We start from the raw sequence: 283761 nt of genomic DNA, 5'->3' as shown, positions 1-283761 counted from the left end.
ATCTTTAGTCGGTGTGGGCGTGGAACTCGTTATCTTTGGACTGCTTGTGTGCCTAAATTCCCCGCGGCTTCTGGTGATCACTTCATCTAGGATTTCACCTTCGCCAATGGCAGAAGCACTTCCGCCAAACTCTGAATGCTGTTAAGACAACACACAGCAAAGCAGGATGAAATCTAAGAGTGATATGTATAAGCATAAAATTATGATAGTTATTGATTGAGAATTAGAAGAATAATGTAAGTATGGAGATCCCATATTAGAAATATTACAGTTGCAAGATTGTATGGTAAAGCAGGTTGCTCCTCGTACGCCGCTGCATCCAATTCTTGTAGATGAGCTCCCTTGAAGAATCTGGGGAGGAAATATTGCCTCACCGGAACTAGCAACATGATCATCATAGGAAACATAACCCCAGCAATTGGAACCCATGTTAGTCCAAAACATATGAGCAGATAAATAGTTTGGAAAATGGTGAATGTTGCGATTGTCTTGAAAGGCACAGTTTCCACAAAAGCAGCATGATAATCCTCAAGCACCCTGCAACAAGGAGAAATTAATTAATGAAGTAAAAGAGACCTCTTGATCATGCACTATGTAAATGTAAATAGGGCGTTTATATACTTGAATCTCCTGCTGGGTGCAGTGAAGAGAAGCAGGATCCTCTCCCAGAACTGGTTACCGGGAAGACTCTCAATAGCCATGAAAGCAAAGTATCCCCAAAGGACTGAGGTCGGAATCTTCTTGAGAAAAGGCATAGCTGCAACGCATCCTCCCACCATTATCGATTGAAGCAAGTTACTTAGGCGTTGTTCCTTCACTTCAACGGGCAATAGATCGTCTATTTCTCTCTCAACATCAAAAACTGTCTCATCGACGGGGGCATCTATATTTCCCATACCCGTAGCTGCTTGGATGGTCGAATCTTTTAATTCTTTCAGCCCCTGTACCTGATCATATAACGTCACATGTTACCAATACTGAACATCTAACGGGGTAGATAATCTAGCTATCTGATCAGGAACTGTACTTACTCGAGCTGAGGGGTCTTGATAAACTAGAGGTGTCTGCATTTGATGATAGGCTTCTTGCATATTGCCATATAATTGTCCCAAACTAGCATTCTTTCCAATACTCTTTCGTGCTGTTGAAACTAGTCTGTTGCGAAGTAACTGTACCAGAAACTCTTGGTTTCAGGGTGGGGACAGATGTTCTATTTACTGAAGTAAGAACATCCTTTAATAAATAACAACAACAACAGCATCAACAACAATAAAACGGAAAGGATAGAGTCATCTTCTCTTCCTACACCCATAACTGTTTTTTTAATTTCATTACCTGATGTTTAAGAGTTGCCAGGCTCTTGGTATGCATTGGTGACTGTGGTATGACACCATTTGAGGGAGGGATCCCAATAAGGCCACACGATAAGGTCTGTCATCCAGAATGATGGAAATTGGCATCATAAGAGGAATGAAGAACTAGTTGAATAGCAAGGTTAGAGGATATAAGGAATCCGGGAGAACTGGAATGCATACCAGAAAACCCAAAAGGAGCAAATCATAATGGTAAGAAGATGGCTTTCTCAAATTGAACTCTTTCTGCTGGGAAAGTTGAGATGCCACACTATGGTCAAAGTAATAGAGTACAGCAATCATGGTTGCTGGAATAAATGCTCCAATGATGTAGAAAATAGGAACATGCATCATGTCCTGACACAACAATTGATGAGGGCAATATAATTTTGTTAGGGTCTAGTAATAAAATAGTGAGGGAAACTGTAATGCATTGAAGATATACATGCCTTGATAACTGTCCAATTTTCATAAGCACCAGGTGACCACGGATTTGGGCTGAAAAGGCGCCTTGGGATACCATGCGGAACATTTCCTGCTGGTATGTACGAGACGCCTGTCCAGACAAGCACCATAAGTGGCACACCATAGTCTGCTATTAGGCTGCGAATCGAACCTGCAACATCACTCATATTTATTCTCTAGGGAATCCAATTGATCGCAATATGACGGACGGACCAGAATTGCACGAGCTCTTACCGGAACCATAACGCCATGACCTAGCCTTTCTGCTTTTTAGTGCAGTGAGGAGAAGGCCAAACGAAAGCACTAAAGCAAACATCCCATTAGCAAACCTCCATGAAGGTATAAACTCTATTGATTTTGGATTTTCTCGCTGTGGTATGCGGAATTCATCTACAAGTCCCTGGACATATAACAAACCAAATTTTATATGGTTTCAGCCGTATAAGTAGTTTTTTAAAATAAAGGCCTCAGTGCATCAACACCATAATTCTGATCATAAATTCATAATCCATTACAAAGGTGAAGTTTTTGATAAATAATGTTACTTTGATAGCTTGCTGCATGAAGAGCATAGCAATGAGCAGGCCAAACAGTTCCCCTGCAACTCGGGTAAACCTGTTGATTATAGAGCAAGCCCCCAAGATGGACATCAAGAACAGCAACAATGCTGTCCACACGCATACCCTATACAAGCGAAACAAAACGGTATTCAGTCACAACCACATCATGGTAGACACTCCAATGGGATACAGTTTAATTAAGGATCTTGTTTGAGGAAAAAAGCAAATCACCATCCGCTCCATGCTAGAAATAGATTACGACCCAAATCTGGTCTCTCCTTGGCAAAATTGAACATGAATGTGTACATGATCACAGTAGGCTCTGCCACTCCCAGAATCAGTAAAGGTTGACCCCCTAATATCGAGTGTATAATGCCACAAATTGAAGTGGAAGCCAGGGTCTGAACAGCTGTCAGAACTCCGTCTGCACCCAACAGGTACTTGTCATCAGTTTTTTTTCCCCCGTAAAACCAGATTCATGCCAAAAGAAAAAAGGAGGGCCATTGGAAAACAACGGAAGGAGTATGATCCTTTCAGATGAGAATTATATCCCAATTCCTTTTCTCAGGCAAAAAAAACTAAAAAAACAAACAAGCAAATAACAGTTCATGTTTGAAGAACTTTCAATGGTCAATACCAGTATTTCGCTCCAGTTGTTCGCCAAATGAAATAACAGGAATCGCAGAAGCAAAAAAGATGTAGGTGGTGGGGGCCAGAATCCTGTAAAGAGAAGCCAAGTAAGTGTGATAGTTAGATCAGTTACAGATTTTTGAGCCCACCAAGACAATATAATATAGCAACAATAAGAGCATATACCTTAGGCCTGCTCTGAATCCGCCCGTCCAGTCTTGCTTGTAGCACATTAACCTTCCTCTGAGGTCATTCTTGATTCCTTCAAAAGGTACAAATGTTTCTTCCATGGTTGGAGTCTTATTGAATGAGTTTCAGGGGATGAACTGCCACTCCAGGGAATCAATATGGGGAGTTTCTGCAGAAAGTTACTTGGGCGCCATTGGAATAATAGGTAATAAGGGAGCAACCAAACAGTTTACATGATGTGCTGGATACTTTTTGTTTTAGACTAGGGTCGATTAACGAGTGAAGCGATGGAAGATGACTGAGGAATAAGGAGATGAATTCAAGAAAAGAGAGGAGCAAGAAAGATGCGGTGTGGCTTCAACAAACAAAGGGGAACGGAGAACTGAATGCCGCGGATATGGGATGGAGCCAGCTGTAGCAAAAGCAGTATTTATATGATTCTCAAGTGCTTGCTCATAACAATGCGGATACAGAGGATGAGTATTTATAAAGGAAGAAAGAAACAAGAGGGCTCATTTGAGGAACATAGCGAAGCAGTGAATGCCACTGTAACTTCCTGTCAATTGTTGATACGAATCACTCCGATCTTTACCGCTTCATCCATCCTTGATCATTCCCCCCCCCCCCAAAAAAAAAAAAAACGTTTAATTTGCGTTTTCAAAAAGATCTGCGTCACAAATCCTCTGGACCCACTAATTCAATAATCCATTTTGCAATAAGTGATCAGCACATTTGACCAAAAAAAAAGGGGGGATCAGAACAAACTTTTTAGATAAATAAGGACGGGATTGGACGAGTTCATGTTGTCTATGTCAACTCTCCGTATAAGATACAGGGTTAGGCGTGTGCTTGTCTTTTTTAGTTTTTACCCTTGAGTCCGTGACGACATGATTAAGCATGGCACAGGATTAATGTAAAATATTTCAAAATATTTCAACTGTTTCCTATTTAGCTTGTTAGTAAATGCGATAACATGAATGTCTTGGTTGTCGAAGCATTTGATGTTGTGTACCACTAAGTCGTTGCGAGTAAAACAAACAGGATGCCTCATTTTTATTCACTGCTTTTTTTTTTTAATAGTCATCATTTGTCGAGTCACATAAGACAGACAATCACCCCTCTCCCCAGTAGAAATGCTACTCGGATTATATGGGAAATTAAGTCAAATTACCGTGAAAGCCATCTTGATTAAATGCCAATAAATTTAGTTGAATATCTAATTTATTACTATTTTGGATCCATTGCTTGCTTATTAAAATGCCAAAGCAAAAAGAAGGAAAAAAAAAGGTTGCGTACCAAGAATTCATGGACTAAAAAGCGAGCAACGAAGATGTTGATTTATAAATTTATGGGAAAGCAAAGTGGAGAACTAAAATAAATAAAAGCTTAAACTCCAAAAGCCATGTGCTTCCAGGTTTGACAACTCAGGCATAGATCACCTGCAGCCGGATTCAGCGTCCCAGCAGGAACCAGGCTTTCTATTAAAATACAAATGAGAATGGTAGTAGTAGTGGTGCGCGATACTAATATTAAATATCCTTCCGTCCTTTGTAACACGTAGTATTATAGTATCGACCTTACAGCTTTCATAAGGGGGGAAAAAAAGCTGATCGAAGAATGAATAAAAACAACCCAACAAAAAGTTGGATGCACTAATCACGTGTGCGTATGTGCCCACTCTTCATTTGGGGAGTAAAAAGTTCATCCCATAAATTCATAGATTTAAATCCTCTAACATTGGTATTTTATAAATTTTCGTGAATTTTTTCTTTTGTTATTTTTTAAAAATAAAAAAATGAGTTTCATTTTTAAAAAGACATATTTCATATAAATTTACAGGACTCGACTTTGGAAAATTTAAATCTGAATTTCGTAAACCCATCATTGCTAATCTGATGAAAAACTTCCTCTCAGCTTCGTTGCTGTTCATTCTCATATACTAACGTGAATTATTTAAACGTTTTATTGTTATACTAATTTTAGTTCACCCTTCGGGCCAAAAAAAATAAAATTATTTCACCCTGAAAAGAAGCTGATACTAAGTGCAGTGTCAAAAAAAAAAAAATTATATGATAATGAATTCCCGATGTTGATTTCACATTCTCGCCTTCTTTCTCAAACTATGGATAGTGACGTTAATTTCGCATTTTACCGATGTTGATATTAACGTTTTATTACATCTGCTGTTTTTTAACCAATATGCATACACCAACTTATAATTATTATAATTAAACAAACGATTACCTGGAAAAATTGTTTGATTAATTAAAGAAAAGAGGTTTATATATTATTCGTTTCTTTTATAAAGTATAACTTGCTGAAAGAGATTATATATAAAGATATTATTTTTAAAATTTTGTTTAAATGAATATGTATCTCACTTAGTAAGAGATTATGGTGAGTTAACTAATTGAGTGATCAAAAAATTAATTTGTGAGAACACAACCATATCAAATGCTCGTTGAAAGGGCTTTGTTATTTATAACTTGGTCATTTTTTCTACTTGACTTGAATCAGTCGAAATTCGATGTGATTTAGCTAGTCATTACCAGGATGTCACGTTGTCGATTCATCTCCCTTTTTTATAAGTTATGAAAATCAAACTCTATGTGACCGAGTTAGGACGAAATTTATTATTTTACAACATTAAATATAGGCACGAGAGAATGTCTATGAAGTATCCAAATAAAAATTTATTACAGTTAGATTCCCAACAAAAATTTTAAAAAATAAGCTGTGAATGTTGAAACAAATAATTATAGACAGGAATTTCAATAACAAATTAAGAATTTATTTAAAATTTAACTGTCTTATTTGTAGTAAAAATTCTTAAATTTATAATTATTAGAATCAATATTCACAACTGATTTTATAAAAAAAAATTATCAAGACCTAGCTATTATAAATTTACTGTTTTGAGATTTTAATATCATAACCCTTGATTGTTATATACTTTGGTGTACGAGTGGGTGATGAGCATAATGATGGGATTGCATAGAGTTGTGGATTACAGAAAAGAGAATTACATTCAATTCTCTCTCAAAAAAAATAAAATAATCACAAATGAAAATCAACAATAAGTCCCATTCAAAAAAAAAAAAACACAAATTATGTTTCTATTTTAACAATAATCCGTTCCTCATTTATCTTTATCTGTGATTAATTCTCTTGAAAAGAGATCAGATGTGATTTTCCCATTATAGAAATGTAAAAAAAAATAATAGCACTAAAGGATTGTTGAGAAAAATTAATATAAGTTAAGGACCAATTGACATCAAAATTGTACTGCAGTCCCTTGGTCCTTGATTGATATTAATTTTTAAAGTTAAAAATTCAAGTCACCCCTTTAGTTAAAAAATAAAAAAGAAGAAGAAGAAACCTTTACTATTGCTAACACCAACAACAGTGAGGTCGCTAGAGCCCCTGCTATTGGTGAGGTCACTGGTAGTCGATCATTGGAGGGAGCTTCGATGTTGATGATATTTTTATTTAAAAAATAATTGTTTTATGTGGTCAAGGGTGGATTTAATTTCATGGCTCTTGATCACTTAAAAAGTTTGGTAGTTACTAACATTTTAATTATATATAGCAAACAAAAAAAATATATAAATAGTAAACTAAGTTTTCAATCACTTTCATATCATAACATAATAATGTATTATTAATTTTTGAATGAAATTTATTATTTTACAACTATTATTTGTTAATCTGACATAAACCATTACGAATTGGGAGCTTTAAAACTTTACATATTTTATTTTTTAAAAAGTCTAAACATATTGCTATTAATCACAAATAAGTTGTTGTCAAAATTCGAACGAATACTTATTAATGAATGACTAATATGTATAATTAAGCCCATCCTATAAATTTTTCTAACTTATTAAAATTAGAATAAATTGTTGTTAATTGTGAATGAATTATTATAAAAATCTAAATGTACAATTGTTAATGAATGACTAACACATATAATCAAGCCCATCTTATTTGATAACAATAACTTATTCATGATTAATAACAATAAATTTAAACTTTTAATAAATAAAAGACGTGAAGTTTTAAATCTCTTAATTTATAATTATTCATATTAAATTAATAATTAATATTTATAAAATAGCAAGTTTAATTTCAGAAATTAACAACACACTGTAATGTTATGACGTGATAAATTAATTATTTCTTAAATGAAAATGTCACTGACGTTGGAGCTTCAATGATCTTGCCAACAACAAAAGCTCGAGTGATCTCATTGTTGACAGTGGTTCGATGACCAACGACAGAAACAATGGGGTTTCTTTATTTTTTTTAACTAGAGAGGCAGTTTGAACTTTTAATTTTAAAAATTAATATAAGTTAAAGATTAAGAGAGTACAATGTAATTTTGAAAGTAATTAATTTTTAATTGATATTAATTTATTATTGAGATCCTTGATTACTATTTTTTCATGTAAAAATGACAGAAATTCTCCTGGACGCGTACAAAGTCAACACCCGCTAAATGATTAGGTATTTAACATAATTAACGAGCAATGAGCTCTTCGTCAAATCACGTTCTGCAATTTGCCTGCCCACGCCAAACCTCCATGCTTCCTCCTCTCCTGTTCAGGACTCTGCCATACTAGTTCAAAATTAAATTATAATTATTGTTCTTCAAAAAAATTATTTATCTATTATTATCTTTCTCACTCTATGCATGAGACTATAATTAAAATTCCCAAATTACCAAATATTAAGACCGAAGTGGGGTGTGGACAGGCCGGCGGTGATTATATGTGGTTCATTTGTTTCGTGGATTCGAAAAGCTTTACCACTATCCCAACTATTCATTTTTTTAATGTAAAAAGAAAAGATAAAGTTGACAAAGCTCATCGCGGTCCTTAATACATAATAATCATTTACATTTATTACTCATTTTCAAAAATATCATTTCTTCACCGGTCTCAACCTGAATGAAGGTAGTTTTAACTAATTATAATTTTTTAAAAAAATATAATTTTAAATCTTTACATCTTGCTTGAATTTTGTTAGAAGTCTATGTATTTTTTTTGATGTTTTATATCCTTATATTTTTTTTTGTGTTTTAGATATCTATTTGTAACATTGTTCATTGAAGAACCTATAATATTAAAAAATAAAAGTATAGAGATTTAAAATATTAAAAAAAGTGTAAGAACTTACAGCAAAATTTGACCAAAATATAAAAATTTAAAGTTATATTTTTTTAATTGTTTAATTTTTTTATATAACTACCTGTAACTAACTTTCTTTATTTATGTATAGTAGTCAATTAGTCCTTACTACAAAACAGTTGAAGATAGAGCAGTTGACTCGGGGAATTAGAAAGGTAGGAGTACCATTTTCACACGAGCCTCGTGAAAAAAAAAAAAAATACTCAACGTAATTAATTAACATACTTGATTTAGTACCTATTTCCTTTTTTTTTTTAAAAAAAAATCTTGATTGCCTTTTGCCAATCGTGTCCGCATTGGGTACTCGTCATCTGGCAAGCCGCATCATTGAATGCTCGTCAAAAGTGACTTAATCTTAACCTTTTATCTCATTTTAAAATAATCTCTATCATTTATTTAAATTACTTTTAAATTTTTTTAATACTGCATTATTTATTACTATAAAAATGATAATAATTATAATATTAAATTTGGATTGTCCTTCGTATTCATTCAAAAATGAACATCATGGTACTAGTTATCGTTAACGAGATTTGAATCATATAAATTTTAATTTTTTTTGTAATTACATTTATAGAAATAAAAAATTATAAAAAATAAAAATTTGAATTAATATGTTTATTTTCAATCTAGCCAATATAGATTTAATCTGCAAGGTTTAATTATTTTTTATAATTTAACTATATAGATGTATTCTAAACAATTCAAATATAATTTGAATGATATAATTTAATATTAAAATTTTTTATAATTTTTACAAATCATCTAGATGTATTATAGACAGTTTAAATTTAATATTAGAGTATTTTTATAATTTTTATATTAATAAATACAATTTTGGTCAAAAAATATTAATAACTACAATATTAAAAATATTTAAAAATTAATTTAAAATCAACAACTGTGTTTAACGGTAAAATGAAAAGCCAAGATTTAGCCACGTATCGACGAATGCGAACGCATTGCCAGCCATTGACAGCATGATCGACTCACTTCCTTCCTCCTTTCACTCCGTTCTTTTTTATAATGGGGTAATAGAATATCTTGTATATACCAATCATTTTTTGATCAAAATATAATACTCTTTTTATTAAAAAATAGAAAATATTTTTAATTAAATATTATCTCTTTAATAAAATAATTATTTATTTTTTAATTAATTTTATTTTTATATTTATTTTTATTAAATACTTTATAATAAATATAAAGTTATTATTAATATGGATATGCTTTGAAAAATTAAAAATACCTCACATTTTTTAACACTTAACTTTTTAAAAAATATTTTACATTTTTAAATGAAGGGAATAATAATTTCTCTGTACCTTGGTTTATTGAATCACACAATTGTTTATAGACATAGGTCATGATTATATACTTCTTCCGAACCATGGCATTTTTTTACGAGTCTTGCTCAGTTTAAAATATAAAATATTAGATAATTTTTATAATTAATTTTTTAACTACATTTTTATTTTATTTATTAATTTTTTTGTTAAAAATAATGTATTAAAATTTCAATGATCATTATTAAAGTACTTACAAGGCATTTAATGAAGGTGAAATTGAAAAAAATGTAATTTTTTTGAGAAATCAAGATTTCAATTAATTTTTTTTGGAATCATGAATTAATTACCAATTTTTTATATTTTGATTTAAACGGAGTGCTTAATTATTATGTGAAGTATGAACACTCACTGCACACACACAAAAATTCCTTTTCCTGTGTGTGTGTGTCTAAGCTGAAACGCTAAATTAGTTATCAAAAAATTCAAAGCTCGACTTCTCACGAACTTTTAACTTCAGTATTATTGCCCTGTTTACTTGTGTTTAAAGTGGTGCTTATCAATTTTCACGGTTCCGAATCTTCATAAGTTTATTTAAAAATGTAATGTATTTTTTAAAATGTTGGATGTTTTTTAAATTTTTTAAAATATAATCATTGTCTTTTTTTTAAAAATAACTTTATTGATAATGACTTTATATTTATCATAGAATATTTAATAAAAATAAATATAAAAAGATAGGATTAAATTGAAAGTAGATAATAAATTTATTAAAAAATATAATTTAATTAAAAATATATTATATTTTTAAATAAAGAGAGTATTAATTTGCAATAATAACTAATGTATTTTTTTTTATTATAAACAACCTTTTTTAAGGTCGGAACAGGAATTCAAATCATGGTTGTACTGTAAAACCATCGCTGGTACCGATTACGTTATTTTATTGTGCTGCCTATATAATACTCCTTCGGATCTTATTTATAAATTATTTTTATCAATCTTATTAATATTAATATTATAAAAGTATAAGGAATAAAAGTAAGTAAAATTTTAAGTATGTTCCTATATAACAAATCTAAAAAGTAATGTTCTATTATTTTTTTTTCTCTCATGAAGAATAATTTTAGAAATATCTCTCAAATATTATTTAAAAAAACATATCATGACTTATAAATGAGATCAAATAAATCTTTTAAAATGAGACTTATAAATAAAACTGGAGGAGTGTACAATAATTTTGGTTCCAGAGATTCTTTGACCCTACACCAAATTTATAGTAGAAGAAATCATAGACCACGCCGGAGTGTTATTAATATTACATGACAAAACAAGTGTTACGAATTATTATTTTATTCTCCCTGTCTTAAATTAGAACATGCTTTTAAAAAAAATTTATCATTTTAAAATATATAATATTTTTAAAAAATTAAAATTTAATTAAATAATCTTATTTTATTATTGTTATTTTTTTTCTCTATTTAATATTAATTAAGTGTGCATTTTAGGTTATTAAATAAAAAATATTTTTATGAATTTATATTTTTTAATAAAAATTATTAATATATAAAATTTTATTTAAAAATATTTTATAATTTGAGATGGAAAAAATATTTACGATAGTGCAAGTCAATGCAATAATTAATGAATATCGGTGAGATAAAACAACAGATTCCACGCGCTTTATTTATTTATTTTTTTAAAAAAAGAGCCGTTAAATAAAAATAAATCTTCCGTGTCATTATTGCTCGCACCTAACCTCACCAGAGGATGAGAGGAAGCGAACCTAGGGAAGGTTCATGCGAACCTAAAAGACTAATAATCGCAAAAGTAGTTTTCGTCTCATTATATCCATTTGCCATTGCGTCGAAATGATTTTGTCGAGCAGAAGACTTTATTCGCTCTCATTATTGAACATTTCTGAGGCAACCAAGGAACGATCTGTCATTAAAGAGAACCGCACAACCTTTTGATGGAAGTGGTAGGGACTAAGTCCGCTGGTGCGTTGATTTGCGTCTCCGCCTAGGATTACATTTTCTTGTTCAATTTAATCACAGTTCATAACATAATTCTCTCCCCCCAACTTTTTCCCGATTAATTCTGCTGTCCAGGAAGAAATTAGTTGTTGTTTTCAGAAGGGGCCTAAAATTCTGGGACAGTGGCCGAAGTGCACTTAGGCCATTAATGGGCTCTGATTAATTAGTCCAAGCAAGGCGAGTCCATTTGATCAGAACCCACAACAGGGTTCACATTTTGATTCGTTCGCAGCAAGAAACGAACAAGGGTGAAAGGGATTTAGCTGAGGGGTGCTTAGAATGCGCGGTAAAGTGAATGGCGGCAAGGTAATCATTTAGATTTGAAGGCATAAAATAAAACTCTTTGTGGCTTAGATTGCTCTCAAAAAGAATAAAAAAAGAAAAGCCGAAAAGGGGAAGAAATATCCAGTCATGGAGAAAATCATTGGGTGGAGGCAAAGTGAAGTCACAGGAGATAAGATGTGAATGACAAAACAATTCACAGCCAGGGGGAAAGAGGGAAGACCAAGTATCAGTGCTGTTGCAGTGTGGGGATGTACGGTGAATGAATCGTCCAAGTAAAATGCTTTTGGGGAGTGATCAGAAGAAGAAGCATCTCCGTGACAATCAACTCTTAAAGAAAAAATAAAGCAGAAAAATGAAGGCCAGACCTTATCCCAAATCCTACATTTGTCTGTCTCTCTCTTTTGACCTTCCCTATAGCTACCCTACAATACAAGTGGTATACCCCATTTGATTTGATTGTCCCCCGACTTCCTGTACCTGAGGTTATAATACTACTGCTACCTGATTAATGTCACATTTTACACGACCTTCGTTCTCAAAATCCACTAGATTCCAATCTCAATGCATGGATCCAAAAGGGAGCGGTCACATGGCCACAGCCAGGCCATTAGAGCAGTGAAAAAACACGTACACTGTAGGTTTTAAAACGTGGGGTGTATTATATATACAGTAGCTGAATCAGTAAAAACTGGATTGAATGAGGGAATGGTGATGTGATTAGATGCTCAGGTTTGGCACGGTCAGGTTAGTTTCCTAAAAAGACAAGGCAGCGAGCAAATGAAAAGATGTTAGGATGTTCTGTTTCTGCGTAACTGCCGACTGATTCTTGGTAAGCATTGTGTAGAGTTTGGGGATCCATCAAAGTCGAAAGATATAGGGTTAATGATATTACAGTAGGGCCTGCATTTCCAAGAGTGGTCGAGGAATTTCATATTAAAGAGAATCCAAGTTGTACTTAGACAACATGATTGAAGAGTAAGGCACACTCTCCTGTTAGGAGTTGCTGATTAATCGTGCGCGCGCACGCAAAACTCAGGGAACGATCATATGATCATGGCACTATATTAATCTACAAATGGCCTTTTTAAAATTTTTGGGGACAGCTATAAACTGCCATTTAGGCCCAAAGTGATCCGTGTTGGAGTTAAAAGGTGAAGCTAGAGCAGCGTATGGATGAAAATTGTGATGCCCATCCCAGTGAAAGGCTGCTTTCTTGCAGCAAATGCACTTGGCGACGTGGAGTGCCCTTCACTCCTTGTTCCAACTCCATAATAATAATAATAATAATAATAATGAGAAGAAGAAGAAGAAGAACTATTTTTTATTCCTATACTTTGTTTGAGTTTTGGTATAGCTCCATCTATGATGTTGGTCCTGCATTTTCAGAGAGACATTGATATAACACAAATGATATTAATAATGTTTACATGTCAATCAATATCGTTAATTTTGTGCTTACATACTCCCTTCGTCTAAAAATATAATACATTTTTAGTTTTTTTGAAGTATAATCATTGTTTTTTTTAGAAGTGGTTCTATTAATGAATGACTTTATATTTATTGTAGGGTATTTAATAGGGGTAAATATAAAAAGATAGAGTTAGTTTGAAGTAGGTAACTACTTTATTGAAGGTAAGATTCAGTTAAAAATATATTACATTTTTTGAACGGAAAGAATATCAAACTAATGTTGCTATGAATTTTCTAATAAGAAAAAAAAAAGCCTACATCATGTGCTGACCTGGACTCTCTCTTAAATGATTAGCAACACATCTAAAGTAAAAGCCTTGGTGGATGTCAGAAAAGAGTATTTGATAGCATTGAAAAATTCACCGCCAGTGAACGATCACTGGACAATGGTCGAGCAAGGCAAACTTTGGCATTTGATGCATCATCAACGAAGGCGTGGTTACTTGTTCATTCAATTTTAAGCTCCTTGATCAAACTCATCATCTCTGTTTTGTGATCCTCATTAAGTTATATTCTTTGTCAACTTTATTCTTTGAGAATTATTATACTTTAAACTTAGCTATCCTTATTAACCCATCTCTAGTCTTTCATTAAACTCGTATATGGTCTGCGTTTGTTATACATGTCTCTTTTCCTCCTAGTTATATACTTGCTTTGTTTTTTTTTTTTTTATGGCTTTGTCTTTTGTTATCTATTTCTATTAAGAATGATTCTTGAAGTTTTCTAATTTACTATAAGGTATGATGTGGACGTGAAGAATGACCATTATGAAAATAATGAAGGGAAGGGTAATGGTGGTGTGAATTTGTCAAATATAAATATCAATGACTTTGAAAATATTGATGATAATTATTTTAACTAGTATGTTTGAAGTTGGTGTTAGTGATATATAAGATAAAGTTGTAGGTTAGTTCATAGTTAATAAGAACTCCATTTACTCAATCAGTTGAAGATGATAACTTATTTGAGGTTACAAGGAAGGAGATATTGGGTTTGTTATCTGATTATGAATATGATAAGCTTCATAGAGAGCAACTATCTAGTGATGATGAAGATAAGAGTGTGCCTAAATGTAGGTATGAAAAATACAATCCTTTTGAGGCATGCAAAAAGTTTCAATTCAAGTTAGGCACAGAGTTTACTTCACCTTGTCAATTTAAGGATGCACTAAGAGAATATGCTGTACTTAAATGAATATGAACTTGAATTTATTAAAAATGATAAGGTGAGGTGTCAAGTTAAGTACGCATAGAAGGAATACAAATGGTTAATTATCGTGAGTAAAGTTTAAAGACATATCATTTAAAGACATTTCGATCTAAAAACACACGTGGGCTATCTATTAGTAGGAAGATGGTTTCTTTGAGTGGATTTCAGAAAAGATAGTTGGCATCATGCACTCAAACAAAAACATTAAATTGTTTGATATTATTGCTGCATTTAAGGACTATTATATGGTTGATGTGTTTATATGGAAGACATTTAAGTTAAGGAAGAGGGCGAAGGCAATAATTGATAGTGATTACTAGGAGCAATATCATAAGCTGAGAGATTGTTGTAATGAAGTTAAGAACTACTGTTGGATAGGGAGGCACAATAGAAGATTAAAATTTTAAAATCCCTATCCTGATATGGACTGAACGAACTTGTTTAAGTTAAGATGGATAGAAGAGTTATCTTTTAATTCTTTGAAGTTGGCACACGTTTAGATCTCAAGAGCTGACAATATAGATTTGCTCTCTCTACCAATATCCACACGAACAGCTCTCTAACTCGAACAGCGTGCTAGCACTCTCAGCGTTCGTTCTTCTCTGAACGTCAATTTTTCTTTCTATAGGGTGTTTCGTGGCTCTCAGAGTGTTTTTATCGTGAGAACTTTTCTAGCTCTTTCTTCCTTCATAAGGACGTTCCTATCTATATATAGTATAAGGGTTTTCGTCTTTCATTTAAAAGCTCACGAAAATTTAATTTATCTCATAAATTTAATCCATAATATCATATCTAATTTGAATTTATCTTATAAATTTAAATTATAAAAATGACATAATATTCTCTCTTATCATGTTAGTTATTAAATTTAACTTATCATATAAAATTAAATTTAAAACTAACATAACATAACATAACATAATATAATATAATACATATCATATATACATATTATATTATATATATACGAATATATATACATATATATTTCAAAAATATATATATTATATTATTCATATTTAATTTTATATATCATATACATATATCATATATATATTTGATACACACACACACACACACGTATATAGATATATATATTTCAAAAATATATATACATACATATATATATAATTATATTTTTTTAAAATTTTATATTTCATATAAATATATATAAATATTTATCAAATAAATATTCAAATATATATATATATATATATATATAATTCATTCACCCTATATTACATTCATTAAATCTAGACATATTTTAAATTCAATGAACTTGGACATTATAGCTTGAGTTGGGCTATTCTTGTGTGCGACCTTATAGGCCCATATGAAATTAAAAGCAGGCTAATTACGCTATTAGCCTATAAGTCACAAGTGGCCTTTAGTAAGACATTACAACTACCCAATTTATGTGGGATTAATGATCCAATGTAACTTATCGTACAACCATATCACATTCTTTTTGTTACGCGATATTTCGATCAAGTACGAGACATGAAATTGTCATTCTCCTTTACTTGACTGTTAGTTCCTCGATCTCTGAGTAGACTAACAGTAGCAATAGAAAAACCCTTTTTATTGTAGTATGGCCATACATTTTTTCAGTCTCACTCATCAAGGGGCCTAGTAATATCTCTCACTTAATGTGAGAGACAAATTCCATCTTGACCACTCATATTCCTCTACATGAATATCACTAAGTTCAATCATAGCCTTTATGATCACCGATCAAAGGTGACTTTTAACTAGGTCAAAGTTCAATAGTCATAATGTAGGAATCCATGATAATCTCAGGTCAAAGGGCTTAGTGATATAGTTACATATGAGATAAGCTTATGACTTATACCATGCAGCTTTCTCATAGCGAGTCGGTCCAACACCTCGTACTCTTTCAAATGCTCATAACTTTAATTTATATCTCTATAATTAATCAAAATTATACTAGTCTTGTTTCATCTATGATCCCTCAAAAATGATCGACCAGGGACATTTAGAACAATCACTTTAGTTTGTTCATTGATACATTTATCATATTGAACATGTAATTGTTATGATAACAAAAGAGAAATTCATTAAATAATAATGTGCATAGTATAATAATTGGCCCTAAGGCACAATTTACAACAAGTGTAACTTAGAGATAACTTTTTGTTTAGTAATTGAAAAACCATACATAGTAACATGGATAGGCCATATATGTTATAAGAAAATATATGGGTGCATAGGTGTTGTGAAGTATGGTTTTTTTTCCCTAGTGGCAGACTTATTATTGGTTTGAATGGCTATTTTTTGAAGGGTCCATGTGGAGGAATGTTACTTGTGGCTATTACACGTGATCCTAATGACCAATACTTTTCCTTAGCTTGGGCAGTGGTTAAGGGAGAGAATAGAGACTTATAGACCTGGTTTTTAAAAAATCTCTTTAATGATATTGAAAATATGTAAGGAAAAAGACAAGTGTTACATATCTAACCAACAGAAGGTATGCTTAACTATACTTATCTTATTTTGCACGTATTGTATTCTATAGCATCTTTGGCTATGTATCTATTTATTTATTTTATTCCTCTCTTCACACAGTATTCAAATTTAGAGTGAGAATTAGTGATGCAGACATGCAGTTGCTTGTATATGTAACAAAAAGGAGGATTCACACAAGTATGTGGATCATTACTTAAGTTTGCAAGCTTTTGTGACTTGTTACTCACTTATCACAGAGCCTATTAATGGAGACAAGATGGGTAAAAAGCTGAAAGAGACCCTATTAATCCCCCAGTGCACCATAGGCGTCCTAGTTGGCCAAAAAAGAAATGAAAAAGAGGGGCTGATGAGGATGTAAAACAAAGGTAAGGAGAGAAAATACAAGCCTTAAGTGCTCAGGTTGTGGGGACATAATCAAATGCCTCGTAAGGATCCTAATAAGCAATTTGCAAAAAGGAAGAGGCATGCTAAGCTACCCATCAACAGTATAAAAAAGAAAGCATCTTGCACACAAGAGTCCATTAATGTAACTCTTCTAAGAAGCAGTCAACTTTGATTTAGATATAAACTTCTTATAGTTATAGAAATATGGGATGTTTTTTGGTTCATGTTTTATACACGAGATTTGACATCAACTGTTTTCTGTTTCATGTTTTGTCCATGAGATTTGACGTCAATAGGTTTTATAGATGTGACTTGAATTGTTTTTTAGGATGACTTTATGTACCAAGACAAGTTATATGGTAAAAATTGTATTTTGACTTGGTGTATTGAAATATGGGATATATGAGCATATTAGGTCCCTTTTTTCACAAATATTTTGACTTGGTTTATATCAATGGATACACATATTTTGGCATGACATCTTATATTATTTTGGCATCTACTTATTTGTGCTTTTGTTCCTATGAACTAAGCTTAGCATGAGTTAATAGCTTGATCTCACTGCCTCACATGCTTATATCTTGTGGTTCAAATGCCATATTCTTCACTCGTCACTTTTGGAGCCTTGCAAGTAGCATATGGTTGATTTTAATTAGAGAATGAGAACTTGGTTTAATGAATTATTCGTGGTGGTCATTTTATTAAGAGGCACATGTTATGGCATGGGGTTAAGTGATGAAGCCTATGTCTCCATCTTATAGGATAATTATTACGAAAAATAAGCACTTAATCTTCAAGATGTAGTGGCTAAAGGTGAATCTCATTATTTCTTGAGGTCAGTCATTTTTGTTGACTAAGTACTCTCTGACCTCCTTCAAACCCTAGAACCCTTACTTGAGGCATTTCGTTGCACAATTCTTCATCACTGTCAACTATCTTTGGCATTACCTAATAGTCTTCTTCAGTGTTGTCCTACAGTCTTCTTTAATGTCATGAGAGTCCAAGTCTTTTTACCTTAGGCATGAGAGTCCATGTCAATCGCATGATGTAAGCTCTTGTATTTTTAATTTTTTCGCCTATTAAAAAATCCATATTAATATTAGTTTGATATGTAAGCATAAAATTAATAATATTAATTGACATGTCAGCATTATTAGGCACCGTTTGGAAATTTTACGTTTCACATCCCACAAGTAGTTTCTTTACTTTTGGGATGTAGAATGTTGTTTGGGATGATTTTTGTAGCTGAAATGTGCTTTAAAAAAGGATTTTTAGAATGGCCTGAAATTGAAAAAATCAGAAGCTCACTTTTATAGCTTTTCAAACATAAATGTGGGCATGTGGGCATTAATATGTGGTACCTAATATTACAATTGACCATAATACCCTCATTATTTTTTACTTTTTCTCGTGCAACCGACTTTGACTCAAATATAGCTAAAAAAATTTACTCCATACTTTTCATAATTATGCTTTTAGTAAATAAATTTCAGCTTAATTTCTATTTTTTTAATAGCCACGAATAGCAGCAGAAATTCAAGAGAAGAATTGCAACTTCAACTATATGACATCTTACACTCAGACATTATTTTTTCAAGGAGAAGAAATCATGGTTTCTTATCTCAATGGAAACAACAAGACAGAGAGAAAATCCCATGCTAAGACACAAACAGAGAAGGGAGAAGACATATCAGAACTCAACAGCCGTAGAGAAAAATAAACTCACAACTGTACCTCAACATTGGTGGTTTACAGTGAGCACAGTGTAGGGATGAAGAAGATGAAGCTTGCGACTGAATAAGGGAGGGAAAGACTCGCTAGCAAAATCCTGTAGCTCCGGCGACTTAGCTCACCATACGGCAACGGCATAACGAATAGGGAAGACAAGATGGAACCGAGAGAATGAGCTAAACAACATTGAAGAGGCATAAGAAGAGTAACAACAGTAAGCCCATGGCAGAGTTAAGGCCCTCACTGGCGACGCTGTGATGATAGAGAAGGGAGAGGGAACTGACGGAGGGTGGGAGGATGATTAGAGCTCTATCTCTGTCGGTGGGTTCTAGAGAAATCGAAGAAGAAAATGAGGAGAAAATGACACACATGAGTTCAATTTTTTGATGCAAATAAGAGGGCAAAACGGTAAATGACCACAAGTTAAATTTTTTGCAATATTAAATTTTATATTTTTTATTCTTATTATTTAACATTCTAATAAATTTTATGTTATTTTAAATTTATTTCACATTTTTTAAACATTTCTACTATATTATATTTGTACAATAAAAAAAATAAATTATCATAAATTAATGTCCTTTATAGTCATTGCATATTCAAAAGTACATTTTAAAAGCACAAATTTTTATTAATCCAAATAACTTTTAATTTGTCAAATTAATTTTTGAAAAAATATATCCAAACATAAATTTTATTATAATAATTGACTTTCATCAAATTAATTTTTATTAAATAAATTTTTATTAAACTGATTTTTGATAAATTAAAAAATAAACACGCACTTGATGTTATTTGTGTCATATCAATATTTTTTTAAAAGTGGAGGAATTAATATTACAGGTGTAATTAAGTGCAGTGCAATTACCCATGTCAAAACTTGAGTAATACAAAGACTAAAAGTAGGATTTTTCTTGATTATAATAATAATAGATTTGACCCCACATAATCACGAAAGGTCATCATCATAACGGAACATCAGAAAATATATCAAAACAATTTGCGATGAGCGTGGATCGAACGCGCGACCTTACGCTCTCCCAATTGAGCTATCCCCGCTTGTGTTTCTGGATCAATCAATGATACACCCCCTTACTCATCATGCTTTCCAATATTATTTTTTATGATAAAATACATAATTACTTCATCCGCAAGGAAAAAAGTTACTTCAGCTTCATCAGATAAGATGATAGCCTAAGTTTGAGATTTTCAGCAGTCATGTCAATCAATGAATCAATACATACTACAATAGCAATGCTTACTCATTTATTTTAAATAAAATATTGATATTGATTCCACCACCCTTGTATTTCACACGTCAGCATGTTGATTATCATGAGTAGGGGGAGATGTGTGATTACTACAAGAATCTAATGCAATCCTTCATGCCAATTAAGAGTGCTAAAGTTACTGCCGTTTGAATTATTATGATAGGCGGAATCGCACGATTATCATTTTAAAATTATCAAAAACGGATGCTGAACGTTCAACAATCGCAATGGCCTTTTTGCTTCTCATGCAGTCGCAGACCGAGATTGGGATATTAATTTGGATCACTATAGCATTCTCAGGTCTGTTCAATCTGTGTTGCCTTACAATGTAAAACATTTTAAATTAAATATTACTTCTTAATAAAGTAGTTACATATTTTTAAATTAATATTATTTTTTTATATTTATTCTTATTAAATACCTTACAATAAATATAAAATTATTATCAATAGGGATATTTTTTTAAAAAAGCAATAATTATATCTTAAAAAATTAAAAATATCTTATATTTTTTAACATTCAACTTATAAAAAAATATTTTAAATTTATAAATGAAGCGAGTAGATGTTGACCTTCCCATCCACAAGAGAGCCCTTCAGTAGTTCACACACAACAAATTAAGGAAAGCTTGCGGTTCCTCAAGACTCGTTTCTCAACAATGCGTACTCAAGGCATTGAAGATGGAAGAACAAATAGGATGGTACAATGGAAATATATTTCAGAAATTGAAGATTAAAGCCACTGTGATCAAATGCAAAATTGCAAATAACAAATGAAATGTAACCTATCTGTTATTCGGGAAAAATGGATGAAAAACTCCCAATATCCACTCAAAAGATTCATCATAATTCTCACGCTCGCTTATTCAAATTAGACTGCATTTTACAGGCTCGAGTCATCCACCACACCTTTTCTTACGGGAGGAGCTTCTTTTTGTTTTTTATTTTTTTTTTTAGCCACACAATATTCCTATTAGTTGCAGAGATTTTGATTTGCGCCCCACGCTTACACAATACAAAGAAGCTTGAGGGAAACAATAAAATCGCAGGTAATGGTCCCCTTGCTTTAACCTTCTAGCAAACTACAACTGAAACGGCCATCAGAGAGAGTCAGCTTCTCTGCTTTTGTTACCGCATCCAGAGGAAGAGGGCTAAAACTTCGAGATGGGCCGTAGAAATGAGGGAAGCTATTCGAACCATCCACAATTTCATATACCAAACCATCTCCCAGCTGCAACAACGAGATTAACAAAAATGTTCAGTGACGTTATGCCAGGCGTGTCTATCATAACCAAGAGAAAAGGTGGCCAGACTAACAAGAGTGCCGTTTTTGTCATAAATTGGTTGTAACCTCATGCCACACATCTTGTGATGAAATAATCATTTGAACCTGCTTCTAATCTCTCGACAAGTGTGAGCCTATTCACACTTTGCAAGCTACTCAAGTGTTAAAGCAAATGTATAGAATTTGTGCCACGATATGGCGTTTTCATCTTGCAGCATTTTGCAAGTAGAAGCTTCATCTTCTTGGAAACAACAGTAGCGAAATGTAATTTTACTTGCATGTTTGACTATATGTCACTAAATTATGAAAGGTACTTCAGCGCAGCTATTTAGTGTTATCCTCCGAAGTATTAGTTTTCCAGAGACTGGCAAAAGGAACATACAAAATGCTTCAGGGCCTTTAAACAGCTATAGATCATCACTCAGATGCATCGAGTACAAACCTTTTTAGCATCAATCTGGAGCAGGTATAGTTCCTCTTCGGTCTTTAAGAAGAAGTTTTGCAGTGTTGACAGAACCTGCACACACGCGCATGATGAAGATTTAGCAATCAATTCCAGTATCAGTAACAACAACAAAGAGCCTAACGAAGTATAATACTCCCGTACATCGATGTATCAAACAAATCGATTAACACTAACGCACAACAACTGTTCAACAAACAAATCAAAACACAAATGAGAGAAGGAGAACCTGATCGAGCTTGCTGAGATGGATGAAACCAGAAGACCTGTCAAGCTCTCCACCAAAAACGGATCCATTCCTCTGCAACTCTTCCCACTCGCTTGCTTTACTGATTCTGTACACGAAATTGCCGTCCTTCCCAGCCATCTTCAATGATTATCTTTCCCCGCTCCCATTTCACTTCATCCCCCTGAGGCCGTGACCCGTCATATCTCTGTCTTTGATAATTGGGCTGAGCCTTCGTTTTCAATATCATGTTCCGGCCCAAGCCCGCTTGTTTCGTTATGCACAGCAAGATCGTTGATGTAACTTTGCTTATTTTATAGTATGAGGATGACTGAGCTGGTGATTAATTGACTAGAAGAAACTTTTTTAAAATAACAAAACAATAAAACGCTGAGAGTGCTTGTTTCCTTGTCTGCCTGCGTGAGTTGAGTCAGTGGAGAAAACTATGGCTACGATCGCGAGAACGCACATCCCTAGACTTCTCGGAGGGGTTGAATTTGCTTTTGCAGGTTCGCGTTGCTGCTTATTTCCCAAGTATTTCGGATATTCTCAATCCTCTCGTCGCTATGGCAATGTGGCCTTAACCCACAAACGAAATGCTCCCGTTCTTCCCAAAATCAGAGGCCAGAGTTCCCTCGGTACGAATGAACGCTTTATCCACCATGACTTAAATTGAGTCCTTTCTGCTGCTAACACTCGCGCTCGTTCTTTATTCACTTACAGGTTATTTCCCTGATTCCAAATTTTACAAAGTGGAAGCGATTCTCAGGTTTGAAGCTTTATCTCTTATTGTTTCCTTTTTCTCATGAGAGGTAGGGAATAGAGATGACTGGTGTTGCCCTGTACTCATGTCGAAATGTGTTTTTGGAGTTACCTTACTTTACCTTCGTGGTTCTTCTGATAGGCCTTGGCGAATCCCTCATGTATCTTCGGTAAGGCCTAATCTTTAGCATTATGTGTATTTAAAATATGATGTGAATCGTTCTCGAACTCTCTTATATGTTGTTCTTTCTTTCTTTATTTTCCTTTCTTATTTCTGAAAACGAAAGGGTATTTTTTTGGTTCGAGAGAACTGACTTAATGGCTAATGATTATTGATTATATAATTAAAATTATACTTACTATGCAGATGTTACTTTACTAGATTGAAGTGTTCAGACGAAGGGTAGCTGCTTTCGTCCGTTATTGCTAGTACATAATACTACTAATTTCTATGACCTTCCCTAATTTACAGGGTGCTGGTTAACTCAGACAAAGTTTGACTTTTGCTTTGTACATGTTATCTTGTTCTCTTTCCTATGTTCATTTAAGTATTTAACCACATTTTTATTCCACTGTATTGGATGGGAATTTCATAGCAATCATAGCATCTCACCTTGTATGTACCCATGGGTTTTAAGTTTTAACCCTATCCCATTCAGTCGACTTGCAACATTGGGTGAGAGGCTGAAAGCTCAAGAGCACCTGTTGCTTCTAAAATGCAAACATATTTATACTGGGTCAATTCATAATCATAGAGAAACCTGTAGTTCCTTCGTCACGTGCCCTCTTGCCTACCAATGATCCATACAACATATTTTCGGGCGAGCACATACATTTCAGCTTCGGATCATTGTCCAACTACTAATAATGCTAATAATAAAATATCACTTGGGAGTTGAGGCTACCGAAAGGATGAGTGTCATTTCTCACTGAGTGCCTATAGAATGAAGTCGTCTCAGCTTAAAAATAGAGCTCTGCAATCGTGATCTATAAACCTTGTTTTAGTTGTCGAATTGCTCCATACTCTCAGACAATTGATTTAGTCAATACTTATTTATGTACTCTTTATATAGGATTTGGGCTGAGTACTAACAAACCCCTTGATGACTAAGGTTATCAATACTTTTATTTTTCTTAACTTGAAGGCTTTGTTGGAAATGGGAATCCGTGGCGTCACAGTATCTGATGTCAAGGGATTTGGCGCTCAAGGTGGTTCAAAAGAGAGGCAGGGAGGTAAGATCAAGTCTGACTGGAAATGAAGATACATCTCTTACATTACTGCAATCCCTTCAGCATTATTGATTAGATTAATCAAGTTAAAATGTCAAACAGTTTCTGATGGTTTAATTGTTTTAACTCTAGCTCCTCTTGTACCTTGCAACAAAAACACACTCACTCACACACCCCTCTTTAATTTTAATTAATCTGCCAACAATCACCTTCACTTGCAGTATTTTATCTGTGGTTAGATGCATGTTTATATGCTTACTGCTCATCTATATATTATTCTTTTTTAATGTTTTGTTCATTTTGCCACAGGCTCTGAATTTTATGAGGACAATTTTGTTGCCAAGGTTAAGATGGAAATAGTGGTGAGCAAGGACCAGGTACGTATGGAGGTAGCATTGTGTACTTTGGTTGATCAAGCATGTCTCTTGTCAAAAATGATTAATTTTTGAAGACTGAGGCAAAATGGAAAAGTTCCCACGTGGCTTTTCAAAGGTTGAGTGTGTGCCTCGCAGGGGGAAAATTGTGATGGCAAATGGTGGTAGAAGTTTTAATGAATGGTCTCAGACTTTTTTGAAGTTGGATTTTTTCACTGAGAAATAATTTTGGGATGTCAGAAGATTGCAATTTATTCGCAAAGTTTATCTACCGTTCATGGCTTCACTAGATACCATACATTTTCTGTAGGTCGAAGCTGTAATAGACAAGATTATTGAGGTGGCAAGGACCGGGGAGATCGGTGATGGCAAAATATTCCGTAAGGCTTCCAATTTACCCTTTTCCCTTCCAATCCTCAGGCTTCAAGTCACTTTATTTGGAAGCAAATTGTACAATTTGCTCAACTGCGGCTTGATCTATTGTTTTGGTTAGTTATGTCTATCTGCTTATCAAGCTATCACTCTACGGCTATGATTTGTAACACGATGCAAAATCAATTTTCCAACTTATGAGACAAAACTACTTTCTAAAATATTATAAAAGGTACGAACATTTGGCATATAAATTTATTAGATATATAGATGGCTCACGTGCTCAACATTTGGTTTGGTACACTTTTGGTAAATCAACTGCAGATTCTTCTGCCAGCCATAAATAACTGAAAATATTTTCCAATGTTAAAAGTAAAAATAATAATGACTATGTAATTTAACATCACCGCGTGCTATGAATACTCGTGACAGAAAATACCTGTCAGATCTTTTGGCAGAGCTTTGGTAATGAATTGCGCCATGACACTAATATATACTCATCTTTCGCTGGTAACCGTACTCATCAGTGTAGAATTAGTAAGATTAATGTCATATGTTCAAGCTTGTTGGTAAGCAAGATAAATCAGAAGAAGCTTGTGGTTTAAGTATTAAATGGGAACCCGTTGCTAGGATATTGCTTTCTCGGTCGTCTGCATTATGAGTTCCTCATCATTTTGCGTCAAATCTGCACAAGTAGTATACTTACAAGCTTGTTTGACCCCCGGGGGGGGGGGGAGAATACTTGGAAGCTTGGTAAGCTCAGAACTATGAGGATATTCAAAATTTAAGCTAGCTAGCTTGATGCGCGTTTGCTGTGAATGGAAGCTGAATATGAAGAAATAATTAAAAAGAAGTCTTAGAATTCAGCAAGTGACTTCAATTTTTGTGGCCTGGAGCTGTGATCATAGTTCTAATAGAAGCTTTGATTGTTCAGTGATACCTGTGGCGGATGTCGTGAGAGTTCGAACAGGTAACATTTTTAGTGCTGAAATTGTCAAAATCCAAGTTATAATTTGTGAAGTCAGCATTGGTACTGGGGTTTCTAAATTCGAACTTTCAGGTGAGCGTGGGGAAAAGGCTGAGAAGATGTCTGGCGGGCGAGCCGACTTGTTTTCCGTTGTATGATTTGTCGATGGAACGGGGGACTGTGTGGCATCTTCAACTTCGCCCGCTTTCAACTTCGCAATGTAACCTGTCTTCTTTTTGGTGTATTGTGGTTTCAAAGATGAACACGTTGTTGACAATCTAATTGACTTCTTGTTAATGGTGAATAAATTTGTGACGATTATTAGGTGTCGTTGTTATTAGCTCCTCGTGTTGGGTTATATTTTTTTTTTTTGTGCCTTGCTGGATCTTTTTCTTGGGCGGCTAATCCGTTGATGGAGTTTATTTCTTGATGAAATATAATTTTTTTCCTAGAAGATATATATCTTAGTTCCAAATGCGCCGTTAACCTGCTCGTGCATGTCTTCTCTTCTTTGGTGCTATAATCTTTTTCGGGTTGTAGGCTTGGTTTGGATGGGAGAAAAATAGGGAGAAAATGGGAGGGAAGAAAACTAGGAAGAGAAATTTCCAAAAGTAATTTTTTTATACTATTTTTAAGAGTTTTTTTTTTTTTGAGTTTTCCTTCCTTTTTATTTTTCTTTTCGTATGAATGAAAGGATAGTGTTTAATTCTGGCATGTTCCCTCTTATAAAAATCACTTTCACTTAATTCTTCTCTCCCAAAAATTCTATTAATTTTTATGTCATTTTTAGGAGGAGGTATTGTGTACTCTACATACAGATTGCCTATATAGAAATAGAATCAATATTTCATTTGGTTGTATATTTGAAGTTAATATACTTAATATTAATATAAAATAAAATACTGTATAATAGACCATGCTATATTTATGTGATAAACAATATAAATATAACTCACAGTAAATCTAATATACTCCATTCAATCCTTAATATAACATACTTTTAACTGCTTCATATAAATCAAGAAAAGTAACTATATAATTTATACTATTAAAATTAGAAAAATTATAACTACCTTTTAAAAATACCGAGCAATTAACATCAATCTATTTTAATTTTTTATATCATCTTTCTCTGCAGCATAAATACATGATTAATGAGAAAATTTATGAAAAGGAACAATCGAATACTGTTAACTTTTATAAATTGTCTTATATTTAAGATTACAGAAGCACTATATTAAGGATTAGAGTATGATTAAATTAAATTAATCTAATTAATAGAAAGGGTAAAGATTTATTTTTGCTTATGAAGTATTCTATAAGGAGGTTGAAACATTTTTGCCATTAAAGTAATCAAAACAGAACATTTTTGTCCTTGTTATCAAATTCCAACATTGACCATTAAAAATATAAACTAGAACTTCAATGCTAGACAGTTAGGAAATTTAATAAAAAGGGTAAAAATGTTTCATTTTCGTTGCTTTAAGAATAAAATTATTTTAATCAATATTTTATAATAAGGTTAAGGGTAAAAAATTCCTGAAGTGCAAATGAAGGGTCACAAATGACCATAACTTTAATTATGGATCATTTATAGCTCTCAATTTTAAAAAATTATTGCTTCGTTATGTTGGCATTAACTTACCATTATGCGGGTCCCGCATATGAATTTTTTAATTTTTTTTATAAAATATTGTTTGTGGGCTCCACATTATTTTTTTTAATGGGTTAAGAGTCAATTTTATCCTTGAAGCATACATGAAAGGTCACAAATGAACCTAAACTCAACTTGAGATTAATTTTATCCCTCAATCGTTAAGATTTTTAAAGTTATCACCCTATTGTTTTCTCCATTTATTTTCTTTATTAATGGGGCCTATTTTAAAATTTTTCAATATTTTTATTATAAAATATTTAAGTGGGTCCCATCAATTATTTTTTAATATTTTTTCTCTTTCTCTCTCCCCTCCCTCCTCTCTCCTGTTCTCTTCTTTAGTCATTTGAATTAAGATCGTGTGTCATCTAACAAGCTCAGTCCTTGTGTAGAAGCTCCTCAGTTGAGAGCAACATGCACCTAGAACTCGATCTATGGTTAGAGAGGTAGCATGCGCTCATTGAGAGCAAAATCCTAAATGAAAAATGGGAAACATAGTGCCTAGAGACTAGCTTTACATTACAAAATATCACCCGATCTCAACAAGCCTCGAGTTAGAGTTTGATGTCATTTGTAACATTTTATGTACATTTCAGAAATAAAATTGACCCTTAACCCATTAAAAAATTAATGCGAGACCCATAAGCAATATTTTATAATAAAAAATATTAAAAAAATTTATATACGGTATCCACATAACAGTAAGTTAACACCAAGGTAATGGGGCAACCGTTTTTTGAAGTTAAAAAATATAAATAATTTATAGTTAAGTTTAAAATTATTTGTGACATTTTATGTGCACTTTAAAAATATTTTTAATTTTTAATTCTTTATAATATTGAAAGTTGCTCAAAATATTTGAGGAGTGATAATCCAAAAAGAGGGGCGCTTGCCCCATGCATGATTTCAATATTATTTTTTTAATGTGTAAAATAGTCTAAATTAAATTTGACCCCCCATTCTTTACGTTCTCTTCAAGCTGGCTCCTCCAACCATTAAATTCTGAAAATTACGGGCAAAAGTGTACCTTTATTCTAATAGAAATAGCAAACATCGAAAACATTCAAAAACATATCGATCTTATGCTGAATTTTTGAGCACAAAAACCCATCGCTCAAGAAAATAAAGAAGTTTTATGGTAATCGGCTAATTTGCCCGTGTGATAACAGCAGGCCGGAAAAAAAAAAACAAAAACAAAACAAAGCAAAGCAAAACAAACACACGGCGGCACAAAAAGCAAACTCGTAATTTCAAATTAACAGCGTTATCACGTCTAAGTACTCGTCTCCGGATGCATGAGCAAGCAAAAGCCGCCTGGCCGGTGCCATAAAAGGTAGCTCCTTATCTATTTTTAGGACCTTTTGCTCAATTCTCTCCCTTCTTCAAGGTCAGATCTCCCGTATGCTTCTCTTCTCTATTTCAATCGTGCCTCCGTCTTTTTCTTCCTTCCCTGTTCGGTCTCTTTTTTCTGTACAAAATGCCGCATTTTCTCTGATTGAAAGATTACTTTACGATTTTGCCCTGTCTTTTCTTGATCTGCATCGCGTGCTGCGAGATCGCAATTTGAATTTTAAACCACGATTCTGTAACTCTGTTGATGCACATGATACTTGCCTTTCATTTCCTGTTTCCCATCGAGTTGGCGCCATTGCAGATGGCATTGCTCTTCTTCATACTCCCCCCTCCAAAAAAATAAAAATAAAAATCCATTTCGTTCTCTCGGGAAGAAAAAGAATGATATTACATGCATTTGATACCATTAAAATTCGGTTTAAATGTATCACTGTCATGATGCTAAAATTTGGATGCAGAATACTTGAAAATGGGGCTGTCTTTCGCCAAGTTATTCAGCCGGCTGTTTGCCAAGAAAGAGATGCGTATCCTCATGGTGGGCCTCGATGCTGCGGGTAAGACCACCATTTTGTACAAGCTCAAGCTCGGAGAGATTGTCACCACTATCCCCACCATCGGTCAGTTTCATTGACTGACGAATCATTTCTACAATTTTACTGTTATAAATGACAAAAGAAACGATCATAATTTATCTCCAGCTGTTTGTGACGTTCTCTGGGATCGGCGCCATGGTTAATGTGGTTAATGTTTTAAGTTACCGCATGTCTCTCAAATATCACCGTACTATCGTAGCGGTGCTAATGGAATCATTTACAATTATCTGTGGCAAGCTGTACTAATATATCATTTGTTGTAGGGTTTAACGCGGAAACTGTGGAATATAAAAACATTAGCTTCACTGTGTGGGATGTGGGTGGCCAGGATAAGGTACATTTTTCCTGCATCACCTATATTTGCTGGTTCACAGCATTCAGTACTATTCAGTACTCCCATTTTTTGTCCTGCCTATGGATTTATTCAGTCTGTTAAAAATTTGGCTTTATCATCGAATCACGTACTCATGAGTAGATATGGAGTTTTTGACTGCATTTAGATTTGTTTGCCACAAATCATTTTACCTAACCTCTTGTTATGTTATTTCTTGAATTATGTTTGGATTTAATTATAATCAATATTGTAGTGATCATTAGCATGTTTTCCCCTCTAGATTCGTCCTTTGTGGAGACATTACTTTCAAAATACACAAGGACTCATCTTTGTGGTTGACAGCAATGATAGGGACCGTGTAGCTGAAGCTAGAGATGAGCTGCACAGGATGTTGAATGAGGTAATACAAAACTTTTATAACGATTGAATGTAAGCCGTGGCTTATTTCAGATGATTCAGGTCCCTAGCTATAATCTTCAATCCTTTTTGGATGATCATATTCTTTCCCTGGCAGGATGAGTTGAGGGATGCTGTGCTACTAGTTTTTGCAAACAAGCAAGATCTTCCAAATGCTATGAATGCTGCTGAGATAACTGATAAGCTTGGTCTTCATTCTCTCCGTCAGCGTCACTGTTAAAACTTAAATTTTGCTAATAGTATCCTCTTAATTTATTGTATCCCTGCACCCTCCCTCTCTGCCAATTCTCATCGTCGTGCTCTGTACATGAACAGGTATATCCAGAGCACGTGTGCCCCATCCGGTGAGGGGCTTTATGAAGGACTTGACTGGCTATCAAACAACATTGCAAACAAGGTTGTTACTTCATAACTGTACTGACTTGACTATTGCGATAGATTCAGCATTTTAAAATGCTGCTTGACTAAATTTACGAGTAGGTTTTACTAATTTTCCCCCTGGATTGCAGGCATAGGGACAACTATATTTGGGTTGCAACAAGTTGAGTGTACTTGGCAACTATGTGCTCAAGCGTTTGGTTTCTGTTTCCTCTGTTAGTGTTCAATGACCCTGGTATGTAACGATTTCTCTTGGTAAAAGAACAGGCGTCTATTTACTTTCTTTTCATGGTTGGTTTTCATCTGGAAATTTGAGAAATGATGGAGGGTATTTTGGTCTTAAAAAAAGGCTTCCCAGGAAGGCATGAAAATTCCCTAAGAGGAGTGGTGTGAGAGAAAATTCCATCATTTCGATGGAAAACTGCCTTCCAGGAAACAACCTTGCAACACACCAAACCCATGATTTTAGTCTTCCTTTCTCCCTCCCTCTCCATCCTTCAAAATCCTCCATACCAACTGCACCGTTAAAATGATTTCATTTTTTTTTTTTTGGGTATAAAATTGTAACTTGTTATTCACTTTTTGTCGTTGAGTTGTGAAGTCAGTCGAGTCACTGAAAATGATATATGTAGATAAACATCTGAAATTAAAGAGTAAATCTTGCTTTCAATTGACGCCGAAAAAAGAACTGATACGGGCCATGTTGAGTCACTATCCTTTTTCCTTTTTTCGAAGAAAAAAGTTTAATTAATCTGGGTATTGGATAGGCTGACAGGGTTGAGATATGTTTCACAATTCAATGAGCACTTCTTAAAAAATATTTACAAATTGTTCACAAACAATGTCCTGGCATTGCTTACCCAAAAAAGGCATCCCGACGTTGGCTTTGTCCCCAAAAAAAAAAAAAGAAAAGAAACAAGAAGAAGCCTGGCATTGGCACCGGGTTCAAATCCTTTCTTTTTTTCTTTTTTTTTGATAAACAAGGAAAACCAGAAAGTTATATTCTGGTGAACATAGAAGGCCTATGGCCTTTATCCCTATCAATAATCGTAGCAAGATCAACAGGTAAATGATGAACAGCATGAAAACTAGATGGGGCAGAGAAGCCCTTCTTTGCAAGCCAGTCAGCTGTTTGGTTGCATTCATGTGCTACGTGGCTGACTTGGACTACCCACTCTCTGGACAGCAATCGTTTTTTCTCCATAATAGCAGCGTGTTCTTGATGCTCCATATTAATATTTCCTCGAATAAGAGCCAACACATCGGTGGAATCTGTCTCTATAATAACCTTTCTATTTCCATTATCCCATGCCATCTTCAAGCCATGTAAGGATGCTCAAACCTTTGCCTAGAGACTATCTCCTTCCTCCATTCTGTATATGAAGCCCAAGACAAATTCTCCCAGATGGTTTCGAATTAGAGCACCACACAGCTGGTTCAAATTCTCCCAGATGGTTCAAATCCTTTCTAACTTGTGAGATATAAATTTAGCTTTTACCAATTAGATCAATTTTTATTGGTTTATTTTATTATTTTATATGAACTCAATTGCGCCTCATCCATGAGCCCGTTGTTATTTGGAAACCTCACTGGCCTTTCCTTTCATTTCAACTTGAGTGCGGCTCTTCGTGTACATTTACAAGAAAATATACTTTTTAATTAATTTATGATTCGCGTTTCTTCGCTGAATATTTGAATCTATTTTCCATTATAGAAAATATTTTTGTATAATTTCTTTAAAATAGAGTTGCATCATATGCGTGGATATTTTTAAAGATTTTGTATTCAAATAAATATCATTGATTGACTACACACTGCCTTCATAGCCCTAGATTGAGCGACAAAAAGATTTACTTCCTTTTTCTCAAATTATAAAATAATTTAAAATAAAATTATGCATACCAATACAATACAATAAATAACATTTTATAAATTTTTAAAAATGTTTTTACATAATTAATCATTATATTGCAATATTATTTTAATTCTTTCTTTACTTGAAGGGTAAATTTTAATATTGATAATGAAACTTTAATTTTTTTTAAAATTGTTTTATATTTTGGAATAAATTTTTTTTTTCCCAACATTGTTTTATAATTGATAATGGAGAGAAGACCTTTTTCATGTTTGTCGCTTCCACCCCCTTTCTACATGAAGAGACTAAAATGGATACAGAAATTTGCAGTTGATTGGTTTTCGCACCAATCATAACAAAACAGGACATATCTCAGATCATGTCTCTTATTCCATGGCCTCAAGGGCATGGAGTTTTTGTTCCAGCGGCGGTTGCAATGTCATCGTGGTCATCGATTCATCATCATCTTGCACTTAGCTTTATAAATAATGGCACTCTTATTTATGATATCAAAAAAATTTTCAACTCAAGACAACTGAACAAATTTGCTGAGTCCGCCAAAGAGGAGAAACAAGTTCTATTTTTGGAGAACGACATTTGAGGACCATAAGATTGGATTAATTTAAGAGACAATGATAATTAAAGATCTCATAAAAAATTAATGTCAAATCAAAATTTTATCATAACTTAGCTTTCAAATTCAATATCTATTCTTCTATACTTCAGCACTTGAGGATCTTTACAAAAATTTGATTTAATACTAATATTATGAGAAGGTTTAGTTGTTATTCTCACTTAATTTAATATCAGAACTAAAAGATTTGAGAATAAAGAATCAGTATCAAAAGTCTTTTCCATGATTTGATACTTTTACCCCTTGATTTGTAAATTTGTGGTCACTAATTTGTAAGTGAGATTTATTTATTTATTTATATAAGAGGAGGAAAATTTTAACTTTTCAAAATACCATGAATTCTCCTGGTTCGGTACTCATTTTTTAATTTGCGACTTTGTAACTATTAATTTACGAGTGAGATTCATCGTTTCACTTGAAAAACATGCTAGTAGATTTATTGTTTGAGTCAAATCACTAAAGAGAGAAGCAAAGAACCCCTGATACTTATTTTGGATCTTCAAATTTTTGTATCTAAATAAGATTAATTCAATCATTTAGTCCTTAAACGTTGTTTCCTTTATATTTTTATGCGTGCCACTGAGATTTTAAGGGTATTCACACTGAGGACGCTGAATTGCGCAGATGGCATGGCATCATTCTTCCTTGACCCTGCAATTCAGAATTTTACCCTATGTTTGGGAGATTTTTTTTTTTGAAAAAATGACAATCAAGTTTTAAAAGATCAATTTTATACTAGTTAAGTCTCAAGTAATTCTAAAAGGCCAATGAAGTTCTAAGTTCTTAAGTGGTATTTTGATATAATGAAAAAGGACGAAAATACCCTTATTTAGCCAATGAATTTGAGCTTGGTCGTTCTTTTCTCTGCCCTAGAGATCTCTTGCAACTGAGTAGAGAAGAGATGTCCATTCCTTCCCTGCCCTACCGTCAACAACATACACCGGCGATCGTTCTCTTTTATGCCTTAAGCGATCACTTGCAATCGAGTAGAGGAAAGCTGTTGATCTCTTCTTTGCCATAACCGCTAGCGACAAACACCAGCGATCAAGTGAATAGGGAAGCTGTTCGTCTCTTCTTTGTCTTCTCTCTGCTGTAAGTCTATATGTTCAGCTGGATATTACGAGCTAGTGCTTCTCATCTTTATTGTTTAGGGAAGAGATTTTGCATCTATCATTTTGTGTGCTATTCCTCCCAATTATATTTTTTTTTATCGATTCTACCCGCATAATTTCTAGTGCATTTGCTTTGTTGTCTTTATCGATTCTGCCTGCATAATTTTTATATGGCTGTCACCATTATATGGCTATCACTATATAACATTATATACCAGAGATGCGGGGCAAGTCCTGATAAGAACTATATAAAGTTTTCAATATAAAAACTAAATTTTTGTTTCCATTTGTTAATATATCATTATACTCTGTTTCCATAATCACCAACTGTCATTGTTGATACCATCTTTGTTTTCATCGCCATTTTTTTATCCACCACTGCTGTTGTAGCCACAAACACCATACTTACAAGCAAACCACTGTCACGGCTGCCGCCGCCACCACTATCACCTCTCCCTTGCATTTTGCTAATGTTACCTCAAACCTTTGTTAACATCACCAGTATTTTTGCCAACAGTTGAATTTTGTGCTGACTAGACTTGTGCTCTTCATCTCCACTTGTTATGCAATTTGATGTGTTTTACATTGATACACAAAACACATGACAATATGTAGATTTGCACAATGAATAACATACATAATACTATTCTTTGCTGCTTGCTTATGCTATTAGGTCTTGTTTTATATTGTTTAGTTGGGCTATTACAAAGTGATGTGATGCCCTATAGTTGCTAAGTGTTGCTTTTGGACTGGTTTATGGATCTCCATGGTGGCTCATGGCTCTGATTTCCAAGTAATTGCCTTAGATTTTGCAGCATGCTGGATCATCTTGGGATGAGCTGAAGCACATAAGACAAGCAGTTGGGTTCTTGTTAAGTGTATCTTGTATTTTCTATATGAATAATTTCAAGAGAGCTATAGAATATAAAAAACATCAAGGAAATGAAAGTAATTAGGCACATATTTATACCATGTTAGATTTCGAAATTGAAGTCATCATAGGTCTTGGTGCTACTGCATTTGCACTAATGTTATCTTTTGCCCATTCCATTGCCAAGTTCTTTGTGACTTCGTTCATAACCCCAGAATGAAACTATGTAGATTAGTTACCTTTGCTTTTGATTTATGATACATAAGCTATGAGTTTGAAGCATAACATGATGTAGATAGCGCATTAATTTAAGACATATAGTGTTTGAAGCTAGCTTGAAGTATTATATCATACCTAACATAAATGATCAGATACACTGCTTTGTTTTTTGAAATATGGATATTTCTCAACTTTCTGTGTCAATTTTCTCAAGCTTACCTTGATATATATATTATAGTTAAGTTTGGTGAGGGATAGCAAAAATATCTTTAGATGCTGTGTAGGTAGACAAGAGAGGTAGAGCTTTTACACCAGAAATAAAGGAGATAAAAATTATGTTACCATATCTCGTTGCTATTCAGGTCACAAAATTGTTACTTATATTAAATTTACTGCCAATGCCAACTAAACTGGCAATACTATTGATGTTATAGAAAAGAACAAAACTCAGTGATAAGTAACTGAACTGCAAGTTTTAAAACCCTTGAATCCTCTAGTCTAATCATGACCTTATGAATGGTGGGAGTGTTAGTATTGAGGATTTTTATTGCATATCACCTTATGAATGGTGACCTTCAAGTACTCTTAGAAGTCAAAAAACTGAATTTAGGTCATTAATGGATTGGATTGCAAATAGATTCTAGAGAAACCAAGATGATTTCTTTCTTAAGCATAAATTTTCAAAAGGTACCTTTGGTAATCACAGTGGCCTGATGTTTTCAAAAATGACCACTATTAGTCTGTTAAAATTGAGCATGCGTCTAACTCTGGATGCAGCATCAGGTGTGATAAACTACTTGCAATTTATGCTATCCCTTTTCTCCTTCTTCATATTTGCCAAAATTTTAATTAATCTAATAAAAGTTGCCACCCTGCATGTTCACTATTCCATAACAGTGTATTTATATGTAGTGTGTTTTTGGGTGTAACATTTGGCTGAATCTGTTTTCTTTGCTTTTGTTGCAGACCAAAAAAAAGTAATTTGCAACTGAGACACCAAAAAATTATGAACAAGAAAGCTACAACAAAAAAGAAGTTTGGATACGACAACTTCAAGAGTTTCTAAAAAAAATGAAAGAAAATTTAGTGGTCTTATAGAAGCCAATGATTCAATGCGAGTGGTGAAAATTATCTATATAACGTGTATTTCCTGCCAATTGAAACAGCTGAGCTGCTACTTATATTACTTTAATCATATGGTGATCCAATTTAATGTAACAAATGAATCATGGAATTTTTTAATTTCATTATTATTTTAGGACAAGTGAGTGATATAAAACACTTTTTGTAACTATCAAGCAAGTTGAACAAGCAACCAAATCAATTATATATAGCCAATGTCGCAAATGTTTGTCAAAATTTTGGGTGGGGTAACTATTGAATTTCTTAAAAAAGTTATTATTCTAGGACAAAGTTTCAGTAATTTGCAACTGAGACATCAAATTTTGCAACTTCGTTAGGAAAATTTTGCAACTGGCACTTAAAATTTTGGATCAAAGAACTATTAAATTCCTACAAGAGTTAAATCTTTTACGATATGGCTCTAGTAATTTGCAACTGAGACATTAAATTTTGCAACTTCTTTAGGAATAATTTACAACTCGTACACAAAATTTTGGATTGAAGAACTATTAAATTCCTACAAGAGTTATTCTTTTAGGACAATATTCCACTAATTTGCAACCGAAACACCCAATTTTGCAACTTTCTTAGGAATAATTTGTAATTGGTACTCGAAATTTTAGATTAAAAAACTATTAAATTTGTAGAAAAGTTAAATTTTTTAGGACAACATTCCAGTAATTTGCAACTAAGACACCAAATTTTGCAACTTCCTTAGGAAGCATTTGCAGCTGGTACTCGATATTTTGGATCGAATAACTATTAAATTCTTACAAGAGTTATTCTTTTAGGATAATGTTCCAATAATTTGCAATTGAGACACCAAGTTTTTCAACTTCCTTAGGAATAATTTGCAACTGCTATTCAAAATTTTGAATCGAAGAACTATTAGATTTCTACAAGAGTTATTCTTTTAAGACAACGTTCCAGTATTTTGCAACTGAGACACCAAATTTTGCAACTTCATTGGGAATAATTTACAACTCGTACATGAAATTTTGAATCGAAAAACTATTTAATTCTTGAACTTGCAAACTTACCAAATTATTTTTGGACATGGCTCCAGTAATTTACAACTGACATACCAAATTTTGTAACTTCCTTACGAATAATTTCCTACCTCTGATTGAAATTTTAAAATGACACCCTTTTAGTGATCACAGAAGATATGAACTGTACACATAAGAAACATGTATTAATTCATCTAATGCATCTGCACATATTAGCTGTCCACATACACAAAAGCATGAACTTAGATTTACAAACGAGGGGTTGGTATGTACCAAAAAAATCCCATAATAATACCAATATATATCTACATAAATCTATATATGTCAACCAAATTTAAGTTGATCTAATTTCATATTATAGAAATATCAACTTGAATTTACAAAAAAAGGGCTGCTATATGCAAAAAAAAACCCCTAAAACTACTCATATGTGTATGTCACCCAAATCCAAGTTCATGTGGTAACCCATTTACAGTAACATCAACTTGGATTTGGATTTCTACACCTCTTCCGTGTATGACCTGCTTTATGGCAGCGAGAATAATGATAAAGCTTCTTTTGTTGATGTTGAGACTCGATCCTCACATGACAAGGTTTGCCAGCTGGTCAAGATGTTCTAGGAGGCAGCAAAAAGGTTTGATTCATGAGCTCAAACACTGTCAACACATTTGGCTTTGGCATGTCATAGGTCTCAACAGTATGCATAGTGCCACTATATATTTTTTCCTTCCACTTTGTTGCATTTAACTCAGACATTGGTATTGGGATACTTTGTATTGCACATGGTAGAACTTCAAGATCTTGTATAGCATGTGAATTCCCAACTGAACATCTTGCTCTGCATTTCCATTCAAATCATGTTTATTACTACTATTCATATTCATATTAGCATAATATTAATCATACAATTATTAAAAAAAACTTACCCATCAATTGAATCTCTTGTTGCCTCTGTACTTTGCTGTATCTTTCCAATGATGTACACATGAGCAAAATTATCATTCAATTTCATTAATTGATTTATCCCTTCATCATCTTTAAGGTTTAAAAGAGCATTACAATCAAACTTTATTGTGTACTTCAACTCTATTCCATTTAGATCACAATTCAAACATGATGAAATCAACCTAACAAGTCCTTCAAGAGACATTCCTTCTCTAATCATTCTCCCATTATAACTCCCCCCATTATAATGCATTTTCCTATACATATCTTTTATAATATCTCCACCAAAATGAAAATAACAAAAAATTTCCTTTAAATAACTTTTTTCCATCATACCCAATAATATCAACCTACAATAAACAAAATAAAATGTAATAATATATCACTTAAAAACAAGTTACTTTTGACATAAGTGATTTTTGCATCAGTGAGACAGTGACAACGTTCCATCTTAAAATATGGACACTTGATGATAAATTCTCACATTTTCAGTTGCAAAATGTCGAATCTTCATGCCAAATTTTTAGAGACGTGAAATAAAAAAAATCTTTCATGTTTAGTTGCAAAAAAGCATTCCATCTTCTTCCTTACGAGAGCTGTTTTGCAAGAAATCGAACCTTAATGGAGTCAACTTTTTTGTTCAGATGCAGGGATTTGCAAAAAAAAAAAACATGTCTAAACGCACCAGCCAAACAAACTCAACAGAGAATAAAGCTTCCTTGAGTCAATAATTATAGGGGCATTTTCATCATTTCTATCAGAACTCTAATTTGTAAAAAACAGCATGGGACTTTATTGGCCTTTTAGAATTACTTGGGACTTAACTGGTATAAAATTGATCTTTTGGGATTTGATTGTCATTTTTCTTTTTTTTTTTAATATGGAGTGGAGTGGAGTGAGATTGCTAAAAAAGCTTAAACCATTGTTTGTAAGTATTTTTTTTAAAGAGAGATGGAATGGCAAGAAAGGACTTCTAAAGTTCACCTTTGTCATCCACAACAAATTTTTTTTTATCTCCTTAAATTGGAGGGTCAAGGATGAAATGACATAATATAATTATTTCATTGGCAAAGTTACCCCCAACCTCCTACCTTAATGACAAATTTCATGTTATTTTCATTATCTAATCATCTTTCTTACTTCACACCGCTCTTGCCATCTCTCTTCCCCCTCTCAATACTATGACACTGCTGTGTTTTTTTTTTTTTTTTGTGTAATAGATATGTTTGCTTGAGTAGTTTTGTTATTTGTTTTTTCTTTTTATTCTTAATTTTTGGATATCTTGTTTGACTGTTAATATAATTTTAATTATTATTATTATTTTCTGTTGGATAAATATTATAATTATTTAATGAACATTATTATTTTCTTTAATTTTAATCATATGAGCAATATTAAAAAAAATTTAATTCATTTCATTCCATTCATTTTATAATAACTTTTAAACAATTATCATGTAAAACCATAATTACTATTCATTTTCATTTAATTTTAAACCTCCAAACGTACCAAGTCTGAACTCTCGAGTGGAGGTAGGGTCCCTCAGCATCCACTGAACAAATGATATGCAAATTTCTAACCCAAGTGGCTTACTTGGAGGTTGGCCTCACATGCTACTGCCGTGTTTCACCCACCACCAATGCTCAGACGTCCTTTTTTATACCCTCCTTTTTTTTTTTGCTGGGTAATCATAATCAAACCCGTTGCTATTTGCATTATGTGATAGTAATCTATATTACACAAATACTGGTACAAATATTCAATACGTTAATACTTTTATTTTTAAAAATATAAGATACAATATATTTTCGATACATATAAATACATTTATAAAAAATCATAAAAATATTAAAAACATAAATTTCAATTTAAAAAATATCCAACCTAGCATACGCATATAATTCTTCATAAAAATACCAAGCAAGACATAATTATTAATTATACTTTTATTTCATACCCAACCTAGCATACGCATATAATGTTTTATAAAAATACCAAGCAAGACATAATTATTAATTATACTTTTATTTCATCTCTGCTTAATTGACTACTTTCTAATCTCTACTAATAGTTTTATGTTTAGGGTTTACATGTCAAAATATTATATTCTTACATTTATATAATTAAAAAATATAATTTTTATCCATTTAGTATATCTAAAACTTATTTTTTAAAAAAATTTAATCTTTGACTTCAAGCAAATCACACAGAAATATATTGGTAACAAAAAAATTAATATCACGATATTTAATAAAATTTAATTTCTTTAAAATAGTATTGAAATATTAGTTTTAAAGCATCAACTCATAGTTTAGAAGTCTAAAAAACGTATTAAAAATTAAAAAAATAATATTTTGATATTCTATAGATATATATTGAAGAAGTATTAGTATTAGGTATGATACTTATTTGAATACATGAGGCAATTTGAAATATCCTGGTTCATGAAATAGTAATTGGAACGACACGTCATATAGGATGGGTACATGTGATCGTACGCCTTTTGTTTTGCATATTGAAACAAGCCTCATTATTTACCGTTGCTTAATGTTTTTGCCTGTCCAACCCGTTGCTTTATTTCGGGCATTCCAGTTTCTCTTACTTTGCTTTTGATCATTTTTGAGTTGCTTTCATGTAAGGTTGAATCTTGACAGGCGCACCTCCGTTTTGATGGGCTAGGGGCTTCTAATGTGTCCTTTTCTAATGTCTTTTATAATGTCCCAACTTTCTAATTTTTTTTCATTTTTCTTTCGATTATTGGCTTCTATATAAAATAATGGACATTTGAATATCTTGATGTTTCAAAATAATGAAGATTTATATTTTTTATGATTTTTTAAAGAAAAATATCACAAATACACTTTTTTAGTTTTGAAAAATCATAAAAATATAAATTTTCACCATTTTAGAATATCAAGATATTCAAATGTCTCTTATTTTATATTAAAGCCAATGATTCAAAGAAAAACGAAAAATGAAAAATGAAATTAGGAAATTGGGGCATTACAAGAAACATTAGAGAAGGGTACATTAGAGGCCCCTAACCCTGTTTTGATAGTGTAATGGGTATTATTATCTAAGATAATCATTGAACTGACGTGTTAATTAAGATAGCCTCTCTTTTTTATTTCATATATACATATATTCTTCAGCCTAATTTACGAAATGGAACCAGTATTTAGGGAAGCAGCAGATAAAAAGAGGAGAATTGTTGGCATGAGGAGAATATTGTTGAGGAGAACATGTATGCTCAACAAGTACTGGTTAGAAAAAAAAATTAGGTCCATTTTTATGGATTTAAATTCTCTGAAATTAGAGGGTTGTTTTATTTAAAAAGATAGAGAAGATTTAATATCTTATAAAAAAATAATAATAATGAAGGAAAATACTAAAAGAAAATAATTTCAAATGAATCTATGTATCTCAATTTGGAAAGATTTATATCTCATTTTTTAATATGGAAGCTAAGGCCACACGTTTGATCTTGAAGTCCACAATTGTTGAGGAGAATACTGTCGGCTAGGGTGTAAGAAAAAAGGTGACAGAATATGAGATTAAATTAATTAATAATTATGATGGGAAAACAAACTGCTTCGAGAAAGCATGGGTGTGTAGGCTCATGGTATGTATGAGGCTAAGGTTGGGCATGTCATTATTAGAAGTAAAAGGCCTCAAGCTGTGAAATTGAAACCCGTTACCTCGAATAGCTATAGAGTCCTTGATGGTTTATGGCAGGTGATTTGGAGACTCAAAGCGGTTCCTAAAGTGAAACATTTCATTTGGCATGCTATGACTGGTAGTTTGGCTATAAAGGAGGCGCTTGTGCGCAGAAAGTATGGCACTGACTCGATCTGTGGTATTTGTGGCAGAAAGGAGGAGACTGTGGAGCACTGTTTATTGCTGTGTGACTGGGTTCGTAGGGTCTGGGATGGGTCTCCTGTTAATGTTCATATTTCAAAAATAGATCTTAATAGATTTAATCAATGGATTTGGAATATGATTGGGAAAGAAGATCAGGTAAATGACTATCAGAAGGCCATTTTGGCTTCTGTTTGTTGGCAGGCCTGGAAGATGAGATGCAATGCGGTTTTACAGCTGCAAAGTGTTGATCCTGTCAAGGTTTTGAATGATGCCGTTGATTTGGTTGATGAGCATTGGATAGCCAATTGTTGGTTGGAGGAGGGTTTAGTTAAGAAGAAACGCAAGGCGCAAAGGTGTTGGGAATTACCAAATGCTCATGCTGTCAAAACTAATGTGGATTGCTCTTATCAGTATAAAACTAAGCCGGCATTGGGGTTTTTCGTAGGGATGACAGTGGGACTGTTGTTAATGGTTATGCAGAGTAAATCAGCTCATCTTCATCTTTTATGTCAAAAACTGTGGATCTAAGGAAGGCGGTGGATTTGGTGAAGCATTTTCATTTTCAGTTTGGTAAGTGTGTGATTAAAACTGATTGTGCCGTGTTATATAATTTGCTTGGTTAGTGGTTCTGCAGGTCGTTGTGCTTGGAAGTGTCAAGTAGTTGTTGAGGATATGCCTGTGGCCCTGAAATCCCTGTTAAATGTTGTGATTTCATTGATTTCAAGGTCAATGAATGAATTTGCTAATTGGTTAGCAGTGAATAGCTCAAAGAGGTTTTGTCCTGTAGATTGCGCTGAAAGGCCCCAACCTCTCTTGCTCGGGTTCTGAGAAGGGATTTTGCTCAAGCTCTTGGCATGTCTAATGTGTTGTTCTATAAGAGGGGAATTGGTTGATTATTGCTCTCTATGCTGCTGTTTTGCTATTGTTTTTTGTTTTTGGTGTTTTTCTTTTTTTGCTTTCCTATTCTGTTTTGTTTGGTTTGGTTTTTTCAGTGAGTTTTTTATGTGTTACCTTATATTAATAAGTTTTTTCTTTTGACTACCGCTATTAGTATGTGTGTAATATCTTTTTTGGGTGATGAATAAAATTGGCTCTTTTCTAGTTAAAAGAAAAACACTAAGCAAGCAGGAGTAGACATTATAAGTTAGTGCGCGTGTTTTCTTTGAAAAATCAAATCTATGGGTTTAACACTAACGGATGCATTGGAGGTTGAGATCAACATGAGTTGGTGGAAATAAAAGAAAGGATAAATATATATTTTTATTCTTAAAGTATTTTTCAAAAAGCTTCCAATATTTTAAAGTATTTATTAGGTCGTTTTTGCTTCTAAAGTAATTAAATTAAAGCATCTTCTATCCCCAAAAACATCCATTAAGAAAAGCTGACTTGGACTTAACTCTAATTTAATGAACTTTTTTAAAGATTTAACGGTATAATAGAGAATACTTCAATTTAATTATTTCAGGAGACGGAAATGCTCCAACAAATACTTCAAGGCAAAAATGGACTTTTACTTGAAAGAAAAGATAATCAATTTCTTGTCCACCGGTCTTTTGGGCAAAAGAAAACATAACATCAATTTATCGGACCAATATAGGTCAATACATTGCACTAAGGATTCATACCAGACAGTAAAATCATCATTTCTATTTTGAACATCTTTAGCAAGTCAGTCTGCTAGCTGAATCACTTTCCTGTTGGAATACAAAAGTTCTACGTCCCAGTCTGAGAAATTGATTTACTGAACCATCAACATCCATTCTGAGGTAATCATTCCTTGGGGGACTCCACTTATCACCTAATTCTTCAAAGTTATGAAAAATCCACGCACGAGCTCTGTCTTGACATTATAGCAGATATCTGTTGCTCCATTTTCCTGCCCCAACAATTGCACCTTTGCATCTATTTTTCCACAGAGTCTCACAAGTGATACTAAACATCGTGGTCCACCTCCAGTGTGACATATCAGAGTCGCCATAAGAATTGTCCGCCAAGTCTTTGTAAGCAGTCAGGCAAAGGCCCGTTACAAGATTACAATATCCTTATAAAGCCCCAAGAGAGTTACGCTAACACGTCGACAATTTTGCTACTAAACACATAAAAGGAGTTCACTTCATCAATATTTAGGAGTACAAAATAGTGCATGAAATGACATCAGTTTTGTGACAAATGACTTCTAAAATAAAATAAAGATTATTTTAATGTAATAAAAATTAAAAAAAAAAAAGATTTGATCTAGTTTTCTTTCCAAAAAAAAGTTTGAGGATTATATTTGATGGTACCTTCTCATCGAAACCATGCTCGGGGGCCCCATAAAGGTGTTAAGCAATCGGAAGCAGCAGACATCAGTACGTGGGATGTAAGGAACATTTGGTTCATAAATGCCCATCGACCAAACCCTTTGAATTCTAAATGTTTTTTGTTCTAAACAAATAAAAAGAGTAGGACATATGTCCTATGCAAAGGTGTGGGACAGATGGGGGGCTTTCATGGTCTAGATTGAATTCTTAAAGCAAATAAAAGCAGTTTTTGACATATATTCTGTGTCTGTGCAGAGGTCGGGTATATTTGAGGTGAGGGCTTTCATGGTCCAAGAGAAACCCAGCTCGTGTTGGCCGGTCAATCCTAGGGATTCTCACCCATTCACTGAATTCAATGCACACACCTGAAATCAAGACATGTGAATCACCTGATCTCCCGTTTAAATTGTCTAAGCATATGCATGCCTTCCCGATCATAAGCATTAAAACCATCATTTTGTCATAAGCAAGTAATTGAATAACTGTTTCCGCCAAAAAACAAGGTCTTGGAGCAGATCATAACATGTCTTAGAAATCATTTGCTGTTAGAGGCGAAGCCAGCAGAAAGATAAGGAATCTACGGAAAGGTATCCTGGCTTTGACCGGATTAGAATGAGATGTTATGATTATCATCTCGTCATCCAGAGCAGCATCTGAATTGTAGATCGTGTCTCGGTCGTGATTCTTAGATCAATAACTTCAACTCTGTGTCCGTTCCCCATTCGATGAATAAATTAATTAGATGGCCTGGAAAAAAAGATGTGTAGTTAACAAATGTTTTGTTTACTTGGACTTTTTGACCAGTCTACCCACTCTGGCTTAAAAATAAAATTAAAGCTATCCTCACTTGCAACTGCAACGTCACTCTAATATGGCTTACACGTACGTACTGCAAAGTGCAATAATTATTTAATGACCATGCCATCCTATTAACCTTTGAGAAATTCTTAAACGATACTGTATTGATTACTTAAATATTAAAGAACCACAACCCTGTGAGAGTTATTCTTCCACGTATGGCGGCGCAAATGAAGCAATCTAATTTTGATTGATCGGTATATTTACGAAACGGTTTAACCGTTCTGCAAATGTGTCTTCTTATAAAACGATTTTAAGAACTCATTTTTCAACTAAAATTGAAAAAACGTACCGACTTTCGAGGCTTTTATATATAAAATAATTCATCATCAATTAATTTTTTATGTTATTCTGCAAGATGAACAATCGTTACATTCCGTGTCACATTAGCTCTCATTTCTTGGCTTCTTGCGCGATCTAATTGGGAGCGATGGCTAATGGGTAATGTTATTTAAATGCTTAAAGTGGCCTTACTTTTCACTTTTCACCCACGTTTATCTGATTCTATTGAATCAAATTCTGTTTTTTTTTTAAGGGACACCTGTCCTGGATCATATGCTCTCAAAGTATAAAATTTAAATCTCACAAGTATTGTTGAGAAATAGGAAATATGATATCAAATTTTGAATATTAAATATAGTTGATTTTTTGTTATATGAATTTTTTTACTTGTTAAATGTTGTTACATTTGTGATGTTTATTTTACTAATTTTTTATCTGATACTAGATTGGCATATTTATTCTACATTGAACATTTGTATTTAATTGTTATTTTAAAAAGCAGATTAGAACATGAAAGGGTACAAAATTTTCTTCATTAATTCTCAAACATGCCACCATCACATGCAAGGATGTAAGGGTGAGAATAGGTTAAGGGGCCTATATCATGACCTATTTTAATTTTATCATGAGATTTTTAATCAATTCATATTTTTTATTTTTAATTATATTTTCAATCTGATTGTATTTATATATTAATTTTAATGTTATTATTTTATTATTGTATTGTAGTTGGTAAATTATTTTAATTATTATATATTGTAATTTATAAATTAGGTTATATATTGCATATTAATAATCATAAAGTATATTTGAGATGTTTAAAATTAAAATACGAGCCTATTTAAAATGCTTACTTTTAAGTGGGCTTTTAAATAGGTTTTCAAACCAGACTTTAGGTAGACTCAAGTTTAAACTATGAGAAAAGTCTTATACAAGCCTTAGACCAGGCTCAGGCCTTTAACTTACCACATTGTTCAAGCTTATTTGATCATAACTTAACTCAATTTAGCCTATTTTTAGCCCTATAAGGATGGATCCATAGTTAAAGCAGTGGCATCATCGAAAATTAGAAAAGAAACCAACATGGAAATATTTATTAATCACGAAATTCTAAGTAAAATATGCTTCGTGTCATCAGATTTATCGGTAATTGAATTTTCTAATATTTATTTTCCAAACAATTAATTGTAAGTTCATGGGGGGGCCAAAAAAGATAACATCTCGTTCATGATCGCTTTTTTTTTTTTTTTTTAATTATGGCGTTTAAAGTTCAATAATCCTCCGTATGAAAAAAAGGTTCAATAATCCTTCACTGATACTCAAAACAAACCATCAAATTCAAATGGCAATGCCAGCATGTATTTAATAACATCGAGATGAGTGTAAGGGATGGATAAAATTTACATGCAACTAAAGTCAGGAATAAGAGTTGGGCCTGCAAACTTTATTTAAATAAGAGTTTGAGCTTTAAAAATTAAATTTTTTTAAAGTAACCGGGCTTAAAGGCCTGACCCTGATAAGCCCGGTTAAAAAGGGCTTGGACCTGAACGACCCTTCAAGCCCTGATAAGCCGGATTATCTTATATATATATATACACACATACATACATATATTTGACTAAGAATGACACAATTTAATTAATATTTATTGTAGGTGATGAAAAAAAAGTTGTAGAGATGATTAACATTAAATCTGCACTTTTATCTTCAACAAGTGGACTTGCATTTAAAGGATCTAAATTTTATTTTTAAATAATAATGAGAAGGATTTTGATTTACATTGATGAAGATTTTAATATTCATCTTAAATTTAAAATTGTAAATTCTTGTTGAATTTATGTTGAATTTTATGTGAGCCTTTAATTTATTTTATATTAAATTTTAGAATAGTCTATTTATATTAAAATAATTTTTTTGTGAGAAAGAAGACTTAAAGGCCAGGCCTTGAGCCTTGTAAATAAAGGCTGGGTCTTATAAATAAATTAAATTTTAGATAACCTGGTTTTAGGGCTTGAGACCTTTAGGGCTGAGCCAACCTTGATTCCCACCTCTACATGCAACTACATACATTCTTGCTGTACTGTTCTCTAATTAATGACTTAGGCTATGTTTAGTTGGAGGAGAAAGGAGATATATTTTAAGTGTACTTGAGCGTTTAGCATCAATCTTATAAATTAAATCTTTGCCACATATATACTTATCTCTTACCATCTTAACACAGAAATCATCCCGCTTCTTACGAAGCCCCAAGCCAAGCTTTATAAGGAAAGAAAAAAAAAATAATTTTTGGCATGTCTAAGCCCAATACCTCCTTACTTCTTAGGCTTATACACCTCATTTTAAGAAACTAAGTGCACCTTACATTGTTCATTAGAGCTTCACTAGAGAAAAGTATGATTGCACCTATTTAAAGCCTCACAAATAATACTAAAAAGCAAAGAAGTTTGCATTACATGCCCCCAAAAAACTGAAGTAACAGAAAACACTAAAGTAGTGTGCCCTGTGAAGGAGAGAGAGCTAGGTTTCCATCTAGAAAGGCAAGTCTTGATTTTATCAATGGTGTCTTGAATAACTTATTGACTTTGTATGAAGCAGAGGGATCTCAAGATATTTACCTAAGTCTAAAGTGCAAGAATATTCCAAATAATAGCTAATCTCCAAGCATCGAGTATGATTCACATTCTCAGAGAACAACATACGAGTTTTTAAGGAGTTCACTTTTAACCCCAAAAGCATCACAAAGAGTCTCAAGGTACTCTTTAACAAGTTTAGCTTGTTGCAAACTCACCTCAGCAAAGAGAATGATATCATTAGCAAACAAAATATGAGATATAAGGGGACCATCTTTGCTAAGACAGATGGGCTTCCATACTCCCAAATTCATCTTCTATTGAATGATATGCACTAGCATCTCTATACAAATAACAAATAAATAAGGAGGCATTATATTCCCTTGATGAATCCCTCTAGACGATAAGAAAGCATCACCTTTGGTCCTATTCTTGAGCAAGTGCATATTAGAAGTAAAAATGGCAAAATAAATAAGATTAATCATACTAGAAGGTAGCTTCAACTCCTAAAGGCAATTTTTGACGAAGTCTAAATTCACATAGTCGTAAGACTTTTACAGATCTATTTTAATCGCCATAAATTCCTTTCTTCCTTTCACAGATCTCATAAAGTGAACAACCTCTTGAGCTACAATAATATTGTCATGACTTTATTTCCTTGAAACCAAGCTACAATAGTTGGGAGAAATAATATAGGGAAGAAAAGACCTGATCCTTTTTTACACCACTTCAGTAATTGCTTTGTACGTCACATTGCAGATGCTAATAGACCTCAAGTCTCTAACAAATTCAGGAGGGTTCTTCTTAGGTATAAGAACAATGGGTGTGCCATTAATATCCTCAATAGCTTTCTAATATTCAACAATAAACTTCACCACCTCCACAGTAAACTTGCCAACCTTGTTCCATTGACTATGGAAAAATAAGACATTAAAACCATTCGGCCCAGAGATTTAAGTGGCCTCGTATCAAATAAAGTAACTTTATTCTACTTCTTGGAAACTAGAGTTACAAAATCTCTAAACAAAATCATCAATTAACAGATAAGAAACATCACTTGCAATAAAATCACAATCTTGAACTTCCTTAAGGAACAATTAGGAGAAATAATCAGAAGTTATTTGCTTTAGGAGCTCTTGATCATAACACCACATTTTGTCTTCCCTATTCAAAGCTTCCACTTTTTTAATTTTATGGCGCTGGTTCTTATAAGAATTGACGAAGTGAGAATTACAATTCCTAAAAATATGCCAATTCAATCTAGCTTCTTGGGACCATTTCGCATAAGTGTCATTTTCATTTTAATTTTATGGTAACAACTACTTAATGTCTTAATTAAACTTAATTCAGCATAAAAAATTTAAAAAGGAACATGCACACCCTATCTCACTCCTCCTACATATTATGAAGTAGTTCAGATAGAGAGAGAAAGAAACTGAGAGAAAGAGAACTTGTATTGATACGCTGATGAGTTACAATACTTATAAAACAAACACTTGGCTTACAATATATGAATGTCTGACACGTGTGTCTTGACTAATCTTGCTCAGCAAGCTATAAAGTTACCATTACTCTAATAATCATCTGTAGACCCAAGGTGGATAAATTTATTTCTTCTAATAGCCACCCGTAAACCCAAGTGGATTAACCAACATCAAAAACTTTAAGTTTGGTCTTGAGTGTTGTGAATCGAGCATGAGATAAAGGTTTAGTAAAGATATTAGCTAGCTAATCAATAGATGGTACAAATTCAACATTGATCTGTTTCTGAAGAACCTTATCACGAACAAAGAATAAGTCTAACTCTATATGTTTAGTTCTATGATGGAGTACTGGATTGTGAGCCAATTGTACTGTGCTAATATTATCATAGAAAATCATGGGAACATGACGATTAGAGATTCTTAATTCGGTGAGAAGACTCTGAAGCCATGTGAGTTCTTCTGTGACATTCGCAAGACTTTTGTATTTAGCTTCTGTGCTAGACCGAGCAACAGTGGGCTGCTTCTTAGCACACCAAGAGATGAGATTTCCACCAAAAAATACACAAGAACCAGAAGTAGAACGGCGATCATCTAGGTCACTTGTCCAATCAGCATCACAAAAGGCTTGCAAACTAAGAGAAGATTGACGAGAAAAGAATAAACCATGGGTGATTGTGCCTTTGAGATAGTGAAGAATCCTTTTGACTGCTTGCCAATGATTCATTCGAGGAGATTGCATGTATTGGCAAACTTTGTTAACACTAAAGGTGATCTCTGGGCGTATGATGGTTACATATTGAAGAGCACCAACAAGAGATTTGTACAGTTGTGGATTGAAGAAAATAGCAGAAGATGATTTGGTCAACTTGGATGTTGAAACCATAGGAGTAGTAATACTTTTAGAGTGCAACATGCCAACCTTAGCAAGTAAATCACGAACATATTTTTGCTGTGAAAGAGAGAGAACTCTAATACCATGATTCTTAACCTCAATACCCAAAAAATAGTTGAACAAATCGAGATCTTTAAGAGAAAATTCAGTATTCAGCCAGTTTTTCAACTGCTCAATATAAGTAACAGAATTGCCAGTAATAAGGATGTCATCAACATATACCAACACATAAGAGAGAGTAGATGAGGTGGAGCGAATAAACAAGGATGGATCACAGCGACTAGAAACAAAACCACACTTGTGTAAGGCAGAGGTAAGTTGATTGAACCAAGCACGTGGAGCCTGTTTTAAACCATAAAGACTTTTGTGTAGATGGCAAACAAGAGACTAACTTGAGGATTCAAAACCAGGTGGCTGGCACATGTAAACTTCTTCTTCCAAAGTGCCATTCAAGAAAGCATTATTGACATCAACTTGGTAAATATTCCAAGACTGAGACAAAGCTAAGGTAAGAACAGTGCGAATAGTGGCAGGCTTAACAACAGGAGAAAAGGTTTCTGTATAGTCAAAACCATAAGTTTGGTGAAAACCTTTAGCAACAAGACGAGCTTTATATTTATTGAGAGAACCATTTAGATTATCCTTTCGCCTAAGCACCCATTTGTAACCTATCACAGGATGATTTAAAGGTGGAGGGACAAGAGTCCAAGTGTTGTTTTTGACAAGGGCTTGATATTCATCAATCATAACTTGCTTCTAATTAGGATCTTAGAGAGCAACATATGGATCAATGGGAGGTTCTGTAACAACAATAAAGGCTGAAAGAAGTTTGGATTTGAATATGCCATTTTTGGAACAAGTGACCATAGAATGATTGTTATTAGGCTGTTGGAGGGGAAGACAGGAGCAAGAATAGGTAAAATGGCAGCAGAAGGAAGAGAGGAGGTAGAAAATTGAGATAAGGAAAAGGCAAAAGATGATGGTAGAGTGAGTGGTGAGGATAAAGGATGTGTAGACAGAGGTGAAGAAGAAAAGGGTAAGGAAGAGGAAGAAGAAACAAAAGGAATATTACATGATAGAAGAGACGTTGAAGAAGATACTGGTGCTACAGAAGTAGAGGATACAAAATGAAAAGAAAAAGAATGTTCATTAAATTGAACATCATTAGAAATGTAAATTCTTCCATTTGATGCAAGGCACTTATAACCATGATGGGACATACTATACCCCAAGAAGGTGTACTGGTCAGACTAAAAAGCTAGTTTATGAGAGTTATAAGGGCAAAGTAAGGGAAAGCAGGTACAACCAAAGACACGTAAAAAGGAATAATCTGGATTTCTATGAAAAAGTTTGAAATAAGGAACAACATTGCTAATGGCTAAAGAAAGGAGGAGATTAGTGACACATGTGGTAGTGAGAAAGGCATCTTCCCAGTATTTAAGAGGTAAATTTGCATGAGACAATAAGGCTAATCCTGTATCAACAATATATCTATGTCTTCTTTCAACTACGCCCATTTGATAGTGAGCATATGGACATGAATAGCGATGCAATATGCCATGTTGTGCAAGATAAGAGTCAAAAACTCAAAATTCACCACCACTATCAGTTTGTAAGGCTTTAAGTTTGGCATTCAATTGATTTTCAACCATGGCTTTAAATTGCAGGAAAGCAGTAAAAGTATTAGATTTACGTTTTAAAGGATAAATCCAACAAAATTGAGAAAAATGATCAACAAAGGCAATGTAATATAAAGAACCATGTATAGAAGGACATGGAGCAGGCCCCCATAAATCAGCAAAAATTAATTCAAGCGGAGAATGATAAACAGTTGTAAAAGGTAGTGAAATGAGTTTATGAGACTTGCCCATACAACATGCAAAACAAAAACCAGCATCAGTTTTATTAAATATCTGAGGTACAGATACAAGATTACAACCTTTGAGTAAAGCAGGAATTAAAAAGCTAGGAAAATGCACCAATCTTTGATGCCACAAGTCAATATTAGACAAAGTGTGTGAAGCAGAAAGTAAAGTAGGCTGAATATGAGATGGTACAGTAGTAGTATTAAGAGAACCAGTCATCACAGAAGAAACAGAAGTAACTGACACAGCAGAAGTAAAACCAGCAGAAGTATTGGATGGTGAACTTGCTAATAAGAAAGTATATAGGCCATCAGGTCTACGGTTGCTCGTGAGAAGAGGTTGTTGAGTGGTCTGTGATTTTATACAACAATGATGAGGACCAAATTCAACAATGACATCATTATCAGAAGTTAAACGAGGTATACTAAGAAGATTATTAGTGACAGATGGAATATGAAGTAAATTTGTGAGATGTAAGGGATGAGAAGGATTAATAGTAGAAAGATGAGAGCGACCTAAATGGTTTATAGACAAACCTGTCCCATTGCCAACATAAACTTGGCCAGATCCAGAATAAGGAGTGGCTTGCATCAAATTAGAAAGATGTGGTACAGCATGATGCGTAGCACCAGAGTCAGCAATCCAAGTGTTATTGGAGGGATATGAGTATTCAGGAGTAGGTAAAGCATAAGGATTATAAAATGCAGAGTGAATAGAGGCATAATTGAGTTGAGGTTGAGGACGAGGTGCAAGTGGATAGGCTAAGGATTGATCAAACCTGTGATAGCAAAAAAGTGCAGAATGCCCAGGCTTATTGCAAACTTGACAAACCAGAATAGGACGGGGAGAGTATCCACGACCACGGCGTCCACCTCCTCCTCCTTGATTACGACCACCATGGCCCCTACCTGGGCCACCGCTGCCGCCGCCACGAGTATGGAATTGATGCGAATGAACTGGAGCAAGTAATAAGGCAGGTACAGATTGTGGTGCAGCAGAGGAATCAGTCTTTGGTTGAGCTTGAGCAAGATTAAGTGAAATCTTCAACGCACCATCAAGTGAAGATTTGAGTGATTTGGCCAATTTAAGTTCATGACCAATCAGAAGAGTTTCGATCTTACTCAGTGAGAAAGGCTCACGTTGAGTGTTAACAGAGGATACAATCGACTCATACTCATCAGGTAATCCTTCAAGAATTACTTCAACCTGTTCTTGCTCAGAAACGAAATGTCCGATAGTGATTAATGCGTCCACTAAGGCTTTCACACACAAAATGTATTCTGAAATAGATCGATCGTCTTTCTTCATATTATGAAGTTCTTTCTTATATTGATGGATCTTTGCTCTGTGATGAGCTTGGAAGAAATCAACAATTTTCTTCCAGGCATATAGGATGTTGTGCATCCAACCAAACGAGCTAACATATTGTCAGAGACAGAGGATTGGAGCTAGGAGAAAAGTAATTGATCTTGATGGTACCATAGAAGATAGGCAAGAGAGACGATGCCTAATGTAAGATCCTCTAGAGAATCAAATTGTGGCAGCTTCTTGGAGGTCTCGATAAAGCTCTGGAGATCATGGCCGTGAATCACAACTTCAACTTGTTGCTTCCAAACAAGATAATTTTTCTCATCTAACTTTACTATAATATTGTGAGTGAAGGTGACAGTCTCACCTTTGGCAGAATCAAGAATGCCAAGCTTGGCGGAGGAGGAGGATTTAGAGGATTCAGTCGCCATGGTCAAGCGATCTGCTCTGATACCATATTATGAAGTAGTTCAGATAGAGAGAGAAAGAGAACTTATATTGATACACTGATGAGTTACAATACTTATAGAACAAACACTTGGCTTACAATATATGAATGTCTAACACGTGTGTCTTGACTAATCTTGCTAAGCAAGCTATAAAGTTACCATTACTCTAATACTACAGTCGAAAGATGGATTCAAGAATTAAAGCAAAGCATGAAGAGCCATCTGATTCAAAATTGAGTCTTCTTTGATCTTCTAAAGCTTGAGAAATAAAAACCATTGGCAAATAAAATCATAGTCTGAGTCATATCCAATAACACTATCTTTAAGAACTATCTCACTACAACAATAATTGCACAGCAGCTTTTTAGGATTAAGCAAGCTTTTTTGCAAAACGAACAGGAGCATAGAATAATAGAAACTACCAGATTATAAACTCAGATGAACAATAATACAAAGGAGAAGAAAATAAGCTAAGAGGCTCGAAAACTCAAAAGATAGGCACTAAGCACATTGCATACTCCAAAATATATAGGCACAGTCCTTGGGTGAATATTGGGTGGCCTTAACTCCAGTTAAATTACCGGTTTCAAAAAATCAAAAAACATAAAGTCAATGACTTCTGAATGTTGACACTAAACTAAGGATTAAATAAGAATTAAGTCTGATTAATGACAAGTGGCATTTGTTTTCTAGTAAGCAAGTTAATATGTATTTTTGCCAAAAAAAAAATCGGTAAAAAGTGCCTAATGTCATTTTAACTCGCATGCAAGGATGAATCAATTGTTTTCAATTGTAAGTGGTTGACATTGGCTTGTTTTGTGCGAAATTTATATTAGTCTATTTTCACTAGTTAATATTTAACTCCGCCTATGTTTATAGCCGGTCCTAAGCCCGGGTAAAGGAGGAGGGTTGTGTTAGGCCATCAACAGCCAATGTAAAAATTTGTTGAATCTATCATGAACATGGACAATAGACGTTATAATGTTAATGCTAGGTCGTTGCCCGTAAGTAACGCGCTGCATGGCTCGAGTACAGTGATAAGTGAGTTAGAGCCGCTGCATCGGCGCCCGGATGTAGTGTTAAATGAGCAAGGGCTACCACGTCATTCTGGACGCACGCGGCTAAAGAAGTTAGTCCATAAGAGCAAAATTAGATTTGGTACTTGGAATGTTGGGACATTAAATTGTAAATCTGTAGAGGTTGTAGGGGTTATGATTCAAAGGAAAATCAATATCCTTTGCTTGCAAGAAACAAAATGGCGTGGAGAAAGAGCTAAGGATATTCAAGGTTTCAAACTTTGGTATACAGGAAAAGTAAGTGCACGCAATGGAGTAGGCATCATTATAGATAAGGAGTGGAAGAAGAACATTGTAGAAGTTAGCAGAATTGGAGACAGAATTATTTCTTTAAAAATGATAATTGGACGTGAGACTGTTAATATTGTTAGCGCTTATGCGCCGCAAGTCGGGACAGAAGCCAGTCTTAAGGAATTATTTTGGGAGGATCTGGAGGGGTTGATTCGACACATACCACAGAGTGAAAAGATTTTTATTGGAGGAGACTTTAATGCGCATGTCGGGAGGGAAGCTGGTCAGTATGCGAGGGTGCATGGTGGTTTTGGTTTTGGAGAGCTAAACAATGAAGGGCAAACTCTTCTTGATTTCTCATTGGCGTATGATTTTAAGATTGCCAACACTTGTTTCAAGAAGAGAGATGAGCATCTCATCACTTACAAAAGTGGAGCCTCAAGGTCGCAGATTGATTTTCTTTTGGTTAGGAACACAGATAGAAAACTTTGTAAAAATTGTAAGGTGATCCCTGGAGATGCTGTAACGACACAACATAGGGTCCTAGTCCTTGATGTGTGTATTATGAGTAAAATCCAAAAACGTCGACAAGTAGTAACACTAAGGATTAGGTGGTGGCAATTAAAAGGTGAGAAGCAAGATATTTTCAAGCAAAATCTTTTAGATAAAGGAATTTGGGATTCTCAGGGAAGTGCTAACATCATATGGGAGGATATGGCTAAAAAGATACGGGAGGTTGCAAAAGTAGTTTTGGGAGAATCGAAAGGTTCTGGTCCGAGAGATAAGGAGTCTTGGTGGTGGAATAATAGTGTACAGGACAAAATCAAGTATAAGAAGAACTGTTTTAAAGCCATACATTTGTGTAACAATGAGGAAAATTGGGAGAGGTACCGTATGGCTAAGAAGGAAACTAAGAGAGCTGTGGGTGAAGCTCGTTCCAAAGCTTTTGAAGAATTTTATAAGAACCTTGAGACGAAGGAAGGAGAGCAAAATATTTATAAGATTGCCAAGAGTAGGGAAAGAAAATCAAGAGATCTAGAGCAGGTAAGGTGTATTAAGGATGAAGAGGGAAGAATTTTAGTTACAGATGATGAAATTAAAAATAGATGGGAGACTTATTTTTCTAAACTTTTCAATGATGGAGAGGATTCATCTAGTAACTTGGAGGATTTAGTAACTGGTGAAGGAGAACAAAATTTGTCAGTCTATCGAAAAATACGTGATAAGGAGGTAAAGGAAGCTCTTAAGAAAATGGCAAATGGTAAAGCTAATGGACCTGATTGTATATCTATCGAAGCGTGGAAATGTTTAGGTGAAGAAGGGGTGAGATGGTTAACTAAGTTATTTAATGTGATTTTACGGTCCAAGAAAATGCCTGATGAGTGGAGGAGAAGTACATTAATTCCTATTTATAAAAATAAAGGAGATATTCAGAATTGTACTAACTATAGAGGGATTAAACTCATGAGCCACACAATGAAATTGTGGGAGAAAGTAATTGAGCACAGGTTGAGATTGGAGACAAGTATTTCTGAGAATCAATTTGGTTTTATGCCAGGTAGATCAACTACAGAGGCGATTTATCTACTAAGGGGATTAATAGAAAAGTATCGTTGTAAAGATAAAGATCTACACATGGTTTTTATTGATTTGGAAAAAGCTTATGACCGTATACCAAGAGAAGTGCTTTGGAAAGCGTTGGAAAAAAAGGGAGTACGGATTGCTTATATTAAAGCCATACAAGATATGTATGAGGGGGTAAAAACTAGTATAAGAACGCCTAGTGGTCAAACAAAGGATTTTCCTATAAAGATTGGACTACATCAGGGATCATCTCTGAGTCGTTATTTGTTCAACTTAATTTTAAATGTTTTGACGGAACATATTCAAGAGGAAATCCTGAAATGTATGCTCTTTGCGGATGATATAGTTCTTATAGCAGAGACAAGAGAAGAGGTTAATTGCAAACTTGAGTTATGGAGGAGGACATTGGAGTCGAAAGGTTTTCGTCTGAGTAGAAGTAAGACGGAATATTTATATTGTAAATTTGGTAAAGGACTATTCGAAAATAATTTGGAAGTGAAATTGGGAGATCAAATTATACCTCAAGTGGAAAAGTTTAGATATTTGGGAGCCATTATTCAAAATGATGGCGAAATCAGTGGAGATATTTCACATAGAATTCAAGCTGGGTGGTTTAATTGGAGAAAAGCTAAAGAAGTTATTTGTGACCGTAAGGTGCCTAATAAACTTAAAGGAAAGTTTTATCGTACTGCTATCAGACCGGCAATGTTATATAGTAGTGAATGCTGGGCTCTAACGGGACAGCAAGAGCATAAAGTTGGAGTAGCAGAGATGAGAATGTTACGATGGATGTGCGGACATACACGTAAAGATAAAATTCGAAATGAGCACATACGTGAAAAAGTGAGGGTGGCACCTATTGAGGAAAAAATGGTAGAAAATCGATTGAGATGGTTTGGGCATGTACAAAGAAGACCAAGGGAGGCACCAGTGAGAAGAGTGGAACATATAACTTTGAGTCCGATTAAGAGAGGTAGAGGAAGGCCTAAGAGAACACTCTTGGAAGTTGTTGAACGTGATCTCTTAATTAATAATATTTCTAAAAGCTTAATAAATAATAGAGCACAATGGCGTCTTGCAATCCATGTAGCCGACCCCACCTAGTGGGATAAAGGCTTGTTGTTATTGTTGTTGTTGTTTTCACTAGTTAATATTTATATCATTGGAGTTCTCCTTAAGCAAGAAATAGAAGACTTTTGGCATTTTAACACATATTTACAGCAAAAAAAAAAAAACCGGTGAGAGATAAATTAAATTAATTTAATATTTATCCGCACTCATTATTGCACCCAATATTTGCAGTCCCACTAGTTTAGTCGTGGTGATCTAGAATCGTAGATCCTAAACCAAAGTGAAAAACGGTTTGCAGAAGTTGCGGGATGTGGCTTCATAGTTAATCCCCACGTTTGCGGCAGCATTCACCCCGTCGCTTCTTTTATTTACACATTTCCTTTCTTTCTTCCTTTTTTTTTTTAGTAAGAGCTTGCTTTCCCTTTTTTCCGATCACAAACGTTTCCTTTCTACTCCTTTCAAATGAGACTTTTTTTTTAATTAATTGTGAATTCTAACAAAATCAATTACATAAAATTCGGTATACAATTTATCTAAATTTTTTTTTATAAAAAATTTAATTTATGAAAAAAAACATATAAGCTTATAAAAATACCCCTCATTTAACAAATGAAAGATAAAAAATATATTTAAAAAGTAAAACAATAAGAGGTAATTTTAAAATAAATTTTATAAATAAATTATTAATTTTTTAAAAAATATCTCATGCATCAACCATTTTCGATTGTAATTGATTGCTCGACTCTACGCACCAGCAAGTCAAATTTCATCAAAATCACGAATAAATTAATAATTTATAGGCATTTCAGCTACTGACTCCTTTGCATTTGATACCTATGATGACGTGTACGGCCGAAACTCTGTATCAAGTTGGGTCGAACAAGTTTGCGGGGCCCGCCAATACTCTCTCTCTCTCTCTCGCTCTCTCGGGGCGTTTGGCAGTTCTCTCCTTCGTCCAAGCCACACCCTACCCGTATTGTAGGCTTTGCTTCCCCAAGTCTTCGAGACTTCAACAAAATTTCCTCATTTGGAGGCTGTTTGATGCTTTGTTCAACGTGTTATGAGAATTTTTCCTACCTTCGTGTATTGCGCCCATCACTGGGTTGAAATTTATTCAAACCAAGTCCAATTCATCGTCTTTTCCTTTGACCTGTCGTTGTGTGAACGAAAATTCTCGCATTCTCACATATCACTGACCTAATAAACGTTGAATCCAGATTTAAGAAAGTCTTCTCTTTATGTGCAGATCTGTGGTTGCTAATCATGATTTTTGCCTTTCATTCCACGGGCACTCCCCTTCTTCCTTGGTAGGAAAAACCGGGGACCCATCTCCGTTTTTGTTTTGTCATTTTTTTTTTTTATCTGTTTCTCGGCCAACAGTTAATACTCTGTTAACAGGCATGGCCCGATAGGCGTTCCGCCCCTTTCCCTTTTGTAAATTTCATAAAGAAAGTGAATGCTTTAGCGAACATATGCGGATCTCACCCTTTCATCATCGTCACATGATACAGAGAAAGGAGTATCGAAATTGAAAAGATTTTCCAATTTTTAAAGCCTCTCCCTGGTTTCAAAAATAAATGAATAGAATAAACCAAACCCATGAGTTGGTCTAATTAAGCTCTCCTTTCTTTCTCAGCGCGTGTCTCGGAGGGATAAGGAAAAGTCCACGGGTCAAACCATAAACAGCAAGCTTCTGTCTTAATCCTCCAAGCACTACTGAATTAAACGAAGCAGTAGCTGTTGTTAATTATTATAATTGCATGATTTAAGAAAAACGAGTCTGGTGTGCTTTCTTTTTCAAAGGGAGTCACTTGGCCACTATCATTTTCGTATTTAGAATTAGAATTCCGAGCGAGCTTATTCTTATCTCATCCTATATATAGCTCCACATGCCCCAGCGACTTAAACTAACCAAGCCCAAGTCCCACATGCTGTTTGTTCTTCCCCTTCGCACCGTTTCATACAAGTTTCTCACTCTTACCCCTCTCTATCAACACACACACACTTACAGTGTCACGGACCGAGAGGCGCCGATTTTGATACAACAGGGGAATGGAAATGAAGGTGGAAGGAGGGAGTAAGAGGAAGGCGCATCAGAGTGAAGACGAGACGGGCATAAGGAAAGGCCCATGGACTGTGGAAGAGGACACCATTCTGGTCAATTATATCGCCATCCACGGCGAAGGTCGCTGGAATTCCGTCGCCCGCTTTGCCGGCATGTACTCTGTTCCTTCTCTCCGCATGATCTCGCCTTCAAAGCTGTCAGCCCTCAGTTTATACATGATGAAGCAGTGATTTTGGATTGAATGTAAACTTGTGGAATTTGCAGGTTTGAAGAGAACGGGCAAAAGTTGCAGGTTAAGGTGGCTGAACTACTTGCGTCCCGATGTTCGGCGCGGAAATATCACGCTGCAGGAACAGATAGTGATTCTTGATCTGCACTCTCGGTGGGGAAATAGGTAAATATTAATTAATGAAGTAAGAAAAAATCTGTGGTTTTTTTCTGGGAAAAAGGAAGTCAGAGTCAAATAATAGGGGTGGATTGATTGATTTGATATATACGAATGCATGACCGATGCAGGTGGTCAAAAATAGCGCAGCATTTGCCTGGAAGAACGGACAACGAGATTAAGAATTATTGGAGAACGAGAGTGATGAAGCAGGCGAAGCAGCTCAAGTGTGACGTCAACAGCAAGCAGTTCAGAGACACCCTGCGTTACGTGTGGATGCCCCGCTTGCTGGAGCGGATACGGGCGGCAACGTCAGAATACGACCCGAGCTGCCAGCCCGTTCCCGTCACCCTGAATCACTCCTCCGTCACGCCTCTCGATATCCAGTTTCACCAAGCCCCCTCTATTCCGTGGCAGGCTCAACATGTTTCGCATGGCTCCCAAAACGGGTCCGACGTTTGCCCGCGCGTTGCATCGGAGCAGGGAAATAATGGCCTGGGTGGTGGCTGTGGCGGTGGCGGTGGGGATTGGGCTGAAACACTGTGGAGCGACGACAATATTTGGTTTTTGCAGCAACAACTTTTCGAAGATGTGTAGAGGAAAAGACATGGCAACGGTGGCGTGACGCTGGAGCTGGAGGGCTCAACGTCGCCTGTGATTCATGATTGCACTGTACAAAATTACAGCGTAGGCATTATATTTAGGTATATGGCAAAAGAGAACAAAAGTATTGTATTAATTATGGCGACTGGGAGGGAGCTAGTCAGCGCTACAAGTGTGTGGAAATGGATGCTCACCTTGGCTTTGTCTTTAACCAATAAAGTCAAATGATTTAGTTGAGTTAGCGCTGCCTTGTGCGCAAGTGTAGGCGAGGAGGTAGGATTTGCTTCTACGCTTGTGAAAGCATACTATTGGATCGCAATGTGGCGGGGAAAAGAGTTTGTTAGAAGCAAGCAATGTGATGTGCATTATCAGGGGTCATCCAATGGGGAGAGGAAATACTAAAATGTACGTTTTTGCGTTGCGAGTGCGGAGTCCTCTCGTGTTGGTGTCTTGCTTTGTCAATTGGAATACCATGTGATGGCTTCCCTCAGTGACTTGAGGGCTTCCCTCAGCCCCCACACAAGTCACCCCGTCATTAACTCCCAATCATTTGTCTTGTTACCTCACATGCTTCCATCTATGTCTCTTGCAGAATCTGTTGTCATTAAATTAAGAAGTCTTATCAGCAGTAAGTGCTGGACTCCTGCTGTGACATCAGTTCATCAGTTTTTTATTAGTTTGCCAATTTATATATTACATATTTTAGAGATACGTATTCCTACCAAATTATAAAATAATTTTAGAGATGTTTTAATATAAAACAATTTGAAAAAAAAATTAAGGTTTCATTCATCATACTTTTTTAATATAACCATTCAAGTGAAAAAAAATTAAAATAATATTGTAGTGTGCTTCTTCCAGTATAAAATATAAGCAATTTTTAATAAAAACAAGAATACCAATAAAGTCTTTATTCTTATAAAATTATATATTTTTTCTTTTTGACCCTTAGTTTCAATTATGAAAATACTTCATAATGAGTAAGAGAAAATTTACATAAAGATTTAGGTTAATAAATACAAATAGAAAAATAAAATATTTTGTTTTATTTTATATGTACTAGGTTATTTATATTATTTTGAACCGAACCAAGCCAAGCTGAGGGAAAATACTTTTATTTTGGAGGAGTAGGATTAATGATTAAGCGTGTAAAGATATTTTTTAAAGTTTATAATTGTATTTTAAAAAAAAGTTTGTAAATTATCATTATTAAGCTTTATTGAGATGCATAATTTTATTTCAAATCATCTTATAATTTAGAAAAAATGACAATAAATTTTTTTTAAAATATATAAATGATAATTTAATCCTTTAAAATGCCATAATTTTTTTAAAATTCCTAAAGACTTTTCTATCATTAATAAATTTATATAAATTATTAAATTACCTTGTTGAAAATAAATGATTCACAAGTTTTGTTTAAATATTCACAACTTTCTTCTTATATTCGCAACAATGCATCAACAAATAAAAAATTTAACATGCGAAGTTGTAATTTCTTGTTGCATTATTGCGAATATAAGAAGAAAGGTTATGAATATTTAAACAAAATTTATAAATTATTTATTTTTAACAAGAATAATTTAATAATTTATATAAATTTATTACCGACAGAAAAATCCTTAAAAAATTCAAAAAAATTATTACATCTTAAATAACTAAATTATTATTTATATATTTTAAAGAAATTTTATTATTATTTTTCTTATAATTTAACCACCTAGGCTCAAAATAAACGAGGCCTTAAGTGGGCCTAGTAAGGAAGTTCTTTGGGTCTAATTGTCTTACGTAGTGGTAGAGACAAAGAAGATTAGGACCCTCTGACTTTTTAATTTTTCTTCATAAAACATATGTGTTTTATATTTTTGGCTTTATCAAAATATATTTTTTTTTGCATTTGATGCTGAACATAAGATCTATTTTTTTAATAAATATAAACTAATATATAAAAAATTTGAAAAAAATTAACATCCAAAAAATATATTTTCTTTATGTATAAATATAATATAATATATTTTATAAAGTAACTTTTTTCTTTTGAGTCAAAAATATATACTCTCCCTTTAAAAATATAAAACATTTTTTATATTTTAAAATATAATTATTATTATTTTTAAATATCATTAATAAATAAATCACTTTATATTTATTTTAAAGTGAAATAGGGTCTTATTAAAATAAGAGTGAATATAAAAAGATAATATTAATATGAAATTAAATGATTGTTTAATTGAGAGGTACAATTTAATTACGGAGTATCTTATACTATATGATTTCGGTTTGGCCTTTGAGAATTGAATGAGTTGCCGCCGCCCATTATCAATGTTCAAGCAAAGGCAATCTCTCTATAGCTTGCGTTGCTCTGTGTCCTCAGACTTCGATCTTCCGCCTGTTTTCTCTGTTTTTTTTTTTGGCTCATATCCTTTCACTGAAGCCTAAATCAATGACCTTGGTAGTTGGTTGTAATCTGACGACCCGGGCAGTATCAATTAAGTGAATATAAAGACAAGTTTAAGGCGAACCACTTCAGTATCTATATGCTCTTTCATTGTTTCTTATTTTACTGTGCAACATATGTCATGATTTACAACATCTTATGTATATATATATATATATATATTTAATATATTGTGCGATTTGTGTTATGATATTTCCAGTTTTTAATACTTTATAATATTTTACATTAGATATATATATATATATATTACAATCCGTATTTTTTAGGATTGAAAGATATCTAAAGAAAAAAAAAATTTAAGAGAAAAGAGATAAATAATGAAAGAACACCATCGATTTTTAGTGTGTAATATTAAAAACATATATATATATATATATATATACATTATTGAGTTATAGTATGTGTTTTGTGATATCAACCTCCCATTAAAAATCATGGCTCTAGCCCTTGTACATGCACCCATCTATATTTTTCCTACTTGTTTAGTTCATTGTAGAGGTGCACATAGGCTCTACCCTGCGCGATGTCCAATTGAAAGAATGCATGGGTTGTAAAATTCTTGCTTGCAAAATACCTATTAATTTAGGCTAGGCAAGCTAGTCATTTTAGAGCCACCCTACCCATCAAATAATAATCATACTCATCAACTCAAAATAACATCTATAAAAACATAAACCATAAATTCACAATAACAGCTACAATATTCAAGTATTCATGATTCAACAAATTGTTTGTTAAGAAAGATCTAATCATTGTGTTTGTAGTGTGTATTGTTAATTGTTAGAAAAACATATTACTTTATCATTTTTCTGTCCATGAAACAATAAAAACCTCATCAATAATTCACACACACACAACTCTAAAATGTAATCCAAGTCCAACACATTCACACACACATAAATTCACTTAGAAGCACAAATTATATTCTTCTACTAAATGTAACTATACAAATCCACTCTAGTTCATTTACAATCCATGATAAAATAATAAGAAAGTCATAAATTACCGTATTACATCAAAATTATAATTCAACATTTAGTGAAAAAATGTTTAAGACAATTGAAATCCTCTAAAATCAATCTATGTCTATAGGTAAAAGAAAATAACAAAGTAGAAGCATATAATATGCAAAAATTGTTCTCTTTCTTCTAAATTTTCTTTTACTGTGTCACAAATAATTCACGACTTGAAAATAACAAAGGGCATCATATAGGTAGGCTTTCCTATGCCCCCTGCATTAACAGTCTGTTCAATTAACAATTGAATTATGCATTTAATCTCTAATCATTAGCACTAAAAGTAGATTTTCCCTCTAACGCCTCTTAAAACTGTATACCCAACCAATTTTTCCATTAGTCTAGGCTTTTTGGGCACAATGAACTAGCAAACAGATTTTCACTCCAGCTTCTAAACATTCCAGAGCCATGAAAAGCTCAAGAGGATAACAAAACATGGAAACAGGGGTTACATTATTCAATCCTTTAAGGGCCGACCAATAATAATTAGCAAATTTGCGAGATCCAAGGCATGGTTACTGGTTTAAACAACTAGTCAATTTAAAGGGAAAATTAAAAAAACCTGGGCAGAGTGAAGCTTGTTGGCGCTTTTGAGAGAGGGGAGAGAGGAGAATGGCCACGAGGTACTAGGAGCTTCTATGCTGTGAGCCTGTGACGAGAGCTTCTGTTTTGTGCTGTGACGAAGCTTCTACTTCGAGAGAGGAGAATGACGAGAGATCGAGAGAATATAGAAAGAAGTCAAGAACAGCACTGTGCTGTGGAGATTGGAGAGCAGCAGACCGAGAGACACCAAGACCAAGAGGGGAGAAGGAGGGGTAAACCATGGTGGCATGGTGGAGACTGGAGAGGGCGAGAGGAGAGTGACACTGTGATCGCTTCGGTTAAGGTTAGAGAGTGGAGTGTGGATCTGGAGCTGCGAGCTAGACTTGGAGCAGACAAAAATGAATAATTCCCCTTTTCCTCAAATCCAAGACTCTCTCTCTAAAACTAACCCTTGAAAAAGTAAATATATATATATATATATATATTAAGTGTACCTCAAGCTGTGCCAGACAGGCAGGGCAACATATCCTGCTCGTGGCATAGCCCTACCTAAATAATGTCCTGTCCAAACATGTCCAAATTATGTCAGCTAGTTTTTTTTTCTTTTAGGGATCGAGGCGGGCAAAATTTTATGAAGTTTAAGTTGAAATCTCGACTAATTGAATTACACGCACACTCCTAGTTCATTGTGGGATAGGAGATCATAATAATGATTCCATACAAAATTCTTGCTCAACATACCCTAGGCTTGTGCAGGATGTCCATAAGCCCAAGATGCCCAGCCCGACCGAGCAAAATATGTCCAACCCAAGCTTTAAAAAAATTGCCCAATACTGTTTGGGTATGGTCGAGCTGAGTCCGATCTTCGAGCTGGGCAGGGTTTAGGGCTGGGGTATCCAACCAAATGACCCTGCCCGGCCTGAGATATAATATATTTTTTTATAAAAAATAATAATATAAGATGTAATTTGTTAACTTGATGGGAACATAAATGATAGTTCTTTTTTTTTTAGGTGCCTTGATGATCAAGTTTGTAAACCTTAGGTTGAATATTTCTATATTCCTTAGAATTTAGAATTAGACAGCACTTGTGACTTGCAAGAAAAATTCCTTCCATATTTGCTTTGCCATTAAGTTTTTTGATGACATCATAATATTTTTACTAGTGATATTTAACAATCTGTTACTTTTAAAATAAGAGCTTAAAGTGATTTGTTCATGAAAATAATTAATCTGCTACAGTGTATTTCATATTTGTATGGATGGTTTTGATTCTTTGTTTCGGTAGGGCAAGGCTGGAGACCCTGCTCGAGGTGCCCGATCCCTGCCCGCTCGGCCCCTCTAAAGTCGGGCATCTTTCAAGTAAGGTCAAGCTTTGGATATAGTTTTTTTACCCAAAGACATTTAGGGCAGGGTATCGAGTTAATGGGCTACCCTACACGACCTTGCCCATGCACAGCCCTAACGTACCCCAAATGCTCATTGGAGATGGAAAATAGATAGGTTTGGCCCATATGGGCTCAAGCTCATGAGCTTTTTCATTTTTTTTATTTTTTTAAAATTAATTTCTTAATTACAATATTTCATATTTTTAAAAATCCAAGATATAATATTCAAAAATTAAAATTAAATAATAAAAAATTTTATACTAAAGTATAAACATACTTGTTAAAATTTAAATTAAACTTAAAAATTGAAAAATATTTTATTTATTATAGTTAAAAATAAACTAGGCATAAAAGGACAACTCAAATCCATGCCCCCCTTTTTTCAAGGGCTTATTGTGGTCGAGATTTAAAACTTAATTTTTTTAAAAAAATATAATTTTTTTTAAATCCAAATCCTTATAAAAATATACTTAAATAGGAGGCTCATATGCCTGGTTTTTATTCTCAACTCCAATGCTAATGTCCTCTGCATGCTATGCTCTGTTTGGTTTGAAAATAAGGTTCCACCCTTTGTATGCTATCGTTTTCATTCAATTTGAACGCAAGTTCTATATAGCAAAAGCGTTTGTTGTTGTGAATTAGGTGTTTTGGGAAGCATTGTTTCCTAGCATGTTTGGATATCCCAGAATAATCAAATTTGGGGTCCAAAACCAAGATTTTGTAAAAAAGTACCCAATTAATCACTTTGAATCCAATTAATCACCTTTAATCTTATCAAACTCAATTTAGCTTCCAAATTAAATTTCATTTGACAGTAGACGTCACTTGAGAATCAATTGTAACTTTTTGGAGCTGCCAAAATGTTTATTTTACAATTTTGTTTTCCGTTTTATTTATCAGAATTTACATTATAAAAAAATTCATTTATTGTAATTTGAATATTAAAAATTAATTCTACACAAATTATTCAAACATCTTTAATTTTATCAAAATGAATTTGAACAAGTATTTTCTAAATATCATGTTTTATTGATCAATTTTTTTAAATTAAAATTCAAGCACGCCGTATATTGCTCTTAAACTCAAATCTCAACTTGGGAATTGCACCTTGAACACCGTGACTACCGCGGAGTGACCAAATCTTCATCCGACCCTCATGCTCCCTGCAGAATTTCACTCTCTCCTTGCTGTTTTCCCCTCTTCTTGATATCTCTTCGGGCATTGCTGGTTTCAAATTAAAACGTGTCCACGTTTTGATATTCATATTTCATCCGATCAAATGAATAACTCCTGGCAACGGAATATTCAGGGATGATTTTTTTTTGGAGGGGGGTCAAGCTTAAGTAAATAAAATTTGCTGAGGGGATAAAATAGAGATAATGCAACTTTTTCTCCCTTAAGTTTATCTTAGATATCAAGTTTAATTTTTATCAATCTCATCCTTTAAATTTATTTTTTTATCGATTTGGTCATTAATATTTAAAAATGAGGTTACACTATTAAAATTTGCCAACACAGATAATAGAATATGAATGGAAGCCATGTAAATTAATAAAAAAATATAATCACTTAGATAGGAAAAAATAGACTCTAAAATTTTAAAAACAAGAGAATAAAACATTATGTAAGAGAATATATTGATAAAAATTGAATTAATTTGAGGGTTAATTTATTCTCACTTAGTTACATATATATGTCAAGTCATCAATATATTTTACAAATTAAAATATTTTAAAAGTCAATTTGTATTTTAAAACTTAAGCACTCATATGATAATTTAAGAAAATATAAGGGACCAATTGATAAAAATTAAACTTGAGAAATCAAATCAATAACTAAGGCAATTTAAGGGATTAAAAGTTATATTATTCCAATAAAATTCATTGTGACATTTCATATTAGGAAAAAGGTGAGGAATGAGGGCAGTTAACCTCTAGAATTTCACATCATTTCATCATATTTTCATTAGATTTTAATCCATTTTGCCTCCTTTGTATATACTTTTATTGCCCAAATTAAAAAAAATGTGCATTTTACTTTAGGTTTCCATTTTTAGCTTAATTACATGTTATTTTAATTTAAGACTTAATTAGATGCATTTCTGAAGTTTTGTTGATATTTTTGAAAGGCTTTTGGATAAAAAAATTAAGTATAAAAAGGATAAGTTTTGTTAATTGTGAAAACAGTTTAAAACTGTCAAAGTCGTTAAAAAGCCGCGACTTTCACTGCTGTTAGAAAAATACTGTATTTTATTTATTAGAAATTGATTGGTTAGGACATATATATGCTGAGAGCTCGACCCAAAACGGATGCTACACACTTGAAAATTTTTTACGAGCCTTGTTATGCTAGGGTTTGAGTCTTGGATGAGTTGGGGCCAAGAGTTGAAACTTTGAAGAGATTTGAAGCTCCGTTTCTTTGGTTCCTTTGTTTCTTTTCCATTATCTTCTTGTACTCTTGTAATGGCTATGAATATCTTGTGTATTTGTAGCTCTTTGATGTTTATGAGTAGCTAAGCTCTTTGCTCTAGAATTATTTTGAACCCTTGTATAGATTAACATTATATTCCTCCTCTCTTTTTGTAATTAATTATATATATGTATATGTTTATTTTACTCTTTTCTTAATGCTTTCAAGTGACCAGCCACCATTTAGATGTTAGGTTCACTTAATTGATGCTTGAGAGGGCTAAGATAGGTGTAAAACTTTGATAAAATTGTACAAGAACTTGATACTTGCATGTTAAATGGATGGTTTTACTAGTAAGATGGAAATATACTTGCAAGTTTTGTATAGCCACATTAGGGTTGGTGTTTAAAATTGAGTTTTATTAACTGTAATAAGAGATTGGGTAATTAATTTAACTAAACACTTATTCATAACTTGAGAGAACTTATTCAAGTATTTTTAGAGCCCTATGTTAGCACTTATTTTCATTAAAAACATTTATGAAAGAAGGTAATTTTGGTGTTATGAAATGCAAGGGTAAAAAATAATTTTAGGTCCCAATTTTTGTTTGAAGTTTGTGAATAAATTACTTTTCTTTATTTTCTAGTGTTAATTTAATTTACAAAATTATTTTTACATAATATGTGTGGCTCAACTTAATTAAATTAACTTCATCCTTTGTTTAATCATTGTTTTTGAACATATCCTCAAAGAAATAATAATTTACTTTCATTATATTACTTGCTATAACCTATGTACTTGTGTTAAGCAACAAGGACAAAGAAAGATTAATTGGTGGGGTAAATTTATGCATAATATAAACAGTGGTTTCAATAAATATAATTATATATATTGTTTGGACTAAAATATGAAACGTCGCTTGATAGGCTACAAAGCTATTTGGGTTGAATAATTAAAAAGTCAGACCTAATCCGAACAAAGGGGCTGACCCTGAGCTCAAAGGCCAAGATAGAATAAACATGCGAAAATCTCATCAGTTACAAACATTGAACCGTTGGCACATAAAGACATGATCCTAAGTGACTCTAAAATCTACGGACATCATGCTCAAGTATCTCGATGAGACCGGCTGATTATCAAAAATGGAGAACACTGAGTAAAGACTGTGTAATGAGTTTTGCGGGATTCCTGATTTTTTGGCAGAACATTCTAGGTCTTAAAGTAATAGCTACCACCACTTTGATACTATAAATAGAATACGAAGACAGAATAAGGACAGTCAACACTCAATCAAAGATTTGCATTCTACACTCATAGTTTTTCACTTTTACAGTCAATTTTACTTTTAAATTAGACTTATAATCCTTTTACGTTTCAAAAAAAAAATTAAAAACATTTGTTCTATCAAATCTTATATATCTTTTATATTTAAGTGAAGCTCAATATTTTTAACACGCCTAATATTTATTGTTTACATGACGAACATATATTAAATTAAAACTTATTACACAGTTAACAAAAAAAAAAAAGAAAAACAGCAGTAACTACTATGGCCTACGGGAAAAGGAGCAAAAATTGGATAGATGAATGGGGTACAAGTTGAAATTTTAGAAGGATTAAATGCAATTTTGACTTTTTGACGGGGCCAGGTGGACCCGTTTTTGGTTGGGGGGAACCCCACGGGCCACTTTGGATGGCACCATGTGAATGAGAATGAGAATGAGAATGAGAAGTATAACGATACCGTGTTCCAGATTCAGAGCATCATCCTGGCAGCCTTTCACAAATTGTTTACTACTTTGTTGACTTAGTCCCCTCTCTCGCACAAATTGTTCGCTACTTAGTTGACTTAGACCCCTCTCTCGTTGGAACCTGCCAGAAACCCACACAGCGGCTCTGCGACTCTGCGGATGAATTTGCTAGTCCAAAAGAATATAGTGCATTTTGATTTCAAATGATAAAATATATTATTTAAATCCTTTGAAATTCCAGGTCGAAAAAAAAATCCTTTGAAAATGAAATTCATGAATTTCATGAAATTTTTTAATAAAAAAAAAGATTGTATGTTTATAAAACTAATAAAATAAATGAGAATATTAAAAAACTTCATAAAATAAAAAAAATATGAATATCATCTCCACAAAATTTAAATTAAAAATTTGGAGCAATTTCGAAACATTGATCCACGTGCTTTTATCCCGCCGATAGAAAAGTAGAAAAGAGATAACTTTCCTGTCTTCTCCCTTTTCAATGCCAACGAGATAGCGATCGGCCTCGATCTATTTTCTCGAACGCAAGCTTTAATCATCGGACCAAAAAAACGTCAGCGTTAATTAAAAAGATTAGAAAAAAAAAAAAAATCCCTCCCACCGGGGCAACGCAGGATCATTTCGAATCTTTTTTAATTTAAATGTTAAAAGGAAGAAAATGGTTCTACAGCAGGACCAAAAAAAAGTGGGGTGAAATAAAAATGGATAAATTGAGCTAAAAAAAATATTGTGCTCAGAAAATATAGACCAAGTTTTAAAAATTAAAAAATATGACCGAGTCACATTGCTATATATGGGATTTATTATAGATAAGTAAGGAGCTTATTATTGAAAATTTACAAATCAATGATATATAATATTATATTATGAACAAATATAATACATTAATCATAATGTAAAATATAATAAATATTAAATTATTTGCTTGGTTTAATCCTATAGCATAGGCTACATACGCTAAAGTCTTAATAAAAATTACACAAATATATGGTTGCGTGATTTATTGGGCCTGGCGTCCTTATGCTTAAAAGATTATCGATCACAACATAATAAGCTAGTGCCCCTGGCTGAGCTAGTTTAGTTTAATTTGGACATCATGACTCAATTAATGTGTACAGATTAAAATTTTTCGTCCTCACCTGGGTTGCTTTGAACAGGCCCATCAAATTTGCTGAATAATACACGAGCTCTAAACACAGGCACGATAGCCTCTTCAGATTTATAATTTTATAGTACTCCATTGTCTTAATTTATAAGATATTTTTTAAAAAATTATGTATTCCAAAATATAAAATACTTTGACAAAAATAAATGATAATACTTTTTTAATATTACTCTTTTCATATATTTTCTCTTTTTAATATTTTTTCACAAAAGCAGTATAAATGAAGAGTATTTTTTAAAATTTATATTTTCATCTTGAAAAAATAAAGTTATAAAGTGTATTTAATAAACTTTATTTATATATATAATCTTATCTAGAAGTATTTTATAAATTGAGAAGGAGAGAGTATAATCTAAGACTCAAATTGAAATATATATATATATATATATAAAGATCGGCTTACTTGGGATCGAGTCTGCAAGATACGCACTGAGTTTTAAATGTTTAATTAATTAGCATTGCTAAAGACGACGAAAAAACTGAAGTTTTGAATTTTGATTGCTGTATACTCTCTATAATAAGGCGCAAGCCAGCACGGATAAAATAAATCGATAATAAATATAGGGCAGGATCAATTATTCAACTAATCTTCAAAAGAATGATAACCTAACTAGTGATATACTGGCATTAAATTTGGTAGGCTAAAATGGCAGCGATGTATGGAATTCATGAGAGGGCGCACGTAATTAACCAAACAACGTAGGACTTGGGTAAGATGCTGGCATGCTGCTCGTCAACTCTACAGACGCGTGGAAATTAGAAGCATGCCACTTTTGCTGAAGTGGGCCAGTCAACCTAAAACTAAATAAAAAAGTCATGAATTAATCATCCTATCTCTGGAACGTTCTCAACGGAAAACACAGACATAACCAAGGGCTGCTGGAGTCATGTTTCATATGTGCCGAAAACTAAAGGTTCGTCACTATCAAATATATATCATATAAAGAATAGGATAGATGTTTTTTTTTTTTGAGTTATTTCATGTTTTATAATATAAGATGTCTTAAAAATAATAATAAATTATTAATGATTTTTTAAATTATATCTTATTATTTTACTTCTTAAATATTTTCCCCCTCTCTTCGTTGTTAAATAGAAGATATTTTTTAAAAAATTAAAATTCCAAATGCTATTCACTTTAGGCTAAAGAATAGTTTGGTATTTTAATTTTACATAAGGTTTTAATTTAATCTCTTAATTATATAAAGTACTATATTTTTAATCATTTAACCCTAATATAGTTAGTTTGAACTGATTATTTTTTCTATTAATCATTATTATTTTAAAAAATTAAATTTAATAAGTCAACATTTGATAATGTTTTGTCAATATTTAAAAGTTTAATATAAAAAAATTTTGTGATGAAACTAAAAGTATTAAGATTAAAGGATTCTAATTCCTTATACGACTGTTAGTATTTTCTCTCTTTTTTAATCACTTATTTTGCCTTATGCTGTTTTTCTTCCACACAGTATTGTTTTTGAAAACTAGAATTTAAAGGGGGAGTTTACCTTGTAGCGCAGACAGCGGCTGGCAGTGACCCAGCGAGAGAATTTGGCACAAGTTGCAAAAATTGGCCACATTCACGATTCAACACCCTTTCTTCATTTCTTTTAATATTTTTTCAATCAGAAGTCTGACCCGGTAGCGTTTGCTGCAAACCAGTAGTTGACTTCCAGTAATATCAAAGATTGCTATTTTATTTGGAAACTTGTCCCGTATGCGTGTGAACTAAGTCAGAAGGTCAACCACAAGTGCCACAGTCAAAGTCTAAAACCCCAAAACATTCCAGTATAATTTAATTTAATCCTATAAAATCAATTAACAATTTCCGCGGGCTGCCGCAGTCCTGCACTTTACGGGCTTGTCCATTTCAAACCCTCAAGTGCATTTACTCCTAAATAATCATGCCACCCTCAGCTCATCCCTATATAATCATCCTTCTTTGACAATCCAAGCCAAAGCATTAACCTCCAAAACAGCTGCCTCTCCCTCGCTCTCTCTCAAGGGGTATATTACTATAGAGATATATATAATCTATGGAGCAGCAAGCGATTGATTATTGTAATATGAATGTCAAGTGCAAAGGCGTCGAGATGTCGAGAAGCATGTCAGATTGTGGGTCTTCAGGAAGCGAAGAAGAGATGGGAATCAGGAAAGGGCCATGGACAGAGGAAGAGGATACTATTCTGGCTAACTACATCTCCCTTCACGGCGAAGGCCACTGGAACTCCCTCGCTCGCGCCGCAGGCATGCATGCCCTCGTCCTCTTAAACCCTTGCTTCTTCCGCCTCTGTTCTCTCTGTTTTTTTTTTAACTGATCATATTGTGGATGCTGATATGCACGTACTGACAGGTCTGAAGCGAACGGGTAAGAGCTGCAGATTAAGATGGTTAAACTACCTGCGTCCTAATGTGCGGCGCGGCAATATCTCTCTCCAAGAACAGCTCTTAATTCTCGATCTCCATTCCCGATGGGGAAATAGGTACCTAGTTATAATATGATTTTGACTTCTTTAATTTCTATAATTTGTCTATAGAGATGCTGATATTTTTATTTGAAATGATGGAAAGATGGTCGAAAATAGCGCAAGAGTTGCCCGGCAGAACGGACAACGAGATAAAGAACTATTGGAGGACGCGAGTGGTGAAGCAGGCCAAACAAATGAAATGTGACGTGAACAGCAAACAGTTTAGAGACGCCCTGCGTTTCGTATGGATTCCTCGCTTGGTGGAACGAATCCAGGCCTCGTCATCTCGAACAGCATCGCCCTGCAGCCAGTACTGCTCCCGGCCGCTGCATCATGTGGAATCTACTTCTCTGTCTGATCATTCCATGGCCAGCGGGGACGACGATACCTCCTCTCGCACTCACTCTACAGAAACAAAAGAAGCCTGCAGCTCAGGGAATCGTCACTTGGAGTATCTGCCAGAGTTCCAGGCATTTGAAGAAGGCAATGCTGATCTGTGGACTTACGAGAACATATGCTTCTTGCAACAGCAGTTCGCGGACGACTCGTAGTTATATATTGATTTTTTTTTCCCCAAAATAAACTGCGATGCATGTGTAGCATCATTTGTCTATTTCTTCAACAATTACATTGACTGATCTTTTCTGACCCCTATCAACTAGCATAACGTACTGATACTGATCAAGAAATTAATTAATGCTGCGTGTATGTGGATGCACCGATTTGGAGTCTCTTCACTTTTTTTGTCCTCAATTTCCCTCCATTTCCCCTGTCCTCACTCTTTATTAATTTTATCATTTAAAAAATTATTTAATAAAATAATTTAAATGGTTAGGATTAAAAAAATGGAGGAAAAAAAATGGAGCATGCTTGTGTGGCAAAAGATTTGATTTCTGCGGTGCTCCGATTTTGGTATACATATCTTTTATTTCCCGACGTTCCCGTCAAGATTTCACATTATACTTCCTCCCATCTTTAATATAAAGACAAACTTAAAAAAAAAATTATTGTACTTAATATAAGATAATTAATATTCTTTTAATTTTACTCATGGTTCATTTATTATCATTTGAATTTATAGAGAACAATTTCTTATCGCGATTAATTGCAAAGAACAAAATTGTGATATTACATATTTTTTAAACAATTTTTAAAATATAACTATTATTCTTTAATAAATATAAGATTCATTAACTTTACCTTTAGGATGGAAAAGATAATATATATATATAAATATCTACTTGTCTAGAAGAGGAAGTGACACGAAAATTAACGTGATGGAGGGAGCCGAAGCATGTTTTTTTTTTTTTTTTTTTCACAAGAACGATAGTAATGAATGAAAAGTGAGACTGCTTCGAGAGCATATCGTGGGATAATTAATTAATACTCCCTACATTTATATAAAATATTTTTTAAAAACTTATTTTATTCTTAAATATAAAGGATGTTATAATATTTTTAAATAATGAAATAATTTTACTTATATTTTAAAAATAAAAGAGATATTAATTATAAACTTTACTCATTAAAACGTTAATATTAATTATATAATATTATTAGAAGCAAAAAACTGAACAATTATTATAATTTTATGTAATTTTAATTAAATAATATTTTTTTATTAATACGCATTAAAAATATTTTATATGTAAACGCGGTGGGAGTATGTGGTTAAAATTCAATGGGTTTCTCATTGGGAGCACTAATGAAGGGCCGCAACCTTTGAAAGCTTTTTCAGTCTTGCTACGTCAGTCGAGTCCTCGACTGTGTACACGTAATTAGGCAGTCAACTATGCTTGCTTCTTCTATTCCCATGTGCAGTGGTCGTCATCCCTTGCATCATGCGCCGGTCCTCTCCACTCAGTCACACATGTGATATGACATTCACTCCATCGATCTTCCGATCCAGTTTCCCATATTTAGTTTAATTCCTCGTATTCAGATTTATTTATTTCGATTTAAGGGAGCCGGGCATAACCAGAAAATTTCGGACTTGAAACGAGCTTAATTCTATTTAATAACTAAATAAATTTTTAGACGATGGTATCAAATTATTAGACCGTATATAATTCTTCCACTTTAAATTATGAAATACTTTAATAAAAATAAATTTTATTAATGATGTTATTTTATTATTATTCTTTTCATGTTTTCTCTCTTTAATATTACATTATAAATGGAGTGTTAAATGTAGAAAGTCTTTGAAAGTTTATAACTATATTTTAAAAAAATAAATTATAAAATATATTTAACAAATTTTATTAATATATATAATTTTATTTAAAAGTGTTTAACGATGATAATATTTTTGTTGGAAGATATTGAAAAAGAAATATATGAAGCCAGTGTGATTTGGAAATTAAAATATGAATTTGCGAGTAGGATGCTGAGCAGTGCTCATTATTCATTCAATGGAGGGCCTAACACTGAGTGATCGCCGACCACCCCCCACGTCACGTCCCAATATCAATGCTTTCATAGTTTCATTAGCTTCACCCCAGTGCTGTGGACCCCCCTTGCTTGCCACTCCCGAGTCCCGACTGAATACCCACCCTCAATTTATTAACACCTTTTCTTGCTTATCTTGCTTCACTCCAATTCATAACCAACATTGTGTATCCGTTGCAATTTGAAAATGGGAGAATGACATCTGAAGTTTAAAACCATCAATTAATTTAAATTAAATTTTAACCATTAATTTTTAAAAATTTATAACTCAATTTTTTAATTTTATAACACTATTATCATGAATTTATAATTTATATTTTAAATTTTAACAGAAAAAATATAATTTTTTATTATTTAACCATATTAAAATTTAAAAAATAAATTATAAATTTATCACAATATAATGATAAAATTGAGAGATTGAATTATAAATTTTTAGAGTTTGATAGTTGGGATTTAACTTAAATTAATTAATCATTTTGGAGTTTTTTTATTATTCTCTCTTTGAAAATTTATCTTTTTCATTTCGATATTATTCCAAATTAAAATTACTCGTCGTTAATTATTTTAACAATCCAGAGTGTATTGTCCTCAGCTATGCAATTATTGATCTCTTGCTCGCTCTTATAATGAAGTCAATTCCATTAGTTTTTTAGGGGAAAAAAGGAGCGCTGTATTGCTACTCTCTTCTTCTACACAGTACGTGGGGATTGATGGTATATATTTTTTTGATCTTATTTATAAATATTTTAATAAATTTTATTTAAATTAAAATTTTAAAATTTATTAACTTTATCTAAAGATTCAATAATTTCTCATTCTATCTTTATCAAATATATATATTTTAATAATATATTTTTTCTCTACAACATTATATAAAAGTTAAATGAAAAAATTTGTAATGAAAATTTAATAATATAATTTATAAATATAATAAAAAAATATTATTTTTTTACTTTATCAATAGGATTAGAAGGATTGGACCCAACTCTAAATCAATCAAGCCCCTGCTTGCCGGGTAGCTCTCTTCATTCTCGGAATTGTTAATCTCATTTAACAAAATATGGATAGTAGATAAATAGTCGTGTTTGCAGGGAGAGACCGAGAGACATCACAACTAAAAAAAATTAATATTAATGACAGACATTTAGTAACGGATTGGATAATTATAAGTATTAGTGATGAAAATTTTGTTACAGACTAACATATGTCATTGATTACATAAATTTATGATGGATATAGGACATCATCACATTTTAATCAACTTTTATAAATTTAGCAACCGATTTAAATCTATCACTAATTTTTATCACTAAATTTTTATATTAGTGACAGATATTTTTAATTAAAAAAGTAATAAAATGAGCTTGAATATTTTATTAAAAAATTTATAATATACATAGAGAGATTCACATGAAAAAAATTTAAATTACCAAATTAAATAATTACACAAATAATTTTTCTATTATTACAAGTAAAATATATAATATAAAATTATATAAAACATAAAACTAATTTTTTTCTTTTATTGTGTAAATTTAAATATAAAATAAATTTTTTATCCTATAAAAATATTTTAATTATAACATAGATAATATAAAAAGGTATATAAAAATATTTATTTTGACAATATATATTATTCAGTATTAAATAATATATTTATTAACTAATAATAAATATTGAATTATATATTTATATTTGTAAATGTGTGTGTATATGATAATATATATTATCAAGATATTAATAGAAAAATATATAATATAAAATTATATAAAAAATAAAAAATAATTTTTTCTTTTATTATGTAATTTAAATATAAAATAAAATTTTTATCATGTAAAAATATTTTAATTATAACATAGATAATATAAAATGATATATAAAAATATTTATTTTGATAATGTATATTATTCAATATTAAATAATATATTTATTAACTAATAATAAATACAATTGAATTGTATATTTATATCTGTAAATGTGTATGTATATGATAATATATATTATCAACATATTTAAATAATAATATATTAAACATATAAAAATTCATTATATTTAAGTTAAATATATGTGTTCAATTAAGCAATATATATTTGCACATGAAAAATGAAAAGCCATCACAGCTCAATAAGCAAAAGGCATATATAAAAAGAGAGAAATTTTAAGTTTGACAGGAGATAACACTATATTTAAAGAGAATTAAAATAAATTATTGACATGACAGAGTGGTGAGTAATGTATAGTTGTGAGGTGGCATGACACTGATTGGACATGCCAAAAAATTTTAATTATAAAATAAAGTATGATTGAAGTTTATTAATTAGTTATAAATATTTTATATTATTAAATTGGTGACTGATTCATTTTTGTCGTTAAATTTGTGACAAAAATTAGTGATGATTGATTTGTCATTAAATTTAAAATTAATAATAAATTTATCAGTCACTAATTTTATTTTTTTCTAGTACTGCGTGAATTAATATGCTAAACCAAAATGATCACTGCAAGAAATCAATACATACCTAGAGGTTGTACCCAATCTCATGAAATAAAGATCCCCCGATCAATAGTTTATTCGTGTAAATAAAATACAAAAAATTTCACGGATAAATTTCATCAAGAGAGAATCACACTCAAAATCCTGATAAAAAATTTATTCGTAATAAAAATCAATATAAAATAAAGTGCAGTTAAAATAAAAATATGTGCATGTTTTTTCAAATGAAATTTATTATTAATCTTTATCTACAAATACTTCTTATGGTCTTATTTATAAATCACCAGAGTTAAGAAAAACATTAAATGTAACTAACTTTATTTTAAAATTTAATAAATTTTCATCTTTACTTCCTAATCAATATTTTTAAATTTTATTATTAATATTTTTATTTAAAACTTAATAAAGATAAAGATATAAAGAAGAGTATTAAAAATTAATAAATATTTTATAAATAAAATTATTTTTTTTTCCTCTCTATATCCTTTAAATAGGATGAGAAGAGTAAGTTTATGATCCTCCCTTTCTTTAATGCCCTTAGTCGAGTTTGAAAGATAATTTATTAAATCGCGTCTGTAAAGAAAAATATCTTAAAAAGTGATGGATATGCTTGGATAAGCGTGACGCAATAAGAGTTATAAATTAAAAAAATGTATCGTGGAAATGGAATACAGCCCCGACAGATGGAGCAGACGCTTGGAATCCACGGCAGCGCTGAATTTTGGTTTCTAGTGAATGTGCCTTGCAAAATGAAGGGAGTGAATTTGGGGTCCAGACTCCTCCCAGTATGGAATTTTGTTAAAAGCGCTAATTTACGTCGTTCAAATTTAGTATGGATGAATGGTTCTTATTTATTACAGTTTTTATTTTTAATTAATTATTTTAAGAGCTTTTACATATATAATTCATATTATATGACTAAATCAAATAAATAATATAATATTTATTACATTTTACATTATAATTAATTTATTATATTTGTTAATGATATATCATTATATATCAATGATAAATTCTTTATAAATTTTCAAACCTTTAAAATAATAAATTTTTTATATATCAATATGAATCAGCCACACTATTAAATTTTTAAAAATTTAGTTCATATTTTTTAGGTATAAGATTTTTTTTAGCCAATGAACTAATTTATTCTTATTTTAATAAGTACATAATTCAAAGTAAATTAGTCTTGTAAGTATTACTGTGATAAAAAATTAAATGAAAAATTACAAGTTATTAATTTTTTAAGTTTTAATTGTTAAAATCAATCTTAATTTGGCAGACTTCATAAGAACAATGACTAATGAGTACTCAACACACCTTTGGCCAAAAAAAAAAAAAAGGTACTCGACACACCCCTATGTCATCCCTCATCCTCATTTTTATGTTACAAAATGCCTTGGCATCCACTGCTATCCTTCCGTCTTCATCCTCTTCCTCCTCTCTCACAAAACCAAAGGGTCTATTCTCACGTGTCCTACCCACCACAATATATGGTTCTGCTTCACTAAGTTGCTCCATTAATTCAACAGGATAACGTGCCTCTCATTGTTTCTTTTCTGCAATGAACAGTTCGGGTTAGCTTAGTAAGCCACCGCTGCTGGGCATTTTAAATTATTCCATCATCATTTGCTGCAGCAGTATTATATTAACACAGCCATGGCACCCAAAACTCTCATCCAAGTTACCCTGCTGCTGCTTTCATTTTTACGCTGCTCTTGCGAGCCCTCTTGGAACTCAGAGAAGCGTACAGATTATGAGAACTGGATTTCCTGGAACCTCAAGAATTACCGAAAGGCGACACTTTTGAAGACCCAATGGAATGTTAAAGCGCCTGATTCGAAGCCGGGGATGGCCGGGAATAACACAGTTAAAATCAATGTTCGCCAAGACGACAGTGGTGACTTCAACACCATTAGACAAGCGCTGGACAGCATTCCGCCACGCAACATTAGGAGGGTTATCGTGTCGATCGGACCTGGTGTTTACAGGTGCGAGAGTTATAATATTAATGACCAGTATCATCTACAATAGGTGCAGATATAGTTGGAAAAGTTAAATTGAACTTTGAAATGGGGAAATAAATAGTATCTACTAACCTGGGATGACGAAAACAGGGAGAAGATCGTGATACCCAGAAATATGGAGTTCATAACATTGATAGGCGACGCTACGAAGCCGCCAACTATTACAGGGAACGATACGGCGGCCGTCATCGGAAGGGATGGGATGCCGTTCGGCACATTCCACAGTGCCACCGTTGCCGTCGATGCTAATTATTTTGTTGCCGTCAACATCAAATTTGAGGTACCCCTACTTCCTCAGAACTCGAGCTTTCAAGTAATTAATCATGCTGCATTTATACCAGAGAGACCGAGTAAAAGAAAGCAAGCCAGATTTCTTTAAAAAAAGAAGAAAAAGAAAGAAAATTGACGAGTAAGAAAAGCAAAGTGAAGAATTGATAATCAGGTTTGTTGAACTCCGTGGTGAAACAGAACACGGCGTCGCACGAGGTGGGAAAGGCGGGAGAACAAGCCGTAGCAGTTCGTGTCTCGGGGACCAAAGTTGCATTTTACAACTGCAGCTTCTATGGGGATCAAGACACCCTCTACGACCATAGAGGACTTCACTACTTCAATAATTGCTTCATCCAAGGCTCTGTTGATTTCATCTTCGGCTCCGGCAGATCCCTTTACGAGGTCCGCTTTCAGTCCCTTCTCCACTTTTTGGATGGCCTATAGCAAAGCCCAACTCCAATGTGGGCTTCGTCCTCTCTATCTTTACCTTAACCCGTAAATAATTGAACCCATTTGTTGTTAGCAAAAATAAAATAAAATAAAATAAAATAAATTGAACACATTTGACGCGCAGAACTGTTATCTAAATTCAATAGCCAAGAAGGCGGTGTCCATCACGGCTCAAAAGCGCACGAATGCGTCGTTAGAAAGCGGGTTTTCGTTTAAGAGTTGCGTGATAACGGGAAGTGGACGAGCTTATCTGGGAAGAGCGTGGGGCGATTACTCCAGAGTTGTTTTCTCTTACACCTTCATGGACAAGATTATTGTGCCCCAAGGCTGGAGTGACTGGGGTGACCAAAAGCGCGACTCGTGAGTTCATTCTTACACCACTCTCCACCTCCAAAAAAAAAAAATCGTCATTATGGCCCCCACTCTCAATATCACCATCTAAGCGCATCCCCTTTATACACGTATTATAAATGTTTGGTGCGTGTATATTGCAGGAGAGTGTATTATGGTGAATACAGGTGCAGTGGGCCTGGGGCTAACTTGACAGGAAGGGTAGCATGGGCGCACATACTCACCGACCAAGAGGCTCAGCCATTTCTTGGAACCCACTACATTGAAGGCGACACTTGGCTTGTTCCCCTCCCCAATTGATTCCCACTTTCACATGCCCTGACACTATTGTCATCAAGTTCCATTAAACCCAGTCCAATTCCCTTAATTGTCATCTCCAAATATCTGAATCTTACTATTTTAAAAAAAATGAATGAATGAAATATTATGGACCGGAAGTCATGGGTGCATGCCATGGACATAGGGGTTTAATTACTGCAATCAAAACCCGAACCTTGTGTTTCCCTGGCATCAGAGAAACCAGTCCAAGCTAAATCTACTGAATGGGTACTTAACTGCAATTAAACCAGAAAGCAGCTGCGGATTCATCATGATTTGTTAAAGTTAGTAAGATCGGCATTGAACGAGCGAATTAAACTCAACTTCTCTTTCTAAGACGAGGTTCGTTGGGTTCTTGTCATGAACTTCAACATGCACGGCTCCGAACTAATTTATGGCCAATGGCATGGCAACAGAAATTTACATATTGCCTCATCTAGGAGGTGAGATTTACACAAAACTAACGGGGAGACGCTCAAAAATAGTTATTGAAACAAGAAGAAGAAGAACACCAGCAAAATGGAGATGGAAAATAGCCAGAACATAGGGAGGGATCAGGGAGAGGCAGAAATGAGGAGGGGAGAGTCTGGAGCTTTAAAGAGATCGAGGCGAGCGTGTTGGAGGGCGAGAGAGTAGGCGGCCTGCTTGTACTGAGCCCAGGTGAAGGGCTTGTACAGAGGCCGCTGGTGTGGGGACAGCAACACGGGGAGGGGAGTGATCCAGGAATTCAGTGCGGGCGCTCCAAAGAATATCATGGACATTCTGGACTTGCTCCCGCTCGTCACCGCTCTGTGCCTCACGCTTCTAAATCTCCCATTCGTCAATGCCTTGCATGGTTCCAGAAACCAACAAGTGTCAATCGGGGGAACATGGAAAGAAATAAATTAAAAGAGATTTTGGGTATTGATGAGGAAACCTGGAGGGAATCGCCGACCATGACGACGAATTCGAACGGGTCGGGGGGGACGGGGATCCAGAGGCCGTCTTGGGTGGAGATCTGCAGGCCGCTGACGTCGTTGGAGCGGAGGACGGTGAGGATCTGAGGGTCAGAGTGTTCCCCAAAGCCGATGCTATTAGTGGCCACCACTTCATCATGGCACGGGTCAGTGGCAGGGTAGTGATTCAGCCTCAGCACCGAGTCACTGTGCGCGTCCCTGATTAGCCTGCTGATCGCCATCTTGTCCGGAATCCTCAATCCCTCCGCCACTAGCTCCAGTATCTCACACGCCACTTCCCTTGCCGCTTCTATGTACTCATTCACCGCACAACTGCAACGCCATGCATTACGTACCCCTCTTTAGTTTCTCATTGCCTAAGCCTACGTCTGCCCGTATAATTGACCATGATTCGACCCAGCGTCGACTGATAACAAAATTGATGTCCCCCCCCCCCCTTTTTAATCCAACGACACGGGATAACCATACAAAAAAGATTAAAATTCAGTTATATTTAAAGTCATGTGACTTATGCAATTAAGGACGAGTTGTCAAAAATAAATATATCACAGTCTTCATAAGATATTTTATGAGCTAGAAAAGTTGTGCATTTGTTGTTTCTTTTATGCCCGGTTTTGAAATAAACGTGGCCCTCAGGTTTTATTTGTCCGCTTTTCCTTTTAAAAGCTTTCAGCGCTTTATGTTATAAATAGATTGACCCGAGACAAACTGTAGTGGGGAACCACCACCGTTTGGCCCTTGTCCCCACGTTACCAAAACCGTTCAGGATCGCACACACAATGCCATGCAAGTTTCAAAAAAGGGCTACTACTTCTATGGCTATACTTTTCCCATCCCATCCCAGCAAGACCAGCTCATCTCTTGTCATGTTAAAGTCTCAGACACTGCCATGCAGTAGAGTGAGCTGTTCGGTTTGGACCATTTTATTTAGTGGGAACTGCACATGTTCCTTCATTTCTACATACCTCTTCGTCTCCACTATCCTCATTTCGTTGAAACAAAATACACCCGTAGTAACCCAACTTCCCCTTCCGCCCTAAGATTCGTCCCCCATCAAGCAAGTATTCTTTCAATTGATGCGGTGTTGTTAATCTCACAAATGAAAGGTGTCCTTTTCTTGAATGCCGTTTGCAATTAAGCGGGCATCACCGAATTAATTAATATCATACAGGCAAAAAATTGTTATGAAGTTTCTTTGTTTGTGGACCCGCTGTCGTTAACTCCAACTGCTTCGCGATTTACTCCTTTTGAAACGTTCTTATAATCAGAAAATCAATACAACATTTATTACATTTGTTAAACTCGATTAAATAATGATCAGCATTATTCCACACGTACTCCGCCAGCCTGCCCGGCCCTTAAAAAACAAAACAAACAAACAGGAGGCCTTTTTTCCCCGGGCATAGAGAAAGTATCGCGCATATACATAAGTCGTGAAAGATTTAAGGTTGTAGAGTATAGAATAGTGAAGTCTAGCTATAACTGGCAGGCCACTTGATGCTCACTAGAAAATGAAGTATTACCTGAATTTGGCAGGGTCTTTTGAGGAGATAGTTTTGGAAACCTGAGAAATGGATTGAGGATCGGTATGGAGAAGAAGATACTCGAGCTCGCCCACATCGCCGTGGGAACCAATGTTCCTGGAACCGTAGCCGAACGGAGCGGCGGGGCTGGCTAGCAGCTTCTCGGAGACGGGTTGGGAGAAGAACCGATTGCCTTCCTCTTCCAATCTCAAGAGGACCCGCTTAGGCACCCTATGGTTGACCACCTTGAAGATTCCATATTGCTCGCAGGCTCTCACCGCCAGTTCCGATAACTCAGACCTTTGCATCGAAAGGTCGATGGTGGGAATCCCAACGGCCGATGTTTTCTTGGTTCGAACGGAAGGTACAAACATGTCTGCAATCAATATGTATGTATGTATCCGAGTTGATATAGAGAGGAAGAGAAACGGAGGGATGTGTTATGGGTGTGAGAAGGTGCGGCAAGGGATATATATATATATATATAATATATAATGGAGGAGAGCGGGATATATATTGGTAAAAAGGAGAAAAGTGACGGGGCATGGTAAATAGTAATTAATAAAGAAATAGTTTATAGGAGGAGCATGATAATAAAAGAGGCGTGGACGTTGGTAGCGAAGAGGGTGTCCGAAACAGGAGAGAAGGGGTGGGGAAATGAGTGTGCATGCATGAAGTGACACGGGGATGGATAGAAAAAGAAGGAATGTCAATTGCGATATGGCCCTCTGCCCTGCACGTTGGGCGCCACAGCCAACCCGTGAAAATCAAAATGAACTCACTTCTTGAATCTCCAAGTATTGTGCGCCAGTGTTGTGTAGCAGCAATACTTAAGACGATGGATGTTCCATAACCACGCGCCTCCCTACGTCCGTCACATTCTCCCCTCGCACCGCTTTGCCACAGCGCGTTTTGCTCCTTCTCCCTCGGCCCCCGCGTCTAAGTTTCGGTGTAAGTTTTGACTTTCTCCCACATCTGACTCACCCGCTCTGCCATCTTGGCCTTTTTCTTTGAAATATGAATATAAACGAATGAACAGTAGCATGGACTATTAGAGTTCCTTAATTGAATGAATCGGGCATGATGTGATTTAGGGGTTGCTAGCATGTTGAGAAGCTGTGATGATAAGAAATGCGGTCAAGAACTGGAGCAGTGTAGGTGTTCACGGCAGGTCAGGAGTGGGCACACCCGTTTTGAGATTCAGAGAATGTGTTCGCAAACCATACGAAGCTGGGGATCCGATCGTTGTGGAATTGCAGACGACACCATGTCGGATATCCTTTTCTCGCGGACGCCTCTTGTTTAGACATGTTCCCCGCCCACATTCACCACTTGAATTCGCCTGTTCTGCTTAACAAATAATGATATAATTGCGGTTACGAGGACGTTAATATTATTATAATTATTCTCGCTCCATTAATTAACTATTCCCTGTCATTCCGTGGACACCGTTGTCAGTGGGAGTGTCGTGTCGCCGTTAATAATTAATGATTTGGGTTGACACCTGACAGCGCTATTGGTCCTCTCCAGTTTTTTCTTCTCTTTTCACCCAGCCATTCATTTTCCGCCCCTTTTCTTTGAAAAACGAAAGGATCTTGGTAACAAGAAGTCTGTTGTTTTTGACTTTTCTCGTGGATGATGATAGTTAAGAAACCAACAAGAGGTATAGGTACACGAAATTTAGAGTGTTTTTGGATTAGTTTTTAACTGAAGTTAGAATGAGCTAATTAAGATTAAAATGAGCTAATTAAAAAAGTCAAAAAAAAATTGGATGAGCAAAATATTCCAACCTCAGTTAAGTTTTGAATGAGCTTTTTCTCCAAAGCCACCAGACATGGCTTCGGTATTAATGTTAGCATCAGTGTTGCTTACACAGTCGCACTCAAGTCTCAGTCTCTACTCTCTCCACCCCTCACACAGTTGCAGCCTAGTCCTCACTCATCACTCACTCTCTAGACGACTCTAATGCAACCTCTAGGTGAATCGAAAACCTTTCCCTCTTGTCTCATGCTGTCACTCAGTTCTCACGTTGTCAACTGTCACCCAGCTTGCCTACCATTGCCCTTCACCCAACTCAATCTCTCCATTCTAACTTCCTTCTTGTTCACTTGAATCACTTCAATGGTGACCGATGATGAAAGAGACAAAAATCATAAGCCTTTTATGCCATCTCTGCCTTCTTTCTCGTTTGTATCCGGCGACCATGACAATGTTAGAATCCTCCCACTCTTGCTCTATCCGAGCAACTATTGATGTTCGTGTAGTGTGTGTGTGTGTGTGTGTGTGTTCTCCAATCTGCTCTGTTTTGCTCTTCCATGCGTTCTCCAATCTTTGTCCATGTAGTCATACATGTTCAGGCCTCTGTTTAAAGTCATGCGTGCTTTTCCTTGCTCTACTCTGTTTTGCTCTTTCATGCGTTCTCTGATCTTCCCTACTCTTCCCAATCTTTGTTCGATCTTTGCACTCTTGATCTCTCTCCCATGGAGTCATGGTTGTCGCTTATAGCATGGTTCAGGCTCACCACACTAGTCACCCTCGCGGCCTCACCCCTTGGCCTCAACCTTCCTCTTCTTCTTCGAGTTCGAGTACTCTCTTACTCTTACTCACGGTCATAAACTCAGGGCTCAGCAGTGGCAGTCACCCTTACCCCTTAGCCTTCCCTTCTTCTTCTTCTTCCACCCAGCTTTCTCATCTCCTACTGTGTGTGTTGTTGTCATCCCTTCCCCTTTTATGTTGCTTTTCTCTCTTCATTATCTCCAGTATAGTCTCGGTCTCTCTCTCAAGAAGTCACGATCTCTCTCTTCATTGTCTCCATCTTCAACAAATTTTTTTAGTTTTTCATAATTAAATATTTTAATTTTTTATTAGATAATATTATATAGTTAGAATTGAATTTTTTATTACATATTTTTAAAAATATTAATATTTTTTAGTTATTAATTATAATTTTAAGTTTAATATTTTTTACTTTTTAATTAGTAACAAAAATATAAATAAAAAAATTTAGGTTTATTTTTATCATTAAATATCTCCACTGACTTCTACATTAAATCATCTAAATAAATTTCAATTTATCTCACTGACTTCTGAAAAAAAGATATCCAAATATAAATTATGTTACATTTACTGACTCTTTTTAACCTCGGTTTGCTAATTTCAATTGAATCTTAACTTTAGTTATAATTTTTTTAATCTAAACACACACTTAATTTGACAGCCACCTGGCCGAGACACCACTAAACTTATGGTTTGTGCCAAGAATACATTGGATACAAAAATGGGTAAAATAACATAGTCCTTCCATCCTAAATTATGGAACATTTTTAAAAAAATTTCTTCATCCTAAAATATAACACACTTTGAATAGATTAAGGTTTCATTAAATGCATCAATTTCAATATTACCCTTTTTATCTCTAATTAATTTTTATCTATTCTTTTTTTAATATATTAAATGATGGTTATTTTTGAAAGTTTATATTTTTATTTTGAAAAGATAAGTTGTTAAGTGTATTTAATGAGATTTATTGATATATGAAATTTTATCTAAAAATGTATTATAATTTGAGATGGAGGGAATACTATTTTTTAAGAATATCCGATAACTTAAACTATCAAATAGTGCAAAATAAATTATAAATTTTAAAAAATGAATCATCCAATAGTTCACCATTAACTTCAATTGATTAATGTTATGTGGGGCCTGTAATGACACGTGGCACTTTACATTAGCATATGTGAAGATGAAAATTTAGCTAAGAATTATTTTTCGAGGAGCGCTGGGGCTCTATTATAAAAAGCAAATTATTTAACACCTTCTCACCAATTTTGATCAAACATTATTTTTTTTAAAACCCACAATGCATCAATCTCTCCAATTTTTCTGCCTTTATTCTCAGTTTTAGCTAACAATGACAACAAAGTAGAATAAATAATTCGTTGCTAAATTAATCTAGAATCAAGTTTCTCCCATGTATAATAAAATTAAGCTTTTACTTCCTTGTCATTGTCCTCTTAAATGCCTTTAGATAAAAATTCTTTGAACCTCTTCTCCTCGTGCTGAGGTTGAGAATGAAGGCAAGAAGATTTAAGAGATTAACTCATCGTAGGTCATATAAGTATGAAATTAAATGACATTTAGTTAAAATTAATAGAATTGCGTTGAATCGTTCATTTTTTATATATAATAAAGGTCACCCAATACTTTTTGAAAAATAATTTGTAGTTAAATTTGCACCTTTATACATGCTGACGTGGAGTGTCATGTGTCATTGTGAGTCTTGCATAATGTTCGCATACTAAAGTTAACGATAGGCTATTAGATATTTTGTTTTTAAAAATTTATAATTTATTTCATACCATCTAATAATTTAGGCTACTAAGTATTCTTAAACAAATAATATGTAACCAGATTTATACTTTTACCCTACGAAAACTTATTGATCGGGTCACGCGTCTGTGAATGCAACCCGCAGGCCACACCATGGCCGTAGGTGTCAACTATGTACGCCACATTTCGTTTTCTTTTTTTTTTTAAATGGAAAATAGGATCTATTAATCGAAAGATCAAAACAAATGTACAAAAAATCAAGACGTGACATCCTTTCATCTTCGACCGCACTTCACTTTCAATTCATATCCAATTTCATATGTTTGTAATACTTTGAGGTTTACATGATATTGCATCTCAATAGTTACGGGTGAATTTATTCTATTCATTCAACGAGAATTTCAATTGTAATTATTAAATTTTATCCATACTTAAAACTTATTAAAATATATTTTTTTTCAAAAATTTTACAACAATCCTTGCAATGAAAACACTCATCACAAATGATGCCCCTCTAAAAATATAATATTCAATACTTTTTAAATATTATATGATAAAATCTTTTATAATTGTTTGATTAAATTAAAAAATTATTATTGCATAATATAACCCACTCATTGAGTGAGTGGACTTAGATTACTTACTGGATCCAGGTTTGATTATGGATACACTTGCGTGCAGTGAATAAATTAAGAAAGTTAATAAATGACCTCAAGTTTATAAAAATATAATGATATTTTTAACCATATTTATCATAACGCCACCCAAGGGTGAAAATCATAAAAAGATATTGCATCCTCATTTCTTGAAAAGGTGGAATAACGGAAGTATTCTACAATTATACATATATTCTACGTTGAACATTTTTTAAATTAATATTTTCTAATATATAAAAATAATATGAGTTCACAATATTGTTTTATTGTTCACGTGTATATATCATCCTATTGAAAATAATTTTATTCAAAAATATGACTGTCTACTAAAGTTTCATTTGATTATAAAAAGAGAATGGAATGATTTGAAAAAATCCAATAAAATGAACAAAATTTTTTTTTTTCATGGTAAATAAGATAAAACTCATTAATATATATTATAAATGTAAAAATTATCAAACCTTTAAAAAATTTTATAAATTATGATTCTCAATTTTATAAATTAAATTACCTATATTTTTCATGAATGTGATTATTTATCCTTTTTAATAATTTTATTTTTATTTATATTTTTTTAATTCATTTTATTACATTTCTCTCCATAAAAATTTTCACATTTGTAAGTATTTTTTAATAAAAAATTAAATATTAATTTATTACGCTGAGGGATTAGTCCCTTCTATTTTATCTAATTTTGCCAGGTTGAATTAACAATTTTTATTACATTATAGATAAGTGTGCTTGCAGCGTCACATCAACGAACAATGTTTTTGAGACATAAGTGAGATGAATGTCATGGTGGAAACAAGATATTCTGATCAGAAGTCATTTTCATGAATTTGTTGAAAAGTAAAAGGCAAATCACAATAAAAAAGGATCAGAACATACAGGAAAGAGGCCTCATCATCAATGATAGTAAGTATGGCGAGGGGGCTGCAATAATTAGATATTGCGAAAAAGAGATACCTAGTTAAAAAGCACAACAATGTAATAGAATAAATTTAAAAAAAAACATTATTGGAAGGTGGATAGGAGCTTTTTTTTTTAGATATGTGAATTGTATTAAAAAGAAAAATGACAAAGGAGTAGACAAGGGAATTTGGGAACAGAAATGAAATATGAAAACAACGGAGGTGGATGTAAAATTGGCATTAGGGAGTGAAGATTATAGCAAAGAGAAAGGAGCCAGGTTTTAAATCTGAAAGAGAAATTGTAAATTATGATTGGCACTAGGGAGGCTTCGTCCGCACACACTTGTCGGAGGGCAGGTGGTGGTCTCTCACTCTACCGTCGCCACGTGGCACCCTGTCAGCCCCCCATGCACGTTTTCTCCCACCCTCAATCATCTTCCGATTTCCAGTTTCATTTCATGTCTCCCTCTGGTCCCCCTCCGCCTGCATTAATTAAACCTGGGATTTCGTTCCTCTCCAATAATTTTAGGTGTGATAATTATGATCATGTGTAGTATGTTCTTTCATCATGAAACTAATCGGACGTTAATTTCACCTTTTACCGTATTCAGCACTGTGAACACCTTGCTTATTGGTCAAGTACACTTTGCAAATGATGACTGGAATCTCGGGTCCCTACCTCCTCCCAAAACTTAAGGTGGTGGCACAAATCACTTTGCTGCCTCGGCTGTAATCGGTTGGTACAATCTTCTACTATAGGAGTAATTAGCAGCGCCCAATATTTTAATTCAGTGGCTTACATGTTTGATGACCCTACCTTCATATATTATATGAATTCCGTGTAATTATTAGAGCTGATCAAGTATCTATCCATTAAATGATGGGACTAGAATTAATAATATTATTTTTCTTCAATCCAATTGCTTGTCATGTCCCCTCTCGTCCTCGAGGAATTTTACACAGGGTCGTTTAACTTATCTGGTGAATTGTATAGGCTACGAGGTGGTGGGCTTTGAATAATAATCATGTTTGTTTGGTAAATGACATGATCGGTCGAGGAGACCCGTATGACTTGATAAGAATGCAAATAACGCAAGTACGCCCACATCGACACTGACACGGATGCTTCGCTTTTGAATTCACACAACAAATTAACACGACATACAGAATCGTATGGACTTCTTGTTCTAATCAGCGCGATGCAGCTGGTGCCATTTGAGTCTGAAGCGAACGGGACCTGATTAAGAGCAGCCGTGCTCTGTCCCTCTCCTTTACTTCTTACTTAAAATTACTTGCACGATCAGAAACCTGCAACTTCACGGTTCAGTTGTTCTTTATCTGTATCCATCCATTGATTCATATATGTATATGACCAAACCTAACCCTCCTGCACAATCTCAACAAGCCTCCATTTATATATCTTATACAAATTTGTTCATGCATGAAGCTGCGGAAAGAGGGTGAAGAGTGATTAATATTGAAGGCACAAATAAAACTAAAGCTTTCAAAGGGCTCGCTCTGATAAGGGGGAATTGAAATCTTTTTCCCCTGAAAATACTTGTACTATTTCACCAAAACAAACAAAAAGTAAAACGTACAGCCATAATATTACTTATTCCATAAATAATCCAAAGCACAGCTCCAGGCTGCACACAAACAACTGAACAGACCTTCCAGACATATACAGTCTACGTGAGACCACAATGCAAACAAACTTTCTTGATGGGACGAAGCCTTGCTAATCCAAAACTCACTCTCGAAGCCAATGATGGAGATTAATTTGTCTTGGAAATGGTTCTCAATCAATATGAAAAGGTCAGAAGGGATGGGATGAAGATCGATTGACACAACCCAGCTCACAACATTTATTGAAATCCAATTTGCAAGTTATCTTCAGGAGCTAGAGAGAATGGCCCAGATGGACCAGACTTGATGTAGATGCTTTCGTTAATTGCAATGAAGCCATTACTTGCAGTGGATTAATTAGAGATGCTCGGAAAAACTTGATGAAAAGCTTCACCAGATACCCTTTGGTAGCTTTACCAGTAAAATTAGGAGCCTTATCATGAGAGATTAAATCATTATGATTGACGGCTTTTCTCATTAATATTATTCATGGCCCGCCTTCAGGATGTAGAGACCACTTGCTTGTTAATTTTTTATTTTTTTATCTGACATGACTTAATTTATCTTATCCATTTGCGTGGCTTTCTTCGTCGCCTTGTTTTAAAGTTCAAAGACTTTCTCAATCCATAGACATCCTCAACCACGTATAGAAAAACTGTTCATTCACAACCTTCTACAGCATTTCTCTGCAATACGTATTTTGAATAAATTTGCACAATTTCTAAATGCACAAGGCTGGAACCTAACTCTATCAAACCAATTCCGTTGAAAAAAATAATAAAATATCCATGACCATTGCCATGGATTGACTTATTTCTTGCTGCAAGGCAAAGCCCAAAAGCCCAAAACTTTAACAGAAAACAAACAGATAAACAAGGCCGAAGGAAAAAAATTGACTGTCCCATCAAAAAGTCCAACAAATAAACCACACAAACAGAACTAACACTCCTGTGCTGGAGAGAAAACCAACTAGTAACAGCCCCCACCGGAGGAAAATTCAAATCGCTGGGGAAAGAAAGAAATGTTTAAGACCCGAAACAGAAACAGCCCCATTGTTTATTTTAAGGGAGACCTGCCCTGAGCTAGTGCGGGTGCGATTCCCTTTTGGATATATTTGTATGAACTGTATTACCGAATCCGGTTGCACTTGAGACTTTCACAATCCCATTTGCGCCATGCCGGTGCTGTGTTGATTCCAAAGTTTTATTCTCTTTCCTTTTTAAATTATAACATATTTTTTTAAAAAAATTTTATTAAAAAATATAAAACATTTTGAGTAAATTAAAATTTCATTAAATACACTAACTTTAATGTTACTTTTTCTCTCTCTATAATTAATTTCTATCACTTCTCTTTTTAATGTATTAAATGATAAGTTTTTTTTTTAAAAGTTTGTATTTTTGTTTTGAAAAGATAAGATTGTTAAGTATATTTAATGATGTTTATTAATATATGAGATTTTATTTAAAAGTGGTTTATAATTTAAATCAGAGGGAGTATTATTATTTTTCTTGAATCATGCATTTCTATCACACTTGGGTGCAACATTCTAGTGTCCGTTTAGATTTTAGTTGAGTATAATAAATTATGAAAAAAATTAATTAAGTGGTAGATTTTAATTATAATTGATTATGTTATAACGCACTCTGTTTGGATATTATTTTTCTAAAATTAATTTTAACAGAATTGAAAATATTTGGATAATTTAATCAGAATTAATTTTATTTATATAAATTACTATATAATTTAATTCTTAAATACCAAATATTAATTTTTTAAGGATACAAAATTTAAATTTTATTTTAAAAAAATTAAGAGAAGAAAGTTTGATTTTATTTTTATTTAATGTTGTACCTTTCTTTGTAATTTTCTCCAACACTTTTGATCAATTTTTGGCAGGAAGCTGATGGAGGGAGTTTACGGGAAAACACGCGTCTTGTCTCATTATCAATTTTTGACCCTTTTCAATTGTTTGGATAAATTGGCTGAAAAAATTAATTTTGGGGTAAAAAATCAATTATTTCCCTTGTCCAAACACACACCTAGACTTTTACTCACCTAGCTGAATGAATTATCGTTTTAGAAGAGGCAGTTTTTTGTGATGTGGGATTCCGCAGCCGACATGGATTCTAAAAAATTTATTGACAAGGATGATTGTTCGTAAAGAGTATAATGCTGTACCAAGTTGTGTTTTATTGGTGATATACATGATGATGTGGAAAACATCAAATTAGATATAAAGTAGACGTACGTATAACTAATGACTGTTAACAATTAATGTAGACCTATCTTGCATGAATATTGATACGGATACATGTCCAATAAGTTGATGCTTTTATGTTTAAAAATATAGATTATGATACGTTTTTTATTTGTGCAAATATATTTATAAAAAATCATAAAAACATTAAAAATAATAATTTTAATTTAAAAAAATATCTAACCTAGCATACTTTTATAGTTATTTGTAATAATACCAAGTAAAACATAATCATTAATTATACTTTTATTTCACTCTCTACTTAATTATTTACCGCCTAGTCTCTTTTAATATTTTCATACTCAGAGTTTATATGCCAAAAGGTTATATTCATACGTTTTCATAATTTAAAAATATAATTCTTATCCTTTTATTGTATCTAAAACTTATTTTTTTAAGAAAAATTTGATCTTTGACTTTAAAAGCTAATAACAGAAATATATTAGAAAAACATTAATATTACAATATTTAATAAAATTTAATTTATTAAAAATAACTTCAGTGTATTAGCTTTAAAGTATCAACTTGTAATTTAGAAGTATTGAATTCATATCAAAAATAATTTTTTTAAAAAATTAAAAAGTAATATTTCAATATTCTATGAATAAGTATCGATGAGTATTGGTATCGAACACTATATTGATTCAAATATGTGAGGTAATTTAAAGTATTGGTGCTTCATAGGTGTAGACACACATCTCAAATTTAGACACACTGAATTACTCTAGGTCAAATAAAATAGTTTGTACTTCCTTCCCTTCATCTTAAAATATAAGACAACTTTTAAAGAATTTTTTATCCTAAAATATAAAATAATTTGAGCAAGATAAAATTTTATTAACGATACTTTTTTAATATTACCCTTTATGTGGAAAGAAAATTGAAATGATATTATAACATAATAATTAAATATATAAGAGTATTTTTAAAAGCTTATAATTTTGTCATAAAAAAATAAGTTTGTACTGTGTCATTATTGTATTTTATTAGTATATGTAATTTTGCCTTAATTTTTCTTAAAATTTGGGATAGACGGAGCATAACATTTTCACTGGCTCTATTTTGAACATGATTTTTGACTTGTCTAACTCAAGGTTGTTAAATTATGTTTGATAAAAATGCAACAACCAACATCTACTCCTTTGCATGTCCATTGCAAAAAATTCTTGCCAGTTAGAACATGTTCATTATAGATGAGAGATGAAGCATTCAAGCTCGTGGTTCAAGCAATTTAGTGAATGCAAAAGTGCACCACCTACAAACAAGAAAAAACTTACAAAATCATACAAATACAAGGAGAGAAAGCTTGAATGTTGCGATAGTAAATACAAAATGAATATGAGTACCCCTACTTGTTTGTTGATACACAACAAAACATAAAAGAAGGATATTAAAAGCAACTTATCTCCACAAACTTGGTTGTCTTTTACTGTCAAGTAGTGCCTTGTGTGGCCTAAGTGAGTTAAGCTACCTGCATAAAATATCCTGCAAGCATAGATTTTGTCATGTAGATATAGCAGTCCTTACTGTTGAAGTCTGTATTGCATAACTTCAGGGAAAATCAAGCCATGATGTGCAGGTACAGTATTTGTTATCTAACATTCTTATTTACTTTAAGTGTCAGGAGGGATCCTCATCTGAAAAGGCATACACACACAATATATATATATACACCTTACTTCAAGAAACATATTCACAGCAAAGGATTAAAAATACAAAAGAAATGTCATAAAAAAAAATGAGCACTTGTTATTTTGCTTGTAAGCAGGGCACATATTCAAGAGGGTGAGATGATCTCTATTGATATGCACAAACCTAGCTTTTGCTTTGCCCATTACTTTTTGTGCCTTGTAACCTCTCTTAATATCAAACTGATGCTATGAGGGGCTAACAAAATCATTATATCACAACAACAATAAAAAAGAAGAACATTTATTTAAAAGGCTTGGGAACCCAAGAATGTTTTGGTTAAAATTATTTAAAATCAACCTTATATCAAACAATGCACAGCAGAAACAAGAAATTTGCATTCATATTCTTTAATATATGCTTTGAAAACAGACAAACGATACCATAACAAGGGCGGTGCGCTGTGGCATGTGGCACAGAGCTATAACTCCCTATTTGTGCCTTACATCTCAACTTAGACCACCATACGCCACAACGCATATGACATATTATGCTGTCATATGACAGTTCATAAAAGTGAACTTTCGGCGTATGCTGTTTTTACATATGACATCCGATCAAAATAATCTAAGTTTTAAGGTTTTTTAACATGATAATATACCTTTATAATTCAAAAATCAAAGTAATTAAATGTATGCTAAAGCATAAGATCTTTCACTGATTAAAGCCTTTGCATAATAAGTGTAATTAACAAAATAGTAAAGGAAAGAGGACAATACACCACAACCTATGATATATGCGCTGCGGCGTGTTGCCTTTATGCTACATGCCATGGAGCATTACACACTTTTGACAGTAACTGGGGCAAACTTCTTATGCAACCTATTTCTCTATTCGACGTCCAATTAAAGTGATCTAGGTGTTCACATAAAGTTTTCTCCCAGCTCTAACTAATAACACTAGTTTCATAGTCAAATTATTTCTCAATTAAAAATTGAACACCCATTACACAATTCACCCTTAAATGTAAATGACTATTATCATCATACTCATGTCAAATCAACAAGTTTATCACATGTGAATACAATATTCATCAATAATAACCATATTCATAATTCACAAATTGCATTTTTCACAATTAATAATAGTAATAATTACTAATATCACATGTTCTCAATCTAAGGGACACAATACAGACAATCATATACCTTTTTCATGGTATGCAAGATCACACCTTTCTTATGTCCTTCTTGTGCCTTTGATACGAAACCATAGACTATAACTCATTGAGATTTATTTAGGAAAAATCGTGATCCATAAGTGGGTTAGGTGAACAAGCAGGATAATAGATATAAATAAATCTAGGCAAACCATCGAGCTTCAATGGTAGTTTTGCCATGTGGACTTTAAACTCACTACCTCTTTTCTTAAGCAAACTCTTGCCTTTCATGATCATGTAATGCATAATATGCAATATTCTTTAGCATGCAAAATACTCAATTACCAGCATGCTTAATGTTATCATTGAACTCATGCCACATGTAGTTATTACACAAATACAAAATAACCATTTATTGAATTCCACGTTTTCACAATCATTAAACTCTATATTTTTCATAATCATTAAACTTTATAAAATTATCACAATCATTTCTTATCATCTCACGATTTGTAATCGTTGATTTCCAACATTTTATGTTACAATTGCATTCAAATAATTTCACATGATTAAACTATAATACACAATTAAAGAAATTGATTAATACACAAAGTAGAAGAAAGATTTCCTTTGGTTACCTCAAACCTTTGAGAGATTAAATATTTATCCTTTAATTTATCACTTCTAAAGCTTTCAAGAAGCTTGAATGGTGATAAATTGTGATTACTCTACATTTGTTCACACAACAATTATCAATAACCTTCTTAGGACAATTTCTAATACTTAATTCATACTTCAACACTCTCTTAAAATTCAATTTCCTCATATATAAAGTACCCATTGAGTTTACCAGCTTCTTCTAACACTCATTAACTTCATTGAACTCATAAACAATCATTAATAGAGCCACATTACGCCATCTACTTCATTTATGAAGGATTTTATGTATTTATGACTCCCAACTACTAAAAATGTATAGAGTCATACATGGTAGGTTTAAATAACTTAAACAACTCCCATTAACTTTATTTAAGTCAATGGATATGGATACATAGTCTTTATGGACTGAAATTTATTTTTTTAACTAAACCCTAACTTTTAAATTCAATAAAATGCAAGAGGAAGAGAGGGAAAGAGCTTAGGAACCTCAGCTTAAATTTTGGTAGCTAGAATTAATTATAAGCCTTTAGTTTTGCAAGCCCAAGCTAAGCTCTTTCATTTTTGCTTCATTTCTCTTTTATTTTCTCTATGTTTTTTGCATCTTATACGCTCTTATTTTTATAGTTTTTATTGACCCACAGTACTTGTTTCACGTGCCGTGGCATGTAGTATAAAAAGCAAACTCTTGCATTCTGATGGCTCGTGCTCTGCAACATGCTACGACATGAGGTATAGAGCCATTCCCTTTTAGTTTTCTCACCTTTTGACATTCGGGTGGCTTGACTTCACTCTGAAATCAATCTTGAAACTATAACCACAAACTCATAACACTCATTGATTTATTTATTTAACTTCATTCACTCAGTTAATTAGAGATTAAATTCTCCAAGATGTTACATCTAATGTACACTTGCCTTTAATATTGGAGAGATACTAACAAAGACTCACCTCTAACTCTTAGGCTATGAACCTTTTGCTTAGAAAACCTAGGGTTGAAATCACATACCATCAATTATAAATGAAGTTTCTATTATATTTGTTAATAACACAATCTTCTGTCAAGTAGGCCCATCCTTTGTAAGTGAGAGGTAGAGCTGAATTAAGTGAAAACCCTAATCTAACCCACGGAGTGAATTAAGAAATTACCATGGTATAAACTATAAACGTTTTAGCCAAATCTTTTACAATCCCTACGCCTCTTTCATGTGACACGGTTAAGCAAACCGGCACTTGCAACTCAAAAACAATACAACAACAACATCAAACCTTGTCCTATTAAATGTGAGCAGCTACATGGATTCAATGATCTATGGATTCAATGATCTTATTATACTCTATCATTAATCAAATTGTTAGAAATATTGTTAACAAATGTTCTCCGTTAACAAATATATGAATAAAAAATTTAAAAATAAAAATTTGATATTGCAACTGATCCACGCAATATTGATTTCAGCACAAGGGTAATCAAATCAATCCCCATAAATCATTATTCCCACAGTTGACCTAAACTAATTGCCAAACACATAGACATAGACTGCCATAAATATTGTATGAATCAACAAACTAACCCGCGAAATTTAAACTTCAAAGCGAATAAAGACTCCCTCTATCGATCGCCAAAATTCCATGGAAACTCTTCATAAAAAATAAAAAAAACAATCATGGTGCCTATGCGAGTACGATCTCCAGTCCACCCATTGATTAGATTGTTACTAATGGTGTTGCTGCATTGACTGCCACACCATTTTCTTTGGCCATTTTACAGCAGCATCGTCTATCACATCGAACGAGCTAACCTTTCTCCCCGTACCCATGAAAACCTTAATCTTGCAAAGTAGCAATCGAGAGTCGAAACTAGGAAAGCAGTTGATACCATAAGTCAAAGGGGATCAAGCTAAATAACTCGTTGAGAACAAAACCCAAATCCCTAGAACTGGCAAACCTGCGAGGCAGAGAGGTTGGGGAAAAATGAGAAAAAAATTCTTTTGAAATGTGTAAATAACATTTTGATCCTTTGAATCCAAAAATTTTCTAAAATCCTTAAAAACTTTTTTATTATTAAATAATTAATATAAATGATTAAATTATTCTTAATATGCAGGACTCAATTTACATAACAAGCACATTATTATGTTTATTATTGCGAAGTGGTGAGGCCGTGACCTGGAGCAAGTAGAAACTTTCTTCGGTCTGTGACGGAGCCTATGGTTATTGGGTCTAAATAAATTGGGCCAAAAAAAAATCACTATCCGGCCTAAATGGGTCTTGTCAGTGGCAAGTACATACCGTGAAAGTAAAAATAAACTAGAACAAAACACTAACACAAGAGCAAACTATTAGCTAGGTTCCAAATCACGTTTGTCTTTTGCCCAAAACAGGAAAAATCATGTTTGTCTTGAATATAAGATGCCACGAGGTCAGATGTGTTCCGTTACGCCGAAACGTAACTAGATTTTTGAATAGACCACAGTCACACCCATACATATTAACCTTCTCGCCTTTGGAAATGGAAATGATGAAAATTGGCTCTAGTGTAAAAAGAAAAATAACATTCTCTACGTTTGATCCCGATAGATTGCTGGATGGACTCTATCGAACTTCAATAAAATTAAACTTTCGAATTATCGCCGGGTGTTTTCAACAAGAAACACTCCCAAGCACGTGTTGTTGTCTATATTCAGGGCGTATTTGGAATCTTGAGCTTCTATACCTATTTAGTTTTTATATTTTAAAATAAAACTAGCCAACCAAATTTGATAAAGAAAAAATTTCACAAGCTTCGACCGCGCACGCGTTCCTTATTCTTGGTTACTAACCTTTTGACTCTGAGTGTATTGGCTGATTAAATGAAATGATTTTTTTTTTTTTTGCCAGCAGAACTAATGAAGCGGATCTAAAATATAAGTTTTTAACCCAGATTAAATTTCAGTCAGAGAACCAAGTTCAATGTCTCAATTAAAGGGTTTTTTTTTTGCCTTGTAGAAGATAAATAATAAATTGAAAAATTACAAATAATTGTATTTTCTAAATTTTGCTAAAATGCGTAGCGGCGTCCAATGAAACGTTCACGGGGAAATTGAAAATAAACAAAAGAAGCCGCATCAATATGAACTCATAAATTAATGAAATAATATGACTTTTTATAAATTTTGTTATTCACACTAAATAGTAGTCTCATTGGCAATTTTCATTGGATAGTTGATGAATTGTATGGTCGTATAAGAGGAGAAAGAGGTTAAGAAAAGGTACGTGAAATTGGAATATAAAGAGGGAGGCGAAGACGGCGCCGGTTAAGGAGATGATAGTTGTGGTGGGAAAGTACAGAGCGAGAACAAATTGAAGTTAAAGAGGATGTGACAGAATGCGAGAGAGAATGGGAGTTTGAGGAGATATTAGTTGTAACTAGTTTCCTTTCATCCAGAACCAGACCCCTTTATGGGCGACTGCAAGTAGTGGTTGGCTGGTTTAAATCCTCCATCTCTCTTCCCTTTGTTTGGGGCTCCTCCAATTCCCCATTTCTCTTTTCCTGCTTCCTCCCCTATCATCCCCAGTCCCACCTCCTAACCATTAACTGCATCATCTTCCTTAACATCCACTGCTGCGCAACGTTTACGCCATTCTTCTTCTAATTTTATTTTTCCCTTCCACAGTATCTCGCAATTAATATTTAGTACCAATATAATTATACACGTCATGGCTGTCTATTAAGCACATATTCTAGTTGAATGGCCATTTTCCAATCTGTTTGAAACTTGAACTTGCAGGAGGATAGGTACCAGTTTACGTTAAACTCACTACATCAACCAATTAGGAAAAAAACGTATGCATAGAATTGACTTGTGGATTTAATGTTCCTGGACAGATAAATTATTTGCTCGCCTACCCCCAAATTGTACGACAATTATGATGCAAGTCTGGCAGGGTGGCGAGACCACGACATCGATGGGATCCACTGCGATATCTGTGGACCGATAATAATATTTGTTTACATGCATAATATTTTTGGCACCGCTGTTGACAAAGCTTCCAATCTAGCACTCAATTAGAAGTAGCTTTTACGTGACTATTTTTAATCTCTATAATATTTAAACAAACTTAATTAAAAAGAATAGAGTCTCTGCTTTAAAGTAACCAGACGTAACTATTTAATTCATATAGTGTGTGTTTGATTTTTAATTTATAATTGACAAAAGTATATTTGGAGAATTTAACTATTTATTGAATTTGACAACAGCACATTTTAAATGTGATCTAAACGGGCGCATAGTTTGTATTTTATATTGATAATCAAACGAAGAACAGAAGAAGTGTCGCTCAAAGTCTCTGTGACGGTTAAATTAAAGGTGCCAGTAGAATCCTAGCACAAATTCAGGCGCGCTTCGCAAACTTTTAATTCAATATATTGTGTCAGTGTTTTCTCCTCAGATGGCGTTGGTAACGTCGGAATAGCAAATATGCAGTCTTTCTAAGTAACTTTACAACCACTGATCTTGTTGAAAAGATGCGAAACACAGACAAATGATATATATATATATATATATATATCTTACTCGCCTTGGCATGCAGGACATTTCGAATGTCGTTGCTTCGTTAATCTCTAGAGATGCATGTATAAATCCAGCTGGAGAAATTATAAGTGAATAGAATCATCAGCATTCGCGTGATATATATTACAAGACAGGAAGATATATAAAAGGGTACAAAAAATATCAACACAAGGAAAAGAAGAAAGAAAGGCGTTCTATCTCTCTCCCTCCGTCCCAAACTAAGCTATATATATATATATATATGCCTTGTCATGGCAAGTATCCATGGTACAGGTAAATTAATAATGTTACAGGGCATGCAGGATTACGATTTAGATGTAGCACTGGCGGAAGAAACAAGGCCGTCATTTCCGGCCAAAATCAAGTATTTATCTTTTCTGGTGAGCATGGTGCACTCGAATCCGAGGGCCATCCCGATATGAGACTGCACTTGATTAGCCACTTTAAATCTATCGAGGGCGGTGGAGGAGCGGGACAACTTGTCCAGCAATTGGACGGTGTAGATGGGGGAAGGATTCATGAGGAACAGAAGTGGGTCCAAGCACTTAAGTCCTCCGGCAGTCGTACCGTGGAACATGCTGACGTGGCAATCAACAGCGACGGGAGTTATTTCATCGCTCATTTCTGAAAACAGAGGGCTGAACCGCAACAAATATGGCTCTCTGCAAGTGGTCCCTTCTGGGCACACCACCAGGTCCCCTTGTCTCAGCAACGTCCTCATCATCTTCGCGTCTTCATTGCGATCCCTCGATAATCGGACGGTCTTGATGGGCGCCAGTATCTCCGACATTCTACTCAGGCTGTATGTCACGGCGATCAAGTCTCTTCTCAGCGCAAACGACAGGTAGAGAGGATCCAGCAATGTTCTGTGGTTGCAAACATAAAGCTGGCGATGATTCCCATCACTGCATTCACCATCATCTTCTTTGTTGCACGTTTTGGGCTTTGAAGTCGTCAGCCGCAGGCCAGTGATTGCCAGGAGAGGAGTTGATATGTGATACGGGAGCGATAACGCGATGCAGATCCTAATAATGGCGAGGACTAGCCCGTATGGGAACCAGATCAACGTCGCTACCGCATTCATTGGGGTAGGTCTCATGGCCAGTCTACCGTCATGGAATATCAGTGCTTTCGGATACTTCTCTCTTGGCAGTGTTTTCCAGCCTCTCTTGTCAGCTTCCATCACCAAATAAACTTCCTGTTCATTTTTATTGAAACAAGGCAAAGCCAACTGTGAGTTTCTTAAATTACAAAGTAATAATTAATAAAACTGCTCCACACACTGCAAACGACGGTCATGATGAAAATAATTAATATTACGGTCCGGAAAAATAAGACTAAACGACAGACCTTGCAATGAGATAACAGTTCGGAATCAAGAGACTTGTTGAAGCCCCAAATGCCGATGGCGTCGGCACGTCCTTGACCTTCCCGAACTTGGTTCAAAGCGTGCGGCGCTACAATTTTTCTGCCTTCCATCAACCCCACGTAGTATCCACAGAACACTTTCAGCTGTCTGCCCACCACAAGATCAATCTCCAGATACTCTTTCAAGAAACTCTCCACCATTACTTGAGGTAAATTACTGACCGCCACCTTCTTCCCGCCTCGGTTCAGTATTTCGAACATTTCTGAACCAACGTTCTCCAACAAGAACTTTGGCAGAACAGCCCTTCCCGCTCTGAAGCTCTTTGCCTTGATCCCGAAGAAGCATATTATCACCATTATATTCAACCCCATCTCGGGTCCAGCTAAGCAGACGAAAGGGTACAGCAGAATCAAGACAAAGGATCTTATGAGCCCTCCTGCCTCGAAGGCTACGAGCATGAAGTAGGGGAACAAAGAAGAAGATTTTAACAAAGTTCCTTCCACATCAAAGATTAAGGTATGATCGGTGAGGTCTGATCTGTGAGCCAGGGAGTGGTACTTTTGGTATTTAAATTGGGATGGAAAGGCATTGGTGCCAATGGATCTATGAAAGCCTAGGAGGTTATTAAGTTGCCTGAGAAGGAAACGGTACCAAAAGAAGAGAAGAGATTTGAAGAAAAACGCTCTGAACACCTTAGCCATCGAAACGCGCTAGCCGGGCACTCCTTGCTTTTTCTTCGCGTACGTACGTACGTATTTATAGAACAACTCACACATCATTGCCCTCACTCTTGAGTTTTATTATGACAATGGCATATAGGATACCTTACGGGGTAAAGGTTGGCTTGACGCCGTCAATTATCTGTTTTTCTTCTTTTTAATGAGTTGACCACAACAGAGTCGGAAATAAAGGCTGCACTTGAAGAGTCAAGTTTAAAAGCCCTATTTAAATAAAAATTTAAGTTGTAAAAATAATTTTTTTTAAAAGTAATCAAGTTTGAGGGCTCGGCCCTGATAAACTATGTAAAAAAGAGTTCGGACTCAGGTAGCCCTTCAAGCCCTATTATATTATTGTTATTATTATTTTTTTGGTGAAATATGTGTTTGAAGCCATTGACCTACTCACCTAATACTATACACATTATATTATTATTAATTTTAATTTATTGTAAAATTAATTTAATATAATTTAATAAATATAAGTGTATAATATAAAATTCTTGATATTTTTTATTTTTTTATAATTATTATGTTTGTGTATTTATAAAAAATAAATTATTTTTTAACCAAGATTTAAATTTTATTACTATACTTTTAAATGTGTGTTGTTTAATTTCTAAAAAATTATGAGAATTTTAATTTTTTTAATTTTAAAATATTTTAATTAATTTATAATGTTTAATTTTATTTTAACTTTTTTATTTTTTAAAAAAGAACTTGTGAGCTCAACCCTAAGTTCTTCACATAAAGGTTGAGTTTAAGAAATGAAATTCAAAATGAAAAATGAGATTTTAAGTTCAGGCCTTTAAAAGTCGGTCAGTCTATATTTTCAGCTTTATCCAAAGGGTGTAGATGTTCTGAAGTTAATTTTGGAGAGAGAAAATTATGGCAACTCATGTTGACTTTAATCGTTAATGCCTCACCCATGACTAACGGAATCAGTTTCGGTGCTAAACTATGGGATGAGTGTATGGAGCTCCTCTCTAACGCTTAAATGAAAAACAATAATCTTAGCCATCCATTAACTTTTAATCTTAATCGTTTGTTCATTCATTATTTTTTCACCTATTAGTTGATGGCTCCTAATCCCTGGTGGTCTTAGCGTTCCCTTCCCCACCTCTCCTAAAACTTGTTCGGTCGATGTTCGTGAGTTTCCTAATATTTGACTCATCTCGGTGATTTCTTTGGCTCATCTCTCTTTCTCCATTATTGGCAGAGAGTGAGAGCAATGATTGGTGCAAGGGAGTTGAAGAAGGCGAGAGAGAAGTGAGACAAAACATCTTGACAGAAAGTCCAAACATTAAAGTTGTAGTGCTGGAAATTTGAATATAATTTTTTAAGCATACCAATAAAAACTGGAATCCATCACTTCACCATTAACATATATAATTTTTAGTTCATGTATATAGATATATAATTGAATAAAATATAGGACCAAAAAGCTTACACTTTTCAATCTCCATTGACGGCCGTTGTGCACAAAAGAGAGGAGGTGTATCAGACTTTTTCAATTGGCTTCCTCCTTCATTTGCATTGAAAGTTAATGCCGAATATCAGATTTCAAACTCCTTTGTGACACAGAAAGTCAGTACCTTTCACCCTTCCAAAACACATCGCTCAAAGCTTTCGCGCCAATTTCTCGTTTATAAATTATTTATTTTTGAAAGGAGCCTACAGACGATGTGTTTTGGAGTGATTCATGGCTGAATCTCCATCAAGTTTTTAATTGAAGCGATGCGTTTTGGAGATGAGCTCCTCCTGCTCATCTCAATGCTTAGCATTGAAACCGAACCTATGAAATATTTCGGAAAGTTTTTTGCGTAACTTTAAACATCAACAAGTAATTTATTCACAACCCATAATTTTAAAAATTAGGTATTTTGATAAAATGAGTTGAAGTGTGAACAATGTACTGTAAGATTTCCCTATCATATTGGCGTTTCGTTTTCTATAAGAAATTTACAAACAGACATCTGTTTATATGTATATAAGCCACGAAATATGATAAACAAGACAAGATGGGAGTTCATTTTTTTTTTTTAAGAAACGCGCATCATTATAATTTTTTTAAAAAAAAAGTGATTAAATGCATATCGGAAAAATGGCTCAACCATGTAATAGTATCGGCCAAAAAAAAAAATGTAATAGTAGAACTGTAAAGCAGCTTCAAAGGATTATGTTTTTACGCGTTATATTGAGATTTTTTAAAATAAAAGGGTAAAATTAAAAATAGACTAAAGATACTTGTTTATGATCGAAAGCATGCATATATTGATAACATGATTTTTGGTTAAGCAAAAATTGTATATAGAAAGTTTTAATATATGCTTTCGATGGTTTGTATACAATATCATTATCTAGACATTAACGAATTAAGAGATGCTTCGTGAGCTCTCCGTTTATTTGATTATTCATGTATTTAGGAAACATGTTGAGCACATTAAGAGTCACATGGTTGAGCGGTACAACCAGGCTTTTTTAGCTAGCAACCAATATTTGAGTACATGTGAATCAAATTTTATCGTTCAAAGTAAGGCATTTTGAGCCACAGATCGTTCATCACATAGCAGTCGATCAGAACATTAGAAGAATTAGGCATTACCAACAATATGATGCACTGGATTGGCTTTGAAAGGAAGAGTAGTATTACTGAAGGCGAGGAGTGGATAAGGAGTGTAAATGCGACGGAGACGCAGGGAGTGACAAAAAAAGATAACCCCCAGATATACACAAGATACCTCGATGGGGTCTTGGGCCTCGCATGTTTTGGGAGAGAGTCTTCATAGCTGTCACCCTATCATTCCCACGGACTCGCCCCCTACTATTTACGCCTTCTTTTTCACGCTTCTAGTCTCAGCAGTCACCTGCCACTGTGCTTGAAAACTCGATACCTAGGCTGTCAGCGCGTCAATAATTTTACCAAGAGCTGGGAGCTAGCCAACGCTGCTACATGGATAATCCCTCTTTCGAATTTAATGGAGAAGAAAAGCGTCTTTTCAGTAGCTAGGCACACAGGAAGCTCCTGCTTGATTGGCTAATTCTCCGATCGCATCACAAACGACGCTAATTTGTCATCTCTAGTATCCAACCCTCCAAAGGGGACGTGGACGTTTCAAAATATTTAATTGGACCCTGCACCTCAGCTTTATGCGCATTAACTTCTGCCGTACCACAGTACTATTCAAGTTTGATTCACCATCCAACTGGTAGAGCTAGAATAGTGGCGTGAAAATAGTACATTCTCAAATGTATGATCATTTTTGACCACATTTATGTACCACGTATATTTGGGTGCAACTGGAATGCTGTTGTGGGCTCTAGATTGAATTGTAAAGCTCAGTTGGATGAGGAAAGGATTAAAAAAAGTCTCCTACGCATGGTTGAACCAAATCTGGGGGCACAGATCAGATGGTTGGATGGGTGAAGATGTCAACGCACGCGTAGAAAATGAAATGAAGGGTTTGAGCTATACATGAACCGACCACGCAGCGTCCGAGAATGATCATGCACGTGTTGTGTTGTCTGGCTATAGTCTGTAATGGAAGCGCGGGATGGCTAAGAAAAGCGACCAAGCGGCGTATCCAAGTTCTGGATACCTCATCAATATATGCATGAGAGCGGCGTGTGAGGCCATGCTGGTTTTGAATACAACCATTAATTAAACACGAAAATAATTAAAGTCAGAAATAAAGATCGGGTTTGGAAGGCCATTAGTTTAAGCCTATTTTTATAAAAGTTCAGCTTAAAAAATAACATTTTTTAAAAAAATTGAGTTTTCAAACCTGACTTTAATAGACCTTAAAAAAAGGAGCTCAGGCCCGAGTGGTCATTTTAAGCCCATTTTTTATTTGTTCATAAAAAATTAAATATTTTTAATTTTTAAATTAAATTTAAACTTTAATATATATATTTATACTTTAAAATTAGAATTTTTTATTGTTTATTTTTAATTTTTAAACATTATAATTTGTATTTTAAAAAATATATAAAATAATATAATTAAAATTTTTAATTTTTAAAATTTTAAAAAATAATAATAAGGGCTTACGAACCTGATCCCGAATCCTTTATATAAAAGTTAAGTTTTAAAAAATGAAATATTTTAAAAAAATTAGGTTTAAAGGCTCAAGTCTTTAAAGACTGAGCTCATAAAGGTCGAGCTCCCTTATTTTTCAACTCTACAAATAATAATGCATGACCAGCATGGCTCCATACCAGAAATTAAACAAAACCATTGCAAGAAGGGCGGCTTCTTATTGCATTTGAGACCGAACTGCAATTTTTTTAACTTTTAATTCCTTTCCCCACCTCAAATTGCCTTGAAGCTTATTTATCACAGCATAAATGCTGAGAAGTCTTCAATCAGACTCTGAGAGATAGAGAGGAGCAAGGAACCGGCCGGCATACCATGGCTTAATGGTAAGGTTTACTTTTAGATATATGGGCATATATAAGTTATGTATGGACCATAATGTGAATATGGGAATATTGTCTGGAAGGCTCCTTTTTCAATTTCAATGGGCAGTTCATCAAAGTAGGTTCTAGAACTAGAACAAGGGTAACGTCCCATGTTTATCCAATGTATCTGTTCCCGCTCAATCCTGGGCGATCGCCTTCAATATTTGGATACATTGACGATGGCCCTTGTAAAATATATGTCAAGCCATACAATCTTTATAACTCTACTTCTGAGTGCAAATTTGAAATTTGTTATATAAGAATATATTTTATTTTCTCACTGTTTTGTCAGTTGTTTTTTTTAATATAACTTTGGGTTTTTATATTTTGCTTATATTTTATTATAGGTTTCTGCATTTTTATTTTTTAGTATTATAAGTCTCTACATTTTGTTCATGAAAGAATTTAGAATATCAAAAAATAAAAGTGTAATGACTTAAAATATTAAAAAAAGTGCAAGGATCTATAATAAAATAAGAGCAAAGTTCAGGGATTCAAAACTATGTTTTCTTTTTTTATCTTAAATAAATTTTGAAACCGTGCAACGTTGCACAGATTTTTTTTGGGATCATTCGCCCAGGCTTAACCCAATATCCTAGAATGTTTGATTCGATAATTTATGAGTGCACACGTTAAATGAGCCATTTTCATGTGTCAAACTTTCGTGTGGGCCATTATCACATGTTACTCTCAAAGTATGGCCTTCAAAGATAGTTGGATTGCATGGTGAGAACTCAACAATCTTCGAAGCTCAAACAATCTGCTCTGAAGGAACTTATCCGCAGCTTTGCTGACGCCATAAATTCAACGTTTTAAAACTCTTCATCAGATGTTATCCATCACAGGTAATCTACTTAATCAACTAGCTAGTAATTAAATAATTTGAATTTTTATAGTCATAGTCAGGAAGTAGCATTCTATACAAACCAACGACTGCACAATCACGTTCGCATACCTACTCTAAGAGCATTGTCCAGGCCTGTATCCAATATCAGCGTGCTACTGGTAACCAAATAATCAAAAGGTCCCGAATGCCTCTATTTTAGGAGAAAGAAATGCGTCGTGATAATTGAAAGTTACTGCAACTAAAGTTGAATCACGATAGAATAGCAAGTCAAAAGCAACAACTAACGACTTAATATTTGTGTAGGATTTAAATTCTAACCTAAAGATTTAAATTCATTTGCCTTCAAAGATCGGATCAAAAAATAACTCCCCCTGGATTGATGTGTAGGATGTTGATATTTGTTGTAAGCTTTAGAGATGCTGTCATGCCTCTGAAATTCCACGAAGTTATCATGATTCGGGGAGCCTTGTAGGATGCACTACTAGAAAAATAATTTTTAACGTTACTAATAACCGATATAAAAAAACTTTTTCCATGTCAGTTATAAAAAAAAAAAAACTGCCAAGGAAAACTTTTTTCAACCAGAAATTTTTTTTTGCTTTTTCTTAATGTTGGTTTCAAAATAACCAATGTAAAATATAGATACCATGTTAGTTTTGACAAAAAAAAAACTGATGTGATATCCCAACCTAAAATTTGAAAAATCGCAGACGTGACTCTTCAAATCTTTTTCCTTAGCTTTTTTAGATCCATCATGCAACTCATCTCTCGTCTCTTTTTCTTCATATTTTCACTCAAAACTTCCACCTGTCCCCTCCCTTTGCTATATGAAGTCTTGTTGGTCATTGTTCCATAGCTGCCTTGCTACCTTTTGCTATCACTGTCATGCCCAAATTGTAAGTTTCCCAGTGAGAGAAGGTTGATAAATGTAGAAAAAATGGGAATCGCCACCAAAGTTTTTAAGAAACCTTGGAAAACTATATTATGAAAAAAGATGGTTTGCGAAAAGGGTTCAAGAATTTATTGTATGTGGGGAAAGTTTTAGAAACCCCGTGACATTCGTTCATAAGAATGTTTATTCTAAGTTGATTGTGTAAAACTAATTGTCCTTTTAATAGTATTTTGATTACCCTTTAATTACATACAAAAATAAAGATAAAAAAGAAATTAATGAAAATAAATTATTTATTTACATGAAAAGACTTAGCCTAGGATCAGAGTTTAGGTCCTACGTATGCTTTGATGTGGATGAAAGCCTACATAGTTCAAGATATTATTATTTAAGTTTTTTTAAATTCTTTTAATTAATTTCATTTATGAAGAGATTGATATTTTTGTGTTATATCATTATATTTATAACAATTTGTTCTAAAGAAGTACCTTTAGATAAATGAAAAATAACTAGTATTGAAACCTGCGGTGATTTAGTATTACCCACAATCTGATAATTGACACAAGTGTATATGGTGATTTAGTATCACTCATAGTAAACCCTAAAGGAACAAAAGGAATTTTCAAAAATAGTAGTTTTCTAGAAAATAATTTAATAAGGAAATTTTAAAATAAAATTTAATACTTGTGGTGACTTAGTGTCATTTATGCTATCTTTTTTTGATATTTTTAAAGATCTAAGGTGATTTTATATTACTCATGACATAACTTAAACTATATTAAACATTTTATTATTTTACAATAATACTCAAAAGGGCTTTTCTTTGTTTGACAATTACAGTGATTTAATATCACTCACATCATCAATGCATCAAATATCCACAGTAATTTAGTATCACTCATGGACATTGTCTTGCTTTTTTTTAATATTTTATCAACAAAGCATTCTTTATTTTTAAGAGAAAAAATGAATGATTCACAAGTCAAGAAAGGGATTAATTTCAAGGAGTTACCAACAAACTTATTTGGCCATCTAATAAAGTTGTAAAAATGATATTCTCACAATCTTCACAAAGTAAAAGGAAAAAAAAAAAACAAAGAAGTGTCAACTCCCGAAATCGCAAGGTCAGTATGAAGTGTTTTTTTTTTTTAATGTGCGCGCGCGCGCAAGATAATCACTGTGAGAGGAACTAATTATCACACACCCTTTATGGCAAACACACCAAATAATATTAATAAACCAAAAAGAAACAAAAACCAGAATACATGAGTGGATGAGGATGCGGACAAGGCATGGTCATAAGCTCATAATAAGCGAATGTCATCACGCCTCTTGGACAAACGCACAGTACAGCAAGACCAATCACGCATATGCACTTAAACAAAGAATATATATAAACAAGTGAATGGATGGGATGCAGATAAGGAAGAATCATTTTGAGGTTAAGGAGCAGATCAAATTGAGAGAACATGTATAGAAGGCATAAGAATTCAACATGCGACTCATTGCGCTAGCAACTTGAATGGTACGAGAATACGAAGTTTCAAACAAGAACTATGAATTGTTATTGCAACTAGCGAGAATAAGAATGCACTTACTTCTCACAGCTCCCATCGTGATCTGTCTTCTCTAAAAAATTCTCTCTTCTCTTGTGGCCTCCTTCTCTCTTTTTTATAGGCACCAATTAAGATTTTTTCTCTTAATGATAGAATCATTCATATCAAATCAAATTCTCATTTAACTTTTTCTCTCTCCATTATTTCATGTTTTCAATTCACATTAAAGGCATTTAATTAAATAGAAACAAAAATTGAGGGGATTTGGGAGTCAATCAAAAAGGAAAAAATTCCTTTGAAGTTATGAAGATATTATTTTATTTTTTATTGTAAAATCCCGTTTTATTTATTTTCTTATATTTCTTATTTTTTTAATTTACATATGAAAATAAAGATAAAATACAATGTTTACAATCACTGTTACCGCTTGAATTCCATAGGTACGCATAGTTTATTTCTTTTTCATTCTTGACAAAACTAAAAGACTGAACATTTCTCCTCCATCTTTATATTTTCCTTTTATTTGAAGTACTTTTTCATTTCTTTTTTTATTCTCTTGGTTGTGGGTCTTTCGCTTGTGATCTCCTCCTTGCTATTTCAATTTGAGTTTGGGTGTTACTCGTCTTTCATCTTCCTCTTCCATTAAAGAGATTTTGCTACCTCTTCTACTATAAGTCTTTATTTTTATTTATTTTTTTAATTTTTATTGCCTATTGATATTGCGATTGGTTGATCTAATTGAATATTTGTCTAGTTGGTTATTTTAATAAATGAATTTGTGGCTTCAAATCTTTATTTTAATTCTCAAATTTATACTTCATAATAGTTGATTTAATTGAATATTTTAATATTTAAGTGTTTAGATTGTTGGATTGTAGTTAACATTGTTATTAATCTTTGATTAATTATATATTTTTATATTTTTTATTATTTTGAAAAATGTTTGTGCGTGCGTGTGGGGATTAACATATTGGTTATTTTGAGAAAATATTATATTAGTTTATTTTATAAATATACATTTAGTTTAATTGTAACTTGTTGTATAATCATTATGATTATGCTGATTGATTATTTATACTTATTGTATAATCTATATAATTTATAGTTTTTAAGTTCCGAATGTATAGGAAAAAAAAATTTAAAAAATAAATTTTTAACAATAGTTATATAAAAAATCTTTTTTTAATGTTATAATTAACAATCTCAAACCATTAAACCACTAAAATAATTAAATGAATGGTTAAGATTGGGTATGGAGAGATATTTCGAGAGAGAGTATAGAGAAAATCCAAATTGCATCTGTAACTATTATAAAAAGTTCATTTTTAAAAATTTTATTTGTTTGTTAAATACTTTTCACGTTGGTTATATAAATAATCAATGTGAAAACTATTTTTTAGATTGATTTAATAATTAACATAAAAAGTCAACTTTTCATCTTTCTTTCTTTTACTTTTCTCCAATAGTTGATATAAAAAATTTTAAATAATCATTGTTAAAAAATTTTCATGCGACAATGATGATTATAATCCTTAGTATCTAACAACTTGTCTCTCAATTTCATGGGCAAGTTGGTCTCATCATTGTGAGGATTTGTAGTGGACCATCACGTTCAAAGAAGTTATAATCCCTTAAACCGATAGTGAACAATTGATGGAATAACTGCTGTTCATGCCTATAGGCACTGAGCAAAAGAAATTCTTCCTAGTGTTTCACAAATGTTCCTCATCAGCGAGGCAACTTTGTTCATATAGTTCTTCTTCACATATCTTTATATCCCTTTATCAATATGACACACAATTAGAAATATTTAAATAATTGTAATGCATTAAACAAGCAAGGCCAACATTTAGGTCGATTCAACCATTCCTTAATATGAGGAATAGAATTCACCTTTGTAATTAATTTTTCATTTGGTTGCAAAGTCAATATATTAACATTCAGCTATAGTAAATAACTAAAGCTGAAAGTAAGGTTGGAAATTTATTGATCATGCCTCACAATGTTAGCATCAGTATAGGCTTAATGAATAGAAAATGCCAAAGAAACTCTGGTTAAACAGTAACCAGAAACCTTTCATCATTTTTTAAAGTCAGAAATCAAAGGATTGGACTTACTGGGCTGCAGAAAGTTGCTAATTGCTGTAAGCATGGTATTGAAATTTGTGCCGGACTGGCCGGGTCAACCCGAAAACTGGTGACTCAGTTCTTTGTTCGATCTGGGTTTACTCCTAAATCGGTGAGGGAATGAACCAGTGTAACCCGGTGGGTTAACTGGGTTAACTAGGTTATTATTTTTTCAGACAAAACCTCCAAAATGATGTCATTTTGGGGAAATTTTTTTTCATTTTTATTTTTCAGATCGTTGAGTTTGGAAATAAGATAACAAAAAAAGTGAAACTAAAGTCAAAAAATGAAAAATTAGAGGCAGAGCACTCTAAGTCCAATCCAGATTTTCAAACAGCATTTAGTTCAGCCTTTCGTCTGTGTCTCTCCTCTCTCACCCTAACCTAATCGGCATCTCTTCTCTAGCTCAGTTTCCGTCTCTTCTCTAGGCTCCAGCTCTATCTCCATCTCTTCTCCAGCCTAGTCTTTGACTCTCCGTCTTTTCTCCAGCTCTATCTTCGTCTCTACTGTCTCCATCTCTTCTCTAGCTTAATCTCTGACTCTCCGTCTCTTCTCCAACTTTGTCTCCATCTTTTCTCTAGACTTTTGAGATTGAAGGGTTGTAATTGTAAGGATAGATATTTAAAGTGTTATTTTTTTATTATTGTTAAACTTTTGAATAGTTGGATTTGGTTGAATGTTTTTATAATTAATGTCTTTTTGTTTAAATTGTATTATTTTAATCATGACCAGTTTGCCACCGATTCAACTCCCAGTTTAACCCTGATTAAACCACTAACCTGTGACCTAGTGCCATAACTAGTTCAATGACCGGTTTAATTTTACGTACCTTAGCTGTAAGACTATAATATCCTACCGAAATTACTTATTGACCCATAGGAAAGTTACTTTTGCTCTCAAGCAATCATTAACATGATATCCATTATAAAGCAATGATATAAAGCTCGGAGTTTGAGTATATGCACTTCAAAGGATGAAAGTTGCTTTGCGACATGGTTATCACAAAGCTAATATTTTAAAATTTTATAATTAAATGTAAAAATTTAACTACCAACTATCTCTCTAAAAACATTGGGCAGCCTATACGATAGTGTAAAAAAATCATCAACTATAAAAAATGGACCATCTAACACCTTTCATTAACTTTAATCAAACGCCAATTGTTGACAAAATATTTGCCTGGTAAAATAGAACTGGTAAGCCATGTGTGCATTATCCCTCCCCTTCCTTGCTACGTTCTTGGTCATTCCCTCCACATCAAGCCAGTGATGTCACCACATATGGTGTAACATAGTGAGATAACACCATGGAAGCAGATTGTTGGAGATGAAAAGGTATAGGGAAGTAAGAGCTGTCGAAGTAGGTAAACTTCTCAAAATCAAATGTGTGAGCCAAGGAAGGTTGTCAAGATCAAACATTCTTCAACTTTTTCATTTCAGAAGGTGGCCATCTTCCTTTTTTCCCTAAATATGTGCTTCTTAATGAGTCTTTTCCTTAAAAGCCTAATTTTCTTTACCATTTCCATTTCCTGATTCTTGTCCATAATTAGGAAATGGAAGGTAGAGTGTAAGAAAAGATGCCTCAACAATTTGAAGAGACTAGAGAGAGAGAGAGAGAAAGACCAGGAGGTTTTTACCAGTGGGGGTAGCAGCGTCCATTATCAAACAAGAATAGCAAAAGGAAGGGGTAAGGTTGAAAGAATTGAAAAAGAGCAAAGCCTTTAAATTAGGATACATAACCAAAAAGAAAATCAAGGGGATAAAAATGATTTCTCACGGATTTGAGCTTTCCTGAGGGAGATGAGCTTGTCATGACTTTCATTGTCCAAATACACTTGTCTTGATGAGGATGAGGAGCTTGTGGTTTTCCTTTGCTGTGACGGGGGGATGTGTGGTGGTGGAGAGCTGGTAAAGGAGGTACCAAGTCGTCAGGCTGTGCGGAAGGTTCTGTTGTTGCCAAAAAGCTAACGGCAGGCTAAGAAATAGAAGGGGGCCAGAGAGAGAGAGAGAGATAGAGAGAGAGGTGTGAAGTATGGGTCCCATTTATGAAAAACAAATGGCCATTTTATCAAAATTGATGAAAAGTGTTGGATAACCTGTTTTTCATAATTGATGATTTTTTTGTACCACTTGATAACACAGGTTATTTAATGTGTGTTTGGTTTTCAGTTTATCAAAAATCAATTTGGCAAAAGTTAGTTTGGTGAAAGTTAGTTATTGTAATGAAATTTGTGTTTGGATATATTTTTTCAAAAGTCATTTTGACAAACTAAAAGTTGTTTGGATTAATAAAAATTTGTGCTTTTAAAATGTATTTTTTAATATGTAATGACCAAAAAGGATATTGATTTATGATAATTTATAATTTTTATTATACAGATACAATATATTAGCAATGTTTAAAAAATGCGAAACAAATATAGAATAACATAAAATTTAAAATGTTAAGTAATAAGAAAAAATATAAAATTTAATTTTGGAAAAAATTATGTAATAAATAGTTAAACATTCATTAATATTGAATAGTTACATAATTAATGGTTCAATTTATAATATACAATCTGATCTCTAATTATATATTTATGTTGATACACACACATATATTTCTATTATTCATGCGCATATGATATAACAATGCAAACAGTTAGACCTGATATATCTATGGCCATGCTGGAGCCTTCTCCTTTTACCCTTCTGTATAGGGCGTTTAAGATGTTTTTCATGTAAATTAATGAAAGTTATTATGTTGTTTTATTTTATTAAAAAATATCTTAATTTTTAATTATACTCTTATTGATTAAAGAGATATAAATACATGGGAGACGAGGTTTCTTTGTTTTTTATGCAAACTCACGATACTTATAAGAATAATAACATTAAAACTATAAGATAACAAAATTCATTGTCCTGTAATTTTAATTACATTTGAGTTTTATTTTCTCATCATTTCAAGCTGGCTGGCTCAAGTCTAGCTCCTCATCATCGTGGCAATTTTCCTTGGCCCTCGCATTATTCACTATTCAAAATTCCAAAACGCACAAATAAAGTTAAAAACAAATTATTTTTTATTTTTTAATGTCTGTTTCCTTTTCCCCCTTCTCTCAAAGAAGCACAAAAACAGAGAAGAAGTTGAGCCCGGAATGACTGAGAGAGATTTAAACCACATCGATATTTAAACCAGTTCATCTCATTCTCCACTTCTCAGCCCGAAACTCCTCCCTTAACTTGTCACTGGTTGCCGTTGTCAAGTTTCTGACTCGATTGAGCAGCCACTGATATCGTACTCATAGAATCGATAGATTTCAATGTTTCAGTTTTGCATCTTCATCGATTTGTGTATCTTCTAGCTGTGGATCTGAGAATTTTTGGGAGGGAAAGGTATAGGAGTTGCATAGAACAATGCCGTCTCACATGAATTTGGACTATTAGATCGAGCATTTGATGGAGCTTGAGGAAGGGAAGAGATAAAGAGCTCAGGATCTATTACTGGATGGCAGAGGAGAGAAGGAGGAGAGAAGGAGGAGTGATGGATGAGCGACAAACAATTGACGAACGAGCGGCGGACGATTAATGGATGAATGAGTGAGAAGCAGCAGAATGAGAGACGCCAGCATCGATTGCACATGAAGAAGGAAAAATATGAGGGTATCATGATCTTTTATAATGTTAGGTACCAATTACATGCCTGATTTGTGTTTCAAAAGCTATCAAAAGTTGCTTTCTATTTTTTCAATTTGAGACCCATTTAAAAGTCCTTTTGAAAAGCACATTTCATTTGAAAAATGTGCCTCAAACAACATTTCTTATTCCAAAAGTTAAAAATCATATTTGGGATGTGAAACGTGAGCCACCTAAACGTACCCTTAGTACTCTTAAAAAAATGGTTCTTAGTTTTGTCTAAAATTTACTTATCTTGCATATTTCCACAAGTTTGCAGCCTCCCTTCTAATCTCCATGCTGAGCCAATGTAATCGAATTGATGATGAGTTTGAATATCCAATTCAATCTTTTAGATTTCTTACCACCATCTCTATTAGAACCCATTTTTTATACCAATTTTTTTTAAAAAAAGTATTATGACTAGCCAATGTGTTGTAGTGCTCGACTTGGAAATTTTGAGTGGCTTGGATGATCCCTAGCTCCCCTATTTCCACAAGCTTCATGAAATCAAGAGTATGTTAAGCACTTGATTATGGATGCCAGCAAAGATGTTTTCCCTTAATACAACAAATTATCACCTGAGATGCTAAGATGGTGGCTCGGCAAAGCGACAAGAGCCAATCCTTTCACTGAATATGGCCGTGGTGAAGGCAGGCTAATTGACTCAGATCTTGATTTGGGCTTCACCTGCTAATCATAAAAACGAAAAACGACATGACGTTGAAATCATAGAAATATGGCATTTGGGGAGAGATGCACACGCGAACATGGAGTTCGTAAATTTTATGAAGTTTGTATTTTTAATTTTGAAGGAAGATGGAGAAGACTTTTTATTTTATCAAGAATAATAAAATTAAAAAGATACCCAAAAATGAAACTTAGCAGAAATTTATAAATATTAATTTTAAAAGATTCAGGTTCGATGCAGATAGGACACTCACGGGCTCACAGTGGTGGGAACGAAAGGCAAAACTTTTGCCAGCCCAGAAACTTGGTTTTGGGCCTGAAGTTTTTTGCCAGCCCATTACATTTGGTTACAAAATACTCTCTCCATCTTAAATTATAAGACATTTTTAAAAAAGATTCAGCATCCCAAAATATAAAACACTTTGATAAAAATAAAATTTTATTAATAATATTTTTCTAATATTATTATTCTTATATATTCTCTTTTTTTAATATTTTTTTATCTAACAGAGTATTAAATGAAAGATATTTTTAAAAATTTATATTTTTGTCTTTAAAAAGTAATGTTATAAAATATATTTAATGAGTTTTATTGATATATGATATTTTATTTAAAAATATTTTATAATTTGAGACGGGATGAGTATTTTTTAATTTTTATAAACATTTATTCAGTCACTCGATTAAACTGTATGCGCAATTCTGCTGCCGACTTGCTGCCAACTTAAGCATTTATTATGTCTAATTTCACATTTTGCAAAAATACTAATAGAGTTACATATTATATTTAAGTTCTAATATATTAATATTTAGAATTACAACTTTATGAATAACAGAGAATCAGTGTGCAGTAATGACTGAATGATTCATTTACAATTCGTGAGTGACGTATTTAGCTTTTTTCATCAATCTGTTTTTAACTTTTTTTTTTTTTACCAAACAATCTGTTTTTAACTTAGTTCGAACTTTATTATATTGAGATGCTAAGCCTCACATTGAAAAAGTAATGTGCGTGTAACTGTGTGTCGTTATTTATTCAGATCGTTTGATCAAGTCATAAGTAACTTTGATAATCTTGTCAAAAATTTGTATCATGGATTTCTTTTTTTTTTTTTTATAATTTTCATTATCGTCTAAGTGTGGCAATTTGTTAAGTGTTCTGTTTTCTATATTTAGCTGGAAAAAATGTGGTTTATTGTTAAATTGTTCATGCTTTATTTGTGATTATTATAAAGTAAAAACATGTTTTCACAGACCCAAGAAATGTTTTTGGCCTGGCACACCATTAAGCCATTTATTTTTGGTTAAATTATACAAAATTTTCTTAAATTTTAAATTATGTATAAATAACTTATTTAACTTTTAAAATTTAATAATAATTTTTTTTAGCTTTCAAATTTATGCCCCCTTAAATTTTATTTTTTGTATGTATTTAAGTCTTAAACTATGATTGACATATAGATAATCTCTCTAAACATTGAATTATGTATAAATAATTGATGTATAAAATTAATTATATAAAATTATTTGTGTAAATATAAGAGTTAGGAGGGTTCAATGTAAAGGGTTAAGTGTTAAGAAGGTTATGTGTATGTGATGCGAAATTTAAGGTAATATTATGTAGTTTAGCGTTTATTTTCACCAAAATCAAGCCAGGTATGATGAGATTTTGACAGACACATCATGACTTTATTTTTATTTTTTTAATATCTGAAACATTGAGGTAAAAATTTGAGAAAATGATAATAAAATATTTTTAAATTATATAAATAATAATTTGATCTCTCAAAATATTATAATTCTACATAAGTTCTTAGAGAATTTTCTATTAATAAATTTTAAATTAAAAAAAATTATTTAACTATTATTAATAAGTTGTGATTTCTTATTTAATATTTGTAATTCTTAGAATAAAAATTATTTTTTCTTAAATAAAAGTTGTAATTGAGATTTATTATTTTGAGAATTTATTTTTTAATAATAAAAATTACATCTAATAAGTTATGATTTTTTATTCAACTCTTATAATTTACATAATAAAAATTATTATTTTTTAAATAAAAATTATGATCAAGACTTATTTTTTAATAACAAAAATTACATTTGATAAGTTGTGATTTTTTTATTTAATCGTTGCAATTTGTTAAAAAATATTATTATTTTTTAAGTAAAAGTTGTAATCATGAATTATTATTTTTAATAAGAATAAAATGATCATTTTACTTTAAAATTTATTAACAGAAAAATTTTTAAAAACTTTAATAAAATTATAATATTTTTAATATATTATATTATTATTTATAAAAATTAGAGGAACTACATTATCATTTTCCCCAAAAACTTTCACATAATATTTTAAATTTATTTTTAGCATAATCCAATCTATACCTTTAATAAAATTCAAACAAAATTTTGACCCTCCTTAAATTTGAATTTAACTTTAGTGAGTAAAATTCTTTTGACCTTGGTTCCTAAAATTTAAATTTGAATAAAATTTTTTAAAAAATATAACTTTAAATCTTTACACTTTATTAATATTTTATTATAAATTTTTATATTTTTTTATTTTTTAAATTCTGATATTTTTATTTTTTAATATTTTAAGTTAATACATAAATAAAGTATAAAAATTTAAAAAGAATATAAAACATTAAAAAAATAAAATAAAGGTTAAAAAAAATAAAAAATAAAAATAAAATACGAATAAAATATAAAAAGTTAAAGTTATATCTTTTGTAAAATTTAAATTTTAGATTGCTTCTGTATAAAAATATCTTGGTTTTTTTTCCCCTAAAAATATCAATGGCAAGCTGCGCGGTATAAATTTCCAGAATCCAGGTCACGATTCCCCTGAAAGTTTCCACTGAAGCAAGTCTGAATCGTGAACCCTTGTTAGCTGAGGCGAATCTAGCACCGCAAAGGCAAACTCCCGTTAGTTTCCTCTTTCTGGGGCCATATCGTCTCTAAGGTCAAGTGTTTCCTTATTTCACAGTTTACAAAGCTGGAGAATCTTAATAACCTCCCGGATCAAAGAGTCACCGGCAACGGCCTCCCCCCTCCCCCTCCCCATCCCAGTCATCCGATACACCCTCATATCCATGAACCATTTTTCAACCCCTGCAACTTTCAACAGCCGAACGGTCATGATCCTCACCTCTCCGGTAACTTCACTTACCCTCAGGTCCCTTGTCCTGCCAATGGTTTTGCTAACCATAATCTACCTTACAACCACTATAATCACATCAATGGCGACTCTAACAACTCGTTCGGTCCTGGAGGACCTCCCTCCACCAATGGCAACTCTGGATATGGTTTTAGCCATTCCATGCCTCGTCCGGGGCGGAAACGAGGTTGGCATCTCTCTAACCAAGGAACTTCTCCAGGTACGAGCACATTTCTTTGCCACTCATTTCATTAGAATGACATTCTTCTTCTTCTTCTTTTCACTTTTGTAAAAGTCCCGGCCAAGTACATAATTGAAACCCGGAATCACTCAGGGCGATTATGGTGTATATTGTCGTCACATATAATAGCTTTTGTACTTTTGAATTGGAACGCATTTTGGCACCAGCTCTCTCTCGTCTGCCCCCCCCCTCTTCATGGTCTGATATCTACGATCTCTTTCACTTCCTCTTACTCCACTGCTACGACCTTAAGTCAGGTAGGGAGTCTAATTTGAGGGAAGATGACAATGACTTCTTGACGTTATCGCTACTGAATTCCATTGTATTTTTAGGCACTAGGCACATTAGGACCTCCTCATTTTTGTATAACATGATGATGAGATAACTGTACTCAACGACAACGGATAGTCAGCATACTGTTGTAGCTTTTGGACCTTGGGTTTGATAGGTTTCTTTTTTATCACTCTTTGGTTAGAAGCACCCCCTCCCAACCAAAGAAATAAAAGAAAAAACTCAGGTTCTTTTTTATGTAGTTGCATTCTAATCAGGTGATAAGGATTTTGAATTTGGCCTACAATTTTATGTTACACATCACTTTTGTGTTTATCTTGCTACTCTAGACGAATTTGGTTTTTTAGAATGGATTATACATTTTTGTCAAAGTCTTATAACAGTTCAAAAAAACTTTCCTTTAAGTTTATCCATTCTATAAAAGTGGGCATATCACCTGTTAAGAGAAAAATGTTAAAAATTATTTAAGATGGTTTAGACATGTACAAAAAAAATTGTGAAAGACATTAGTGAGGAAAGTAGAACGAATAATTATGAGCCTTGTTAAGAGGGACAGAGGATGGCCAAGAAGAACACTTATGAAAGTTATTAACTAAGACTTCTTTGTTAACAACATTTCTAAAGGTTTGGTGAATGATATAATACTATGGCGTTGTGTAATCCATATAGCCGATCTCACTTGGTGGAATAAAGCTTGTTGTTATTGTTGTTTGTACATTTTTATGTAATTTTGTTTGCATCACTAGACTCTTTCCCCCCCAATAATTTTCAGACCAAGTTGATGGTGCTTATAATGTGAAACTTTATGTTGCTCCAGTTCCAAGAACATCAACAGAATCTGATGTAAGTCTTTTTCCTTCCAGAAATCATACGCAGGTTGCATATGGAATGTTGAATGCAAGAATAGTTTTGGCAAATGTTAGTTCCATTTTTGTTTGTGGTCCATGGGAACTATTCCTATGCCTAATTTTTATCTTGAAAGTTCCCATATTTGCTGTGAAAGAAGCCTTGTAATCACAATTCCATTCTAGGTCTTGATCTTGCATAGACTGGGACTGACATTTGCTCTTAGAATGTAGAAATGGTGATTGATGGCAACCTACTCTAAAATCTAATCTAGATATTGGTTGTATGCCCTTATTATCATCATTTAGCTTCAATATTGAATATTGATTCCATATCATGAAAATCACACGTGCCAAATGCAAAACAGTTTGTCGTTGACCAATTTTATTCTTTATATACTAATACAACCAAACACTGGAAAATAGAGGGACAATCCATTTGCTATCCTCAAAAAATGAACTAGAATGAGAAATGTTCTCAAATTATTATATGTCTTTGTCCAGTACAAAGGTTCGGTAGATTCTTCTCCCCCTCTTCCTTCCGTAGCAAGATGAACCCCCCCCCCCAAAAAAAAAGAAAGAAAGAAAGAAAGAAATTTGAATCATGCTTCCTCAAGAAAAATGCATAACCATGTTGGTTTTGTTATTTTCTTTGATAATAGAGTCATTTCTACAATAGTCATTACTGTTGATCACATCTCACTGTTTTGTGTGTGTGTGTGTGTGTTTGGCTTGTTTAAATCAGATCCGCCTTGTGTTTGAAGAACATGGAACTATTGTTGAAGTTGTTCTTTTGAAGGATAAGAAAACAGGCGAAAGACAAGGTACTAGTTTGCTATTTTGCAATTATTTACTGTATCTGCATCAGTATTGTTAAGTTCAATATCTTTTAACTTCCTTAGGGGTTTCCAGGATTATGAGTTTAACCTTGTGCTTCCTTGAATGTATGTAGCATGGCGTGTCCGTAAGTAATCACATTAGTTAAATTTTTGTTTAACTTATGCAGGGAGTTGTTTTGTGAAATTTGCAACGTTAGATGAAGCTGAGAGGGCTATCAAAGCTTTAAGCAATCGATATACTTTTCCAGGGGTGAGTACAACTTTTTGCGGAATGTATTAAATTAACCCTTTATTGCTGCCACCAATTCTATCAGTTTAAACGATTTTTTTTTTTTTTTGGGTTTGACATATTTAATTTTCATAGGAATCATCATCCATTGTTGTCAGATTTGCTGACCGAGAAAAAGGGCGTCTTGGTAATACTTTAAGAATTTCCTTTTGACCTTATTCTTGTAATAGCATTTCAATACGTCTGAACCAAATACATGCTTTAAGCTGAATATATGCAACAATTTCCTGACAAACCAACCCAAGCTTTGCTCCATTTGGTTATTTTTATGGGATACCATGTTTATGATGACACTGTACACCATCTGTACCTTCTGGGATAGTTATAAGCTCTCAGTTTAGGTTTTGAAGATTCTTAGAACAGTGACTATATCTTTGAAATAGCTTGCTGCTAGATCTGCTGAGTTTTTTCCATTTACTCACCAGCCTTCTCTCTGGCTTGCTAAACCTGCTCTAACCTTTACAAAGAAATGTCAAGCTGCTTTGTTCATTGTTGCTCATGGTTGCTGATTGATGGTGATTCTGGCCTTCACTATGGCCTAATACAATCTACTGCAGAGTAAAGCTAGAAAGCGAGAAATGAACGATGTGAATGCAGAAATACTGATTGTTTTTTAATCATAGTTATTTTAAGCATGAGTGAATTTTTACAGATAAATCTTGTGAATGATGAATGTCTTTCTTCTCTGTAAATGAAGCAGGATGCATAGCTTTTCCGAGGAAAATGAAAAGGACATCAAATTGCAATCACACTATTAGGAAGTAGCAACTTCAATCTAATAATTAATATGTATTGATTCATGGAGAATATTAGCTTTATTTTGAAAATTTCAGGATACGTATCAAGATGTTCAAATTTTAGGTTTTATTGATGAAACACTCAAGAGACACCAGAAATACTGTCGCACTCACATATATATTTTTTTGAAAGCAAAGAAAAGGAGATTGATGAATGTTATCAGCATCTCATGGATTACAGTGCAGCTTCTTCAGCGAGCAATAAGGTCTCTTGGTGTTAAATTTTGCATTGTTATTCTTTTGGCAGGGATTCGAGGGTTCTCCCAAATTATGGATAAAAAAAATCCCCCAGAAGGCAAGCTTTTTCTTGCACTCAGGATAGCCTACAACCTTTTATGGCCATACTGATGATCTATCTGTTTCTGAATATATTATTTTCGATATTCTTGTTATTTACTTGTACTCTTTGTGTGTTTGTGTATTTCCTAGCTCACTCTTGTCCTTTGATATTTCTTAGAGGTGGTGGACAAAGTATTTGTTGGTTACATCAACAAAGAAGCTTCAAAAAGGGAAATTGAAGAAGTATGTCTTAACATTCAATCCACTAAATCTTTGCATATATTTTTTTCATCATCTAAGCTTTAAGCTACTTTAATGTCCTTTTCATGTTAATGCCTGTATCCAAGTGTTTTTCTTGAACTTCAGAATGTGCTGATTTTAGAAATGCATTAGATCCTCCCTCTTGGTTGGTTGGCATCTAATGAGTTCATATGGCTCCTTCTAGCAAATAAATAAGTAATGATAGTGTTTAACAGCAAAAATTTTGGGCACCAAGTGGAAGCTGTTCATAATGTTATGCAGAAATATCTAGCTGAAATTGTTTGTTTCTAATGTGTGCTTTTTTCTAATCTTCTGCAACTCAGAATTGGTTCGAAATTTTTTGCACTGTTAATGTTATTCTTCAATCTCCTAGCTGTTTATTTTTATTAAACTGTGAAATGTTCTTCGCAATCCACTTACATACTACGGTGCCTCTGATCTCTTAGGTTCCATTTTGTAATTCTTTGTATGCATATTTTCTGCAGGTATTTTCTCCTTATGGACACGTGGAGGACATCTTCATTGCACAAACTCGTGGTTGGTTCACAATCTTCTTTTTTTTCCCCCCAAAAAAAAAACATATTTGTGGAATTTAAGAGCGTATGGAGCTATGTTGCTTGATCACTCTGTTGCTTCCTCCTTTTCTTCCTTGAAAAATGTTCTAGAGTATTATTAGATGGAATTTAGTTATTTCTCCCCCATATAATTGAAAGAATTTGCACTCCTGATGACTTGAACAATTAAACTATATGAGACAGTGGGGTGTTGCATCTGAAGGCATTTTATATATGTGTCTTTGATCCTCTATCATTTTTATTTTCTCAGCTAAAGCCCCTAAGTGTCCAGGGATGGTTGGCTGGGTACTGTGTGAAGTAGTTGATGTTAGAGTGAGATAGGCAACTGCCTTTTCTTCTTTCGGATTTCACATATAGCTAACTTTTCTCTTTGAAAATCAAGCTCTTGGAAGTAATAAGTATAACTAAGCCATTGGCTTGGAACATGCCCCACCATGAAAACTGATCAAAATGTTTTGAGGGGAAAGAGATGATCGTTCACCATGAATAATAATCCAATATAGGCTATATACTTTTAGCATAGGAACATGTTGTTATCTTGATTTTGATTAGTATTTCCTACTTCATCAATTTATTATTCATAGTTTTGTTATATATTTTTTCCTGACAACTTGTCACATGTATATCTTTTTTGAATTTCAAGGATATTGTTTCGTCAAATTTTCAAACAAAGATATGGCTTTGGCAGCAATCAAAGGGCTGAACAATGCATTCACAATGAGGGTAAATCTCTTCTTCTTTTTTCCCTCTTCGTTTAATTGATATATATTACTTGATGGGCTCTCATGAAGGCTCATTAAATCTTCTTAATCAATCAGGGTTGTGATCATCCATTAATTGTTCGTTTTGCTGAACCTAAGAAACCTAAGACTGGGGAACCCAGGTTTCTGCCTCTTTTCCCTTTTAGTTTCAGATACAACTCTGTTGTGGCATTTCTAATGAATGAATTTCAATTACTTGTTACTGAATTCATATTTTGTCTGAACCGTCTTCTGTTTTGGTAATTGATTGGCAAATTACCTTTGTGTACATAAGCCTTATCAAGGCTTACTGGTGCATACTTTCAGTTACTCAATGTACGTCAGTAATTTTGTTAATGAACATTTGTAATCAAGGAATTTATGTTCGTATTGCTACTGTCTCACTCTCTGTAGGGTCAACCATATGCCTGGGAATGCATTTGGTCCATGCACTCAAGAACCAGCAGTCTGGTTGGTTTTGTTTCATATTCTCTCTCTCTCTCTCTCTCTCTCTCTCTCACACACACACACACACAGAGACACACAATTTTTGAAACTATATGCAAGAAAGCTCAATAAGTTTCTGCTTAATGAGTACAGGCCGTCATCGAACTTTGGTGATTCCATTGGAGGGAGTAATCTGCCTATGGCCCCACATCATCCCGCAATTCCACACCCACAAGTTGCTCCTCATGTTCAAAACTGGGAACCTGCTAATACTATGGTTCAACAACCGTTTCCTTCCAAGCAAGCCCATCCACAATTGGCTCCAATGCCCTCCCAGTCCATGCAGGCTCAGAAGTTACCTTCTCAACCAGTTGTTACTGAGGTACTGAAGCAGTCGCATCCAACAGAATCATCAACTCAAAGTATAGAGCAGCAGCTAAGTTCACAGGTTAGTGGCTAACAGGTAATACATTAATCAATCATTATTTAGAAGCTTTTCATTCAGGTTTTTGTTCTGGTTGCAAAATAAATTTAGTTACTTAAGAGGTAGGCTTACATAACTGCAATGGTATTTGTCTTACTGTACTCTTGAATACATTTTGTGTTAACTTGAAATTCTTATATTTCTTCAAACTTTTTGCCTTGTTTGTCTGGGAAATTATCGTCAAAAAGACAAATTTAGGCCTTTTAAAGTTCTTAACTTTAGAGCATTTCTGAACATGTTCCAGGCACCAGTACCTCGATAAAACCTTGAGGTGATTCTGGATTTCTTGCTTTTAATCATTGATGATGTCTCAGTAAAAATCAACCTTAATTTGGTGGGGTTTGCCCGTATTGAAGTTACTGTAGGTTAAATAAACTGCTGAACATGCCATCACTTGGTGTTGGCCTGAAGTATTAAATCTTTTTACCCTGCATTAACTGGATTAATTTGATCAGAAGCGAGGACAGTTTAGGCTATCTGCATTTTTATTTGGCCAGCCTGAATTAGCGTTCTTAGTTTTATATTCTTCCTTGTAGCCTTCGCGGACTGGAGGCAGTCCTTGTACTGTTGCTCGCAGCCCCTCACCAGAGATGCCAGAAAGTCCTGACGAAGAAGTTTATCCAGAGTGTGACTGGAGTGAACATATCTGTCCTGATGGTTATAAGTACTACTATAATTGTGTGACTTGTGAAAGTAGGGTAATGTTTCTTCCTTTTGAGTTTTGAGCCCGTTCCTGCATTTTTTTTTTTCCTTCTAATTTTAGCAAACAAGGTTTGTCATTCCTGCTCTGAATGTTTCTGCAGTGGGAGAAGCCTGAGCAATATGCCTTCTATGAGAACAAAATACAAGAGCAGGAGGATCATGGCTGTCCAAATTCACAATTGGCATTATCTTCCTGACAAGTTGCTTCAATACAGCAGGTGAATTCTCAGATGCATCGTCCATTAACTGCAGAGCTAACCTTTCCTGCCTGCGTGGCCGTTACTGTCCCCTTGTATATATGACATAGGGGACATATTTATCTATGGGGTCTCTTTGTTGGCAGGAATCCTACTGTCTTTCTACACGTCTGATGGGATATTCAAATCTTTCTTCTTCTTCTTCTTCTTTTTTTTGGGGGGGGGGGTCAAAGATGGGGTATTCATATCATCGTGATAATTCTTAGGATTTAGCAATCTACCTATCTTGGGATATGCTAGTGGAATTAAAAGCAGGTGTGTTCTTCTGACTTCACGTACTGCTATAGTCCCTTGGCTTAGTAGATCACATTTTTGGGATCAAGAGCTTAGTATATCATTACAGATGCTAAATTTTTACATCTTAGAAAATTTTGATTAAATATATTCTGAGTTATTTACTTCACGGTTAATACCTGATTTTTTTGAAGTCACTCAGTTACTGATAATTCTTTTTAATAAAAAAACCGTCACTTTACCATTTTTTTTTTCGTTAAATGGAGTGCACTATATATATTGATTTGATTATCATGGTTGGTTGTATCAGTTAACATGTTGTAATTGGGCGGGAAGCAAGTACATGTCACATCTCTTTGTCTTAACGAGGATCTAAAATCTGAACTCACAATTGTTGTGTTTCCAGTATCTGAAGATTTGAACCTTCAAACGGTGGACCGCTGCGGCTGCATGCATACTTTGCAGTGGCTATTAATATTATATAATTGTGGGGATTGTTGTGTTCCTAGCATTGTGTTGGAGATTGATATTTTGCGGGTCTTCTGTTGTGGGCGGAGCTTTGGACAACAAACGGTCGGCTGATTTTTTTTATAGTACATTTTTTTCAGAGACAAGGAACTGTACAGAAAGCTTGAAGCATGTTATAATACCGTATCTTCTTGATGCCCATACATGTACGCACCAACGCGCGAATTGATGATAGTCATTACGTGCATTTTGTTCTTTTGTTTTTAAAAAGGGATCTCGATTTTATGGGTGGCAAGTGGGGCTACTAGTGAAGTGGGATCTCTTATGCAGGACAATGTTTCATATTCCATTCGTCTTGTCACCTAAATAATCTTTGGCGTTTTTTTTTTTTTTTACGTGGGCCAAGGGGTTTTATGAGCGAAGATTCGTGGAAGTATTCTTTTAAATCACTATCACGGGGATATGATTTTGAAAGAACATAATGAGGTAGATTTTGAAAACCACAGGAGAGGGTGAACAAATCCCAAGTAGAAGGAGAGAAAGGAAGGAGGTAATTCCAACTTTATGCGGAACAATTGGTGGATTTTAAGTCGGGAGCAATGTATGCGTTAACAGTGCTAAGATGTCGTCCGCGTGTAAATGGAATAGAAGGGTCCCATCAGTTGAACCTCAAGCTTCACAATGCGTTGGTCTGTGCCCATCCTATCAACTTCAATTATTCCTGTACGATGATAGTCTCACCTGCACAATACAAGGCGACATGAGGAAGAACTTGATGCGAGATGTTCTGGCGTCTTCTTAAATAAAAGCTAAAAGATGTCGTTATTAGGATCTATTCGTCCGTCGTAGAAACCCAACCGCGTACTCTGCCGGTGCTCGCTGCCGTGGTTTTTCTTTCTCTCTCTCTCTCTCTCTCTCTCTCTCTCTCTCTCTTAAATTCTTTCTATTTTTTTTTTTTAGCCGACCTCCCTCACAGCTGCTCTTTTCTGGCCTCTCTTCAATGAATCGAATTCATTAACGAATGGCATAGCGTGTAGGTTAAAGAGTGGCATTTACTCAACAAGCTCGAAATAGAGTGGTAGAGGTTGAATCGACCTTCCTATTTATAACATGGCGCCCATATTGGGAAATTACTTTCACCATCAGATCCTCCAAATTGAAAACAATTTCCTAGGATTAGTTTAGTGTGGATTCCGGGACAAAACAAAGGAAGAAAGTTTCCGCATCGATTGTTCTCGTGCCAATAAACCTAAACCTAACAATCTTTACTGCTGTACCACAGTGAAATCAACGTACATTCCTTCAACAAAAAGAAACAAGAATACAAGACAAGGGAGGAGTCAGAAGATTCAAAGCGGGCAGGAGCTTATTTACTATTTTGTTTCTATGTTGTCATTCCCGCACAGCCCAAACCCCGCCTCCGAAAACTTTCTTCTTCTTCTTCTTCTTTTAAAAAAAGAATATATTGAAACTTGCAAGAAGAAGCAGATGTAGTCCCTGCGTTGGTTAAAAATCCGAGTTACAGCATACGGTAAAGGATAAACACGAGGGCTATGTGTGCAAAACGTTAAAGTGGGTTTCACATATAATTAACTGGCAGGAGTGGAGCTCACATCTAAGTCTACTATAAATTATCGTAATCATTACAAAGAGATTACACAATCACGCAGTTGATTAAGGATTGATGGTCTCTCTACTCTTCTTTCAACATATGGGAAGGAATAATATCTTGGAGAAGCCCATGGTCCCTTAAAAAAGCATTGGTCCCTGGATTGCAAGGCATTCTGTCTTGAGGAAAAGCGACGATATTATTTTTTGAACCACAAATGCGAGGAAAACCCGAAGACGACAATGTATTAGCTAGGAAACGATGGTCATGATGTTGGAGCTGCTCATGATACTGTTGCGATAAATTTCCTGATGTTACAGGTGAATCACATCCGGCGGAGACAACCGCTGGTACAGAAGCTCCTGCGAGAGTCGAACGAGGCATGAGGGGGCTTGGATGTGTGTGTTGACCTTCGTAGGTGGTGACGACAGTGCTTGGATCAGTGAAGGATCGTTCCACTCGTTTCTTTACATTACATGAAACACTGGTGCAACGATAGTAGTTTCTGTTCAAAATATTAAGAGCTATCTTTAAAATTCGTTCTGAACTACGAAGAAAAGAATAAGCGAAGCTAGGTGCAAATGGGTTAGAATAAGAGGAATACAACAGCAATTGAAGCATCACCTGGGAAAGGGGCTGTTCTTCACGGCCTTTTGACCGTACTTTCTCCATCTGTACCCATCATCCAGATGATCGACCTCGCTTTTCGTCATGAACGCGAATCTCGGTTCCCTCTGTTTCTTCTGATTTGTCTTCTTGGCTCTCAACCTGTACCCAGCCAGATCCAAGAAACCATCAGGTCTTAGAATGTCGGTAACACCAATTTACGTTGTAGAACAAAAATTAAAGCACACCACACTTATTTCCTAATTACTTCGGAACATGTATATATATGGTTCCAGCAATCGAAGCAAAAAATAATTTAAAGGGAAAAACACGTACTACATTACACAAGACCGCCCCAAATTATCTTCTTTTATCCCATGATCCCTTCTATTAAATCGAAAGGGAAAAAAGTGAGATGAATAGAAAACCCACTGATTATTGGTCTTTGGTTTTCCATCTCCTCGTTGATCTACAGTTTTAGTGTGTTCATCATTCACCGCCTCACTGGACGCAGATGAAATGGATGAAGAGTTTGGAGTGGCAGGCTGGTGACTGAGCTCGCAGTACCTTTTTGCAGAGGCACATTGATTTTTGAGGTCAGAAGGAAATAGTTGCGGGGGCAAATCTAGCCAGGAACCACACTCCTGCTCCTGCACACGCAGAAGCTCCATAAACCCTAAAGGGCTCTTTTCCACTTCATGAAAATCAAATAAACTCGAGAGGGGGAAGCTGTTTGAATTGTAACCCCCATTCGAAGAGGATCGAATCGCTTCCTCCGTCTTGACACCCATCTCTTTCTTCTCCATAAACCTGCAGATTACTCACTCATGACAGAGCCTAAATCCTTCCGCCTCGACCAGGAAAAGTGAAACTTGGCGAAGTGGAGAAGGTGGTGGGGAGGGAGAAAGGTAGGGTTGATCTGGTTGATGGGTGGGAGGGGAGAGAGAGAGAGGTTTCGGGCTTGCAAAGGAAGAGAAATCTGAGAGGAGGGGGATGGTTAATAATCGAGGGCTTCCCGAGCAAATTAAACAGTGAGGTAACCGGCAATTGTAGGTAATGGACTGATACGGACAGCATGGTCATGACGGGGCAGGGGCACCTAATGAATGAGGAAGGGGCCACGGGCCACGGTTGGCGCTTCCATACGTAGAATTTTACAGCTTTAACCGGTGTCAGGTGTGAATTGGGTTCCGGCTACGCTCGAGAAGTTCAGGTTTCGTATTGGTATTGTTATGATAACTCCGTTAAAATAAATGTGAGCGGTATATAGTATTCATTCTAAATTATATTGTTCCAGCAGAATTTCCGCCCAAAGTCATATTTATATTCTACCGCCTCCTCATTTTTGTTAATCTCTTTTTCCCTGCTACCTTCTGCGTGCAGCCTTTAAGCATCACGCGGTCATAACATGCATATGATTCGCGAGTTACATTTTTTCTTTTCTTTTCTTTGCCCTTTTGGAATGGAATTACAGAACTAACGCGAATCACATATTATATTGATTTAAATTTTAGAGACACGGTTCATTAATTAAAAATACAATGATGAATGGATATATAAAAATTAAACCAGAGAGAAGGTTGCAGAAGAAGCAAGGTACAAGGGTTTTCAGAAAAGAATTTAGTTGTTAAAGCTACCATATATACATAGATGTATGCATCCAAAGAGGCTAAGATTCGGAACACAAGTGGGCACACTTGGCCGGGGAGGGCCATGATTCTTCTTAATTCCCCCCCCCCGGGGCCTCTCTCTCTCTCTCTCTCTCTCTCTCTCTCTCTCTCTCTCCTGTTCCCTTTTCTTTTCTTAGCAAACAGATATCCCCCGAGGCTGCAACCCACATGGCACGGAGAAGCAAAACGCCTGTCGTAGGCTTCTGATTTAAAAGGCAACCAAGGTATAATACGAAGAGAAAGTAAAAAGCTCATGCACGTGCGCCTAAGAATGGCACACGAGACGTGTGCTGACATCCTTTGCGTGTAAGTCCTTTGTGCCTACCTACATACCTACCCATGCATCCATTCTTCGCTTTCTCATTCCATTATTCATCTTTCGCTCTTTTAATTTGTTACTTAACGATGATTCCGTCAAAATGTCACGCCGCGAAGCTGCCAGCTGGCAAACTAGTTCTCAACCAAAACAAGTGGCATAACAGGTGTACCTCTGAGAGATTGATAGTTGAAGAATATAATAATTTACTGTCACAACAACGTATGACATGAACATAGTGTATCTCTAATACACGCTCCGCGTAAGTGCAAGATGTCGATCCTCAAGCAACTACGCTTACGCTTACAGTGTAAATACGTCCCGAGAGCTTCCCTCTCACTTCGCTTTACCAATGTCCCATGTTCCTCTTTTTGCTTGCATTTTTCATTCGCCCCATCGTACACTATACGGATGGAACAGAGCTTTTCCTCTTTGCGGAAATATGATTATTACAAGTCACAGCCCACGAGCCACGACTCTCGGCATGGACGGTGGATGTCCATTTCTTAGTTTTTAGTTATTCCATGAGCCCCGACTTTCTTTTCTTTTTACTTTTTTGATAACATGAGCCCCGACTATATTTATTGCATTGTAAATTTGCGATAATCATTCATCATTGTTTAAGTCCCTGTTCTGGGTGCACAACTAATTCGATCCAATTTGATTATTCAAAATGTGTCTGCTTTTTTTTTTTTTTATAAATTGTCCGGTAGAACATTTCCCTGCATGGTTTGTTTTGAATTTTTAAACAGTATTCACGCATTATATGAGTTTTTATTACTTGAAAAGTTGAAATTTTCTGAGCTGGATCATTTGTGAATTTACAAGTAGACAGATCAGAGACAAAATCAAGAACTAGCTAGTGAAGAAAGAGAGGTTTACACGCTTCAGGGTTCTCTCATATTGGGAATTGCACATTCTTGATTTGTTTTAATTCAACTTTAATTTTTAACCTTAAATTCTCTCCATTGATCTCCGGACATTTTTTGTGTAGAACATTTTAGTAAAAAAAAGAACAATGGTAAGAAATTATGACCAGTGTAAAACCTCAACTTTATGCTGAATTCTGCGCTCTCTCACTCTCTGTATATATATGCCAGAATTAAGGGCGGTCTTGAATCCTATCGTCAAATAGTAGAGTAGTAAAACAAGAGTGTGACATGTAAGTTTGTGCTTATTTGACTTTGACGGGGGGTTGTTGCTTCTGGAATTAGTTTGTGGGAGCTCAAAACCGGAAAGGAAAACGTAGAAACAAGACACAAAAATGAGTTTGGTCGCGAAACGTCACCGTATTTCATTGGAAGCCCTGTTTGTACGGATCCACCGAGCCCCGGAATTGACCGGAGTCACGAGTCCACTATTTATTTATTTCTTCCATTCACATCACCTAGACACCTACACAGTAGCTGCTACTACTTAATCAACGAAAGACAGCAGCTTATAACAAGTAATTACCCATGTCGGTGGTAATTAGCAAAACCAGTTACTTAAATGAGTTAAGGCCAAGTTGACTTGCTTTTTAGTGATTTTTGCATTTACATTATGCGAAGAGAACAATAAAAAGGGTATTATCTCATGATCTTCCTGCAAGTCATATTCTGAAAAAACTTGTTAATTATGATTTTAGATGTGAATTACATGGTAGATTGTTTACAGAATTAATTCAAAGCTTAGGCTTCTTTTCTTTTTTTTTTCCATCAACTAACTAAGGGTGATTTTAACATTTAGACCCAATCCTTTTAAAATTTAAGAATATAAACCATTTTCTTGAAGTTATAATAATCAGAATAGGGGGAGTGCATCTAAAAAATATTGAGCGCTTTGGATTGGCATTGATGGGGAATAGGTGAGTCCATGATTGCCGGCGGGTCATATATATAAAATGCTAGAAAGCTAAAGCTGCATGTTGTTGAAAGCCTCATGATTTATTCTATATTTGATATGGATTTCTTACCCCACCTGACCGTCGCTTTTTATGACAGGTGACCCACATGGAATAGTGAACTTATCCTTTTCATGCCTCGATTAAATATGATTAATTAAGCAAATCTTTATTGATTCGCTCGATCTGTGGGAAAAACCTTCTAGAACGTTGACATCATTTAATTTTAGGGCTCCGGCCAACTCGTGATCCTGAATCTACAACAGACTACTCTCCCCCAATTAAGCATTATACTTCATATATTATTCATCTTTCTGGTGAATTACCATCCACTTGGCGTTCGAAGTCCAAACACAGAACAAGTTTTCGACTGAGAGCGTTATGCCCAGTCGACCTAAAATTAAAATAGAACAAGATTTGAGTTTTAGTTGTTGGTTTGTGTCTATGTTCAACTTCAACCTGCACACAATCCCCAGCACGGATACGATGCGTGCATACATCTGCCTGAGTGACTCCTGGGTGGGAGTAAATAGCAAAAGACGAATATCCTAAGCTATTTATATAAATCCCTAATCAAACGGTCCACTTTTTAACCGTTCATAATTATATATGGAACCCAGCTTGACTACCCCACCACAAAATCTTTCTGCGCGTCTTTTTTGCAGATACACCCGTAAAAAACTTTTTTTTTTTAAAAAATAAAAGGTTAAAACAGTAAAATAATCGTACCCCGGCCAGTTAACCTGAACCATCAATCTGTTCTTCTTAATAAGATAGCTTAGGGAGGGGGAATAAAATCAGAAATTCACTTGTAAATTCTTAATCGAAGAAAAGAGCTTCCAGAATTGCTATAAGAGAGTATGCATGAGGAAAATCAGTACGTAGCATAAAAATATGAAAAAAGAGGCAGCCCATACCTTGGCCAAGCACGAGTGACGGTCTGCGAATATCTTTCTTGTGTACGTGTAATGTGTGTGTACTTCAATTGGCGATGAGTGCCGACACTGTTGTAATTTTCAGACTGCAAGATTCTCACCGATTATTAAGCAAATTGTATAAATATATATCGTTTACATGTATAATAGTTCGTATTTGATCCGCAGATAAGATACTTCATATACACAATAGTTGAGTTGTTCAAGTATTACTTTAATTCAAGAATTGTTCTTCCTAGCCCACACCACGTCCATCATCCCGCGGACACAGACATGTCATTTGATTTTGTGATTGATAATTCTAAATAATAATAGCCAGGAAATAAAGAAAGCAATAATATGGGGCTTGTGCGTGATGTGTTTTGTTTTGCTCCACCTTGTGATGAAAACAAGGCGTTCGATTGGTTTGACTTCTCATCGAGCATTAAAGGGATCATGATGCCAGTGTCCCACTTTAAATGCTACGATTACAAAATCTATGGCTTTTAGTGAAATGAACGACACACTTTACTGAATCCGATCATGTGATCTTGTCAGCAACACTTACGTTGTTAAGTTTAGATTTAGCCACCACTCCTCTTTACGCTGAATTTAATTTAATATTAGTAACATTTGTAGGTCATAGGGTTTTAATTTGTCTATTTTGGACGAAGCACTTTTACGTGGGGGCTCTGGACCTACCATTTCTTACCAGAAATGCTTGTTGTTTTCTCAACTAGATAATCCAATCTCAATTATGCCTCATAGCTGGATCCCCGCTTTTTCCTCCAACTCTTACTCTTAAATCTGTCGTTGAATTACTCAGAAATCAATCTCTTTTGAGCTTTTAAATATAGTTATCGATCCTTTTTTTTAAAGAAAAGAAAGGGGCCGGAAAGAAAGAACAAAGAAAGAGGACTTGCAGAATTCGAAGCTTAAACAAGGAAAGCTTCAGAATCTCGGCCCACTTATGATTTGAACGCAGCATCAATACTTCCAAGTTCAAAACCACTTATTTCAAACATAATATATTACAGAGCACCTGCATTCCATTAGATGGACCAAATGGCCAGATTTGCCGTTCAAAAGTTCTTTCAAAAAACAAACACTTTTTGTTCGGCCCCCTTCCCTCCAGGAAAATATTAGAACTTACAAAATGGATAGGCTATTGAGCCCGTGCCATGGCGCAACCATGGAATCAATTTCGTTAGGAAAGATCCTTCACTAGGCCCAACCACATTGGGCTTTTCTTGGATTACCCTGTTCTCAACCAAATGCATGGTCGTACCGTATGATGCCCAAGCTTCAAACATGACTCATTAAAAAAAAAAAAAACTTGACTTTCGTTCAGCGCCACACAAAGCATTAATTGTAGTTTCACACCATTTTTGTACCGCCAAAAAAAAAGGAGTTTCTGAAAAGTTTTGGCTTGCTCGGAATTTCAACGAGCGTGAGGGGAAAAATGCTCGTTAGTGACGAAATAAAAAGGAGTCATTGAAGTTAAGATATGATGGCAGGTTATTCTGAAAGAAATAGAAAGAAAAAGCTAAAGCCGCAGCAGCGACGATCGAAACGGGAGTATCGGGTTGGGTTGCGCATGGCACGTATCATGTGTTGCCTGGAATTACGTACATTTGGATCAACAATTAATAACGGTCCGAGAATGTACACGCGAGCTCTCCGTTTCGTCTTCTTTTTTCCTGCTAACCTGGCCTTTCGAGCCTCCTTAATTAGGTAGAAGCTTTTATGTTCGTTGTGGTAATCAATTATGGCGAAATTGTAGTGTCAATTGATATACTGCCTCTCGAATAAAAGACGCAGCGTATTAATTATATTCATGACTATGATCTATTTTCCCTGACACTTGTCCCAGAAGCATCTCCAAGTATGTCAAAGAAGCTAGCTTCAAGCTCAATCCCAACGAAAATACAACTAATAGTGACAGTGATATATGAATTACAGAAGGAATTGTAATAAACCGGTATTGGTTTCATGTTTTCACACATTGACTTGTTGAAATTAATGGTCCCCAAGCTGTTCCAAGTATCAAGGCAATGGGAGGCGAAATTAAACATAACGATCGTTTTCTTCTACACACTCCTAAAAATCACGAGGGGGAAAAAACAAAACCTATTCAGCCTTTACAGATGACTCAGATTCACTCATCACAACCTGTCAATACGTCAACCATAACCTGCATGACTCTCACTCTCATTTGCAACGTCAAAATGTAATCGGCCGACTCCCTGAAGAGCTCGTCCAACCCCGTGGACTCGCTGTTGCTGTTGGGTATAAGCCTCTTCAGAGTTCTGATCCTGGTCTTAATCCCCATGGCTCCTCGTCTTCTAGAACCTTCTATCACGCGAGTCCTCCTCTTCATTAAAACATTCCTCGGCGTTCCGCTCCTCGCCTTCTGCTTCAAGCCTCGGCGGGCCAAAGCTTTTCTCCACAGATGCCCATATGATGAGTTTCTGTCTTCTAGATTAGCTTCTCGAAGCTGGTTTTTCAAAGACAGGGAAACAGGGAAAGGCTGTGAAGAAAATCCCATAATTCTAGAGAGGCGTCGGCTTGGAAACTCTTTCTGGTTTGCTGTTGCGAGAATGACAGGCGCGATGCGTCTATTTATATGGATGATCCAGTAGGGCGGTGAGCGTATAGGATAATTAGAAGGTGGGGACCACAGACCACAACTTCAGAGAAGGCCTCCAAGGGAATGGGATGGATGAATAAGAAAGGGACAAGTGTAGGCGAGTGTGGTGGTGCCGCTTGCTTTGAGCATGTTCTCCAACTCAATCCACATGCATCCACATGATTCTTCTTCACAGCACCCAAACCCCTCTAAACCATCTCCGTCTCGTAAGACCACCCTGGATTATTCCTCCCCAGCTTTCTAAATTCAATGCATTTACTCTATGTGGAATTAATGTTGTCCTTCATCTCCCCTTCCAGCTCAATAAACATGGCGTTCTGCATTAATAAATATACGTAACGTGTTCAATTCATGCCGGCTTAGCTCGTGCTTCAAGTGAGGAAACCTCCTTGAAATAATATTTAAGTACGGCCAGATCCTCGCTTGTCAATGCTTGTGTAAACAAAAAGTGGACAAAGTGGATACTCATGTTGGGATAAGGTGTGCTTTCCTCTGACATTCATGAACCAATTTTTCCGTTGATGAACTGATGCGTGATTGAGTTCTCAAAAATAACCATCCTTTTTAGGTTGCCTTGGCCGGGATGCTGACACCTCGACATATGTTTCGGACAAAGATGCATGCATCTTGATTTGTCACTGATAACACTTGGGCCGGTCTGAGAGGTTGAGGAAGAACATGGACCAGAATCTTTTCCTTCACTTGTTTCAAGGGGCAGCAATCACAATGCGGCATTTTTTCCCGTGGAACATTCTTCACCAACATTATACTTCCTCGCGATTTTAAAAAAGGATATTAAACAAATAAATGGCTATTAATTTGATAACATTTGGCGGTGCATGTAACAAAATAGAATGAAAAGCATGTGATGAAGGTGATCAAAGACCGTAATTTGAAATTGATGAAGATATATAGCTTTTTAGGATTTTGGTCCCGACTTTGCTTTTTTCACGAGTTATGAGTTGCAAAGAAGAACATGCTTCCGCGTGCTGTCGTGGGCTTGTAGTAACTAGTGAGTGTTCGGCATACGGAAGATACAGCAGCAACACGCCCGGTCGTGTCGGCCTGGCCAATATTCTTTGGAAGAACGACAAATAAAAATTTTATAAGAATATTAATGTTAAATTAATTTTTTTTAATATTGATATTTTTAAATTTCAACACTCCTTTTATCATGTTTTAATATTAAAATTTTTAATTTAATATTAATATTTTTATAAGGTCCTTATCTGTCATTTTCCTATATTTTTCCACCTTAATTAACCGTGAATTCTTGTGGCCTGCACTTGGTGCCCGCGTCGTTCATTGTCCTATATCTCCTGTTTGCCATTCCTTTGCATTCAACTCTTCACTTTTCAATGCTCAAGCCTCAAGTTACGATATTGTCTCCCTTGTTTTCATAATAAAAAAAAATATTTTAATAAAAAATATATTGTAGCTGCCTCCTTTTTAATTAAGATGAACCATCAAATATTCTCATATCTATCATTCATTTAATATAAAAATATATTGGGCTGGTCCATTGATTAAATATATGTTTAATGATATAAATAATCAATCTCCTTCTCATTTTACTATTTTTTTATAACAGAAATTTATTCTAATTTGTTTCGTTTGGCCATAATTCTTTTAACTGGTAAATATTTGAGAACAAGCCGACAGCCTTAATTGGTTCGTCCCACGTGGTAACCAAAAAGAAAAAGGGAGAATCTCACTTAAGACTTCTAGAACACAAAAAATTACATTTAAAGTCCAATAAAATATGAAAAATGCACTGTAGCCTAAGGACTTTTTTTGCAAACCTTGTTATGGATAAAAAGACGCATTTGTCTTTGTTGTAACAGAATGTCTGTATATGTATAATATGATGTTCACGAATATTTAATATAATGTTTATAAATACACAACACATTTAATAAATATGATTTAACTTAAAGTTAAATGTATAAGCAATTAAATGACGAATAACACATGGTCCATAAATGCATGACACGATATTGTGTTATATATAGACTTGCAACATTTGCACAACATTAAGTTCATAATGAACAACAAATTTCATTAAAAATAACATACTTAAGTTAATGTCAATCAGATGTATTGTACATTTATAAATATTGTATTATGTATGTGAACATTCTATTAAAATAAAAGTAAATGTGTCATTTCGTCCAGCAAAATTTGTAAGAAGATCCCTCAAACCTATATTGCGTCTACAAATTTTTATATTTTAAAAACCCTACGTGAGATTCTCCCAAAAAAAGGCGAAGGGCAGTGAGAAGGGGAAAAAAGGAAAATAATAAGAGCAGCGAGGGCTCAATTCCCTCGCCCTATTTTCTTCCCCCGCTAAAACCCTCATTGCCCTTCTCCCAAAATATGAAGCCTTGAAATTAGTCGTAGTCCTGGGGGCCCATTAGTGCCCTTCACACCCAACGCTACTCTGCTTTCAATTCTATGAACCCCAACGACCATGCCATGTTCTTTGCACGTGTTAAAAAAACTTGTTATACCAAAAAAAAATGAATTTGATTTCTGTAAAAAATTGAAGGGTTCAAATTTGAAGTGATTAATTTGTTACATTTTTAAAACGTTTCGATAAATGACAATATAAAATAAAGGTAATTATAACGGATTGTTTTTAATAAATTTAGAATTAAAAATGTTTAATTTTAACCAGTTAAATTAAATTTAGATCTTCAGGCCCAAAAAATTAAGTTCAGATAACGTGGATCTAAGTTCAAGCATGAACAGCCCAACCAATAGCAGTAACTTGCTACACATGGGCCTATGGTTGGACCGTGACAATCTAGGCGTATGGCCCAACTAACGGGAAACAAGCATCGGTGCTAGCATGATCTCGATGGAGTGGGCTCAGAAAAATCTAGTCACATTGGAGCCGGAAGAAAGACAAAGAAAGTAAAGAGGGTTGGGGAGTTTATTCACAAGAATTCCAATTCTTTTGGGAATCTGACCCCAACGCAGTGCCCACCGAGTGGAGCCCTTGCGGAATCGCACAAGCATAGCGCTGGTTTCGGGTGTAAGAAGATGCCGTCACTGAGCTTGACCCCACCATCAAGAGGCCTCGGCAATCTGGCGCTTCTAAACGCGTCCTCATGGCCGCCACTCAAGATTAACCTTCGAGTCTTGGTTTTTTCTATATAATCCCATTCGTTCTCGAATCCCCGTCCTCATCTTGGTACTGCACTTGCTAACCCTAGAGGGAAGGCCGATTGCAGGTTTGTGCGTGAATCTACTCTGAGACTTTGACGGCCTTAATTCTTTTCTTTTCTTTTTTTTGTTGGGGAATTGCTCAAACTCTGCCGAAGTTTTCCATGTTAGATTCACGCACAAACTTGCCTTTTGCCTTTTATCTCTCATCCCCCAACTTTCCACTGAAAATATAGGTGTGTGTGTAAGAAGAAAACGGCTAGTTTGTTGTATTTGGTTTCAGATTTCAATTCAAAGCGGATAAACTTGCGGCTCTGCGTGCGGAAATGGAGCTCACTCTTGACTTGAGAGTTGATAACCAACTCTGTTCATCTATTGCGGTATGGCGCCTTCAGATCCTTCTTATTTTTCAAATATTTGTTTGTAGTTAAGTAAAGATATACTTTTAACATGGTGAAGCGACTATCCTCATCTTGGGAGAATTTTATAATGTACTTGCCAGTTAGTTATCACTTACATTTGAAGGACTTTCCGTAGATAATTTAATGCGTCTGGTGACAGTAAAACTGTAATTTCCAAGGATTCAACACGGATACACCATGGTGTAATTCGATATAGAAAATATAATGCTGCCATATATTCATGGAGTGGTTAGAGAGACAAATTAACTTTTCTCAGTGATGCGTTCAATTAACCTTTCAAATATACCCATTTTTTTCTGTATATTTTATATAATATATTGAATACTTTATTAGTGTGTGAACTAGAGTTTAGTTGTTAGGCCTCAGTAGAACATTGTTCTGAATGATATACCTTGACTCAAAAGAATCAACCGAACAAACTAGACTTAAAGATATCTTTCTGTGGGAAGTTCAATGATAAGAATGAGCATGACAGACCCATATAAGGAACCAAATTAATCTCCCTTCTTTATCGCTCATAGAGTCACCGGGATTAATAATGACAAAAAAAAAAACTTTAGGGCATGACTTATTTTTTAGACTACATAGGATGCTGGAAAACCCAGCACATCTTGTTCAAGAAGAAAAAACGACTGGAAGAGATCATACACTTGAACTAAACTCATAAAAACGTAGCCTGCAATATAGTTGACAGTTTCCTGATAGGGTTGGCAGATTTCTGCCGAGGACGCATCTCTTTGACAAGCGCTAGGTCAAAAGAATCCTTATTATAGTGATGTTGACAATAAGTTCCATTGGCTTCAAATGCTCTAACGAGTCTGGAGAACAGTCCCATGGTTGTTTCATCAAGACCTATACGGAATTTGAAGTTCATGAGAATCTGATGTGCCCTGGTTCGAAAGTATCCTTGGACAAACACTTCAAAATCCTGAGGCGGTGACTTCAACATGCAAAGCATAGCCTCACAGGTCTGTTTCATTACTCTCGTGTTAGGTCCTCCTCCAGGAAGACGCAGAGTCTTATTGGGTTTGTTAGTAAGGAAGGAGTGTTGGATGAGAGTAAGCAACTGCAATACTGTTATTGGAGTGGAACAAGATTTAATTTTGAGGTTCAAGAAACCCTTTAAGTTTCCCTTAGTGTGGGAGGTGGGATTGGAAGGATGGTCATAAGAGCGATAGAACAAGTCAGGGGGTTGAGTGGGATAAGTAGAAGGGAAGCGAATGTCAAAGCAGAACAAAGCGTGGTGATAAGGGGTTCCCTCAGGGCCTACCAGAACGGCTCGCATGAGATCAGGCCTCTGCTTGTATGCTCTCACGTAAATGGATGACTTGGCGAGACACAGCTTCAAATCCTCCCATTCTAGCTTCATACTCTGGATCAGAGCGCTTCTTCTGGCGCCCAACTTGTTCAAAATTCTGTTGGAAAGGAAAGAGTGATCCGATGGGGCGTGGTCGAGGATTTCAAAGTTCTCGAACTTCTGGAAAGCCCTCTCCATGTCATCTATTTCTTCTTCTATTTCTCCAAATCTTTTGCTGCTTGCCATGTCCTCGTTTCCAGCGACGTTGACCGCTGGAATTTGTGAACCAGCCATCGCAACTTCAACTTGACTTATATTTGGAGTGTTTTGACAAATGAATAAATAATTCGATAGATAAAAGATAGGATTTGGGAAGAGTTCTTGAGATAACTTAAACTGACAAATTCTTGAATCCCATTTAAAAAAACAAAATTTTAAATCCTGAGCTGAAAAATCAGCTCGTAGGGATAATGGGAGGAAAACTGATATGCTTCATTTTCTCTTTTCTTTTCTTTTCTTTTTTTTTGCCAGGATATACTTTGAAAAATAATTAACTATTTAGATACGTTAAATAGATCTCAACCGCCAAGTTTCCACTATATCCGGTGGTTTTGTTTTCCGGATTCTGATATTGTTTTATTCTTTTGATATCTTCATCAGTTTTATTTATTTTATTTTATTTTCATTTTTATATAACAATTCATTATTAATATATTTAGTTTTTTAAAAAGTTATTAAATGAAATAAGTTATAAAGACTTCTTCGGACTTGTGATTCATATTAAACGTTTTACTGTTAAAAAATTGAAATAAAAATTCAATCTCTACAAGAATTTTACATGTAGATATAGATTGATATAGATTAACAGATAGTCAGGCGCAGATTAATAATTAATAAATTTATAAATAATAGATGGATATATTTTAGATATTATATATTTTAAGCGGATTTTGTTCATTGAACGTCTTTAAGGCAAGTGATTCAAATTATTGGCTTGGATGTGAAGCCTGCTATTTTGAATTTTAAATTTTTAAATATTTAAATTATATTAATATATAATATATAAGCTTCTTCTTTAACATCCTTAGGCTGTAAATTGGGAAGAGATCCTGCTGTCAATCATGTCCTGTAATACAAGATTCCATGCGTTCTACGTCATGTAATACGAGATTCCGTGCGTTCAATGTTTTTTTTTGACTTTCTCAACATATACAGTCATAAGATAGCAACTTCAACTTTTCAATTGCCATTCAACGTGAAAATTTAATGAATCGAGTTATAAATAAAAATTTTAATTATAAATCAATATTTATATTTAAAATTTAAATGTTTTTAAATTGAAAGTTTTAAATTTATAATTATTGGAATTAATATTTAAAATTTATTTTAAAAAAAATATTGAGGGTTAACTGTCATTAATTTTTTGAGGGTTTAGCCATCATTTTGCCTAAAATTAAACATTGCTCATCATAAAATGATGACACTAACAAGTATTAATATGAATCGTCCGTATTTAATATTGAATATTAGTAAATATTTATTTTCATAAGTGTATGGTAAAAAGCAAAGATAATTTCTTAACCGTTATTCTGTTTAAAAAATAAATTTATTATTTTAAAATTGTAAATTTAAAACTTTAAATTCCAACAGTTTAAATTAAAATGGGACGGTGCAAATTTTCCATAGGTGGTGAGTACCATAAGGAGGATAGTCTTCGGCTAGAGCTGAGAATAAGGGCCGGGCTTGGAGGCCCTATTTAAATAAGGGTTCGGATTTTGAAAATAATTTTTTTTAAGTAATCGGGCTTGAGAGTTTGACCTTGAGAAGTCCTATAAAAAAGGGCTCGAGCTCGGGTAGCCCTTTAAGTCATGTTATATTATTATTATTTTTTTGGTGGAACATGTGTTTGAAGCCAATGATTTGCTCACCTGATTCTATACACATTATATTATTATTAATTTTAATTTATTTTAAAATTGATTTAATATAATTTAATAAATATCAATGTATAGTATAAAATTTCTGATATTTTTTATTTTTCTATAATTATTATGTTTGTGTATTTATAAAAAATGAATTATTTTTTAACCAAGATTTAAATTTTATTACTAAATTTTTAAATGTGTGTTGTTTAATTTTTAAAAAAATTATGAGAATTTTATTTTTTTTAATTTTAGAATATTTTAATTAATTTATAATGTTTAATTTTATTTTTATTATTTTTATTTTTTTTGAAAAAGGGCTTACGGGCTCGGCCTTGAGCCCTTCACATAAGGGCCGGGCTTAAGAAATGAGGTTTAAAATAGTAAATCGGGCTTTAGGACTTAGGCCCTTAAGGGTCGGGTCCGTCCGTATTTCTAACTCTATCTCCAGCCCCGGCAAGTGATGGAAGATATCATTTTTTAAAAAGAAAAAAAAAAAGACAAACTGATAATGAGGCAATATGGAAAAATTATAGTAATCCCATAAGTAAAATGATAAATCAGAGATGCCTCCAGCGGGTTCATTCCAGGGAAGGTCAAGAGTTAGTCTGGCATCAGGCAGCCACATGGAAGCGACATCATCACTGTTCAGTCGACACTTCTTAGGGATCTCACACGAGCATGCAAGCAAGTTCCCTACTTTCACCTTCACTTTGGTTAGAGTCGAGAATAAAAATCGAGTCTGAAGGATCGGGCTTGAAGGTCCTGTTTAAATAAAGGTTTGGGTTTTAAAAATAATTTTTTTTTAAATAATCAAACTTGAGGGCTTAGCCCTAATAAGCCCTGTAAAAAAAGACTCGAGCTTGAGTAGTCCCTCAAGCCCTATTATATTATTATTATTATTATTATTTTCTGTGGTGGAATATGTGTTTGAAGCCAATGACCTGCTCACCTGATCCTACACACATTATATTATTATTAATTTTAATTTATTCTAAAATTGATTTGATATAATTTAATAAATATCAGTGTATAGTATAAAATTCTTGATATTTTTTATTTTTCTATAATTATTATGTTTGTGTATTTATAAAAAATGAATTATTTTTTAATCAAGATTTAAATTTTATTACTAGACTTCTAAATGTGCGTTGTTTAATTTTCAAAAAATTATGAGAATTTTATTTTTTTAATTTTAGAATATTTTAATTAATTTATAATATTTAATTTAATTTTTATTATTTTTATTTTTTTAAAAAAGGGCTTACGGGCCCGGCTCTCAGCCCTTCACATAAAGGTCAGGCTTAAAAAATAAAATTTAAAATAAAGAATTGGGTTTTAAGTCTTAAGGGCAGAGCTCTCAGCTCTAACTCTGGCAACGCTCTCAGCTCCGTCCTCCACAAACTCCAATTCTTCAATAGCTCCTCCAGCGTTGTTGCAAGCCCAATGGGCGCGAATCTCACGCCGACACCTGGCTTACGCACAGGAACGCAACACAGCTGAAGAGCTCGAACGCAGAAGGCATGAGGATAACTGGCTCCGGTTCGGCCTCGGGTGACATCAGAGGCAGTTTCGTAGCCTGACTCTGGTACACTACATACTCCTTCGCCTCACCCATAGGCCATATGAGCTGCTTCCATCTTCTGGTCCCACTCAACCTCTGACACATGAATTGAACCTGAGACTAACTTGTAGCACACAGGGGAACTCCTTATGCAGCGGCCTTTGGGTCCTAACCAACCCCTTGGCAGTTGAAAACACCAATCACCCCACGGTACTGTTTCAAGTACAAGAAGGAAACTTTGGCCCAAAAAAAAAAGTACAAGAAGGAAACTGTCAGTACAGCTTTAGTGAAATTGTAGATAAAATGTGTGTATGGGTCAGGACTCAGGAGGGTACATTGTTGAGGTTCCAAATCTTAAGAAGGGTGTTCTGGTCAAGCAGAAGGTTCTTGAAAAGGCAGTCTCTGGTTGGAAGAGGGAAGCGTGTGCACTTGGGGACAGTGCCATCTGGTTGGAAGTCTTCGCCTGTGGCACCACCAGAACAAAAAATAGAGAGAGATCAGGCCTGTTTTGCAACCTGTTTTAAGAAAAATTTTCTGTTTTTAAAAATAAAAAAAATAAAATTTTTTTTAATAATGTGTTTTTAAAAATATTTTAGAGAATATAAAAAATAAAATATTATTTTAAAAAATAAAAAAATAAGACAATTTTAAAGTGTTTTGAAATTATCGTTCTAGAAAATAAAAAAATAAAAAACACGTATTTTTATTTTTTTATTTTTAAAATATGTTTTATAAAATATTAGTTCTCAAGATAATAAAATTAAAAAGTTTCAAATCATTTTTATGTTAGAGCCTTAATTGAAACAGTGAAAACTGATTTATGGGTGAACAGTAACGACGGCTCATACTCACCAACTCTTCCCATTGTGATTTGCTTCGTCCCAAGGAAGAAGTCATTGCACTGTTGTATGCTGGCGATGACTCCACTAGCATTGAAGTTCTTCGCAATGGAATTTGTCAACCTGCTATAATGACCCTTGGCGAGATCGACTCTGCCTCAGTATTCATCGCGCAAATACTCAAGTGTCTGCATTTTAAAGGGGGGAAATGAATAGTTAAATATAACAGAAACTAAAGGTAAATGATCTCAAGTCGGTGAAGATAACTCATGAATGACATCCACTTTCACTCCAGTAATGCCGCCCTTGGCAAGGTAGGAATGCATGGAATCATACAAGTCGTCAGCTTGATTAGGATGAACAAGGCCGATTGAACCTTGGACAATGTTGACGACAGCGAGATCGTGCATTGTGCCGTCAAGCCCAGGCGAGAGTTTGCCTTGGCACTACCCGGTCTCACACCACCCCAGGCACCACGAAGGGCGTGCCATGCATAAATATCATCCGAGCCTTTGAATTTGGTCCTCAAATCCCTGGTGAAAGCCCTCATTCCAGAGTCCTCTGTTTCGCAGCACGATCCTCCGCAGTCTTTATTCCTAACCTTACTTGGCTCCTCCCCAAAAAGATCAGCGATTTCTTGTTTCAACTGCTTCATCCTTTATTCAATCTTCAACAGATTGGCACTCTCATGTTGGATGGCCTCCAGGCGAGTCTTCAAACGCTTTAGTTCGACCCCTTTTGCCAACAGCTTCTCAATCTTCTCTGGGTCAAAAGGAGGAGCATTGGAGCCTGACATAAGACCAGCTCGGTATTTCCTAAGCTTAGCACCTCCTTCAAGCCTGTAAATCCTTGCGGCCATTTGTTTACCACCAACAATGAGATTTTTGCCATCCTCATTGGGGTTTTCCCCATCCAAATTGATGCTTTGCCAGCCATCGTCGATTATGAGAAACCTCGGAGCCACGCCACCTTTTGCAAAATCGTTCAATCCGTGCCAAACTCTGACAGGGTCTATGGTCAAGTAGAAGGAACCCCAAGTGCACCAACCAAATTTGTTAATTAGATTTGGTAGGGTTTTCTCTTCTAGGAGCCTAAAGGTGTTGAGGTGAACCCTCAGGGCACTGAATGCTTCTTTCATCAAGTTGTAGGGATTTTCAGACACGTGAATATATGCTATAGCATTGAAACAGGATGCTTCCACTCGAGCGGAACCACTCTCTGCACAGATCATGACGTGCCCATCAGAACCAGGATGGAGGGAAGGCCTAAAGCTGCCTTCAATTATCGGGATGATGATAACTTGGGATTTGATTTCAGGAAGATCAAATAGAACCCATTGGGTTTCCATTTGTAAAGGTAGGCCACCATGTTTTGAGTCTAAAGATACCGGGAAAGTCCCTTCCAGTCAATCTACCCAAGGAGTTCATCAACCTCTCAGAGGGCTCTTCCTGGAAGAACCCAAGGAAGCCACCCTTGTGAGACAGAGCAAGCACACGCTGAAACAGAGATGGCGGACCGTCGGACTCAGAGGAATGAAGAATGGAGGAGAAAGGGGCGAAAGATACATTCTTTGGTACTTGTGTCAACAATGGCTTGCTTCTGACGGTAAGCTTTCCATCATATTAACCAAGTTCAGAACAGTGCGAGGGCTAAGAACCCATGAGATGGAGGAATGAAGTGGAGAGGATTCACGTTCACGGCTTTGGCAGACAGTAAAATCTTGCATAGGAGTGAGGGGAGAACACTCCGGCGATAGTAGGTATACAGGATACAGCGAAACTCAAACATATAAAAAGAAACTGTATCAATAGTGGGATACCCAATATTTAATATATTTAACTATTATAGCTGATGAATCAGCTACTCAAGAATGGATGCTGTTAAGGGAGAGAGAATTTGATATAGATGATGATTACGACTAATCAGTATTTATTACAAAAATAGGCATGGTATATATTATATTTTATTTGTATAAATTTACATATATTTACTACAAAATTTGTAAACAACTGAAATTAGATAATAAGTAGCTAGGAAGTGCGAGTTTCGATATCTTGCTTCCTACATATGGCTTTTCTTGTAAGCTGTACCAAGAGACGCCAAAGAACTCGGTCTCTGTATTGTACTATTTCAATTTGAAATATTAATATTTAGAGTTGGTTTGGTTGGGGGGAGGAGAGAGGAGGAAAAATTTTAACCTCCACCTTAACAAACAAGGGAATCTCCCTCCTCCTTCCCCTCCCTACCCTCCTCTCCCCTTACCTCCCTTTCCCTTCATCCCTCCTCTTCCTTTTCCTCCCCTCGAACCAAACACAACATTAGGGCATGTTTCACTTAGCATTCACAAATCCTCTCCCAATTCACACATTTTGCATTATTAAATAAATTTTTAATGTTCTAAAAATTGTTTGTTTTGATTTTTTTTGAAAATATTTAAAAAAAATAAACACAGGTGGTTAATTCATATGCTTTCCTTTTTACTCTTTCAATCTCACTTTAATAAGGATGAAAAAAAAAGGTGCTTTGTAGTGTTTTTGTTCCTTGAAAAAACATAATTTTTAATATAAAAATTGAAATTATCTTAAAAAGGAAAAATAAAATAAAATAATATGTAATAATTAGAATATTTTACATGTTCGAGTATTTTAAATTTAATATAAATCTTAAATGAATTTTTAATGTTCTAAAAATTGTTTGTTTTGATTTTTTTTGAAAATATTTAAAAAAATAAACACAAGTGGTTAATTCATATGCTTTCCTTTTTACTCTTTCAATCTCACTTTAATAAGGATGAAAAAAAAAAGGTGCTTTGTAGTGTTTTTGTTCCTTGAAAAAACATAATTTTTAATATAAAAATTGAAATTATCTTAAAAAGAAAATAAAATAAAATAATATGTAATAATTAGAATATTTTACATGTTTAAGTATTTTAAATTTAATATAAATAAGCTAGACTCATCAAAATTACTGGCTCTATTTGATAGATAACATATATCTTACCTTACCTTCCTTCAATTGAGATGAAAAATTGAAAACTCCAAAATAAAAGTTCTCTTGATGAGGGCATGAATACAGTTGCTCTAAAATGGTCACACACATATATATACACATTAAATAATTCTCAAAATATAATGGAAAAAAAAATGAAACATCAATATTTGAAAGCCTTGTTGCATAGACATTTTAAAAAAATCATCTCTAAAGACTTGTTTGACAATCTATTCTAAAAACAGTTTTCTGTTCTTCAAAATAAAAGAACAAACAAATTTATTTAATAATGTGTTTTTAAAAAGTATTTTAAAAAATAAAAAAATAAAATATTATTTTAGAGAATAGAAAAATAAAAATAACTTTCAAGTATTTTAAAATTATTGTTATGGAGAATAAAAAAGAATGAAAAAAAACACATATTTTTATTATTTTTTAAATTTCAAAGCACATTTTATAAAACACCAATTTTTTAAATAATAAAATAAAAATAATTTTAAATGGCCCTGTATCATTTCGAAAGGATGGTAACCTGACATCATCCACATGCGCACTGCTTGGATTTTAATCCTCCAATCATTTTAGAGTGGGCTCATAGCGTGGATGGCATCAAATCATGAAGCCGTAATTTGCATCACACTGTAGCACTGGTAAAATTCCTTGAACAATGGATCAAAAGATGAACACAGAAATAGGAGAAAAAAAAAATGTAATGTGTTAGGAGCGCACAATAGAAGAGAATCAAACGTGATCATGGCTGAGTTATATTTTTCTTGTCACTGCTAAGATTAATGGGGCTAATCAATTTAAATCGATGCTATTTTTTGTCATGTCTAAATTGAGACTAGTGGGAATATATTTGATAGGGATAATTAATGATCAATTAACTCTAAATTAATATATGATATAATTAGATATAATTTTGAAGCATTAGTCATTTTTATTTTAAAAAGCATTAAATTTATTTTATTGAAATAGTGACTAATATGATAACGTTAAATATAAATTTTTCATGCAGCAAGTTGGGAGAATCATACATTAATCTGATTTTTTTTTAAATTGTTCACCAGAATTGATGCAAGAAATTATAAAAATTCAAATCCACATCATATATATCAAAAATAATAAATCAAATTTAATCAATAGACAAAGTAATTTATACCTAAGATAGATTTATGATCATATTTTCAATAAATTGTGAATTTTATTTCCAAAATCAATTACATGGATTGTATGGATTTTATTAATTACAATCATAAACAATTTTTCCCATTCCGTTTTTATTATCAGATGCACGGAGTCATTAAATCTTCAATGCAAAAGTAAATAAATTTGTTTTGATGGGTTTTGAAGAATTAATGCATTTGATTACACCATAAAAATGGCTTACTAAATGTTGTCCCTTGAGAAGTCTCCACAACAAAAATTTAAATCCACTCTGTATCATAAAAAATATATTAAAGTTGATCAAAAGACAAAATAATCTATACCCGAAATAGATATATAGTTATATTTTTAATAAATTGCAAATTTTATTCTCAAAGATTGCATGGATTCGTTAAAGATAGTCATATTAAATCCGTGTTTTCTTTTTTCCATTTCAATTTAAAATTTACACTATTTTATGGTGCCTCAAATTCATTAAACAAACAGCGAGCATCTTGATACAAAATCTTCAAAGCTAACGAATGAAATATTGATTTCAATAAAAAAAATAGAGAAAAAAATTGAATCACAAGCTATTTTCAATAATTATCAAAGTAAATTGGGAAAATTCCTGTAATAAAACATCATCATACACGGTTATATCTCTAGCTTGTGTATTTGACCAACATGTAATGATAATCTCGTAAGATAAAGTGCAGGAACCTCCATCAATAAAAGAGAATCCTTGAATAAATGAATAATAACTTTTAAGTTTTACATGAATTCACATAGCATTTAAATGATAAATCATAAGAGAACAATTTAGTTATAACCAAAGCATAAAGAAAGAAACAAAGGAATAAATGATAGCTTTTTTTTTTTTTTTTTTTGCATTGAAGATGTTAAACCTACAATCTAGGGCTATAATCCCCGGGCAAATTCATAGTATTCCTTGCAATTGATCCTCACAAAAATACATAAAATCAATTATATACATAATTTTATTCATTCTCTTGATATCAATGGGGAATTAATTAAATTTTTCTATGCCCAACAACACTTTTTTTTTTCAGATTCTTGTTTTGAAATGCAATAACGGATATTAAATTCAGCTACACATTCAACGACTTAATTATTTTTTAATGGTGATTTAAATGCATTGGATTCCACCACAAGAAAGGCTTAATAAATGGTGTCGATGGAAATAATATATTGACGATATAACATTCTTGCAAATTTAATCAACCTAGTGTATATGTGTAAATAAGGGAGAAAAACGTGCAACAAACATGGCTTCGTAATAGGCCAGCACGTGTACTTTTACATCCTATATATATATATATATATATATAAAATTATAGTTTAAATATTGGATGCTCATTCATTTTGTGCTTAAAGAAAATTAGGTTTCTTTTTTTTTCTTTTTTTTTTGCCAAAGAAAATTTGGTTTCATGTCTTTAAAAAAAAAAATAAATCATGGAAATTGATTTAAGAAATGTTGACACTTTTAATTAGAGTTTGTATAAAAATTATGCATGAAAAATAATTATTTAAAAAACATAACATCAGGATTTAAGGACAAAGTTATTAATATTTAGTTAGTAAAAAAAACTGAAAAATTTTATTGGAGAGTAGCTTCAATGGAAATAAGAGCAATATGTACAATTAGATGGTGGTCACAAAGAAAAATTGGAGTAATATGTAATATGTAAGCAAATCACATAAATACCATCATCATAGTCAACAAAATCTTCACCTCTAGTGTCATTAGAGGCCAATGAATTTCATCCTTATAGGCCTTGATATCTCTTCAACATTGGTTATATCAAGGACAACAAATGCAAGCCCAACATGTGTTTTCAAAGACACGAATTTTAAAAATAAACTCTTTTTTTAAGAGTGGATCTAAAGTGTTTGATAATTTGATTATCATCAATAATGGCCTTTTCCAAACTAGCACAATCATAACAAATTAAAAAAATAATTCATGATAACAAAATATATGCTCGACAATCACAGCTATTTTTTTTTTTAAATAATTAAAGTGTATTCTTGCGTGAGATATGAAAAGTTGAAAATTAAATAATACTTTCAATCTTTTACCATTCCCTACCATATAACTTTAGAGCTCTAAAGAATTTCTTATGCTCTTCATCTATCCATCGCTCCTACTATTTTGTGATAGTATATTGTTTCCTTACCCATTGAAGCAAACACAAAAGAGATTAACTATATATCACGATGACAAATAATCAAAATTTTAAAAATCAAAATGGACCGTGAACCGGCCTTTGGCCAGGTTCGGTAAAAGGCATTAAATTGGGATGAAAGAAATTAGTGAACTAATCAATTAACCTGTGTAAATAGGGAAATTGAACAATTGGATGGGTCAACAGTTCAAACTTCATATCTTAAAAAAATGAAAAAACAAACGAGGGGACTGAGAGAGAGAAAGAAAATCGGGAAGAGAATAAAGAGATTCAAACAAAAACATTAGGAAAAGAAATTATTTTGAGGCAAAACACCATTATAGGTGCATTTATTCAATCACCAAACCATCAATTTTGCTATGAAATCAGGTAAAGCCAATGCAGATCATACTGTTACACTTTAGGGAAGACCTTCAACGATAAAAGAAGAAAGGAGGAGGAAGGAGACGAACTGCAATAAGAAAATGATAAAAAGAGGAAGGCGCATTTGCCCCTTTTTCAGCAATGTAATGGATAAATAGATAATTTTATTCTTTCAAACAAATTAAAAGCTAAATTATAAATAATTTTCAATTTCCTTATTTCTGGTTGAATATTTCTTTTTTAAAATATTAGTTTTGGATTATGAAGGAATTTATTTTTATGATTTTATATGTATGTTATTTAAAAATAATAAATCAAGGTTAAAGTATGTTTTTAGTTCTCTAACTTTATGTAAGGTTTCAATTTAATATTTTAATTTTATAAAGTATTTTTTTAATCTTTTAACCATAATATAATTAGTTTCAAATGATTATTTTTTGTATCAATCATTGTCATTTTCAAAAACTTAAACTTAATATGTCAAAATTTAATAATATTTTGTTAATATTTAAAAATTCAATGTAAAAATTTATTGAGATAAAATTAATACTATTAAGGTTAAAGAATTAAAAAATATTTTATAAAGTTAAGAAACTAAAATGAACATTATATAAAATTAAAAAACTAAATATATGCTTTAGCTTTAAATTAATTATTAGTGCACAACCTAAAGAAAACTTTTTATGATTGCTTTTTTTTTGGTAGCTATTTATGATTGCCTTTATAGTGTCAATGCATGTGAAAATATAATCACGTCAGTAAACCCTTTTAGTTCTTACGCCGTGGCATGACTATAGCTTTTAATCAATAATTTATATGATTTGATCAATAATTGAATAGGATTAAATGCTATTTTTTTTAAATGCAACAAATTGGAAGAATCCCTTGTTAATATGTTTTTTTTATTTGTATAAGATAATTAACTAATGCAGCAAATCACAACACAAATTGGCTATATCAATGACCTACTTGGAGGATAATATCTTAAAATAATAATATGATATTTTCGCAATCAAATGGATTCACACATTTAATTTCTTCAGAAATTTATTTAATGATTATAATTTCAATAAATTCATGAATCAAGCCACAAAATTAATTCATTGCATCTACACACATCAAATGCATGCATTGCATTTCCAAATGATGAATAATAATTTATTTTGAGAAATTATTCAGCCTGCAACCACGTGTCAGCACAGGAGAAAAACAAAGAGTTGGCATGGCTTGGTAATATGAAAGCTTATGTGCTTATACCCTGATTATATATATATCATTTAAATTTTTTTTCTATTTATCAACAAATTATTTTTCTAGATACTTCCTTGGAAGTAAGAAGCATAAATTTGTTGTAACAAGGGGTACTTAAAGTTGAAAGTATATTGGATATAAAATTCACGCCAGAGAAAATTTTAGAGCCTATCTAGTAAAACATCAATCCTTCATTCCTTCTTTTCATAATAGTTAAATAAAACCGATATTTCAAATCACATAAATAAAGAAAAATACTGAGAAAAAAAAATGTGGAGAGAATATGACCTCGTTAACGCTCTTTTTGCATCTTTTGCCATAAATGGATACTCCATGAATTTCTTTTAAAAAAAATTATCAAGACAATGATAACAAATTCTCTAAAATTGATATCCATGGATTTCTGTTAAAAAAATTATATCTTTCACATTTTATTATTTTTCATAAAACATAAAATTTTCTTTTTAAAAAAAAAGTTTTATAAAATTCACAGATTCAAAAGTATCTATTCTCCAAAACAATGGTCCTTAGTTTTTATCTTTTTAAAAGCAAATAGCTCATTTAATTTTAAAATAACATATTTAGAACTTTACATTTGTATAACAGAATTTTTATTATTTATTCTCAAACTTACCTGCTTTTATTCATATAAACATATAAAAAAACTATGCTATAAAAAAAAATCTAAGAGATCTCATTTTTACCTTTTAAGCAGAACCTTATTTTCTTTTCTTTTTCCCCCCCTTTAAATTGAGGATTTTGGTTTCCTCTTTCGGTCTATTGGATGAGCGAGAAACTTACACGAGAACATTGTTACGCGTAATTATATTGTTGCATCGACTTTGCATCCAGCCTGCCTCATTTTTGAGTGACTGTTGTGCACGCACCCCGCTGCAACGTATTACTTGGTGTCTATGCAGCAAACAAATATGACCTCTATATTTTAATAGAACCTAGCCCAACCCAAACTTGCTTTTAAGATATATTAATATTAATAATGTTGCTCGCACATGACACAACTTTGCACAAAAATAATTATTATATCCTGTATGTCCTCACGAGCTACATGGTAGTTAAAACATGATGTAACAACCACTCATTTAATTAATACCTAGTCTTTGGCAGAAAGGTTCTGTTTTATTAAACATAAAAAAAATCAATTGATACCCTATTATATAACAATCAAGTTAAAATATGCCATAATCACTATGTTACATTTAATTGATACCTACTCTTTCGCAGAAAGGTTCTATTTTAATAAGCAGATAACAATCAATTGAACGACAATAAGAGCAAGATATTTAGGATGAGATAATGGAAACGGTCACGAAAGAATTGAGAACTACTTAATTTGTACAATCAGTTAAAATTTGATCCTTTAGAATAAAAGGAAATTACTCGATCTCAAAAAGGATGGGTTTTTTTTCTTTTTTGGTTGGGGGGGGGGTTGTTGCTTAATCCTCTCAAGCGAAAGTAAATCCTGTCAAACTACGCAAGATCTTTTTTTTTTTTTTTTGGGCCAACGTCAAACTACATAGGAATATAGGATGACTTCAACATGTGACCACGAGCGTTGATTGCCATACGCGCCGGTCGCCTACCTGCCTCCTCCCCGTCTTCTCGTTTCCAATCCTAACTGTATGTTTTTCATTGATTTTTCTTATTTTGAAAATTAAACAAACAAAATGAGAATCCTTCATGAGATGGAAAAGGAATTTAGTAGGTCTTCTTTCGTGCCATTGGCTTCCGCACTTCCCTCTTTGAAGTTGCAGCAAGTCCTCCTGTGGCCATGGGCATGTCTAATGTAGCTTGATACAAATCCTTCAGTCTTCAAATGGAGACGGAGGGAGGGTGAAAATGTTAAAAAATTATCCATGAGAAAGACTTCAAGTTGGCGCCTCGGGTAAGAATAATAAATAATTGAATCACTCACCTCGGCATACTAAGAAATAGTATAATAACAAGTACTCCGACCACAAGAGGGAATACTGGTGCAGGTGTCAATTCCTGAAGGGCACGACAAATCAATCAACAATTAAGAACATTACACGATACAGCAGGAATAGAATGAGAAGAATGGAAGAACTAATTATTGCAAATTTTTCTGGATGAAGGCTAAAATACAGACGGAGAAGAAAAAAGAAACCTGCTTCAGCTGATCTTCTTCAAATCTGTATCCCAGTGGACCCACATGGATTTGGGCATTTTTTTCCAAGTCAACCTCAATGATATCCGATTCAAATTTATGGGAGCTTGAAGGAAGACCAGAGCGAAGCTGCAGTACGTATCTGCCCTTAGGCAAGTCCTTCACCTGGAAGAAGTTGGAAATTGGCAGAGGGAACACGGACTCTGTCTTACCTGCGTCACTGACTGACTTGATTTCTACTATTAGGTGTTTTCTTTGTTCCACCGTACTGCTTCCTTCAACATGACAACTCATAATCGTCATTTCTGGCTCCTCAAAAACTATAAAATCCAAACCCTTCACATCCTTAGTTCCAACCTGGGTACATACAGAACAAGCTTAAAAGGTAAACCCGAGCCGGAACTCAGCACATCAATAGGAAAGCTGAAAAAGATAACTTGCAAGAACTAACCTTGACAGAAATGGAATCAGGAGAAGCACGCTCAATGCTTGAACTACCCACACCATCTCTTTTAGCCACTTTAATCACATAGGTAGTATCAGGCAACAGCCCTCTCAGACGATAATTTCCAGAGGGATCTGCCACTGTTTCTTCAAAATAACCTTTTGAAACCGACCGTGCTTCAACAGGAACCCCTCCTTTTGGTTGGCCAGATAACAGAGTAACTCTACCGGTAGCACTGCAAAGTTGATTTTCCTAAGCATCTTAAGGATTAATATATCCTTGAGTTAGAAAATGCATGCAAATCACTAAGGACAGTTGGATTGAGTAGTAAGGTACTCAACTCCCTACACAAAGGAGTTCAACCATTGTGGCCTCAAAAAACCACATTGAGTGAGCTTTTCCCCATTTGAAATCTGACTTTGCTTAAATCCATATTAGTTAATAGTTAGATACAATGCACTAGTAACCGGAAGGAGTTGGGAAAAAGGGCTAGAATAGATGGCATATAATGCAGATTCTCACTTTCTTGGATAAAGGAAAACATTGCATTAGATGAAAACCCTTTATGATGGCGGGTAAAGAGAAAGCATATGCTGATAACCTGATTACATATAGATGTTTCACATGGCTATGTTGCAAAACCAGGCAACAGTGTGCAGCTCCTAGTCTTTGGCATGGCCATCTCAAACGAAGAGGGCGGGACTTGCCATTGAAGATTCTGCTTTTAGGACTACTAATGAATAATGAATTAAAAAATTTATAGTTTGTGTCTCCTACCCATGCAAGACTTTCCAACCATGTATATTTAGGTAACAAATTATTCAAGGTTAATTTATTGGGCCAACTACAGGCTCAATTGAGCTTACAACAAAAATAAGAATTTGATTCACTTGCTCAAAAACGAGATTTGCTTATCTGTTAAAATAAAAATTTGACAAAATTGCAAGCCGCTTCTTCACGTGCAGCTAGTGAGCCAGGGTTTATTCAATTTCTCATTCAAACTGAAGCAAAAAGCCTATATTGGTGACCACCAGGTCAAATGCACTCTCCACGCAATAACTAGTTCACCAAACAAGACTGAAAAACTATTTCCCCCTACACCTGATTGATCAAACAAACAAATTCCTCTAAGAGTTCAAATTAATCTGACATTCCTTCCTCTGTTCTTAGAAGAAAAAGAAAGGAGGAGCAGTTAATATGCCCTGTATCATTAACCATATGATTAAAATTACTCATATACTCCTTGCAGACTGTAGGCAGGTAATAATTGTGCAGATGCTATATGAATAGAGAAACTATCCAGGATATACAAAGCCCACAAAGATATTAGCAAACTTCCCTATTACTTGCAATATGGGAAAAAGAGAAATCTAAACTGAAAATTCTAAAAACAAGCAATAACGCCAGCCTAAGCAAATTAAACCATAAAATTCTGGAAACCCAGCACTGATATATATATGTTAGATGTACAATCAACTTGTATATAATTACCAATTATTGCCTCTACATAAATGAAAGAAGAGACGAAGTGGGTTAAATAAGAAAATAAAACCTGTAAGCTACACGAGTGGCTTGAAAAATGACTTCTCTAGATTCTCCAGCTCCAAGCTCTATTGACTGTGCTGGAGGTGAGAAAGCAAACTCCTAGGATATAAAATAATTTATATCAGGTAAGGCAGTTAAAAAAGAGCTTCTGCCCAAAAAAAAAAAAAAAGAACACGCACAGATTCTTTACAATGTCTATACACTAAAACTTTCTTCACTTCATTTTTATGTCCCAAGCAAGCAGAAATTATCAAGATCTTGATACACTCATAATGAGATGACTATTAAGACATGGAAAGATGGATTATGGAAGGTTCTGGATAAGCAAACTAAACAATAAAGCTACAAGGGAACTTTTTTCATTTCTCCTTTCCTGACCAGATAATTAGGAAAAATAAGACTATATATAAGTAGCTAGCAATATATTAAAATTTCTGTCTAGTAAGCTACCTTTAAAACAGGGCGCAGATAGAACATCCCAGGAAACAAATTATCAAACAGGAAAGTTCCACCGGCCCCGGATACTGAGTTGTTTCTGTAACCATTATCACCACTCAAGGATAAAAGAACAGAAGGAATGGGTTCTTTGGCATCATCTTTGTGATGTAAGCGTACTGAAATTTGACTAAGCTTCTGACAGCTGAAAGAATGATGCCCAACTTGTTTTAAATAATAACCAGGCTGCAAGTGAAAGACAATGAATCAATCTAAGGAAAGAAAGAACTGAAGTCACAGGAAAGTACCACAGAAAAAGGGTTTCTACATTCTGTTTTCATATTTACTGATCATGACATGAAATCTTAATACAGGCAAAAGAAAAAACAACATTAATAGCAAATTTTGAGAATTTGGTTCTCCGAGATTTCATTGTCTACATGTTGAATTTATTTTAATACAGGAAAGACTGCAACTGGAACTTAAAAGCACCAATACAGAGACGCGCACTATTTATCTATTAAATAGTGCATTTATTTTATCCCGTATGACATTGAACTGAGAAAATGACTACCTTTGAAGCCTCAACATTGTAAGTAACGTCATCATATAGAGGACCTGCTACATAGGTACCATCAGACAGAGTGGTAGTTTGAAGCACGGATTCACCACTTTTAAGACCCGTGACATGGCTATCACCAGCCGCAAGAATTCTAATATGAACACCAGAAAGAGGAGGTGAAACTGATCCTTCAATATACAAACCCAGGCGACCCAAAAATCTAGGAACGGGGGCTTGACAACTGCCATCTATCACTGAGACCTATTGAGTGAATTTTTGAGATGAAGCTTCAGTAACATTCAAAGAAAGACATCAGTGGGCAAGTTAACTTATTACTACTTACATGATGTTCTCTAGGATAAAATAATATCTTCTGCTCCCCACCATTCCTGTGATAAATCAAAAGAACAAGTCAACAGTATTGTACAAACCAAACCGCAGAGCTTCTTGAACTAATTCTATGTTAAATTCCAGTAATCATTATTAATGATTGTATGCAGCATAATATACAACAAAACAATATACAATTGATTATTATTAAATTTATTCAAAAGTTCAATTCTTAAAACATACTTGTGTTTATTTTTATCACTACTTTGCCTGGAAAGGGAGTCCATGACTCCTTAGTAAGCTCATAACAACATAAAATCTTTTGCAGCTTAATATACTACAAAACAACGTACGTTTGACTGCTACAAAATTTATTCAAAAGTTCAATTCTTAAAGCATGCTTATGTTTACTTTTTTTTTTTTTTCACTATGCCTGGAGTTGGAGTCCATACCTCCTTAGTAAACTCATAACATAAAATCTTTTGATAAAAAGATGTTATCCAACTGATATAGTTAAAACAAACTAGCCAGAATAGTGCACCTTGGGTCGTGAGGAATAAACGTAAGCTTTTCTCCAGGATCAGCCCATATAGAATACTCATAGATAGCAGTACTTGTTTGATCTTTCCCATCGGATGAAAGTATGGCCTCGGCAGCATCAATAACACCAGCTCCACCATTTTGAATATGCACAATCATATTCTCAGGCAATTCATTTAGTAAGCTGGACTCCACATTTATTTGTCCTTTAAGAAGATACTTTTCTCCTTTCAGAAAGATGGGCTACCAAAAAGTTATTAAACACAAGATTAGACAGTCAAAAATGAACCAAAAAAAGAAAAAATACATGAGTTATGTTTTTTTAAATCCTGCATACCAATAAATTAGACGTATCAATTTTCACAGCTGAGCTCCCAAAGAAGATACACGAGTTTTTAAAATGCAATTCATGCACTCCAGCATATTCTACACATACTTGCTGGGAACCTTTCTGCAGTTCACACCAAAAAAAAAACATGATGAATTTTGAGTAGCAGCTAGACTTCCCAAACAAAGTTTCAGTGGCTATAATTGGCATTTGGCAGGTTAAATTACCTGAATCTTCAAATTCACATTTGAGCCATTAGGTTGAATCATGTAACTATCAACATCATGGGTCGAAATAATATTGACCCAGTAACCTTTTTGGACAAAAAAAACTCCTTTTAAGTCCTCAGCTCCAACATCTACATCAATGAAGCTCTGCTCCCAGCACCAATTATCTTCCACGGTTGCTAATTTTGACGACTTATGTTTTACCTAAATCAATGCATTATGGTTAACGAGCAAAACTGAACAAAAAGGAGTAAACAAGGGAAAAAAAATCAAAGAATAACGAGAATGTTGAGGAAATATATTTCACAACAAGGCAAGTCTCAAATAACTATAAAATGGGAATGTGTGCAGGACAAACCTCGAGCCTGTACTTTCCAGGGATAATGTCTGAAAAGTGAAATTCACTACTCTCATCGGTTAAGTTAATTGTCTTTCTCTCTTCATCATGTTTATTGAAATATCTCACAATAGAAACGGATACAGATGGACCACATTTCTCTCTGCAGACTACAGCACCATGAATGTTGACAAGAGCCTACAATCATGTGGCACATGAAGATATCAGAAGCGAACATTTTCCATTATAAATAGATTGTAAAGGCCTAAATGCTACGGGACCCTATGCTGGGATGCGGGCAAAAAAGACCCCCAATGAAAATCAAAAAGGAAGCAAAAGAAATTTAAAAGTTTCAGGTAAAATTTTAATTATTTTTGGAAAAACATATAAATAAATAATCAAAGACCTGAAACTTAAGTTAGCAATTCTGCTCTAACCAAAATTAAAGCTACCATCTTGAAATCTGTATATTCATACTGCTGAACAAGACATGTAACCATAAGAATGATCTTTATTGTGCTGAGTAATTACCAAGAAACTATAATTTGCAGGTTTTATGATTCCAAGGACTTCGCTTCAGCAAGCATCTGGTGGAAAAGATTATATAGAGGAAAATAAAAGACACCAAAATGTAGAGATGGAGATATTACCTGTGAAAACTCAACATTCAACAATGGACTTTTGACAACAACATCAATGTAAGATGGTAAAAACATGAGTCCAGGAACACTCTCAGGAGAAGCAGCAATAGCTGACAAGCGATATTCACCAGGCAAAACCTAAACATTATTAATTATTAATTAAAAAAGAAAAAATGAAAAGTTAGACATCACTTGTAGAGAAGGAAAAAATACAAAATTTAGCAGATACTTTAAGATAATCCCAAAACAAAGGGAAAAAAAATCAGAAATATTTTCCCCTTAATAATGTCCTGAGCCAGAACCTAGGTCAAATAGTGATCACAATTTGCCTAGTTATTAATTTAAGAAAATCCTATCAAAAGGTTTGAAACTAGAGAAAATAGAATATAAGAATTTCTGATAAATGCTTTTAAAAAAAAAATAGAGTGGTTTCTAAACTAGCAAACAAAGTTAAAGCTGTAGCTTGTAGATCACATTATTTTGTGCTTGACATATTACTTCTCTCAGTTTAAGCCAAACCAGAAGACATAGGCAAAACGAAAAAAGATAAAAGTAACAAGCGTACTTCAAAGCAGAACTTTCCATTTGCATCTGTCTGTTTTTTTTGTGGCTTCACATTCTCGGGTCCATGAGTCAGAGCCACCTAAAAAATAAAAGATTAGCTTCAGTTAATATGCCAAAAATATTTGATAAATTACAAGAAGGTAGATGCATACCTTTGCTTTAAGGCCGCCACTAACCATTTTAACCACACCACATAGATCATATGAGATGGCATTGATTTCCTCAATTGAAGCCATATTTGGCAACACCTGAGCAAATAAACGATGTTTCAAAAGAAAGACATGGCAGCAGCAAGGTTCATTTTTAAATCAATTCGAAATTCTATTCTTTTCAACCATATAATTAGTAATCACTTACTAACAACACATTTCAAGATAAACATATGTTTGACTTATAAATATATTTTACCATATAATTCTCCAACTTATTGAACTTGTAGTGCTTCTTTTTGGCCTCTATGGTATAGTGCTTGGATGTAACCTATAAAAACCAACACAAGGGTTAGAAGAAAATATATAAGCTACAAAGAGTTAAAATAGCCTTAGCAAAATGTAAGATAAAAGAAATTCCTTACATGCAGGCCTAAAGAAATTTGATAAAATGGAAGATTTAAAAAATTTGATAAAAAGGAAGATAAAATCCAAATTACCAGGTGAGGGAGATAGAGAAAGAGAGACATTACTCAGATATTATTTTGGTTTAAAGTAGAATAAAATAAATTAAATGTACTCCAGAAATTTATATCCTTATTATAAAAAAGGGAGGCTCTCCCATCAATGCATCATGCAAAGCAAATCTAACCAGCCTAATACCTGGTCAAGCTTATAATATCCATGTTTATCAGTAATAAACCTTTCACGACCATCCACAATAATTTTAACACCCTCCACTCCCATCTCATTTCCATCAACTACACGGCCTCCTACAGAGAATCCAGTGACCTGAAATAAAAGATACCATAGTAGAATAACATAATTATAATCACAAAATCCGACATAAAACTGAGAAAATGCTTGTTGTAATTCCTTTAAACTTGGTGAAATATTTTACACATACAGAAATAGTTTTCTTTCTTAACTTTTCATTATAAGAAAATTCCAATATTAATTTCATTCTTTTGAGGCAATCAACTCCCCCGTGTCCTTCTGTAGGCAGATGACAGAGAAAACCAATTCTCGCTGCTATTTATAATAACCATAAATATATGCAATGAAGAGCATATATCTCTTCATCTATCAACATTTATAGCATCTGGTTGTAACAGTAAATCATCCTAACCTATAGAATTATTTGATGCCAATACTTATAAGAAGTATAATCAAAAGGCATTTCACAGTGAATACAGGAAATGAATCTCACAGAAATAAATAAATTAAAACTGGATGGGCATAGATTTCTACATAGATGGCATGGCTTTGAAGATTTTGTGTCTTTTACAAAGGCATTCTTAAGAAGTGAGCAGCATGATCTAGCAAACAGCCAAACATATTTTTCTTGCCTTCACCAGCTGGTGTCAACCACAAATTTGCTGCAAGTATTGATATGGAAATTTTACCGCAAGTAATGATATGGATGAGATTTATAAATATGCTGAAAACCCCAAACAACAAATATCATTGATCTATGCCACAGTTTACCCCTATAATATACCTGAAACTTTTGAGGAACAGTTACATGTTGATGCTTAACATTAACAGAGACATTGGAAGGTGAAACATCAAAAACTGTATTTTCACCCTTGTAGTAAGGCACAAGTTCATAGCTTCCTGTAAAACCAAGCAGTGAAAAGAAGCTCTTGTTCATTCAAGGTGCAAACAAATACTCGATACACACACATATTTATAAATGAAAAATGGATAGTAATAGTGAACTGTAAAGTAACTAAGTAAGCATAAATGCAAGAAATAAGTTGACAAAAGAAACTAAGTACAATACCCATGGAAAAAAGAAAGAAATTGCAAGAATATGACAAACTATGCTATCTCTTTCCAAATGTATAAATTGGACAAGGTGCTTGCTCAAAAATTGATGAAATAAACTCCTAACATAAGGTATAAAAGCTCTGGGAAAGAAATTGCTTTTTGTTGAAATACATTATATATGGGCACTAGAACTTCAAAACAACTTGAGTGAGATACTTCTCGAGAATCGAAGTTCTGAGTTAGGTTAGAATTTTCTCTCTTTTGGGATTTGGGCTTTCATCTTGTCAACACCATGGACGACACCGAACAATGAAAGTCACCTCTGAATAGGCCATTGGACACCAAAAATGATGATAGGAAAAAGAAGGTTAAGGACCCCTGGCAATTATGGACGATTGTATGGATGAAAAGAATGTTGAAACTGCTGAAATGGAGACACCTCCAGCCATAAGACTTTCACACAAAGTTTTAGAAGTAAAAGCACAGGGAAACCTCCATCTTACAAAGAGTCCTTAATAGCCCTCAATGGAGTAGCAAACAGTGCTTACGTCATTCTTGGAGATGAGGATGAGATCATGGACGACAGGGAAATTGAATGGAAGCTACATGAACTGTCAGAAGAGATCGAGGAGTTATGGAATGTTTATCCAGAGGTTCCTATATCACAAGAGGAATTTAATGAAAAGTGTTTGCCATGGAACTACTCCTTGGTTATTACCATTCTAGGCATGAGACTCAATGCATACAAACTAAAGCCATACCTGGAATACTTGTTGGAGGTTTACAAAATTTTGATCTAGTTGATCTTTCAAAAAATTATTTCACGATAAAATTCACAAACAAGGAAAACTAGCGAGCAAATTACAAGGTGTTATATGAAGACTCATGGATGGTGAAGCAACACTATATCCTAGTGCAAAAGTAGTCCCCATATTTTGACCCATTCTGCAATCCTCTTAACTAATGTATTGTTACAACAACCACTTCATTTCCAAACTGGGTGACAGAATTGGGAAGACACTCAAGGTGGATTTACATACTATAGCAGACTTCACAACTAGAGAAGCTAATGTTGAGCATGGGAGATTTGCTCCAATGTGTGTAGAGCTTGACTTGCAGAAAAAACTTGTGCCAAGAATCACCACAACAAGGAAGTTGTTTGACATGCAACATGAGAGTTTGAACATTGTTTGCTTTGAATGTGGTTGGTACGGTCATCGCCGAGAACAATGTCCGTGGAAGAAAATTCTAGCTCTGAATTTGTGAGTGGGTGCACGGGTAAAGAGTAGATCCCTAGACAGACTCAAGCACTAGAAAAGTCAACGTCGACAAAGAAAGAACCATTTGGAGGAAGGATGCTACCACCTCAACCAATATAAGCACGGGTCTCAAGGTAGGGTGAGTAGAAGGTAAAGCAACGAATCATGCAAAAAGGTGGAAAGGGATTCAGAAAAGAGACACCGCATCCTTTTGGCTCAAGGTTTGAGGTACTTGCTAGCATAGAAGAAGATGGGTCAAGTGAGGAAACCAATGCTTGCAAAATGGGAGTTGCTGCTAACCTGGAGAATGACAAATGTGACTTGGTGGTATATCAAGATAGGAAAGTTTTGACTCTCAAAGCTGACACAGGGGGATTCTCGAGACATGATGCGCGTGCAAAGTCAAAAAGATGATGTATAAGGCCACAAGGAAGGAGAACATTAAGCCTGAAATAAATTCAATGCAAAATGCCCAAAGTGTGGATGGGCTAAAAGGAGTCCATAATGGGCTCAACAAATTAGGCCAACAAAACAAAGCACGTAATAAAAGGGGACATCAAAGACTAAACATTGTTATTAGTGGGCATATTGACCAAGTAGGCTTAAATAAGCCTAATGCAAAGAAGTCTGGGCAACCAATGCAGATTGGTATACAACCTATTGATCAACCACTTGTGAATGGGGATACTAGCATTGCAAACCAAGTCACTAACTCAAACACCATGGAAAACACAATGATTGATGACGATGAACCACCTAACTCTTATCAAACTTAGCCAAGGAGGATGAAGGTGTAATGAATGTCATTCCAAACTCGCTGCCAAATGATATGAAGATGACCCTTACTCTGGTTGTAGAAGATACAGCATCAAGGTGAGTCTCTCCCTCTCTGTCGATGCAATTTTATAGTCATGATTATAGGATCTTGGAATTGTAAGGGAGCCAGTGGCCAGGCATTCCCCATTTTTCATGAAAGATATTGTTAGAAAGAACCAAATTGATATATTGTGCCTTTATGAAACTCGCATAAGTGGGATTAAAGCTAATAAAGTTTTGCTTAAGTTAGGCTTTGGCAACTGGATTTGTGTTGAAGCCACATGGTTCACTGGGGGTATTTTGGCGTTCACAGGATGAGTCTGATTTCCTAGTGGATTATATTTCCTCAACCACTCAACTTTCACATTGCAAATTTCTGGATCAACATGCAAATGAATTCTTCTTTTCTACCTTTATGTATGAAGAAACTACCTACCAAAAACAAAACATTTTGTGGAAATCTAACACTAATTAATAATAAGACTAATGATGCTTTGTTAGTGTTAGATGATTTTGATTCATTTCTCTACCCCATTGACAAGGATGGAGGAACGAAACCTTCACTTCTGTCTATGTAACACTTCTCTGCTTGCCTCTATGATACTGGTTCGTTAGAGATGGGGGACCCAACTAGTCGCTTGGAATAAAAAAAAGGGTTAGGGAAAACATTGACTGGGTTTTCTGCAACAATTACTAGCTTGATTCCTTCCCATTTACTTCAACGATTCATGATCTTTCTTATACCTTTGACCATAAAGTGATTGTTGTGAATTGTGATCATGACTTACCATTTGCCCGTCCCCTTAGGCAAAAACATTTCTCTTATCAAGCTACTTGGGTGCTAGGAAATGGGTTTAAGGATACAGTTAAGTAGGCATGGCACAAGAGAAACTAGCTAGAGGGAGTTCCTGTGTTTCAATCCAATGCTCTAGAGTGGAATGAGAAGTCAATGGGGAACATTGCTTGGCAAAAATGTGGAATCATTAGGCCATTAGAAGGTATTGAGAAGCATAAGGCTAATAATCCAACTAATGGGCTTGGCAGATTGGAGAAACAACTATAGGATGAATATCATAAGCTTGTTGTGCAGGAGGAATTGATTTGGCTCCAAAAATCAAAGTGCAAATGGTTAAAGTGGGAGGATAAGAACATACAATTTTTCCACGCTTCAGATAAAATCAAAAAGAGACACCAACGTGTGACATCACTCCAAAATGATGATGGGACTTGGATTAGTGACTTTGCAGTGTTGGAAAGTATGGCTAGTGATTTCTTTAAAAACCTCTATACCAAAGACCAAGACATTGATCAAAATCAAGCTTGGCCTACAGCTTTCCCAATCTTATCTGAATTAGAAATCTACTGGATAGAGAGGGAAGTAGATGATATTGAGATCAAAAACTTTTCTTTCTCAATGGGTGCTTTTAAAGCCCTAGGTTTAGATGGTTTGCAGGTGCATTCCTTTCAATGGCAATGGGAACTCATAGGTAGTCATATATGCTCCTTAGTCAATGACGCCTTCCTAAACCCAATGAGTATTAAGGAGGTTAACCAAACACATATTGTGCTTATCCCAAAAATTAGAACCTAACTTCGCTCAAAGATACACGCAAGATATGTGCCCTATATCTCTTTGTAACGTGAGCTTCAAGATTATCACTAAATTGCTAGCAAGTCATCTTTAGTCTTTCATGAACAAACTGGTTGGACCACAACAATGGAATTTCATCCCAGGCTATAGTATCTATGACATCATTGTTGCTCAAGATGTTATCCACTCAATGCAGACTAAGTCGAGCTAGAAAAGCTTTGTAGTGGTAAAGGTTGATATGGAAAAAGCATATGACCAGTTAAATTAAGGCTTTCTTGAACAAACTCTTGTTGACCTAGGGTTTACTAGTCAATTCATTCAGGTTGTTATGGCCTATACTAGTATGGCTTCAATGCGTGTACTTTGGAATAGGGAATATAGCCCAACTTTTTTTCCCCATGAGAAGAGTTCACCAAGGTGATCTCTAAGTCCGTATCTCTCTGTCTTGTGCACGGAAAGAGTAAACCAACTTATCCAAAGTGAGTGTGAATAAGGCAAGTGGAAACCACTTAAATTTAAAACGGCGGGACCATATGTCTCCCACTTATTTTTTGCTAATGATTTGATCCTCTTCGATAAAGCTTCAAGTGATCAAATTGAAGAAATGAGACAAATTATACACCTTTTATGTACCTCCTCAAAGTTAATCTTGCCTAATCTAACGCTTTCTTCTCCAAGAATGTACACTTCAATAAACAACTAGAATTGAGTCAAAGTCTAGGCATTGGTATAATTGCTGATCTTGGAAAATATCTCGAGATTCCTCTCGTCCATACTAGAGTCACTAAGGCAACCTTTAGCCTAATTGTCTAAAGGGTTAAGAAGAGGCTATCTTCCTGCAAAGGTAAATTTCTAAACAAAGCCGGTAGGACTATGCTCGTCAAAGCTATTTTATCTTCTTTACCCACCTACCAAATGCAATCAGCACTTCTCTCCAAGGGGGTTATTAAGGAATTGGAGCAAATAGCAGGCACTTTTTTTGGAGTCAGGATGAGGAGGTTTACAAAATGCACTTGATAGTGTGGGATACCATCTCATGCAATAAAACATCAGGTAGGCTAGGCATCAAAAACCTCACCTATCAAAATAAGGCACTTGTTATGAAGTTATGTTGGGGCTTAGTTACTAATAAGGAAAAACTTTAAGTAAAAATTCCTAAAGCCAAGTATGGGTGTGGGGACCAACTACTACCTATGGTGGTGAAAAGAAAAAATCCATCTCTTGTCTAAAGATCTATCTATCAAGTCTGGGATCCTTTTGAGACATGCTTAGGTAAGAAAGTAAATAGTGGCAGGAATACTAATTTTTGGTGGGCCAAATGGAGCTATTTAAATTAACCACTACACTCTCTTGCCAAACATAATAGCCATCTCATTGAGCCTAATGCATCTGTGCACAATTTCGTACTACCACATGAGATGTTGATAGATGGTCTTTCCTCCCTGGGTGGTTGAACAACTAAATAAGAGCAAACCTCGAATTAATAATAGGGAGGATGAATGGTGTTGGAGACTGTCTTCGAATGGATGCTTTTCAATCAAGTCCACTTATAATTTCATCTCTCAAACTGTGGTAACAAGAGATAACTCCTTTTGGAAACATCTCTGGAAATGGCAAATACCAAAAAAAGGTGAAGATGTTCATGTGGCAAGTTTCCTATGAGAAGATTGTTATTAACTCACCCAGAGCTAAGAGAGAATTGTTACTAACTCACTCAAAGTCAAGAGAGGATTATCAAGCATTAGTTCTTGTCCTTTTGAGTGTAATAGTGAGGAGACTATCATTCATATACTTCGGAATTGAAAGAGAAAAAGTGTGGCAATCCTTCATTACTCCTAACACTTTTAATTGCTTTTTCTCTCTTAGTTTGCAGGAATGGCTTCAGTGGAATGCAAGAAACAAGCTCAGGAGACAATAAGTGAGAAACCGGCACTAGACAAGAGTTTTTTATTGTGCTTGCTGGATGATCTGGACACAAAGACGTCAACAACTTTTTGGGGAGCAATGGAAATCAGCCAAGGGAATCATTCATAGCTGCCACAATCTCCTCTTCGAAGATGTAACGACTATTATGTGAAAGCATCAAATTTTTGACACTGTTGACAACCAAACCTATACCTGGACACCTCCACTATCTGATACAATGAGAGTAGATGTGGAAGGGTCAATTTGAAACCAAAATCATGCCGCGTGTAGTGGAGTAATTAGAAACAAGGAAGGAGCCTGGATTATGGGTTTTAAGAAAAATTTAGGTTGCCTAGGCCCCACTGCAGCAAAAATATTAGCCGCTAAAACTGGGCTGGAATTAAGTAGAAATCTTGGATTCACCAAGATTCAACTCTATACGGATTCGCTAGACTCAGTCAATCTTCTTTTAAGGGATGTCTCTTCTGATCATCCATTAAGAGAGGAGATTTTAGTGATTCCAGAGATTATTCGTGACCACTGGGGTGTCAAGATTATTGTTTCGGCCAGGTCAGCCATTCAATATGCAGATTTTATGCCAAATGAAGCCCATGCCAGTGATTTCAGAGTGGAATTACTGGAAGATGTACCAGCGGGGTATGCACAACTGTTTTGGGAAGACAAGCAATCTTTACCTCATGTTTAGTCGCTATTTTAGGCGTTGGTTCTAGTTTTTTGTAACGTTATTTTAACTTTCTCAAGCTCATGCTTGTCTTTTTATTGCAAAAAAGAAAAACAACAACAACAACAACAACAACAACAAGCCTTTATCCCACTAGGTGGGGTCGGCTACATGGATTGCAAGACGCCATTGTGCTCTATCATTTATTAAGCTTTTAGAAATATTATTAATTAAGAGATCACGTTCAACAACTTCCAAGAGTGTTCTCTTAGGCCTTCCTCTACCTCTCTTAATCGGACTCAAAGTTATATGTTCCACTCTTCTCACTGGTGCCTCCCTTGGTCTTCTTTGTACATGCCCAAACCATCTCAACCGATTTTCTACCATTTTTTCCTCAATAGGTGCCACCCTCACTTTTTCACGTATGTGCTCATTTCGAATTTTATCTTTACGTGTATGTCCGCACATCCATCGTAACATTCTCATCTCTGCTACTCCAACTTTATGCTCTTGCTGTCCCGTTAGAGCCCAGCATTCACTACTATATAACATTGCCGGTCTGATAGCAGTACGATAAAACTTTCCTTTAAGTTTATTAGGCACCTTACGGTCACAAATAACTCCTTTAGCTTTTCTCCAATTAAACCACCCAGCTTGAATTCTATGTGAAATATCTCCACTGATTTCGCCATCATTTTGGATAATGGCTCCCAAATATCTAAACTTTTCCACTTGAGGTATAATTTGATCTCCCAATTTTACTTCCAAATTATTTTCGAATAGTCCTTTATCAAATTTACAATATAAATATTCCGTCTTACTTCTACTCAGACGAAAACCTTTCGACTCCAATGTCCTCCTCCATAACTCAAGTTTGCAATTAACCTCTTCTCTTGTCTCTGCTATAAGAACTATATCATCCGCGAAGAGCATACATTTCGGGATTTCCTCTTGAATATGTTCCGTCAAAACATTTAAAATCAAGTTGAACAAATAAGGACTCAGAGATGATCCCTGATGTAGCCCAATCTTTATAGGAAAATCCTTTGTTTGACCACTAGGCGTTCTTATACTAGTTTTTACCCCCTCATACATATCTTGTATGGCTTTAATATAAGCAATCCGTACTCCCTTTTTTTCCAACGCTTTCCAAAGCACTTCTCTTGGTATACGGTCATAAGCTTTTTCCAAATCAATAAAAACCATGTGTAGATCTTTATCTTTACAACGATACTTTTCCATTAATCCCCTTAGTAGATAAATCGCCTCTGTAGTTGATCTACCTGGCATAAAACCAAATTGATTCTCAGAAATACTTGTCTCCAATCTCAACCTATGCTCAATTACTTTCTCCCACAATTTCATTGTGTGGCTCATGAGTTTAATCCCTCTATAGTTAGTACAATTCTGAATATCTCCTTTATTTTTATAAATAGGAATTAATGTACTTCTCCTCCACTCATCAGGCATTTTCTTGGACCGTAAAATCACATTAAATAACTTAGTTAACCATCTCACCCCTTCTTCACCTAAACATTTCCACGCTTCGATAGATATACAATCAGGTCCGTTAGCTCTACCATTTGCCATTTTCTTAAGAGCTTCCTTTACCTCCTTATCACGTATGTTTCGATAGAATGACAAATTTTGTTCTCCTTCACCAATTACTAAATCCTCCAAGTTACTAGATGAATCCTCTCCATCATTGAAAAGTTTAGAAAAATAAGTCTCCCATCTATTTTTAATTTCATCATCTGTAACTAAAATTCTTCCCTCTTCATCCTTAATACACCTTACCTGTTCTAGATCTCTTGATTTTCTTTCCCTACTCTTGGCAATCTTATAAATATTTTGCTCTCCTTCCTTCGTCTCAAGGTTCTTATAAAATTCTTCAAAAGCTTTAGAACGAGCTTCACCCACAGCTCTCTTAGTTTCCTTCTTAGCCATACGGTACCTCTCCCAATTTTCCTCATTGTTACACAAATGTATGGCTTTAAAACAGTTCTTCTTATACTTGATTTTGTCCTGTACACTATTATTCCACCACCAAGACTCCTTATCTCTCGGACCAGGACCTTTCGATTCTCCCAAAACTACTTTTGCAACCTCCCGTATCTTTTTAGCCATATCCTCCCATATGATGTTAGCACTTCCCTGAGAATCCCAAATTCCTTTATCCAAAAGATTTCGCTTGAAAATATCTTGCTTCTCACCTTTTAATTGCCACCACCTAATCCTTGGTGTTACTACTTGTCGACGTTTTTGGATTTTACTCATAATACACACATCAAGGACTAGGACCCTATGTTGTGTCGTTACAGCATCTCCAGGGATCACCTTACAATTTTTACAAAGTTTTCTATCTGTGTTCCTAACCAAAAGAAAATCAATCTGCGACCTTGAGGCTCCACTTTTGTAGGTGATGAGATGCTCATCTCTCTTCTTGAAACAAGTATTGGCAATCTTAAAATCATACGCCAATGAGAAATCAAGAAGAGTTTGCCCTTCATTGTTTAGCTCTCCAAAACCAAAACCACCATGCACCCTCGCATACTGACCAGCTTCCCTCCCGACATGCCCATTAAAGTCTCCTCCAATAAAAATCTTTTCACTCTGTGGTATGTGTCGAATCAACCCCTCCAGATCCTCCCAAAATAATTCCTTAAGACTGGCTTCTGTCCCGACTTGCGGCGCATAAGCGCTAACAATATTAACAGTCTCACGTCCAATTATCATTTTTAAAGAAATAATTCTGTCTCCAATTCTGCTAACTTCTACAACGTTCTTCTTCCACTCCTTATCTATAATGATGCCTACTCCATTGCGTGCACTTACTTTTCCTGTATACCAAAGTTTGAAACCTTGAATATCCTTAGCTTCTTCTCCACGCCATTTTGTTTCTTGCAAGCAAAGGATATTGATTTTCCTTTGAATCATAACCCCTACAACCTCTACAGATTTACAATTTAATGTCCCAACATTCCAAGTACCAAATCTAATTTTGCTCTTATGGACTAACTTCTTTAGCCGCGTGCGTCCAGAATGACGCGGTAGCCCTTGCTCATTTAACACTACATCCGGGCGCCGATGCAGCGGCTCTAACTCACTTATCACTGTACTCGAGCCATGCAGCGCGTTACTTACGGGCAACGACCTAGCATTAACATTATAACGTCTATTGTCCATGTTCATGATAGATTCAACAAATTTTTACATTGGCTGTTGATGGCCTAACACAACCCTCCTCCTTTACCCGGGCTTGGGACCGGCTATAAACATAGGCGGAGTTTTATTGCAAAAAAGAAAGAAAGAAAGAAATTCAAAACAACCTGTTGGAATTAGGGAGAAATGGGAATTACCACAGGGTATTGAATTGAATGTGAACTTTCCATCAGCATCTGATACAGCATGGCATAGAGCAACACCTTTCCCAAGGCCACTGCCAGGACCGTGCACACATTCTACCTCAGAGACGTCATTTGAATATAAGTAAATGTGGACTCCTAATATTGGATTTCCCTGGAAGTGCAAGAGCCGAAGCAAAACATAAAATAAAAGGAAAAGATATTTAATCTGGGAGTTCAGTTTATACAATACTTATTTTGAAAGTTCAACTAGGCTGAAATCTAGAATAACATCGCTAAACAAATTCCTCTAACCTCAACCCAGGACACAGCAAACGAGAACTTATTCTGGATTTTATAATTCACAGATATAAATGGATATTTTCAATGAATTGTTGAATAAAATAATCCAGAGAGTATATTGTCCCTTTTAACAAATATTACCTGAGCAACAACATGCCCATTGATGCTATACCCAGGGACAAAGAAAACATCATCAACTACCCCATTTCCAAAGCCCAGTTCCACCTGCAAGGAGCACATGAAAAAAAAACATGAAGAATATAAAAGACTGTTAACATTAAATATAGTATGAGAGTATGTTTGGGAACCCGTTGGTTTTGGATAAATCATGATTTTGACCAAATAACATCAGTAAAGTTGTAATGCCTATTTCAATGAATTTCCAAACATAAACTTAAAGGAGCTCTAGACTAAAGAAAAGGTTACATATAGTATTAAAACAACTTAATACAGATAAATAATAAGGCTCCAAACCTGTGTTGAACCTTTAATATCAACTTTCAACTCAGGATGTGATGCACGCAGTTCATATCTCCCTGAACAAAAAGAGCATGACTGTTAAAATAAAAATCCACTTGTTTGAGCAATTTTTTTGTATAATAGTGGATAACATAGCTCAAAAAAGAGTACACATCAAGTTTCCAATAAAGCCCCTTCCTCATCATCATCCACCACCTCTTTGCAGTAAGGTGGGGGCTGGTTTGAGCAATTTTGAGAAAGGGGGAGCTGTGAATAATAATTATGATCACAGTGATGGTGATGGTGATGATTTTTTTGGCAAAAGAAGAAAGGCAAGCGCAAGGCCTAGTGTTCAGCTAATAATTAACTAACTTTGGCATAGAATCCTCAAACTAGGACAATCCCCAACTAGGAGCAACCCACGCACACCCCAAATAAAATGATCATCTCATTTTCCTCAAGAAAGTGGTTTGAAGTGGGGATCAATTTTCATTCATATAAACATTGTAGATTTTTTTTCTTGATTTGATCCTTTTCATTTAAAATTTCTTGCATTTTAACTGTCATATTTGAGATGTTTTCATAGATTTTGCTAGCTATCTTTTGGTTTGATTGTCCATTAACTTTTGGGTGGATGATTGGCTGGCAAAGGTTGGCTTTAGGTTCCATGCTCATCTCAACGCTGGACTGCATGATGAGACAGCATTACTTGAGAATTGACGGGGGGGGAATAGGAAAAGGAAATACATTGGACTCCTTGGTCAGATACCCTAAACACAAAGCTCAACCTAACACGTCCCAATTTCTTGGATATGAACATAAATCCTTAAAAGAGAGTTAATTTAGTAACTCATTAATTGCTCTCATAGAATGTAACCAATTAACCCTTTCAAAAACAACTATATCATATTTTATATTGTTGAATCCTTTCTTCCAATCGTCTGCAAACTATTTCATTATATTATATAGTTAACTTCAACAAGATCTACTGCTTCAAGTAACAATCTTGCGAAGCATAGACTCAATAACAATCAATCAAATACAAAAAACCCATATTCATTAATCTAAGATAACTACTTATAGTTGGTGATTCCCTGAATAGAGCAAGAAAAGAAGTTGCCACGAGCAATGATGGAATGCAATTGTACAAACACAAGTTCTCTGTAGAAATAAATTAAAGCTTTCCCACCTGGAAAAATATTTGTGAACAAGTAACCCCCTGATGATGAAGTTAAGACAGAAGAGACAAGATCACCAGCAGGAGATAACAATTCAACCTCCACATTTGAAGGGCCACCGTTTTTAACTGAACAGCTTTTCCCACCGACAGCCCCCACAACTCTACCAGATATAGTGAAACTACATAATGCAAACATCAGCAGGTAACATCGAAAAGCAGAGAAAGTGGAAACAAATGATTCAGAAGGAAGCAAAGAAATATAAAGTCAAATAAATATCCCACCCTGTGAAACGAAAATTTATATCTTCATTACCATTGCATCCATCATCATCAACCACAGCAGGAACCTGTAGCAAAAAGGAAAAAAGAACAAAACATGTCAGATTTCATAGGAACTCCTTTTCAGATATGCGGATCATGACCATGCCATTAAAACATAAATCAATAACAACATAAAAACTAACCTTTTCTGGATCCCATGACCATCCCTCAGGTCCATTAATTTTAATTACAAAAGAACCCTACAAAAAAATAAAAACAGTTGCAGTGAGAAGAATTGAAGAGTGCACTCACGTGTAATTTTAATTTTAACCTTGCACCACATCATGAAACCAAAAATATCTCAAAAACACTCGTAAGAATTTCAACCTAACTTAAGCCCTAGAAAAAGACAACAAAAAGAAAAAATATCAAAGACTTTGTAAATGATGGATTAAAGAAAAGGTTAAGGTTAAAAGAGGGAGGACTGCTCTTGAAGCTCCCAACTGAATTCTTTAAGCTGTTGGTGCGACAAATGATTTAGTTTAAGAGGTATTGATTTGAAGACATCTGACTTTAAGCAATTATGCGCATAAAAAGTGTTCACCGTTGTTTTTCCCATAAACTGGTTATCTACATTATACACTTAATGTGACGGACACTTTTACTCACGTAACAGCAAATGACAAAGCCGACCTATCCCAAGACAATACACTTGTTGAAAACATACTCAGGCAATAAAATATCTCAGTAACCCACACAAAAAAAAAAAAAAGCAAAAGGAGAGGAGGAAACTATTAACAGGACATCATCAGATCATTATACAGAACGCAGATCATCTTAAGGAACAGAATGACCTTTATTATATTTTAAACTCACAACAACAGAATGTGCTTTCGGACGGTAAGTCATACAAGTCTTACCCTGTCATATACTGGAATAAAATAGTATCCATTTGGAGCACATTGCGTTCTGTCCTTTACTAGTCCATCAACTGTGAGAAGCTCAACCTACAAGTAATTTTTTTAACACGAGGTCAGGTGAGTAAAACAGGAATTCCCTTGTACATGCAACTTGCGTAATGCATCAGCGCTTGTTCCTCCAAATAACAGATCAGAAGAACGTTAAAAAAAGACATGAGGTGGATCTTTTAATCATGCCTTGGTTTTCCTTAACACCTTCAGAATGTTGACGGTTTTAAGCCGATAACTTTTTTATAAGCATTGTGCAATAAAGTTTGCAAGTACATATCATCTTCATTTTGTCTGTTTAGATATCATTCCATACGTACACTTTGTGACAACATAAATAAGCGAGTGGCAAAGTTCCAAGAGCTTTGGGGAGATGCCAGTTACCCAAATAGTCTAAATTCGTGAACATACCGTGATATGAGAATAATCCAATTTAGCATCAGTCGGCTTCCTTGACTTAATTAGAGATGAGCTCGCCTGCGGGATGGAAATTCAAAATCAAATGAATAAACTCGTGAATGTATATATATATATAATATATATATATATATAAGCATCTGACCAGATATTTAAAAAAAAAAAAAAAGAGGAAGCAGAAACTTGCAGTAAACAGCCAAGCTAGGAACTACCAATAAACCACTAATAAAGCCGGACAGAAAGGAAAGTCATTTCCCAGGGTTTATTGACTTGCAACAACCAAACACATGAAAGCAATATACGTATATATACATATATATATCAACATCATCCTTGTATAGATGTTTTCTACTGAAAAACATCATTTAGCATCCAAAAAGAACTGTTCAACGCCGGAAAAAATAAAATCTCACATGCAAGGTATAGTAATAGCAGCTAAAATCGGCCACCGCAAAGCCTGCAAATCTTTCTACTAATTTCGCGTAAAGACTAAAAGATCAGGACTACTTTACTTGGACGAAGCCACCACAGCCATGAATTGAATCAGCCCAAGCAACTGAGATCGAAGATGTTACAATCAGTATGAATAGAAAAGCATCTCTAATCGACATTTCGGGATCGGGAATCGGAGGTTGCCGATGATATCAACTGTGAGAGAGTAGACAGATCTGGAGATTCAGGTGGGAATCATTGGTTGTTTAATAATAAAAATCACTGCGCCTGACGCTTCCCAGGCGCAGGGTTTTGGGTTTAGGTTCGTTGCAAAATCGTCACCCAGGATGGGCTCTTCGGTCTGTTTGAGAATATATGAATAACTAGCACAGAAATATTTTAGTTTTTAAAAATAAAAATAAATGTTAATATTAAAAATTATTTTAGCATCCTTAAAATAAATTACATTGCTTTCCCTTCAATTTTATCTTAATTATAACGATTTTTTATTTTTAAAAGATATACAAACCCCTTTTAAAATTAATAGTTAAAACTTATAAAATATAAATATGTCTTTTACTTTTAAGTTTTTATTTTCATTCATTCAATTATTAATTGACAATTAAATTTAACCAAATCTCACACCAATAAAGTAGTTACTTATCCTTAAACTAATATTATATTTTCATATTTACTACTTAATTAACTATTTTACTCCAAAATAAATATAAAGTGATTTATTTATCAGAGACACTTTAAAAAAAAGTAATGATTACGCATCAAGCACTAAAATTGCTTTACATTTTTAATGAAAGAAGTAAGTTTATTAAAATAATATTTTAAACACGTATGTGTAAAAAAAATTAATGAAATAAAAGATAAATTAGTCAATATAATTTATATTTATATTTATTTAAATTTTTAAAATTTTAATAAAATATTTTTAAATTATTATCATGCTTAATTATTACAAAAAAATTGGCTAAAAATTGTTTGAAGTTTCTTAAATTAGAAAGCAATAGAATATACAAATAGATTATAGAGGTAAATTAATAATATTCCTAACCGCATTAAAAATAAGATTTAAGTATAAGTTTTAAGAATAAAAAAGAAGTCTTTATAATTTTAACAAAACACAAGGGATGCCAGTGTATTTTACTCTATAATTTATTAATTTGTGCAAATTAAAGTCTAAAGAATATTTTATTTTAAAATTTATTATGTTCATACATACTTTTTCCATTAAAAAATATAAGGTATTTTTAATCGAATCCCACCTCTAATAAAAGTAGTTACCTAATTTCAAACTAACCATATCTTTTCATATTTACCCATGTTAAACACTCTATAATAAATAAAAATCATCCATTAATAGAGGTATTTTTGAAAAAAAACAATGATTACACCTCCAAAAACTAAAAATACCTTACATTTTTTAGGGCTTGTTTGGTTCAAGGAGAGGGGAGGGGAAATTTTAAAAATTTCCCCTCCCCTCCTCCTAACCAAAGGAGAGGAGGGGCCCTCCCCTCCCTTCCATCCAAACACTCCCTTAACATATAACTTCTTAAAAAATGTTTTTTATTTTTTAACAAAATGAATATTAAAAATATGAATAATAACTTATTTTATTTTATAATGTATTATCATGTATAAATTAAAATTTAAGGAACGACCTTTTTTTGGTTTCCTAATGTATTCTCATGCTTGGCAAGTATAAGACTAAAATTTTAATAAAATGATACCTGTAAAGAATAACTTTTATTTTACAATGTGTTACTATTATTTATATTAAAAAAATATCACTCTTTTTAAAATTTTTCACCTCCTACAATTTGAAATATAATGTAACTTGTTTTTTTACAAAATGTGTTGCCCTATATATTACCTTAACCATATACTATAATGAATCATACTACAATTTATATCATAATACTATTTATAAATCATAATTATAATGGTTGTAAATCAAGTGAATAGTATAATTCATGTTATGATACCATTTATCAATCATATGTATGAGCATTACAGGTAGTACAATGATTATTAAGAAAAGATTAGGTATTAAGTGGAAGAGAAATTCATTAATATTATATAATTAACTTGAAACTCATAATTTTTTTGCTTAAACTTGAAGCACATAACTACTTCAATTTTTTTCATAAGTTTTCAAACCATAATCATCCATTAAATAATTTTCTCCCACACTCATATTTTTTAATGGTAGATCACAAATTCACTGTTTTGCCAAGTCCCACAATTTTTTTTTATTTCTTAACAAAATCATCCCTTAACTAATTGAAAAAAAAAAAGAAGGGAGGTTTGTATTCTATAAATATCTTACTCATTTTTAATTATAAATTTCATATTAACAATTTTTTTAATACCCACATCACCACATGTACCTTGCCCACATTATTTTGTACATTTTTTATTATATCATATAAAAAATAAAAAAATAAAAATAAAATTTCTCTAAATTATATAAATAACAATTTGGTCCTTTAAAATATCATAATTATAATTTTCTATAAATCTATTTGTCAATAACTTTTTAGTAAAAAGATCATCTTTACCCTTACTGAAAATAACAAGTCTCAATCACAATTTTTATTCTATAAATTGCAAATGTTAAATAAGAAATTACAACTTGTCAAGTCAAGTGTAATTTATATTATTAAAAAATGAGACCCCAATTATAACTTTTGCTTATAAAATAATAAATTTATATTCTGTGAATCATGAGAATTGAACAAGAAATCACAAGTTGTCAAATGCAATTTCTATTATTAAAAAATAAGTTTTTAAAATAACAAACTCCCATTTATAACTTTTATTTAAAGAATTATAACTTTTTTTAAAAGAATCACAAGAATTAAACAAGAATGACAAATTGCTAATAAAAGTAAAATGATCTTTTCAGTTGAAAACTTATTAACAAAGAGGTTTATAGAGACTTCAATGAAATTATGACATTTTAAAATATCAAATTGTCATTTATATAATTTTTAGAGATTTTATTGTTATTTTTTCAAAAAATTAACAAATAAAAATTAAAAAAATGAAAAAGTAAATTTGACAATAATATATTATATCATTAAAAAAATTGGAAAAAAAAAACAAAAAGGTTAAATGTGCATTGCATATCTACAGCACCCATCATATTGCATATCTACAGCATAGGTATTGTGAGTATCTACAGCACCCATCATATTGCATATCGATGACAGTACCCACACCGTCGAGGCGACAACAAATACAATATATTATGGATATAGATTATAGACATAGATATATATTATAAATTATAGATATAGACTTGATATATATTATTAATATTTAAAAGGTGAAAATAAAATAAAAATTAAAAATAATTTATTTGAGTCTATTTACAATTAAATTATTATTTATTTAAATTAAATATAAATAGCATCTTATTTTATTTTAAATTTTATTTTGCATTTATATATTAAATATATAAAAAAATAACTTATTTTATTTTAAATATATTATCCTCACGATAAACATGCTAGTCTTTCATACTTGTGCTCTTCTTTTGATCAATATGAGAAAAATTTTAAATTTAAATCAAAAATAATTTTACTATTAAGTTTTGCCCCATATAATTACTTTTTTTCTAGTCCTCATATAATTAATTGGAGAATATAATTTATCTCCTAACAAATATTATTAGATCTATCACTTGTTGCTCTTACAAATTAAAATCTAAGTAACAACTTCTCATTTGTTATATGTTACTCTCATGTATGAAGAAAGATATAAATATTTTTAAAATTTCTTGCCTCTTTCAAATTAAAATAAAATTAGCTTAATCTCTTTTATAGTATGGTGGCCCATTCATCATCAAAGGAAAAATAAAAAAATAAACTATAATAAATCACATACTATAATTTATGTCACAATAATATTTGTAAATCATAATTATGACCAAAACTTGAAAATAAATACACTATAATTAGCCATAAACATCATCTTATTTAACCAAACTTTTATGATAACTAACAATTATGACAATTATTATTCAACGAGCAAGACAAGCTAGCTCAAGAAGCTACTTGTAATCCACCCTGCTTTTTGAAAAATGGGTTAGGTTAGCTTGTATCCATATGTGATCTATTTTGGCCTGCTATGAAACGGGTTGAGCTAGCCTATACAAGTGCAAGGGGGCTAGTCTAGCTAGTTTTGAAGACTGCTCCTTTTTCTACTACAAAAATAGATAATAAATTAGTAAAATACTATCAATTCATCATTAAATCTTTAACATAGCCTCCAAATGCTTCTTGCTTCGAATGCACACATTTAAGGTTAAATTCTTTCAAATATGAACCATAGCCTCACAATTTTCCAATCACCTATAGTTATTAATAACTAAACTATGTATATGGGAGTCATGACAACATTTGGGATGTGAAACCACAAGCCAATTAAAAGAATCATAATGTTAACACTCTCTCACAAGATAAAGCCTAAAAATTTTCATCCATTTAAAATTAAAATAGCAAAAAGAGGAGCCTTTCAAATCCCATTCTTTCATGGTGATACAGATGTGCGAACTCTACATTATAGCTCGATCTCCACTGCAAAATAAATGATGTAGCCCTTAAACTCAAAGGTCTAATTTAGGGAATGACAGTAGTGACAATTTCAATAGCATGAGCAAGGATTTAGTGGCACTTGTGAAGATTAGAGCTTGACTCAAATAGAAACAGTGAAATAATGTTGACAAGAATAAGAAAAGAAGAAACATCAGTGAGGTCATCGCATTTAACTTCAAATTTCATACTAAAGCAACATAGTAGGGGAGTAACGGAATGAGGTGTTGGCAACGCACTGAGTGACAAGGGGCGATTAGGTAGGGGTTTTCTTTTAGATAGTAAAGAAGCAGAATGGGAGTGGTCATAAGTAAGCATTTGCATGTGGCTGTGTAGTGTGAATCATGAATTAGTTGTTGCAAAATTGTGTGATTTTGTTGGCTTTTTTTATAAAATTGTAATTTTCTTTTAAATAAATATACGTGAGCTTGGACAAGCTACCAGAGAGGTAACCCACAGCTCGTCACCCCTATACATACTACAAATAAGCTAGCTCAATTTTTTGGCCCACTAGTTGTTTTCTATTAATAACAAGATGGCTTTTGCTTGCCTAGTTTGTCTAGGTTTGTGTGGGCAAAATGAGTAGCTAGTTACTTGCTCACCACTATGCATGATGGGAGGTAATGGAAAAGGCTGGGATTGAGTGGAATATAATGGTAAAAGAGTAAACAATTTTATTTAATCATCGTTTATGAATTATTATAAAGTTTTTGAATTATATATCATTATGTTTTTCAATTTTAGAGTGAGGGTGGAAGAGAGAGTAAAAGAGGGTGAGAATTACAAGAAAAGTGGAAAATTAAGGATAAGGATTTAACATTATTCAAAATTTATTATGAAGGACCATAAAAATTAAAATTAGGTTAAGGATCAAGGTAAGTGTAACTGACTATTATAATCTTAATACAAAGCATGTTAACAATTCCTTAACATTAACGTGGGGTGTCGTATGAGTTATAAAAGTGCTCTTTTAAAAGCAAGGTTGCATAGTTTTCAACTCCACGCATAAAAATAAAAAGCAGTATTAAATTTAATATAATCAGTACAATTTTAAAAAATATTTACTTTAAATAATTGAATCAACATAATTTTAAAATCTTTAATTTTAAAAGATTAAGTCAATATAATTTAAAAAATTACATTTTTCTAAGAATGTTTTAATGTCCACCTTGGCATTATCAAGATATATTACAACACAATATTATGATAACGGGGGATAAGCAAATCCTTATATTAAATCACTATAATAAACAACGATTTAAAAGTCAAAATGTTCAAAAGCTAGGGTCCTAAAAACCCTTTTGAAAAGATGTTTGAGTTGAAATGATAATTTAAAACATAAAGGGAGAGAATATAGAAGCATAGAAACAATTATTACCATATTCAGGCATCATAAAAGGGCAATATGGATAAAGTCCAAAATGCACCGTCTGCCACAGCAGATGAGTCAAACATGCATGATTGATCTTAACATAGACTCCCGCTAGCATATACACATTTGTCATGTAAGGCAATTTATGATAGACAACTTCAGTCTCAAAACACGATCATTTGATATGCAAGAATAGATAGCACATGAGTCAAACAAAGCATCCATATTACAATCACGTAGAGAAATCTTACCTTATATTAGATTTGGATATGCATCGACCTTCTTCTGAGTCAACACAAACATCCTACCAAGAATAGTAGATCTTTACTACTCATTCTGTCTTTCTCATAATGTTTGGCGATATGCCCCACCTTGATGCACTTAAAACATGTCCAACACTTGCCCATGTGGTGTCTACCACACTTAGCACACTGTGGGATTCTGACGATGCTAAGAGTAGGGACAGGCACAATAGAAGCCTAATGTGATAGTTGTAAACCCCAGTACTATTCTTTGGTCCACCACTCTTTTATAAAAAACCCCAGGACTAAGATCCCTTTTGGAATGTCTTCTTTTTTACAAAGCTCCTAGAACTACCAAAGCTAAAACTATAACCCTTACCAATTGTAACATTCAAAAAATTTTAACCTTAATTTATTAACCTAATGAGGGTAATTAGTGAATTAATGAGGTGTGTGGCCAGGGGAGCTTAACTTGATATAATTGTTATGATTTCAGCCCTAGAAGTAGGTTCGAATTGATGGTGGGCCACCCGGGTAAGGAAATAGGATGAAAAAAAGTAAAGAGTTATTTTTTGCGCCACACGTCGGGCCCCTTGTTTGGCTGGTCCGCCGCGGCGCACAAAGATAATTTAAATATAACAGGCTCCTCTGTGCCATGCGTCGTAGCACACGGCCAAAAATTAAATATATCAGTTCGTGAGTCGTATGAAAAGAACAGGAGGACAGTAGGAAGAAAACGAAGAGCTCATTTTAACTCTGCTAGGGCATGACTTTTGGTCTCATTGTTGATAGATTGAAGCTCCCAAACACCCAAGGTAAGATTGTGGTGTTTTCTTCTTCCTTTCTCTCCTTCATTTGTAATGATTTATGATAGAGTTTGAGTTGAAAAATGGATTTTCACTCTATAGAAGAATGGGTCCGATTTCATTGGTTAGAATAAGTTATATAGATGTGATTTAATGTATTGGAACATCACATTAATGATTTTGCAAGTGGTTGGTCTATAGGAGCTTGAATACCTGAAAATTGACATTTATGAGGTAGTTGGGAGAGGTTAATATGCAATAATGATGGTTTAAAGTGTTATTAATGACAATGTGTATTAATAAAATTTAATGAGCCCATTAGGTAAGAGTGGGTATTGATTTTGAGTTGATAAATATAGTGTATGTGGAGTTTATGTTGATAAAATTTCAAGAGCTAGATAATAATGATATCCCTGTAATATAGTTGTATAGAGATTTGTTTTGGCACCATTCGAGCTTATTGAAGCTTTAGGGAGTTGATATATTGAGGGGTAAACTTTTAACCTCTCAAAGGTTTGAGGTAATCGGGGAAAATTAATTTTATAGTTGAATGTTAATTGTGTTTGTGAAATATGATTTATGAGTGTAATTGATGATACATTGGTAAAGTGTTGATTTGTGAAATGGTTTCTTTTGAAAGAAAACCTTGATTCTACCATCCTTGATATTTTATGAAATTAATTGTGATTTATTACTATGGGTGAAGAATTATGATGAAATATGAGTTAATAATGAGCATATGTGTTATGTAAATTCATATGTTGAGAAATGATTGTTGAAATGCATATTATGTGTGAAATATATATAGAATAACTATTGGCGGGAGTTCACCTATGGAGAGGAGTAGATTGGTTGAAAATCCACGTGATATTGACAGTGACCGTTGGAATCGGGAACTAGCCTTGGCACCAACCGTTGAAATTGAGAGGTAGCCCTTATCCCATAGTTGATTTAGGACTATTCCACTTATTTTATGAGGGATTCAAACCTAACTAGTCTCCATTAGTTTATGAGGAAGCTAGATTAGGGGTACGACAGCCCATAGTTTTTAATATTAGGGGAAACCGGATACATAAGTGAGTGAGTTAACCCTGATCTGATAGCTTCTCACAAATGAAAAGCTAAGTTAGCCCGTGAAGGATGTAGCTGTGCGATAGCCACCGATTTCATGTCGGAGGTAATAGGATGATATAAGGTTGACATATAATCATGCATATAAGTCTGGCCGCATGGTTGTTAATTTTGTGGTCTGGTACGTGTTAAGGACGCATGGTTGTTATTTTTGTGACCCCAAGTAATGTTTTTGAAAATATCATGATATGGTGTTTTGTGGCAAACTCGGTCACATGGTTGTTAGTTTTATGAATTATGGCTTAGTGGTATGTGATATATGTATTTATTTATCTAATTACATCCATGTATAATTAATATGTAATTGCAAGAGTTAAGTGAAACTTAGTTACTAAGTGGTTGTACTTACCCCTCAATTCTAAATATTTTCAAGGATTAGCTCATTGGTTCCAAGTCAGGAAAAACATATTAAGGCTTATGATCGGTGGAGTAATCCTCTTTATGCCTCTTTATAGTTATTTTTATGTGTATTTGTTAATGTTTTTGCCAACTAGTGTTAATTGTCATAATTGGTACACTACTTGCATGATTTTGTATTTAACTAGTGTATGTTGTGCCCTGGGTTAATGAGTTTTGTTGTGAACTCGTGGGTAAGGCTAAAATACTTGTGCAAATAAGAACATATGTATTTTTGAGAAATAAGAATGAAATGGTTGATTTTGTGCAACTTTTCCTCCCCCTCTATATTTTGTGAAAATTGAGGTTGAATAATGATTTTGTGAAATAAGCATGTTCGATTATGTGTGGTGTGTTGTACGAGTCCGTAAGAGTCTATTGAGTGTGGTCGAATGGTTTATATAGGCTATTAGCACATGTGGTTGAGTTGGGATATCCTATTTAGGAGATTTTGTGAAAAAATGGTAAAAATGGGTTTTGGTGTTCAACTTTCTATAGAAAATGAGTTTGAATATGAAACTTATGTTATTAACTAGAGCTAAGAGAAAGCTCCATGTAGACACCGAAACTACCTCAATCAGATATCGAACAAAGATTTGGGATGCATCAGAAGTCCGCTCCCTGTGCTATCAAATGACAGCACTGATCTGTCAAATTTCATGTAATGCACAGCGGTGCATGACACAGAGAAGACACGTCGCGGTGCATGAGCCGTAAGCCACGGTGCATGTGTCATTTTCTATACAGAACATATTTTTGAGATTTTAAACTCATTTTTATGGGTCTCAATTGCTTTCTAAGCTTACGCTTTATTTTTAAAACTCTGATTTTGAGTCCTTAAATTATTTTAGGGATTTGAAATGATAAATTGGGATTCCTATGAAATAATTTTGAAAAATTCTCTTTCTAAAACCTCAGATAACTATGATTTAGAGTAAATGGTGGTTTAACCTCAGGGAGGTTATACCAATCCCATCGACGGTGCCAAGTGACTAAGAAAATCTACCCCAGCTATCTTTTCTCTTCTCACTATTTATGTTTATTCTTCTTCTTGTAGCAATCCTCAGCTTCTAGCATATTTCATCATGAGATGTGATTTCAAATAAGGTCAATTGTTGCTTATACTTTGGTTTCATCTTCTCCAATAACCTTTCTACCTCCTACCTGGAGTCATACTTCTCCACGAGGTAGGTGGAGTATTTAGGAAGTTGCTTCAACTTGGAGATAAAAGCTTTTTCATTTAAGTTCCTTTGTTCGAACTCATGAAACTTTACCTCCTTCTTTGCTCCAAAGGCCATCTGAAAGTAGAAATCAAAGAACTTTATCTCAAACTCATCCTAAGTCCATCAAACTCCGACTAGAAATGGCTACGTGCCACATGTCGCAGTGCATGCATGGCATATCGCGATGCACAAGTCATTAGAATGTGGAACGTGCTTCTCTGTACCAAATGCAATGGTGTGTAGTGCAGGTGCCACGACGCATGGACAAATTTTTAATTTATTAGACAAAAGCTTGATATTAAAAACATAGGAACAAGAAAGAGAGTTGAGTAAGAAGGAAGGAGAAAATTAAGAAAGCTTTACTAGGGCTTAGGATTTAGAAGCTTTATGAGTGTTTTGAAGCTTTTAAACACCATAGGTAATTCTCTTAAGCATTAACCTCTCTTCCTCTTCTATTTTCTTAAATATGGAGGTTAGGGTTTATTAGAAAATATAATTTTTGGTTCATAAAGGTTATGAGTCTAAACCTATTGACTTAAATAGAGTTATTTAGGCTATTTAAACTTAAAAATGATGGCAATGTGGGTTTTGGTAGCTAAAGGGTAATAAATACTTAAAATTTCACCATATATATGGTGGTTGGGGTAATGTGAAGCCATTAATGATTAGTTGAAAGGTAGATGAAGTCAATATGAGTCAGAGAAAGTTATTAAACCCTATAGGTACCTTTGTATACAGGGAGATTGAATTGTCAGGGTGTTGAAGTGTAGAAATAGATATTTAAAATTATCTAAAAGGGATATTAATGATTGATATTGTGATTAAATGTAAAGTGATCATATTTGGTACCATTTAAGTTTTGTAAAAGCTTTGAAAGTATATATTTGAGGAGTAAGCCTTTGATTTCTCAAAGGTTTGAGGTAATTGGAAAAAATCTCTCTTGTACTTTTGTGTATTAATTAATTTATTAATTTATACATTATAATGGAAGGTTGCAAAATTAATTAAAATGCAAGCGTGGCATAAAATATTTAAAAATCAAATATTATGATTTTGTGGAGTTCAAAAATATAGTTTGTGGAGTTATATGAAATATTGTTTGTGGAGAAAAATGATGTAATTTTTATGGAGTCTTATGAAATAATGTTTGTGAAGTTCAATTATATGATTTATGTGGAGTTTGATGATATGTTTTTCTTTATGAAGTTCAATGATTTTGTGTGGAACAACAAATCTTCTTCAAAAATATTTTATAATTTAGGATGGAGAGAGTAATATTTAAAGGATATTATGTTCTTTTCTCTTCAAAACTTATTTTCAATTTAATGCATCAATTCTTAAATGAATTTTCAAAATTTATTGGGTTTATTTCAGAATAATATCACATCTCTAATTTTAAATTGAAATTCTCCCCATTTGAATGTTTTATCACAAATTATTCATGAAACTTAGAAGTGGTCAGTCAAATTTACAACACCTATTAGTAATTAATTTATTTGAGATTATTGTTTACGTCTAAAAAATGTATGTTTGTTTGAAAGTTAATGGTAGGGGCAAAATTGTTTGAACTTTAATTGTTTAGGATTCATAATACACTTTTTTAAAAGTTTAGAGTTTAAATTGCCTTAAAATATATAGTTGAGGGTTTAAATTGCATATTAACTTGTGGTAATATTACAAATTTTTCAAGATATGGGAAGAAGGAATTAAAAAGGTAAATAATGATGACAAAGATGGTGATGAAACAATGTAAAAGAAGGCTGTAAATTGTAATTATGAGTAAAATTATTTTTTGTAGGGATTATGGTGGATATGAATGAGATGGTGTCGAGTTAATTATTTTTGTTCTTGCTGGATGGTGTTTTGATAAGCTATCAGTGGCAGTAATATGAAAGTAACATAATCTTTTGTTGTGAGTGCACTTTTATATCTTTTCCTGTTTGTTTTTTAGCATAATGAAATCTCATAATAATATTGGTAAAAAAATTATCATTCTTTATTAGGAAAAAATTCAGAATAAATTTCTCTTTGTACACTTTTTTCTCTATCTCTTTATTTATTATAAAAGTATTTAGTTCAGTTTTATAAATTTTTACCTTTATCGATTAATTTAAACAAAGAAATTTATACACTCCTTCAAAATCTTTTTAAAATTTGATATTATATGCAAAAAATACTTTTTTTGTTATTGTTGACTTATCATTGATTAGAGTGCATTTTTAAAATAGAAAAAAAATATTAATATGTAATTTGGACCTTGAATTATAGGTCTAAAAATGATTTGAACCCTAAACTTTTAAAAAGATGCATTTTAAACATAAACAATTAAAGTTGGAATAATTTTGCCCTTATTATTAATTTTCAACAAACGTTTGTCAAACTGAAACTTAAAGTACAATTTCTCCTAAATGAATTTGATCGATGAGTGCATGTCAATGCCATCCCTACATCTTCTTTTTTTATTCAGTATGCATTTCATGCAATTTAATCGATAGAGTGTGTTTGGTTCAAGGAAAAGGGTAGAAAGGGAAGGGGAGGGAGCCCCCCCAATTTGGAGGGGAGGCTTTGGAGGGGAGGGGACCCCTCCTAACCAAATGACGGGGGGAGGACCCCTCTCCTTCCCTCCCTCTCCTCCCCCTCCCCTCTCCTCCCTTCAAACCAAACACTTTTGAATAAAAAAAAAGAAAAAGAAAAGAAACAAGCAGAAAGGAGGAAAAAAGCGCGAGCCTTCCTGGTTGGGACTGTGACACGGATGGCGGGTCAACCTCAAATACGAGAGAACAGATGAACCGATTTCCCCGTTCCTCACCAAATCCTGGAAGCCTCTTGGTTTTAACTCACAATGCTTCACACGCTTTTTCTTATACTTTTCTTGGCCTTCGTCTCAATCGGAGTGGTCGACTCACACGAAGAGTCAGGTCCATGGAGCTGCGATTCTAACTCGGAGATCCGACTCCAGGCCGACTTTAAACCTGGACTTGTTTCTCTAGATGGCCATGCCGACGATTGGAAGGACATTGATGGCTCCGACTTCTCTCTTCTCCCCGCTCTTGACCCAGATGCTGACAAAGAGTACAAAGGCGGGAAGATGACTGTTAAGGTACTCTTCATATTTCTCATCCAACCTGATGATATTATCTATACCCATATATATATATGTATGTATGGAATCATCGTAATCATCTTCATCATTTATTTGCTATGTTTTCACGCCATGATTGCGGTGTATTTCAGACTCTGCATGACGGTCGCGATGTTTTCTTTCTGCTTCAAGTTGATGGTGTCTATGCTTATTCTAAAGGGTAAGCCATGGCGTGCTAGGAAACTGTATTCAAGTCAACAAGTTGTATTTATTTGCTCAGTGCTAACGTACTTAGCATGTTTGAATGTTATAACGATGTCTTCCTAATAGTTCTTTTATGCTCGTGTTATTGCGGTCTAAAATGATTGAAATAGAGAGTATGTTTCATTATCTTCACATCTACTAGGTTCCTTATTTCTCAATTATGACAAGCTTTTGTTCAGTTGATATATTTTTGTCAATGCAGAAATAGCAATAAATGTCCATCTGTTGCTCTCATGTTTCAAATTGGGGATGGCGCCTCTTATCATAATGTAAGAAAATCCACTTACTACCGGTCTAGTTAATTTAAAATGTCTCAAATTTTTTGCAGTTCTTGTCGCCCTCAATCTATTTTTAAGCACGTTAAAAATCATAATAAAATGTTAAATGATAGATTTGTGTCAATTTTATAAGATGGGTGGCTGTGAAGAACATTCAACCTCTTGTACAAACAAAACCTGCAAAGGTCATGAAGTAGACATTATGCACTTCTCCATCGGCAATGCTATTCCGGGTAGGCTATATGGCGGGAATCATGTAGACAACAGGGATGGAAACGGGGGTGACAGGTGATAAACTGCAAAATTTTAGCGACTTTCACTTTTGAGTATTAAATTCAAATGAGATTGTCTGTTATAGAGCAGTTATTATAATAGACGTGTTAATTCAATTGTCTATGTTCATCTTTACAGGTTTGGCCATTTGGTGGACCTTTATGCCTGGAATCCCCACTGTAGATACTTAGATGGATTTGGTCCTTCAGGGTCAGGTATACATGGATACCATATTTCAAATAAGAACTATGTAATTTTTATGGTTAAAGAGAGAAAAGTGAATGAGGCAATAATGACAGCCACGTGATATTAATCCAGGGAATAGTGTAACGTCATGGGTTCCTCCGAAGAACTTTTAAAACTCAAAAGCTACTTCTGTATTGTAAACCTTTTAACTACCTTACTATATTTCTCTACTGACTTGAGAGTAGATTGAAGTCGTTTGACTGTTTCATGCATGGCACACTTATGCGCACCGAAACATCATTTGCTTTTAACCTGCTTCCTCCTGAACAACTGAAGCAGCGTATTCGTTTATATATGTCTTTTATTTATGTTTGATATGCACAGTGTTTAAGGATTGACAGACAAAAGGGATAGGAAAAGGAGTGGGAAATGAACCTAAAAAAATAATGGAAAGGGACAGAAACAGTTAAGTAATAATATCAAGAATATAATGGGCTATGCACAAATTATTTATGCTTTGTTTTCTGTTATTCCATCTCGTATTACTTTCCACTCTCCCAGACAAACATTCCTTTCCTCTTGTGGAAAAAAGTTTTATTGTCCTTTGGATGTTATGTTTGATTATATTCTTTGTCATTTTCCTTAATATATTTTCTGATGTACAGAATTTGAGTTTACCTGTCTATTATTTTCTTTCACCTGGTCCTGCCATTGAAATATTTGATTTGTGGAAAAAAGTTTTATTGTCATGTGGATATTTTGTTTGTCATTTTCCTTTCAAAATCTTGTTTTCCTTAATATATTTTTTGATGCACAGAACTTTAGTTTACCTGTCCATTATTTTCTTTCACCTGGTCCTGCCATTATTTCTAACTCCACATACTAGTTAATTTCTTTCCTTGAGGTTCTGGAAAAAAAAAAAAATTTATGTCCCACCTATTCCAATTTAAAACTGATGCCACTTACTAGAGGAAAGAGGATCCCACCAAGATTAAGTAATTATTAGATGCTGGCAAATGTATGGTGTCAATAGTTTAAAATTTATTGAGGCATTTGTTCAGGAGATGGCATGATAAATTTAAGATTTTTCATTTCCAGGATCACATGGACAACTTAGAAGCCCTTAAAGTCAACACATAAAGAAATTGAAAATGACATGGTTTAGAAATTGGCAAGAAAGGCTATTCATACCTCACCATGGTTGCCGTCTTTATCATCTCAAGAATACTTACTTTCTCTTGAGGGGGAAATTGCTTTCACTTGTGTAAAAATTGAAACCCCAAAGCGATATTTAAATTTTCTGAGAAAGAAAATAAATATGGTTACAATCAGTAGCTCCCTGCTATGATTCCTACGAGAATCATGATTATCTGTCAAGAATTCTTGAAAAGTATCTTTCCCCACAATATTGTTGGACACCTTGTTGGTTTATGAATGTTAGGTCCATACACAGGAACCAAATGGGTGGGGATTCTTGTGTTTTAGATCTGGGTGTTTACTTGGTAAATCTCTTTCTGAGGTGGATGCCAGAAAAGGGAAAAACTTTACACCAGTGAATTACGTATTTATTTTTTAAAATGTGAATTTGATAACTTTGTGTGGGCATATCTCGTTCTGTCTTCAACCTCCATCTGATTCTTATCGAGGTGCACAAATTACAAGGCTCTATTTTCTTTTGAAAAATTACACGCTTTTTCACTGAAATAAGATGTGCCTTAATGTCTTCTTCTACAACAACGGCATCTATTTTGACTAGGATACCCTTATATTTATTTCTTATATAACAAGCATTTTAAATATGCTTTTCACAATATAAAACAGTCACCTTTTTTAATTTAGAATAAATTAAATTTATGGTTTCAACAAAAAATGAATTACATGGAATTAAAAGTTTAGGAGATACGTTTTCTAAAAATGAAGTATTATTTGGTATCTCTCAAAGAATTTACCCACTTCAATGTTATGTTAAAGTATTAAAGTATCTAAAATGAAGTATTATTTGGTATCTCTCACAGAATTTACCCACTTCAAGGTTATGTTAAAGTATATTTTTTCCATTGCCAGTAAATGATTCTAGTGCACAGAATGATTGGAAGGGTGCTTGGTGGCACAGCAGCTTCACAGTTCACTCAGGTGACTAACCCCTTTCCAGACTTAATGTATGTATACCTTTCTATTAATTAACAATAGTTTCAAGCTTAGTTCAGCCTTGAGACTGAAAGACGTCCTAAAAAACAATTTACTTTTTACAAGTATATGCCCCCCCACACACAAATTGAATGGTTCGTAGTTGTGTGGCATAAAGATTATTTGTCAACACTTCATTGCCAGTTGCTTTTATGAATTATATGTCAAAAGTTAGTAGAATTAATCCCCACTAAGTCAGAAAGTCCTCTGAGTTGATCTGTAAAGGATAATTGTTCACCCCCCAAAAAAAAGTTAGTTATTTTTCTACGATAAAGTATATTTTGGCTTTTATCTGCTCACACATGTTGCCTTGTATTGGTCTCTCCTCTTTTTACCTTGTTGTCTAGCTACTTTATGTCTGTGTGGCATAAATTAACAAACTTTTATGCTTGTTCATAGCAGGTTTTATTGAGGATGAGAGTCCATATGCTGAAAATGGAAAAAAGGGCACATACTTTTTTGAATTCTCAAGGCCCTTGAGAACCATGGATCATCTTCAACAGGTTAGAAACTCTCATGCTGCTTTCAGAAGTTTATATGTACTTGTCCAGATATTGTGTTCGTTGATAACTGAACACGGTTCCATAAGTTGCCTCCCTATTTATGTCTGGATTTCTTGTCAAGTCAGGTGGATTTTTCTTGACCTACTGTTTGAACTCTATCATTGATCAGTTTTGTCAACATCACCATGCTAAGTGCTTAGTTGATATCATTGAAGGGAGGTCTATGATTAAACAATTTTTGTAGGGGGCATCTTTTGAATGTTTTCTATCCTTGCTGGTAAAATTTTGTAAGGGGCACGAAATTATTAGCTTTTCACTTCTGGCTTTTCTTAGAAGGGCTGTTGGAAAAGGAGTTTCCTCTTGCTTGATGTAACCAAGCTATACTAAAATAAGGTGGATTTATTTGATGATTTGGTTAGATGATTTCCACAATGGTATTGAGCTTGACTTGATGGTTGTTGATGTAGTGATTCGGCAAATTTTTTCCACGGTAGTGGCGGAGCTATTCATTGGTGAGGGTGTGCAAATGCTTCCTCTCACTTTTGGAAAAGTTATGAGTTGTGTATATAAATTTTACAACTTTGCACCCTCTAATCTTGAGATTTTGCACTCTCTGGACTGAATAAAAAATATTTGGTCTAAAAAACTTATTAGATATATAATATTTTAATAATAGATATAAGATATGAAGAATGTGTTTTGCATAAAAAGACTATTTTAATCTGTTCAATACAATTTTTATTTTAAAATGACGATTAATTGACTTATGTTATTACAATTATTCCTTGTGTAATTATATTATTTTTTAAAAATTTTTATTAATTTTTAAACTAAATTATCTTGAACCTCCTAACTCTGGGTGATGGCTCCGCCACTGTTCCTAGGGGGATCTGATTACATGCAAACTGTTGCTCCCAAAGATGGTTTTGGGTCGATGCTATGTCTTCTGATCCTAGAGAGGAAGAGTCCAGGATATGTCTAAATATTTTTGTAACTTTTGTTGGGTAGAATGATTTTCTTTTATGTTACAAAGGAAAGACAGAGTTAGGACGAGGAAGAGAGTAAGCGGGCAAAGTAGGGATTGAACTTACGTATATCAAATCTCCTGCTAATTATCTCCGAAAAAGATGCCACAGAGGTGTCACTTGAGCCGTGGCATTGGTGTGCCACAAGCGGCATCATAAAATGTTCTCTCACGGCAATTAGCATTATTGAGGTTGTTCAAAACCTACCGGTTTTTTCTTATTACTAAATGCTTCTGAATTCTTTCTACGTGGTAACAGCTAAGTAAAATGGTCTACATTACCTGGTGGTTGTAGGATGCACAATTCACCATTGGTGGATCCAGCAAGATGTCTGTTGCATTCTGGTATCCAGTTGATGATCAACCATGGCATGGTTCTGGGCATTATTCTGTTGACTGCGACTGGGTGCCCTTTGGAATATCTTCAGGAAGTTCTTTACTTGGCAACTCAGCGGCAACTAGTTCATGGAGCGCTGCCAATGCATTTTCTCTATTCTTATCAGTTGCAGCACTATGCGCAACTGTGTTTTTGGGTTATCATGTACTTTTGAGACCCAAGAATGTCCCTTTTACACCTATGGAGGAGCTTTAAACATAGCCCAGGCTGCAGGAGTTTGGTGTTGTACTATTCATTGAAGGCTGTACTGCCTATGATTGTATTGTTTAGTGCGTTCACTTTATTCCATTTGTTTAGTTTAATTAAAACATTAATTTGGGTTTAATCCAGGCAGTGTTAGAAAAGTTAGTTCCTAATCAGCATCACGGTGTTCCAACTTGTGCCCAGTAAATTATAATCTGCAGGACCGTTTGTCTTTAGGCACGATAAACAGCAGCGGAAGACTTCATTTCAGAGCCATGGAGATTGATGACTTGATATGAATATAAGATGATGAAAGATGGTCTAGATGGTAAAGATGTGATGCATGCTTCTAGGTTCTAATTTTCTTACCGATACGAAAATCACATTGGTCAATAATCTGTAAGTGCTTATTCAGGCATAAGGTAATCTTAACAAGTTTGACATTAAATTCATCTGAAGTTTCATCCATAAAAACTATAATTAAATTTTTTGGCTATGAAAATTGAAATTAACTTTAGCTTTACTAATTCTGGAGGGAACCGTAGACAATAAAATATTAAATTGATAAAATGCAGACCAATTAAAAAATATGGGGAAGTTCTGGCAAAAAGTATAATATAGGGGTGCGTTCGATAATTTTTACAGGGAACGATGGATTATTGATTTTTCTATTTTTTTTACTTTACAATAATTTTAATTTAATAATATACAATGGTATGGTTGAAGAAGGACCGCACTAGGGGATTACTGTTATATCACTTCACGGAATCACAGGCTGCTATTGCCCTATTGGATAAATTGTACGGACGGCGGCCATCTGGCGAAACTGCCCTCTGCAATTGCGCAGACTAGTCCACGTATAGTGGAGGAGTGAAATGAAGCCGCTTGGAGTTGTTGGAGCCCCTACCCATTCTTCTTTTCCGCCGCCGACTTCCCTCTTCCTTCCCAAGCGCCTTCAAAGCCATCATTTTTGTGTTCCCCGCGCTTCTTCAGGATCTAGAACAGTGCGCTTCTTTTATTTTTTTTGTCGGTTTACAAAATTCCTTAAATTATTTATTATTCTAATCAATATTTGATCGGTTTATGCACGATATGGATTAATCAGGCAGAACATGCGAAAACTGCAGCTACAATTCCAGAATACAAGCCCAGTGTATTTGATAACTTGTTCCTCCAATTGTTCCGCAACAAATTAGTGGCGGTAAATCTATTATGCTTCATAGCTCCCCCTTTCTTTCTCCGAGCTTAACTTTTCGTTCTTGAGCATAGTCAGGGGGGAGGAGGGAGGAACGAGAAAGAAATTCATCACTCGACCCCTTTTCAGGAGGTTGGATGGGATTCAAACAAACCTGGATATGATGGACTTATTGAAGTTGCGAACCAGCTAATGATGAAGGGCAGGACAAGAATCGATACTATCGAAGCAGCGGTATATCAGTTTATTGCGCTCTTTCTTCTGTTGCCATCTATTTAATATCAATATCATCATTCGACCATTGGCAAAACAAACCATGAACAACACGCAGACACGCCTAGTTTTGTATGGAACAAGCAGGTCGATGCAAACTCATTAGACCTTTTTGTGTAAACCTCTACTGCCGCAGAACATACTATGGAACAGAATATAATTCACGTCTCACTGGATTAAATTTATGTTTTGATAAAACAAAGACCAGCTTAGAACTTTTTTTGACTTAGATCAGTATTGTGATGCTATAATAAATGGAAAGTAGGGAAAGTTTTGGTCCAAACAAACAGGGATTTGGGTAAGACAAACATCGTATAAGATTTAGCTTGATCTATTTTTAACTAAAAAGTTGATAAAATAGGAACGGACGTTTCTTGCCCTTTAGTTTTTAGTATAATTTGTCTTTTTGGGTTTTCTTATGAATTTGAAATGGTGGTGTTTGTGGCAAACTTAGTTGACTCACCCTTGATGACAGGTACGGGTATTGAGGTCCTTGTTTCCTCCATTTCTTTTGGAGCTATATAAAATGCTCATAGCTCCTATAGGAGGGGGCAAAGTTGCTGCTATGATGGTTGGTGAGTCGGATACATCTCATTTCTATCATTAGAAGCCAAAAACATGTTTAAATATTCTAAACAATATTCTATTTTTCAAGCAAGGGTTACTGCACTGACCTGTCAATGGCTAATGGGTCCCTGCAAAATCAATTCTGTCGACTTGGACAACGGAGGCTCTTGCAGTAGTGGGGTGATCACCTGTACTGCTGTTTGTTAGAACTAGTATGAATGTTGTGAAGTCCAGGCCAAAAATAATGATATGACTGAATGATAACATTTATTACAGAGTGACGTATTTCCGAACTCGTGTAGGTTTATGTGGAAAGATGCAAGTACCTGGAAGAAAGCAAATGTGCCAGTATTTGCGTCAATACTTGTAAATTTCCGACACAGGTTTGTGGTTCTTCAAAATACTTCTTTGCAATTCATTATGTTACTGTAAGAGATGAAAGTATTGTGCGCTCCTCAGAAATTTTTTCACGTGGCATTCTTCGGATGTTTAGATTTGACTTTCATTATATCCAATTTAGACTTTCTTCCTGGATCATATGGGAGTTCCGCTGCTAATGGAGCCCAACTTCAGTGATTATAGTTGTCAGGTAATATTTGTACTCCCTTGGATTTGTTATCTGCCCTCGGGAAACTTACAGTCACTTTAGCTTTCAGGGAACGCTGTGCTCTATCATATCTGTCATCTGGTCGTTGGCACTGCTAGCCACAAGAAACTTGTTGCCACTGTCCTTCCTTGTGGATAATTTTGCATTTCTTATTTGTTTTCCGTAGTTCACAATATCATTCCTTCAATCTGCTGACGGAATACTTCTATGGATCTTGGTTCTTGCAGTAATGAGTTTTTTTTTTTTTTTTTGTTGGGGGGGGGGAGTTCGCGTTAGAAGAACCCTGACTATAGCCGCACTTTACACCTACACAAGTTCTCAGATTAGATTATTAAGTCCTCGATTCCCACTTATCAGCAATGCTTATTTCCAGAAGCGAAATTTTTTTTGGCATAGGGTTGATGGTTTGCATATAGATTCATATTTAGCAGGTTCCTTTCTCTCTATTCACTCTAATTGGTTGATATTTCATACAGTGACAGTGGACTTGAAAGCTCCACCAGCCCCATCCTTTGATTTGATGTAGTGGCCTCTTTTTCCAGGGTTTGTATGTTGCCTAAAATTTTCACATTTGTTTCTTTCTATTAGAAGCACCGGATTCAGATATTGAGTTTTAACCTCTTGATCGCTTTCAGTTCTTCTCTTCTTCCATGTTTTAATAAATGGTTGAATTTTCTAATTTTATTTGAAACAACACACAGCGCATTCAAGTATCCATTCCAAAATGATCAGTTTCAATTCTTTCGCCCCTCCTCGGTGACCATTTGCCACTTTTTTGAATGGTCTTATAATTATTTTGGTAGAAACTCAGACAGATAGTCATCTATCAACAGTGACGGCATTCTAGTCGAGTTCTTGCTGCTTTCAGAAACCACAGAGATTGACATTCGTTAGATTTTCTTTGGCTTCATTGTGATCTATTTCAAGATCTTTGGAACCGTTAGAAGATAGACGCGGCAGGTGTCATTAGGACATAACTAGGTTTCCAAGGTTGATCACTGATTGTGGCTGAAAACAGCAATTAAGGAGCAAAACGGAGTTAAAGTTGACTGTGCGTGTGTCAATGTTTGGTGTCTTAAAGCCGTAGATGTTGACGGAAAATAATTGTATAACCAATATCTCTAGTAAGATAAACTGGTGCCACAAGTTTCTTATCGTTGTAAAATGGCAGTTCAAATTTGGAGTCCTCCCACCACTACCGGAAGATGACAGCATCCTGAAAGAGCCCTGCCTGGAGGCATGTCCACATGCTGCCAAGCGAAGAGTCGTTGCCAGAGACAGAGACGAAGCTCCGTGTCCCAAGATTTGATTGTCTTTTGACTCCCAAAATCCACCGTTTGAAGGTGCAGCTTTTAGTGGATTTTCTTCAGGCCAAAAGAAGGGCCTGTATTTTCATTTTCCCGCTTCCGTGCTGATTCATCCTTGTATGTTATCTAAAGCTTGTTATTGTCAGCCTTGCATGAGGAGAGATGTTGATGTCACTATTTGACTTGTTTATATACTTCACTTCAATGATATTCAATTATTCATCGACATACCGTCCGCAGCTCGCTTTTTTTTTTAAATAACAGCGAAGTGGAAAGAAAGTAAGGATTCGACACCCCAACAAAAAAATGGAAGTTTGGATGCAAGTTTTTGCAAGTTATTAAGCACAGAGAATTTATAATTGAAAGAATTAAGCACAGATATATTCTGAAATTAAACATGAACTTATAAATGCAATTGTCCCCCAAAAATTATAAGGAGATTAATTTTTAAATGCTTTGTCAGCCTTATTTTTCTAGGCCGATGGATTTATTGTGTGGCTCGGGTTATGTAGGAGTGATGATTGGGAGAATATTTATTTAGAGGATCTGGTTTCTGCTCAATGTAGAAATGAGATTTTATCTATCTCTATCAACTCATTTCTGGAATTCTGGTCGAAGCTAACAACTGGAGGTCTGTACGGGGAGGATTGTGCATATTTCAATGCCAGGACCAATGCAAGTGCAACTTTTTTAGCTATTCCATTTGTTTAAAGCCAGATAATCTGCTTCGATCAAATATTATTTTTCCAGGTAAAATACTTCAACCAAACATTGTTAGTCATATATCATTTGAAATTTAAGAATATGATATTATCTTACCCTTTCTTCTTCACTATTTTTAAAATTTTTATTTTACGTTTTTCTGTTTTAATAATATTTTTTTTGTCTTTTACTACCACACAATTTATTTTATATATATATATATATATTTTAACTTGTATATCAATATCAATACATTACCATATTTGCTGACCTTATGCTGCATGAAATACATTAACGTTTAGGAAAATATCGTATAATAAAATAGACATATAAATTTCATAAAAAACTGGTATGCGACCAAATACCCTTTTTTTTTTTTTAAACCACCATCATGAACAACAAAATTTGTCTAATGGTTCTTCATTTGCAAGGAAATATACCTAATTTTACGCTTGATGTTAATATTGAGTATCCATAAATATACGGATGATGATTCGTCAACGGAATTTGTTATCTATTCAATTACTTTTGCTTAACTAAGAGGATCTAAACTGACAAGATAACGCAGGAGGAAAGATACAGCAAGCGCCCAGTCAAAGTACCTTTTGTTCTATGTTACCGTTAATCAACGTCCAGATTCTGATAACCAAGAAATAGAACTGTACCGACACTATACAGGATCGTCTTCATGCTTCACGGCGAGGCAATCTGAAAAGCGAGGTCCTTTGCCTTGACTGTCTCTCTCGTATTTCCCTTTTCCTCCATATCTACTTACTGTTAATCGGTTCTTTTCCATTACAGCGCACATAGTGACAGGCAATTAACGCCCGCGTGCGCGTCTGCATCCACACGCGTCGGCAACCAAACAAAACCGCCGAAAAAATATTTAATCCATTTTCCCCAAACCAAACAAACGACCTTCTCCGTCACTGGCAAGTGATAACAGATCCACGTACCAACACTAGTAGTCATCTTCCGTTGGCTCTCCGATTCAACTCAGCTATGGATTCTTGGACTCGGAGTTTACTACCTCAAGTTCGTATTACGGCGCCGGTATTTCTGCTTCTAGATCCCCCTTCACTTGCTGTTACTCGCGCTCCTTGCTCCCAGTTATAGTGTTGCTTCTGCTATTCTACTTTTTTTTGCCCAACCCCGCCGTTGATTTCAACGAAATCCTTTAGATCTGGAGCGTTAAGGCCAATCAACGGCCTCGGTGATGTCGGCCCTCCCAGTTTTTATCTCAATCGGTAATATGTAGATTTCTGGACGTCCTTCATTTTGCGTTCACTTGCAGTTTCATACGCACTTTTATGACTAAGGAAACAGGAAGCAACGGAATGGACTTGAATTCTGCTCGCATGGTTGTTTAATTCGGTATTTAGAATCAGGCAATTTGAAAGTCCTTCGTCAGCTGCATGTTGTTGTCGTATACTAATCGTGTTATCTCGGGAGCGCGAATTTTCATCACTTCGTCTCTCTACATTTGCTGATTACTATCAATATCAAACTGATGTAAATTACTCAAATTGCTCTTAATGATCTTAGAGCTTCTTGTGTGCTTAGACGTGTTGGCTTTGCTAAGACGGTTCTTTTCCTTTTTTATCCACAATTATTCAAACATGGAAGCTGATTTTCAATCCTTGTGGCTTCGCCCCCCCCCCCAAGCGTGACTTTGGTTGTGAAAGCTGAGATGAAAAACCCATTTATTAAAAACCCACTGAGTTGAAAAGGGAGTTCCTTTACTTGGAAGGGTCCATGGAATTGGGTTTCAGTTAGTGGTGTCGGTTTACTAAGCCACCTTCAACCTTTTAAGGTGGAAAGGACACTAGATGGAATTCAAATTATGACCCTTACTTTTGGGGGGAGGGGGCTGCTGCGCTTTTTTTGTATATGAAGGATGATAACTTGTTCAAATTATTATATACTAATGGTATCTGAGGCAGTTGCCCAAAGCTGACATAATTTTCTTTAGAAGAATATTTTACAGCTTAGCTTGACTTGAGTTTTATCTTTCAGTCTGTGCTCTGATTCTATTTTAGAAACAGTCCTGGGGCTCAGACCATGCTATTAAATAATCATAAGCTATTGTTTAATAGCTATGGAAAGTCTTATGTTAGTATAATGCTTTCTTATTTTTTATCATGAAAAATTGAGTTTGACTTTTTACAAATGATGCAGGTGCCTTAAAAGTCATTCAACCTCTGTTGCTGAAATGGTTGCTTGTATTATCTTGCTTAGCATTAATGGCTGATTCTAATGCATTATCTCCATCTAGACCACCTTCTGCTACTATGGTTGTTCGTGATCTGCCCTTACCAGCAAATCTCCATGGGCAAAAGCATCTACCATCCCACAGTGGACCAATTCCAACACCATCACCTACCCACCCTCCTTTATATAGTCCATCCTTGAGTACAGGTTACCCCCCGGCAAGTTTACATTCATCCAATCCATTCATGAAGGACAGCGAATTAGGGCCTCATGCTTCTGGTTTTGGAGATATGGCCCCAATGCATTCAACAGCAGGCGCAATTCCTTCTGGTTTGGCTCAGCCACCCTTATCCCCTTCTGTTTCCAGTAAGTGGCCATTTTTTGGACTTCTGTGCTTGTTGTCTTTCTAGTTTGCTTGATGGAGCAATTTAGTCTGTATAGTTTGGAAAAGAGCCTCTCTAATGTTATTGTTAGAACTGTTGAGATCTTCTATTTTCATTTTGAACTATCTTGTTTCTGTAATAAAGACTCTTTTTTCTCTTAATGGAAGTTAGTTATTATGCCATTTAATTATTGTTTTAATTACTCTAATAAAAAAGATTCAAGGGATAATATCGTTTTAACTGAAAAAAGGGACTAAACTGCATTTAAGTCAACTGGAGGTGACAACGCCAATCAACTTAGAATAAAGGAACTAAATCATTTGATGAACAAACTAAAGGAACCAAAATGAAATGAAGCATTATTTATTTTGTAAATAGCTTATTAACTTTCAATTGAAGCATTATACCATCTTTTATTCAAAAAAAATGTGAGCTTTGGAACTTGAATCTGACAATGACGTGTGTTTACATTTATTCTGCCAGATTGTTGTAAACAAAACATGGTGTTGAAGCGAGGGAGTAAGAGTTGTCACTGCGTGTATCCCATAAAGCTAGACCTTCTCCTTTTGAATGTCTCCCAAAACTCTAATTGGAATCTTTTCCTCGACGAATTAGCTACCCAACTTGAGTTGCAAATTTCCCAGATTGAATTGGTAAATTTTTATGTACTCTCCTTATCAGCATTAAATATATCAATGGATATCACTCCACATAAAGGGACCAGTTTCTCTGCCAATGAAGCATCTAGAATAAACTCTTCGCTTTCAATGCACAAGATTCAACTAGACCCTAGATTGGTGGGTGACTACAAACTTCTCAATTTGACGTGGTATGAGCCTCCGCCTCCATCTCAAGGTAAGTCCAAATCATTATACTTTGATGTCCTTGACAATTGAAACTTATATCAAGATGATAATTGTACTGATGGTATTTAGCTAATGCTTGTATTCACTTAGTAATGAAGCTTTTAATTGCATAAGATTATCGTTACTACAGCTTTACTATGTTGCAAAAATATGCAAAATTTTGCATTTATTGTTGACCTTTTGTTTTATTTCACGGTTGCTGCTGGAGAGGTGTGAAAGAGAAAGATATATGTACCCTGAGGTCTTATAGTTTGCTCATCAGCAAATGCAGATCATAAAACTTTGATGTTCATGAAATTCTCTTCTTCCCTCTGTATATTGTGAGATATGCATTTTCTGTCATAGCTTTGCTTATGCATTTTATCTTTTGTTTCTGTAAGTTTATTCATGTGATTCACTTGTTGATTCTGTTAGATGCTTTCAGGTTAATCTTGTTTCGTCATTGTTCAGAGATGCCTTACGTAATACAATTGATGGTTTGTCCTCATTTGTTATATCACAAGTTTCGTTGGCCCCTCAAACTCAGTTCTAGACCTAATATCTGATATAATTTCAAACTAGTATCTATGGGTTGATGGACAGGTTAAGAACGAATAGCTAGGTGTTTATGTGCAGCCGTAGTCTATTGTTTAAATATTAACATATTGTTGGATGTTAGTGCAGCTCCGACATCTGTTGCATCACCTATGAAAGCTCCTATTTATCACAAACCAGCAACTTCAACAGCCAGTGCTTCAAATAGGAGAGGACATTCAAGTTTGTATGCTATTCTTGGAATTGGTGCTGGCATACTCTTCATTGCCATCACATCTGTACTAGTACTTTGTTTATGCAGATTGAGGCCAAAGACCAAAGGACCCTCAATAGATACTGGTAAATATCTTTAATTCTAGCTCCTTGATTTTATTTATTTATTCATTTCTCATTTTTCGCCTGTAATTTTTACACATTCTTATGAAAACTTAGGTAGGAAGCTCTTGTGAAAATTATTTTTGGTCACCCTTTTATAATTGAGATATTAAAAGGGAGGCGACTCAGTTAATTCTAATCATTCAATAGGGAAATGTCAGGCCCTCTTTAAAGAAAATCTACATCATAAAGAATGCAGAGAAAATACAGAGTACTCTAGGCTAAATGGACTTACTCCAGAGCTAAGGTACTAGTGATGAGAGGGGTTAATTATTAGTTGATATTTTTTTCCCTTTTGGGAGTTGAATATGGACTTGTTAATGAAACTTGGTCTAGCATACGGTTTTATCCACAGAATCAGAATTGGGAAACTAAAACTGTTGACGTTTTTGTTGGAAAATATTCCGTCTTCTTAACATGCTGAAGTTTGCAAATGATCAGATTGCTACCAACCTTTCTAGGACAAATGAGCAAATGCCTTACCTTAGTTAGAAACTTAATACTGCTCCGACGTTTTAACATTTCAACCTAGCTAGTTTTAAATTTTTTGTGCAAGAGAAAGTAGACTGTAAGATGAAACGAAATCTCATCCATTGACTAACCCCATGAATTGAGATTCAACGTTCAATTTTTGTTTTTTTGTTTTTGGTTGAAATGAAATCTCATCCATCGACTAACCCCATGTTGAATGGAAAAGAAACTGAGATTTTTGATGTTCTTCTATTGTGGCATTGATAGTAAATGCCTTACCTTTCTATTGCCACCAACCTTTGCTACCAACCTTTCTAGGACAAATGAGCAAATGCCTTACCTTACTGAAAAACTTAATACTGCTCCGACGTTTTAACATTTCAACCTAGCTAGTTTTAAATTTTTTCTGCAAGAGAAAGTAGACTGTAAGATGAAATGAAATCTTACCCATTGACCAGCCCCATGAATGGAAAAGAAATTGAGATTTCGTATGTTCTTCTATTGTGGCATTGATAGTAAATGCCTTACCTTTCTATTGCTACCAACCTTTCTAGGACAAATGAGCAAATGTCTTACCTTACTGAGAAACTTAATACTGCTCTGACGTTTTAACATTTCAACCTAGCTGGTTTTAAATTTTTTCTGCAAGAGAAAGTAGGCTGTAAGATGAAATGAAATCTCATCCATTGACTAACTAACCCCATGAATTGAGACTCAACGTGCAATTGTTTTTTTTGGGTTGAAATGAAATCTCATCCTTTGACTAACCCCATTTTGAAAGCAAAAGAAATTGAGATTTTTTATGTTCTTCTATTGTGGCATTGATAGTAATCTTTCAAAGTTGTATATCCTACTATCCTTCGAAGCTTTATTTTAATGATAGTGTTTTCTCTTGGTCCTATAGAGAAGCCAAGGACAGAAGGTGCAGTTTCAGCTGCAGGGTCTTTTCCTCATCCAACCAGCACAAGATTTATTGCTTATGAAGAACTTAAAGAAGCAACAAACAACTTTGAAGCAGCAAGCTTACTTGGAGAAGGCGGGTTTGGTAGAGTTTTTAAAGGTGTCTTAAATGATGGTACTACGGTAGCAATTAAGAGGCTTACTAATGGAGGGCAACAAGGGGATAAAGAGTTTTTGGTTGAGGTTGAGATGCTTAGCCGGTTGCATCATCGTAATCTTGTAAAATTGGTGGGATACTATAGCAATCGTGACTCATCACAAAATCTATTATGCTATGAGCTTGTTCCAAATGGAAGTTTGGAGGCTTGGCTTCATGGTAATACGATTTCTCAAATTACAAGTTTAGTAATAATCTTGAGATTTACATGATTTTGTTAGTCTATCAGTGTATCAAGCATCTTTTGTTTCAGATGCATGGGATTGAAATTGGCCTTATTTCTGCAACAGGTCCCTTGGGAATAAATTGTCCTTTGGATTGGGATACCAGAATGAAGATTGCGCTGGATGCCGCAAGAGGACTTGCATACTTGCATGAAGACTCACAGCCCTGTGTTATACACAGAGATTTCAAGGCGTCCAACATATTGCTGGAAAACAACTTCCACGCTAAAGTTGCAGATTTTGGTCTTGCCAAGCAGGCACCTGAAGGAAGAGCTAATTACCTGTCTACTCGTGTCATGGGCACATTCGGGTTTGTCCCAGTCTCATCTTGCTTGGGCTTGTTATTTCCATATAATAAGGTTCTTAATAAGATATAATGAAACTGCTATGTAGGTATGTAGCTCCTGAATATGCCATGACAGGTCACCTTCTTGTTAAAAGTGATGTTTATAGCTATGGGGTTGTCTTGCTGGAATTGCTGACTGGAAGGAAACCTGTTGATATGGCACAGCCAGCTGGACAAGAGAACCTTGTTACTTGGGTCAGTTCTGCGCTTTGACCAATCCCACAATTTTCCCCCTCATTTTCAAATCATGGTCATCTGGCTTTTTGAGTTACCTAGCTGAAATATCTCAAGATTGAAATTGCATGTGTTCTTAGAAATTTTTATGTTAATAACGTTCCGTGTTATGTGGGCTGGTTCCATACATTGACGAATCCTTTATCATGCTTGTCAAACCCTCTCGAGTGATTTATGTTTTATAGACTGTATCCTTACTAAGTTATGCCTTTCAGGCAAGGCCAATCCTAAGAGATAAAGACCGGTTGGAAGAGCTTGCTGATCCAAGGCTGGGGGGGAAATATCCAAAGGAAGATTTTGTCAGGGTTTGTACTATTGCTGCAGCCTGTGTCGCGCCTGAAGCAAGCCAGCGACCCACAATGGGGGAAGTGGTACAGTCACTTAAAATGGTGCAGCGCATGACCGAATATCAGTATTCCATGGTGGCCTCCTCCAATACAAGAACTAACCTAAGACAGTCCTCCACCACTTTCGAGTCCGATGGGACATCTTCTATGTTCTCTTCAGGTGCCTACTCTGGTCTAAGTGTCTTTGACAATGACAACGTTTCTAGGACGGCAGTTTTCTCTGAAGATCTTCATGAAGGAAGATGACACTTGGAAAGGCAAGCTAACCTCGGCATCCATTTCAAAGTTCTTCACCTCGATCAAAAGCAGCTCTCTTTTCCATGCCTCTAGGATTCATAAGCGGCGGCATTTTTCAGTCAAGGATTGCAGTTTCCCAAATTTGGCTGTTGAGGGTGTAGATTCTATTATTATTGCTTGTTAAGATCCTTTGTGGCAAACGGTCATCATGTTTTTACCCAACGAGAATATGAGATAGTGGTTCTGGAGGATCAGTTTTTGTACATAAATATATGCATTGTAGGTTTTCTTTTAATTTGATCCTTTTCATTTGAAATTTCCAGCCTTTTAAATAATCGTGATAGATCGCGGATTTTGCTGACTATCTTTTGGATTGGTTTTTATCCTGTGATTTTTGTGTCGAGTATGGAGAATTGGCAGGCAAAAATATTGGGCTGATATCACGTGCTTTTATTTTTTTTTTAAAAAAATATTTTGAATTTAAAGAAAAAATCGAAGAAAGTGTTTACGTTATCTTATAATTTTATGAAACTAAATAAAATTTTAAAGACCGTTCATGTTAAAATCTTTAGAAGGACCGCATGTATGGAGTCTCGCTCAGATAAGATCAAATACAGAACGAAATACTCCAGGCTTTCTGATATGTGCAAATTTCGATAACAAAGGAAGCAAAAATTACATAGCAATGTTACAGTCCTGCTGCAAAACTAAAGAGTTCAAAAAGGGAGAAGACAATGAGTGAAACCCAATGACGAGTGTATCAGGCGTTGACATCTCACAAGATCATCTTAACAGACACTATACAATCACGAGCCATCAGGGATTTAATTTCAGAAACAATCTTATAATCCCTGTGAGTGCTTGGGTTTGGCCAATACAAGCCTAGTGGCAGAGTCAGACTTCTGATGTACAATTTTCATACGAAGTTCATTTTCGCCCAAAAAAAGTACAGAACGAAATGAGTTGAGAATTGTTTGAGGATAATTTTGCCATTACAGATTGTCGAGGTGGCGGGCTGGATGGGGTGGCAGAATCCGAACTTACCGGACTAGATTTTAAAATTGAGGTTTAGATTCATTTAGTATGAAAATAGGATTTAGGCTGATTTCAGGACAAGCTACAAAGCTTATTCATAGGAATCCTATTTCTGCACAAAGCAGGCTAAAATCCAACCTGATCGTCTCCCTAAATCAAGGCTTCGGTCTACCTTGCATTTCTTTTCTCCAAGGCCGACGACGCATTTCGCTGCAGAGGATAGAACGAGCCATGGATTCTAATGGGAGGCTTCTCTTCATTATTACCCTCTCTTCTCTCCTCTGCATCAACGCCACTCCTTTGAACGCAATCCCTCCCGAGCTCACGCAACTATGCAAAGAAGCAGAGAACTCGAGCCTCTGCGTTCGACTCATCTTGTCCACACTGCATGGTCGTATGGATCCCTATCAGATTGTCGTCGCCCAAATTGACGCCACCGCCCGCTACACCAGGAGAGCCCTTGGTATCATCGACAGGCTGATGGCCCAACCAAACAACCCTAAAAGTTTATCCGATAGCCTTGGCGAATGCAAAGAACAGTATGAAAATATCCTGGATTCCATTCAAACTGCATTGCGGTCGGTGGCTACAAGGGCCATGTATGATGCTCGGATAGCTCTTGGTGCTGTGATTTCCTACCAACAAACTTGTGAGGATAGTTTTAAAGAAACAGGAGCTGACTTCCCTTTTGCTCGTCAATCTAAACATATATTCCAGTTCGGCGGCAACTGCTTGGACATCATGGCAGCCTTGCCGAATTAATTTATAAAGTTCGATGCACTAATCAGATGGTGATTGTCGCCATTAATTTATCAAGCTATTGCTCCTCCCACGCAATACTACTTACTACCATACCGAATTACCGATACGTTAATATCCAGATTCATAGTTTCTAATAATTTATTTTTATCTCTGTTGCCATTCGAGATTGGAAATTAATGTGAACCTCTTGGAGAGGTATTGACAATAAGCAGCCAATCTTCCCATAAAGAGACTCGTGATTATGGCACTGCCATTTGGTGTCTGGAATGAACATACTGCGTTGAACATATCATGCAGATATAATTTTGCAGGCTAATTTTTCCCAAGAATCACTCAAGCCGATCTTTACTTCCTCAAATGAGCAATCAGCTTATAACCCGCTCCTAACATAAATTCCGGTTTATCTTTGTCGGTCTGATTTTCCTGTTTGTTTTAGAAAGTCTTGTTTGCAATCTTAATCTTCAAGTAACGATTTCAAAATTTTGATAGATTTTTATTTATGTTTTTATAAGTACGTGATGACAAGAGAATAGAAAACAAATCATCTTTACATCTTTGGCATGGCGCGGGGGAAGCATCATAATTGTCCATTTTAATTTTTAAATGCATGATTATCTAGTATGCCCGAGCTTATTGGGACCTCCATATGCCTGTATAATCTTATTGTAACCCCCCCCCCCCAAAAAAAAAAACACACACACTGGTGTCAGTTTTTCGCCCGAATTTTATTCCATATCGTGTATTATTGTCATTGATATATCATCTAAAAATCTAGCAGTAATCCGACTATTAATTTGTCTTTTATTTTTTTTTCCACTAATGTACCGTTATCGCCTCTCTCTTTTTTCGCAACCTTTCATTTTTCTACTTTTTATTAATATACTTTTGATCTTTTTATTAAAAAAATGTATTATTGATATATCATATTTATGTCAAATTCATGTAAAAAGTAAATGAAAAAACAATTACAAGTGTAGATTCCCATTTCTTATTTTTTTTTCCCCTTCTGTCCTGTGTATTTTTCTTTAATACAATTGGAAAAGCAATACAAAAATCTCTCCAAAATATATAGATAATAAAGAAGTATCATAAATTAAGGTAATTATTATGAAAACCCAATGTATTTTTCTAACATAATTTGTTTTTGTAAAATTACTGTATTGCCCAAAAAGAATCCCCAGCTCAACCTTCTTCTATGATGAAGCACTAGCCGGTTTAGGTCGTGTTTGGTACAGGAGAACCAAAACTTGGGAAATGGAATTGAAACTAAAATTCACGCATCAGTGTGTTTGATATGCATGATTTGTAATTCGTATGAAATTCAATTCAATCAAAATGGCCAGAGTTAAATTCTTTGGTAAACCCCATGAAATCTAGCTGGTTTTTCAAGAATTGAAATGTGTGTCCATTATACCCCCATCTTTCTCTTAAGCACTCCCCCCCCTAATGGCGACACTTTCATTTGCTCATCACCAATGTGCGAAACCAGTTGCGATTTTTTTGGAGAAGGTGGTTCTAGCGTATTGTTCCTTAGAGATCTGTTGCAATTTATTTTCTCTTCATTCCTGGTTTTTGTTTCTCTACCTTTGTCAAGCATGAACCCGTGGAAGACAGCAGTACTGGAGGAACTTCGTCAATGGACCATGCCGCCATCACGATGGACGATGCGGCCATCACGGTAGACGACACAATCGTCTAAGATCTTGAGCTACCCATTTGACGATGCATCTTTCCTGGAATTTTATGGTGACCCAATCTAAGTCCCTCATGACCTTACGGTGACCCTCACGAACCACCGACTTCTCCTTGTGGCTTGAAATTTTGCCATGAAGTGGTTGATTGGAGGATTTTAGTATGGAGGGCTTGATGATCGGTGTTCACTTTTCTTTCTTCAACCGTAGGAGATATTTTTTAAACCTGATTTATTTGGAGAATCTAGCATGTATTGTTTATGTTGATCGAATCTAGAAATATTGCAAATATAAAATCTCACAAATCTTGTGTGTGCTGATTGAATTTGAAATTCTTGCAAACATATCAAAATATTGTCATGGTGAAGAAGCAATCTGCCGGAAGCTGTGTGCAGTGGGAGGGAGTGCTGGAGCTTGTTGCTTTCTTCTTCTTCTTCTTCTGCAAAGGGCATTTTGGTATTTTTCTCATTTGAAACATATATAATTATTAAAATTATATTAGTATTCTACCATGCCCAACAAAATTTTATAGCTTAATTTTATTATGATTTTAATTTTAATTTTAATTTTAATTTCATTAAAAACTCTTTAATCATAGCAAATGGGACCTTAACCTTATATTGCAGTATGGTTTCAGATTTGAAGGTGTGAAGACTCGCTAGTTTTAGATCTCCTCATTGTTGGCTCAACTTGAACCTCGCTTGCAAACCTTCTTCTCCTTTGTAGATCCAAGTTCAAAGGTCCTCTTCCATGTGAGTTCAAATGTCCTCCTCCACTCGACGGCTATGACCGAGTTCGAAAGTCATCCTCCTCGTCCTCCTCACACCGGACCCTCCTTTTGTTGTTGTTGTTGTTCCAGTGATTCATGCTCCACTTCATGCTGTTTAGATTTTGTGTTAACTAATGTTTTTTTTTTACTTTTATGATCGTTGGCGATTGGATTTATGAATGGTCTGTAATCTATTGATTCATTCCTAATTTTCATTTGATTAGTATAGGTTGAGAGTATAGTGAAAATTTTGACTAAAATGTATGGGGACAAACTCTAGAGGAAGCAGAAAGTGGTTTGGACATGGTGTTTTTTTTTTTTAAAAAATATTTTGAGGTTTATTTCCATATTTAATTCATACATTCTGAAATGGTATTAAACAAAGTAGTGCCTGGAGTAGAATGCTGCTATCAACGAAGAAGACAGAGTTTAGGAGTTGGGTATTGATGGTATACCATTGCAAAAGAGGGCTGAGCTGGGCGAGATTCTTTTGGGCAATACGGTAATTTTACAAAAATAAATTGTGTCAGAAAAATACCTTAAAACTTTTCGGTAATTATCTCAATTCGCGGTTGTATATATTTTGGAAGAATTTGTGTCATTTTTTCAATACAATTTGTATTTTTTAGTAAATGGAATTCAAAAGAATATGAGAAATTATGTGGCGTTTGTTTGAGGAACAATTTAGACAGTATTTTTCTCAAGGGAATATCATTTTCTTATAAAAAATTAATCAGATGATTAAAACTTAAAAAGGGTAATTAAAAATATCGGATTTAAATGACAAAGAACACGCTGTGATGAATAAAGGCAAGAAGAGAAGGATCTAACGTACGCCGGGGGCGCTTGGCATGCGCACATAGTTGCAGCATAACCGTGCGAGCATGAAGGGGAGGGAAATAAAAAGGGGAGGGAGGAGTATGAGGGTCGGGCATCAGACAGAGACACAGAGTGGGTGAGTAGGATCGACGAGTCCGAGTCGAGTGACTGCATCAAACAAAAAAAATAACACATAGGTGGGTTTGGGTGTGGAATTAGCAAAAAATGGTGAACAAGGAGATAATTAGTCCTCTCTCACCTTTACCACCAGCACCACCTTCACTCTCTCTCCACTATTCCTATTCCTATCCAACTCCTCTAACCCTAATCCCCAAATTCATCTCTTTCTTCTTCCCTCGCCTTTTCTATTCCCTTCGCTATTTCACTCCGACTTGTCCTTTCCACTCCGCCTCTGCCCGACATTTTCCTCCAAAGCTCTCTGCTTTTCTTTTCCTTCGTTTTCCCTCCTTGGCTCTCCTGCTTATCGCTAGGTTCTCGATCTTTTTGATCGAGGACGGCCATCTGCAATCGTGTTCCACCTCTGAGGTAATATAACCATTAGTGTTTGTTGCTATTTCAAATTTCAATGCCAATTGTTCTCTGCGGCGCTTCGTCTTTGGTATTCTTGTCATTCTGTTTTGTTGGGTGTGTTTTTTATTTACGTGATAGATCGTCAGCCTTTCCCTATGTGAAAGGTTGGTGATTCATCGTGGTTGGATTTTTATTTTTATTCTTTTTTATTTTCTGCCTGCACAGATGGTAATGTGCTACTTTTGATTATGTTGGGATTGCTTGTGACTTTGGTCTCTTTACTCTTAATGAAGTATGTTTTTATACTGGTTTCTACTGCTTGATTTGGTTTTCTAAATCGTCATATAATTTTAGGGTGATCAATTTTCTTCGAACTCTTGGCCTTCGACATTGGCAGTTCTTACTTGTGTTGAATTCGGTTCCTGGTTGCATCTTAATTTTCGGTGAAAGTTCGCTTTCGCGCCACCTCTTTCAATTTACCTTTTTTGTGCCTATTGTGAGTTTTCTTAAAGTCATTCTGGGATTCCATCGCGTCTACATTAACATCATTTGTTTTGATATTTTCTACAATACATTGTATTCTGGTATGCGTTAAATTATTTTCAAGATTACTAAATTAATAGAAAATACTGTCTTCCCTTTGCTCTTATGTCGGTTACTCTGAAAAGAGAAGGGCCTAATTATGTAATTATTGATGAGTTATGTGGTTGTAATGGCTTTCCTCAACTTACCATCATTGCAGTTGTGGAAGAAGCAACGGAAAAGCTGTGCTATCATAACAATTTTCTAATGGAAGACTTAGGTGGTACACGGTTTGATGGTATTAACAATGCTGTAAGGAAGAGAAGGAGTCAAACTAGTCGCCGGCCTCGACCTGATTCACAACCTGTTTCTGAAGGACACGATCTGCACCACTTGTCATCTACATCACCTTCTGATGAAGTGGCCAAGGCTTCTAGTGATGAGAATGCTGGTTGTGATTCTAATTCTAAAAGAAAAGAATTTAATCTTAACCAATGTTTCTCTCGAGCCTCCTCTTCTACTGCACCCGAAAATGATAAGTCCCATAAGAATAAAAAAAATGATGCAGGATTCCATGCGTTTTATGATAATGAACCTAGACAGAATGGATTATCTAATAGGCGCTGCAGTGAAGGTGTCCTTGCTCCAGCTAATTGGAGAGGCTCTAGCAAATTGAAGGATAGCTTGGAATCAGAATCAAAATCCGGGGATGCAAATGGTGGAAGAAATTTGGAGTGGCTGAATTCGGAACAGTCAGGAGTCCCTACTGATTCACTAGGGAATGAAAGCAGGGTCAAGAAGGTTAAACTCAAAGTTGGTGGTGTGACACGCACTATTCAAGCCAACTCTGTATCTAATGGCACATCAGGAAGTGATTTGACTGTAAAGAGCTCTCAGACGTCCGATTCTTTCAAACCACGTCCAAAGCAAAAGGTATTTTGCTATTGATTTCTTGATGTTCACGAGTCATACTTATTTTTGTGGCTACTTGTCTTACCAAGTTAGTTATAAATCTTACTTGTATGGAAGAGCATCTGGTGCCTTGATTTATTATTTATGAAGGTAATAATTACTCGATTCTTTTTAAGCTAATATTATCTCATTTAGTCTTTCCATTGATTGGTGTTGTTATAGGGAAATTCAGATGAGAACCATTCTTCTTCAGATAAGAGGAGTGGGCTTCAAGGTGTTCCATGGAAGGATTTCTCTAAGGGTGGTTTTGGTTTCTGGAAGGAGGATTCTGCGATGGGGAGAACTTTGGGGAAGAATACATCAGGCAACCAAGGGGACAGGTCTGAACCAGTTCGTAAGAGCAAGAGAGTACCCAAGAGAAGTGTACGGCATGGGGAATTTAGTGATGAGGAGGAAGAGGATGATGAGATCCGGTACTTGGAAAAGCTCAAAACTTCAAAAGTCTCTGCAGTTTATAGAGATGATGAAGAAGTAAGCAAGAAACATAGAAAACTTTCTAGTGTCTCTAATATGGAAAATGCTGCCACATTAAGGTCAGGCAAAGATGATAAGAAAAAGTCCAGAGCAGATAGAATTTTTGGGGATACAGATTATGAGGAAGATGAGGAGACCGGGTCTGATGGAGAGCATGATGAGAGGAAAAAGAAAAAGCAGAGGAAGGAATCTGTTGATGTTTTGATGGACAGTAAAAGGGAAATAACTCTTACAACTCGCCAACGGGCTCTTCAGTCAAGCAAAGATGCCTCGGCATCTGGTTCAAGTTTAATCGAATTTCCTAATGGATTACCACCTGCACCTCCTAGGAGTGAGAATTTATCACCATACTATTTTCTTATTTGACAAACTCATAGGAGGATGCCTTATTCATTTTAGACGTTTTTAATGTTTTTTCTTTAGTTTTCTTTTTTCTCCCCCCCTGGCTTATGCTTGCCGTGTGTGATCCAAAATATTTTCTTATTTGAATTTCATACCACATTCATCAGCCATGTGACTTTTCTTTTAATTTATTTATATTGTTACTTCATAATTGCAGAGCAAAAGGAGAAGCTTTCAGAAGTTGAACAACAACTAAAGAAGGCAGAGGCTGCCCAGAGGCGCAGAATGCAAGTGGAGAAAGCTGCCAGGGAATCTGAGGTTTGTTTTTGTTCTTTCTAATTTGCCATGTTCTTTCTCGTATCTGATTTCACGCTGAAAGACTCAGGACTGTTTGGATTCATCTTGTAGGCTGAAGCTATCAGAAAAATACTTGGTCAAGACTCCAGTAGGAAAAAACGAGAAGAGAAAATGAGGAAGCGCCAAGAAGAACTGGCACAGGTTTTACAGCATCGGAAAATTTTCAAATGCTAGTTATTTCAATTTTCTATATAGCTACAGTTTTCATTGAGTTTTTTTCCCACAGGAGAAGGCAGCCAACGCCCGAATGCTTGCATCAAACACCATCAGATATGTGATGGGTCCTGCTGGGACTACTGTGACATTTCCTGAGGAGATGGGCCTCCCTAGCATATTCAACTCCAAACCTTGCGGGTGCCTAACTTTGCTAATTTAATTAAGTCGTAAATTCGATGCACGTTTATTGTTTGATTGTTATCCAGAAAGCTCTTATCTGTCTTGGTCTTGGAAAAGAAAAATAAAAATGAGAAATGAAACTTGGTCTTGAATTAAGACATGGCGGGTGGATGGATAGACACATAAATTTTATTTATTTATTTATTCTATTTTTCCTGTTTTATTTGGTCATCATCGATCATAGATTGTAAGAAATCCCCGAACAGAGAAAAGAAAAGCAGTGTAAAAACAGAACTTAGTCCTGAATCTGTCTGCGTGAGAATGTGTTTGGCTACATTAAATCATAAGTTGGATAGTGATGCATGTAAATTTATTGAGTTGTATGGTCTTGTGACAGGTATCCTCCGCCACGAGAGAAGTGTGCGGGTCCAACCTGTACAAACCCGTACAGGTATCGGGATTCAAAGTCAAAGCTCCCACTTTGCAGTCTCCAATGCTACAAGGCAGTACGGGAGCAGATGTTGCCTGAAAATACCAGTTGATGATGTTACCAAGAGTTCCTCTATCGCCGGCTTCTGCCTGTTATAAATGGCATCCCAAGTGTTTATATCTCTCTTAGGTGTAGATTTAGGATGGAGCGATTAGCATTTTTGTTTTGAGCCCTTGCCAGAGCTCGTGTTGCGGACTGTTCCTTTGCTGTATCATGCATCTTGTCTGATGGCATCAGAAGTTAAATGAAAATGAATAGCGTTTACCTTGTTTGCATGAAAATTAACTTGATAATATACAAATCATGAATCTGATTAAAGACGTGCCCCTGTATATCAGTGTCAACCTGCATTAAGATACTTGTGGTCGGAAGCACCTGATACTCTCAATGTCAATGGTTTTTAACTTATCATTCTCTCAGTGTCTGGATTTCTTTCAAAGACAAATCGTGATGAGGCATAGTATCATTTAATTCATTTCACATCTAATGAGTCATGATTATATGTATGTGTGTGCGTGTATATATATATATATATATACTTGATTCTCAACCCATATTGTTACAGCCACCTCAATAAATTATGGATATATTGCGATAATAAATAAATGGATAAAAGTATGTTGGTATTATGTTTATTGATTCGATCTCCTTATATCTTGTAACTAGGAAAAAAAAAATCTTCACATTACAAGGGTCCAAAATGACGTGGTACATACAGTAGGGCTTAAAAATTTTCCTTCACTCTAAGCTTATAATATCAATATATTCTATTTTTTAAGAATGCATTAACAAGTGGCATGAGGTATTTTACGAGGAAAAGATAGCAACACAATTTTAAAAAAAAAAAAGTTATAAGACAAATTAAAATTTTCCAAGAAAAACAGAACTTTGGCTGTTCGTACGTTGCGTGGTGAGGCCACGTACATTGAGAACGGACGCCGTAAATTTATTTTCTGCCTGGTAACGCTCTACTTGCTGTTGCTTCTGAGCGCCGTCGTGCCCTTCGTTCATGCGGATAAGGCCTGCCGTAGCCCCAAAATTAGTGGATTCCATACCATAGCCTTGAAGCAATTCCAGAAATGGCTCATACATGCGTCTCCACCCAGGCATCCTCTCTTAGATTCAACCCTCTTTTTCTTTCGTCGAGCCCTAGTTCTTGTTCCGACCCTCAGAAGCTTTCTTTCTCCTCGGAGCATTTCAGGTCGAGGTAATTTTCCTTAAGATTCCGTTTCTACACTTGTAGGCCGGAAATTTGTATTTTTTTTCCCTTTTTAAATGTTTTACGCTATGATTGACGCGTATGTCTGAATGAATGCTGTAAGTTTTATACTTTCAAGAGAAATGAGGGAAGGATTGATAAAAGCAATGGCTTTAAACTTTTGTGCTAGTTATAATGGTGAGATCGGACCATCTTGACGATCATCATTGGTTTAGATTTCGAAAGGAAAGATGAATGAATACAAAACTGCATAGATTTTACTAGGAAGCATACTTCATGAGAAGGGATGCCATCATGTTATAATATGAACAAAGTTGCTTCCGTTTAACAAAGCTGTTGGATTTCTCCACTGAAGTCTGTCATTAATCTTGGGTCATGGGTTTTAAAATTTATTGTTAATTGATGTGTTCGGGATGAAATATTATGTATGTTCCTCATTTTGTTTATACTCTTGCAACTGGGGCTCGAGCTGAGGAGAATATCTTCTGCTATCCCTTTTAGTTATATCTATGCGGAGGATAAAGCTTATATGACTTGCAGGAAATTAAAGAAATTGGTAGGAAATAAAAGGAATACTCAAAGCTCTCCTGTGAAGGCTGTGCACGGCAATGATTTTTGGGCACCTCAGGGGAGTTCGCGCCAGGGCATTTGGTCCATAAGGTATAATCCCCCCCCCCCCCGGGTTATTCGTTTAAGCCTTTTTATTGACTGCTCTTAAAATGTTCTTGAAGAGATGATTTGCAAGTCCCATCTTCCCCATATTTCCCTACTTATGCGCAAGGACAAGGTCCTCCCCCCATGGTGCAGGAGCGTTTTCAGAGTGTTATAAGTCAGCTTTTTCAATATGTAGGCCATCTTTTGCTCTTCTAAATGTTACTTATGGTTGACTATTCAGTTTCTGGTCTTTAACTACTGATTATAAGCTTTGTTGGATTTAGAGAATAATCCGTTGTGGTGGAGCAGTTGATGATGATATGGCTAATATCATAGTTGCTCAGCTTCTTTACCTTGATGCTGTTGATCCTAACAAGGTCTGTTCTTCAATCTAGTCACTAAAAATCTGATTTATCTTCTCATATATTAGTTTATTCAAAATAATCCTTTCCATTTCTGGAGTGTAACTTCAAATACTAATATGTTGGTATTTCGTGATTTTGATATGTTATCTCCTCGAATCTGTCTTTGATTCTTTCTAGTATGTGCTTACCTTCAATTTTTGCTATGCTAGAATTTTTTTTTTCAACTGACTGGTTTGATATGTTTTGAACAGGATATTGTCATGTATGTAAATTCTCCTGGAGGATCAGTGACAGCCGGTAATGGCTCTTGAAGTATCTGTCTTGTATGTCTTTGCTATATATATATATATATATATAGTATGAAAAATAGTGATTCGTTTTCTTTTTGTAGGTATGGCGATATTTGATACAATGAGACACATCCGACCTGATGTGTCAACTGTTTGTGTCGGACTAGCAGCTAGGTAATGGTTTATCCTTCTTTCGGATGGCATTGCCTTAATTCTGACTTGATCTTTGTATACGTCAAGTTCAAAGCCTGAGGGCTTCTTTTGCTATGGCTTTGAAATTTATTCGTACTGGCTATTATTAGAGATACACCATGGTGTTTAAATTCATGACGTTTTCAACAATTGGCATCCCTGTTGATTTATGTTCTAGATCTGAGATTCATCGTATTCCCAGTTCTTCTGAAGATACGGCCTCTCTTTTTGGGGAAAGTGATTGGATATGCCAATGAGATAAAATCTAAAATACTTGTGAGTTTTGTGTATAGAATAGTTCCTAGAATTCAAACTCCCCATTAATATTGATAATGTCTCTGAAGGGGGTGATACATAGTTGATCGCATGCTTGTTACTTTTGGTTTTTAGATATTTTTTCCCCATTAATACTTAATATAATAATATCTATGGCCTTTTCTTGAGCAGTATGGGGGCCTTTCTCCTTAGCGCAGGGACTAAAGGTAATGACTCCTCTATCTCGCAATCACTGCATATTTTGCCCCCTTTTAATATCTGTTTTGGTAGATCTCGTTGTCATTTTTTCTCCTAGGAAGAAGAATTCTTTTGATCCCTTGTCCCTTGCTCCCTCTTTCGTGAAGGAAAGAGATACAGCTTGCCTAATTCAAGGATAATGATTCATCAACCGCTTGGTGGAGCTCAAGGAGGCCAAACCGACATAGATATTCAGGTATTGATCCTTTTTTCCCCAATGATTCCTAACACAAACTACTTGTTTACTGTTAGATTTCTGAATTAATTTGTTATAGTTGGTTTATTCTTCTGGCTCTTTTTAAGACTCAATTTTGTAATGATTGAGCTTGATGTGCTTGCACTGGGTGAAGTACAAGTTATTTATATAGCCAATATTCAGAAGTTGGCCCCTAGTATGTTTTTTATGTCTTTCTCTATGTTTGTGTGTGCGAGCTTGCGTAAAGTCAGTTTATACAGTATGGATTTGAAACTGTTTTTTTTTTTTTTTTGACACCTGTGACATTTGGCATTTCCAACTTCATTTTATTAATCAGAATCCTTGAGTTGTTCCCGTGGTTAGTTGAGTAAGGAGTGCTAAAATGTTCAATAGTAGTTTAGGTTGTTTGTTACATCTTAAGCTTAAGTATTTGGTTCCAGACTTCCTGATAATTAGTTAAAATTCCTAGACAGGCTCCACTAGTGATTTATGTATTGATTTCGTTCGATAAGTATCATAATCCTTTTCGGAAAAAACTGATTTTTTGTCATAATCTTTCAGGCAAATGAAATGCTGCATCATAAAGCGAACCTGAATGGCTATCTGTCTTATCACACTGGCCAGAGTCTAGAGAAGATTAACCAGGACACGGACAGGGATTTCTTCATGAGTGCAAAAGAAGCCAAAGAATATGGACTTATCGATGGTGTCATTATGAATCCTCTAAAAGCTCTTCAGCCATTAACTGCTGCTGCAGAGGGCATAGATCAGGCTACTGCCTGAATTTTTAGAGTAATGGACCTTAAGGCGGACAAACGTCTTGGTGTAAAACTAGAACGATCATTTTGGCTGTTCGTTCCATCTGTGCATTGTTTAATTTATATTGATGTTCGTATCTGTCCAACTGTATAAGAAGGTGGTGAGAATTTCATTTTCCAGTTTGCTTTATACGGAGATGCTGGAGCAATAGGTTCCCAGCAAGCTTTTGTCCTTCGTGCATTTTAGTTATGCTATGATGATTAGTTATATTAAGTGATTTTTTTTTTTAACCTTGGCTAACAGCTTTAGTTGAATTTGTAATATGACTGGTGATGTTCAAAAATGTTATGCGCCAACTTGGTGATGAAATGATACAAGTCACCAGGTTGTAGGGTCAGGTAAACGATCATTAATGTGAGATATGCTCATGCTATCATCACAGTTTTGTGAAAATAAAAATGATAAAAGTTAAGTACGTGCAGACCCGAGGTTGATTATAATCGATATCAACGTAATAAATTTTCTGACGAAAATCGTTTCAAATGAATGAATGATTCAGGTCATTTGGTTTATTTAGGAGGGAATCATTTTTTACTGAGATATGCAATTATCTATTTATCTACTATATTCTTATTATTTTAACTATTTATTATTTTATGATTTGAATTGATGATATAAATATATTTTTAATCATTAAAATTATTTTTTAATTCAATTAAATTTATTTTCATTTTTATTTTACATGTCAAGTGGCCTGTTAAAGTTGAACGAAGTTCAACCGGTTTAAGTCTTGAATCTAACATCTTTTTTTGTTATTTTCGAAAACTTAATTTTTAATTTTTTTTTAAATTGAACAAGAAACAAACTGTTTCGTCATGAAAATCTTAGTATATTTATCAAAAACCTACCATAACTTAGAGAAAGCAAAAACTGAACAGGCTAAAATGATTGCTCTATTATCAGGGCCGACTGTTGGAACAACTTTTGGTGACCGCTGTTTGAACATTCGTAGAAAACATTTATTAGGATTGACTTTAAGGCTTAAGCCTTGGTAGAATCAGGCTGACGTAGAAAACTTAACCTATATTCAAATATATTTTTTCAAACGAATTTCTTGGAAATTAGGACCTAAGTGGACAAGGACTAAATCAGATTCGACTAGCCCATATCACGAGTCCTTCGAGTTCGGTAAATAAGCAGCGACATGCCATACAAAGTGGTGCACTATAGCTAATAACGACGTGATTGAATGCCTTCCCCAATCACCAGGATATCTTGTCTTGTCATATCGTGGAATCTTCCGGCTTTTGAATGCGCTATGACGTATAAACTACTGTACCAAACACTTGATGCAAGTCTCACTGCCATTGAGTATAAAAAGCTCATAAATTGGTATCTTGTTTATTCATCGAGTAATGCCAACAAAGCCGTACCGAATTGGTTCATGAAATAAACTGCTCCAATATCATCGCACCAAATAATATCACCTTAACACCTCTCAACTGCCCCATAAGAAGAAGAGTGGCTTTCTCTTTCATCTAAGGCACCATTGACGGCAAAAAAAAAAAAAAAACAGAGACTTCATTCGGCAAAGATACTTCGGCACTAACTCGTGAATCTCATGTTATCTCTGAATGGACAAAAGTTTACACGGTTAAAGATCGATAGATCTCATTTTGCCTGAATTAAATTAAACGACGAAACTGCCCTTGTCTCTGAGCTGAGCTGCAGCTTCCACTTGCTTCCCCTGCAAGGGCCTAGCTTATGCACTCTCCATATTTGCCAATCACACTTTCTCCTCGACGAAAATATCTGAGATATACATAAAAACAGAGAACAAATATAAATGATATGGGTATAGCGTGTATATGAACATTCTAGTTACATTTCATGACGGGGCAACCGGAATCCTTTCGCCGGAAAAATTGTTCCTCATAAAGTTCAACAAAGACGGAGACATGGGTAGCTCTTCGAGCTCGTCGAAAAAGTCAAGTTCTTCCGATTTCAGTGTTGAGAGGTTCTTGAGCTGAGAACAACATGGGGGCTCTTCCTCCAAGAGAAGATCTATCCTCTCATGGGTTTTCTCTGAGTTCAGTTCGAAAGGATCCTCGTGGTCGATAATAATATCTTCAGAACAGCCTATCGGGGATTTCAAGTAACGAAAATTCTCTTCATTTGCACCTCGATCACTAGCTGTCATAAGCTGGAGATCTTTCTTCTCTTCCTCCTGGTCCTTGTCTTCCGCCTTTGAAGTAGGAGGTGGGAGATCTTGGGTGGTTTGAGTTCTTGATTCTTTGAATTGTTGAGCGGTGGAGCGTGATTCTGGAGCTGGATGGTTATGGGAACAAGTGTAGGTGACGATGAGCATCGAAGCGTCCGTTCTGCATCTCTCTACTTGCTTTTTGGCCGAACAACCTTTGGATGTGCTGCACCTGTAATAGCCTCTGAGACAGACAATGGAGTCCATTCGAATGAGCAGAGCTCACAGTAATGAAATCACAAGGCATGCACTCAGTTAAATTTCACCTCGGATAAGGAGATCCTTTAATAGGCTTTTGTCCGTATTTCCTCCAAGACCATGAGTCCGATGGTGGCCCTTCATTCTTCACTTTACTGACATTCTCTCCAACTCTCACCCTCACAACTGTTTTCTCCACCATTTTCCTGCAACATGCACACCTCAAAACTTGCTCGGCAAACAGTTAAACCAACTATCACAAAATTGGAAATGACCAGAGACAAAAAATTCTGGCTTCTCTATTCATTTTTTTCCAAGCAGAAAAAGTTCAACCCACCTCTTCTTAGATTCTCGAACTTCTGGTGTGAGCTCTGGAGATGCTTCTGACTCAAGTTCAGGCGAGACAGCACCATCCATAGTGGCGTATAGTGCCTTTCTTTCTCGTTAATTTTCTTTATTTTCGCCGAAAGCTTGGAAGATATGGAGTTCTGATGAAAGGCGAGGCTACAAGGGAAATGAGCAGAAAGGGGTCACTGATTAGAGAGAGGGAGGGAGAGTAAAGAAGGGAAGAGAAGAGATAAGGACAATAGCCTCTAGTTGCTGTCTTTCTTGCTTTTCACTCATTTAATTTAATGTAAAGCTATGAACAACTATGCACATATCAGTGTGAGCCCACCTCGCCATGGAGTGAACACTTAACAACCCCTCGCCTGCACGGCTGCACCTGTGAAGAGATATTTTTTGGATTGGCTGCAACTCAGTGAGGCCATGCTCCACCACTACAGTGAATTATTTTTTGCCACGTGGATGCGTCCTTGCCCACGGTGTGTCTTGCAAAAGACTGCTCAGTATGCTACCGCTACCGCTAACACTGAGAAAACGTGCAATTGGAAAGTTCCCAAGTACAGTGGGTATGTGTATAGTAGAAGAGATCCCACTTTAATATGGTTCATAAGTCATTGCGTTTGTCTATGCACAACAGAATCAACGAGGCTAGATTTGCAGCGTTATCCAAAATTGAAGTCCTAGAAGCTTGGATTCCCTACCAAGTGAGGAAAAGTGATGGAACTGAAGAAGCCAATCAACTTCCAAGCTTCAATAGGAATATTCGACAGTCGTAACACGTTTAGGCGTTCAGACACGAAGGTTGACACTAAATATATATACCTATTGGAAAGTATCAAACTTTCCCACGTGCGTTTACTTTGCATTGCCCATGTCATAGAAGTATGCGAATTAATCAATCTCAGGGTGAAGTAATTCTAACATGTACTCACATTAGATATATTTTGTTTGCATTTAGACGAGTCCAGTCAAAAAGTTAACGATCCTTGAGAGTTGCAGTCTTGATCGGGAAATAGAATAGCAGGCACAGCTGAACGTACCATGCATGCTGGATGAACAGAGAAGACGTATTGTAAAACAAGAAAAAAAAAAAATCAATTTCATGTACTTCTTTAATTCTTTTTATAAATCATTTTTATTAATTTTATCATTATCAATATAAAAAAGTGTAGGAAATAAAAGTATATAAAATTTTAAATATATTTTACATTTTTTATTGTGAAAATAATTTTAAAAATATTACCTGTAAAATTATATTGTGACTTATAAATAAAATGAAATAAATTTTTTAAAATAAACTTTATAAATGGAATTGGCGAGAGTGTAAAGAAGGTTCAAATTCAGTCGCGTCCTCCAGAAAAAAAAAAAAAAATTGCAACGGTTGATTACGAGTTGTTTTTATCCGCGAACAGTTGTATTGGAATTGGAGAAGGAATGAGATAGGTCATGTCTAATCATAGTCCAGGTTCTAAAAAGGACCCGTGAAAGGCACTAATATTTTGGATCCTAGAAAGTAGAAAACATCCATCCGCCCCATGCATGATCCGTTATCACGCATACATTGATTTATATTAAAAAATTAATAATCTGATAATTTAAAAAAATTAAAGCAAAAATTTAATCATTGGTTTTTCGATTCAAATTTTAAACATTAATTTTTTTCCCAATTTAATCTCTCAAAGAAAACATTTTTTAAAAAAATTATTCAATTAAGCATAATTTTCTCAATTAAAACAATCATATTGTTTGTGGGCAATTTAAGTATTAAATGATTAATTTATTCTTATTATTATAAGCTCATCGATATGATTGGACCTGGTATTTGTTTGAGCGAAGGTGGAGTGGAGAGAATCGCAAGCCTCTGTTGACGGGAAAAACAAAACCAGAATGCCAAGCATAGGCTCATAGCATAGTCCCATTATCTATGGGCTTTTGAAGGCGAGTTTTAAGAGAACCCAGAACAGTGTGGGGCTGAAGATTAGAGGCAGCTTCCACGAGCCCACAAAGACATCCCTTAATGACGCTTTAAGACAGAGAAGAGAGAGGAAAGACAAGGAACAAGGACCTTGGCACCTTGGGTTTTAACGTGATGTGATATGTTTCCATCAATCCTTGGCCGTTGACAATCACCGTTTCCATCAACCCTTTTTCTCTTTTTCTTTTAATTCCTCAAGAGAATAAAATAAAGTCCATAATACAACAATTGTATTCTGCGGCTTGTCTCATACTAACGCCGGCTTTTGCTTCATGAATTGATGAGGGCCTACTCGCCTGTATTGTTTGGCTACCATATGCATTGCCTTTGATCTGATTTTGGTTTTCCTGAACTAGACAACCAAAATACACATCTTAGACCGGCTCAGACCTAAATTCCGAAAAATTGATCAAATACCGTCCGACAACTTGGGTGGATTCGGCAGAGTCTCACTGCTGGTTAGATTATATACCACTTGCCGGGAGGCAAAACGTGTGTGTTTACGTGTTCCCGTTTTTAGAATTCATTCTTGTGTGGATATTGAGTTTCACCAAAATAGCAGAGACTTGTGCCTTTACTGGTCAAACACATCCTTCTTTTAATGTTTTTTGTATATCTTCAAAATTGTTCCGTAGTTGATTCCCTGAATGAAAAACTTCGACCACGACTATAATTTTTTTCTTCTTCAACTACCCATTGGCCACTACTCATCTCGTAACTAATTAACGTTATTAATATTATTAGCTTATTTTTAAATTTATAATACCCTTATTTGACTTCCAGTTTTAAAGGTTTGCTATTAAAGACTAAACCCTTCCCATCGACTGATGTTACACATCTACCGACGACTCAGAATATGATCCTTGCTTCTATATAAATATATGTATGGCAAAATTACAGGATTGAAACTAGAACCTATCAGCATAGAAAAAAATATCCAATAAAAAATAACATAATGATATAATGGTAACGATAATGAATTGTGTATATATAAATTTCCATTCCCAAGCTATGGTAAAATTAAAACAATGAAAGAAAATCAAAACACTTTGAAGTTTATTGCAGAATTTTTGTAGAATAATTACTGTGACTTCATGACATAACCCAACTACAGTTAATCTTCTCGTGTGAAAGAGCTTAGATAACTGTACTAAATATTATTGATTACTAGTTACTGGAAAACTCCTAGTAAGTAAGACGCCGCGTTAGATTATGTATCACGCGGCCGTCATTTGAAATATAATACTTAATCACTTTTAACATATTTTATTAAAATTAAAAAAATTTTAAATTTTATTAATTTTATTTTAAAATTTAATAAATTTTTCTTTTCACCCCTAATAAATATTATTATTATTTTTATTTAAAATATTTAATAAAGACAAAAATATAAAGAAGAGCATTGAGAATTGACAGATATATTATAAACAAGATTAAATTTTTTTTATTTCTTTATCTAATAAATAGAACCAGTATATATTGCAAGCTAAATATCTACGCTGAGTATCAATGCCGTCACTTATTTATGGTAAAGCCTGGGAAAATAAAAACAAAAAAAGTAAAGAAAATGAAAAAAAGAGAGGGGGGGGGGGGGAGGAACGAGGAGGGCTCAATGCTTAATGTTAATTAAATTAGTCAACCAATATATCACCAATGTTGGATTGTTCCTGTCATGGATTTTAAAATATCTAATATATATCAGGCGTGTAAACTCATCTTTGACATGAGAGTTATGCTTCGGCCCCTGACGTCCAAACTTGCAATTCTATACTTCATCACTCTGACTTGGTTTATTACTGCCCTAACTGAAGATTAGGTCTACGTGTTTGTTTTGTTATTGGGATTTTCTCCAGGTTCTGGATTTTAATTCGGAAAAAAAGAACTTATCTGTGTATCATTGCCGTCCGATGCAATGGAAAAGGTACTCCGTTCTAATAACGAACGACGACGAACAATGGAATGGTAATCCTTGATCACTGTCTTCTGTCATGGGCAGTGGTATTCAAGTTTTTTTTTTTTTTTGTTGGGTGCTGCAGTGGTGTTTAATTTACTATTCATCTTCCTATCCACATTAACGGTCCACAAAATAATCTAAAAAATAAGCAGAGGGTCCTACAATTATCTTCGTCGAATTTTGCTGGCTGCACCCACACGCGCCCCGCGTTCAATATACAAGGTACAGACTTTTTCTTTTTGTTGTTTTTTTTGGGGGGGGGGGGGAATCTCACAGGGGACGTGAAATTGATATGATAATTTAATTAATAGATAATTAACTGATTCATGGAAATATATACGCCGCGTTGTACATGTATCAGAATCCCCCCTCCGCATGTCCTATAAAATGTCAACCTGATAAACAAAGGACGTGGTAACCACTTTAAGTTCCTCTTCCAACGCCTAGCTAGCTGAGAGGTCACATATATAATTGGTATATAGTGACCTCAAATGCACGTTCTACTTTCCGTGGCTTGAAAATAAAGGGCTCTTCTTGTTCCGCTCAAATCATTGCTTCAACTGATCACAAATGGGGAAGCAAAAATGGCAGCACCAAGCTAAAGAGATCTTGAAAAGCTGTGCGCTATCTCCTACAGAAATCTTCTACATCTTCACACTCACGCTTCTCAGCCTCCTCCTCCCTCTCTCGTTTCTTCTTCTGGCCAGACTCTCCGGCGCCCAATATCATCTTCAATCCCTCATCACTTGGTATGATCACTCGCCAAAACCCTTTCCTCATCTCTTGTCTCTTGCCCTCCAAACCAACCCCGCAATCCTCTGCGTTATCGTCTCATTTGTAAGCGTCGCCGCCCTCATCCACGGCTTGACAGGCAAAATCGCCCTTTTCAGCGGCTCGCCTAGCTCCGTTCACCGGCCTCGTCTCTTCACCGCGTGGGTTCTCCTCTGTACTTTTCAAGTGTGCGTCGGTCTGGGCATCGAAGGGAGCATAGCCGCGGGACTCTATGAGTCTGATTCGAGTTTTGGAGTGGAGAGGAGTTTGCTGAGCAGAGTGATTTTTCTCATGGGATTGCACGGAACGATGCAGTTTTGGTGCACAACGGTGGTGAAGCCGGTGGTGGATGACACGGTGTTCGGCGGGGTCGCGAGGAGAGAAAGATGGATTGAGAAGATGATGATGGCGGCGAGCCTGGGTGGTTTGTGGTGGTGGAAGCTGAGGGAAGATGTGGAGACGCTGGTGGTTATGGCGGAAGCAAAGAAGGAGCAATTGATGGAAGTGGGGGTGGCGGATTTCATCGGATGGTGGTTGTATTATCTGACCGTTACCATTGGGATGGTGAGGGTGGTGAAGGCTCTCATGTGGATGGCCTCCGTTTGTCTGCGCCGAACAAGTGCATCGGAGGTTGCTCCAGTTGAATCCCACGACGACGACGACAAGGTGTAAATTCAATCGATCAATTCTATATATATTTTTTATTTCCTCAATTTCATTTCTTCTTCGGCCAATTGCCATTCTTCGGCTCGGGACATTATAATATTGAAATTCGCTTTTTCAATTTAAAAAAAAATAGAAAATTGCACAAGTTGCTGAATCAGATCCTTGAATATTAACATTTATGAAATCATACACTTAAATAAATAAACCAGTATGACGTACTGCAGCAATCGGTAGTGCAGCATTGACGGTGTCAAAATTCAGAAGTGCGTCAGCAATATTTAAAAGTTCAAAATAATCATTTTCTGGTAATCAATGAGCCGAAAAAATAAACACTCCTACTAACCCATGGATTGGACGGGGAGGACGGCTCCCGGATTGGACGACCATGGTTCAGGACTCATTAATCATCGTAATAGGACACGTAAAAAGCAAAAGGCAAGCTGAGTAGGCAAGGTTTGTTAGGGCCAAAGAGAAAATGGGGCCTACCCAGCCCACAGTGTGACATGTATCGTGGTTGGATTTCTTAGCCATTGATTTCTTTTTGTTAAGCCCATAACCTTCACCAATCTGATCCATTTCTCTATTGTCCCGTGTTGTAACAAGCGGTATGCCGCACGCGGTGCCTTTAGCCAGGCTACTGATTTCGCGTGTAAACTTAAAACTATAACTCGCACCTCTTTTTCTAGAAGACTAGAAATCACAGCAGAAGTAGGATTTATAATTGGGTTAGACTCTTAGAATGTTTCCGTCTTGTTTCTTTTTATACATTTTCTTCCGTCGCCGCCGATTCCAAGTCCTGGGTTAACTACTGGAAGCATCATGATCTCGCCAGCAAAGCCCAAGTCTTGTACATTTTCAGAATGTAGTGCATTTCATTATGTATGTATTATGCTAATTATAATCGCCCATCCCATTTGGAATCGACCGAAAAGGAAAAATGAATCCAATCATATCAAACACAGATAACAGATTCATTCCAGGCTCATCTGCTTTTATTTCATTTTTTTTTTTTCGTAGCTCAATTGCACTTCGCCAAATGTAGCGTTGCCATTACGGTGGCAGTTCTGATTTTGCTTATTGTACCCCTGGATGACACGTGAAAACAAATTGTGACAATAGCCAACAATATTGTACTAATCTTTGCAGAGGGACTATAATAAATAACACATTAGTTGTCGTTTCATACTTTATAATTCGGCAGATAAAACCATTTTGCTGTTGTCCCTGAACCGTAACCAGTCACGCTGGGCTGACCACCTTAGGAAAACTGATATAATACTGTAGTTTTGTTACTTCCACTCGTTGGAATTTGCAACTGTTAAACCCACGACAAACTGAGAAGTGCCAAACCCACGATGGTAAGGCGGACTGTACGCCGCATCAATTTTTTAAATCATAATTAATCGCTGCCTGACGTTTGTCCCGAGGATATCCAACTAACGTTAACCTTTAACAACTTCTCATTATTTTATTTGTTGGCAATGGAGTTTCTTCAATCATGTTTACCTTTATTCCCTTGTATATCCGACCATGATTAACGACACCGTAGGTAGTTCCGTGCTGATCTAGATCTAGACGAGGGCGTTGTCTGTTAACTTGCTAAAACCACTTCTGCTTTGTCACAATTCACAGTCCGGCATGTGGAACGATATAGCTTTGAATTTCAATGGAACCCAGGGCGGTCATAGGTCTGCACAAGAGGAGGCTATGTTCCATGGGAAAATCAGTTTCTCTGACATGAAATTCATAGAAAAGATGGATACTCTCCCCATTGAGAATCATGAGAAAGAAACAGTACTCATTTTAAAATCGAAGTCATGAACCCAAACTTGACGACTTGACGCTAAAAGAGTTCGGCTTTGACTATCTTCTGCAGCCGCCACAAGCATTTGATTGTGAAGCTCTTGAACAATTACAAAAGCAGGCTCTCGAGACTGAAGGGGCAAAATATCAGCAGCACGACCAAAATTGATTGTTCTGTGGGTCGCCAGAAGCTGTCAACTAACGAAATAATAAGAGTCGCCTGAGAGAGATACGTCCAGTTCTCTGCCTATTGTGACGATAATATTTGCATGCCTATGCATCCGTATGGGTTTAATCTAGGTGGTATGTCTGAGGAGGAGAACAGAGACGTCGAACTTGCTCAATTTCTCCTCACTGCAGAGGAGAGAGTAGGCTGCTAACAATACGGACGAGCAGACAGGATACTTTTACTCTGGGAATTGAATTCTTACGCTTGCGCAAGCCCAGCTCAGAAAATTATCTACTATGTCTCTCGAGCACTGCGAGAGAGGATTCACAAGGAAAAAGGAATGATATCAACACTTGATGGATATAAGAAAACCGAAAGGCATGAGTTCCTTGGGAAGATCGATTCCAGTTTATCTTTTGTATCCACGTGCTTTCAAAAGACTCCATTCAGACAAGTGATGCAAATAACCAGCATACAAGCTATCACGGAGCACCTTGCGTCAGGGACGAAAATCCATGTAATTGATCTTGAAATCAGGTGTGGAGTGCAATGGACAGCTCTGATGCAAGCGTTGGTCGGACGTCGGGAAAGGCCCCTTCAGCTTCTCAAGATTACTGCTATTGGATTCAGGGGCAGAATCGAGCTAGGAGAGACAAGCGAGTGCTTAGCCAATTTTGCAGAATCCTTAAACCTGCCCTTCTCGTTTAAGGCTGTTTTTGTGACGGACATGATCGAAATCAAAGAACAACACATTGAGGTCGATGACGATGAAGCCGTAGCGGTGTATGCTCCGTACGTTCTATCGACCATGATACCGATGCCAGAGTGCTTGGAAAACTTGATGAGCATGAGGAAAAAGAAACCGTGTATAATGGCAATACTTGAAAGTTGAAACAGAAGCGAACAATAACTCGCCGTCCTTGGGGAAGCTCTTCGTTGAAGCATTGCTCTTCTTCTCGGCTTACGTGGACTGCATTGAAACCTGCGTGAAGGATGAGTTGCAGAATGGAGGAGGCGAGCTTTACCGAATCATCAGTGTACCAAGCAAACTAGGTGGTCAAGAAATTTGCGTGCGGCAACTTTTGCACTCTTGGTAAAAACGGCAATAGCCTAACAGTCGCTTGGAAGGGGACCCCAATCCACTCTGTTTCAGCCTGGAAATTCCTCTGACAATATAAAACAAGCCAAGTGACATTCTAGAACATCACAACATCAAGCGAGAACTTTCTTCAGCTGTAAACTGCAATAAATAACATCTCTTCGTGTATATTCCCAATGATTGCTTGTGCACGTGACTGTCCTCGCCAATAAATCTTTGGAAGGCTTAACCTTCGAGTTCGAGAGTTGGAGTTATTAGGATTTTTTTTTTTTTTGGATTTTTTCCTGTTTATAAATGAATTTTGAAATTATTTACTTTCTTTATCAGTGAATGCCTTTGGTAGTTTGGACTTCGATGGGCCTACAATTATTGTACATTTCATGTAGGCCCAAAACACTGGCCCATTCAGTACAGTTCTTAATTGTTTTTGTAAAATTATAGTCATTTATTTAAAAAAAAAAAAAACCCAATCCTTCCCATCTCAATAATAATTGAATTAGCGTGAGCTGTCATGCCTGACTCAATACTCGGCAAAGACTAACCGGGAGAGGATTCTCTCCTTTTCCCTTCACATCCTCTTCTCCTCTTCTTCTTAATTTTTAATCATTTGATCTTGATTTAAATGGTTTAAATTTAATCTCCTATAAAATATTTTTATTTTATTTTTACTGTATTTTTTGTTATTTATATTAAATTTTACTAGTTTGACTTTCATTATTTTTATTTTTAAATAATTTAATATTTTAATAATAATTTTATAAGAGATAAAATTTAAACCTTATCTTAAGATTTAAATGATTCGAAAGGGAAAAGAATGAAAGGAGATAGGAAGGGAAAAGGAGAATATTCTCTCTGAGACCGATACTATGCCTCGGCCGACCTCGCCCCACTGGCCCCCTTTAGTAAGATTCGAACCACGTGACATGTAAGGGTCGCTTTGTTGCCTCCACAACAAAGTCAGGCTATTACCCAAAAAAAAAAAAACAACAACAACAACAACAAAAACAAAAACAAAAACAAAAACAAAGTTAGGCTTTAAATTTTTACTGAACATTTTTTAAAACAGTATTTGATATAAAATCTATTTTTAATCAATTTCTACGCAAACATTTGTTTTTAAATTTTATGGAGAAAAACATTAATATCAAACGGGGCAAATTATAAACTGAATACTATGCTTAGAAAAACTATTATTCCAGTAAAAATTAAAAAGAATATTAATGGAAAAAATGCTTGCCACGTACGACTGGGATGGGGCTATGGGCAGAATCATCAGGTACCAATTAATAGCTTAAAAAGTTAAAATGCAGTGACTACGCGCGAAACAGCACATGTTAAAAAAAAGTATGAAAATGTGAATGTGAATGCAAATGCAGTGAACAAGCAGTAATTAAAAAATCAAATCATATCCAATGATCCCACCACCGATTAGTTTGAATTTTAATTCGGTCAATATATAAAAATTATTTTAAAGGTTGAGTTAGGTTAGATAATTTTAGACAAACAATAGGATTAAAAATCAAATTAAGTCAAAAACTAGATTCAATTTTTAAAAATTAAAATGTTCAATAAATATTCTTTTTTAGAAAATAATTAATTTTTTAATCATTTAATATTATGTTATATCATGTAATTTGTTAAGTTATGATAAATTTAAATATTTAATTTTATTTTTAAGTTAAATAATAATTTTATATTTATTTTTATATTTAAATTATTATATATATATTTAATTTAATTATTATGTAATTAGTTTTATTGCTGGTCTAATTCAGTTAAACTAAATTGTAAATTATGAATTTTTTTAATTTAATATTTAATTTAGTTTTGAAAATATTGTGAACAAGATAATTTTTTTTTTTTCTGTTTTCTTCTTCTCTCTCTGTTTTTTGATAAACTCTTTCTCTCTGTTTCCCCTTTATTTTTTATTTTTTTAAAAAAAAATCTGTGAGAACTCCGAATTAAAACACTGCCCAGTGATTTCCAAGAGTAGCCTGCAAGGTGCGTACGACGTAAATGCCGCGTGAAACGGTCCCAGAAATTATGTTGAGTTCCGCGGTAGGCCATGTCACTCCTCACTGCCTACAGCAAACGTGTCAGTCTTAAAGGTCTAAAGCGTTACTTTCTTCCATATTTGAGTGTATCTCGCTCCGTTCGCTCCTTCGTCAAGTCGCAGAGCATAGCAGAGCATCTATGGTGTCCAAAGCATCAGACTCTGCGATCAAACTAAGAGTCGGTTTTTCCTGCCGCTTTCCTTATTCTTCACTCCATTTCTTGAATTGAACAATTTGTTTTTTTAACCAACAAATTGAATAGTTTGTTTAGTTGCTTTGTTTTGTTACCTGATTTTCTCGGAATTGGAATTATACTGATACTCAGAATTCAATTAAAATAATTACGCAAAATTCTCAATCTAATCGCATAGCAAAGATTGATACCCAAAAGTTGAATAATTTGTTTAGTTGCTTTGTTTTGTTTTCTGATTTTCTTGGAATTGGAATTATACTGATACTCAGAATTCAATTCAGATAATTACGCAAAATTCTCAATCTAATCGAATAGCAAAGATTTATACCCAAAAGTTTTCTTTTTCCTATAATCTCTATCTCCAACAACTGAGTTCCGTTGTAGGGCTTCCCCATGACGTGATTCTTAAATTCAGCTCTATGATTCTTGGATAATTTCTTTGAAGTAAACGGATAGTTCGTCTCTATATCGATTGAGAATTAAACTTGAAACACGTTACCTGCAATTTTTGGCTTTTTTAGAATCTTTTCATTCTTGGGTTGATTTTTGTTACGCTGTATTTTGAACCAAAAAATGTCGTTGCTGTGACATGTTTCCACAGAAATCACATGGAGAGCCAGCAAACGATGCTGTTGGAACCTTGTCAAGCAAGATTGATCATCTGGAAAAGCAAATCCAGGCGGAGAGAGTTGTATCAATTAAAGTAAGTTGCCCAGTGGGGTCCAACGTGGAAATTTTGCTTTCACCATTGTACTTTTGTAGATGTGCTTTATGGCCAGACACTTCATTATTTATTCACTGTTAACGGAGGGAATTTGCACTGATCTTCCAGTAATTTTTTTTTTATTTCCCACCAACTCAGTCTCAGTGAATTATCATTTTTCAGTTCTGCAATGTTTTCATATTTTCTTGGGTAAACTGGATGGTACCAAAGCCAAATATGAATTGTCCTTTTTTATCTTACATGATTGTGGTGAATTTATTGACCATTTGGCTTTTCAATTTCATAGTGGGTTAGGACTGCAGCCTTATTTCTTGCACAACTATGAAGGCCTCTTTCTGTATATCTTACAAGTTTGCTTGCAACTAATTCTTGATGTTTAATAGGAAAAACTATTGAGGAATGGGAAGAAGGTACAATGCCATGTTTCCCAGATTGTCTCAGCAATAACAAGAAGGGATTCTTTTCTTACAAAGGAAACTATAATCAATCAAATGCTTTCTTCAAGAATTGACCACCCTCTATTTAAGTTCAATGCTTTCTCTCAAGGTTCTGGTGACAAAGATCACATCAACAGTCTAGAACTAGTTTTTACAACAAGTATCAAGATGCCTTATATTGAAAGATTACCGCCATACACATCTTGGATCTTTTTGGACAGGTACATATCCTTATAAATTTAATTTATTGCCTGCCCGGTCATGCCTAATGTGGATTTATGGGTAGTAAAATTGCCTACTTCTTGAGTCTGATTCCTTTTGTGGTTAGAAGCTTGGATTATAAAACCCTTACCAGTCCATATGCAGATAGTATTGTTTCTTCTGCTATTTTAAAATCTTTCACACACAGAACAGAAATCAGAGAATGGCTGAAGATCAGTCTGTAGTTGGCAGAAGGCGTATCTACTATGACCAACATGGAAGTGAAGCATTGATATGCAGTGACAGTGAGGAAGAGCTAACGGAACCTGAGGAAGATAAGCATGAATTTACTGATGCTGAAGACCGAATTTTATGGTAAGTTAAAATAGAGATGCAAGATTTGAATGAACAAGCTTTTTTAGGAGGAGCTGTTTTAAGTGCATATGGGTTTGCAATATGAATCCATTATTGATGCGTCAAAGTGATCTTGTTCCTATCATGAACACACGAGATATTCAATTCTGAATATCAGATAATAAGTTTTTTAAAATATATATATAAATATTGAAAGCTCTCATTTTCATAATCACTGTTTCACTCTGATATACTAGGATGGCGTTTGAGGAATATGGGTTAACTGAGGAAGTGTTGGATACTGTGAGCGAGTCTGTTGGAGGTACTAGACAGGAAATTCAGGTAATTCTGAATAACTTATGGACATAAATTAAAGCTTGATGGTTATTGCTTTTTAATTAATTGTTGGAAAAGGTAGTTGAACGTGATCTCTTAATTAATAATATTTCTAAAAGCTTAATAAATGATAGAGCACAATGGCGTCTTGCAATCCATGTAGCCGACCCCACCTAGTGGGATAAAGGCTTGTTGTTGTTGTTGTTGTTGTTGTTGGAAAAGGTAGTTGTGATAAGTACCCCTTGTTACCTAAGAAAAATGTTTTCATGAAATATGCAGGATAGGTACAAAAGTCTCAAGGAAAAGAACATGAGGAGGTGGGACCAGCAGTCTGAAGGTTCTGGAAATTATGAATCTCAGATTGGTATAAGTTTGGAGGAAAGCCTGAGTACTGCTTTAGATTCTTTTGATAACCTTTTTTGTCGTCGATGCATGGTATATGCTAAATCGTTATATATTTAACATTCTGGACATCATCATAGTGTGTAAGATAATCAATTAATATATCTTACATCTATCTTCTTCTTGTCTTTTTTTTTTTTTGGGCTTTTCTTCAGCAGATGTTTGATTGTCGCTTGCATGGATGTTCTCAACCCCTAATATATCCTGTAAGTGACAGCGCTATATGCTTTTTGTTACTTAAACCATAGATAGTCCACCTGTAAGTAAATCTGATTGTTCGCTTCACAGAGTGAAAAGCAGCCAGTTTGGTTTGAGCATGAAGAGGACAGGAAGCCATGCAGCGATCAGTGTTACCTAAGGGTATTTTTCCATTATATTCAACTTTCATGTGTGCATAGATTTATTGAAAATTTTGGACTGAGTATAGAGAATGTCACCCCTTTTTTCATCAAACATCATCAATGTTCCTTATAAGATTTAAATGAAGATCATGTTTGATGGGCAAAATTTGTCTGACTGTATTTTCTTTTGCTTGCAGTTAAAGTCTGAGAAAATTTCATCAGATCCTAGTTGTTTACATGAAAATAAAACCACAACTATGGAAGAGGAAGTATTGACTTTGGCACCCTCCGGTGCAGAAGAGCCAGGAAAGCAGGGCACTGCAACTACCTTGGTGGAAGAAAGATGCAATTCTATGAATACAACACCTTTTCTGACAGAACTTGCCGGTTGTGGAGGTCTCAACTTAAATATGCCTGTGGCAGAGAGTCGGGGGAAACGGAAGACCATAAATCGATCAGATATAGCACTGTGTGACTTAACATTGCTTTCTGATGATTCACAAAGTTCTTGTAAAAAGCAAAAGAAAAACACAGATATTGATGCAGTCACTACAATCAATGATAATAACAGAGACCTAAATGTCAGTGCATGTGATGAAAAATGTGTTGCTGCTTCTGAATGTTTGAGTGATTCTGTAGATCATACTTCTAACAAATCAATACTTTCTGGGAGCACTTGTCATGGTGAACATGAAAATGTTGGGGATGGACCTAAAGATGACATGGCTGAGGCAGAATTCAGTGAGTCATCCAATTTCATGAATAAGCATGTTGAAGGGATGCAAAGACTCTCAGAATGGAAACCTATGGAGAAAGAGCTATACTTGAAGGGAATAGAAATGTTTGGGAGAAACAGGTACTCCCTCTGGTCCTTATTATGAGGCATACTCTAGAAATGGATGCTTTTTTTATTATAAGTCATTAGGTGTGGTATTATTAATTACATTTTTTCAAGATTGCCCTTATTTCAAGTATGATGCAATTTTTCTCTGTGACTTCTCTCGAGATGCGATTCATGATTTTAAATATTGGTAAATTTGGAATTGTTTTTTTTCATTTTGAAACAAAGTTAATGACTTAATTTTTTCTCCTTGATTCTAATAGGCTGGTTAAAGATGTCTAATAAATAACAAGGATCAGAAGGGAGTATGTGGCTTACAGTATTGTCCTGCATTCTTACTGGATAAAACACTAAGACCATGTTTGGGCATTTCCGCCATTTTTCATAAAGAATATTATAATTATGATCAGCTATATTAAATAGTCTTGGGTTCTAGGGAACTCCTATCTATATCAAATTGAGGTCAGTGATTACCATTGAAGTTTGAATTTGCTTTTAGAAAGTAATTTTCTCCCAACCTGTGATTAAAGAAGGCAAGATTTAATATGGCTGGACTTGTTTTTCTTCATAGTTGGATCATGGAACAACAAATTTAAATTTATTGGATATCATACATCTGAATTTTTGTAGGAGCTGTGAATTTGAATTAGGCAGATTTGTGATCATGTGCAACTAATGCTCTGCAGTTGCCTCATAACAAGGAACTTACTTTCTGGCCTTAAGACCTGCATGGAAGTAGCTAGTTACATGCATGCTGGTGGAGCATCAATGCCCTACAGATCTAATGTTCCACCAAGTTCACTCAGGAATGACAACGGAAAAACTGATGCAGAATGCACAGTGAGAGTTGCATCCCCGTCCTTTATATTTAGATTATTCTATTCTCATTGTCGTTGATTTTTCTATATTCTTTTTGTGGGTGAGAATGGTGGGGTTTTTTTTTTTTTTTTGGGGGGGGGGTGGGTTTGTAAGTGACTTGGTGCTTGGTGAAGATGTGGCAGAGATTTTCAATCTGTATTTACTAGGATGTTTTAATGGATTTTATTGTGCCAACAACAATTTTCCTCTCTCTGTCTTGTTTAGTAAGAGAATTGGAATCTCCAATCATGTGTGGTTAGAGAACCTTGATGAAATTTGCTCTAAGTAATTTTGGATGGAGGAGATTCCCGATCATTGTGTATTTGTGTATCCTTCTTAACTTATGAGGGCTGCTTTTTTGCATATTAATTTTTTTTCAAATTTATTGTTCTGTCACTATGTTCCCGTTGGTTATGTGCTCTGGCTATTAGAGACCAATTGGTTGCTTTTGTACTCATTGTTAGGACCAAGAGATGCCAACAAGAGCGAGATTGCTACGGAAAAGGGGCAAAACAAGGAAATTTAAATATTCTTGGAAGTCTGCCGGCCACCCATCAATATGGAAAAGAATTGCGGATGGAAAAAACCAATCTTGCAAGCAATATACGCCCTGTGGATGTCAGTCAATGTGTGGAAAGCAATGTCCGTGCCTTCATAATGGAACTTGCTGTGAAAAATATTGTGGGTATGTCATTTTTCTGTTAATAATTTAAGTTTTTTTTATTAATAAAAAGCACGATAAAATATTTCTCATGTCCCAAAATTTTTGGGGCGGGGGTGCATCCAGCCTGAGGACGATTTCTAATGAGGATGATCTTGACATAATGTCAATGAGGGCTAGCTAAGCCTTTTCACTCCCAATACCAACAATAAAAGAAAAATTACGCTTGAGATGATGAAGGAGAAATTCAGTTGATCATGAATATGCTTTTTTATGAATTATTAATAAATTCATACATGTCATAGTATAATTTCTTTCTTTCTGGGCTCAGGCTATTACTGGCTAAGGCAGCCAGAAAGTAAAACACATTTCCAACTTTGTCAATGGTTGTAGGGACTTGTCCAAGATGAAAATTTTGCCTCAAGTCATTTACTTCTTTTTCTTGGCTGGATCAAGCTACTTGTTAAATTTTTTTTTTTAAAAAACAACTGTATTAAATTAGCTCTTCTACTTTTAGATGCTCCAAAAGCTGCAAAAATCGATTCAGAGGTTGTCACTGTGCTAAGAGTCAATGCAGAAGTCGACAATGTCCATGCTTTGCTGCTGGACGCGAATGTGATCCAGATGTTTGCCGAAACTGCTGGGTTAGGTAATGAGTTTTAAACATTTGTATGGTGACCTTGACTTTATGCATTGGGATATTATGTGTCCGATATCTTTATTTTGGTCATAATGTTGTTATCTCCAACAATTGGGTACTGACTAGAGTATACTTTTACCAACTTTTATATATACTGTACCATCTCTCAGCAATTAATGTGTGAATTATGCTTCCATTTTATATGATTTAAAGTTACTTTTGATTATTTATATATTCTAATTTCTACCTCTTCAAAAGCAAAAGTCAGAAGATCCAAACATGTAGAGTTGATGTGGCTGTCATTTACCAGTAACAGACATATACATAGTGTGACCTTCCTGCAATTTCACTTTATTTTTTGTGGCTATAAAGCTTAAATCACCTTTCATCTGTTTCCAATGATGAAACCCCAAAAAAAAAGGGGGGGGGTCTAGTTAATTTGATAGATACTTTCCTGTAGATTCCGATGCTAGTATGTTATGGGTTAAAATATCGACTCTTGATAGCATTCTTGGTGAAATCATGTATTAGTTCTCTTCTTTGGCTTTATCTCCTTGTTTGAGGCCGTGAGACTTCCCTTTGGCACCATGTCATTTGAAACTCTCCCCCGCATTTTTTTGGCATGTTATTTGGACCTGAATGTTTTTCTTTTGATATTTTACAATGATACTGAATATTACTTTCTTTAAACAGCTGTGGGGATGGTTCATTGGGAGAACCACCTAGACGTGGAGATGGTCAATGTGGAAATATGAGGCTTCTTTTAAGGCAACAACAGAGGGTTAGTAATTGTCATTTGAATCCTCTACTCTTCTGTGCCTCATAATGACATATTGTGTGGAGCCAGCGGAACCCACCTGTGTACATCACACCCTTTATGTGACTCTCTTACATGATGAGGCACATCTGTGTGGAGATCACATCCGTTGTGTCACTCTTCCTGTCTCACATGATGAGACACTGAATGAGAGGATATATGGACTCTAGAAATTGAAATTTGGCATAAAAAGTTTTTTTACATGCATGCATGCATACTTTTTTTTTTTCTTGTGATCTAACAGCATAATTATATTTTGGTCTCAAACTGTTTTCCGTTTGTTTCAATTTCTCTTGGTCAGATTGTTTTGGCAAAGTCTGACATACATACATACATGCATATTTTTTTCCTGTGATTTAACATCATAATTATATTTTGGTCTCAAACTGTTTTCCGTTTGTTTCAATTTCTCTTGGTCAGATTCTTTTGGCAAAGTCTGATGTTGCAGGATGGGGAGCATTCTTAAAGGTTGAGACTTGAGATGCATGAACTTGTTTATTCTCTAGTTTGTGTCAGCCTTTTCTCGTCACTAATTGATGCATTCATTTCAGAACCCAGTTAACAAAAATGATTATCTAGGAGAATACACTGGGGAACTGATCTCCCACCGAGAAGCAGACAAGCGTGGAAAAATATATGATCGTGCGAACTCATCATTCCTTTTTGACTTGAATGATCAGGCAAGTGTCTCATAGTTCTCGTAACCAAACCTGCCCTTTCATTTTCTTCCATGGACTGGGGCTCTCTTTTCTTTTAATCGAGGGTCAGATTCTTGTCTCGTCATTTCCGTGTTTGCTTTAGCAAGCTGCCAGTTTTCACAATTCCCTTCGTGACAAGCTGTAATACACTGGGACTCGAACACTAATAATATATTACCTGTCTCTTCACAGTATGTTCTGGATGCTTATCGCAAAGGAGACAAACTAAAATTTGCCAACCACTCATCAAATCCAAACTGCTATGCAAAGGTGAGTTCAGTAACTCAAATTTTTAGGAGAGTTGAATAATTTACCTCTCAAGCTGACAAGCATGAACTTGATTGTTTAATGTCTCCATAATTTGCTGATTTGCTGATTGGTTAGGTGATGCTGGTTGCTGGGGATCATCGAGTTGGCATCTTTGCCAAGGAACACATCGAAGCTAGTGAGGAGCTGTTCTATGATTATCGTTATGGTCCAGATCAAGCACCCGCTTGGGCTCGTAAACCTGAGTCTTCAAGGAGAGATGAATCAGCAGCTTCTCAAGGCAGGGCCAAGAAACACCAGTCTCATTGATGAGCTATTCATTGTAAATCTGGCTGTGGCTTCTACCCGTATTTCTATTATATTATATAGCATTGTCCTGAAAGGGTGGTCCCATGAGGAAAATAATAATTGAAAATGCACATAGTATTATGCCTAAAAATGTTCGGTGAAACAATAAAAATGAGCATGCGATGGAACATTCTAATGTTAATATCGAGAGCATTGATATCCTAGTGTCATTTTTAACGATAGGATTGTTTTCATCAGATGCTCCGCAATGCATCATATCATTCGACTTTAGAGAAACGGCTTTCGGTTATGATAGCTACATTATAATAATATTTTGATGTTTTGGAATTTGATTTTGATAGGCCCTATCTGAGAGTTGAAAAGGACAGTTTGAAACTCTGGCCTCATGGGTTATTTCCGAGAGAGAATTTACGCCTTCAATAAACTAGTTTAATATCTTAATTAACTAGTTGTGCCAATTGTTTAAATAACAAAAGGAAAATCCGCTTCCCTTAAAGAAAGCAGCTGCGTGGTCTTCCCAGAGCCCACACATGACACGAGTGTACAAGGGAGGTTTTGTCCTGATTTAACAATGCTCCTTAATTCTTTGATTGTTCGAGATTTAAGTAGGCTTCAAAAGGAAACATATAACACATTCACTGATATATATACTCTGCCAGTTTATATCCGTATAAAACTGGGGAAAATATCCAAGCTTTGTTTCCACATGATATGGGATCTGACCTCCGAATAATCTGCATTCCCTATTTCATCCATTTATTTAATTATTCATTTGATTTAAATATGCAAGATTGCTAATTATAATATTAAATTAAATGTATTATTCATTTAATGACTACCATAAAAAAGAATTATTATGATCTTATTTTTAAAAAATTTAGGTAATGATAATATATATTTCAAATTATAAATTAAGTAGCTAGAGAAGATTTAGTATGAAGATATATATTAAAAGAGAGTATGAAGAGGATCCATACCCATATTAAGTAGGTGTGAAACAGATGGTAGCAGTCTATGTCTCTTAAACATCATTTCAGGACTCAATCACTAAAAGTTGTGCATAGGAAAGCATATACTTCAGAGAAGACAACTCTCCTAAAAGGATTAGTTTTACAGCTACTAACAATGAGAATACTTTGAGTAACCAAAGAGAAAGAGGATCAATACCCATCATTATTGTTGTTATTACCAGTCAACTCCATCAAACTACTATTTTTTCGGCCAAAATTGATTAACAAAAGGATAATGTTTTCTGAAATTGATTTTGATAATTAAAAATGTTTGGATAATTTTTTAAAATCAATTATAAAGATGTGGAAAAATGCATAATGCTCAGATATTAAGAATTGATTATCAAATGAAGAAAAAAATAACTTATGCCAAATGGAATTTTAAAAAATTAAGGTGTTTGAATAAGATTTTTTAAAACCATAATTTTGGACACACAATTCTGGATGTGTATCAAGTCCTTACATTTTGGACATTACAAAACCCACCTTATAGTTCAAATAAATAAAAATTATATACTTTCGTATCTAATCCATTTTCAGTACTCTCGTCTCAATCCAAATAATTACGTATCCATTTAATTAATACAGGGACATTCGAACTTTGATGGAGTTGACCAGTAAAAGATGCGATTCTTGCCTGGATTTGCGAGATAGAACATGCGTTGCGCATATCTCTCTTGCGCGGGAATGATGCGGAGAGCAGTGGACATGCGCCAAAAATTACCCCAACTTTTTAAATACAAATAAAGTTGACAAGTTATTTCATTTGTTAATGCCACCAATCCAACCCCAACACTAATACATTTGTATGCTTCCATGATGTGTGTCCCCTTTTTTGTGGAGAAAAGTTAGGTTAAGGGCAAATTTTTTTAAGAGAGAGAGAGATTATTTCATTCTTAAACTATTCTCATAATCTAAATGCATCTATCTAAGGGGATGAGAGGAAGATTTTACAACTAAACAGCATCAGAAAAGAAAATAAATCAATCAATCAATAAATCAGAAGGGTGACAGCTCATTCTGACGGGGCGTACACGTGATAAAATAGCAGCTCATTCCATGTGTCTGGAACCCCAGGAAGACACCAATGGCTACAGTCTTGTGTGCTGTGCAATTTACTGCTCTTCCCTGACTTCCATCCATATATAGAGGGATGCCCATCAAGCCTATACTCCGACAACCTTGTTATATCCAACAATGTCACCCTCGTTTTCATCTGCTTCATCACCTCCTCCACGATTCCATTCTTCTCAGGTTTAGCTGCGCTTAAGGTTTCATTCAGCGGACTTGTCACCTCCTTACAATGCCCTCCCGTATTCCACTGCCCTCCCCTGTCACATGGCATCCCATTTCAGAGGTTTTGGATATTACAGAAACCATTTCACAGTTCACATATAATGTAATTATAACCAAACCTGAAATGAGAAGGTGCTGAACTTCGGAAGAAGACTCGTGTTTTCCTGGTATTGACGTGCTTGTCGACCCATGAAGCCCATGTCATCAAAGCTTTCCTGAAAGCTGTTGACACATCTAGTTGCGGATGAACTATGCTCCCTTCCTGATAGTAATTAATCCTGTCGTTCATACAGATGTGAGATCCAGAAAAGATTAACAAGTAATTCAGCTTTAGCAGACACGGATTTTACAACTGTAATCATTCCTCGACTCTGAATTTATCTTCAAGTTCAAGACACTGAAATTTCAATTTATTCTCCTACGCAATCGGACACTGAAATGAATGCACTTCTCTTGCTGATTCAAATGCCGAATGATTGAACAGGATAAAACATAGCGCTCACCCGGCTTTTGTTTTGTAATGTGACCACCAATGTGCAGTGTTAAAAACCAAAATATCAGCCCCTCTCCACCTCGAGGACCCACGATCAATGGCGTCAATTCGCAGGGTTGGCCTCCGTTTCTGCCCTATTCTTGCCTTGCTTTCGTGGACTAAGAAATGAGACACATAGAATTCAACTGTGCATTGGTAGTCCTGCGAGGTGGGTAGTCCAACAACTTGATGCACTTGCCACGGCCAGACAAAAACAAATAAAGATTCAGCAGAAATTAGAATTACCAGAAACCTGAAACTGTAATTTCCCTTCTCTTTCGTGATCTTCCGTCCATGGGTCTCGTACACTCTCCTCGGATCCCTGATACCACCCATTAACATACACAGCAGTGATTCCCATTGGTTCCGATTAATGGAATCCCCCACAAACACTACTCTTTTCCCTCTAATCAACTCCAGCATTTTTGTCGCATTGAACCTATCATAAATCACGCACCACTTTAATACTTGTCCTATACATATGACTTCAGTCAAAAGTCAGTGATTCCTAGGTTTAATCATCGCAAAGCCAAACATGTGCGAATCGTGAGAAAAGTAGAGGGTTTGAATTTGACAGTACCTTGGAAGATCACAGCCTTGCGGTTGCCATCTCCACTTTAAGTAGTCGCTATCTGATCTTCCATTTCCCTGGCAATCGAAACCCTCGTCTATGAAAGGACACGAATCTTTCGTGTACAGAGGATAGCTTTCATCAAAAACCCAACTCCCTTTTGTTAAATCACAGTCTTCGACTGTTTTCTGTCCAAGCTTCTTCCCGGTTGGAACTTCAATCTTCTGGGACGAAGCTGCTGCAGCAATCAACTTGTCCTTCCTGTCGCCATCCGTTTTCTCATTTAAAATAAGAATTACATTCCCCTGTTTATCTCTAACCACCCCAGATGGAGATTCATCCTCGACGACATCTTGCATTGCCGTGAAATTAGCACCCGAAGCATGAGCTTCGTCCGGCACGGAAGAATTCGACCCAGAATAACTGTCAGCGTCAGAGATATTATCGGACCAACCTTGACGATTTTCAATCAAAGCAGGGATTTTTACACCATCTTCCGTAAAGTTTCTAGTAAAACCAGTCGAGTTCTGAACGGCCAAAGGAATGTCGCCCGCACTGAGAGATATGTTGAACTGTACATGAGCCTGCTGGTGGACTGAAGGCGAGAACTTTTTGAACCAAATCGTGAAAGCAGTAAGGACGACGACAAAGGAACAGATTGTAAACGAAAAAACCAGAAGCCTAGTGGGTTTGAAGGAGAAGCTTCTCTGCCTCTCCATGGATGATGAAGCTAGACTTTAAATAGATAAATGAGATAATGTGGTTTGCATATGATTTTGTCGGGGCTTAACGCAGGATTACATATTGGAGGAAGGAGAAAGAACCCGATAGCAGAGTAGATACACGAGATAACGTGGACAGGCTGTGATGGAGGAGAATAATAAAAATAAAATAAAAACAAAAATAGGAGCGGCGAGAAGGCAGAAGAATCCGCAAGTAGAGATAGGGAAAGGATTCTGTATCCCCATGGCGGCGACGGAAGGATATTTGCATATTTGGGCTCCCGATGAGAAGAACATCTCGGCCTAAGGGCAACGATTCTTTTTTCTCAAACAAGATTTATATTTCGGACTAAGATTCCCTGGATAATCGCGTCTTGAAAAACACAAGCATGAGAAAACACCCCAGGTTTTTTGCTTGAAAAGATATTAGAAAGTAGAAGCCAGAGCAAGAAAACCACAGACGGGGTCTCCGGAGGTCTATTACGATTTCCGATCAGTTCTCAAGAATGTCAACCCTATTGAATTGGATTGGGAAGGGCGGCGCCAGAAGTCATCTTGATAAGATCGCATTCGCATAATTGCATTTAACTTGTAAAGAAGTTGTGTTTTTTTATTCAAATTTTCTAATCAAGTTTGCTCGGGGAGAAGAGCCTTGATATGCCACTGGACCCCCACCCAATGCAGTGTCTTCTTGTCACACGAGAGAAGCTGTCCTGCCCCAACTTTTCTCTTTCAACTTTCAAGTGAAAATAAAGTTTTGATTTTACAAGCATTTCTAGAATTGGCTTTCCGCTCAAAAACGACGAGGTCTGTGAAACGCATAGGATTCTTCTTGTTTTTGTTTTTGTTTTTGTCTTGGGCCAAACACTGAATAAAGTGCCGCGAGAGAACATATTTATTCTCTAGACGGGAGACTAATAAATAATAATAATACAGTGGTGAACGCTCGAGATTGTATTATTAATCAGGCATGTTGCTGTAAAATTCTTTGCCTCCCTCTACGACTCTACCTGCAAGTTAATTAAATTCTTTACCCCTCTCCTCACAAGTAAATCACAAGGCTACAGCGCTGGTGCCGGTGCATATTGCGTACCTGGCAAGATAGGACTAAATGAGTTTGTTCCTTAAAAGCCTGGGGACGCAAGGATTTATCTTACTAAGCCACCCCAAACTGAAAGTAACACACGGTGTCGAGAGTTGGCCGCCAGTCTTAATCTAGTTTTTCTTTCCCTGTCCGTGGTCTTATTTAAAAAATATCATTTCTCCATATCCGTTGTTTTGTTTCGTTGTCGTCCATGTTAAACACTACTATTATGTCACGGTAATTTAAAAATTAATGTTAACTTTACCCTCCTACTCCTCGCATCTGAGTGGTCCCCCACCGCATGCATTCACCAAATTCCCACTCCCTACTATTAAAGAGAAGATATGGCACGGGTTACCTCAAAGCCCACAACATCCCTACTGGGTCTCAACCATAGGCCCATTTATCCACACCTCCATAAAAAAACCCCGCTCCTTGACTCTCACGTCACACTCACATAATCGTCCACTCCAACATCCACAAACCAGAAAGGCAGAAACATTCTCCGTTGAATACAAATTCAACTTAATTCCTCTCAGCTCTCAAGGCTCTAGCATACAATTCAATGCACACAATAGTAGAAAGGAAATTCCAAGCAAACTCACCCACCAGAATGGAAGGATCAATCCCTGCAAAGATTTTTTTTTTTGGGAAAAAAAAAAGGTCTCCCCTGGACACCAACACATTTGGTTAACGGACACCGGGCCCACTAACCATATACCACCAACCAAAAGCTAAACATGACATGTTTTCCGGCGTTTGGAGTACAAGCAAATAGCAGTTATTCCCTTCTTTGTTTAAAACGGTGCCTCCACGAAAGCATGCTTCCTTGCAGGATAGCCCATCCCGAGCAAATGGTTGAGATAGACCTTGCCGTCCTTCACGGTGGCTGCGGTGGCCAACCTGTGCTTCAGCCCCCAGAATGTTGCCGCCACAGAAGCTGTTTCCCAGCCGTCGGAACTCTCCACCAGTCTTCCTGAAGGATTCCCGGCAACCACCAGCTTGGTGGGAGACACTAGTTCTAGCCCGTCTCCGAATCTAAGTGGCCCTCCCTCTACCTTTATTAGCTTCACCTCCTCTTTCCCTCTTGACAAGTCAATCTTCAACAGGTTGCCACTAAATGTGTGAATCACAATCAGGAATCCATCTGGGTGATAAACGATGCCGTTCAGCGCAACCAAGTTCTTGTACCATTCCTTTGCAGCGAACAGTGGGTTTCTTATGATTGATATAACCTTCCCTTCCTCCCCAACCTTCCAGATCTTGCTGGCTTTGGCATCCGTTACATAAGCATTCCCTTCTGCATCCACTGCAACATCGTCCGGTAATGATTTCTCGTCGTCTACATCACATGGGACCAACAAAATAAAGTTTTCGTCATTTCTAATAATAACAGACTAACTATGGAATGCTTCGAAAATTCAGATTTCGTCTTGGTTTCTCGCCACCTCTCTTTACGGCAGTTTTGGACCATTGAGGTCAAATTTTAACAGTAAAAATTATCAATATAAATCATCAAATTCAACCAAGTATCCATCTAGAAGTTGTTTCCCGAAAATTCATCAACGAAAAAGCCTATATATAGCAGAAATGATTCCAAATTAAAGCAAGATTAATTGACGTCTGAACCTGGTAAACTACCAGCGGTCGGATACCAAACTTCGAGCTAACACAATTTAATGTTGGTTACTCACAAAGGGCACGGCACTACCAAATGTAGATTTTTTTTTTTTTTTTTAAACCGGTGACAATTTTGTTAAATAAGTGGACTACTTCTTATTGTCAGTGTGGTCATAAACCTAATCATTATCCTCTAACCTTATTCCTCAGTTGTTTTTACCCAATAACCATGAATTTGTCCTAATCCTCGACAATTCCGACGCTGCCTAAGTACCTATATCTGTCAAAACCTTGAAGGTGAAGGAGAGGAATTGGGGAATGGAAAGGGTAAAGACACGAATACGAAGCTTACTTGGGCCACTGAGCTGGGTCAGGAACAATCGTTTCCAAGTTGACAAATCGTAGGCAGCAAGTGCCCCGTACCGATTCCCCACTGCGTCTGCATGAACTGCCAGCAGCCGATTCCTCGGTCGGTCGATGACGATTCCCAGGGATGCGTTTCCTGTCAGGTCAGCGTCTTTGACGATCGGTATCTCCTCTAACACCTCGCCCTCCACTCCCGTCACCGGAATCTGACCGATTCCTCCTTCGAAGAAAGTCACGATGAAGCGCCGATTTTGATCATCCCACTTGCCGCACTCTCTTAACCACCCCGTGCTGCGGTAATGGTACACGTGAGTTGGGGGCTTTGCTAGCTCCATTGAGATAATTACGCCGATCGGTACGGCTGAGAGGAGCACGAGAAAGACTAGAAATTTGGGAGAGCAGAGCCACGAGGAAGCCATTGGAGCTAGACAGAGAAATAACAGAGAAGGCTTTGAGGGTGAGACTGAACGCGACGAAGAACGGAAATTGGCTGTAGTATTTAAGTGGTGGATTCTAAAAACCAAATTCCAACAAATAGTAATTTTTAAATGGGGTTGTTGGAACGTCAGAGAAATTCATTGACCGTTGGGAAAATTAAAAAAAAAAAAATTGGAAGGTAAAATTGGGTGAGGGGAGCAGATCCATTCTTTGAGTGCATGCCATATAAAGATTAAAGAAGCGCCATAAAAATAAAACTGAACAAAAATGGAAGAGAAAAATCTCCTGAATCTGGCGCGGAAATGAGAAGATCACTGGCACCTTACAACGTGTGTCGTTTTGTCTATGTTTTAAAACATTTGCTATCTTTGCCTATCATTTATTTACTGTAAATATATTTAAAAAATTACCTTATATAAACAATACTATGACTGATTTCTTAACTTTCATAAAATAGATGTACCTATCTAATTTTAATTCGCATCCACCAACGAGAACTGAATGAATAAACAAATTCCACGCATGAAAAAGAAAAACAAATCCCACGCATGGGACGCGATGCAGCTAAAGAATTTCTGAAATAATTTTGAAATTGGAAAAAATCAATCAATTTATTTTCTGTTTTGTTAGAAATTATCTTTAATTTCTTCAACAACGACAGTAATAATAATAATGATAATGCCATTGCCAGCCGTTGTCGTCGTCATTCGCTCAACTTGGACATCATCCCCTGCTACAGAGCGCACGATGGTTTAATGCCGCGTTTGCTTACTAATAAATTTTTTATGCCATGAAAAGGGCATTGGCTTTTGCCCTCTGAAAACAGTAAAAATGGATGTGGGCTTTTGTGTGTTTGCCTGCCCTTTTGAGCATCCTTTATAAAAAGGGGTCATGTCTCAATAAATTAATTTATTTAATGACAATTAATTTTTTTTAAAGATGATCAAATTATATTAAAATAAAAGGAAAGTTACAATGGTAAAAAAATGACAATTAAATTTAAAAACATTGTAATCTTGATTGTAAATATTAATACGAACGAATTTACTGCCAAGTTCAATAATTGCAATTTATTTACCTTCATATTTAGGACCTGCTTCCCATCCTCAATACAAGCAATTTTTTTAAAAATTTTGTTTAGTCCAAAATGTAAAAAATTGAGGAGGTATTATACATATTTTTTAATTATATTCTTACTTCATTGAGTAATTAATGAAGGTACTTTAAATAAGTCAAATGTTATATTTATTACACTTAGTTACAATTGGAAATATGTAACAAAATTTAAAAAATCAAGATTTTAAACAACTCAATTACTTATATTATGATCCCAAGGGAGTAACTCTTATTAAATCAATACGAATATTTTAAGAATTAACCGTGATTACTTGCTTATAAAAATTACATTAATTGGAGAAACCTCCAAACTTCAGTGTGAAAACCATCTGACCATCAAATAGATGAATATTACCCAATCAATTCACCAAAATTCAATTAGTCAACTTCAAAATTTACTAAATCCATAGGGCGTTACCGCGTTAAAACTTCCAAATACTTCTGCCATGCACTGAATCCAGGCAGTTAATAACTGTCCAAATTCATTGATATTGGCATATTTCGCATCATCTTATTATTATCCATAACTACAATCCACGGAATGTTTTAATTTTTATTTTAATATTTTCAAGAAATCTGAGAATGTCAGCCAATCCATTTTTGGTCCCAAAAAAAAAAACCACTCAATTTATTTTTGACTGGATTGTAGATTCCTTCAAATGTAACAACCACTTTATCCCTTGAATAGAATAAAAGTTGGGGAAAAAAAGGCCAACCATACATAAACGAGAGGCAAAATCTTATTTTGATCTTAATCTCTACAGGGCACATTAATGTCAACTAAACGAGATCAATGTTTTACAAAGACATCCAGGCAGCCGCTAGTACAATAGAACCTTCTCGATCAGCCTTAGAATATAGACTTACAAGGCCACTTCCAATCACTTCCCTCGGAATAAATGGAGGAATAAAAGTTCAGTTATTCCTAAAACATTTAAATTACTTTGCCAAAAAAAAAAATCTGATGGGGGTAAATCCTGGCGAATCCACCACACCATCAATTTATGCCTCCGTGAATGGTTTCAGGCGACTGCCTGATTAATGGTGATGGAGCGCAATTACACACTCATACTCGCAATGTCTGCCTCTGTCACAAGTCTATCCTGCTGCATACTCAATGACTGGTGTGGCATCTTGTTGCTCGGTCTTATCCTTGTATCATTCCAATGCATCACCTTGGCAGCCAAAGATTAGCCATCTCTTCCACATCATGAAAAGCACATCGTGAAAATTAGCGCACTAAGCATAATCTAAATTTTGTTCTATTATTGTCCAGGATATCTTCATTGAACATGGATCTAGTTTGGACTCTAAATAATAAGGTTGCGAGAATGTCCAGGCCTGTTGAGTAATTTACTGATAGCAAAGTTATCATATCAAGATATATTTAACTCACAAGTCACAAGCTGAAATTAATGGCGCTTAATTACTTTACACACACACACACACGTACATATACTAACGAGGCCAAAGAGATTACCACAATGATGACCTTGGCATGGAGTGGAGTCCTTCATACTTGAGATCAGATGCTTCCGTGCTACCCCCTCCAGTGGGACCGACCACTTTGCTTTCAGAATCTTCATTTCCTTTGCCAGCATTCTGTTCGACTGTTCCAGAGCCATGATCTTCATCTACATGAGAACTGTTCGATACACAGTGCTTATGCAGCCATCTATCTGTTTCCCAGAGGACATGCATGATGCTTTCTCTGGCAGCATAACCATGGCTTTCATAAGGCAGAATCACAAGTCGACATAGAGCACCATGGCCCTTCAGAGCATTAAAAAACCTATCTGACTGCATACGAGTCGGAAATGAACAAATTAGTTGGACAGCCCACAGGGAAGGGATTGTTTCTATCAAAAGATCTAATAACAGGCTACTTGTTAGGAAGGCTGATTGATAACAGTTGCTATCTTACCTGCATGGTTAATGTTCCTGGATTATTATCTTCTTCCCCATGCATAAGCAAGATGGGCTTCTTAATTTTATTAGCCGACATGAAAGGACTCATCTCTACATAAGTATTAGTGGCCTCCCAAAGAGTTCTGTCTTCATTCTACACAAAGGGAAAGGCAGTATAAATAAGACTTAACCCTATAACTTCTACAAAGAATAGTACGGTAAAAGTGTAAGAGAATATTAAAGCAACACAGGATCATAATATAAAACATCAATTCATGGTACTTTTGTTACACTAGATCCACACATTATGATTTGATTCTTGTCTCTGTCCCACTGAAATGAAAATTCTAGTTTGTCAGGAAGGCAGACATCGATTGACAGTTCCACTAAGGCTAGGGGTCTATTTATCATCTTTTTTCCTTATTTATCTCTACTCATTATAATTATTATTTCATTTCATAAATATATTGTGTAGGATACATATGAGGGGAATGGAATTGATGTCATTCCATCCCTAGCTAAACCAAACATTGAAATAGTAACAATCATTACATTCTCGATCTGATAATAATGTGAACCAAATGTGCCCCTAAACCACTGGAACCAAAAATCAACCCATTGTTTGCAGTATTATTACCTGAAAACCAAAGGGAGTGAGTGTTCTGTTGTAAGCACCAGACCGAGCAATCCCACAGCAGAAGAGATGAGGTGCATGTGCCAGGAGGTTAGCAGTCATGAAAGCACCATAGGAATGTCCACCAACAGCTATTTTTTTTGGATGAGCTACCTAGATGTAACAACATGAATAGGTTTAATTTTTATCATATATGAAATGGGTAGATACTACATTAAGAATAAAGCATACCCCCCGCCGGATAACTTCATCCACAGCAGCCTCAGCACTTGCAACTAATTGTTCTACATACCTGATTGATTAATACAGAGTTTATAATCAGATATAACTCTATGGCTTTACAAATCACAAAGAAATACATGAGAATTCAAATATTTTGAAACTACAAATTTATGGAATAAAGAAAATGAGGACAAGACCAATGACAGCAGCACTCAAGGCATCGATCCTCACTGAGAAGTTCACTCATGGTCCTTAAGAACATGTTGGTGAGAAATATGGGGTAAACATCCCTTGGTAATAATAATACACTTCCAACTTACGTATCATTTGCCTCCACATCGCCCTCACCAATAATAGGAATAGTAGGTCCGGATAGAATGACAAATCTGCAAGATTTAAAGTGATCAAAGAAAAATCCAGCTCATGACACAATTCACTTTCAAATAAGAGAAAATAACACTGAATTAGAAAGAATTAGACCAAAAAAAGAATAGGAAAAGACAATCCACACCTTCTTGCCAGCCAGAGAAGGGCTGATGTAGGACCTATCCCAGCAAATTCATTAGGAGAGCCACGAACTTGTCCTGCAGCATCTTTGCTTTTAAATTCCCCTGGGTACGACCAAACCAGACATGGCAAAGGGCCATCTGTTGGTGGATTGTATCCTGGTGGAAGATATAATGTAGCTGTAAGTTGAACTCCATCCTTTCTTTGATATCTAATCATCTCTTTTTGCAATGATGCAAGCTGAGGATATGGATGAGGGAAATTTGTAATCTGATATGCCTTTTTATCTGGCCAGGTGACCATGTAATATTGGGTGTTCTCAGTTTTTGACTCTTTAGAAGTCAGTATTTTAAGTTGATCTAGATGCAAATCCCCTTCTTCCTGATCAGACATTAGAGCAACAACAGTCTCATAATACTTTTCTTTATCACTCTCCCAGATTCGTTCTTTGCTACCTGTATTTCTGTAAGGTTTTGGTTCAGACCACAACATCTAAGAAACCAAAGGCACATACAGGAAACAAGTGATGTAAGACACTTACATTTCAAACAGATCAAGGAATGGGATGTTCCCGTCTGGCGTAGCACCAATTCCATTTAGCAAAACATATCTTCCTTCATCACTCTCTTTTTTTACATTGGCAATAACATATGTCCCAGCTTTAGTTCTCCGCAGCATGGGAGAGCCAGGATCAGAGTAGACATCTTCTGAAGATCTATCAAATAGGATGCGGGAATTCACATCATCATACCCAGGAGAGATTACCCATGTTCTTGTTCGTCGTGTTTTATACCATGATTCATATACCAACGCCAGTGAATCATCACACCATGAAATCCCACTGTAGAGATAAAAAAGTGTACATAAACCACTATTTTAGGTTTTCCTCAACACAAGTTGCTTGATCAAGACAAGAGAGGCTGATAAGTTAACCATGAACATGGTAAGGAACTTTCTTATCAACTGCTGCAGACATGTGATAGACACAAGTGCCCATATTAATGAACACGCATTCTTTGCCGAAAAGTTTATAGTTCAGATAGGAAAGTGCAAGCTAAACTTATCTTGGTCATAAAAATCTAGCATATACATAAACAAGTGAATTACATGTAATTCAAAAATGGTCAATACTTGCCCTAAAAATAAGGTCAAGTATAGCCCTTGGTAGCATACATGAAATGCTAATCAGATGAATGACTGGGGAAGTGGTCTAATAATGTCAATATGATGGCACAGACATGGAGATAGCAATAAAGAGAAGTCGTCAATGTAGGCCATACACATACCCATAGCGGAGATCAAGTTTGTGCAGTATAACTGGCTGCTCACCCTCCAGGGTCTCAGCAGGTTGTGTGTAAATTACATCTCGTGGAGAAACCTCCACCTTTGCATCACCTCCATCTTGAGTTTCTACCCTAGAGGCCTCAAATGAAATAATTTATACAAAAAGGGAAATCACATACCAATTTTTTTTTTAGGAAAAAAAACCAAAGAAGTCCAATAGAATTACAAAATAGTCAAAAACACATTTTGATTTTTTTTTTTTTTATGCCCTATGGTTGCACTTGAAACCAATAAATGTATGTAAAGGGGGAAAACAATCAGCAAGGTACATCTGAATAGAGTAAATTTAGCAGCGAACAGAGGTCCAAGAGAATTGCAAATAGCAACAAGCCAAGGAACTATCCACTAAAAATTTATTTGTTGAAAGTTCATCCCTTATATCTTCTTCTTTTTCCTTGGGCATCTCCATGCATTATGAACTTTCCATACTGAAGAAAGCACTCTCGGGATAATTGTTTTTCAACAATTAAAAATTTTGAGAAAAAATAATTCAGGAAATTCCAAATACTGATTGAATGGTATTTATCAGAAAAGTGCATGTCATTTGAGTAAAATTCAATCCAGTAATTGTAATGGTCCTAATCTTCACGCCCTACCCGAAAATATAACAAAAAAACTCAGATGTCTACCAGTAAAGCGTGGATGGCTTATCAGCTCTCCAGTTAATGGACCGCATCCCCTTCCGCACACTGTTGAAAGCAATTGGGATGTCTTCAGCCAGGGGTAAGTCACAGAGTTGCCTGACAAATTTTCCATCTGCACTCCATAAATCTACCTTCTTTGGAAATCTTCCGCAAGGTACAGTGAAAGAGTATGGCCTATGAATTGAACTAATCAAAATGTATTTATGATCTGGGGATGGGTCCATTGAAGTATAAACAGCTGGTGGGCCAATATCACTTGTTGTACCATCCAGGGAAGCTAAAATCAGCTGTGAAGTTGCAAAGTAGTCAAACAAATCTTCATCATATTCATCCTTCAGCAAATCCTGAAATGTTCTCACTTGAATAACATTTTTCTCTTCATTAGACTGAATTTTAGGGCCAAAAGGGACCAAAGGCTTCCTTGGTGGAGCTCCACGAGATAATGGAATAGTGCAAACTAACAGTCTAGAGTTATCTACCCATACATAATTGTCAAAAACTGCATTTAAATATATGTCAGGTGACTGAAATAAAGGTCTTGCTTTCCCTGTTTCAACATCAGCAATCCATACCCTGAGCCTACTACTTTCATTGTCCTCCCCATTCCCCCGAATGCTAAAGGATAAATGCTGGCCATCAGGAGACCATGAAACAAAATTGATCTTGGCACCATCAGGGACACCATGAACTTCTAACTCTGGCCCTAAGGTGTTGTCAGGAAGAATTTGATGGATTCCTATGCCAGTGTAAAATGACATGCGACTCCTAGTATTGCAGTGTCCATCAATGCGTATACCGGCCAACTTTTCCTCTGGTCTTGCTAATTCTGCCAGAGGTGGTAAAGATCTTCGCTTGAGAAATAGAATTTTGTCTCTATGTGGAGAAAATGACAAAGCAGGCACCGGTGGAGCATCCACAATATCCTTGATCTCAGGTGGAGGAACACGATATGCTACTCCAACAGTTGACTCTTCTAATAAAAACCAATCAACATAGTTGCCAGCATTTAGAGACGTTATCATGATATAAATAGGAACATGCACGCGATTGAGAATTTAAGGAACTGTATTCATATTCAATACTAAGCTCAAAACATTAAATGTACCCGAAGCAAGGCTAACCACAGAAGATACATGTGACTATTTACATAGAACAATATTGCCACTTCACAAAATAATACATTGAGACAGAAAAGGATATTCAATTTAGTCATCAAAGTACAGTAGTGAAATTGATTTTTCTGATTACAGCTCCAGCATTTCAATAACAGAAACAGGACATACTTCATATGCACACAATTTCGGAGAGATGAGTGAATTAATGCAAAAGTAGTACTCTTTGCGATCTTTTGACATCAATATGCATGAAATTAACAAATTTAGTGTTTGGAAAGCCAAACAATACAGCAATTTTCTGAAATTGGGCGATCAAAACATCATAAAAACAGTGAGAAAACAATAAAAAAAAACATTTTCAGCTCACCTTCGTAATCAAAGGTAGCGGTGGAGGATGAAATAGAACCATTGGAGTTTCCGCCCCCACCATCTTCAGTGACCATATCACTGAGAGGAGCAATATTGCGAAACCGGGAGCAACCCATTAAAGTGATACTAGTAAAATTACCGGTGATTCTGCGAGGAAATCTGAGTCGTGATGAGTGTGGAGGAATTAGAGGAAGAAGACAGGGATTGGAAGGGGGAGAGATTGGGGAGAGGTGGAGAAGAGACAGGCGATGGTATACTTTGTGAAGTCGCATCGTTGGATGGAAAATTTTATTCCTGCTTGATATTTTTTAAAAGACTGTGCACTTTGCTTCTTTCGCAGCGTGCTGGCAAGTAGCAAAGCCAATCATTTTTTTTTTTTTTGAGAAAATAGAAAGGGCATTATTTACCGAAGATGTGAAAGTACTTACTTTGTCCGAGCTGATAACATGCCTTTTCTCGGCTCTTTTCAAGGAGAAAAATAGCTCTGGGATTCCTTTCTCTTATCCTAGTGCTTGAATTGGTCTGAGAGTCAGATACGTACATTATTTCGTGTCGACATCGTCTCCACGTGAAGAGCTGCCTGATTATATTCCTGGGTTGAGTGCGTAAAATTACTTTTCTCTTTTTAAATGTGTGATGCTCGTAAAATATGTCAGGCCGGACTAAAGTTTAACATATTCATTTTTAAAAAAGTTAAAAGAGAATCTCCCCAGATGCCTCCCAAAACACAAAAATTTATACTACAGACTTAAAAGAATTTGAAAACGCACTGTAAACTTGAAAGTTTTTTTTGCAAATTTTGTTTTGAATAAAAAAATTCATTAACTTAAAAAATATTATTTTAATAAAAGTATGTTGTTTATTATAGTCTTTATATTATATAAACATTATATGTCTACATATATTCATTATTTGAGAATTAATAGACATTATGTTACTTATTATTTGCTTGTTTGTATATTTCATTTCAAATCAAATCATGTCCACCAAATATATTGTGTATTAATAAATATTATGTTAAAAATTTATGAATATTATATTATATATATATAAACATAATTTTAAGACAAGGGTAATCACATGTTTCGTCCACAACAAAATTTATAACAAAGACAGTCAGGCTTACAGGGGGTTTTCATATTTTTATTAGGCTTGCAGTGTAAACTTTTATGTTTTAGAGCCGTTAAGTAAGATTCTCCCAAAAGTTGATCTACTTATATACAATCAATTCATATTGATGTGCGAATATATAGATGGGAATGGAGCGTATGGAAGACCAGAGTCCTGTACAATCAACTCCATTAATTTATTTTCAGTGAATCTAATACGAATACCTTTTCAATGCATTTCTATAAAAAGGCAGGAAAACAAAACAAGAGAGTGACAAGACTGAAGTGTGAAATAAATACCCAGGCACTGCGAGTATTTTTGTTTCCTTTTTGTTTTCCCCTGAAACGTGGTTAGAACCTATAAGCTCAACAAAATACAAAAGTCAAGGAGTGAGCAAATAACTCGCAACTTGTGGGCTCACCTGTACCTAGTGAAAGCGTGCGGGCTTTAAGAAAAAATAACTAGCAAGTTAAATTAATAGGCTAGCCAATGTTTGTTTTAAACAAGCGGGATGAGTTATGGGTTACCTTTCGGATTGCCTATCCTGTTGTATGTGTGTCAAAAGTGTGTGTCAAAGTCCTACATTGACTAAAAGAAAGAATCTTCTAGTGTATATATACTAAAAAATGAAGTGGGCTAGTAAAATGGGCTTGGGAGAGAAGTGGCCTCGCGCACATGAGACAGGCCAACTCAGGGCACTCCCGAAGGTGTGCCCAGTGGCAACCAACGGTGCTGAGAATGTCACTCCCGAAGGTGTGCCCAATGGTTCGGCTGGAGGTCAATTCGTCCCTGCTACTGTTGCCATTCCCCTACCGAGGCCGTTCCCTGACATATCAAAGATCAAAGATAGAAGTCTTTGATGGCCGGAACTTCAAACACTAGCAAGAACGTGTCTTCATTGTTCTTGACATGCATGGTGTGGCCACTGCTCTTGCTCAATCCGAGCCTCCTGCTGATACTGATCAAGCCCAGAGAGTTGCATGGACTCATGCAAACAAGGTATGCCAACACACTATCAGTAGCACTTTATCTAATGATTTGTTCAATGTCTACTATGTCTACAAGGAAGCTTGTAAGATATGGGAGTCCCTGGTGACAAAGTACACTGTTGAGGATGCCGGCAAATAAAAATTCATTGTGGGCAACTACTACAAATAGGAGATGACCGAGAACAAGGATGTCAAGGAGCAAATCAACGAATATCATAAGCTGCTGGAGGAGCTTCGTGCTGAAAATATCAACCTTCCAGATGAGTTTGTTGCTGGGATACTGATTGAGAAGCTGCCAGAATCATGGTCTGACTACAAACAGCAGTTGAAACACAAACAGAAGCAGCTGTCCTTGACTGACTTGATCACTCACATCATCATCGAAGATACCAACCGCAAGGCAATACGTGCAGCTCGAACCAGAGAAATGACATCCAAAGCCAACCTGGTAGAGATAAAGCCTCAAAACAAGAGGTATGATTCTAAAACTAAAGACAAGAAGAATAGAAAAACTAATTACAAACCCAATGCTTCTAACCCCTCTTTCAAAAAGAGAGGAGACTGTTTTGTCTGTGGTAAACCAGGACACTATGCAGCACAGTGTAAGAAGAGAGCAAACTGTGATAAGCCTTGGAAGCCAAATGTAAATTTGGTGCAACGAGATGGTGGCAGTGATGATGACATCATTGCTGCAGTGGTATCACAAGCTCTCTTGATTTCTGATGTGAAGAAATGGGTGGTAGACTCCAGGGCTACCAGGCACATATGTGCTAGCCAAGAGATGTTTACTACTTATAATCCTGTAAAGGAAAGGGAAGACCATATTTACCTTGCTGATTCCTGAACTGCTAAAGTTCAAGGAAAAGGAAAAGTAGTCTTAAAGCTCATATCAGGAAAGACTCTGGCTCTGAACGATGTTCTACATGTGCCTGAAGTTAGAGCTAACTTAGTATCAGTTGCTCTTTTAGGGAAAGCTGGGGTTAAAGTGTCATTTGAATCTGACAAGATTGTAATGATAAAAAATAATGTGTTTGTAGGCAAAGGGTATTGTAATCAGGGATTGTTTGTTTTGAATGTTGATGAAATGAATAAGACTAAATCTTCTGAGTATATGCCTGTTTATATAGTTGATTCCTTTGATCTGTGGCATGCTAGACTAGGTCACGCTAGTAAAGGTTGTATAAATAGGATACGACAACTTGAACTACTTTCTGAAATTAAAAACAATGATTTTAAAAAATGTGAAGTATGTGCAGAAACTAAACAAAGTAAAAAACCTCATTTTTCTAGTCAAAGAGAATCTGAATTACTATCTTTAATTCACACAGATTTAGGTGACTTAAAACAAACCATGACTAGAGGTGGTAAAAAATATTATATCACTTTTATTGATGATTTTTCAAGATATACTAAAGTATACTTGTTAAGAAACAAAGATGAAGCTTTTGAAAAATTTCTTTTATATGAGAATCAATTAAATAAAAGAATTAAAAGGGTTAGATCGGATAGAGGAGGAGAATATGTTTTGTTAAATGATTTTTGTGAAAAAGAAGGAATTATACATGAGATAACACCTCCCTATTCTCCTGAGTCTAATGGGGTTGCAGAAAGAAAAAAATAGAACATTAAAAGAAATGATGAATGCTTTGCTTGTGAGTTCTTCTGCCCTTGATAACTTGTGGGGTGAAGCTATTTTGTCTGCATGTTTTTTACAAAATAGGATACCTCATAAGAAAATAAAGAAAACACCTTATGAGTTATGGAAAGGGTTTACCCCAAATTTAAAATATTTAAAAGTATGGGGATGTCTTGCAAAAGTTTTATTACCTGATCCTAAAAAGAGAAAAATTGGTTCTAAAACTTTTGATTGTATGTTTATTGGGTATACTAAACAAAGTGCAGCATATCATTTTTTAGTTTTAAAAAGTGATATTTTAGAACAAAATACAATTGTAGAGACTAAGGATACTGAATTTTTTGAACATATTTTTCCCTTAAAAATTAAGCATGTTTCTAAACCTGTTGAGGATTCAGAGTTTGAACAAAACTTAAATGAGGATTTGGTTTTAAGGAGAAGTAAAAGGCAAAGAAAAGAAACAAGTTTTGGAGATGATTTTTACATTTATCTAATATAAGATGAACCGTTAAATTTTTATGAAGCTATTTCTTCTCCTGATGCCAAATTTTTGAAAGAAGCAATTGAAATGGAAATTGATTCTTTAAGGAAAAATAAAACTTGAGTTTTATCATATTTGCCCCAAGGAGCTAAGGCTATTAGGTGTAAATGGATTTTTAAGAAAAAGTATTTTCCAAACGGGTCAATTGATAATTATAAAGCACGGCTTGTAGTCAAGGGTTTTACTCAAAAAGAAAATATAGATTATTTTGACACATTTTCTCCTGTGACTAGAATCTCTTCTATAAGAATTCTTATTGCTTTGGCTTCAATTTACAAACTTTTTGTTCACCAAATGGATGTTAAAACCGCTTTTTTGAATGGTGATTTGGAAGAAGAAATTTACATGGTACAGCCTGAAGGATGTGTAATTCCTGGGCAAGAAAATAAAGTTTGTAAACTTGTAAAGTCTTTGTATGGCTTAAAACAAGCGCCTAAGCAATGGCATGAGAAACTTGATCAAGTTCTAACAACTGGTGGATTTTTTACTGTTGAAGTAGAAAGGTGTGTTTATACAAAGCTTGTGAATAATGATTGTGTGATTATATACTTGTATGCGGATGATATACTAATTTTTGGCTCTAGTATGTATGTTGTTAATGAAACAAAAAATTTTCTTTCTTCAAATTTTGACATGAAAGATATAAGTGAAGCCAAGGTAATCTTGGGTGTAAAAATCATAAGGAATGAAAATGGAATCTTACTTTCCCAAGAACATTATGTTGAGAAAATTCTCAAAAAGTTTGGACATCTTGAAGATGCTCCTCTGAGTACTCCTTATGATTCAAGTGTGCAATTAAAAAAGCACAAGAGTAACCCAGTTGCTCAATCTGAGTATGCAAAGATTATTGAGAGTCTGTTGCATTTGATGAACTTTACTAGGCCTGATATAGCTTATGCTATAGGCAGATTGAGCAGATATACCCACTGTCCAGGCAGTAAACACTAGGAGGCTCTGGTGAGAGTCTTGAGATATCTGAGAGGTACCATGAATTATGGTATATTATATAATGGATTTCCCGCTGTATTGGAAGGATATAGTGATGCTAACTGGATTTCGGATTTAGAAGAGACAAAATCCATTAGTGGTTACATATTCACTCTTAGTGGTGGTGCAATAACCTGAAAGTCTACAAAACAGACAATCAACACAAATCCTCAAGGGATTCTGAGTTCATAGCCATGGAGCTGGCTGGGACTGAGGCTGAGTGGTTGAAAAACTTCTTAGCAAGTATTGCAATAGGTAAAAAGCCCACACCATCAGTGTCTTTACATTGTGATAGCCAACTGCAATAGCAACGGCTAAAAATAAGACCTTCAATAACAAAAGTAGACATATTCGATTGAGACATAATATTATAAGGCAGCTGCTCAAAGATGGGGTCATCTCAATTGATTATGTGAGATCAGAGTTAAATCTGGCGGATTCGTTAACTAAACCCCTAGGGAAGAAATTTATTATTGAAACGTCGAGGGGAATGGGACTTAAGCCTGTTTGAAATTAACGGTGATGGCAACCCAACCTTTGTGATTGGAGATCCCATGAAGAAGGTTCAATGGGTAAGAACAAGTCATTTGTTAGTTCTGCTAGCACTGAACTTGTCCCTTCCTATGGCTTGAGAAAGTGCTAGAATGCATTGAACGGAGGCTGAGCGAAAGCTCTTAATGTTTTCATAGTCCTTACGGATGGTGTATTCATTGCAGATATACTTGATGAAAACACCTATACAAATTTGGAGTGGGGCCGCTCCTATGAGATCGTGGCAAAATCTCTAGAGCATTTGTTAAAACCAGGCGAGTGCATGGCCAATAACGTGCAAAATCGTTGTTAATAGCAGAGACTGTGGGGGTATAATCCGATTAATAAAACCTTTAGCACACGTTCAAGATCCGTTGGTTCAATAACGAAGTTACACTAACTTTTCTGTGTGCTAAGTTTTATTAGTCTAGGTTTGGTTCAAGTCGACAGACACCAAATTCAAAGTGATTATCTTCCGTGTGAATAAACACAGACGAACATAGATCCTTTTGACACATGTGGGGGATTGTTGTATGTGTGTCAAAAGTGTGCGTGTCAAAGTCCCACATTGACTAAAAGAAGGAATCTCCTAGTGTATATATACTAAGGAATGAAGTGGGCTAGTAAATGGGCTTGGGAGAGAAGTAGCCTCGCGCACATGAGACAGGCCAACTCAGGGCAATCGCAGTTAAAATCAGCTTATTCGCCCCCCTACGCGCGAGTTCAAGAGGCACTGGGTTCCTTTTATTGGGTTATTTTTTCCAAAAATGGTTAAATAAATAATTATTTTTGCTTACCCGAAAAACCTCTGATTTAGCTGTTTTCAATTTGAACTTGAGGCGTTGGCAGTTTTCTGGAAACCGAATTCTGTGCGTTAATGTTTTGTCTGCCAAACGTCTCTAGATTGAACGCTGAACATTTTCAGATTAATGGACGTGCACGTTTCTGCTGTTTAAGGCATGTAACTGAAGCATTAATCCATGAACATTTGTTGTTTAATGTGTGTATAACCGAAGCATTAACCGGTAATTATAACCCAACATTCGTGTCTCATTCCTCAGCCTATAAATAGACATGGGTGCGGACAGAACAGAGAGCCAGTGTTCTCATCCTCTCCTCCCTCTGATCTTCTATTCATCTGTTCTCATTTTTAGTCTTCTCTATTCTGTTCCCTTGCTCCGCCGCAGGAAGTGCTCGTTTAATCTTGGGGGACTGCCGGTCCGCCATCCAGGTGTACCAGAATAGTTCTTAAGGACAGTGTCCTTCCGGACACAACTCAAGCAATTAGTAGCTCACTGTTCGCCTCTGCATCTGCTGTCTTCAACATATCCTAGCTTGTTTACATGTTCCTTTATTTTAAAAAAAAATAGTTCAATATACATGAACACACATGAGTAACTGAGTAAGATTAAAAAAAACTCACTCTTGCTCAGCAATCACTCATGCTCTCATCCCTTCTCAGTTGTTGCCTTTGAGCTGTCTCACTCTCGAAGAACCTTGTCTCAAACTCTCATCGTCACCAACATTAATCCCTCATTATCAAGCTCTCCTGAACTCGTGGCATCACATCGCACCATTGCATCCCTCAAAATTTAACTAGGCATAGCAATCTACGATCTTCATCTCCCTCCCTCTCCTTCATCTCCTCCATTCTCCCTCACGTCAATTAGTGTAGGGATTTGACCAATTGCCTCTTTCCCTCCTCTCCCAAGCACAATGACACCTTCCTCAAATGCTATAGCTGCTCCACTCTTCCCTCATAAGATCTCAAACTCGAACAGAGTTTGCTCTCAAGACTAAAGCTACTATTCTTCTTCAAACTTCAAGGCCTTACGTCACATCCTTCCACTCTAGATTTAGAGTCCAAATTCACAGAGTTGTTGTTGTCATTGCCTCAAACTCACGAAGTTAATGTTGCTGCTACCTTACTTGTGGAGTCACCATCGTTCCCTCTTCTATCACTTCCCATTGACGCCATGTAGCTCATCTCTTCTGTTTTTAATTGACTTATTGTTTGTCTCTCTTGTTGGTTAAGCTTTGTTTTAGATTTACAAATTTGTTGACTGTGTTCAAGATCTCTCCTGTTGCTTTATCCCATGTCTGTAGATCTATAAATTTGTTGATCATAATACAGATTTGAAGTTTAAATTTCTCCTCTTCTTGATTTTATCTTTTTTTTTCTTATAGAAATTTGTGGTATTGCGAGTGAAAATAGGCTAGCATGTACCTTGTCTAACCTGTGCAAATTAGCCTAGCCCATTTTCAAACAAGTAACAATGGGCTAACTATGAGTATAGGCTAGCCCGTGTCCTTTTTAACTTATACAGGCAATCTTTCAGGCTAGCCTATCTTGCCTCATTGCTTAGCCCTACTAGATGTGTATAGTGTAATCTAGGAAAAGCTATGTTAAAATCCGCACCTTCAATGACCCTCCAGATTTATATGATGTGGATTTAATATTTTTTATTTTATATTTATTAAAATAAAATGATTATATAAATTATATTTTTTTAATAATTTTTTATTAGTTTGAATAGTCCACATTTAATATAAATTGTCCACATTTAATATTAAAAATATATAAAAATTTAAAAAAAAATATTAAATATGCACTATTCAAAATATATATAGATAGTTAATTTATAAAAAATTTTAAAAAGCTAGTTGCACAAAGTAAAATTTATTTAAATGATTTTATTCAAAAGTCAATTGAAACATATAATAATAAAAATAGATATAATATATATTTTTGTAACTAAAAAACATGAAATAAAATAATAAATTATAAATTAAATGCTAATTTAATCCATATTATCACATATTATAATTATAATTATATTTTAATGTTGTAATTTAGAGAATTCAGATCCAAAAAAATTGTAATATGTATTATAATTATAATATAAATAAATTGTAGTATAATATTATAATTAATCCTCTCATCTTTTTTATGGTCCTTCCTTCATCCCCATCAGGCCATCACTGTTGCTGCTTAAATCCCTCCTCCTCAACTCACCCCTCGCTTCTTTCCTCTCTTTTTTTTCACCTCCACTGAGTGCACTCCCTTCTCAATCCTCATATTATATAATTAGTAACTTTCGTCACCTCTAATCTCCTCCCATTCCATTAATCAAAAAGGAAAGTCCCATTTGATTTCTTTATTTATCAATAGATAAATCAAAATGCAGATCTTAGAGAGCAAAGAATGGAAAGCAGAGAACAGAATGAGGATGGGATACATGCACAATGATTAGCGACTAGTAAAAGGAAATAACAATCGAATAAGAGAGGAGAAAAAGCCAACTCGACAGAAGGCACCTCGATAGGAGGCGGTGGCGATAATTGCATGCATGAGAAGCAGAGATCAGGCGAAGAGAAGAGATGAAAGGATGAGAATGAGAGAGAATCTGACAATTATTTAATGGTCATCAACATTTTGAAATTGAAGCGTGTCAAGCGAAGTTCAAAATTTAGGCTTCGATGAGAAGTGGGAAAGCTCATTTAACCCTTGAAGTGCGTTGATATTTTTTTTTTGGGACAATGACAATTAAGTCTTAAAGGATCAATTTTATTCAAAGTAAGTCTCAAGACATTCTGAAAGGCCAGTTAAATCCCTAGGTCCTTGAGTAGCATTTTAATATAATGAGAAATGACCAAAATACTCTTATTTAGCTGATGAAAATTTAAAGTTGCTCTTTCTCTACTCTTCCCTGCCCTGTTCGTCATCTCTTCCCTGTCTCATTACAAGCGAGTAAAGCTCTCTGTTGTCTCTTTCCCGGGCTGTCCAATAAAGCTGTCTGTCATCTCTATTCTAGTCCTATTTGATGTCTCTTCTCTGCCCTAAGTGATCAATGGCTTAGGTCATTAATTTGTAATCTATTTTGGTCATCAATCTTTGATGGGTGTGATGCATTTGCCTAGCTGAAGAGTCTGATCCTCATCAACATTCACCATTTTAATTATGTAGAAATTGCTTCTTCTTCAATTTTTTTCCCTGAGTATCTTAGCTGAAGGGGGACTATATAGTTTATACAAATGAGGACATACTCAAATGAATTTTAAATTTAAAGTTATACATTATACCCAATTAATTAAGTCTGCAACTTTGTAACTCTATAATTTGTTTTCACAATTTTATTCCCAACTTCTAACAGTGAAACATATTTGTAATGTTCAAGTCATACATTATACCCAATCAATCAAGTTGCCAAGCAACTTAGGTATCCATTTTTGCTTCTATCTCGAGACAAATTTGCCACTGCTTGTCAAAATTTTGAGTGAAATAACCATTGATTTCTTAAGAAAGTTATTATTGTAGGACAACACCCTAGTAATTTGTAATTTAGACACTAGATTTTATAACTTTCTTATGAATAATTTGCAACTTCTTTTCAAAATTTTGGGTGGAAAAACTATTGAATTCTTAAAGTTATTACTATAAGATAATGCTCAAATAATTTGCAATTGAGACATCAGATTTTATAACTTTCTTACAAATAATTTGCAACTCCTTCTCCAAATTTTGGATGGAAGAACCATTGAATTTTTGAACTTGCAAACCTACCAAATTATTTTAAGATATGGCTCCAATAATTTGCAACTGACATACCAAATTTTGCAATTTTATTACAAATAATTTGTAACTCCTTCTCAAAATTTTAGATGGAATAAATTTTAAATTCTTGAATTTACAAAGCTATCAAATTATTTTAGGATAACGCTCCAGTAATTTGCAATTGACATACCAAATTTTATAATTTTATTATGAATAATTTGTAATTCCTTCTCGAAATTTTAAGTGAAATAACTTTTGAATTCTTGAACTTACAAAACTACCAAATTATTTTAAGACATGACTCCAGTAATTTGCAACTAACATACTAAATTTTGCAACTTCCTTACGAATAATTTGCAACTCATTCTCAAAATTTTGGGTGGAATAACTTTTAAATTATTGAACTTGCAAAACTATCAAATTATTTTAGGATATAACTCCAGTAATTTGCAACTAACATATTAAATTTTGCAACTTTCTTACGAATAATTTACAACTCATTCTCAAAATTTTGGGTGGAATAACTTTTGAATTCTTAAACTTGCAAAGCTACCAAATTATTTTAGGACATGGCTCCCGGTAATTTGCAATTGACATACCAAATTTTGCAACTGCCTTATAAATAATTTGCAACCTCTGTTCGAAATTTTAAGACAACACACTTTTAGTGATTACAGAAGATATGAACTGTACATATAAGCTACATGTATTAATTCATCTAATGTATTTGCATATATTAATTGTCAACATACACAAAAACATGAACTTAGATTTATAAAATAGGAGTTGCTATGTACCAAAAAAATTCCATAATACTATCAATATATATGTACAAAAACTTATATATGTTAACCAAATATAACTTGATCTAAAACTACCCGTATATGTATATCACCCAAATCTAAGTTCATGTGGTAACCCATTTACAATAACATCAACTTGGATTTGGATTTCTACACCTCTTCCATGTATGACCTGCTTCATGACAATGAGAACAATGATAAACCTTCTTCTGTTGATATTGAGAACAAAATTTTTTTTTAAAACAACTATATTCCATCGTACCCAATAATATCAATCTACAATAAACAAAATAAAATATAATAATATATCACTTAAAAACAAGTTACTTTTGACATAAGTGATTTTTGCATTGGTAAAACAATGACAGCGTTCCATCTTAAGATATGGACACTCGATGATAAATTCTTATACTTTCAGTTGCAAAATGTTGAATCTTCATGCCAAATATTTAGAAACATAAAATAAAAAAAAATTTCATGTTTAGTTGTAATAAACCGTTCTATCTTTTCCCTTATGAGAGTCATTTTGCAAGAAATCAAATCTTAATAGAGTAAACTTTTTTGTTCAAATGCAGGGATTTGAAAAAAAAAGACACATCTGTCTAAATACACCAGCACAACTTCTTGAGCTTCCTTGAGTCAGTAATTAAGGCAACTCCATCTCTTCCAAGCACAACTCTGTTTTAGGAATGATATTTTTCAATATGCAGCCCCACCACTTATATGCAGCTCTCATTAATGGCGGGAAAGAGACAAATTGGGAGGGAAATGCTGAAGCTAATAAGTGTACATGTTATATTTAATCATATGAACATTTTCGTCATTTCTTTTGTAAGTCTGATTTGTGAAAAACAGTATGAAACTTAACTGGCTTTTCAAAGTATTTTAAGATTTACCTTAAATAAAATTAATTTTTTTGGACTTTATTATCATTTTTTCTTTTTTCTTTTAAGCCAAACAAGACTTCAGCAAGGTTAATGAAATTTTTATTTTCCAACGAGGCTAGGACCCACCCAATTCCTAACCCAGTTGAAGGTCAATCCAAACACACACTCAAACTCTTGCAAACACGTCACGATTTTTCTGATGTCCCATCCAGATCCAACGGCTGAAGTTGCGAGTGTCATGATCATTGATCTCACTGTCCGAGGGCCGTTCACTAGTCGTTGGGATAAAAAGAAAAAACAAGGAAAGACAGATTCTTTTTTCAATGTAAAATATCTCAAAGTGGTTTCGACGTGGAAGCTCAGCATTGGCTGACACCAGATAAGAAATAAGTGTACACAAATCTTCATCGGCCTCGCGTATATACCTTCGCACTCCCCAAACCCAATCCCGTAATCGAACTCATCTTATCCTGAGTAACAAGCCCGATCGGCGTGGATACGGAAGGTAACCGAGGAAGAAGAAAGCGAATAAATGGCAACCATAGCTGGTCTGAGCCTTTCGGGACCTGGGGTTTTGGTCAGGGCATCGGAGTCGCAAAAGGCCCATACAGTCAAGTTCCCGGCGATCATAGGCCAAAGATTCGGGTCGGGCCGGATGGTGGCAGTTCGGCCACTGCGTGCAGCGCCGGATCGTATATCGGAGAAGGTGGAAGAGAGCATAAAGAAGGCAGAGGAGACGTGCTCGGACAACCCGGCGAGCGGTGAGTGCGTGGCGGCGTGGGATGAAGTGGAGGAGCTAAGCGCGGCGGCCAGCCATGCCAGAGACCGTAAGAAGGAGGCGGATCCACTGGAGAACTACTGCCAGGACAACCCAGAGACGGACGAGTGCCGCACATATGATAACTGAGAGGGTTGATATCAAAACTTGTCAAAAATGTGTTTTTTACTCTTTAGCGTTCTATGTTACATGATATGAATGGTCTGGCATGTTTAAATAATTAATTTTGAACCAAGCGTGATCCACGAAGCAAACCACCTACTTGTCACCATTGATACAGAGGAAAAAGCCTTGTTTATTTACAAAAAGTAACGTACGAAGTTTATTTAATTGCGTTTCATGGATATGATTAATAGTTTGATGTCGTGATGTTCCTGCGCGCGTTGACTCTTGGGCATATACGTTTAGTGACTTAATTAGTGCATCTACGTCCTTGGGTGATTAATGCCTGGCCCCAATTCAAGTTTCGGCTTGTTGTGGCCTTATGGGTGCCCTCATTAGCCTGCTCTGTTATGGGATGAGGTAATCGGTTTAATATTCTATCGCCATTTCCAGTATCCACAATTAGATCGTGATGATCTCTTGATCGGGATAATCAATGATTGAAACGGTTTCCCTAATATAGCAATATGCACATATTGAAGATTTTCTTTTGCAACCTAATTTCATGTTGCTGAAATTCACGTTTTCACCATCTTAATAGAATGTAGTTTTTCTCCTTCACGAGGGACCAAACAAGGGGATTCTATGTCCTCTTATTTGTTTGTAATTTATATGAAAAAGCTGGCTCATGTGATTTAATTTAAAATTAATGAATGAGTACGGAAGCCAATTCATCTTCAGAAGGATGGTCTTCCCATTTCTCATCTATTTTTTCGTAAATGACATTTTCTTGTTCGCCAGAGCGAATTTACAACAAGTTGAGATTATTAATTCTTGTCTTGAGGGGTTTTTGCATTTCATCTAGGCATAAGATAAATTCTTTGAAAACCCAAATTTTCGTTTTAGAAAATGTAAATCATAACAAGTGTATGGAGATCAGCTCTTGCTTGAGTTTCTCTCGAACTATGGATTTAGCTAAGTATCTTAATGTTCTGTTGCTTCACGAAAGGGCAAATAAAACTACTTTTCAAGATAATTAAGGTGAAGAGTAGACTTGCCAAATGGCAACCTAGTTCTCTATCTCCCCCCCCCCCGGGGGTGTGCGCGTGCAAGTAGAACCGCCGTTGTGTCATTTGTTGCTTCGGCCATTTCAAGTAATTTCATGCAAACATGCTTGCTTCCTAGCTGTACATGTGATATCCTAGATAAGTGCAACCATGAGTTTCTTTAGGGCACTAATGGGGAATGCCCATGTATGCATTTAGTGGCATGGAATGAAGTTTGCCAACCTAAAAAATGTGGTGGACTTGGTCTAAACTGTGCAAGAAATCAAAACCACGCATTTCTTATGAAATTGGGTTGGGGGCTTTGCAAAAATGGTGATGACTTCTAGGTGAGGTTATGAGGAGTAAATATCATTGCAGGGATAACTTGATCCCAAAAAATTGATATGAAACACCCTGGTTCCAACGTCTGGCCTGGAATAAAATCTTCATGGGAGAAGGTGAAAGCCGGTATTGAGCTAATTAATAATGGCAAAAGTGTGCGTTGGCAGAGGGAAAAGGATGCGCTATTCTCTGTTAAATCAGCGTATAGCATATTATCAATGAATGAGCCGTAACAGGATCTTGTTTGGGATAAAATTTGGAGAGTTAAAGCTCCTCAACAATGCTGATCATTTATTTGGCTAGCTTACAAGAATAGATTGCTCACAAACGTTACTAGGAAGAGAGGTGTAGACTATGCATGGACAATGGGTGCTCAGTATGTCAGGAAGCATCGAAGAACATCATGCATGTGTTGCGTGATTGCCCAAGAACTAGATCGATGTGGAGGAAACTAATCACTGCATCTCTTTGGCACCGCTTCGTGAGTACACCGTTAAAGGATTGGATCACTCGTAATATCTTGCAAACGAGGATTGGAGGGTGTTGTTTATTGTGATATGTTGGGGATTGTGGAAAAGGCAAAACTTGTTTGTGTTTGAACAAATATAGACTGATCTTGATAAAGTTGTCATGTGTGTGAAGGTGATGGTCCAGAATCTAATGAAGCTAATCGTAAGTCGGGAGTTCATGTGACTTCAAGAGTTAACAGTAGTGAGAGGAATGAGGGGCCGAAGCCGCTTGGTAATGGGTGGACGAAGGTGAGTGTAGATGGTGCCTTCTCGACTGTCAATAATGTTGTAGCTAGTGGAGGGCTCTTACGAGATGCTTGTGACAGATTTATTTTGTGATTTCACAAGTCGTTTGGTTTGTCTGGACAACCTCTATGCTGAGATCTGGGCAATGCTTCTTGGACTCAAAATGGCGTGAGATACTGGTTTTAAAAAAAATTGTCTTGGAAACTAATTCTTGTGGCTTTGGAACACGTGATGGAGGAGCCTAATCTTAAGCATCATGATTTCAATTTAATATCGAAAGTCAGACAAAAATATTGGAAAGAGATTGGGTAGTTAAACTCATGCATGCTCACCACAAATTCAATAGGGTTGCCGATTGGCCGGCAAAGAATGGACTCACGACAAAACTCAGGTTTCATGCTATTCTTCAACCTTTGCTTAAGCTTCTAGAACATGTTAGAGAAGGATCAGCCTTGCGTGGCCACCATGAGCCTTGCATAGGTAGCTTTGACTACCTTTCTATTATTAAAAAGGTAGCTCTGGCCACCATGGATCCTCCATACCACCAAGTGAATGTGAGTAATAGCATGGGCTTCTTAAGCATTATTCCAGAATTTTGGTTTCTGAATGTGTGTATTCCAGGTTTCTGAATGTGTTAATTGAGATAGAATAATCTCTTCAATGATACTCAGATTCTTTAGAGGATTGGTCTCACGGTAATAAGCAGTGATCCTCACCTGAGCAACAAAAAAAAAATATAGTTTTTCTTTTTTGGGAATAGAAATGCTGGAATGTATCTATTTAAGCTTATCCGGATATGAACGCTTATCTCGCGCACGTTGCCATCTTTTTTTTAAAAAGAAAAAAAGGCTAAAAGGAGATAAAAGCAATGAGAATAGAAGATCCTACAACCTGGAAAACCTTTCTCAAAATGACGCAATATGCAAGAAAGAAAGATTTTAAATCACCTGAAATTAAAGTTTCTGTATACATGTGAATCTTTTCAAAAGTATCTTTTTTATTTTATAAATATAAAATTTTTTATTACTTTCTTAAAAGATAAATTTCGATGCCAAACTTCATATATTTAAATCCGAGAAAGAACTTTTCCCGACACCACCTCAGCGATCCCATTACCCGCGTTAACCTTCTTTCTTCCTTTCCTTAAGTCCCAAACTTCGTCCATGAGAAATTGGGACTTCCGGACTTGTGATAACAAGTGATAGCAAATCAGTACATAAATTTATTTTAAAATCATTCTTAGATAATAGTAAATAGGAGTAGTTGGAATCTTTTAAGAATATTCTCGCAAGAGCTAAGAAATTAGACTAAAATTTTTAAAATGAAGAGAAAAAAGAAAGTCTATGCATACGATCAAAGCTAATTGGAGGGTAGATTAGAGTAATCCGCCCTTATAATTATCTAATACAAAATGTCTTTGGTTTCAATAATCGAAAAGAATACAAATGCCGCCAATTTATGGTTTTTTTTTTTCAGCCAAAAGCAATCAAAAAGTCCGAAGTCACGACTTTTTATGATTACAGCGTATAATTTGGATAATAATCGTTTCAAACAGCGGCAGGAAATCTACAAATACCGAGATTAAACTAGACAAAACCATTACTTAGAAGACACAAACACAAAAGCACTTCATTCAATAATACAATCTACATAACCACGAACTGCTCAAGTCTGACAGAAACACCCACGTTATTTGAAAACAAACAATAAAGGATATTGGATACGCAACAGAGAAAACTAACAGACTCATTACACATAGTTTAACTGAACTAAAATCCACCATACCAGGAAGGACGGAGCAGGGGATGTGCCAATAATAAAAAAGGCTTGCATAACATCAATGCATTATCATGTCGACCGCGGACGCCATGATCGACTGCATTGGAAGGGGAAGCTGCCATGGGTTCAAGAGAGCATCCGGTATCTCAGGGATTTCAACAGAAAGCCCACAGACCTCTTCAGCAATCTCAAGGATCGAGTTGAGAAAACGCAATCGATCGGTCAGCTCCTTAGTCTGAGCCCTCAAGACATTGTTAACGGATTCGATCTCAGCGTATGCTTCCTCCTTGGCCTTTATGCTCTGAAACAGCTGACTGTTTTCATTTTTTAGTCGGCCGATTTCGCTTGCAAGATCTTCGAGTTGCTTTTGCTTCTTCATCCGGGATCGTCGTGCCGACTCACGGTTGGACAGCATCCTCTTTCTCTTTCTCTCATCAAAGTCGCTATATCGCGGGTCTACCCCTTCGGATCCCGAGCTTGCAGTGCGTTGAATCGAGGCCATCGTCTTATGACCCGGTAATGACAAATTTGATCGGATGATGGTTAAAAATGAAGGAAATAGGATTGACAATCTAATGGTTAGAGCACTATATAGATCAACCAGTTACATAGAAGTAATCGTTCATGAGAAAACATAGAACCAGTATAAAAACACAACCGAGAAGGAGTGCAGCAGACGAATTCGACGCATGGGGTTGGCAGAGATCATAGAAATTTCGAAAACATTGAGGTTATTCCTCTCAAACCACAAGTAAGACCAAATCAACTGCGGTTAGGAAGCCGGAAACCCTTGATCTCCAGGAGATCGGATTACAAAGACGCGAGTTTGGAAACTGACAGAAATCAAGAATCAAGGAAGATGAAGGCGAATAAGAGGAGCAAGACAGAAAGAGAGAGATGAAAAGACTTAGCTGTGGGAGACGATTTCCGTGTGTAGAAGGTGAGCCAGGTTAAAAAGCGCAGCCGGGAAGATGAATGAAAGGATAGGATGGTGAAGAGGATAAAAGAGGGGTAGTAGGTGAGCATTTTATACACAAACAAAACGTGCGAAACTCCCCCGGTTTCAGTTATCCAACGCTGATTTCAAAGACCGCGTCATAGCTGGCGTCCAGGCTAACGACAACTATTGAAATGGAACGGTATTACAGCACTTTCTTTGCACGAAGTTTGTGTCAGTTTACCCGACTTTTGTTATAAATTACAGTATTACAGCACTTTCTTTGCAGGGAAATTTGGGTCATGTTACTCGGGTTTTGTTGTAAATTTTTATACTTTTTTTTTATATTACAAGTTTTTATACTTTTATTTTTTATGTTTCATAAACTTAAAAAATTAAAAAATAAAAAATAAAGATTTAAAACATTAAAAGAGTATAAAAATTTACAGCAAAATTTAAATAAAATATAAAAGTTTAAAATTATATTTTCTCTTCTTTTTCTTACATTTTAGGTATTACTTGCATGTGGAAGAGAAATGGAAGATAAGATAATTAGAAAATAATGGTGAATCACATTCTTACAAAACAAAAGTAATTTAATCTATAAAATTAAAAATATAATTTATAACATTAATAGAATAAAAAATAATTGAAGATAAAATGATTAAAAAATGGGTGAATCACATTGCTAAAAAAATAAAAATAATTTAATTTATAGGATCGAGAATCATAATTTATAATATTTTTTAAGGATATAATAATTTTTATATTTATGGCATATAATAATAAATTTTATTATGTGTATTATAAAAAAATAATTTTTTCGACTCATTCTATTTTCATTTTTTTAAGTAATCAAATGATGTTTGGATATTAAAAATAAGTTGAAAACTTCTCTTTTTATTTTTTTATCGTTGCACTTTTACAAGTAACCTGAGCCCTGAGGTGAGGCCCTCGATGCGTGTTCATGGAAATGCGGATTGACAAAAAATTAAAACCTTTTCATATTTTTTTAATTAAAAAAATTTTTATACTATTCTCGTTTGTTTAAAAATATAAATTATTTTTTGATTGGTTGAGTGTTAAAAATATAAAGTATTTTTTATATTTTAAGGTATAATAATTTTATTTTTTTCTAAAAATACTCATAATAAATAAATTATTTTATATTTAATTTAAATTAAAATATCATATTAAATATGGGTAAATATGATAGAATGATATTAATTTAAAAATATTTAATTATTTTATTAGAATGAGATTTAATTAAAATTTTTTTATATTTTTAACAGATAAAATGATTTTTAATCTATGATTTTTGTGAATCTCTCCTGTTTTATGTTGTTTGATGTATGCATATTTGCCTATTGCATCTTCTCATATTTTTTAAATTCTCTCTCTAATTTTATTTATAAGTTAAAAATAAAATGTTTTAATATTTAATATTTTTATCAACATTTAATAAAGACAAAAAATAAATATAAAAAAATAATAATTAAAATATTTTATAAATAAAATTAAAATAAATACTATCTGTTATATAAATAGAATTAGAAGAGCATACCACAAAAATTTGGTCAATTTTGATCTCTTTTGTTAGCATGGGGCCTGCTCAAAGTTACAAGTCGTCAAAATTGATTAGAAATAAAACTTTGTACCACAAAAAAACTAGAAAAGAAATCATATGGTTTGCACGAATATAATATTTATTTTGACTTAATGTAAATTGATTTTAATTGGATAATAACAAATTATTTTAATATATGTTTTTAGATTTTATAATAGTCAGGTATAGAAAAATCCGTATCGGGGATATTCTATTAAAATGATATAAATAATTATTTAATTCTTTTATTTAAAAATATAAAATTTTTTTAGGGTGAGATATTTAAAAATATAAGGAATTTTTTCGTTTTGGATTTTTCAAGATATAATTAATAAGGTTTTTCCAAAAATTTTCTCAATTAAGAGTTGCAGTTAATAAAAAATTTTAATTGAAGCACATATTAGATGGTGTAACCCAATTAAAAATACATTATAATAATGAATGGAGGGAGTATGTCGTAAGTATAGAATTTTTTTGGTCAAAAACTATGTATCGAATTACAAACATTTATATTTATAAATGTTGGCTACATATTTTATAAATGATGATTAATTGCTTAATTACCAAATAGTTATTATTAACTAATTGATTGATTGATACTATAAATTGAAACGTGCCACTCACTTATCCATGACGGCATATAATACCATGTATAATTAATTTTTTATGAGTCAGAAAAAATAAAAATTATTTTTGCTGATCAAAGATAGAGTGAGAAGAAGACACCTTTAAAATATGAAAATGAGCCGTAATTATTATGAAGTGTGATAATTATGTTACAATTTTTGTGGTATTGTCAATGGAGGCTATTTCTTATATTTACTAACAAAAATTAATAATTACATTGGCTATCAAAAAATCGTGGCTACATTTTTTCAGGGAAAAAAATTGTTGGCAAGAAATGCATGTCTCGGCCAAGGTTTTCTTCTTCATAACTCAATGTGGGTCTTTAATGATATTATCCCCCGCTCCCTCGTATCATGAAAATACATTTTAAAAAATAAAGTCGAGAATATGGGTCGTGTTATGTGAATTGGTTCAAATAATCGATCATAAGGATCGAGTTAGGTTGAAAAAAAATTGATTTAAATAAAAATAAATTTTTTTTTGGCTGGATCATATAACTCGTGAATCATGTGGGTTAATCTTGATGGATTAGGGTTGGCCTGTTTAACCCGTATTACTATTAAAAAAATTTAAAAAAAAAGAAAAAGGGAGAAAATTTTGTGAATGTAAACCATATCAAGTATGATTGAATTAGTTGTATCAATTTATATATTTTATACAAATATTATGAAATAATATTTTGATATATTTAAAATGAATCATGAAGAAATATCAAATTAAAACTTATTATTTAAATATATTTTTAAAAAAATAAAAAAATAAATTTTAAAAATAAAAAAATGGGTTGGCGAGTTGGCCCATTTAGCCCACCAACCCTTAAAGGTTGGGTTGAGATTTTTTTAACTCATATAAAAACAGATTGAACCCAATTTAACGCATATTTCTCTCAACTTACATGAGTCAACTCATATGGATCACGTTGGCTCATATTTTTACCTCTACTCGAGAATGACAGAGTAAGTCTAAAAAAGATTAATTAATTCAACTTAAATTTTAATTAATTTTTGAATAACAATAAAGTTTAATGCGCTTTTCTACACGTATAATTTATAAAGAATATGATTTTAATATCCTTAGATTAAACATATGATTAAATTTTAAAAAGAAAATTGTAAATTTATCAATTTAAAGTTGTAGAATTAAAAGTCAAATTTGCAAATCTCTTAAACTATTAGGATAATGACTTTATTACTTTTCAACTTTAAACATTAACACATGCATTTTCTTTTAAAATTTAGAAAGTAAGTTGCAACTTTATCAATTTAAAATTGCAAAATGGGGAATTAGGCTTGAAAATTTGATTCCTTGAGCAGAATAATAACTTTTTTAACTCTAAATATTAACATTTAGATTCTTTTTTATAATTTAAAAAATAAGTTACAAATTCATTAATTGGAGATTTCAAATTTTGGAAGCCAAACTTGCAAGTTATATTTCTTCTTAAAATTGAGAAAATAAATTATAAATTCATCGTAACAAAGTTGTGAAATTTGTGAAATTGAAATACAAAGTTGAATATTCATGTATCTATTAAGATAATGTCACTTGAAAACCAAAAGACTTACTTGATATTCTAAAATTGTTTGAAACTTAAGTTAAATAATTAGTCTCGAAACTTAATTGTCACTCTCCCAGGTGTCATAAGAATATTACATTTATAAGTATGAATGCATGGAAGCAGATCCTTGCCTCATGTAACATCCCAATTTAAATTTTAATAATTAATTTAGGTTAATAGAAATAAAAAAATAATATTTAGATGTAAAAAAATTAGTAAGAGATGATTATTAAATCTAACTTAGGATATAATTCTAAAAAAAAATTAATTAAATAAAAAAATTAAAAAAATAATTAAAAAAATAAAAAAAATAAAAAATATATATTATTAAATTATTATTATAATAAAAAAAGGAAAAGGTTTGCAAAAAAAAAGAGGAAGAAAACGTGCGGCCGCCTCAATAGTAACAATAGTAAAATAATAATAATAAAGAAAGAGAGAAAGAAGAGAGAAAAAAGAATAAAAAAAATATGTGGGACCCACTGAATTTTTATAAAAACTCACCTGTTCCTTCATTTCTTCATTCCTTCTTTCGTGCGTGAGCTGAGGCAGAGAGAGAGCATCTGTGAGCCAAATTCACCGGTGCTGGGTTTCAAGGTAAGAGTTTTTAATAGGATATTTAGGGTGTGATTTTAAACTTTTTAAGACTAAGTAAGTGTTCTAAAATTTTTTCTTAGTCATCCTTCTTCTTTGGTTTCTGATTTTGTAGTGGTAAAAAATTTAAGATCTAGAAGAGGGATGAATTTATATTGAATAA

General features: G+C 34.8%; 29 protein-coding genes, 2 long non-coding RNA genes and 1 pseudogene across 65 annotated transcripts in view; 17 read left to right on the top strand and 15 right to left on the bottom strand.

Annotated features, from left to right (window-relative positions):
• LOC129307291 (boron transporter 1-like) overlaps positions 1 to 3664 on the bottom strand; it is a 4129-nt gene extending 465 nt beyond the window's left edge. Inside the window, exons 1-12 of the mRNA XM_054948215.1 lie at positions 3194 to 3664; positions 3015 to 3097; positions 2609 to 2801; positions 2363 to 2501; positions 2052 to 2217; positions 1802 to 1968; positions 1536 to 1709; positions 1336 to 1431; positions 1032 to 1169; positions 622 to 947; positions 270 to 537; positions 1 to 138 (exon numbers count right to left, since the gene is read on the bottom strand). The exon at positions 1 to 138 is cut by the window's left edge and continues 465 nt beyond it. Of these exons, the coding sequence (XP_054804190.1) occupies positions 1 to 138; positions 270 to 537; positions 622 to 947; positions 1032 to 1169; positions 1336 to 1431; positions 1536 to 1709; positions 1802 to 1968; positions 2052 to 2217; positions 2363 to 2501; positions 2609 to 2801; positions 3015 to 3097; positions 3194 to 3297 (1992 nt within the window). The 5' untranslated portion in view covers positions 3298 to 3664. The remainder of the gene's footprint in view (positions 139 to 269; positions 538 to 621; positions 948 to 1031; positions 1170 to 1335; positions 1432 to 1535; positions 1710 to 1801; positions 1969 to 2051; positions 2218 to 2362; positions 2502 to 2608; positions 2802 to 3014; positions 3098 to 3193) is intronic.
• A 17474-nt stretch (positions 3665 to 21138) lies between these two features.
• LOC129306151 (uncharacterized) lies at positions 21139 to 22717 on the bottom strand. Its single transcript, XM_054946544.1, has 3 exons — positions 22521 to 22717; positions 22271 to 22345; positions 21139 to 21774 (listed from the first exon to the last, which is right to left on the bottom strand). The coding sequence occupies exons 1-3, from the start codon at positions 22656 to 22658 to the stop codon at positions 21610 to 21612; spliced, it is 378 nt and encodes a 125-aa protein (XP_054802519.1). The 5' UTR covers positions 22659 to 22717; the 3' UTR covers positions 21139 to 21609.
• Positions 22718 to 22834: 117 nt separating this feature from the next.
• LOC129306150 (nitrogen regulatory protein P-II homolog) lies at positions 22835 to 26562 on the top strand. Of its 4 annotated transcripts, none has more exons than XR_008592161.1 (8): positions 22835 to 23155; positions 23241 to 23286; positions 23422 to 23449; positions 24425 to 24512; positions 24819 to 24886; positions 25194 to 25263; positions 25886 to 26225; positions 26316 to 26562. XR_008592161.1 is itself a non-coding variant. In XM_054946542.1 (8 exons), exons 1-8 carry the CDS (start codon positions 22963 to 22965, stop codon positions 26378 to 26380), a joined length of 702 nt encoding a protein of 233 aa, XP_054802517.1. In that variant the 5' UTR covers positions 22835 to 22962; the 3' UTR covers positions 26381 to 26562. The 4 variants fall into 4 exon arrangements, 2 of the variants coding, with proteins under 2 accessions (XP_054802517.1, XP_054802518.1); XR_008592160.1 differs by having other exon boundaries at positions 25194 to 25371; XM_054946542.1 differs by having other exon boundaries at positions 25194 to 25371; positions 26190 to 26225.
• A 2492-nt stretch (positions 26563 to 29054) lies between these two features.
• Positions 29055 to 36854, top strand: LOC129305149 (ADP-ribosylation factor 2-B-like). 11 transcript variants are annotated; one of them, XR_008591887.1, is made up of 9 exons: positions 29058 to 29209; positions 29688 to 29846; positions 30086 to 30156; positions 30437 to 30556; positions 30671 to 30776; positions 30889 to 30970; positions 31083 to 31186; positions 34314 to 34532; positions 36609 to 36854. XR_008591887.1 is itself a non-coding variant. In XM_054945109.1 (7 exons), the coding sequence occupies exons 2-7, from the start codon at positions 29699 to 29701 to the stop codon at positions 31117 to 31119; spliced, it is 501 nt and encodes a 166-aa protein (XP_054801084.1). In that variant the 5' UTR covers positions 29055 to 29209; positions 29688 to 29698; the 3' UTR covers positions 31120 to 31621. The 11 variants fall into 11 exon arrangements, 7 of the variants coding, with proteins under 7 accessions (XP_054801084.1, XP_054801083.1, XP_054801082.1 ...); XR_008591886.1 differs by lacking the exon at positions 36609 to 36854 and adding an exon at positions 35359 to 35949; XR_008591889.1 differs by lacking the exons at positions 34314 to 34532; positions 36609 to 36854 and adding an exon at positions 32017 to 32618 and having other exon boundaries at positions 29057 to 29209; positions 30671 to 30756.
• A 23594-nt stretch (positions 36855 to 60448) lies between these two features.
• On the top strand, positions 60449 to 62310 carry LOC129305047 (transcription factor MYB2-like). The gene is made up of 3 exons (XM_054944951.1): positions 60449 to 60765; positions 60880 to 61009; positions 61132 to 62310. Exons 1-3 carry the CDS (start codon positions 60603 to 60605, stop codon positions 61595 to 61597), a joined length of 759 nt encoding a protein of 252 aa, XP_054800926.1. The 5' UTR covers positions 60449 to 60602; the 3' UTR covers positions 61598 to 62310.
• An 11997-nt stretch (positions 62311 to 74307) lies between these two features.
• On the top strand, positions 74308 to 75476 carry LOC129306969 (transcription factor MYB78-like). The gene is made up of 3 exons (XM_054947802.1): positions 74308 to 74601; positions 74708 to 74837; positions 74926 to 75476. The coding sequence occupies exons 1-3, from the start codon at positions 74391 to 74393 to the stop codon at positions 75371 to 75373; spliced, it is 789 nt and encodes a 262-aa protein (XP_054803777.1). The 5' UTR covers positions 74308 to 74390; the 3' UTR covers positions 75374 to 75476.
• Positions 75477 to 81417: 5941 nt separating this feature from the next.
• LOC129304725 (probable pectinesterase 53) lies at positions 81418 to 83385 on the top strand. Its single transcript, XM_054944487.1, has 5 exons — positions 81418 to 81758; positions 81885 to 82074; positions 82263 to 82466; positions 82639 to 82874; positions 83009 to 83385. Exons 1-5 carry the CDS (start codon positions 81427 to 81429, stop codon positions 83163 to 83165), a joined length of 1119 nt encoding a protein of 372 aa, XP_054800462.1. The 5' UTR covers positions 81418 to 81426; the 3' UTR covers positions 83166 to 83385.
• Positions 83386 to 83496: 111 nt separating this feature from the next.
• On the bottom strand, positions 83497 to 86164 carry LOC129304726 (gibberellin 2-beta-dioxygenase 2-like). Its single transcript, XM_054944488.1, has 3 exons — positions 85663 to 86164; positions 84100 to 84451; positions 83497 to 84010 (listed from the first exon to the last, which is right to left on the bottom strand). Exons 1-3 carry the CDS (start codon positions 86034 to 86036, stop codon positions 83738 to 83740), a joined length of 999 nt encoding a protein of 332 aa, XP_054800463.1. The 5' UTR covers positions 86037 to 86164; the 3' UTR covers positions 83497 to 83737.
• A 17385-nt stretch (positions 86165 to 103549) lies between these two features.
• LOC129307387 (probable glycerol-3-phosphate acyltransferase 3) lies at positions 103550 to 105522 on the bottom strand. Its single transcript, XM_054948326.1, has 2 exons — positions 104793 to 105522; positions 103550 to 104640 (listed from the first exon to the last, which is right to left on the bottom strand). Exons 1-2 carry the CDS (start codon positions 105510 to 105512, stop codon positions 103747 to 103749), a joined length of 1614 nt encoding a protein of 537 aa, XP_054804301.1. The 5' UTR covers positions 105513 to 105522; the 3' UTR covers positions 103550 to 103746.
• A 17074-nt stretch (positions 105523 to 122596) lies between these two features.
• On the top strand, positions 122597 to 130937 carry LOC129306716 (flowering time control protein FCA). Of its 2 annotated transcripts, XM_054947435.1 has the most exons (15): positions 122601 to 123138; positions 124223 to 124293; positions 125041 to 125119; positions 125302 to 125384; positions 125499 to 125550; positions 126468 to 126515; positions 126678 to 126742; positions 127246 to 127297; positions 127979 to 128058; positions 128154 to 128218; positions 128490 to 128546; positions 128676 to 128970; positions 129543 to 129704; positions 129810 to 129926; positions 130606 to 130937. In XM_054947435.1, exons 1-14 carry the CDS (start codon positions 123081 to 123083, stop codon positions 129903 to 129905), a joined length of 1263 nt encoding a protein of 420 aa, XP_054803410.1. In that variant the 5' UTR covers positions 122601 to 123080; the 3' UTR covers positions 129906 to 129926; positions 130606 to 130937. The 2 variants fall into 2 exon arrangements, with proteins under 2 accessions (XP_054803411.1, XP_054803410.1); XM_054947436.1 differs by lacking the exons at positions 129810 to 129926; positions 130606 to 130937 and having other exon boundaries at positions 122597 to 123138; positions 128676 to 128985; positions 129543 to 129681.
• A 1333-nt stretch (positions 130938 to 132270) lies between these two features.
• LOC129306881 (WRKY transcription factor 23-like) lies at positions 132271 to 133860 on the bottom strand. The gene is made up of 3 exons (XM_054947659.1): positions 133315 to 133860; positions 132901 to 133044; positions 132271 to 132781 (listed from the first exon to the last, which is right to left on the bottom strand). Exons 1-3 carry the CDS (start codon positions 133686 to 133688, stop codon positions 132361 to 132363), a joined length of 939 nt encoding a protein of 312 aa, XP_054803634.1. The 5' UTR covers positions 133689 to 133860; the 3' UTR covers positions 132271 to 132360.
• A 5577-nt stretch (positions 133861 to 139437) lies between these two features.
• On the bottom strand, positions 139438 to 140339 carry LOC129307443 (transcription factor UPBEAT1). Its single transcript, XM_054948407.1, has one exon. The coding sequence runs from the start codon at positions 140210 to 140212 to the stop codon at positions 139823 to 139825; it is 390 nt and encodes a 129-aa protein (XP_054804382.1). The 5' UTR covers positions 140213 to 140339; the 3' UTR covers positions 139438 to 139822.
• A 2894-nt stretch (positions 140340 to 143233) lies between these two features.
• On the top strand, positions 143234 to 144159 carry LOC129305898 (uncharacterized). The gene is made up of 2 exons (XR_008592058.1): positions 143234 to 143510; positions 143766 to 144159. It is a non-coding gene; the product is annotated as an uncharacterized LOC129305898 (long non-coding RNA).
• Positions 144160 to 144565: 406 nt separating this feature from the next.
• LOC129305651 (putative ubiquitin-conjugating enzyme E2 38) lies at positions 144566 to 145495 on the bottom strand. Its single transcript, XM_054945627.1, has one exon. It carries the CDS (start codon positions 145493 to 145495, stop codon positions 144566 to 144568), a length of 930 nt encoding a protein of 309 aa, XP_054801602.1.
• A 2251-nt stretch (positions 145496 to 147746) lies between these two features.
• On the bottom strand, positions 147747 to 151148 carry LOC129305650 (stachyose synthase-like; annotated as a pseudogene).
• Positions 151149 to 158771: 7623 nt separating this feature from the next.
• Positions 158772 to 181474, bottom strand: LOC129304687 (uncharacterized). 2 transcript variants are annotated; one of them, XM_054944436.1, is made up of 27 exons: positions 181204 to 181474; positions 180686 to 180751; positions 180227 to 180313; positions 179510 to 179566; positions 179328 to 179392; positions 179055 to 179224; positions 177881 to 177942; positions 177548 to 177631; positions 177119 to 177278; positions 167235 to 167350; positions 166397 to 166525; positions 165993 to 166064; positions 165737 to 165832; positions 165586 to 165663; positions 165030 to 165158; positions 164401 to 164577; positions 164043 to 164246; positions 163825 to 163938; positions 163489 to 163730; positions 162961 to 163006; positions 162630 to 162878; positions 162071 to 162301; positions 161628 to 161719; positions 160082 to 160310; positions 159631 to 159987; positions 159418 to 159491; positions 158772 to 159312 (listed from the first exon to the last, which is right to left on the bottom strand). In XM_054944436.1, the coding sequence occupies exons 1-27, from the start codon at positions 181300 to 181302 to the stop codon at positions 159201 to 159203; spliced, it is 3597 nt and encodes a 1198-aa protein (XP_054800411.1). In that variant the 5' UTR covers positions 181303 to 181474; the 3' UTR covers positions 158772 to 159200. The 2 variants fall into 2 exon arrangements, 1 of the variants encoding a protein (XP_054800411.1); XR_008591748.1 differs by lacking the exons at positions 158772 to 159312; positions 159418 to 159491 and having other exon boundaries at positions 159849 to 159987; positions 160082 to 160327.
• Positions 181475 to 193595: 12121 nt separating this feature from the next.
• Positions 193596 to 199422, top strand: LOC129307011 (uncharacterized). 2 transcript variants are annotated; one of them, XM_054947854.1, is made up of 8 exons: positions 193596 to 194003; positions 194138 to 194205; positions 194452 to 194518; positions 194661 to 194815; positions 194939 to 195015; positions 197051 to 197119; positions 197573 to 197676; positions 198996 to 199422. In XM_054947854.1, exons 1-8 carry the CDS (start codon positions 193746 to 193748, stop codon positions 199290 to 199292), a joined length of 1095 nt encoding a protein of 364 aa, XP_054803829.1. In that variant the 5' UTR covers positions 193596 to 193745; the 3' UTR covers positions 199293 to 199422. The 2 variants fall into 2 exon arrangements, with proteins under 2 accessions (XP_054803829.1, XP_054803830.1); XM_054947855.1 differs by having other exon boundaries at positions 193600 to 194003; positions 197576 to 197676.
• LOC129307014 (uncharacterized) lies at positions 193742 to 199118 on the bottom strand. 2 transcript variants are annotated; one of them, XR_008592291.1, is made up of 3 exons: positions 198983 to 199118; positions 196178 to 196286; positions 193742 to 193965 (listed from the first exon to the last, which is right to left on the bottom strand). It is a non-coding gene; the product is annotated as an uncharacterized LOC129307014 (long non-coding RNA). The 2 variants fall into 2 exon arrangements; XR_008592292.1 differs by lacking the exon at positions 193742 to 193965 and adding an exon at positions 194693 to 194823.
• A 583-nt stretch (positions 199423 to 200005) lies between the features above and the next one.
• Positions 200006 to 203455, top strand: LOC129307012 (beta-carotene isomerase D27, chloroplastic). Of its 10 annotated transcripts, none has more exons than XR_008592290.1 (9): positions 200006 to 200284; positions 200386 to 200481; positions 200554 to 200709; positions 201224 to 201323; positions 201404 to 201495; positions 201592 to 201698; positions 201836 to 201904; positions 202399 to 202465; positions 203094 to 203233. XR_008592290.1 is itself a non-coding variant. In XM_054947861.1 (8 exons), exons 1-7 carry the CDS (start codon positions 200156 to 200158, stop codon positions 201870 to 201872), a joined length of 717 nt encoding a protein of 238 aa, XP_054803836.1. In that variant the 5' UTR covers positions 200006 to 200155; the 3' UTR covers positions 201873 to 201904; positions 202399 to 203099. The 10 variants fall into 10 exon arrangements, 7 of the variants coding, with proteins under 7 accessions (XP_054803836.1, XP_054803837.1, XP_054803832.1 ...); XR_008592287.1 differs by having other exon boundaries at positions 200007 to 200284; positions 201618 to 201698; positions 201972 to 202465; XR_008592289.1 differs by having other exon boundaries at positions 200009 to 200284; positions 201618 to 201698.
• Positions 203456 to 203844: 389 nt separating this feature from the next.
• On the top strand, positions 203845 to 211571 carry LOC129305888 (proline-rich receptor-like protein kinase PERK3). Of its 5 annotated transcripts, XM_054946063.1 has the most exons (9): positions 204505 to 204651; positions 204733 to 205178; positions 206110 to 206508; positions 207009 to 207380; positions 208055 to 208264; positions 209676 to 210047; positions 210179 to 210422; positions 210506 to 210653; positions 210908 to 211571. In XM_054946063.1, the coding sequence occupies exons 2-9, from the start codon at positions 205148 to 205150 to the stop codon at positions 211283 to 211285; spliced, it is 2154 nt and encodes a 717-aa protein (XP_054802038.1). In that variant the 5' UTR covers positions 204505 to 204651; positions 204733 to 205147; the 3' UTR covers positions 211286 to 211571. The 5 variants fall into 5 exon arrangements, with proteins under 5 accessions (XP_054802042.1, XP_054802038.1, XP_054802037.1 ...); XM_054946067.1 differs by lacking the exons at positions 204505 to 204651; positions 204733 to 205178 and adding an exon at positions 203845 to 203979; XM_054946062.1 differs by having other exon boundaries at positions 204532 to 205178.
• Positions 211572 to 212380: 809 nt separating this feature from the next.
• LOC129305085 (uncharacterized) lies at positions 212381 to 213376 on the top strand. The gene has a single exon (XM_054945002.1). The coding sequence runs from the start codon at positions 212543 to 212545 to the stop codon at positions 213071 to 213073; it is 531 nt and encodes a 176-aa protein (XP_054800977.1). The 5' UTR covers positions 212381 to 212542; the 3' UTR covers positions 213074 to 213376.
• A 3020-nt stretch (positions 213377 to 216396) lies between these two features.
• On the top strand, positions 216397 to 220657 carry LOC129305083 (uncharacterized). Its single transcript, XM_054944998.1, has 7 exons — positions 216397 to 216898; positions 217626 to 218338; positions 218540 to 219182; positions 219411 to 219511; positions 219602 to 219691; positions 219777 to 219904; positions 220284 to 220657. The coding sequence occupies exons 2-7, from the start codon at positions 217673 to 217675 to the stop codon at positions 220426 to 220428; spliced, it is 1773 nt and encodes a 590-aa protein (XP_054800973.1). The 5' UTR covers positions 216397 to 216898; positions 217626 to 217672; the 3' UTR covers positions 220429 to 220657.
• A 610-nt stretch (positions 220658 to 221267) lies between these two features.
• LOC129305084 (ATP-dependent Clp protease proteolytic subunit 5, chloroplastic) lies at positions 221268 to 224854 on the top strand. 2 transcript variants are annotated; one of them, XM_054945001.1, is made up of 9 exons: positions 221268 to 221577; positions 222136 to 222255; positions 222327 to 222441; positions 222534 to 222626; positions 222866 to 222911; positions 223006 to 223078; positions 223544 to 223578; positions 223717 to 223805; positions 224367 to 224854. In XM_054945001.1, the coding sequence occupies exons 1-9, from the start codon at positions 221456 to 221458 to the stop codon at positions 224586 to 224588; spliced, it is 915 nt and encodes a 304-aa protein (XP_054800976.1). In that variant the 5' UTR covers positions 221268 to 221455; the 3' UTR covers positions 224589 to 224854. The 2 variants fall into 2 exon arrangements, with proteins under 2 accessions (XP_054800976.1, XP_054800974.1); XM_054944999.1 differs by having other exon boundaries at positions 221270 to 221583.
• A 1077-nt stretch (positions 224855 to 225931) lies between these two features.
• Positions 225932 to 227648, bottom strand: LOC129306470 (probable WRKY transcription factor 69). The gene is made up of 3 exons (XM_054947083.1): positions 227360 to 227648; positions 227091 to 227228; positions 225932 to 227008 (listed from the first exon to the last, which is right to left on the bottom strand). The coding sequence occupies exons 1-3, from the start codon at positions 227437 to 227439 to the stop codon at positions 226453 to 226455; spliced, it is 774 nt and encodes a 257-aa protein (XP_054803058.1). The 5' UTR covers positions 227440 to 227648; the 3' UTR covers positions 225932 to 226452.
• A 4042-nt stretch (positions 227649 to 231690) lies between these two features.
• On the top strand, positions 231691 to 232801 carry LOC129307068 (uncharacterized). Its single transcript, XM_054947934.1, has one exon. The coding sequence runs from the start codon at positions 231867 to 231869 to the stop codon at positions 232737 to 232739; it is 873 nt and encodes a 290-aa protein (XP_054803909.1). The 5' UTR covers positions 231691 to 231866; the 3' UTR covers positions 232740 to 232801.
• A 2040-nt stretch (positions 232802 to 234841) lies between these two features.
• On the top strand, positions 234842 to 235597 carry LOC129305649 (DELLA protein 1-like). Its single transcript, XM_054945626.1, has 2 exons — positions 234842 to 234904; positions 234989 to 235597. Exons 1-2 carry the CDS (start codon positions 234842 to 234844, stop codon positions 235595 to 235597), a joined length of 672 nt encoding a protein of 223 aa, XP_054801601.1.
• A 2223-nt stretch (positions 235598 to 237820) lies between these two features.
• On the top strand, positions 237821 to 246118 carry LOC129306511 (histone-lysine N-methyltransferase EZA1). Of its 3 annotated transcripts, none has more exons than XM_054947144.1 (17): positions 237821 to 238036; positions 238653 to 238754; positions 239159 to 239433; positions 239627 to 239788; positions 240025 to 240109; positions 240383 to 240538; positions 240661 to 240711; positions 240794 to 240865; positions 241044 to 241702; positions 242374 to 242527; positions 243010 to 243230; positions 243724 to 243855; positions 244540 to 244627; positions 245084 to 245131; positions 245215 to 245343; positions 245554 to 245631; positions 245746 to 246118. In XM_054947144.1, exons 1-17 carry the CDS (start codon positions 237998 to 238000, stop codon positions 245935 to 245937), a joined length of 2643 nt encoding a protein of 880 aa, XP_054803119.1. In that variant the 5' UTR covers positions 237821 to 237997; the 3' UTR covers positions 245938 to 246118. The 3 variants fall into 3 exon arrangements, with proteins under 3 accessions (XP_054803119.1, XP_054803120.1, XP_054803121.1); XM_054947145.1 differs by having other exon boundaries at positions 237822 to 238036; positions 240664 to 240711; XM_054947146.1 differs by lacking the exons at positions 237821 to 238036; positions 238653 to 238754 and having other exon boundaries at positions 239292 to 239433; positions 239622 to 239788.
• Positions 246119 to 247691: 1573 nt separating this feature from the next.
• LOC129306427 (protein trichome birefringence-like 6) lies at positions 247692 to 250820 on the bottom strand. Of its 2 annotated transcripts, XM_054947038.1 has the most exons (5): positions 249356 to 250804; positions 249022 to 249214; positions 248747 to 248937; positions 248363 to 248521; positions 247692 to 248278 (listed from the first exon to the last, which is right to left on the bottom strand). In XM_054947038.1, the coding sequence occupies exons 1-5, from the start codon at positions 250063 to 250065 to the stop codon at positions 247963 to 247965; spliced, it is 1569 nt and encodes a 522-aa protein (XP_054803013.1). In that variant the 5' UTR covers positions 250066 to 250804; the 3' UTR covers positions 247692 to 247962. The 2 variants fall into 2 exon arrangements, with proteins under 2 accessions (XP_054803013.1, XP_054803012.1); XM_054947037.1 differs by having other exon boundaries at positions 248747 to 249214; positions 249356 to 250820.
• A 946-nt stretch (positions 250821 to 251766) lies between these two features.
• On the bottom strand, positions 251767 to 253633 carry LOC129306428 (uncharacterized). The gene is made up of 2 exons (XM_054947039.1): positions 253125 to 253633; positions 251767 to 252494 (listed from the first exon to the last, which is right to left on the bottom strand). Exons 1-2 carry the CDS (start codon positions 253555 to 253557, stop codon positions 251950 to 251952), a joined length of 978 nt encoding a protein of 325 aa, XP_054803014.1. The 5' UTR covers positions 253558 to 253633; the 3' UTR covers positions 251767 to 251949.
• Positions 253634 to 255410: 1777 nt separating this feature from the next.
• LOC129306426 (probable glutamyl endopeptidase, chloroplastic) lies at positions 255411 to 261754 on the bottom strand. Its single transcript, XM_054947036.1, has 11 exons — positions 261434 to 261754; positions 259937 to 260924; positions 259250 to 259378; positions 258505 to 258804; positions 257968 to 258426; positions 257777 to 257842; positions 257466 to 257526; positions 257238 to 257387; positions 256617 to 256754; positions 256173 to 256492; positions 255411 to 255890 (listed from the first exon to the last, which is right to left on the bottom strand). Coding segments are annotated over exons 1-11 (2886 nt in total). The 5' UTR covers positions 261708 to 261754; the 3' UTR covers positions 255411 to 255889.
• A 12163-nt stretch (positions 261755 to 273917) lies between these two features.
• Positions 273918 to 274582, top strand: LOC129306346 (calvin cycle protein CP12-1, chloroplastic-like). Its single transcript, XM_054946894.1, has one exon. The coding sequence runs from the start codon at positions 274007 to 274009 to the stop codon at positions 274379 to 274381; it is 375 nt and encodes a 124-aa protein (XP_054802869.1). The 5' UTR covers positions 273918 to 274006; the 3' UTR covers positions 274382 to 274582.
• A 3518-nt stretch (positions 274583 to 278100) lies between these two features.
• On the bottom strand, positions 278101 to 279278 carry LOC129306345 (bZIP transcription factor 53). Its single transcript, XM_054946893.1, has one exon. It carries the CDS (start codon positions 278776 to 278778, stop codon positions 278335 to 278337), a length of 444 nt encoding a protein of 147 aa, XP_054802868.1. The 5' UTR covers positions 278779 to 279278; the 3' UTR covers positions 278101 to 278334.
• Positions 279279 to 283761: the final 4483 nt, after the last annotated feature.

The sequence above is a fragment of the Prosopis cineraria genome, unplaced genomic scaffold, assembly GCF_029017545.1.
Source record: "Prosopis cineraria cultivar Desert tree isolate PC_DT_omini unplaced genomic scaffold, ASM2901754v1 PC3, whole genome shotgun sequence".
NCBI lineage: Eukaryota > Viridiplantae > Streptophyta > Magnoliopsida > Fabales > Fabaceae > Prosopis > Prosopis cineraria.
The sequence above is the reverse complement of the archived record's forward strand: the minus strand, read 5'-3'. Positions and strand labels throughout refer to the sequence as shown.

Excerpts from the sequence above, each read along its gene's own strand:
- LOC129305084 (XM_054944999.1), top strand. The coding sequence starts at position 221,456 with ATGGCTCATACATGCGTCTCCACCCAGGCATCCTCTCTTAGATTCAAC. Across the intron at positions 223,079-223,543 it reads TGTGTCGGACTAGCAGCTAG|TATGGGGGCCTTTCTCCTTA; the intron begins GTAATGGTTTAT and ends TTTCTTGAGCAG. Across the intron at positions 223,579-223,716 it reads CCTTAGCGCAGGGACTAAAG|GAAAGAGATACAGCTTGCCT; the intron begins GTAATGACTCCT and ends TCTTTCGTGAAG.
- LOC129306881 (XM_054947659.1), bottom strand. The coding sequence starts at position 133,688 with ATGGAGAAGAAAGAGATGGGTGTCAAGACGGAGGAAGCGATTCGATCC. Across the intron at positions 133,045-133,314 it reads AAACCAAAGACCAATAATCA|GTTGAGAGCCAAGAAGACAA; the intron begins GTGGGTTTTCTA and ends GGCTGGGTACAG. Across the intron at positions 132,782-132,900 it reads AAGAACAGCCCCTTTCCCAG|AAACTACTATCGTTGCACCA; the intron begins GTGATGCTTCAA and ends TATTTTGAACAG.
- LOC129304687 (XM_054944436.1), bottom strand. The coding sequence starts at position 181,302 with ATGTCGATTAGAGATGCTTTTCTATTCATACTGATTGTAACATCTTCG. Across the intron at positions 177,943-179,054 it reads GTTCACAAATATTTTTCCAG|GGAGATATGAACTGCGTGCA; the intron begins GTGGGAAAGCTT and ends CTTTTTGTTCAG. Across the intron at positions 177,632-177,880 it reads ATATTAAAGGTTCAACACAG|GTGGAACTGGGCTTTGGAAA; the intron begins GTTTGGAGCCTT and ends TGCTCCTTGCAG.
- LOC129306427 (XM_054947037.1), bottom strand. The coding sequence starts at position 250,065 with ATGGAGAGGCAGAGAAGCTTCTCCTTCAAACCCACTAGGCTTCTGGTT. Across the intron at positions 249,215-249,355 it reads CAAGGCTGTGATCTTCCAAG|GTTCAATGCGACAAAAATGC; the intron begins GTACTGTCAAAT and ends GATTTATGATAG. Across the intron at positions 248,279-248,362 it reads TCAGCACCTTCTCATTTCAG|GGGAGGGCAGTGGAATACGG; the intron begins GTTTGGTTATAA and ends GCCATGTGACAG.
- LOC129307443 (XM_054948407.1), bottom strand. The coding sequence starts at position 140,212 with ATGGGATTTTCTTCACAGCCTTTCCCTGTTTCCCTGTCTTTGAAAAAC.
- LOC129304726 (XM_054944488.1), bottom strand. The coding sequence starts at position 86,036 with ATGTTTGTACCTTCCGTTCGAACCAAGAAAACATCGGCCGTTGGGATT. Across the intron at positions 84,452-85,662 it reads AAAGACCCTGCCAAATTCAG|TTGTGCGGTGAATGAGTACA; the intron begins GTAATACTTCAT and ends ATGGCGTTGCAG. Across the intron at positions 84,011-84,099 it reads TGGTCGGCGATTCCCTCCAG|GCATTGACGAATGGGAGATT; the intron begins GTTTCCTCATCA and ends GAACCATGCAAG.
- LOC129305649 (XM_054945626.1), top strand. The coding sequence starts at position 234,842 with ATGTCTGAGGAGGAGAACAGAGACGTCGAACTTGCTCAATTTCTCCTC. Across the intron at positions 234,905-234,988 it reads TCCTCACTGCAGAGGAGAGA|AAAATTATCTACTATGTCTC; the intron begins GTAGGCTGCTAA and ends AGCCCAGCTCAG.
- LOC129306346 (XM_054946894.1), top strand. The coding sequence starts at position 274,007 with ATGGCAACCATAGCTGGTCTGAGCCTTTCGGGACCTGGGGTTTTGGTC.
- LOC129306345 (XM_054946893.1), bottom strand. The coding sequence starts at position 278,778 with ATGGCCTCGATTCAACGCACTGCAAGCTCGGGATCCGAAGGGGTAGAC.
- LOC129305047 (XM_054944951.1), top strand. The coding sequence starts at position 60,603 with ATGGAAATGAAGGTGGAAGGAGGGAGTAAGAGGAAGGCGCATCAGAGT. Across the intron at positions 60,766-60,879 it reads TTCCGTCGCCCGCTTTGCCG|GTTTGAAGAGAACGGGCAAA; the intron begins GCATGTACTCTG and ends TGGAATTTGCAG. Across the intron at positions 61,010-61,131 it reads CACTCTCGGTGGGGAAATAG|GTGGTCAAAAATAGCGCAGC; the intron begins GTAAATATTAAT and ends TGACCGATGCAG.
- LOC129305651 (XM_054945627.1), bottom strand. The coding sequence starts at position 145,495 with ATGGCTGGTTCACAAATTCCAGCGGTCAACGTCGCTGGAAACGAGGAC.
- LOC129305083 (XM_054944998.1), top strand. The coding sequence starts at position 217,673 with ATGGAAGACTTAGGTGGTACACGGTTTGATGGTATTAACAATGCTGTA. Across the intron at positions 219,183-219,410 it reads ACCACCTGCACCTCCTAGGA|AGCAAAAGGAGAAGCTTTCA; the intron begins GTGAGAATTTAT and ends TCATAATTGCAG. Across the intron at positions 219,512-219,601 it reads AAGCTGCCAGGGAATCTGAG|GCTGAAGCTATCAGAAAAAT; the intron begins GTTTGTTTTTGT and ends TTCATCTTGTAG.
- LOC129304725 (XM_054944487.1), top strand. The coding sequence starts at position 81,427 with ATGGCACCCAAAACTCTCATCCAAGTTACCCTGCTGCTGCTTTCATTT. Across the intron at positions 81,759-81,884 it reads ATCGGACCTGGTGTTTACAG|GGAGAAGATCGTGATACCCA; the intron begins GTGCGAGAGTTA and ends TGACGAAAACAG. Across the intron at positions 82,875-83,008 it reads GGTGACCAAAAGCGCGACTC|GAGAGTGTATTATGGTGAAT; the intron begins GTGAGTTCATTC and ends TGTATATTGCAG.
- LOC129307068 (XM_054947934.1), top strand. The coding sequence starts at position 231,867 with ATGGGGAAGCAAAAATGGCAGCACCAAGCTAAAGAGATCTTGAAAAGC.
- LOC129307012 (XM_054947856.1), top strand. The coding sequence starts at position 200,156 with ATGAAGCCGCTTGGAGTTGTTGGAGCCCCTACCCATTCTTCTTTTCCG. Across the intron at positions 200,710-201,223 it reads TCGATACTATCGAAGCAGCG|GTACGGGTATTGAGGTCCTT; the intron begins GTATATCAGTTT and ends CCTTGATGACAG. Across the intron at positions 201,905-203,093 it reads TCAGTGATTATAGTTGTCAG|TTCAAATTTGGAGTCCTCCC; the intron begins GTAATATTTGTA and ends GTAAAATGGCAG.
- LOC129306426 (XM_054947036.1), bottom strand. The coding sequence starts at position 261,707 with ATGCGACTTCACAAAGTATACCATCGCCTGTCTCTTCTCCACCTCTCC. Across the intron at positions 260,925-261,433 it reads CGCTACCTTTGATTACGAAG|AAGAGTCAACTGTTGGAGTA; the intron begins GTGAGCTGAAAA and ends GGTTTTTATTAG. Across the intron at positions 256,755-257,237 it reads TCACTCCCTTTGGTTTTCAG|AATGAAGACAGAACTCTTTG; the intron begins GTAATAATACTG and ends CCCTTTGTGTAG.
- LOC129306151 (XM_054946544.1), bottom strand. The coding sequence starts at position 22,658 with ATGGCTGGGAAGGACGGCAATTTCGTGTACAGAATCAGTAAAGCAAGC. Across the intron at positions 22,346-22,520 it reads ATCTCAGCAAGCTCGATCAG|GTTCTGTCAACACTGCAAAA; the intron begins GTTCTCCTTCTC and ends GCGTGTGTGCAG. Across the intron at positions 21,775-22,270 it reads TCCAGATTGATGCTAAAAAG|CTGGGAGATGGTTTGGTATA; the intron begins GTTTGTACTCGA and ends TCGTTGTTGCAG.
- LOC129306470 (XM_054947083.1), bottom strand. The coding sequence starts at position 227,439 with ATGGATGGTGCTGTCTCGCCTGAACTTGAGTCAGAAGCATCTCCAGAG. Across the intron at positions 227,229-227,359 it reads GTTCGAGAATCTAAGAAGAG|GAAAATGGTGGAGAAAACAG; the intron begins GTGGGTTGAACT and ends TGCATGTTGCAG. Across the intron at positions 227,009-227,090 it reads AAAGGATCTCCTTATCCGAG|AGGCTATTACAGGTGCAGCA; the intron begins GTGAAATTTAAC and ends TGTCTGTCTCAG.
- LOC129306428 (XM_054947039.1), bottom strand. The coding sequence starts at position 253,557 with ATGGCTTCCTCGTGGCTCTGCTCTCCCAAATTTCTAGTCTTTCTCGTG. Across the intron at positions 252,495-253,124 it reads GACCCAGCTCAGTGGCCCAA|ACGACGAGAAATCATTACCG; the intron begins GTAAGCTTCGTA and ends CATGTGATGTAG.
- LOC129306150 (XM_054946542.1), top strand. The coding sequence starts at position 22,963 with ATGGCTACGATCGCGAGAACGCACATCCCTAGACTTCTCGGAGGGGTT. Across the intron at positions 23,156-23,240 it reads CAGAGGCCAGAGTTCCCTCG|GTTATTTCCCTGATTCCAAA; the intron begins GTACGAATGAAC and ends ATTCACTTACAG. Across the intron at positions 24,887-25,193 it reads TAGTGGTGAGCAAGGACCAG|GTCGAAGCTGTAATAGACAA; the intron begins GTACGTATGGAG and ends CATTTTCTGTAG.
- LOC129305085 (XM_054945002.1), top strand. The coding sequence starts at position 212,543 with ATGGATTCTAATGGGAGGCTTCTCTTCATTATTACCCTCTCTTCTCTC.
- LOC129305888 (XM_054946063.1), top strand. The coding sequence starts at position 205,148 with ATGTCGGCCCTCCCAGTTTTTATCTCAATCG. Across the intron at positions 206,509-207,008 it reads CTTATCCCCTTCTGTTTCCA|ATTGTTGTAAACAAAACATG; the intron begins GTAAGTGGCCAT and ends TTATTCTGCCAG. Across the intron at positions 208,265-209,675 it reads AGGACCCTCAATAGATACTG|AGAAGCCAAGGACAGAAGGT; the intron begins GTAAATATCTTT and ends TTGGTCCTATAG.
- LOC129307011 (XM_054947854.1), top strand. The coding sequence starts at position 193,746 with ATGCTTCACACGCTTTTTCTTATACTTTTCTTGGCCTTCGTCTCAATC. Across the intron at positions 194,206-194,451 it reads GTCTATGCTTATTCTAAAGG|AAATAGCAATAAATGTCCAT; the intron begins GTAAGCCATGGC and ends TTGTCAATGCAG. Across the intron at positions 194,816-194,938 it reads GATGGAAACGGGGGTGACAG|GTTTGGCCATTTGGTGGACC; the intron begins GTGATAAACTGC and ends TCATCTTTACAG.
- LOC129306511 (XM_054947144.1), top strand. The coding sequence starts at position 237,998 with ATGGTGTCCAAAGCATCAGACTCTGCGATCAAACTAAGA. Across the intron at positions 239,789-240,024 it reads GCTGAAGACCGAATTTTATG|GATGGCGTTTGAGGAATATG; the intron begins GTAAGTTAAAAT and ends CTGATATACTAG. Across the intron at positions 241,703-242,373 it reads GAAATGTTTGGGAGAAACAG|TTGCCTCATAACAAGGAACT; the intron begins GTACTCCCTCTG and ends AATGCTCTGCAG.
- LOC129306716 (XM_054947435.1), top strand. The coding sequence starts at position 123,081 with ATGCCTCGTCCGGGGCGGAAACGAGGTTGGCATCTCTCTAACCAAGGA. Across the intron at positions 127,298-127,978 it reads CTTCATTGCACAAACTCGTG|GATATTGTTTCGTCAAATTT; the intron begins GTTGGTTCACAA and ends TTGAATTTCAAG. Across the intron at positions 128,059-128,153 it reads ACAATGCATTCACAATGAGG|GGTTGTGATCATCCATTAAT; the intron begins GTAAATCTCTTC and ends TTAATCAATCAG.
- LOC129307387 (XM_054948326.1), bottom strand. The coding sequence starts at position 105,512 with ATGGCTAAGGTGTTCAGAGCGTTTTTCTTCAAATCTCTTCTCTTCTTT. Across the intron at positions 104,641-104,792 it reads AACTGTTATCTCATTGCAAG|GAAGTTTATTTGGTGATGGA; the intron begins GTCTGTCGTTTA and ends AAAAATGAACAG.
- LOC129306969 (XM_054947802.1), top strand. The coding sequence starts at position 74,391 with ATGGAGCAGCAAGCGATTGATTATTGTAATATGAATGTCAAGTGCAAA. Across the intron at positions 74,602-74,707 it reads CTCCCTCGCTCGCGCCGCAG|GTCTGAAGCGAACGGGTAAG; the intron begins GCATGCATGCCC and ends ACGTACTGACAG. Across the intron at positions 74,838-74,925 it reads CATTCCCGATGGGGAAATAG|ATGGTCGAAAATAGCGCAAG; the intron begins GTACCTAGTTAT and ends AATGATGGAAAG.
- LOC129305149 (XM_054945104.1), top strand. The coding sequence starts at position 29,699 with ATGGGGCTGTCTTTCGCCAAGTTATTCAGCCGGCTGTTTGCCAAGAAA. Across the intron at positions 29,847-30,085 it reads CACCACTATCCCCACCATCG|GGTTTAACGCGGAAACTGTG; the intron begins GTCAGTTTCATT and ends CATTTGTTGTAG. Across the intron at positions 30,777-30,888 it reads GCTTGGTCTTCATTCTCTCC|GTATATCCAGAGCACGTGTG; the intron begins GTCAGCGTCACT and ends GTACATGAACAG.